Source organism: Uloborus diversus, chromosome 3, assembly GCF_026930045.1.
Source record: "Uloborus diversus isolate 005 chromosome 3, Udiv.v.3.1, whole genome shotgun sequence".
Lineage (NCBI taxonomy): Eukaryota > Metazoa > Arthropoda > Arachnida > Araneae > Uloboridae > Uloborus > Uloborus diversus.
Window position 1 is genome coordinate 36,562,134 of NC_072733.1, and position 288,358 is coordinate 36,850,491.

Below are 288,358 nucleotides of genomic sequence, written 5' to 3' on the forward strand. Positions count from 1 at the left end.
AATCTTGGCTTGCGGTTGTGACTCTTGGTCGACCTGGTACTGGTCGGCGGGTAACATCTCCCGTATTTGAAAACTTCTGCCACAGTCTTGAGATTACACACCGAGGCACATTAAGAATACGAGACATTTCAGTTTATGATCGTCCAGATTCTAGCATTCCAACGATTCTTCCTTTCGCAAACATGTCCAATTGGCGTCTTTGTGCCATTATTAGTTCTGTTTCACCAGATCCAATGTTTCTTGGTACAACAATTGCATGAAACGCGCCTGAACTCTCTAAAGCGTGCGAGCTGTTTTATCTACATTCCGAAACGCGCACCTAATTCGCGCATGACACCATCGACTATACTATTTCGCATAAACATATTGTTTCTTCTTCAACCAATGAATCTCCATAAGTAACTTTATATAATTTTGCGAAAATTTACATATTTTTCTCGCATTTTATGAATTATGCTTAACTTTTGGACACCAGTGTATTCATGTACGAGTTGGCATGTCTGCCTAAAGGTCACTTCTGACTGACTATTCGTCGGATGACATCCTTTCGTGTGAACTTGATGATGGGCATGTGCCAGTGATGACATACAATGCTCCAAAAGTAAATAAAGTTCACCAAAGTTGCGACCATCAACTGTTTCTCGTCACATTTGGTGCGAAAAATAACTGGCCGAAAATGATACCAACTTTTAGATATATATTCAATTTCTAGCCAAGTCCATAGACTCCAAGCAGATATGACGCCATCACGATATCAGTCATCAGTACCTGAATCTAGTCGCCTTAGTATTGAATATTACCACTTCATATCCACATACTATAGATGTAATAGCCAAATTCACTTATCGAGTAACACTCTGACGTCACCAGTAATGAAACTCGTACGGGATGCGGGAGGGAATGTCGGATATAAAGTCCAAAACTTCCACGGACAGAAGGTCAATGTCCGAAAGATCCGGCGGACATCAGGTCCAGCAAACATAATTTCATCGTTGGAGCTCATTAAATTCGGAAGTTTCATTTAAAAAGGTTGAATTTTAAGCTCTCCTGAAACGTAGTGAAAATGTGGCTTAAGTTAGTCAGACTTTGAGGTAATGATATTTATTAGAACACGTCCAACTTGACGGGCAGTCTCTCTGATAAAAAAGCAATCTGCCCCCGTCACACAATTGACGGGTTTTTTCTTGCTCTATAAATACTATTCAATAGCAGTAATATAGGTGAACACCATGCCGGTTTTAAAATTGAGAGTCCACCCCCTCCCTCCCCTAAAAATACGCCTCTCCAACCTACACACTCCACAATCACCATGTGTTGGGCGGTTCCGACTTCGATGACATAATAGGCTGGCATCTTGGCTTCCCTCATAGCTTTTCCTACAACAGGCGAGCCCGCTCAATGGAATAGCTAATTTTCCTCGAAAAATTATTCTAATATGCGGGATATTCCGTTAAACGGGATTAAAGCAATAGACAACACCAGTATGGTACATTGAAAATGTACTACATTATAAGCGATAAATTATTTTAACCGATATTCGAATAAGCTGGCTTGACTGTGATAATGACTGGTTTTTGTAGAACAAATAAACAGTTGCTTTATCAAGTTATAGAAGCATGTCGATTATTTTCAGTTATGGTTGACCAAGAACATTTATTAAGTTATAGACCATTTATTATAACAAGCATATGACCAAGAGCATTTATCGAATACAGAGTTGTTCATTGTAATTAAAACAATAAAAGGAGAATTTTTCATACTATTTTGTAGATTCAAAAATAATTAAAGCTTAAAAAAACCTAACTAGTTCTTTAACTAATCCGTATCCATTGAATCTACCATTTTCTTCAATACAATGTTTATGATAATTGTGCATATGTAAAACAAACGAGTCAAACTTTCTTACTCTGTCAACAGCAAAAAAGAATCCATGAGCAGCAATACCTGATTCCCATTTTATAAGTAAAATGCCTTTTAGCTGATTGCAGTTACATTTACTCACGAAAAAACTATTTATCACCTAAAAATTCATTTATAAAAAGGCATGAAATATTGTTCCTAAAGTCACTCAGTCACAATTTTCAATCACTTGATGCAAATTTTTCTTTTGGAAAAAACTTTAAGAAAACGAATTATAATTACTTACGATCTTGTGAAAAAAGAGTTAAAAATAGTTTCAAACTATTGTTTGAAACAAGTAATCAATCAGGCATATTCTCTTGGGGATTCGCATCAAGGTATAGATAATCCTAAAGAATGAAAAAAAATCTGGTAGCACAAATATCAAAAAGTAAGCAAATATATCTTTTTTTCTCTTTGTTCTTGATGTTAACTTGTTAAACTAACTTTGTAATAGGTGTAGAAATTAACTTTGTTAGTGGTCTTATTTAATATTTGTATTCACCTTATTCAAAAGGATAAAATAAACATTTTTTTGCTTTCAAATTAGTATAGTTCTTCTGACAAGTTAAAATTTTAATGCTTCAAATTCAAAATCATGTCCAAACTTAACAAACGTAAAATGATAGAAATTGTGTCTTTATTTCAGAGCACATATTACTGTTTTTATCATGATATCTAAAACAGTTATTGTAATATTTTTAAAAAATGACGTATTACGTTGCACTAAAAAATATAAACTGAAAAGTGCTATAATATAAACAACTTCTTTAAAATTAGTTTTTTTTTCTTTTTTTTTTTATTTCTCATTTAAAATTATTATGAAGAACAAAACACTTCGAAAAGTATATTATGGGTTTTTTCGTCAGATTTTACTTTAAACGCCTTTTCTAAACATTTCTTTTTTGCAGCAAGTTTCATTTTATACTTAGCGGAAAATGAAAATTTCTTCATGGGATATAGCAAGACACTATCTATGTAAAACAATTAGCTATTCAACGTGAAACAATGTTTTTGGTCCAACTTAATGCAGATAATATACTTTCAATCTTTTCATGCTTACTCGCAAGAAAAAAAATCTTCATACCAATTTAAGTTAGTGAAGAGTAACATATAAAATAGGGTAATACATAATAATAAACTTTTAATAATGTCTGCGAAGTTTTGACACAAATTACATAAACCATAATGATAAAATTGAAAGATCATTTAATTATGAACACACAATAAGAATATATGCGTTCTGTTTACTTGTATGTTAAAGTCAAAATCGGTCATATTTTGTAGGACAGTCATATTTAATATTTCAGAAACTGAGAGATTTCACCGTAATGAATCTTTTGGTGCATACAGAAAGTTTTAAATTTCTTCACCGATACCATTGGTCCAAGAAGTTTCTTCGGTTCATTTGTTTGACACTTATTGGCTCCTAACTTTCCAAAAGACTGAACATTCCCCAGCATTTACCGGGAATGTTCGTGTCAATCTGTAAAATCGCCGTCAACTTCTCATTCCAGAACTGCCGATTCGGAACCAATAATTTGCACCTTCTCAAAGGATTTCAAAATTCGATTCAGCCCTAAATAGGATTCCAGATAAGCCACTTTGACAGCATTGGAGAAAAAGATTTAAGCCGCAATGAGAAATGAGATACGGAAGTATTATCTAATGCATATGAAAAAATCTATAGCGCAAACTTCTTTTTAGCCCTTATCCGTTTTTGAAGAACATGTTCAAAAATGCCTACTTGTACTACTAAAATTACAAACACAACAGCAACTTGACTTCAATCTCATAATAACTCAAATCAAACTGGGATATAGCTTGATAGAAAAAAAATAATAAGTTTCCTTCTTTAATTTTTTAATAAAATATCGCATTTAGTTATTTTTAAGCCATCCAAAATATTTCATCATTTAAAAAATATTCTCTATAATGCCAAAAAAAAATATTTGAAACATTTTCTGAAAATGTACTGTTATTTTACACATAAATATGCATTTTAAATATGCGTTTATTTAGGCATATGATCAAAGTTATAGCTTAAATTTCATTTCAGCTTTTATACGTTTTTAAAAAATAGCTAAAAAATATTTATGCTACTAGTAGTGCAGCAGTACAACATCTTTCCTCCATGTTGATAACAGCTCAAATCCTACTGGGCTATTGCTTGTTAGCAATACATATATATATATATATATATATATATATATATATATATATATATATATATATATATATATATATATATATATATATATATATATATATATATAAGATTCATCCCAAAATTTTGAAGGGTATCCCGCATTTATTCTTTTTTAGGATTTCTAAAATATTTCACAGTATGCAATTAATAGCTTTTTCCAATGATGACAAAAAAACATTTTCATTAAAAACTTTGCACACTACAAATACTTCTTACCAAACCAAACCGAGTGGCACGACAGTGTATGGGAGCCAAGGCCTGCTGTGCCCATCTCTGTCTTTCTGACCAAGGGGCTCTGGGGTGCTAGGTAGATGCTCCAGTTAAGTGGTCAGCCGAACGCGGAACCCCAGGGTTTAGTTCCCAAGCCCGCTTGGTACTCATTTTATCGACACACTGAAGGAATAAACGGCTGAGTCGAAGAATGTCGTAGAAATGACATCTGTAAATATCATTAATATTCCTAAATATATATACGCTTAAAGACTTCTGATTTAACTCACAAAATACTTTGCAGCTCGTATATAATATACCTATTAGTTGTATGCCTATTTTAAACAATGAAAAAAGCATTTGTATCAAAATTTATTTTCATACTTTTCAAAGACATTCTACACTTATAATTTTATGAGAACTTGTGCTACATAATACAAAATAGTTAATGTCTTTTATTTATGTTTTAAATAACGATGAAGTGTACTTTTTCCTTTGAAATTATTTCTATAAACTAGAAAATCGCCCGTCAAGGTATGAAGGGTGAAAATTGCTTCTACTTTTGAACGAAGCAATTACCTGTTTGATGATATTTTGATAGTTGAAATTTTAACTCTAACTCCAGTAGGTTAACCCTAAACTCCAGTAGATAGCGTTCATTGCTGACCACTTTCTTGTTCCTTCATTCTCCTAAAATTTCAGTCTTATCAGTTAAACAGTTAAGTTACCGCATCCAGTTCAGCCTTGACGAAATAAAGCATTTCCATGCATGTCAAACATTACCAAAAACTACTATTAAATTATCATGCTGCGGCGCGAGTTTCATTGTTGATGACACCAGCAACGTTACTCGATCATTCGCTATTATATATATGAGGAAAATATTGATTACTAGGGTCTTTTAGGGCAAATTTAAATGCTCTTTGTCTTTATAATTTTGTCCAGTTTTAACAGTGACATTTTTTATTATTAATCACGGCAAAACATTTATTTTTTATATTTCAAATATTCAATACATCATTTAGGGTTGAGTACCTTTCAAATAAAGAATTTTTCAAGTAGGTGCAGGTGTTCTATTACAAGGTGTAGGTATCCTACACTAAAAAAGACATTCAACATCCGTTTAATTTCCTTATACGTAATATTAGTGCAAATATTATTGCTTAATTTTCCCATTGAGAAAATAGAACACTAACTAGTAAAATAGATAAGTAGTAAAACGTAGTTAATTTCAAATACAAAAATAGCTTTCCCTCACTAAGATTCTTAAAATATGAAATCACATTTTTGAACACATATTTTTAAAAATATTTTTCACAATTACAAAAAAAAGCCTTTATATTAAAATAGAAACCATTGGAACATCAGAAAAAAATTATTTAAATTGCAGCTAAAAGATAAGATTCAATTGTTGCTAAATTAATTTTAATACGCGATGGCCGTGAAAACTTTTCGTGAAAAGGGAAATTATATCTTTCCGTACGGTGAAATTTTTTACTTTCTTCCTCTGTGTAGTAGCGACCAACAAAAGAATCTTTGAGAGTTTTTAAATCAACCTAACTAAAAAAATAGTTAAACCCTCATTTGAAAGTACTTTTCTGAAGGATATGTTTCGAAAGTAATTAATGATGTCCTTCCTGAAATGTGAACTCTCCCATTTAATTAATGCTTAGGATTAATAGCTCATTTAAATAACTTTTATTTTTTTAGTTCAAACTATTACGACTAGGTCTGATAAAAAGTATGGCAAAACTGACAATTTTTTTGTTGGTATGCGGGTTTGGTTTTGCTAATTGAATCTTAAATTTAATCTATAGACTTTATTGATTTATGCTAAATTAGGAATACAATATCTTATATAAACAATATATATCTAAAAGTAAACTGCTAAGGATTAGATTTGCTGCGCCCTCCCCCCCTTTCCTCCCTCCATGTGTTAATTTTGGTTTTTGAGGAAAAACAACAAAAATTACCCAGAAAGAAAATATGCCTATAGGCTGTTAGACAGTTCCCCCCCCCCTCTTTTTTAGATTTTCTATACTCTTATAGTTGATTACTCCATTTAAATATATATATATATATATATATATATAGTTTTGCTTATATTTCAGAACATTTTTCCAGAATCTTGATCCTGATTTTATGCATTCGTGTACATTGCAAGCTTTAATGTTAAAAATCATGGTAAAGGAACGTAGGATCAAGCGAAATGGCGACGCAAAGTGAAATGGTAAAATATTTTCATTTTGCATTGCATAACAAATTTTGTATCTAACAGTATTTCAACTATGTTCTTAAACATATTGTTGAAACCAGCAAAAAAAAAAAAGAAAAAGAAAAATGAATAGAATGATAGCTCAAATCAAGAAAATGATAGCTCAAGTATTTTTCAATTAGATACGCATACTGAATTATTTTGGTGTTTATTAAAAATAATTTCTGTTATTATAAAGTGATGAACTTTTTTCAATAGCATTTTAAGTAGTATTTGAGATGTCTGCTTATGTCCAGTGTAGTACTTGCTTAGTGATCAGGCATGATATGGCTTTAAATGTTTAATACAATTTGTCAAGTCATGCGTGTGCATAATTAATGGGGCAAAGTGAAACAATCCATTTCGTTTACTTCACTTACATATTCATCCACTAGTTCATTCATTTTCTTTTATTTATTAATTATATTTTATACATTTAGTTAATCATTTTATTATTATTATTTCAATAAGGTATTTTATCTTTCCCATGCATAAATTAATTTTATTATTTTAATCTTTGTTGTTTTATTATTAATTGATTTACTCATTCATTTTGAAAAGGTAAGTTATCTTTACTATTTCATTTTTCCTTACATTAAAATACCATTAACTCCTAACTGTGTATCATTTCTTACTTTCAAAACACCCTCAGTTCTTACTTTTTTTTTTTTTTTGCAGTCTCGCTAGCTAGAAGAGTTATTTCATTATTTTAATAAATTTTAACTGTTAAGAGTTTACCAATTCAGGCCAAAGTGACAAATTCTTTAACGCATTTCGTTAATGAGGTTTGTAACGATATTCTAAATGCTTTACTTTGAAATTAAATACATATCACCATTGATACAAGCAGGGCTGCGGAGTCGGAAGGAAAATGGCCGACTCCGACCCCGACTCCGACTCCCGGATTTTGAAACGCCCGACTCCGACTCCAACTCCGACTCCGACTCCGGATTTTTTTAAAATTGTATTTTTTCAACTCCCTCTCTCCCTTCAGGGGAAGGGGGAAAACCTCTAAACAGAGATTGAAGTATTAATTCCTTTTTATGAAAATTTCGCATTTTGTTTTTTATTGTAAACCCAAGACGCATACAACGTCAGAAATTCAATTTAAAAATCAAATTTTCCAATAGTTACGAGTTAAAAAATGAGATGACTTAAAAATCCCTTTTAAAAAATTTGAAAAGGATTATCTGTAATTTGCTCCCCTTTAATGTTTAACAAATAGACATTGATCAAATCGTGTGCTTTTAATTTTTGAAGGGAAAACAAAAACCTTTTTTTCTAAATCCAAGTTCTTGAGAGGGGGTTTTTTGCCTAGGGTGACACCCATCTGATAGATGGTAACCAAAGTTAATTTCAGAGTTTATAAAAAAAATATAAATACTTTAATTCTGAAAATTTTCGCGAATATATTTTAAATTATATTTCATCAATAAAATTGCAACGAAAATAGGGCGCATATACATCAGGAGCTAATTTTACACAAAATGAGGCGGTATACAAATTTGTACGAATAGCTTTTACTATACCTATGTTTCTCATTCGCAAAATTTTTAATTTAAATTTTATTTGCTGCTTTAGAGTTAACCTTAATATGAAGATTTTAAGATTAACTGCAATTATTGAGTGTTGTAATCAAGAAATCATTTACACTTATTTTGTTCCATACTTTTTAGTGAGAACCAAGCTTAGAAATAGTCTTAATAAAGAAAAAACCATTAGATTATTTCGTCGGATCTTTTGGATTCGTGCTTTCGCGCCAGAACTTTTTTGAATTTGCCGTTCACCCTTAAACGTTTCAACATTAGCTACGGGCCTCAACTTACTAATTTGTTACGTTTCTTTTACTATTTTACAACTGAGATCGAACAAAACACTATATTTCTATTTTTATTTGTAAGTGATTACTTGAAAATGTTAGGCAACAAAACCGTTTGCTGACAGTTGCTATTAGTTAAGTTAAAAAGTAAGCAAACTAGGGGACGGCTACAGAAAGTTCTGTAAGCACTCAAGCTAGCTGATTGCCATAATGGCAGTTATTTTCTCATTAGTATCTTTTCATACATGTAATCGAACCAATTGGAAGTCAGTTTTTAAAAAATGCAAGGAGAGTCAGCGAAAGGGAAAGAAAAAAAGAAGCCCGGAGTCGGAGTCGGAGTCGGCATGTTTTCCAACAACTCCGACTCCGACTCCTTTACCTAAAAATCAGTCCGACTCCGACTCTTCGACTCCGACTCCGACTCCACAGCCCTGGATACAAGTACAACAACTGAAAAAAATTAAAATTTAAAACATTAGAAATGCATGTCATATCACCTTTTCTTAATTAAAAATTATTTTTCACTCATTATTGTTTTAGCAACCTTTACTAAAGCAAACAAGTTTTAGCAAGCAATCATGATAGTGAATGTTTCATACTTGCATTTTGCAACGGATGATAAATCTAGAGATTCTGAATGTCTCACCTTTTTAAAATCTCATTTGTCAAATCACTTTATGTATAATCACGACTGAGTACCTATTCCAACTCATTTATTTTCTCTCTCCTTCATCTAAATTTGGGTTTCTCGCCTTTCATCAAAATCCATGTTACTTTGCTGACAAGTTACTGGAAGTTGCAGAGAAAGATTTAATTAGAAGAGCAAAATATTTCTGGTATCTTTTAACAATTTCTTTAGAAAGGGAGGTATTTTAGTAAAAAAGAAACACCCGCTTCAATGGGCAGAGATTTTAATTATAATGATGACTTTCGTAATCCTGTTCTTTTAATTTTATTAGTTTTTATTGCACAAAACGTCTGGAGGATCTAAATATAACCTGAGAAAAATATGTGTTTACTAAATAATGATTTACCTTCTGAATCAACCGTTTAACTTATTAATCGTAACAATATGAAATATTCTCTAACACCTTGGGCCTTTTTAAAGAAAAATTATGAATGACTAGTTCATGTCATATTTACATGAAATACGTACGTATAATTTTGTATACTAGCTGACCCGCGCAAAACATTCAAACTTGACAGCGGTCATTCAAAAATACGTTTTTTTTTTTTTAAATTCTAATTATTCGAAATATAATTCACAATGTAAAAGGTTTTTTTTTTTAATGAAAAAATTAATAAAATGATGATTTACTTTTGTAGTATTTACAAGTACAAAGAAAGCACCAAAAATTAAAAATAGTAAAAACTTAATCAAATGGTACTGCAATTTACCATGCTAAAGCAAATATTTTCATTTCTGTTTTTATTGCAACAGTACGTTTGTAGTTCAGAATCCTGCAATCAGTTTAGATTATATATTGTCAGAACTTTGGATCAAGTTTAATTCAAAGAAAAAAGTCTTTCAAAAACGAGAAAACTCAGGACGAGATCACACCCACGATGTTCGCGTTTCAAGCACGACGCTACAACCTTCTGAACCAAACGGCATCACTCGTGGGACACTATGCATTAAAGAAATATGTAATAAAAATAGAATAAACCGATTTTCTCGAAAAACCACAACAACATGAGTTTTCTGTTTATTATTCACCGAAAAAGGTGAGAAAAATCTTTAAAATGATGTTTAAAATTATGTCTATAATATGAAGTTTGATGAAATTATTGACGAAGTTATGGCGTTGGCACAAAAAAAATTGAGTAATAGTATATATGAGTATTATCACATTGTAACATTGTAAATATTTTTTTCTTGAAAACACCATTAATTATACAAATACAACTAAAAAGCAAACTTAATATCCACTTCTCCCTCAGCTGCGAGAGATCTGGACAAGAAACATAGCATGACGGTTTTACCACACGGAACTATGTTGATAATTTTTGTCTTTTTAAATTTTAAAAACTTTTTACCATTCATTGTCATGATTTAGATATTTTTAACTTGTCATTTTACAATTTTAAGTCTTTAAGTTTTAATATTTTAAATGTGTAGTTTGTTTTAATTGTTTTTTCTATATTGTTGCCACTGTAATTGGATTATTTCTGTAGTGTGCAATGCTTTTAATAAATAAATAAATAAATAAATGCCTAGTATACAGATTTTGAAAAATGCTTAGTCATACTAGCCAGTCGTTTGGAAGTCCAAAGCATTTTTTACCGTCAACATTTTTTTTTTTTTTTTTTTGCCATCAATTTCTATCTTAACTTCAATCTTTAAAAATTATGAATAATTTTCCTGGTAAACTTCAAATATGTATTTTCTTCATTCAATATACCAGACATGTCATATCATGATGACATATCATGATGACTATACATGACATATCATGACCGGTTATCACAATTGCAGTCTTGATGTAATAACCGGCCGTCTGATATATTGCATGCAGTTTTGCCTTAGCCCTGGTTTAGGGTCTGTAACTTACTGCTTAATGTATATTTTTGTTCAATCTCCTAATTTTCAAGAGCTCCGATTCAAATCTAATGACTGCTCTCTTAGGTTACTCTATATTAGCGGCTTCAATACGCTTCTAACAAGTTTTTTTAAGCATGTCAAGAAGTGTTGAGATGTCCCGGAATTACTATGTTTAAAAATTGTGCATTTTAAAATCATTAAGCATTTTATAAAATTACGCATATGTCTAATCAAACTAGCTGTAAAATGCCTTGAAATGTATTACATGAAAAATACTTCGTTTTTTCATGTTTTCCGCAATGTTCTTATGTAGTGGTGTCCATCCCCCCCCCCCAAGGCCTGCACTTCACATTGCGATGAATCTCGTAAGGTAGAACATATATAAAATGTAAATAAATTTCAAACATTTACTTATTTAATTGATAACTTAAGAAAACACGGAAAATTAAAGAAAATAACAAACTAAAAATGTTGCTATCAATTGCTGTACGCTGATTTATCAATACGAAGCTCCCATCTGTCTTTCAGAAACCAATTTCTAGTTATTTGGCTCAAAATTTGCAACAAAATTATCCATAATACCGAATGAGTGTGATCGGTTATTGTTTAAAAGCTTCCAGAACATATATTTTGATCTGACATTGAACAGATCGTCGTGCCATGTGGATCAGTTTCGTGGGTCATATGCTGGGCACCACACCAAGTGCATGGAGAGTGAAATAGTTTATTTCATTTATTTTTTCGGTTTTTATTAATATATCTATATTTTTTTCCTTGATTTCTTCATTCATTGATTAACTCTCACACATTCATTTCCTTATTTTTTTTTCATCGTTCACAAACTTATTGAGTCATTCATTTATTAATTACTAGTGGTACCCACATGGCTTTGCCCGCAGTAGAAAATTAAAAGGTTATTTGGTTCGCCTGTATATTTAGAAATAACGGATAATGAATTTCCCGCCAATTTGCTACGTTAATTTACTCGTATTACATTAATATACATTATGGTAATTTGCTCGTCCGCGTTATGGTAATTTGCTCATCCACGTTTTGATCATTTGCTCGATAAAATGTTCTTAAAATTGGAATAGAAACAACAAAATCGAATTTTCGAAAAATCGCTTCAAGGTGCTCACGCCCTTGCTACGAACTCATTTTGTATCAAATTTCATGAAAATCGGTCGAACGGTCTAGGAAGCAATGAGCGTAACAGACAGAGATCTAGATATCTAGACACAAAGACTTTCAGTTTTATTATTAGTGAAGATTTTATTTATTCATTCAATGAAAAATACCTTAAATATTAGAATATATTTCATTTTTTAAATATTTTGATTTCTACTTGTATTTGTTGGTATGAATTTACGGCAAAAAATAAAGAACAAAATATTTGTTTTGAAAATACATTTCAAAACAAGCTCTACTAAAAAACACAATGTTATATCTTTATGCATTATAGTTTAAAAAATAAATTTCCAATTTGTCTCACTTTAAAATGCGATTTTTCTTAAATAATTCTACTTGCCGCGACATTCCTCTACTTTTAATAATACTGATACATATTAAATTTAAAACATTCGCATTATAAACGATCGTTTGTGATTTATCTATTAAGGAAAACTTATTTCGGGCAATTTGAAGCACAAAAAGCATTTTTTTTTTTTTTTTATGTTTCCGAAACATATTGAACTAAAAACGTGAAAATGCACATTTTATTCTTCCATTAACAAACAATATACACCATCCATTCATTTTTAAGAAGCAGATATCCATTGATTAAGAATTGTTTCCGATACATAGAAAATAAATTCTCATTCTATTATTATCTTGTCCCATTTTACCAGAGACTTTATTTGCTATTTCCCACTTATTACCTTCATTAAAGTAATTCATTAATCAAATGATTTAATTGTCTTTAAATTTCTTAATCACTCCTTTTATTCTTGCGCTTTCTTCTGACTAAAGTTCGGAATTATCAATACAAAGATGTACCTCAAGCTTTTCATCATTAAAATATCTTTCCTTCCTTTTACCACATTCATGCCAGCAGTTTCATTTGGAGAGAGAAAAAAACGGAGATTAAACTTCTGGAATTAGAAGTTCCGATGGGCAATTCATCTAAGTCAAATTTAGTGAAATGTGAGACTTCATGCTTCACTTCCAGCTAGTTATCTCCTTCGGTATAAAAATGTCGAAGCCATTCGAGAAGGATTTCTAAAATATTCCTTAAGAGAAATTCAACGTGATAAAATGAAGATATATATTTATAAAACATTTTTCAATACATTTCTCACTTGTCCATTTATTTCAGGGTGACTTTATTGTCAGTCATTTAGAGGTATAACAGTGTAAGTCCCTAGGCTTTGGTTTTAGGAGATTCAAGATTCTGTATAAATCACATTATATTATTTTGCATTTTATTATTATCAATCGGTGTAAATCCCTAGGCTTTGGTTTTAGGATATTCAAGGCTCTGTATAAACCACATAAAATTAGTGTGCATTAATATTGTTATCAAAAAATTAAATTAGTTTTATCAACTTTAATCAAATCAATATTGTTATCAAATTGTGTAAGTGAAAAAATTAGGTTTTTCTGAGTTTTTAAATATTTATTTTTTCCTATTAAGGTTTTCATTTTCACACTATTTGATATCTAGACAGCTCATACCTATGTGCGTACATGAGTAACGACGCATCCAGCCGTCCTAAACCATCAAAATAAAACAAGGAAAACAGCATGTATTTTCAATTGCCTTCTAACTTATAAATAGTATGTCTCATAAGATTGTACACTATTGTTTTTCAAAAAAAAAAAAAATATACCAGCGTTTTTTTTTTGGGGGGGGGGGCCTCATTGCCTACTCTTTGCGGGTCTTTTAACAAAACGGTGATACATATTCTTCTGCTTCTTTACAATATAAGAGCGTACCTTTTTCTTGATAGATAACTAAATGCCATTTTTCACCAGAAACAGGTACTCCCGACCAAGTCTGACCTCAAGTATTAAAAATAAGTCTGGGACGCACAAGGTAATGTCAGGCATATAAGGTCTGGCGCATGTCAATGGTCTATATTACATTTTACATTTCCTTTCTGGTAAATTACGTTTTCGCAATTAATATTTGAGGTATTGGAACAAGACCTTGTTTTTTATGAAGAATGAAGTGAAAAAGGGGCGCTTGAAACGAGCGCGAGCACTGAGACCGCAGGTCTATTGTACTGTCCCTGCTTATGCAACATTCACACTGCGTCCGCACATCCCGTCACCGACGTACTTTTCTCCCTAAAGCCAGTTTTCGGCCGGCGTTGCCATGACAGCAAGCTGTATTGTGCAGGACCCGTCGACGAGACGAAAAGCCAGATATCTAACGTCTCTGACGTCCGTAGAGTTGAGAGTCGCATTTCATTGGTCTCCACGAGATGAGCGCGCTCTCTGAGAGTACTGACGTGTGCTTTTCTGGCGTTGCGATGTATGAATGCTACTGTCTTTTAGAAAAACGTAAGTCTGTCCGCTTTACGTGGCGAACGTGATGTGAGAACGCTGTTTGAATTCCGTTTTAGACTACTAAAGGAGCCTAGTAACAGAAATAAATTTCAGCAGTTGCCTAACGGAAATTTTAGGCAGTTCCGAGGGCTCTACATAGTGGTATCCCAAGTGCTCAAATCTCTGCGTAGAGTAGAAGTCACATTCACATAGCACATGAATTGAGCTCTCATCAGCCATATGGCATCCTCTACACGAAGGATTGTCGGTAACACCCATCAGATTAAGATACCCATTAAGAGAGCAGTGTCCAGTTAGTAACTCAACAGACTTTTTGATCTCATTCCTACTCAAATTTAGCAGTTCCTTGAATTTAAGCCAGGGAGGCTGCTGGTTCAAAGTCTTAACCTGTCTTTGAGAGGCCAACTTGTTTTGTAACGGTATTATTTCCTCTCTTTTAAATTTTCCATGCTCTTACAGTTTAGTTCTCTATTTTTCTTAAAGTTATAGCTTTGCTTAAATTTCAGACAATCTTTTTAGAATCTTGATTTACCTTGAACATCATGCTAAAGATCAGTTTAACAACTATGTTATCATACATGACGCAATATTTAATGCCTAATTTATAGCCAATAGAATATTTCGATCTCTTCATTTTTTCAGAAAACTTCCACATTTCGTCTTGTCTCCTGTTGTCTGCTTATATATAGAACAATGCCTTGCACGAAGACACAATCTATTTTTTCTGAATTTAAAAGATAGTATAAGAGAAAATGGTGAATCAAACTGTCCTCCAATGCACTCTTGAGAAAGTACTCCAACATAAAATGTATAATGCTAAATATCTTTATGTAAAAATTTCAACAAACTCCACAAAATAATGACTATTTAAACCGTTAAACTTCAATTTTCGTAGCGTTTTTGTGTTCTGAAATGCATCTAATCCATTGCAAATGTTATATGCAGAATCTATTTTGAAAAGATCTCTTCGTAAAACAGTTTTACAAATAATTCTTGCTGGTATTTCTGTTACACTTACAAAGAAATCGAATGTTATTATCTTTTTCCTTCAGCATGAATTTCTTTATTTTAACAATGAATCTTTAACATAGATTTAGTATACAAATTTCACTAAGTATACAAAGTTTCTAGAATGTCCTCTCACATGTTCAAATATGTGATAAAGATTACCATTTTAATTTTTTAAAGCTTCACTATGTTACAAACAAATAATCAACAAAGTTAAAAGGAAATACAAATACCTCTCCGGCACCACAAAACCAGTTAGCTTATCTCATTCACAATCATTTATTCCTGAAAACATTACTTAATGTCATTACGTGTCATCAATTCTGATAGACAAACTTATGTAAATATTCCTATTTATCACGTACGAATATCGTCAACCTTGCAGAAACAATGTTATTTTGTTTGGCGGAATCAATTAATGAGCTTGAACCATTATTCCCTTTCCCAACCCTAATATTTGCAAGGGTAGCCCGTTGGGAAGACAAGACGAAATGGAGCTTCGAGTCTTTTGTTTTACAGGAGATTAACGCCTGCTTCAAAAGCAGATCTTTGTTGTTATTTAGTCCTGTTGTTTGTACAAAATATTTAGCGTATTTAATGAACAGGCATTCTCATAAGTAATTAAGTTTTTAAAACAAATTACTTCTCGACTTTAATTCAGAATACTTAATGTCTTCCAAACCGTACAAATTCCCTTAATACCTAAAAATTCAATTTTCCAAACAAAGCTAATAAATTATGGAAAATTCAGTCCATCCCACATCTTTGTGAAAAGTGTATAAGGTGACCAAGTTAAAAACAAAAACAACTTTTCTCATTAAATTTTGTTCTGGGGATATAATAAGCACAGAATTTGATTTGACTCGTAATTTCTCTGCTATTATTGCGAGGAAATATGAGTTATTATGAGATTTCACTAGATGAAATTAAAAAAACACGTTGTTTAATCTGTTTACTGTTTAGTTCTCATATACAGGTGATTATTTTTGTGTGCGTATATGTTATTGTGAAAGATCGAAATGGCAGAATGTTGACTTTTTCCCCGCTGATTAACTAAAATATTTGGACGATCGCCGATGTCTGTGGTATGTGAATGTTATTATTTAACGGTTAATGTCGACATTTACCAGATTTTGGCGATTGACAGTAACACATGCACACGCACGCACACACACACACACGCACACACACACACACACACACACACACACACACAACTAAACGATGCGAAACAGGTTACAAATTTATTTCACAACGACTATTTGACACATAATTTAAATTTTTAAATAAGGTTAAAAGCAGTCACTTCAAGTTGCGGCCTGTAGCTCTAATACATGCGTCGCTGATGCAAAAGTGCAACGATCAATGAAAGTTTCAGAACGGCTCGTTTCTGCGACAGTCAGTGCTATAGTGTTGCGATGCGCAAAAAACAGCTGCATGCTTAAAATTTAAACAACCCCTTTAAGTATTTCTTAAAAAGCAAAATTTTGTGCAAAGCCGTCTTTGTGTCATAAATCTGCAGCTGTTTCGCATCCATCAGTTTCTAGCTTTGGGTGCCTGAAGCGCGTCAGCATGGTTGCGACTACCCAGGTAGCATCAACTCATCGGATTTTGCTCGGCCGATCATCGACTCCTCCTAAACTCATCGCGTAATGCACGCTGATATCGTTTCGATCAGAATCCGAGAACGGTTTTCGATGAGCTGTTTTTTATCGGAAAACTATATCCTTACGATCAAATTTCCCGATGAAAATTTGCCGAGCTGCATTTCATCGGAAAAACAGATCGTAACGATCAAATTTTCCGATGAAAATTTGCCTAGCTACATTTCATCGGAAAAAGAGATCGTAACGATCAAATTTTAAGATGAAAATTTGCCTAGCTACATTTCATCGGAAAAAGAGATCGTAACGATCAAATTTTCCGATGAAAATTTGCTGAGCGAAATTTCAGCCGAAAAAGAGATCGGAACGATCAAATTTTCCAATGAAAATTTTCCAAGCGAAATTTCATCGAAAAACGAAATCGTAACGATCAAATTTCCCGATGAAAATTTGCTTAGCTACATTTCATCGGAAAAAGAGATCTTAACGATCAAATTTTCCGATGAAAATTTGCCGAGTTACATTTCATCTTAAAAAAAAAAGTAGGTCGTTTAAATTTTCCGATAAAAATTTTCCCAATCTAAAATTTTAGGAAATCTCCCAACTGTTAAAATAGGATAAGTTTTATTATTCGAATATCCGACTATTGATCAAACGTAAGGCTATACGGATCAACATTCAGGGTTGAGAATCGGAGGAAAAATGACTGAGACTTTCTCCGAATCCGACTCCTGGATTTTGGAAGGGTTTACTCCGATTTGCTGCAAAATCAATTCAACTTTAACTCCACGATTCCAACCCCGATTACCTCACTGGAATTGCGAACAAAATGAGACTCCGACTCTTGAATGATTTCTCTCTATCTCCAAAACAATTCCACTCCGTTCAATTTGACTCCCAAAATTACAGACGCCGACTCGGTTTGCGGGCAAAATGATCGACTCCGACTCTTCACTAGCTGGCGCCACAAATATATTTACTGAATAAAATTCTCACTTTCCGTTCAGAAATCTGTCATGGCCTTGCCCCCCGATAGATAGCGCCACAAATGATTTTCCATGTATTACATTATCTTCCACCTTCGAAAGAGCATTACTTGTCTAGTGGTTAGCAAATGAATCTCGTAGTCCAGAGGTCTAGGGTTCGATTCCCGGCTAAGGCGACTTAGATCGCGCTCATGAATCACGTTCATCAAAAGTTGTTAAATTAGAAATTAAATAAACAAGTTATTAAAAGAAATTAAAATATATTAAATATTTGTCCCAAATGACGTCATCCGAAAATACCCCTTCTGAAAGTTTTAAAGATGGCGGAAGGGTCACATGATCATCCAAGATGGCGGACCCATCTTCCCAATGTTAATTTTTTTTCCTCCTGCTTGTCCCTATATTGCGGTTGTTATTACTTCTCATCGTATTTTCATCCTAAATTCATCGCCTCGGAACAGCACTGCTCGTATATTGCTCCAAATCTCATCGTATTTTCATCCAAAATTCATCGCCTCAGAACAGCACTGCTCGTATATTGCTCCAAATCTCATCGTATTTTCATCCAAAATTCATCGCCTCGGAAAAGAACTGCTCCAAATCTCATCGGTATAGGGAGCAAAATTCATCGGATTCCGATGATCGGATTCTACTATTGCCGGTGAGACATATTGAAGCAATTTCCGATGAAAACTCATCAGAATCTGATCATTGACCGATCAAAATTTGATCGGATTTCGATGAACGGCCGATGATCGGCCGATGAGTTGATGCTACTCGGGTATGTCCAAATCCTATCGTTTACTCTGACACCTCTTAAAAGTTGTGTCAATCATTCTTGGACACCCTGTATACCGTGGCGGATCCAGTAGGGAGCCCGAGGGTACTGACCTCACCTGCCGTATTTTTACGTAGGGGCAAAATATATAACATGAGTAGAAAATCCGATACAAATTGTCGGTTTCGAACAGATACAACTGTTTCTTTTTCAAACTCTTCACACCAGAACTTGTCATTTTTTAGGGAAAAAATATAAAAAATCTTGATTTTGTTTATTTTTTACATCAATACATTGATTCTTGGAGGTTTTGCATATCGCATGCTTTTACTATTGAGGCAAATGATATAAAAGAAAGACTAGCATAAGTGTAATTTGATTTTGTTACACATGAATTTAATTATCATGGATTATTGGACATGGAAGGCAGTCTTATTGGACACCAATAGTGCTAATCCCAGACGTAACTTAGCTTTGAGCAATGCAAGTACAGTGTGCTATTCATAAGGCAGATGTATACATATATCACAAACGTGAGGCGCCGCACTCCTGAGTGGAAGGTACGATATCTGCCGGTCAAAAACGCTAATAATGGTGGTTGGTGCACATTCAACCAGTCCCAGTCACAAAGTGACATTACAAATCACACTAATTTCACATTACAATTACTTTAGAAACGCACGAAATAAATTTTAAACTTAAAATCCATTAGATGTCATTGTAGCTTTGACCATCCTCTTTTGATAGCTCACGCTATTTATTGCATACTAGCCGCCTGCAGCAACCAGCTGGTTCGCCTTTTTACGCCATTCGCCTTTATATGCAAGCAGCCGTCTACGGCGGCTGTTTGGCTTACTTGTCATTCACCATTTTACGCCAAGATTGCCGCCTTCAGCGCCAGTTTAAAATAATTGGCGGTGGTGGTATGAATCACTTTATTTTGCTGACGTGTACGGTCATGTCGCTTTAGTTCTTTCTGCACAGACTCTAAAATTCTGTAAAAAAAAAATATTTTGGTTTTAAGTAAAATCCCACCACCACTCAACATGACACAGGCATTTCGCCTCAGTCCTTATGTACGGATTCTGAAAAAATTTTATAAAATGATTCAAACTCATATTTTAATGAAAAACCTAATTCTTAAATTTCATTCAATTGACTAAAATTTTAATTTAATTTGAATGAGATAAAATAAATTTTTGAAATGAAATTTTAATGTAATGTATGCAAATTGAATATGAGTGGAAATGTTTACCAGGAAATTATTATTGCTTACTGACCTAAGAGCAAAAACATTTTCTTTTAAATGCGCCTACGCGTTTTCTTCAGTCCTTTTTTCAAAGAACCTAAAACATTTAAAAAATAAATAATATGGTTTAAAGGAAAATCCCAAAACAAAGCACCCACGTATTCTTCAGTTCTTTTTTGAAGAACCTAAAAACATTTCAAAAATAAATATTATGATTTTAAGGAAAGTCTCAACACAAAGCGCACACGTATTCTTATGGTTATGGCTTTGAGGTAAGTCCTAACACACAGGTCAGCCGTTCTTCTATATATATATATATATATATATATATATATATATATATATATATATATATATATATATATATATATATATATATATATATATATATTTCTATATATATATATATATATATATAGTCTAAATTGTTTCTTTAATTACTATGATTTCATAATTTGAATGTAGGTGAAAATACTTAGAGGCAAACTACTGAAATGAAAAAATCGTGATTTTCGATTTTCAGAAAAGTCCCGCCACCAACTGACAAAGTCGCACATCATTGATGACAATAATCGAAATGAAGAACCGAAATTAAAAAGGAGTCGATTGAAAAAACTCTTTTTTTTAGAATTATGCCTAATGCAATGACTGGCAATGCTTTCAATCTTTAAGATCTTCCGGATACACAACATTTGAAGTTTTCCCTTCAATGCAAAGTATGTGCAGATTGTCTCTACAACCAACACGAGAACATTCTACATATAATTGTCCATGTGAGAAGCAAGGAGTCCGCAAATCTACACCTACTACTCTTAAGGTTTGACCTTGTGCCTTGTTTATCGTGATGGCAAAGCTCAAACGGACGGGAAATTAGAGCCTTTTAAACTGAAATGGAATATATGATAGAGTTATAGGTATTCTTGGAATCAAGACATCAGTTCCAGCTGCTGGTACAGTTAACACTGTTGCTTCAACTCTATTGTGATGTAATTTGTTGACACTCATTCTTGTACCGTTACACAGATTAGGAGGGTCCAAGTTTCGTAGTAACATAATAAGTGACCCGTCCTTCAAATTTAATTTATGTTGTGGGATTCCAGATATCTCAAGAGAATTCAGAAACTCTGTGGGATAATTAACCACTTCGTCCTTTTCATACACAGTATCAATGGACTTGTATGTTCGGAGTGGCCCAGGCAAATGTGTCAGTAAAGTATCATTTGTAATTGTGACATCATCATTTTTAGGGCATAGAATAGCTCTTTCACGTAACCAGCCATGATCCTTAAATTTCTCTTTCGAATTTGGAAAGACAACAGTCATAAGTTCTTCATGCGTTTTTATCTCAATAGCAAAACCTTCCAATTGAATGCTTCCATCATTGTTTTCGGACGTCATCATTCCATTTCCTATTTGTAGACGTTTTTCCGAAAAGTCTTGTGCATTCACATCGCCTGTTAAAAATATTTCCAATTGAATGCTTCTATCATTGTTTTCCGACGTCATCATTCCATTTCCTATTTGTAGACGTTTTTCCGAAAAGTCTTGTGCATTCACATCGCCTGTTAAAAATACCTCCAGTTGAATGCTTCCATCATTGTTTTCGGACGTCATCATTCCATTTCCTATTTGTAGACGTTTTTTCGAAAAATCTTGTGCATTCACATCGCCTGTTAAAAATACACGCATATTTGTTTGTAGTTGTAGTCTCTTCACGTGATTACATAGATAAGAGGATTTCACGCGTGCACTTGTTTTATCCGCCCTGGTGCCTCAGGACAATTACTGGCAATGTTTGACGGAAGTCCCCCGCCAGTAGAATAGTAATGTCACCCATTATGGTATTCCGTTTTAAATCTTGCAAGGTACGATCTATTGCTTCAAAGGCCTTTTTATGTGACATTGTAAATTCATCCCAAACTATAAGTGAGCATTTCTCCAAAAGTTTAGCCGTGTCTGAACCCCTTGCTACGTTACATATCGGTGTCTCCAAAGTTGCTAAATTAAGGGGCAATTTAAATGTAGCATGGGCAGTTTTTCCATCCGAAAGCAAGGTAGCTGCGATTCCCGATGTAGCAACTGCTAATGCAATGTTATTGTTGTACCGTACTCGAGTTAAAATCAAATTAAGAAGAAATGTCTTTCAGGTGCAACCTGGAGCATCAAGAAAAAAAATTTCGCCAAATTTTCTCAAGACTGTTGCAGGTAAAATTTCTCATAAGCTTCTTTTTGGTCTGTGATCAATTTGGGCTCATTTTCCTGTACAAATGTCCGAAGAAGATCGGTATCATAAGCTTGGTCCATATTGTGGCTTGTTTCCTGACTTCTATCTGCTGTAGGTAATCCAACCGACGGCAACCTTAAACCACCAGATGATTTAATTTTGTCTTCTATATTGATCAACGCCTTGTTAAAAATGCTGTCATCAAATTCCATTTCCAAGTCGTTAGAGGCAATTCATCTTCGGTGCAGTATATCTTCAGAAAGCTGTTCTCTAAAATCAAGCCATAAATGGAGAGGATTTGATAAGTTACATGTTTGGAGTATCACAACAAATAGATTTCTAAGCATTATGGATGACCTAGTCATAGCAGCTTCTTCCAGAGTTGCAATCCAGTGATTGCCATCTTCAAGAAGTCCTTTAAGTTGGCACGCCTCTTTGAAAGTTGTACACACTTGTCCGTCTACTGTCTTCAATGCTGTAAATGAGACAGAACCCCTAACTTCGTGCAAGAGAAGTCTAAGGTGGAAACACTCAGAGTTGTTTGGATGAATGGAGAAAACTCTGACAAGTGCATCGCTGCATTTCTGTCCAGGGTGGTTTGGCACTTCACAGCCAACCTTGCGACGACTCCACTTTTTAGAGCTATTATTCTACGTAAAATACTTGGGAACCTCATTGTACAAAAGGGTACTTGCAAAATCATCTTCTTGACAAAGTTGGAAAAAAGATGTCAGTGTAGTCTTTTGAGCCGTCTGTGCTCTTTCTGCAGCGTTTGCAGTTGTGAACTGCACTCTCTGTCCATTTTCAAGGTGCACAATCAAGTGGAAAAGGGTGGGGTGACGTTTATGGATGGGAAAGTTAAGAATGCGCCATGCAGCTTCATTACTACTGATGTATCTTCCAACTTAGTATTCTCTAACTTTATTCTGTTGATTTGAAGTGGAATCGACGTGGAATAATGCCATGTCAGATCCTTTGTTTACATATTTGCATACATATTTAATGAATTTGATGGAATTGCTAAATTCAACTTTGAGGTGGGCATTAAATATTTTTGAAAGTAGTGGGCAGTAAGGAACAATCCACCTGTTATCAATTAAAATGTCCTTACCTTTGACTGTGAGTTGAGTAGTAAATCCTCCATCTTTTTGACAACGTCGACGATACAACGGATATCCGTCAGTTCATGTTTGAGTATCTCTTACTAATTTTCTTGGATACCTCTTGCTGCATTTACCATTCTTTATGCACTGTAAAATTGGATTGATGATTCCACAAGGCCCATGAATCATTTGTGCTCTGATGCAGTTGAAGAGGCCTGGATCTTCTTGAGGATTAGGGAACTCATCAGTGATGAATTCGTCTACGCACTGAGCATGAATCATTTCTCTCAGCCAAACCAAAATATGTGCATGAGGCAGCCCACATTTCTCCCATTCGATGTTTTACATGAAACACTGAACTGATCCAAATATGTTACCCTTGGAGATGAAACTCATAAACATCTTCTGTTTCATATGGAATACTCTTGCCAGTAAATCGTATCAAACTTCAGGTTTCTGGCCAGGAAATAGTTCCTCTTTTATTTCATTCCAATTAGGATTATAGGTGAAAGTAATGAAAAGGTCTCGTCTTCCATAGCTTCGCACAGCTCTTCGCACAAGTCATTGCATCTTGAGTTCTTTCATGCATATATCGTGGACCTCCCGTGAAGCTTGACGGCAAAACGTAAGTTTTCCAATGTGTTCAACGTTCCCATCATTTCTAAGGGCATCCCTCAGATGAACGATTCGTCGACCCTCAGTTTGCGTTGGTTGAGTTCAATGTACCTAAGCCTTTCTGCTTCGATATTTACGTACATGTCAACTAAATATTGATGAAACAACTCTTTTCCTCTCAAAATAATGTTGAATTCATTGTAGCAAAACATAATCCTATACGAATAAAAATCCATCGATGAAACCTTTTTGGTCATAAACTGTCCAGTTTGCGCGTTGATTTGCTTCAACTCGAAGTGATATCCATCATCACCTTTCCAGAATAGCAATGGATACTGCAGAGCATCATAGGAACGATGCGTTTCGCTTATCTTCTAAAATGGTACTATCCCTAAGATTTAAAACAATGTCTCTGGTTCCGTGAGTCTCTCCATCCGTGAGAATTCCTTTTTCTGACGCACTTGGTTCATTAAATCTTCTCTGATGTTCTCAAGTTGAAATTCTGTCAGCAGGTATGACCAATTTGGCTTCTGCGGCAATACTTTCCATTGCAGTCTTGAAACTTCGGACATAGTTATTTTCTCGCTGTAGCATTCCTTGTAAACGTAGGACAACATCTTGATTGCCATCCGAAATGTCTGTGCATCTTTGTTCAGCCTGTTGTTGATAATTACTAATGAAATAGACTTGGAGGAATATTGCTTGTTCATTTTCTGCTGGATATAAGCTTCCTATTCGATGGTATACTTGACCTTGTATTTTGAAAGTGGGCATAAATCCATGTTCTCTTACTTTTTTAGTCGCTCCGAAAGATGTCATAGCGAAACAGGCATTATATTTCCGGAGATGTTTCTGGAAATTCTTCGGTTTTCATCAGTTTCTCTTTCTCTTGCTGATGCCATTAACAGCCTTACCTGATCTAGTCTGCGAAATCGATTTTCATCTGTTTCCGTTTCTCTTGCTGCAGCCATTGAAAATCTGTTCTGCTCCCGTCTATACAATGTATCTTCATCAGTTTCTGTTTCTCTTGCTGCAGCCATTGAAAATCGATTCTGCTCTCTTCTTTGTAATATCAGTTTCCGTTCTCTTACTGCAGTCATTGAATTTCGATTCTGCTCTCTTCTTCGTAATATATCTTCATCAGTTTCTGTTTCTCTTGCTGCAACCATTGAAAGTCGATTCTGCTCTCTTCTTCGTAATGTATCTTCATCAGTTTCTATTTCTCATGCTGCAGCCATTGAAAGTCGATTCTGATCCCGTCTTCGTGATGTATCTTTATCAGTTTCTGTTTGGCGTGCTCGTTGCATTTGCTGTCGTTTTGACCGATTACGGTTCCTGAGGCATTGTTTCTTTCTAGGAGGAGCCATTTAAGGAAAAATATGCTTAGAAGTACTAAAATACAATTAAAAGCGTTACTTTGGAATACTTCTTTACTGTTGATTTAAAGTAATTATCAACAAATCGTGTTTCTATAACTGAAAATAAGAGTGCATACCAATGCATGTTTAAGCACTAAAACTAACCAACTAAAAGAAAAAAAAACACACACACACAAGGGCCTTATACTTAACAGTTTTCCACTGAATTTACAGCAGTAAATATGGTTAATCCCTTACGTGAAAAACAAATGAACAGCAAACCGCTAAGGAAAAGGGAACAGGATTATGCAGACAATAAATAACTAAAACCAGATATTAGCACATATTTAACATGTAACAATATATAATACAAACAATAAATGAGAATAAATCATTAAGTAACCAGAGATCATAGAAAAAAACAGAATCAAACACTTTTAGTTTCAATTTAACCAAATATTAAACTACAAATTGTAAAAGAAAATTATAATAGTACGAACAATAAATAATTAAAAACAGATATTGACGTACATTTAAGCAGTAACAATATCAAGAAGAACAGAACTAAACACTTTAAGTTATCTAGCAATCAAACTATAAATTATTAAAGGGAAAAAAAAACAAAAGTAAACAAAAAATAATAGTAACAACAACTAAAAACTGATAAAACTTACATTTAAACAGTAAGAACAGAAAAAAAGAACAGAATTAAAAACTTTCAGTCACGTTATAGAACAGTAAAGGAAAAATAATTGAATTATAGACAAAATAATTAAGAACAATACCGCAATGTGTGAGCTGAAACCAAATAAAAATGATTTATGAAACAAAAAAAAATATTTAGCAATTAATATAATTAATCAAAGATATTTATGATCAAAATCTTAGTTTTAGCAATGGCGAAGTCACATTATGGTCAACATTAGAACATCGCTAATAAAAACAAACAGATTTAAACACACAGTTTGGCATAGTACATAGAAAAGTCGTTATTTTTACTTATCTAAACTGTGAATTAAAAAAAAAAAACCTTTAAACCTAAAATTGTTAGGATAAACAGATTCTGTAAAAAAATGAGAGCAGAAGAATTACTCTTAAATGGGAAAAAAATCTATATTTTATAGCAAAAAGATAAAAATACCAAGTAAATAGTAAGCAATAGTAAAAAAATCAAGATAAACAATGTAGCGATTAAGATTCGATGCTTCATATCGAGTCGAAATCCAAGAAGTGACGTCATAGGCAAAAAAGATTGAAGAACGCTTTTTTCGACCGTTGGCGTGGAAAGACCTGATGTGTTTGGAATTTAAAAAATTGTAAAAAAAAAAAAAAAAAACAACTATTGCGTATTTTTTAAAACTTTTTTCTTCTGAAGAGAGCGAAATGTTTTTACTATTACCAACTTTCATTTTTGAAATGAGGCTTTTATACTTCTTGCAGGATAATATTAGAAAAAAATAAATCCCAGAAAAAATGCAAATTAAAGGTTTTCTTCAAAAATTCATAAAAAATACAAAAATTGCTCTATATTCAAATTTTTTATTCATTATATTTAAAATTAAATTTCCTACACTATAGTACAAAAAAATATTCGTCTGGCGCAATTGGTTCGGGGTCTGTGAAGTTAAAAGTACTAAAAATGCTAAAAATCACATAAAACATTAAATAACTTTTTTTCTAATTAAAATATCAAAAATCGAAGCCCGAAGTGCACATCTTCGGTAAAAACTGCACCTGTATACCAAATTTCATATTTCTAGGCGTTACCGTTTTCCCGGGATGCGCGCCACACACACACACAAACATACAAACATGTTATTTTATTCTGTTTATAGATTGAAGCAAGTTCATTCTAAGTTTCCGAGATTATGCCAGAACAAAGAAGAAATACGTCTTGTAAAAGCTTCTAGATATTTAATATGCCTCCCTGCCACAGAAAGTTTCTGAAAAATGTCGAGCAAATTTGCCCCCAAACCTTATATTAATGAGATGTTCATTAAGTATAACCGAGCTCTAAGTTAAAAAATAAAAAAGTTTCATCCGAAATATGTTCTTAAATCATTGATTTTATATCTCGCGTTAAAATCACAGTGCCTAAAGCAGCATTATAAGTTTGCTTTATAGATCTATTAAAATTTAGAGCACAGAAGTCGAGCAATATGACTTTACCAATAAGAAATTTATGAGACCAAAAAAAAAAAAACATTTTGCAAAAGTGTGAATCAATACTATACAATATTTTAACATAAATTTAGTTTATAAAAATGTTTTATGCAGATCCACCAATATTTTTTCCGAAAGATAGCATTGTATTTTTTTTTTTAAAATTACCGAAAACATTGTTACTGTTATGATTCATTGTCTAAATGTGACAAAAAACAAACAAATTTCATTTGATATTTTTTATTGGTGGTAATGAAAGTATACTTCAAAAGCGCAAAATTACTTTGCTTATTTTTTCAGCAGAATGTCTTGCAATTTTATCAAAAAAGCTCAGTACGATCATATACATGCACTACATACATGCACTTACTGTGCATGTATTTAAAAAAATATATATTTTAAAAACTATCAAGAAAAAAAAAGAAAGAAAGAAGGAGAGAAAAATATATGGAAGTATGATAATTTAATGTGGTTCTAAAATAGTTTTGAAAACGACAAAGCAAAACATTCCAGAAAAGTAGCAGCATAAAATCTGCATTTGTTTTGCAATTTTATGTCTTAATTACAAAATGCATCTCAGATTTTCGAACTACAATAATAAGGGTACTGTATTTCGTCTTGTAATTTTTACTTTTGGCATTATCCGAGCGATTCTTGAAAATATGTCCCGTGCGTAACGTTAAGTCTTTTATGTTTCCCAGCTAACCAAAGCTTTCAAAAAATAATGATGTTGGAGAGTAATACATGCTTTAATATACTATCAAACACAAAACAATTAATCCCATATTTAATTAATAGTTACTTGAATAAAATAAAAAACTTAGGGTTTTGCACGGGACATTTTTTCGAGAATCGCCCATCCATTGTTTAAATAGCATGCAAAAAAAAATACAAGATGCCTTCAACACCAGATTTTTGTAATATGTTTATTGCTTATAATAATAGTTAAACACTTGTTTTGAAGTTTTAAGCGCATTGGTTTTCCTTGTGTCTACTTCGCAAATAAAATGTCAATTACTAAAAATGTGCATGAACGTGTTTCGGAGTCTCAAGAAAGTCTCAAGAAAACACTTTTTCAGTTCAAGAAGCTGGGATATGTGAAAATGTTGGAGCTATTTTTCTCGGTCAGTGAGCCGCGGAACCTGCTTACAACGACTTTAAAAAGTCAGAAATGTTTTATAATGAAATATTTTGATTTTTTTTTCCTTCACACCTAAAATTACACACAAATTGTGGAACTTATTGTTCTGCCTTTGTTTCAGGTCACACACAGCACGGTATTACAGTAAAACAATGCCAGGCCACATGACGCTCGACTAGCTGACTTTGTTTCATAAACGTCCAAAAGTGGTCGTTCAGGTTGTGGCAACCACCTTAGAATCTTAATGAAAGGTTTAATCGTTTCGTGTATGTGAGTGAAACCTTTTTTGCTATTATGAAAAAAATTACATTTTCTAAGATTGTCAAGAGTGCATCAAATCCAATTCTCTCCATGAAAAAAAAAAAGAAAGAAAAGAAAACTTTAAAATTATTTACGTATCTATATTATCGCGTTCTCTTCCGGGAAACATCCTCAGTTTCACAGTTTTTTTTTTTTTTTTTTTTTTTTTTTGTGTGTGTGTGACTTGTTTCGTACCTGATTTTCTCTGTTTTCTATTACATCTCTTTCCAAAATGCGTCAGACTCGATATATATTGTTGTTGTGATGAACTTTGTGCCACTTCTAATTTTTTCTTGTTCTAGAAGAAGCTCTCTTGGAACCTGAATTTGAAGACATTGCGTTAGTCGAATTGTTTCCGGTTTCATTCGAAGTTATTTGCTAAGAGATATTTTATTTGCAGCATTAAATAAGGTTGACTAAGGAAATATTGTAAAACATACACAAGAAAGAAGTAGAAATCATTTGGAAAAAATAAATACTTAAGGATCCAATGCCAAATAATATGGCATATATCAATTTCATCAGCTATAAATGGTTGTTGCTTACAAAGGAGGTTCGAAAAAACCATCACCATTGAGTTCCAATTTCTCAACAAAAAAAAGAAGCCAAACGTCGCCACGAACAAATTTCAGCACTTCAGCGACGAAGTTTTTTTTTTTTTTTTTTTGATCATATCTAAGCCAAATCGTGCACCATCCGTGATTGAAGTTAGGTGCTAAGTGTTTCTAAGATACTTCAAAATATCAAAGAGTTTACGTAAAAAATTATTTAAAAATTAATTTTCATTAAAAATTAATTATTTTTAAGTTTGCACCAGCGGTTGGTGTCATATTCTTTCACAACAGTCAATTGTCTTCCCATAATCGCAGAGAAATTTTTTTTCAGCAAAAAATGTAGTAATTTACAACTGGAGACCCATAAAAATACTGCAGCATATTTGCGTCTCGGAGTTGTGGGAAATAATTACTTGGAATCTATATGAAAGCTAGAGAAGGGTTTTTGCATCCGTCATTCTTTCGCATCTATTACTTTAAAAATAAAATAAAATATCTCATGGAAACTACATAATCAAAAGTTGCTTCCTTGTTTGAGAATATTTGAATGTGAATTAACTCAAATATATCAGTTACGCATAACTACTATAATGTTTAATAATTTTTTTTTGTTTTACGGAACCAATATTTTTTTATAAAGTCCTTATATATATCCATTTCTATAAAAGGTTTCAATTATTTGCACCCACTTTAATTTTCCTGAACTAACAATGCTCAAAACGACTGTTTTTATGAGAATGACTCTACTATTACTATTAATATAGTAATTGAACCATTTTTTGTTAAAAGGGAGTAAGTCAAGAGTGTATAAAGAAGAGTTACTGATTTGTGTTAAAAGGGCGGTTCTAAACGGTATTCAGAATGACACAATTAACTAGCAAACATCATGGTCTGCGTTATTTAATGCAAAACATTTTTTTAACGTGATTTTTTTTACTCTTGAAAAATTTGCAATTTGTGACTAATGCCACTAATGCCCTATTCAAAAAAAAAAAAAAATTATTCAAATATTGTAATTATTATTTTCTAATATTGAGTACATCATGTCTCAATACCATGAAAAAAAAATGTATTTTGTAAGACATTTACATTGAAAAATACTTGAAACAAATTTTAAACGTGGGGCCCATGTGTGTCAGGGTCTTTAAAGGATTAAATGATAAACTAGATAAACACCTAATGAAACAATTTAAAAGTAGTGAAAAAATCACAAATATGGACAGCTAAAAGTAAAAATGGGCAGATGTAATTATTTATGTGTATACAATATGTATCACGTTCTTAAACTTTCAGGTTACGGCTCTGAAATAGTAAAGGGAAAATGTATCAGAGAGTATGGAATAGGGTGGAACGAAAAAAACAAAGTTTTTTATTTTCGAATCGTAATAGTGCGGAAAAGTTGCGATTGGTAAAGACTTACAAAACAAAACAAAGATTTTTAAAATCGGATAATATCTTCCGATCCCGCAACGAGCCTGAATATTTGAAAAAATGGAAAATTTCGTGTTTTCTTAGTGATTTTTCAAAAATTTTGTTTTATGTTTCTTTTTAAGGTTCTAATATGGAAAAGTTAGCGATTGGTGAAACCTTCAGAAAAAAAAATTGAAATCGAATAATACCTTCAGATCCAGAACCAAGCCTAAAAAATCGAAAAATTTGAGAATTTCAGGATTTTTCCGAATTTTTAACATTTTTGGATCAATGCACTTTTTCAGGCTACAGAATGGAGAAGTTACGTTTAGTGAAGACTTCAAAGAGAAAAAAAAAATATCTTTTTGAAATAAAACAATATCTTCCGATCGCGCAACGAACCTACACGTTTGAAAAAAGTGTAAACTTTAAGCCCTTTTTTCAGCTTTTTTTTCTTTTAGTTTAACGATCCTCATAAGTTCGGTATAAAATACTAATGGAAGAACGTTTGTTTATAAAACAAATGTGATATTTTAGTACTAGAGCCTGCCTGTAAATTGTTCACATGGCCCTTTAATCCCGCGATACTCATATTTGTTTATGCCGCTTAGTACAGTGTATGCATCTAATACGCCCCATTAGCGAAATAAAGAACCGCAAAAATTTCACAGGACGGTGCCATTCATGTTTACAGAACAATTCACACCTGTCGATATTTACCTGACAATCCTAAAACAAGTTGTTTACTAGGGTGGAACGAAAAAAACAAAGTGTTTATTTTCGAATTGTAATAGTGCAGAAAAGTTGCGATTGGTGAAGACTTACAAAACAAAACAAAAATTTTTAAAATCGGATAATATCTTCCGATCCCGCAACAAGCCTAAAAATTTGAAAAAAAAAATAGAAAATTTCATGTGTTCTTAGAGATTTTTTAAAAATTTTGCTCCAACGTTTCTTTTTAATACTCTAAGACGGAAAAGTTACGATTGGTGAAGCCTTCGGAAATTTAAAAAAACATATTGAAATCAAATAATACCTTCTGATCCAGGAACAAGCATGAAAAGTAAAAAAATTGAGAATTTCATCTTTTCTTAGTGATTAAAAATAAAATTGTTCTTCTTGTTTTTTTCCCCGGTCGTTACAGGGAAAAGCCTTTAAAAAAAACCCTATATTACACATAAACATTAATTTATTTCTTGACTTTTAAGGTATCTTCGAAACATGCAAAACTACCATTCTTTACAACAATGAAACATTTTCAAATAATACAAAGTTATAAAATATTTACCAAATTTACAATCCAGTATACAAGTCTTATTGTTTTTAAATGTTAGTTGTTGAAGCTAATTTATAATCAGATTTTTTGGAAAATTCGGGCATAATTGATCTGGATTTCAATGTTGCTCTTATGTAGCCATCTTTTGATTTAAATCCACACACTTTGAGTGAAGCCTCCGTCATTAGCTTCACACATCTTTTGACAGCTTGCGTATGGCAGAGGAATAGTTTTATATCCCAGTCGGGTATAGTGCCTGTTACAATAAAATTTTCAATATCTTTGTTAGGAACTTTTCGAAGAAAAGGTGGAGAAGATAGCTTTGTCGTGTTCCAATTAATAATCTCTGTGTAACCTTCTGCTTCGAAATTTAGAGATGGAATGACAAAGTTTCTAATGCTTTTGCCTTTAGAAACAGATTCTCTGGCTTTTAAGACGTTTTTAAATGCTAGTTCTCTTATGTGCCCCCTTTCATCAAACACCATTGCCATTAATACGTTTTCGGGATGCGCAAAGAAAGAGTTTCTTTCAATGACAGGGTAAACAACTTGTTTTAGATTGTCAGGTAAGTATCGACAGATTTGAATTGTTCAGTAACCATGAATGGCATCGTCTGTGAAATTTTTGCGGTTCTTTATTTCGCTAATGGGGGCGTATTAGATGCATACACTGTACTAAGCGGCGATAAACAAATATGAGTATCGCGGGATTAAAGGGCCATGTGAACAATTTACAGGCAGGCTCTAGTACTGAAATATCACATTTGTTTTATAAACAAACGTTCTTCCATTAGTATTTCATACGGAACTTATGAGGATCGTTAAACGAAAAGAAAAATAAAAAGCTGAAAAAAGGGCTTAAAGTTTACATTTTTTCAAACATGTAGGTTCGTTGCGCGATCGGAAGATATTGTTTTATTTCAAAAAGATTTTTTTTTTTAACTTTGAAGGTCTTCACTAAACGTAACTTCTCCGTTCTGTAGTCTAAAAAAGTACATTGATCCAAAAATGTTAAAAATTCGGAAAAATCCTGAAATTCTCAACTTTTTCGATTTTTTAGGCTTCGTTCTGGATCAGAAGGTATTATTCGATTTCATTTTTTTTTTTAATTTCTGAAGGTTTCACCAATCGTAACTTTTCCATCTTAGAGCTTTAAAAAGAAACATAAAACAAAATTTTTGAAAAATCACTAAGAAAACACGAAATTTTCCATTTTTTCAAATATTCAGGCTCGTTGCGGGATCGGAAGATATTATCCGATTTTAAAAATCTTTGTTTTGTTTTGTAAGTCTTCACCAATCGCAACTTTTCCGCACTATTACGATTCGAAAATAAAAACTTTGTTTTTTTCGTTCCACCCTAGTATGGAACCCATAAGGCTATTCGTCGCAATAGGAGTAACATGTTGCATATACTGCCGTGTGCAGGTAAAGGGCAGTAACTACAAATTTTTCATTCTTCTTTTTTCTTTTTTTTTTTCTTTTTTGCATTTTTCATTTATTGTACGTTGGTTTTTTTGTACGAGCATGCTTGTTTGGTTTCCTCCGAAAAAAAGTTCCAAAAAAAAAAACCGCCTTAGTTCCAACCTTTTCCGATATTAATTATTGAATCCAAAACGCGTTTCTTCAAATGTCTCGAAAACTCGATACAGTCATACCTGTCCAAGGCAGTATATTGTATACTTAAAACTTACTTGCTTTAATTTAGTAGACTAACTTACCAGGTAACTTACTTAGTAAGTTAGTCTAGAGTTACTTAAACTTATTAGAGTAGTAAAACTTACTTTAACTTACTTACTTACTAGAGTTGTAAATGATATAGCAAAAACAACAAAATAATGCGATCTCCTCCAACTGCACCACACACACTTAAATGGTTTTCAATTTTTTTATGATATTTAAATAATCTTAGATTATGAAGTTGTGAAATATCCCTTAGTATCTTTTTCGCGTACAAAGATGTTCTGAATATTTATGTCATCTTATTTTTCTCTTTCTGTTTTGCTGAATTGAAAGTCCACTCTTTAGCACTTCAAGACAAGCTCAATGAAACCTGTTTCTTAGCTCTGCAAATGACAGTTCGAAGTTTTAAAACTAGTTTATCTTTTTGCCAGTAGGCGAACAAAAGTTTGTTTTTGATTTCTTAGAAAACGCTAAAAATTTAAGAATCTGATTCTTGGTTAGTTTTTCTCACAAAGATAGAAAAGTTTTAATACATATCAGCATTTGTCATGACAAAAAATAACAGTAATACTTTCTTAAAATATGAAACTATTTTTAGAGGTATTGATTCATCAGTAGTATGCAGGATGGTTATAAAATGACGTGAGGTGTTCAGAGCCCTCCAGCAAGTGACGTATTGGACGAAATATTGCCAAATTTCATGGGCGTACACAGTAGACCATGGGATTTTGATTTCTGAAAAAAAAAAAAAAAAAAAAAATATATATATATATATATATATATATATATATATATATATATATATATATATATATATATATATATATATATATAAATATATATATATATATATATATATATATATATATATATATATATATATATATATATATATATATTATGAAAACTCGCTATCAGGGGAAATTTTGGCGTTGAAAAGGTGTATTACTGTGACTATTGAAGGATTAAATGTCAACTGAAAAAATCTGCGTTTATTTTATCATATTAGCATTTTTTTATTCGTTTATTATTGTACGTGAAAATCATATTCACAAAATATGATTTTTACGTACAAATGAGGTTCAATATGACCAACATCAAAATTTTCCAGGTTCTGCATACAATGCACAATATCTTCCGCCCATCCGGGGGGAGGGGGAGTTAAAATCTCCTACCTGTAAATTAATTCCGAGTTTTCAAAGTTGAGATATCGAGAATATGTCGTAGGTACATCACATCGTGATTACTCCCCACGGCCAAATGTCACAAGGTGAAAGTTTGGGCGATCACGGTGACCATACTGTAGGAAATGTATGACTAATAAAACTATCAAAGAAATGTTGCCCTTATACACTCAGACCTAAAGTCCAACGTGGGATGGTGCACCATCCTATATGAATGTTATCCAAGAAAGAAATCCTTGGTGCCGTGACGAACTTTCTTCGTTACGACTTTTGGTATTATTCTTCTCTTGATACAAATTGAAACTCCGTGTTGGTTTTATTGAACCTCATTTGTAAACAACAAACATTTGAAGAAACTTGATGTGTGCTGCATTTTTTTGCATTTAATTCTTCAGTATTCTCAAGTAATACACTTCTGCAGCGCAAAATCCCCCCCCCTGGTGGTGATTTTTTGTCCTATTTTTTATAGTAGAAATCGAAATCTTATAGTCTGCTATGCAGGCCCGTGAAATTTTGCAATGTTTCGTCCAATACTTCACTTGCTAGAGGGCTCTGAGCACCTCACGTTATTTTATAACCACCCTGTATAAGAAAGCAAGGAGGGAAACTTTTTGCATCTAAAGTCCGCAGTTAAATCAGGTAGTAAGAAATGAATCCTCATGAACTCAAAAACTTATAAAAGCAACTTTAATGAAAGTATTATAGCTCTTGTATAGTGTTGTCATCTCATTATATAGACTTAATTTAAAAAATAAAATAAAATCATGGATTATCCTTATGAATTATTAATTTAAAGAATGAATTATAAACGAAATTCGGCCAACAAAATTCGTCTAAACGAAATTCAGCCCGTGGAATTAAGAGCTAACATATGAGGCAGTGAAAAGCAAAGGGATGCAAGTGGACATTTTCAAGTTTTGAGTAAAACGCGTTTAAAGATAACGTCCTAGGTAGGCTTTGACTGAAAATTTTTCTAAATCATGCTGTATAACAGTCCCTACCAGGGCAACTAGTACTATATCTCGCCCCAAGACAGAGGAGAGGTTCACTTACCATTTGTACTGGTTATCTCCAAATTTTTAATTTTTCCACTTACATCCCTTTGCTTCTTACTGCCTCATATAGAAACATAATAGAGTTAGCATTTGCCGAAGCTCACAATCACACATTAAATTAACAAGCATCACGGGAAGTGGGGGCCTCCCGGCCGCCAAGGAAGCCAAACGTCAGCAGTCAACAAAAGCAAATCCATCGATAAGAAAGAAGAAAGAAAATAAACGCGACTAAGTACAGTTTACACGACAGAACAAGTTGAGGTTTTCTGGGAGCTTCACCCCTCTGTATCTCAGCCCCATGAAGACTCCTGGAGTATTTTTATATTCAATCTCTAGTGGCCCCTGACGACGTAAACCAAAATACAATCCCCTGGACCATCAGGGGGAGGAAGAATTTGAGTTAGAAAATCGCTGTTCAAAAACATTTTCGCTTTCTTTCACAGGGCTACAGCCCAGACGATAAGAGGAATCAAGCTGAAATTTTACACACACATTCCTTCTGCCCTACTGATGTGCCTTTTGTGCCATTTGACCCCCCCTCCCTCTCCCCTTCTCGTTTTTACCCCCCTAATTGTGCCTTCCCGGGGTTCTGCCACAGCCCCCCGGGGAGCTATGGTAATGATTCTTTGTATACACATTCTTGGGGGGGGGGCATTGAGTACATGTACAAAAATTCAACCTCCAGGGACATCATGGGCTGCAGTAATAAAAGTTTGAAAATCACCCATTTCCCCTAAATTCTTAGGTACTTACTTTCAGCTCATAGGATTTGTTAATCTTAACGGTAATGATTTTCTGTATACATATTCTTGGGGAGCCATTGAGTACATATACAAAAATTTAACCCCTAGGGATATCATGGGCCCGAGTAATTAAAGTTTGAAAATCACTAATGTTCCCTAAATTCTTATGTACTAACTCTCAGCTCATAGGGTTTGTTTATCTCGGACTGCAATTGCAAGGTTAGAACAGCTCTAACAGTTATTCAAAAGTTGTCTTAGGAAATGAAATTCAATCAAAAATAAAACAGATCCAACAGTTGCAACTAGACGTTAAATCGCGGATATCTCAAATTTGCCACAGCGACTGCGCATGCGCGCGGACTGTGCTCATTGGACTTTCTGTTTTAAGATTCCATGTTGTTTATATTTAAGCAGAGAAAAAAATAATGTATGAGATTAGAATGCTGCCCCCCCCCCACACACACACAAGTTTTGCCGCTTGGATATATTTAAGGGGGGAAGAAATTTTAAATGTCAGCGCGAAACTGGGGTTAAACCATTAGAATATTTTGCGTGACATATTATATGAAACTAGACACATATGAATATGATACATCTAACTTTATAATTGAAAGCGAAAAATAGCACTTTTTTTATTGGTTTGCTTATTTTCTAAATTAATGCATTTTTCACAAACATAACACATTATGAATTGAAAATATATGAAATACGAGTGTGGATATCCGTGTTTTGCAGTAATTTGTTAACAGACAAAATTTTTACAATTAATTTAAGCAAGACTTTTAATGAGCTATTTCCGCGCGCATCATGCGCAGTCGTTGTGGCAAATTTGGGATATCCGCGATTTGACGTCGAGTACAGTTGTATAGATCTTCTGACACATTCAAATTAAAAATATTTAATGGCTTAGCTTTTTTTCTTTGCTTGGTGATAACATGCGTTACTTCGTCTTTTTAATGAACTTTTTAAAAAAACCTAGGTATTAAACAAAACAAAGACTTCCATCAAAAGAAAGATAAATCACCAAACAATTAAAATTATCCCATAAAACGTAAAATAATCCACGATTTAAGAAAAAAGTCATTAAATAAAAAGTGAAAAGCTGGATTAAAATATCCAGCAACTGGAAAACATTTTAAAAAACCTTCAAGAAAATGTTGAATAATCCGTCAAATAAAGAAACTAATAGAATTTGTTGCGAAGTTGTAAAATACTTGAAAACAATGTAATTTAAATTATAGTATTTTATTATCAAGAAGTTTTCTTCGCAACAGAGACGATACATTGATTGCAATAAAATGCAAATGGTCCAATTCTCACAAAACAAACATCGCATCTTAATGGTCAGAAAATAACTTGACGTAAAATTTGACTTGCCATTATTGTTCCTTAAAAACACAAAACAGTGTAGTTTCAAGTGAAAATTTTCTGACTTGAAATTCTCAATTCTAAAAACACAAAGTAATAATACCAACGGAAAAAGATGTGATATCTAATCAAAACCAACCCTGTTGTAAAAATTTCTCCGCCAAGAAAACCTTTAACTTTTCCGCACAAAAAAGAAGGCCTTCACACACATGCGAAACCCAAAAACCCTAAGCCTTAAAAAGTTATGATATCTAGTCTGCCCGCCAAGTATCTGCCAAAGTATCATCCTCCCTCTTCTCCTCTTTCGTTACACCTACTTCCATTAGAACCTCCTCCCATCTTCAACTCCTCAGAAATCTGGATAGATCCTTAAAAGTGTTTATCTTGTTTGGCGGGAAGCTTTTTGCTCACCAAGCAACCACTTCACTTTGAAAAGCTTCCCGCCAAACAGGATAAACAATTTAAAGGGTATATCCATATTTCTGAGGATTTGAAGGTGGGAGGAGATTCTAATGGAAGTAGGTGTGATGAAAGAGGAGAAGGGGGAGGATGATAGTTTGGCAGATACTTGGGTCGCAGACTAGATATCATAACCTCTTAAGGCTGAGATTTTTTGGGTTTAGGATGTGTGTGAAGGCCTTCTTTTTTGTGCGGAAAAGTTAAAGGTTTTCTTGGCGGGGAAATTTTTACAACAGGGTTGTTTATGATTAGATAAAATTAACAATAGCAATAATTTTGTCTCATTTTTCTTTGGAGAGAATACTCCAAACTAATTTTTACATTTTTGTTCTACACTGGGCAGTTTCAACACTCGTGATGTGCTTTGGCGAGTGGTGAGAATGGAGACAAAATTTCACTTTATGCACTTAACATCTTCATTCTCCCCATCTCTCGTCAAGACTGCCATACTTATCCATACAAATTAAACGCACTTGATGCTGACAAACGGCAATTGTATGCATGTCGTATTTTGTACATAACCTTGACAGTTTCATATGTATTTTTTAGTTAATTATAAAAATCTCTCAAAGTGAAAATCAATATATATTAATACAATAAAGGCCACAAAAGGAACTCAAGGAGACCCAGGTGACCTCGGGGCCGCAAGAGACCTATCTCTGCAATACGGCGTATTGTATGCAAGCATGGACAATTTGCTGAAGTATATTATTCTATTTTAGACATTTTTATGCTTTCTACTGTATTCGTTAGGGTATTATTCATTTTGAGTTCATTTAAGGTCAAGAAGCTAAGTTTTTTTGAAAATTTTTCTCTCCCATGAATAAATTCTACTGTATCAAGAGTATCGTATAATAGCTTTAATTTGTTTACTTATATACTCTCTAAGCAGAGCAATATATTTATTAAGAACGCCTTCACTGTTTCAAACAGTTTTTTCTGTACTATGAGCGTCCGTTAACAGGAAATTTAACTGTATCTCATTCTTCTTTGGTATTTTCTGCTCTTAAAATGGTTATATGTCGCTAAGGAAACGACGTGTATGTTGGAAATTCTTCCATTTTTGTTTTAACGTCCCGTAATTAGTAAAAATTGAATTTAATTTGTAACAGTTCTCAAGTTTCTATAATGTCTGCTTTAACGCGAAAGCTTAGTTTACATGTAATCTTTTGTTTTGATTAAGACACGAAAAAAAGTTCTTAGTAAATGTCTGAGAACTTTAAAAGTCAAAAGTTCACATTTTTCACGCTTAATTAGCTCCAAATGATTATTCTTTTTAAAATGTACTTGTACTTACTTAGAAAGTGTGCCATACAATTCGAAATTCTTTAAAATATTCCCGTTTCCAACCGCATTCAGGCGTATTATTTAACCGTAAAACAGTTTTATATGTTGCAGCTTTAATATCGTGAGTTATATTAATAACTATTTTGCATTGACGAGTTTCTTTATGTTTAGCTGCCTGCATTTTTATGCATTAATTTGCATTATCACCTAAGTTTCTACATTTTAAAATTCCTTTGCAAAAAAAAAACCTGAAGAAATGAAATGAAAATATGAATCAAGTAGGGGAGACCGGGGCAAGATGACTATGCTAACAATTTTCGTGGTTTATTAATTTATTTTTATGGATAGAAAAATTAATTTTACATGAGCTGTTAGAGTAGTCCTTTGTAGTATTAAATACATTACCATTTAATTTTTCAAATAAAAATAACGAAGGATATTTTTATTTTCTCATAACCTTAACAAATCGTCATCTTGCCCCAGTACTGGGGCAAGATGACTTTGACCTAGGGGCAAGATGACAATGTTGAAAAAGGTTGAACATATTTTATGTTTTGAATATGTTACCTAGTTTTACAAATGATAACTGGTTTTGCATCTTACTAAGTATCAAATTAAGCGTAATGCATTGCAGCGTAATGTTCAAGTGTTAAGTTGTGCAGCTAACAATAGACACAAATAAAAATACCATTTTCATGATTGGAACATTCCTCATGTCACCACTCTTGGCTTTTACAGCTCTGGATCCATTCTTCTGTTGGAGGGTCACAAAATTTTACTTTCCAAGCAAGACATCTTAGAACACTATTCTTTGAAGTTGATGCAACTGCATTGCTTGGCATGAATACGGGCCCACTGTAATAGACTTGAGCCTACAGGAACTTGGTCTAAGTTTTTTTTTACTCCTTTTTTAGCTTCACAAGCTTATTTTCCCTGTTTTTTTAAATAATTCTTTTTTTTTTCTTCCGCTTTGCTCTTTGATCTGACATTTCTTTGACGGGTGTGCTTGTAAGAATGTTTCAGTTTTTGTTTTCTCGCATTGTGTTGCTTTAGGCAATGCATTGAAATCAAAAACACTAACATGCTTCTTGGGTGTATCAGAATCAGCATTTGCCATAACTTCTGCTGCGTCTGGTTGGTTTATATGTTGGTTTTCTACTCCCAAGGTCTGAGGATTAGTACTATTATTCTCAGTTTCAGAACCAACAACGTCACAGTTCGCTAAAAACAAGAGAATTATGAGACTCGATACCTCATTCTTTAAAGCCTTTATCGGCATTTCCAACTGTAGCTGCTTTGAAGTAAGCAGTGCTTAAAAGCTCACCAATATTTTTTCCTGTGATAGTTTGTCCTTGATGAATGACCATTAAGTTGTCACATGCTTGACTATAGTAGGTTTTTAATGAGCAGAAAAATGACGCATCAGGAGCTAGAGACGATGCGATGTGTGGAGTGGCAACCCAACCATGATAATGTTTTTTCACTGCAATATAAGAGAGTCTGCAAAGCTATGTGAGATTTATGATTATCAATAATCGGCAGAGCAGGAGATTCTTTGCTTGGTTTAATTCATTCAACTAGTTATTTGGTCAACTAGTTTATAAATAGCCAATGGTCACCCGCTTTCGAACGATACCTCCCTAGATTCAATGCGTCCTTTAGCCTCAGAGGAGAAGCGCAAGGTCGCGTGGACAAACACACAGCGTTTAAAGGAATTTAATAAAGTGGACAACATAGTCAGTTTAATAAATTGCGAAACACAGGCAATATGCAAGCTCGTCATCTTGCCCCAGACTGCCTGTTTGAACGTATTCTTCTCCATTGTCATAAAAAAGGCGATTAATTGACATTTATTCATGGTAGCAGGTAGTTTTTAAACTAAGTTGCTCATAAATACTCAAGAGACACGATATATCCTATATGTATATGCAGCAGAGCTTATTTACACATGCGTAAAAATTATACCGTGGCAACGGTAAACAATCAGAGCTTCAGAACTAACACAAATATGGCGATTTCAGCGTCTCCATACTATTGCTGAACGAACAGCGGATAGGAGAGCCATTAGCAAGCAGTTGATGCAGTTACCTAGTTTAAAACGGAAAAATTACGGCATTCGTCATCTTGCCCGGTTCGTCATCTTGCCCCGATCTCCCCTACGCACGAAACTAAATTGACTGAAAAAAAGTAGAAAATTTCGCGCAGTTTCATCAGGTCCTCAAGTTTACTCCTTCGATTCCTACTTATTTAAGTATAATGTTTTGACATTTTTTTCCATTAATTTATGCATTACATTTAAGTTTCTTTTTCTTTCTTTTTTTTAAAATTCGAACTCGCAATTTTAGATCTGATTAGTGCGTAAATTCTAAAGAAGATTCAAAAGTCTCCAGCATGTTTTAGAATACGGATTTGTGATGAGGAAACTCCCTATCTGAGATCATCCGGACTGTGAGATAACTTTTTCAGTTTCGAGTGCTATTACTGTGCTGCTTCAGTTTTTCACCCAACGATTTCTGCATTTTGAGAAAGAAATTTGAAAATTTAAATTAGCGAGTCCAATAGTCTGGACTGAGATCTCGCATCACACGTGACGCGCCACAAGGTCGTATGAAACTTTTAACCTTTTTTTTTTTTCATAAAGTGCAGCTTTTATAATGTAACTTTTTATGGAAGAGTATATTTTTCATATAGCTGCTGATCAGTATGAATTAACAATTAATTCTCAAATATGGCCAAATAATATATATTAAAAGCATTTGTGCTTCCACTAGACATATTTTTTATTGGTACCTAAATAGTAATAAATTGTAATAAATCAGCTCTAGAAGTGCACTTTGTTTTTAGTATTAATTATGCATTCAACACCAGAATTTATTTGCTTTTAGCTTTGGCACTCTTAGACTCCACCATTTTAGCATTTATCCCAAGGATCTCGGGAGTTTAGCAGCATGACTTAAAGTTACTCTTCATAAATTCACTTTAATGCTACATTTTTAATGTCTAAAATACAATTTACTTTGCAAAGGAACTAGAGGTGGGCAATGTCGTTCTTTTCAATGATCCGTTCATTCAACTCGTTCATTTGAACGACTTCGTTCATATAAAAAAGATGCAGGAGATCTCTCTGCACGACATATTCACGTACATTCGAAATGTTTCATTAGATTAGTCATTCTTTGAAGGAAAAATAACTAAAATAATCTAAAAGTAAGAAAATATGCCTATGAAAAATTGATCAAAAAAAACTTTCTTCAGGTTTAGATGTATAAAGCAATTTAGTTCATTTTGTAAGTTATTTCTCAGTTGGATCATTACACGTCAAACCGCCTAATTAAATAGTCGGCCGTGCCGTCATGTCCCCGATTTTGTCCATTATTTTTTTACAAATAGATATTTATAAAAAAGCCCAAATTATTTTTTTTTAGATTTTTTGAATAAAAATTGCTTTTTGGAGAATTTTTTTCAAAAATTCGATTTTTGATAATTTTTCGAAGTCACCGTTTTGGCATAAATTCAAAAAATCTCCCTAATTTCGTTATTTTTCAACCAATTAAGCTGAATTTGGTATTATTTTCAAGCTAATGTCTCTCTTTGAGTGTAAATGACAGAAAGCATTCTATGAACAGTTGGGTGTTGCCACTCTTTATCTAAAGTCAGTTTTTATTTATTTTTTATTTGGGAGATTAAATAAGTCATATATCCGGAGTACCTACTACGATCTGAATCATTTTTTTTAATTAAATCATTCTCATCATTTAATTTCATTTAATTTAAATCAATCATTTAAATTTAATTATTTAAATCATTTAATTTAAATCATTCTCTTGCTATGCAGAAAAAAGTAGAAGGGTGTTTTTTGTTATTTAAAAAAAATAATAATAAGCTTGTTCTGCAGAAAATACAGGTTTTTTATTACTTTAAATCCCATTTAAGCTTAAAAAAGGCCAAAAACTTTTCAGAACAATTAATACTGGGCTCTCAAATGATAAGCTGGGCATTAGGTCGAGTAGGTTGCTATAGAAGTTCTTATAATACTAAATTGACTGTGTAGGGCAGGGTTTTTAGCCTACATTAATCTCATCAGAAAGTTATCCATTGATCTTCCAATCTGTCTGGAGAATGGATACAAGATTTAATAAATAGTCATATTGAGAGCCTTATATATTTCCGATCAGAAGCAGCTCATTTCAGGTAGATATTTCGACCTACTCCTTACCAAAAGCAAAGTGGAATAGTTCAGAGGAGAGAGGAGGCATTAGTCATTTGTAGGATGTAGTGTAAACGAGTGCTATTGATAGACCCTTCTCCCGTCCATAAGCTAGGCGTTTCCATTGCTTTCGTAAATGTTCCGATTGAGGAGCTACATTTTAATACAGTTCATGTAAGACGGATAAAATAATCAAACGCTGCTGCTTAACCGGTTGAGAAGGATTTAAAAGTTATAACGGTGTAATTATGTTTCAAATGAACCCTACCCTACTAGCAAAATGTTTTGCATCAACCTTGACAGATCTTGATATTATACTGACGGCGTCAATATTGACGTGTTTCATACTGCATAAAGCTTGCATAAAGATTAAAAAGCAATATTACAATAACAACACGTATGCAACATTGCATTCATCTTAAAATATCAATATTGATATTACCTTACAATAACAACATTGCATACATGTTGACGCCGTCAAGATGATATTGATTTCATGCTGTCGCCGTCAAGGTAATTAGTACACAATAGAACAGGTGGACCTTCGTTGATACTTGCGCATGCGCACAGTTCTTTCTACCCAGCGTCCCTCGCTTTGCTGGCACATCTTTCTCCTTCGACTCGACCTCCGATTCAGTCGGTTCAGAGGAGCTGCACGTGGCGTTGCATTTCTTTAGGCTTCGTTAAGTTGGTTGCTTAGTTATTAGTGTGGAATCGTATTGTTTTAGGAATAACTTATGAATGACTGATAACTGCATTTGTTTATTAATATAGTACTAAAGAAGTCATATCGCAGACGATGTGCGATCAATGTAAAAAAATGGCCGAAAATAACTTTTTTCGTCCCTAGACTTTGAAACAAAGGACATGAAGCCCAGAATTTCGTATTATCACTTCAATCTCATGAGTAAGATTAATTTTATTCAATGGTTATTTATGTTATTCGTTAAGATAAATTCATGTGTTTTGTCCATGGGATATTTTCAATGCTGACATCCATTTGGAAATGTACTTCATTGTATTTATTTACCCTTTTATTATTTTGCTTTCTTTACTCCTAAATGTGTTATAAAAACTTCCGCAATTCTTCCTAACTAGGCATTTTATGTCTTTATAATACAATTAGAAGCATGAATTTAAAAAATAAGTCAAGTATTACGCAAAACGAAGAAACTTTCATTTTTTAATTTGAATTGCGAGTACTATTAATACCTTTATATGAATTTCCGATCAGATGTCAGCTTTAAGAAAATATCCTTAAGCTAGAAAACTATCTTGAAGAATAACAGAAATAATTAAAGAATGAAATTTAATTCTCGAGTTTAAAGTGAAAATAATACAAATAAATAAATAGATAAAACACCTTGCAAACGTGCTGATTTCATACTGTCATGTCAATGTATCCTGACATTTTCCTGTCATATCAATACGTATGCAATATTACAAAAGCAAGATCATCTTGCCTAGACCTTGATTTCATGCTGTCATGACAACATCTTGATATTATCCTGCCATATCAATACGTATGCAAGATTACAAAAGCAAGATCATCTTGCCTAGACCTTGATTTCATGCTGTCATGACAACATCTTGATATTATCCTGTCATATCAATACGTATGCAATATTACAAAAGCAGCCTACCTTGATATTTTCCTGATATTATGCTGCATACACCTTGTCAGTCAATATTGTGGCAGCCTGCTGACAGCATAAATGGAGTAACATAACAACATTGAGGCAGCATTAATGCAAGAGGATTTTTCTTGCATGTCAATCTTTATGCAATACTGAGGCAAGATATTTTGCTTACTGGGTAATAACCAAACTCTCTTTTTTCCCATATTGTTTTTTATAATACATATGATCGGCGAGTTAATTTTAAAATGTTTCCCAATTTTTCTTGACGTTCAAAAAAGCTTAATTTATGGTTTATTCAATGTTACCAAATACTAATGTACTTGATACTCAGGACTCGACTTGTGGCAAAAGTAGTTAGAGCACCCTATAAACTTCCAAACTTTTTTTAACACTAAACTTGCCTGAGCTCCGTCCAACACGTAAACTTTCAACAGGGGTACAGAAGATCAGCTCCCGTGAGCTCCCATACAATTTAGGCCTAGTTTATAACAATTTCACCTGCATTTTTATACATATTGAGAGAAAGAATGGTTAAGCACACCTTTCAAACCATACAGAATACGTTAGATGGCGCCACTACACTGCTTCTAGGTAGTTCCGGCTTGTTAAGCGTGACAAAATGCAAAAACTTTTCATTCTGAAGATTCGAACAATTGCTGATTGTTAACGTCCTGAAAACATCAAGAAAAGGAGGTAAACATCTATTTGTGCGATTTCATTTGATTGTTCTACCTTAAAATTAAAAAATTGTTTTCTTTACTAGATCTTTTTTTTTTTTCTTTCCTCCATAATGTTCATGTCATAACTACCTGTTGTTTTTTTTAAGTTATGTTTTCGATGTTCTTCGAAGTTATCTTTAAGAAATTGCATACAAGCTCTGTTTCAATCTTAAAGTAAAAAATGTATGAAATAAAAACAATCGGTGAAGTCTATTTTCGTATTCAGTTGCATAAATAAGACTGGATCTCAAATAATAGCCATCCGTTGACTTTTCCGAAACAATCAAGTTGATTAGTCAAGCGTTTGATACCGAAACGGCTTTAAAGCAAAAGTTGTTTCATACCAGTATATATTTTTCCCCAAACAAAAATTTGTGTTGAATAATAGCAATTAAATGTGCTATAAACAATAGAACTGAAGTAAGCAATTGTCGTTAGAAACAAAAAAAATGAATAGTTTACTAACTAAAAATAAATTAATTAATTAATTGAAACGTTAAGAAAAGTAACTCTTTTTTTTATTGTACATTCTTTTCTGATTACATGACTTTTTTTCGTAAATTAAGGATATTATTTTAATAATTGATATATGCTGTATATGTCCTTTTTTTACAAAGAGAAGCTAATCAAACATAATAGGAATAGGAAATAAAAGATTGTATAACTTTTTAAACAGTGTTAAGTCTTTCATTTGATTTTTCGCATTCTCGATCTCGTAAATATTTTATTGCTATAAATACTACTTATGTTTCAGAATTTAAAAAAAAAAATAAATAAATAAATTTAAAAAAAACCCTTTAAAAGTAAGTTTTTATAAATTTATTTCAAAAATGTTTTTTTTTCAAGCAATAAACGTAGTTCATAAATGAAAAAATATTATGGAGGAAAAAAATCAGTTATTATTTTCTTATGTATTATAAATTACAACTCTTATTACAAAATTACATTTGTCACTAAGCATAAAAGCGTTTAATATTTGGGACATTAATTCACAGAATCTTATTTTTTCCTCAGTTTTCATTTTTACTGGTTTGATTTTAATAAGGAGATACGAAATCGTACTTAATAATGTTCAAAACATGTTTCCTGCTGAATTCTTACACGATTCTCCAACTACGATCATTAGGTTTTTGACTAATATATTTTCGAAAGTAAAATATTTCAAATAGCTTGAAAATTCTGTAGTAGACGACATTTCGACTATGTGCAGATTTAAATTTGTAATCACGAGATTCATGATTTGACCTTATCCTGCTCCCTGATACTGTTAAACAATTTTATACTTCGAAAAAAAAAAAAAAAAAAAAACCTCAAAAGCATAGGTGCTTGGAAACCGAAGAATAATCTAGTTCTAATAAATTGACTTCCGATCGGCAGAAACTGAAACCATTAGTTAAAATAGGTGTAAGGAATGCCGCTACTTTTTATCAAACTATGACTTTACACTGCCGATAATGATTTTTACCGTCGCGTCGTGCCAATCAAAGTATTTCTCCTCTCTCGAATCAAACATTAATGAGCGCGTCCAAGGCCAAGCACTTTTTTACCAAGGTCAAACTATGCTCTTTCTCATTTTGTTGTCGCTTCATTCATAGTTTTGAAATGTTGAATTCCTTCTGGTTTCAAAAAAATACATTTTTTTGAAAAATACCGTGAATTTGATTAATGAATACCAAATTCCAGTCTGAAGTCAAGGGCGAATCCAGCAACTGGTTTAAAGGGGCTCACTATATAGAACAAAAACACACACTATGTAGAACACACACAAATATACTTTGTACTTCCTTTTCAAAGTTCGTTCTTTTTTCTTTTTATAAACTACATCAAATTCTGCAACTCTTTAAACATTGTAAACTTCTGATGCTTGACTTTACTCTTTTACATTTACTCTTTCTTTATTTTTATTATTCACTGTTTCTGTTAAAAAAGGTAGACGCATTTAAAAATTTCCAATTATGATAAGTTGCTCATTATCGAAAATGATAGAATTTAGTATTCTTCCCTTTTAGAATTTCATGGCCCGTTTCGAATTGTAAGGCACTTAATTGAATATTTTTTGAAAACAAATTCTTTCTTGATGCTAAAGCAATTGCAACAGCAAAGCAAAACCTTATAAATTCTGGAAAGGCAATGTTCCTAAATTTATAGTAATGCTGCCATCTGTTATCGAACATGGGACTGAATTGGATGGTCTATTTGTTTAATTTTATGTAAGTCTCCTACTTTTTATTCCAAGTTATTAATACTTTCTAGTAAACGGCAGGGTCGACTCTAGTAGTTCTGCCTCTCTAGGCGATATTGACAAGTGTTGCCCTCCATTGAAAAATAATAATCTAAAATAATATATTAATAAAATAAAAATAATTAAAGTGAGTACCTAATTTAAATTCCAAACCGGGTTTCGCACATCCAAAAACTAGTACAAACTTTAATTTAAATTTTTTAACATTAAAGCAGTGAATCTTATGGCTCAGATAGATTTTTTTCAAAAGACTTTTATATCAAGTGATTAGCCGACTTTAAAAAATTAAATTGAATTGCTAGTAAAATTGTGAACTATGTTTTGCATATAAAAAGCACTGGTATGCATTCTAAATTATTCCTTTTTTAGCATTGAAGCAGCTGAAACAGATATTCATAATTAGAGAAAAAAAAATGTTTTAACTTCGAAATTTGCCGCCCCTAAAATCTGTCGCCCTAGGTCACCGCCTAGGTCGCCTACCCCAGGAGCCGGACCTGAGTAAACGACTATTGATGTTACATCAAGCATTTTATGAACTCGATCGTTTGACAATGCTTCTATTCGTTTCTTACCTTTTCCTGTTGTGATAATAGTTGTTGTTAGGGGAGTCAGTACCTTAAATACTTTCAAAAATTCGATAAAATATGAATAAAGAACCTTTTCGGGATAGCCCGAAATGCATGCAAAATTACAACTTTTAGAAACACGGATTAATATCGTCTATCTGCACTGTACTTAAATTCAAAAACTAATTTGCCCGAAGCGAATATCAGTTATAATTCGTTTAAATTGATTTTGAAGCATAAACATTAGGGGACTCTAAATGATATGCAATGTCCAAGATAAATAGAATGCTTTACACCTTATCCTCTGCAGCCTCAAATACACGTAAATCTTTTGGCGGTTCTTACGCTGACATCGTTATTTTTTCTCTCTCACGTGTTCCAATCCCTCAGCATTCAGCTCGAAGAAAACCTTCAGCCATTCCGTTATTTCAAATGTGGTACACTCAGTATTTGTTTTTACATTTACAGATATAAGAATAGAGCAGTACGAAACATAAACTGGTAGTTAAGACAAACTATTGGTTAAAAAATTAGCATAAATACATATATGAATAAGTTATAGCCTATGTCACTCAGTAAGAATGCACCTTTCATAAAGTGAAAGAATTTTTCAAATGGTTGCAATGGTTCCGGAGATTACCTCGAACGTATAAACATGCAAAAATCCTCTCTCACTCTTTATAATATTAGTATAGAATTTTCTTTAACCTTTGTAATTCATTTGCAATTTTCCCATGTATCTATTGGTAATGTTTTGTGTAACTTGTTTTGACTATTTCCAAAAGTTTGAACTTTCTACTTCATATCCTACCATTTACTAAAATCTTTCTCACGCTTTCTGTCGGCAAAAGTATTTCTAAAAATACCTTTTTTCGCTTTTCTGGTGATCTTTTTGTCTTCGATAACATCCCTATCATCCTATCAACTACCATCTATGTTTGTATTGGGTCAAAAAAAGTCAGTTTCGACACCTTTTTAGTTTTATTTTTACCTATGACCATAGTACACTTGGAGATATGATATTTCTATTTAAAATTAGTGCACTATTTCACGTAAGTTCAATTTTGAAAATTTTCTTACGTCACAAACAATTTGTTTATTTTTTTTTTATTTTTTTTTTTTTTTTTTTGATACAGTAAAATTGAAAAACTTAATTTTGTGACATGCTGAAATAGAACCTGCGGTTTTTGGAATGGAAAACATATCCTACCATTTGGCTTTAAAGAAATATCTTACAAAATGAACCATAATATTTTTACACGTCTAAAACCGAATAAAGTTGTTTTATTCATATTTCATAGGCATATTTTTTTTTACTTCTAGATAATTTTAGTTATTTTTCCTTTGAAGAACTTTACTGATCTAATGAAACATTTCGAATGTACGTCAGTATGTCGTGCACAGAGATCACCTGCAACTCCTATAAATGAACGAATTCGTTCAAATGAACGAGTTAAATGAACGGATCAAAAGAATGAACTATCCTCTGATGACTTAGAAGAGTAGGCAACAGTCTTTTAATATACTCTTTAATACAATATTGGTTTAAATACTATGAAATAATCATGAGATGCTTTGTAAAACTCCTTTTGCAGGTTTTTGGTAAAACTCCAATCCAGAAGTGGACAACCGTATTCATCAGAGAAACATCGTTATTTAAAAAGAAACACATGTAGGTCAATGTATGTTTAATGACCTTAATTACTTAGCTTATTGAGTAGAGAGGTATTCATCTTATTATATACGAAAGACTTCATGTTTCATTAAGGGTGGAAGAGTTCATATTACTCAATGTAGGATAGTTAATATTTTGTTGATATACATGAATTATTCCAAAAGGTTTACATTTTGACACCATTCATTCATTAAACTTATTTTCTTTGCAGTTGTCTACATATGAAATGAACCTTTCAGATTTTAACGTTTGCTATGTCTTGCATCATCCATTAGTCCGTATGCATTGATATACAAATAACTTACGGCAAATGTGTTAACAACGTTTTTGGTAAACGTATGGTGCTTTTAAGATTGGTAAGATTGGATAAAAAGTAAAACTGAAAGGAATTACATTTACATATTTTCTTGCATGAAATAAAAAAATATATAAATAAATAAATTTGCAGCAGTTCAATGGAAATTTCCAGAACTAGTATTATTTAGAATGTGACAAAAAAGAGGAAGTGAGGAAAAAAAAGTAGAAGTGATAGAAATGTACGGATATAATTCAGTGTCTTCAGCAGAAACGATCCTTTACCAGTAACCTTGAAGTGACATTGCTGACAAAAAAAAAATTAGTTAATTAAATGTAAGGGACCGACCTGGGTAAAAAGTGGTTTCGGTAAAAAGATTTTCGGATAATTGGTACTTCATTGTAATTTAATTTTTAATGCTGCATCAAAAGATGAATTGCTTCAACTGTATACTACAAGTGCTCCTAATTTACAATTAGGTAGAACTTATTAAGTCAATTTATAATGATCTCTATCTACGGTTAATTTATCTTTTCTTACTTTTTTAAACGTACGACAGGAGGTTCGTTCAATTAATCCTTTTTTAAAATCTATTTGTCATGAACGCTTTTGACACTGAGAGATAGGATGAATGTCATTCATCCTATGTCTCAGTGTCCTATCTTCCAGTGTAATCCCTGGTGAAAAATACAAGAAGTCAGTTGGAAGACAGGGTTTTCTAATGGCCCTGATTGGAAGATAAGCTATGTCGCTGCTGGGCATGCCAAAAATAAAAATCCTTCTTTGTTGTTATCACTGATTAAGATGAGAATATAGTCATAAATTAAGTTGGAATAACAAGATAAGTGAAAAAAGACAAACTTGGCATCTATTTTTTTAACATTGATGCAAAATCTCCTTTCTCATTTATTTTCTGAAATGCATACTTTGCCTGCAATATTTTGCTCATAAAAAATAAATCATTGATTTTTTTTTTTTTTTTTTGTAATGGTTTACTTTTTTGGCTTTCAGACTACTACTAAATGAATGAAATAGGCTGGAAGAAGGAGAATATTCCATCGTTTTGAAAATGGTAGTGAAGATCTCTTGCTTTTCTATAGAGCCTAAGTATTTAATTTTAATAACTCTTAAAGTTTATAAAGATAGATATGATCTTAAAATTAAAAAAAAAGACTGTAAGAGAGAATTCTTAGATTTTACACAGAAAAATCTTTTTTTTTTTTTGTGTGTGTGTAAGAGTGTAAGTACTATATATACAAGTATACAGAAGAAATTCTTAAAGTTTCCAAACCATTTCACAAATAAAGACTTGAAAAAATGTGCTCTTGAGTGGATGGATGCTGTCGCGTAGATCCCCCCGAGAGGGTGGAAACAATTTTGTGAATAGACAAAGAGATAAATAGTGTGCTTCATTGCACCGAATATGTATGACATGGCACTGTCTAAGAATTTTTGAGGGAGTCGGGGTACTCCTTAACAGAATTGGGAAAATTCGAGTCAAATAAATTATGTTTACTCTTCATCTCAAGCCAAGGCCCAATGATAAAAATATTAATATATATATATATTTTTTACTCCTCTTTATTCCTTCCTACTTACTTTATTCTATTCATTAAATATTTAAAAAAAAGACCTTCGATCCAATTACGTATGAACAATGAAAACACCCATCCGATTGAAATAACAACGTTGAAGGTATTAATAGATCACAATTTTTATCGCAATTTAATCATTAATTGATCACAATTTAATAGTAAAATCAATTGTTTAATATTAATTTAGTAATCACAATTTGAGGTCGCGCTTGCCTAACTGATATCAAGTGCGTCGTTCCGCTATTTTATTTGTGAACTACTTTTGAATTAGAAGTGGTAAATTTAAATTTGGATCTGTGCCCTTTTGATATGAAAGTGAATGTGTGGATACTGGCAAATAAGGGACAAGTTCCACCTTACTGATCTGGCGAGAAATAACGGATGAGTGTACACACTGTACACCGTTTAGGTGGTAAAACCAAAGTTTAAGCATTTTTTACCAGTAGATGTAAACCATTTCGAGAAGAAAAAAATTCATGGGTTGATAGGGCTTATACTAGAGATTCTGAAAACGGGGGGGGGGGGAGGGACTTTTTTTTCAAAAGTGGATATAATCCGTTTTGAAAGTAAACTCCGCAATTTAGTGTTATCATATTTAATGTTAAAGAAGTTAGTAAGAGGTTAATATTTTTAAATTTATGACCAACAATAAACTCATACATTGTGTATAAAACCAATGTTCAAGGTCAATGTCAAGGGGCATCGCTAAGAGGTGGGGTGATGTGGAGAAAAATAGATAAATTCGTTGGTAACGTATAAATATATCACTACAAACATTAACTAGTTACCTTATTATGATTTTTTCTTTAAAAAATCCACTGCGCGTTAATAAAATGACTGATGAAGCGTCTAAAGCTAACAATACTGAAAGCATCCTTCTTATGTTAGATTGATATTCAATGATGAGAGCGTACACAATTGTCGTAGATTTTATAATACCTAATTTTAAATGTTATTTTCTGATTGAAAATAAAATTTGCCATATTTCAAAGTAACACAAGAAATCCATGTATGAATTTTCAAAAACAGAAATCTCCAATCTGAAAAGCATCAGAATCGGCATATAATTTTAAAATGAGTATTTAATTGCTTGTGTTATAATACATTTTATCGGTTTGAACTACATAAAACTAATATCTTTATTTCTTCTACATTCCAGGTAATAAAATAAAAAGTCACGAGAAAAGTTTTAAGATGACGATTTCTAATATGAAGCGTTACTTGGATAGGCCTAATAATAATCTGAAAATCACGTAAGTGAATGCCTGAACTTGCATAAAAGATTGGTTATGTTATTGAGATGCAATATATTTTCCCACTTTTATTTAAATTATTGCCCAATGTTACACTACATTTTATTATACACTATACCTGATAATACGCATGAATGATATTTCATGATTAAAACGCTACATAAAAATATTAATATAAATATGCGTTTCATTTGAATGCACATTTTTATTTGATTAGAAACTTGATCGTAGCACAGATAGGGGAGACTGGGGATACTTGATCCTCACTTTAGTTTTCAATTTTTTTTTTCTCAGCTGCAAATTATCAGTTTTTTTTTTTTTTTTTTTTTTTTTTTTTTTTTTTTTTTTTTAAGTACGTGAATAAAGGTAATTATTTCCTCTATCTGACAGTATTTTTTAGCTGAAATTAAACAGATAGTTTTGGTAAAATATTTTTTTTTTCAAAAATTTCATAAAGCGATCATGTATTCCCACGTCAAGGGAGACATGATCCCTTCTTGGGGGAAACTTGATACCACTGAGAAAATACATAGATCGGCAATTTATTTATAGATTTTAATTTTTAAAAAAATGTTTCTAAAAAAGATAACACCATTTCTATTTTTCTTTCTTAAACTATAATAATGTGAACACAAAATAACATAGTTTCAAATTTCACTAGACATTTGTAAAAGAAAATGTACACAACTTTCATGAACTTATGATGCTTTTGATCAGTTACTTACTATCCAATACAATTGTGAACGAAATACTATATTTTATAAATAAAACTAACATTTTTTTTCTAAAGTAGCGTAATGAAGATAAAATTACAACAAATGAAAAAATAGGATGACAAGCACGAAAATCATCTTATTTGCTTCTTCTTTTGCAGCAATAAAAAAGCGAAAAAAAAGCCAAAGTTCGGAAAAATTCTCATAAAGCTGAAAATTGGTACAAACCTTAAGAACATCATTATACATGAAATGTCAAAAGTCCTCATCGATCCGAGTGGAGCTAAAAAATTTTATACAAGGTCAAAGGTCAAAAAATCAATTTTTCATATATATCTCTTAAACGATAATTGTTAGCGAAAAAATGGAGGTTACAAAGTTTGAAAGGTATACAATTGTGTACAAACAAGTGGGGATTCCGAGGATGGGTCATGGGGGTCATACCTTCCGCCCTAAAGCTACTAAATATAAGTTAAAATGGCATTGGAGACATATTTAAAAAAAAATTTCCCTTAGACCCCTTATTTGTAACCCCCATTTGGTACTTTGACTATGAAAAACACAAATATAGTTAAGGACAATACTAAAGTGAAGTGTCAGAAGTCCCCATCGATCCCGATGGAGCTAAAAATTTTATTCAAGGTCAAAGGTCAAAAACCGATTTTTCGCAAGTATCTCTTAAACGGTAAGTGTTAGTGTAAAAATAGGGGATACAAAGATTGAAAATTAATAGATAATTAATAGATAATTAATAGATAATTATGCTCAAACGGGAGGGGATTCAGTGGATGGGTCAAGGGGTCATACCCCCCTCTCCCTAAAGCGATAAAATAAAGTCTAAAACTGCAGTTCAGGGACTCAAATTTCTAAAAATTCGCCCTAAAATCCCAATTTTTGTCCAAATATTGCACTTTGACTATGAAATTACCATAGAAATAATTAGAGACATCATTATAAACGAAATTTCAAACGTTCCCAACGAATCCCAGTGGAGCTAAACGTTTTATTCAAGGTCGAAGCTCAGAAAATCAATTTTTCACAAATATCTCTTAAACGGTAAGTGTCTTAAAATAGAGGATACAAAGGTTTAAAACTATGCATTTATGTACATACAAGCGGAGATTTAGAGGCTGTGCCTTGGTGGTCTTAACCCCCAGCCCTCCCCCCCGTAAACGACAAAATTAAAGCTGCATTTTGATGACATATTTCGTTGACCTTAAACCCCCTATTTGTGCCCGAAAATTACTTTGATCCCTTTCTGATAACGAGTACTTCCAAAACCAGAAGCTGGATCTGACCTAGGTGTTAAAAAAGCTCAATATTTATGCCCCCCCCCCCAATAAATGATAACATTTATAAGGTATCGCAGTTTTTGAAACTTGGAAATAGTACTGAAGCTCCTTTTCTTTCTTTCGAGTGACCTAGAGAAACTACACTTGACCGCTATGCCTATTCCCTCTTACGATTCACACCCCCCCCCTTCAAATTGAAAAGATCAAATTACATTCAGGGGAGAGTGGATGCGCTTAGATTCCTTTGTATGAGCAAAGTCAGTCGCACAAGTGCTCGTATTAACAGGGAGTGATTCTTTGTTGTGAAAAGTCGGGTTTATTGATACTATTTTTGATATGAATACGTACCCTTAACAAATAACTAATGACTAAAATCTTTAATTGATTCAAGTAGTGCAAGGAACGATGGGTTTGTTGAATACTTGAAAGACAAACAGTCGGTGGATCAGTTCATGCAGTGTCGCAAAATGTACACCCGAAAGTGGGCATTGCGGCCAGGCGCGGATCCAAAGGGGGGGCAATGGGGGCAATTGCCCCTCCCTGGGAAAATCAGGGGCGCCAGTAGGAAGGGGGCGCCGGAAGCGTCCCTGGACGAATATTTAAGTACCAAAAAGAAAGAACGAAAAATAGTTGGAAAATGTATTAGTCTCATTCACCAGTTCTCAAACTGTGTGAAGCGGGGCGCTTCTGTGCCCCTCTAGGGGGCGCACTATCCACAAGTTATGAGCTTTCTTTCTGAATTCGGTAGGAAAATTTTGGAATTGGGTATAAAACAAAGATATTTGGAAAATTTATTTGGTTCATTCACTACTTCTCAATGTGTGGGGAGTAGGGCACGTCCCTTAGGGGCGCAATATCCGCAACTAATGAATTTTCCTTCTAAATATAGTGGGGGGGGGATTTTGGAATTAGACACAAAAGAAAGAAATATACTTAGAAAATTTATTTGTCTCATTTACGATTCTAAACCAATATCAAGTAGGGTGCTTCCACGTCCCTCTTAGGGGCGCAATATTCACAACTTAAAAAATTTTCCTCCAAATTTAGGGAAAAAGTTTTGAAATTGGGTATAGAAGAAAGACATTAAGAAAAATTATTTGGTTCATTCACCAGTTCTCAATCTGTGGGGAGTGGGGCGCGTTCCCCTAGGGGGCACAATATTCGTAACTAATGAGTTTTCCTTTGAAATTTAGGGAGGAAGTTTTGGAATTGGGTACAAAAGAAAGAGAGACAGTTGGAAAACTTATTTGGTTCATTTACCGATTCTCAATCTGTGGGGCGTCCGCGCTCCCTAGGGGGCGCAATATCTGCATTTTATGAGTGTCCCTCTAAATTTAGGGGAAGTTTTGGAACTGGGTGCAAAAGAAAGACATTTAAAAAAAAAAAAAATTTTACGTCATTAACCGTTCCTCAACCAGTGAGGAGTGTGACGCGTCTGCGTCTGCTTAGAGGGGCAATACCATGAGAATTGCCCGTTCTCAACAGCGGATATAGAAATTTTTCAAGTGAGGAGCGATTGATTTTAATCATTCAACCTTTACTACGTATCCTGGTTACATATGTTAATAACACAGGTTTAGGCCTTTAATTCTGAAACATTTCCGCTTGAGAACTCTGACCCCACCCCTTTTCCCTACTATTATCGAAGATCATCTAAAATAGAGTTTTTTTACATTCAGTAATAAAAAAACTGCAGGGGAGGTCCTCCTACAGGGGCGGCCCTCCTTTATCCTCCTTGGAGTCCCTATATAGAAGCGTAGCTTCTATATAGGAACTCTAATCCTCCTAATATCATCGAAGAGCGTCAAAAATTCCATTATTGACTTCAATTTCTAAATATTTCCGGGAGAGAGTTTCAGAATTCCATTTCTTCGTTTATCGTTAAAGCTGGCTTGCGACTGTGTTTTTTATTTATGATTTTAGTTTTCAAAAATGTCCGAGGGAAGGGGCGAACCCCTCTCTGCCCTCTCCCCTCTCTGCCATCACCGAAGATCGTTAAAAATTGCGTTTTTGAAACTTCGATTTCGAAAAATGTTCGCGATAAGTTCCAAATCCAAACCCTTCCACTAACGCTTAACGTCATCAAAGAGATACTACAATTACGTCTTTAGAATTTTAATTTCGACAAAATTTCCAAGGGAGAGCCTCCTAACCTCTCTTTGCGAAGCATCATCGAAGATCGTCTGAAATTGCGTTCATGAAACGTTTTCAAAAAAATGCGCATAAACCTCATTCCGTCCTTCAACATTACGAAAGATAATTTATAATAGCGTTTTTATGACTTAAGTTTTGAAAAATATCTGGCAGTAGGGGGTTTGGAGGTGAAAACACCCCGAACCATTGGTTTTAACATAAATGCGAATTCTAGTACAGTAGTTTGAGCAAAAAACCACCTTCAAAAGATATTTTTGATTAAAAAAAATCCACTTCATCAAAAAACCTCCTCCCGAGGATATTTTTGATTAAAAAATAGTCCCATGTGGCGCAACCAGAGGAGGGGTCCACAGGACCCGTACCTACCCCTGAATGCTGAGTTGATGTTTTTTTTCTTCAGAAGTATTCTTTCTTACTGAAAGGAAGAAAGGAACATGTCTTAGGGATAGAAAAGTTATTTTAACGAGGAAAAGAAATGTTAAGAAAAAACATTAATTATTTTAAAAAGAAATCTTTAAATTAAAAATCTTTAACAGTTGCAGATTCTTTGTCAGCTAATTTGTTCCACCTCCCTTCTGAAAATAAGAATGCTGTGAGCTAAGTTCACCCCTCCCCCCCCCCATCGAAAATTATTACAGATAGTCTCAAATTTTGTTTCCTGGTCTTTAATTTGTAGAGATTATTCAGAAGGAAGAGCTCCCGAACACCCCGCCATTTAACAACACCGAAGATCGTCTGAGTAGCGATTTTGAATCTTCAATTTCGAAAAATTACCAGGCCCTTAACCTTATCAAATATAGCCTACAACCGCATTTTTAAGAGTTCAATTTCGAATAATTCCTGGGGAGGGGCCTTTGAAATCCGTCCCTCTAATATCAATAAAGAATGACGAAAATTGTGTTTTTAAAACTACAATTTTGCTAGTTTTAAGGAGATGAACCTCTGAATTTTTCCCTCTAACATCATTGAAGAAAGTCTAAAAACCTTTGTTTTAAGGACTTCAATTTCGAAAAACTTCCAGAGTAGAGTCCATCCTGGAATTCCCCTCTCCTCAATATCCTCAGATTGTCAAAAATTTCGTTTTTGGAGCTTCAATTTTGAAACATTGGCTGAGGGTGGTAAATCGACTCAAAAAATTGATATTCTAGTAATTCAATAATTCTTGGCATTCTAGGGCTTTTTTACCGTTTGATAATAGCTTATTTGCATCCATGACATTTCCTGAACCCCAGTTCCTTCTTTAACATCCACAAATGTAGTCTATAATCACGTTTTTAAGAAATTTAATTTCAGAAAAATTCTGGCGAGGGTCCCGAACATTTGCTTCTTTTAATATTACCAAAGATCATCTCCTAGTTTTGACCTCCCAACGGTCCTGTTAGTTTTTGTATGTGTATTATATATTACATATATACCATGTGTCTGAGGGAATTTTTTTAAAGTGCTCCTCCTCCCTCCCCCCCCCCTCTTTCAAACGAAAAAAAAAAAAACTATTTTCAAGTTGTGCACCTGCTCTTCTTTTAACTTCAGATGGAATGCAATCGCGTTTTTAAGACTACAATTTTGAAACATTTTTGAAGAATCCTCATCCTCCTTCCGCTAACTTCATCGAAGATCGACAGAAATTGCGTTTATGGCAGGTGCACAGTCCCTCAAATTATCACCCCCATCGCCTCTCCCTTGCATTCGCGCTTACATTTTTGCATTTTGTTATTTAAGGTTGTACTAAAACAATTGTTTACACTGAAAACGTTATGCGCATTAATTACTTTTATTGTAATAATAAATCACAATACCTTGTTGTACTTTTTTTCTTGATGGGGCGAGTGAGGGGGGGGGCACAGATTAACGTCCTAGGTGTCACCCGTTGTGATAACTCCACTATAAAATCCTATTATGTCCTACATTAGTTTATTTAAATTATTTTTCGCTTCCAGTAGCAATGCATTTTCAATAAATATTTTTTTCCCTAGCGGGAAAATAGCTGAATGTTCAAAAGTAAAGAAGTTGTGGATAACAAACAAAAATGTGATTTTTCCATTTTGTGAATTCATTTGTGTGTGGGGGGGGGCGCCAAGTGTGTGGGGGCGCCGAAATTGAAAAAAAAAAAAAGTGCCCCTTCCTGAGCCGAATCCTGGATCCGCGCCTGATTGCGGCAGCTTAAAGACAACAAGAGACAGAGGCCAGTACATCTCTGAGTAGTCCACCTCGTACTAGAGTCCTATCAGGTGAGACAACATTTTGTTTTAAAAACTGTTGCTTATTTTGTGGTGATGAAGCAAATGAAGAGACTGAAAAGAAAAAACAGCAGAATATACGGCGTAGAATTTGCCAAGTTGCTACTCTTTCTTTTAAAGATAATATTCTAAAGATTGCACATAATCGTTCAGATGACGTAGCGAAAATTGTTATTGCACGCATACAATATGAATACGATTTAGTTGCTGCTGAAGCGGAGTACCATTCTTGTTGCTACACTTCATTTCTAAAGCGTTCTGTAGGTCTTAAAGCAGGTCGTCCTGAAAATCCCGCTGTTACTACGGCAATGACAGAAATATTTGATTATATTGAAAATAATGATGATTGTCAGTTTTCACTGTAAGAACTAAAAAATATTTGTAAAACTGAAATCCCAGATGATAAAACAATCAAAAACAGATTAAAGTTAAGGTATGGCAATAGAATGATTATAACCGAGAAACGTGGAAGTTTAGCAATGATTTGTTTACACTCAGCACGATATACTGAACAAAGCTTGAAACGAAAATAAAAAAAAAACAGCAAAAGAGGAAAGATTTAGGATACTAAAGACTGCGGCAGAAATTATTCAAGAAGATATTCAATCTGTCGTGTGCGACAGTAACAATTATCCCCCGCCATGCCAAATGTTTGAAAATATTAATAGTGACATTCCGCAGTCATTGACTTATTTTTTGGAGCAAATTATCTTAAAAAGAAAACGATCTAAATTGGAACATTTGAAATTAATATGTACTAGTGTCAGCCACTGTATTATGGCTGCTGTTCGTCCTAGATCTATCATCTCGAGATTACAATCGGGTCTCTCAGTTTTTTTTCATCGACGATTTGGAGCTAAACGTGTGATACAAATTTTCTCGTCTTTTGGTTTAAGTGCTTCGTATAATGATACTATGGCGCATGAGGCGGCTACAGTTTTTAACCATCAGCCACATATTTTACCACCAGAAACCGGGACATTTATTCAATACGCAGCAGACAATGCTGGTATTAACGTACACACTTTAGATGTCCCTAACACTCTACACATAATGGGCATAATCCAAATTATTACTCCTAGAAGTTCAGTTTTAGCAGAAGATCCTTTATCGCGAATGAAACAAATTATTTCAGCAAAAGATTTTGCAGAAAAAGCTCATGTGCCAACACAAGAGTACCACAATAATGGTGTAGTAGGATATAGTAAAATAACTGCTCAGAATTTTGCTTATGAAAGTGATACAACTTCTTTCTTACTCCGGAAAATAGATTTGTTATGGTTGCATGGGAAATGGAATAATTTATCGCTACCAGTTTGGAACGGTTATATTGAAGGTTTAACAAAGAATAATATGGATTTTTCAATGTCTAGAATTTTGTTCTTACCATTTTTTCACCAACCTGCAAATGACTACAATAGTATATACACTACTTTACTTTGTGCTTTGGAGAATACAAAGCATTACTTGTTACTTTTGATCAACCTTTGTATGCAAAGGCTAGAGAAATTGTTGCTGCTGCACCTGAAGAATCTGATTAGGGATAATAGGTACTGAGAGGCATCTTATATCCGTTAAACAAGGGATAAAGCTGTACTTGTTTCACCATTTTCACATAATTTAAACCAGAAAGAGTTGAACTTCATATAAAAACGTCTTTTCAACATATTGTATCATTTACAAATTAATATGCGCTTTTTATAATAACAGTGATGTTTTTGAAATAATTGCAAAATAAAAAAAAACATTTTTTGACCTTTGACCGTGCATAAAATGTTTATATTAAGTGGGATCGATGGGGATTTTTTATATTTCATTTATAATTGTGTATTTTGTGTCTCTGCCAATTTTCAGCTCTATGCGAATTTTTCCGATTTTTTTAAGTTTTTTTTGTTTATTTTGACCTTTGACCTTCCATAAAATTTTTAGTTCAAGTAGAATCGATGGGAATTTTTCATATGTCATTCACAATGATGCATTTAAAGTCTGTACCAATTTTCAGCACTGTACGAATGTTTTCAATTTTTTTTAAAAAAAATTTCAATTTTTGACCTTTGACCTTGCATAAAATTTTTAGCTCCACTCGGATCGATGGGGACTTTTGACATTTCACTTATAATAATGTTCTTAAGGTCTGTATCAATTTTCAGCTTTATGGGAATTTTTCCGAACTCGAATGTCTATTTTGAGCGGGCTATAATAAAATTAAGAGTTTCATCAACTGAATTAATTTTTAAAAAGATGGAAGAAAAATGTAAGTATCAGTGTACTTATAAAAAGAAAGCCTAGTTTATATGTTTTCAAAACCTGAACAGTCAAATGCAAACAATTCGTTTGTTGTACTTATTACAGTTCCGCTCAACCCAACTGAATGTGTGCAGCTTAACATATTTTGTCAATTTTTCAGGAAAAATAGATCGATTAAGAACCTTTTCGCTTCAGAAAACTTATTTCAAACTCTAGAAATAGAACTTTGCATTCTATCCGCTAATGAGTCTACATAATGGGCAACTCACTTTTTTGTTGTAAATCTAACTAGGGTAGACCGACCAGTGAGTGAACACCACCCAGTGAATGATTAGCTCGTCATTTTTTTAAAGAAAAGAGCTTCCAAAAAATTTTTTCTAAATAAATTCGCTTAAAAAGCTTTCTTCGACGATATTCTAAGCTATCTGACACCTGATTGGTTACTTTGGTCACCTATTTTTTTCCGGAAAAAAATATAGAATTTTTACTGCCGTGAATCACTCTTTTTCTCTTCCAAAATAATAAGGCTGGTTTCGTACATGCAATTATTTCGATAAATATTAATTGTATTTATAAATTTTGTTTTTTAATTCTACGAAAGACAAATTAAGTATACATATTTAGGCTATGCTTTTGAATTTTTTCAGTCAACACAGAATGCGTAGATTTTCAGGCAGAGGGGTGTTCAGCCACTGGGTACGAAAAATTACTAAAAACCAGTAAATGAACACTGGCAAGATTTCTTTTGATTTAAAAACAAGTTTGAAGTTTCTTTGAGATATTTTTATTTTCGTACTTTTTTGTAATGCGGATAATTTTATGTGTTTATTTATTTACATATTTCATTTTATACTTATTTATTTATTTATTTATTTGTTTCAAACAATACACTTTTTAACATATTAGTGATTTTTTTTTCCGTGTTCTTTAATTATTTTATTTCATGTTACATTGTATTACATATCTTATTTATTTATTTATCAATATATTTATCTATCTCTCTAACTATGTACCTAGCCACCTATCTATTTCTATCTATCTATCCATCTATCTGTATCTATATTTATTTATCTACTTACCTATCTATTTATTTACCTACCTACCTGTCTATCTATATATATTTCTATCTATCTATCTATCTATGTACCTACATGTCTATCTATATATATGTGTATCTCTATCTGTATACCCATCGATATTTATCTATATCTATCTATAAGTATCTCTCTATATAGCTATATATCTATCTATCTGTCCACCAATATCTATCCATATCTCTATCTGTATCTATATCTGTTTATCTATATACCTATCAATATTTATCTACATCTCTTTATCTATCAATCCATATCTCTCTATCTAGCTGTATATCTTCCTATCTATCCACCTGTATCTATCCATATCTCTATCTGTATATCTACATATCTATCTATTTACCCATTTACTTACCTATCTATTTATCTACCTACCTATGTACCTACCTATCTATCAATCAAACTATCTATCTACCTACCTATATATCTATGTACCTATTTGTCTATCTAGCTGTCTATATATCTATATCTATCTACTTATCTATCTATATATCTATCTCTCTTGATTGATAGACAAGTAGATAGGTAGATAAAAAGATAAATAGATAGGTATAAAGAGAGATATAGACAGGTAGATAGATAGCTATAGATAGATATATATAGGTAGATGGGGAGACAGTGATATAGATAGGTGTACATACAGATAAATAGTTAGATATGTAGATAGACAGATAGAGATATATATAGACAGATAGATAAATAGATAGGTAGATAGATAGACATATAGATATATAGAAAAATAGTTAAGTACATAGATAGATAGGTAAATAGATAGATAGATAGAAGGATAAATTGGTAGATAGAAAAATATGTAGATGCATGGAATAGACAAATCTGTAGATATATAGATAGACCGATTTATATGTAGGTAGACAGATAGAGATATGGATAGATATATAGATCGATAAATAGGTACATAAATAGGTAGATAGATGGAAAAACAGACAGATAAATCGATAGATGGATAGACGAATAGATAGATAGACGAATAGATAGATAGATATAGATATATTGATAGATAGATAGAGATATAGGTAGATGGATAGAGATAAATATAGATATAGATAGATATAAATAGTTATATAGATAGATTTAAAAACTCTTAGTTTCGTTTTAAATCAAAATGTATCATGTTCATTCACTGGACCAATTTGTTTTCATTTACTGGTCGGAGGTGTTCATTCACTGTGACATTGTGCCATTTTTTCTTTAAACACCCATAAAAGGTGGAAGAGATACCATTTAAGTTCCCGCAATTTTTTTTAGATATTTACATAGATCAATTAAAATGTTTTAACTATCACGATCTGAATAGTAGTATAGTAATTAAAGTTACTACGACTTTTTAAAAATGAAATTGTGCTTAAGTGTTCATTCACTGGTCGGTCTACCCTATAGCTAAATTATTTTTTTTCTTTCAAACAAAGATTTGACATCTATTTCCACTTGTTCAATCTCATTTGGCTGATCAGAACATAATTTATCAGTAGAGTTAGTTTAGGTTTAGATGTTTGAAGTGTTATGTGTTTTAAAAGTGCGAACTGATATTTTAATTGTTTAGCATATTTACTGTAGTGATTGTTTAAATCTATCACTCTAACTATGATAAATTTTATTACGTTAACATGGTTTTGAATGTTTAAAGTTAATGTCAACTAAGTAAACAACATTTATATTGTTTTCGTTGTATTCATACTGTCATATGGATGCTTGATCCCTGGGATTATGTATTTCTCTAAACGATGGGATCGAGTATCCCTAATATGCGATTTTTACAAACATACTTGTTTGTCTCCACAACTAGATCATAACATAGGTTCTAAAACTACTTGTTGATTCATATTGCAGGAGGGCCCACAAAGAGGGATCATGGTGCAGATTGTGCAGTTTAGAATTTTTTGAGGGGATTTAATAGCATTTTTATCTTTTTGCGGAGGGGAGGGAGATTTGATCTTGAGTGAGATATCAGTAGTACTTGAGAGGTTACGCCCAGGGCCGAATTTAGCTTCATGCCACCCCTAGGCGGATTTGAAATCTGCCGCACCCCTCCACTTAAGTGATGTATCCAAGGTCAATTTAAAAACTGAAAAGCACTTATTTTCACGAGGTTTTAGTTTTTACGAACCCGTCGTAATAGAAAAATTCAGACTCGCGAAATATTTCAACTTTATCTTATAATCAAATTTTGATTCTGGTAACAGTAAATTCGCAAAATATTCAAAACGCGAAACCACCGACAGCTTTATTTTCGTGAAAGTATATACATGTTTGTACTCTTTATACTTCTTACAGTCATGTAGTGCATGCACCCCATGTTTTTCTTTTTAAATATTGCAAGTATTTTGAAGGCTATTAAAATTCGCAATCACAAACTTTTCAGGCAATCTGTAAGGCATGTTGAATCTCTATGAGGTTTTAAATCTACACAAGACTTAGAGAGTTTTTTTCTTTTTATTCTTTTTAGTTCGTTTCAAAAGCGTGATGAACTCAAAAACTATCTATTGCAATTACGTATATTCTGCCTTTTAGTATCTGTGTGTCTGAAATTTTACATTCGATTTTAAACACTTTCTTAAGACTGACAACGGCACTTAATTTGACAAAAACAAAATTTAGTTAGTTTTCTCGTTAACAAAGTAACCGATCAAAATTAACTGAGCAATAACAACACCGTAATTTTAAAATCATTCGGTTTACTTAGTTTTTGTTTTCAATATTTAAATACATATATTAAAACTATCAAATTAAAGCAATTTAAAGCGTCACCAATAGTAAAGAAACAATACATATTAAAAATTTAAAAAGTATTATTCGTTCTACAAATTAATGATTTCTCCAAATATATGGACAAAACAGTCTTTAAACGTTTCCGAACGGAGTAGGTTTTAACTAACTTACTGAGCGGAAGTAAAAGTCCCAAATTACATTCCAATTCTTTAAAAAATCAAATAATGCTTCGTGGTGAACACTCCTGAAGGTATAAGAGGGATAAAATGCTCTTTTTAAACGCAGAAGGAGATTTTCACTCAGCCCTTCAGTGCTGCGCATAGTCTCATTTAAGAGAAACCAAATGTTATGTCTGTTTTACCTGAGAGTCTCTACTTTATACGCTCCGGAAGGACCTTCGGGTTAAAATATTCTTGGAATTTGGGAAAGTATTGTTGTAACTATAGCTCAATTACCTTTGAAAATTGCTCAATTGTTTTAAAATAAATATGATAATAATTAAATAAAGTTTCTCGGTAATTCAAGAAAACTCTTTTACTTTATTATAATTTCACCTCATTTTTGTTTTATAAAATTGATTAAAAATTTAAAACATAGTATATAATACAGTTTCAAATACTTTGCAGTTCCCTAAAAATGCAAAAATTAGTAAAATATGGCTAGTGGACAAGCGAGAGCATGTAACGTGCTACAGTAGCTTACAGAAATGGTGGTATAGACCTTAACGAAGTCTGCCGTAAACATAGTCCTGAAAACTACTTTAAACAGTCCCATAAAAGATAAAAACCAGTTTTTTGTTACCTTAGTCACTTATTAGAAATTTAGGAAATAAGCCCTCCGAAATAGGAATATAATTAGTGAATCATATTTTGAAACTAGAGAAGACGTTTATGGAATAACTTCCGAAAAATTGGAGGTATTGGCTTTTCAAGAGGCTGAGAAAAATAACATGTTCCACAGATTTTATTAAGATAAAACGTATGTTAGTAATTTATTCTCTGGTAGTTTGAGACTTAAGCTTCTGGTTTCAGTAATAAAATGGTCAATATTTTCTTTGATATTTTAGAGACCAAGTACAGTCCTGTGTCGGACAAAAATTTTCAAAATGGATTTAACAAAACTCCCAACAGTTTAAAAGTGGTGGCAAAGATATTAGCTAAGAACGATATTAGCAGAGGTTTTGAAAATATCAAGTGGTGAACGAGGTGTGATGATAGCAGCTGTGTGTTGTGTGAGCGCTGGGGTTTTCTTATGTCCCTCTTATCCGAAAAAAAAAAAAAAAAAAAAAAAAAAACATTTTAGAAAATAAATCTCCTTTTCTATAACTTATTGTGATTTGTAGTTTTTATTGATCACCTGTATATATTTGTGAGTTACGCATTTATTTTTTAATTTGAGAGTGTGGTCCATCGATGGAAACTCGATGGTCCACCCATAGCAACCGGTTACCATGAATGGACCACATGCTAAAATATTTATTTCTAATTTTCATTCTTTATTGTGTACATTTATCATGAACGTGAATATTATTATTAAAAGAGAAATATACTGAGAAAATGTTTCTATAATTAACGTGAACTTTGAGTTGGATTTCCTTTCTAAAAAAATCGAAAACTTTTATGTGGTTCATTGATGGCAACCTTCCCCTATTTTACTAGTCCCTCATTCTCGTTATTTTGACTTTCTACCTGCAAATGCACATATACAGATTCACAGGGATATTTGGATAAAAATTGCACTGAAAACTTCAAGAACAGCGATAATTTTGAGTGTGACCTCAAAATTAAGTAAATGCCGCCTAAAACTCTTATTTCCCTAAACATTCAAAAGTTTTTTTGCCCATACATTCGTGTACAGAATTTAAAATACAAACAATAAACTGTCCAAAACAATTTTAACAGAACATTTAAATCAAATATAGAAAGAAAATAAGATTTATTCTGAATGCTTAATTTTGTTCTGAGTTAAATAAGTTTTCTACTTCTTTTTCGTGACAGTCGTTGATTAAATTCCTTTAACCAACACTATGCAACACACCTTTCTTTTATTCAGTTACAGCTATCTTTCTAACCTTATTAAATTAAAAGCATTAATTTTTGATTTTAGCTTCAAAGATTCTTAAAATTAATTATTTTCTTTACAAAATACTTCTTTGGAGTGAACCTAACTCGCGACTTAGAAAAATTGCAAACTGATATTTTGTAATTATTATTATTATTATTATTAGTATTATTTATTATTATTATTATGATTTTTTTTCAGTTCAGAGTGACCATGTACCAAGTTAAAGTATTGTAACTGTAATTTCAGTTTTTATGGACTTTATGCTCATTATTATCATTATTATTACAATATTTATGATGCTTTCCTTGGAAAAGAACATTATATACAAGACCGGAAAAGCGTTCAAAAATTATATATATATACAGATAGATACATATATATATATATATACATATATATTCATATATATATATATATATATATATATATATATATATATATATATATATTAATGAGACTTTGCTAAATGCCATTAAATATCAGACCTAAAATATATTTGAAGAGCCATAGCTAATACATGGGTACCCATCATCCAAGCGCAGTGGCGACCCAATGACAATGAACCAAAGAACAATAACACCCCCTTCGAAAAACAGAGAGAGAGAGAAATATACCCCTAAAAATGTCAATTCCCCCTCCCCTTCCTCCTTGGTTGGCATCTGAGCAAAATAGAAACAAAGTTTTCATCCTGCCTTGTGAAATATTTCGTTGCATTAGCTTGTTCTCGTTTTCATCTGTTAATCCGTGCTCATTCGCTAGTTAAATCAGCACTCATTTTGGAATGTTATTCAACAAATTACAGCGTCAGGAACGATTAATTTACATTTCGGTTCTCAATGTACAACGTTCAACTTATTCAGTCCAAAAACTTGAATATTAACATCTTTATTGCAACCAAGTTAAACACACATTATATCTTTAAATTTAGAGTCCGGCCAAAGTCATCTGGAAGAAGCCAAAGCAGTCGCCAACTGCCCTAACATGAGTCAAAAATCTTGGGTGAATGTTGACCAGTGGACAAACGCATATTTAGCTCTCTCTGAAATGAACTGCTGAAAACAAATGTCATTAAAGAGTTCCTAAGCAATTTAGGTGAGTTTATTTTTCTTCCAAAGTATTTTTCATTCATTAAATGCTTGCCTCAAATTTATAAGTGTGATATCACTGCTATGATATGTTTCAACGTTGTCTTTTAAAGCATTTGATTTAGCTAGAAACTTAGCAAACAAATAAGAAGGAAGGGGGGGGGGAATGATTCGTTTGTACTCGTTGGAATCTCCTAAGCTAAGTGCGCAATATATATTTCTTTTTCTGTGTCTGTATGTTTTGATATACTTAGTTTTATTACTGGTATTATCTGGTACCTATACTTTGGTTTTATGCCAAAGCATAAGTGAGAAAGTTGTAAAACAAACTCTTAGAAAACAAAGATTGTTTTTTGGGAATTTTTAAGATATTTTGTTGGGGGGGGGATACCCTCATGAATCTAACGACTTTTTCTAAATGTTCATGCTTTTGAAATTTGCATCTTTCTAGCCCCTCAGAAGAGAGTTAATTGAAACATAACGCTAATTTCCCCTCCAAATAAAATTAATGGCTGTAAAACTTTCGAAAACTAATAAAAATTAGGGGGCGCCATTTCCAAAGAGGGCAAAAACGGTGGTCATATTTGGATTCAGGGGGCTATTTTACGCAAGGGTCCCGAGGGGGAGGGGTTGGAAAAATCTTACTTTGGGAGAAGGGGGGGGGTCACACTTTTTCTTACGTAATGTTTTTTAAATTAATATTTTATATTAGAAATTGCGCGGACAAGTGGTTTGGCTAGGATAATATTCCATTTGCCCCTGAAGGGGAAAAACGTAATAGATGAGCTGTTTTTTACTTGTTTTACAAAGAATGAATAGTGTAAAATATGATAAAAGAATCGCACTATGTATGCCATGTTGTATTTTAATTTGTATCGTATCATATACAAAAAATTGTCGAAAAAAATCATTCTAGATTTCAAATTTTTAGTAAATATTTCTTTACACAAAAAGGTTTTAAAAAATAATTTAATTAATAGTGAATTTAATAACGATTCCAGTGATATAAGGTTCGTTATTTTATAATTTTGAAAAACGAAATGAAATCTTACGTAAATAGGTAGAAGAGTTTGAAAACTCTTACGTACCCTTACATGGGGTTAGCGCAAGGGGGGAGGTCGAAAATTGGCAAAATCATCCTTACGTTATTAATAAATAACTCCTTTCCTAGAATAAATAAATCAGAGTTCATTGTATATAATAAGAATATTAAAAATATTCATGTAAAAAGATTTTTACTGAACTCTTTTGTCAAATCCAGTATTATCTAAAAAATGACATTTAATATCTATCACACACTTTTTTTTGCCATTGATGACGAATTATTGCTATCATATTTTGACCGCAATGAAACATTCATAGGATGAGTGTTTTTTCAACTGAAAAATGGTGTTATGTCTTTTAATGTTCTGCCATACACTAGTTTTCAGTTTCATTTTTGAAAATGATTTTAAAATGTTCTCGAATTACTTTAATTGCTATTACTGTCAACGATATCTTAACCAAAGCTTTAAAATTGTGAGTACATTCGCGAAACATTCACTGTTAATCTCATTAAGAAATAAAATGAGAAAATATGAAGGATCGAAAATACAGTTTTGTTGAATTTCAATATTTGAAAAGTACACATTTTTTTACTTCCTTTTACAAAGTAAAGGAAGTATTGCATTTGCGAAACAATTTTTCAACCAAAAATAGGCCTTAATTTTGCTCGCCTCCGAATGAATGTTGATTTTATTTTTCAACCCGAGCACACGTCCATATAAGCCTAAGAACGTATAGACACCCACATATCAGTTTGACGATCCACGAATCAATTACAACGAGTTTTCTCGTGGCGTCTGTATGTACGTATGTATGTAAGTGCGTATATACGTATGTGCGTATGTATCTCGCATAACTCAAAAACGGTATATTCTAGAAAGTTGAAATTTTTTACGTAGACTCCTAGTGAAGTCTAGTTGCGCACCTCCCCTTTCGGTTGCATTCGGATGTTCTTAAGGGGGTCTTTTACCTTTTTGAGGGTAAATCATTGTTAATATCAATGCAAATTCAAGTGATGTTATAATTTGGTAAACACTTGGCGATTTAACACCAAACTTTTGGTCACCAAGTTTTTCGCCAACTTGGCGACAAATTTGGCGGGGTTTTTTTCTTTTGGTTTTATTTTGACCACTATTGGCGATAGTTGGAGAGTTAACCATTGAATCAATTTAAATTGTCCAATATTGGGAAAATTAATCTGTATAAAGCGTTTTTCTTTTTTGCTTCAGTTGGCACAAATTTGGGGCAAAAATATTTAAAGTGTTTCTTTGCTTACTCCATCATATTTGCTTACTATTATTATTAAATTGGCGTAAAAGGAAGTCATGTGATGCACACATCAGCTCATTTCAAGAAAAAATATTGAGTTATATGGCTTCTGCAAGTTATATGATACGAATGAACTCGCACTATCATGAACTCATACTAAATACTTCGCATGTTTACGATTCAACCCATCAAACTGGAAACAATTACTGTGTGCAAATTGCAAAATGTTTCTTACATTTTGTAATTACTCTTTTTTAAATCATTATCAATTTCTACAATTCATTAAAACATTTTATTTGTATCTTTTAAGATAATCTGGTACCTCATCTGAGTTACTTTATTTTTCATCTGCTAGTGACAAAAGTAAAATGCTTAGCTCAAATGTAAATGTGGAAATGTTTAGGCAATATTGTTTTTTAAAATCAAAAATTAAAGCTATTTCCGTTCATTCGAAGAATTTTGCTTTTAAATTACTGCTAAGCACTAATCAAACGAAGCCACTTAAATATTAATATGTTTCATATGTTAATGAATTCATATTAAAATTAATTAATTATGAAATGAATTCATATTCAAGTATTTTTCGTCCTAAATGAACAATTTGCATCGCATTAAGTTTAAATCGAAGTGAATGCTCAACAACTTGATTACACGGCAGGTCGTTGTATACTTGTATTATGTACACTGTCACATGATACTTTATGGATTTGACCTCAAAAGATGGTCTCTTTCAACAAGTTCCTTTTTTAACTTTTTAGCAAGATATATAGAACTCTGACAAACTCCAACCTCACTAAATTCAGTCTCCCTTGCATGTTTCTCTGCATAAAGCATATTAGTCTAAATCTGCAGCAACTATTTATTTTTTCATTCATCACAGTCCAATAGAAAGCAGCTTGTAATGATGGTTATATGTTTATACTTTAATTGTAGTGTCGGCATTAACAGCAATGTGCTGATTTACATCCGAAGCACAGATCAACTTTTAATGTGAAAATTACAATGTGAAGCACGGTTGCGATTTAGATCGAAAATATATTTTCTGCATATTTGTGTTAAGAGTTTAATGACTCAGAAAATATTTTGAATGAAAAGATATATAAATCTATTCCTATCTACGAGGCGTATCCGGAAAGTAAGTACCGTTTCGTTCTAATGCCGCTGCAGCGCTGCTGTCGGCGCTCAGTGCATGCGTACTAGTTTCCTCTGTTCATCGGCTACAAACTCGCGCCATTACGGTTGATTTGTCTTGTGTTTTGCGTTAACTGTGGCCGTATATAATGTTTAAAAAAATCGATGATCCCGCCGACTGTGAAATTCGTTCTGTGATCCGGTTTTTGAATGCAAACGTAGAGGAATGCTCAGTAAAGGAATTGTGTTGCTGCATGACAATGCTCGGCCTCATACTGCTCGTGACACTCAGACTAATTGAACAGTTCAGTTGGGAGCAGTTTAATTACCCGCCGTACAGCCCAGACTTGGCACCGTCTGATTTCCACTTGTTCCTGCACATGAAACGAGAACTTGGAGGTAGGTGCTTTGCTTGTGATGACGACGCAAAAAACGCTGTAAATTTATGGCTCTCTTCATTGGCGGCAAGTTTCTTTGAGGCAGGTATAAATAAGCTGGTGAGCCGCTACGACAAGTGCCTCAACAATGGTGGAAACTATGTTGAAAAATAATTTAAGGTATGATCTTTCATGTAAACATTAAATAATCTTTAAAAAATATATATAGCTTTTTTTTCAAAACGGTACTTACTTTCCGGATACGCCTCGTATGTATTGTATTGATGATGATCTATAATCCAAGCAGTTTTCAAAAAAAAAAAAAAAATAGGGCTCATTTTCGTTTTTTTTTTAATTTTTTTTTTATTTATTTATTTAATTATTTATTTATTTTTTATTTCCAGTTTCAATTTAGTTTGATATCCAAAGTTAGCTTGTAAAACTTTTGTGCCAAAATGTACAAAAATTTCCTCAAAAGCTGCTGTAAAGCAGAAGTTCAAAGCATTAAAGGGACCGTGGACCTTCCAAATAGCTAAAATCGGTCAAAAATATGATTTTTTTTATTCCGTGGAAGTAACAATGTATGAAGTGTGCTGAATCGTATGAAGAAAACCTCTTGTTGATCTGATGTTTTATCGCGAAGTTATATGCGTTAAAAAAAAAGTAAACAGAGCGTATTTTCCATTAAAACGGCTGTAAAACATGCAAACAAAGTCGAAAAACTAAGTAAAACTAAGTGTCAAACATGTAAACTAAGTTTCAATAAATTCTTACATTGGTATTATTGTCAAATATTTAGTCATCGTGAAAATATCTTTCGGGGGGTCTTAAAATACGAAGAACATGAAATGTAAGAGAAATTAAACTTTAACGTCATTTATCTCGAACTAGAAAATTCGATGCGACACAGATTGAAAAAGCTCCATGCGACTTAATTTTTGTTCGATATGCTTCAAATTTCAGAATATGATACTTTGGTTGTAGTTTGATAAAACTGGGTATGCATTAAGGCTTAAGAGAATTTTATGTTGCTTAAAAATATTAAAGTTTTGATTTTTATGTAATATTCGCAACATAAACTATTGCTTTACGCGAAAAAAAATATTGTGCAGTTAATAATGGACCAATCCTTAAATGGATACCCAAAGTTCTTGGCAATGTTCTGTTCTTTGATAAAATGCAAATTGTTTGAGAAAAGAGCAAAAATTAAGTCGCATGGAGCATTTTAAAATTTTTATTTTAAACTTCAAAATTTTTAATTTTAATTAAATTTTTATATTGTTGCATTTTTTGGCTTGATACTTTGCATGCTAATAAACTTACTAACTTTTATGCCCAGTTTCATATTTCAAAATTAATAAACAAAAGAAAAAGCTTTCAAGGTCCACGGTCCCCTTAAACATATTCAAAGCTTATGCAAAATTGATTCAAGCAAAAATACAATGACTCTTGCTGGTAAAACATGACTTAAGAGAGAAATTTCTTTGCTGAAGGGAATTAAATTTTCTAAAAGTAAGGGAGACTGGAACTTGCATGCAAAACGGTAAGTGTGCTAAAATTGTCTTGTTTTAAATTCGGCAGTTTTTTAGCCAGCTATCTATCACATGATCGTATAGTTGCCACGCTACTGTTTGTGTTCTACAGCACAATATGGGTTCTGAGGGAAAATAAAATGTTTTTTCGTAGAGTAAGTAATTTTTATAGACGTAGTTATTTTCTTCTATAATCCTGAATGAGTTGAGTGAATTCCAGAAACTTATTAATATTGAGTATCCCATCGTTCATATCGAAAAATGAAACCTTCTGTGGATTATTTTATGGAGTCATTTCCAAACTAGATTTCAATATGGCGAGTTGGGTCAATTTGTGACTTTTTTTCCTTGAAGAGCAAGGTCAATTAATTGTGCGAATTCGCATACCTACCCCAACCTACTTTTTTGTCGTCAAATCGTTTAACCGTTGAGGCGCAAATCATGTAAAACGATAATTTAAGGAAATAATTGCATTGGTGACGCTTTGCTTGAGCTTATCAATATCTTACACACACGTCAGTACAACCCTGTATACGCGCCTACAGTTAACTTACTCCCTGCTGTTTCAGGAAATAAGAAAGAAAGAGGAAAAACTCACAAGGGGAAAAGTTTGTTGGCTGTAATGCAGCATGCAGCATTACTACCTCTAATTCTTTTACTTGGCAATCATGAATCCCATCTGTAATTAGAAGGGCTTAATTACTGTAAGTCAAATTAGATAACTTTAATATATTTCCCATCTCATTGTACTTGTAAAATGCAACCTTTGAAAAAGTGTATACGGAACATCAAAAAGGTATATGAATACTGTTTGTGACTCTCGGACAGAAAACAATCTGCAGAAAACTTTGAATATTTATGACGTTGTAAGTGAGTTTTACCCAGCTTTTGGCGTCATTGGTCATCACTATTGAGAATATTTTCCTATGTACTTCTGCAAGAATTTTTACACTCCCACCGTTTAAAAATTGAGTTTCAAATATGCCTACTAAAGATAGTGCTTTATTTCAACGCAACCAGCTTGACATCCTTATATTAAGACAGAAGAGAGGAAAACCAAAAATTGTGAGAAGCGAAAAAGATTTACAGCAATACTCACTGATATTTTTTGTCAAAAAGGCTCTTGAAAAAAAAAGGAAAATGCCATAGAGAAACGAAAATCAGTTCAAAAAAGCACCAAAACCATCAAGAAATCAAAGAGGAAAATGAAAAACAAAAAAGGAGAAAGAAGATACAAGTATGAAGATGACGGCAATGCAAATTTGACTGTATTGCTTGGAAAGTTTCAGATATAGTGCATTTTGCGAAAATGGGATCCAGTGTGGAGATTGAAGCATAGAGGTCGAAGAACAGCGCTGGAAGAGCACACATTTTCTTTGAATGTGAAAACTGCAGTTCTTCTGACGATAAAGAATAGGCTAAAAACTTTATACAATATTTATTAAGGCGTATTAAAACTTTTATACTTTAGATTACTATTTATCTCTCTTTGTTATTTTCTTTTAGTCATTGAAGTATAAGAGGAAATCTAACATTGTTCAATTCACGTGGTATTTGCGTTTTTCGACATCTACTTTTGAAATATAAGTTGGACATTTTGTATGGTAAAAAAAAAAAAAAAATCATCTCGTTTAATGTTATTCATTGGTAAGCTTTACGTGCTTATTTAAAGAATCCCCGAGACTTGACGTCGAATTTTCTATGCTTATAATGAGTTTTAACTATTTGCTAATTTACTTCAAATTGCTCGCGTATTCGTTCCGTGATGAGGCAAGTTAGCGAATTATGTAAAGGTTTAAAAAATATTGCGTAAAAACTGCACAAATCATATTACTGTCAAAAAAAAAACCTCAACTATATTGCTGATGCTATACAGCACAATGCAAGTAGTAAGAGAGCGATGTCATACTGCATTTACATCCTTTCAATAATGTTTAAAAAATTCATCAACATGCACCTGTATACCCCACTAAACTTTACGAAGCGGAAATCTGTTAAAAGTGAAAGCTTCACAGTGACTTTTCATAGAGAATTGGGTGTTCGTAATGCGCCATTAGAATGTTCGTAAGCCAGAAATTCTAAAGTTTCATTTAAAAAAATGTCCAGGTATCAAACCATATGTTTGTAACAGCTAAGCGCGTTATTAAAATATTTTTTAAAATACACCAGTTTATTTGCAAATAAACTCAAATACCATATGCTTTCTACAATGAGAAAGAAAATTTGTTATTGAAGTACTGCAAAATGCTCCAGAAAATGAAAATCGACAAATTAGCCAAAGTCACAACTGGCTTGTATTCCCTTATATGAGCGTTTAAGTTTTTCTAGAACTGAAATGAATTGGATAAATGAGTTTTATTGAGCAATCTTTTCCTGATAGAAAAAAACTTAGATGACTCTGATGGCAGTAGTACATATTGACATAACCTACGAGCTGATAAATAAATCAGCTCACGAATGAGGGGTGATTTGGTAATTGTAAGGCCAGATTTTTCTGATCAAGGAAAAATGAATTTCGTTTTCGTTTTTCATAGCTACTCGTATGAATTCTACAAACTTTATTATGAAACTCGACACTAAATACTTACAGTTAGCTCTTAGAAGAGTATCATTTTAAAAAGAAGAATACATTAGCACATGCTGAAAACTCCAAACAGACAGGCATCAAAAGCATATTATTAATGTTACTAAATCGCCTTAACACTCTCTCGACATTAACCCTGCAGAAAATTTGTAGTAAGTCTTTATGAGCAATGGTTATTATACATGGAAAGCAGTATTCTACGTAATTAAACTTAAATATGCAATTGCAAAAGCATGGGAAGCAATTCCATGCTGCATACTTTTAAATTTGCTGAACGCATTGTAAAATTGAAAAATTAAATTCATTAAAACTAAATTAGTCTACATGAAATACTTAAATTATCTACATTTTAAACAAGCATTAAAAACGTTTATAATCTTACTCGCTTGTCATAATCTTGTCCCCCGTAATGTTGTAGCATGTTTTGCTTTGCGCTATAATTTCATAAAAGCTCACTATTAGACAATTTTATAGAATTCACAAAAATTACTGGAAGGTGAATCTTTTAAAAAGATTTTGCTTGAAATTATAGCAGTGCAAAATTCATGAAACGGGCGGGTATTTTTAAAGGGGTATTGTAACGCACACAATCAAAAATAAAGTGTGTTTAAAGTAACCTTTCGTGTTCAAATAGTTCAAAAATGGAAATTTATGGTAAGTAAATGATGCATTTTTAACAAAAAAAAAATAAATAAATAAATCACCCTCACACACATACTAGATAGCCAAAGATAAATATTGATGTAGTTCTGAGGGTATTAAATGAAGTAAACATAATTTTAAAACATTTTTCCTCAAAATATAAGTCTATTGTTAGTGAGAGATAGTTCATATTATGAACTATTTTTCACTAACAATAGACGCATTTTCCAATGAGTAAAGAACCAAATCGTAACCTTGTCAACCTAAGTACAGTAGAACCTCGTTTATCTGGCCCCCGTTTTTCCGAATCTCCTGTTTATTTCCGGATCAAATTTAAGTTTACGCAAATAATAACTTTAAATTTTGTTAGCAGAACTGTAAAAGTGTGTGACAAACTCGCATCGTACTTTGGTTAAATTTAGAACTCATGTACTTATCGCGCATCAAATTATAGCAATCTTACAAACATCATGGCGTGCTGGGAGAGTCTGTCCGACACCGCTGTTGCTGAACCAACCATAAATGATAGATTTTGATTTAGTAATATACATGATAAAATGTGAATTGTGCGAAAAAATCCTGTGTAATTTTGTTACAAAGCATTTTCTTTTCTTTTCTTTTCTTTTTTTTTTTTTTTTTTTTTGTTATAATGAAAAGGTAAGTACCAGGGGGTTTTTTTTTAAGGTCCGATCGATCGCCAAATGAAGACCACAAAGACAATGGAAGCTCTTTTATTTGGAATATGTACATACACCTTCCAACTACTTCTCGACGTAGCCGCCGCTCCGATTAAGACATTTATCGTAGCGTGGTACCAATTGTTCGATACCCTCGTCATAGAAGGCAGCCGCCTAAGCATTCAGCCGATTCTGTACTTCTGCATTTCCTTCAGCATTCAAAAATCGAATTAACAGCACGCACTTCACACTTAGTGGGAGACGCAATTGTTCAAGGCGTGTTTCCTCGTTTACTGCGTGCTCCGAAATAACCACGGCGACCTGATGCACTGCACAATTTTACTTGAGAGACTGCGCAACAAATCTACGCACAGCGTTATCGGCTTGACTTTCTGATCGGACCTTGAAAAAAAAAAACCTCGTATGTTTATTTAAGGGTTATTTTCCACGCTACTCGGATTCTCGATTATCCAAATTGAATCAACTGAATATGAATTCAGATATTTTGTACTAAAGGAAACAAGTACCTTCTTGATATTTCCTAAATTACATTGAAATTATTTCTTTAAAATGTCCTACCGTCAAGAAAACCAAATGTCGGCCACTAACAAAGCCAAATATCTATTACCAAGAATGAGGAAAGAAAATAAATACGCGACTAAGGGCAGTTTACATGACAGAACAAGTTGGTTTCTTCACCCCCTCTGTATATCAGCCCCATGAAGACCCCCCAGAGTTGATTTTTGGTATACTCAATCTCTAGTGACCCCTGATGAAGCTTTGATACACTAATAAAAATATTTTAGTATAATGTTATGTTTATTTCATTTCAGTAGCAACACTTTTTCATTTTCACATCTGTCAAACTCAACTAACATCATTAGTAGTTGTTTACGAAATAGTTAGCGTCAGTTGTTTGTAGCACCGAGTTGTGTTTTGTTTTCTGAGTGTTTAGTGCGTTATAATATCATCAACAAAGTGTACGAACAGTCCTGATACATTTTGTTACGTGTGTTGTAATTTAACGATAACAAAGCTCAACAAAACGTAGCAGTATTTATCAAGAGAGCTTATCCTGTTCACTTCGGTGTAAAGCTTGGTGATCAGAACAAACGTTGGGCTCCACACGAAGTGTGCTTAGCTACTGAGAAAATTGACAAAAGGTACATGTAGCTCTTTACCTTTTGGCATTTCTATGGTATACTCGTATAGAGAACCAAAAAACCATAGAGACGACTGTTACTTTTGCTCTTGCAATGTCAAGGGTTTCAATTCGAAAAATGCAATTCAGTAGGTAGTTTCTATGAAAAATGTCAAACACAGTTTTCTTAAAAACCTGACGTGCTGGAAAAAAACGAAGCTCAGATTCGTGATCCGCACACTTCATTTACTATAGGGCACCTATTAAAATTAAAACACTTTTCATTAAAAAAAAATAGGCTTGTGTAATTTGCTCACTAGAATGTACGTTTTCAGTTTATTTTTCAAAAACATTGGTCCTTCTTGATACCAACACCTGTTTTACAGCCTTTTCCTAATGGATTTGCTGAGTGGGACCAAGTAGCCCCAGCGCGGGGCTACTTGAACCCAATTTTAAGAAATTCAAAAAAAATATATATAAAGAGCTAAAATTTTTGTTTAGAAAGGGCTTTAGGCGGTAGCAGAACGTCTGAAAAGTGGTAAAAACAAGGTTTTCAGTTCACATATTAGGGTTTAACAAAGCATTCAGTGTAAAACTCGCAAAAAGTATGAAATTTCGGGTCCAAGTAGCCCCACTCTATGATATGAGATTTATTTATTTATTTATTTATTTATTTTTTTTTTTTTGTGCACATTCACAGCAAAAATTTTAAACGGATTCACATGTTGTGGACGCAAGCACGCTGAACTCCTAGTTGAATACTTACTGACTGAATCCAGAAGTAAAGGACAAAAGGCTAGAAATTCTTTAGTCGCCAGTATACGATAGTTACAATTTTATTAGTAGCAGCTTTTTGGAAATAGTGATAAATTTGTGTGTTCAAAAGGCTATACGATATTTTTCTATAAATATTTCATAATTACTAATTTTTCACGCATTATTTAACCTATGTAATATATTTTAAATAAATTTGTTCATAAAGATTGCCTCTTGGTTTCGGTGTAAAAGATTTTAAACTTAATTAATTTAAACTTGCACACTTTAAGGTCATTTATGTATTTTTTACAGTGGAAATAGACTGACGATTCGCAAAACTAGTTTTTAATCGCTATTTTATTTATTTTAAAGATTTTAGGTGTTTTTTCTTGTGAGACTTGACTATTACCTCTTCTGAAATAACCTCTTGTGGGCGTTTTTTTTTTTTTTTTTTTTTTTATCTTTTTGCGTTTCGTTTGTTCCCTATGTTTTAAAGAGACTAACCTTTTTTTCTTTTCTTTTTTAAATAAATTCTTCGAAAATATGTAAGTTAAGAATTTTACCATCTACATTTTATTCATTTATATCAATCAGTAGCTGCTCAGAGAGCAACTGACTCGACAGCAAATGTATGCATACTTCAGCTAATTGAGAGCATTCTGGTCAAAAAATGCGCCAAAGAAAATAACCAGGATGCGCACCCTGAACATTTTAAGGAAGAAAAAGACCATCTCATCCATAATCTAAATGTCTTCCACATGGAGTGGGAAAGAAATTATCATTCCTCAAGGACTCTCAACTTCTTAAACAAGGCAGAGACAAAGACGGAAGATATCGTAGCACAAAAATTAAATAAGAAATTGCGTTAAACGTGATAAATTTAAAATTTTAATAAATTCTCCTTCACCTACTATTTATGTTTTAACAATAAATGTGGTACAAAACTCGAATCTTTAGCGATTCAAAACTTGAATTGAACTTGATTTGTAAGTTGAATGAGCCAAAACTTAAAATTATTAGAATTAAAAGGGTTACAGTATTTTTATCATTACAAAAATGATATATTTCAAAAATAGATGCTTTTTGCATTAGATTTTAAGAGTTCTTGATAAGTATTTTATGGAAAATGTTTTCTTTTTACAAATGACATTTATGGTGGAATATGAACTGTACAACTTGTACGGCCATGCGTTATAATCGTATTTTAATCATCCTCATGTGTTTCGTTCTGTTCTTGTATATGTTATGAACTGCCATTTTAATAATGTGAGGACTTACTTGAATGATTTATTTTTGATACTTTTCTAAATACAAAATGTTTTGCCATTTATTTCATCATACCGTAAGAATCATAACGCTTAAATACTCACATGCATGTTCCTTCTTATAAGATCTTTTATTGTACGGCCATGCGTTATAATCGTATTTTAATCATCCTCATGTATTTCATTCTGTTCTTGTATATGAGCTAGGAGAAACCTTCGTTTGTAACGTTTTTTGCAGTATATAAATTAAAATACGCGGTAGCAAAATACAATATTTAGCAAACTTTCACGTGTTTAAAATGCATTTTCGCGGGGTATGTATGTTAATTTTCCAAACATTTGAAGCTGATATGAGAAATTGACATTTTAAACATTGCTTATGACAGTTACACGTACAATACTAATGATATTTTCAAACATCAAGAAGTGATTTATAGGAAAACAAATGGTCCTTACGTGTATTTTTTTTAAAGTTAGTTTCATAATAATAATTAGCTTTCAAATAGCTAAACAATAAATAGGACGGAAGGGGGGGAGCTAAAGGTACATTATGGATATGAATTTCATTAAAATATTTCGAGTTCTTTAATAAAATTACTTTGAACTCCTTTTTAATACATATTTGTAGATCTACGATATTTTTTGCAAGCTCCTTTTTAATACACATTTAAAGATCTACATTTTTTTTTTTTTTTTTTTTTTGAAAAAAAAATATTTATATCAAAACAATTGAAAATACTCCTTTATCCAATATTACTTGCGACAAAAAACACTATCTTAATGAAAGTTAGTTGTACATTCTATTTTATATGGTCTTGAACAAAACGACAACTGAATCCAGTCAAACCCAAACAAAATCACATCGTCAATCTATGTTTTAGCATAATCTTATTCATTAACCTTTTTAGGGAGGCATATCTACACTGGTCTCACCCGTCACCTAATTTCTCAACAGCCAAGGGTGGGCTTTGTCTAAGAAGAAAAAAAAAGAAGAAGATGATCTTATTCAACCAACGATTCCAACGCAGTAATAATAATTTGAACTCATAATCATTGTGAAAATATGAAAATTTTTTGACCCGTTCAAAATGCAGATACACAGCCTGATGCAAAGAATCCGGACATATGTGTAGGTCTTTTCAGGCCGATGCCCTAACCAAAACAAAAATATTCGTCCCTCGGAACCTTAAACATCTTGAAGCAGTTGACTAAAAGTGGGGGTGAAGCAAAATCGCTTGGAGCACATTTGATTATGCCGTCGACGACAGAATTCGTCAGTCAAAACGGCAGATGACCTCCCCGCTTGCTTTCGGACGCATCAAGTTACATCTGTGGCAGAGACGCTTGCGTATGCGTGGGTGCCTCTACCCCCCTTCGCTCTCGAGACTCCCTTAAAACACTCAAGCTTTAGCTCTAGAGGAAACTCACGCGTCCGAGACGCGGAAAAGCATCTTCTGAGATTTTCACGCGGATGGGGTCCCCGAGATTATCTTGAGGATAAGCACGGGTACTTCTTGGGAAAAGATTCGGAAACTCGGAGGGCCCCGTTTCTTGAATCATGGAATTGCGTTTGGTAGTTCCAGTTTTGTTTTGGACATGGTGTGCGAATGTAGTTTTGGCTCAGTATTATGAAGAAGTTGATGATATCGGTGAGTAATTGCATTTTCTGGACCGATCTTTTGCTGGTCGATCAAACTCGTTTTAAAATTAATTTATGAAGCAATTGATAAAGAAGTGAACAAAGACATGCTTACTTTTCCTTAAACTGTTTTATCTGTCACGTGCAGTGAGATTTGACTAGTTACTTAAATTAAGAAAAAGTTAACCCAGAACAATAAAGAGATTAATGCATAAAACAACAGGTGGACAAATGAAAAAAGGAAGCATCCCGTCGAGCAATAATAAGTATTAATTAAGAATTTCCACATTTAATTTAGAATATCCATAGACGGAGAACTAGGAATTTTCTATAAAAATCAGGGATTATATCACTAGCTCATTCGTGAAAAAACAAACATGATAGTAGTATACTTATATTTTACCAACATTTATATTCGAATTGCTTTTTACTTTTCGAAAGTGGACGTGCGATGTAAAAACAAATATATTTTTTGCACAAAACACTTTATTTCTAGTGAATTAGGATGTTTTTTTATTTTAACTTAGTTGTTTTAAACAGATAAAACATATGATACGATAGATGCGACTCAAAGAAAACCGAAGTTTGATGCTCCTGAATTTGCTAAAAGTTTACTCCTTTTACGATACATGCATTCAAAACAGCTAGTATCAGTTACGTGATTTTATTTTCATTCTATTTATCTGTAGTTCGTTTCACAATTTGTCATGGTGAAACATGAAATTTTAATCTATAAATGCATACCTAAAATGAAAGTAATAACTAAAAGCTCAGATTTTTGTTTCTGAGGTTAGTGCTACTACCCCATCAAATTTATCGCTATGTCAAACGTGTAAGTCACTCTTCGACGGCAAATACAAATAGTTACAGTGAAAGCTTCAACTGCGTGTTTTTTGATATGAAGGTGTTTCCCTTCTAATCAGAAACATAGCACTGATGGGAACTGGATGTAAAACCGCTGCATATGTACGGTCATATTATTTTCTGTTTTTTAGTTTTAAATTTTTTTAAACTGCTCATTCAGCACAAAAAAAACTCTTTACTATTAGTTTTGACGGTTATACCCAAATTACCAGTCCATCAAAAGTACATTTTCAGTTTTTATTTAAAACTAGCCGCCTGCGGCGAGCATCTGGTTCGCTTTTTTACGCCATTCAACTTTCTATGCAAGCAGCCACCTACGGCGGCTGTTTAGCCAACTTGTCATTTACCTTTTTACTTCAAGTTTGCCGCCTTCGGCGGCTGTTTAAATACATTTGGCAGCAGTATTAATCAATCCATCTCTATCTTTTTTTGTGCCATTCACATTTTTTACGCCAAGACTGCCGCCTTCGACGGCTATCTACCTTTATGATCTATCTCTAAATTTTCTTATCTATCTCTATTTATTTTAACCTTCCTGCTCATTTCGTAATAAAAACAATGATCACGCAAAAAAAAACGCTTTTTTTTATTCAAGTAGAACAAAAAAAAAAGTTATCTCCAAAATTCCCCGTAGTGTGCAAAAAGTAACAAAGTAAAGTAAGTGACAAAGAAAAAAAAACTCTCGCTGTCTTTATTGAATTAAATGAGCACAACTATGAAGTGTAACGTAATATAGATACATGAAAACGTCCGGTTCAGTGGGGGGGGGGATAAAGAAATAAATGCAATCCCTAAATAAAACAAAACAAAAAGAAAAGAAAAAAAGCAAGCACTGCCGGAAAAACACGTAGTCATCACGTCATAAAATGTAGAAGTAAGCTATATAGTAAAAAAAAAATAACATTGTTTCCGATTAAGATTCCGAGGTGAATATCGAATCGAAATCAAAGTAGTGACGTCAGAGGCAGAAAAGATTGAAGAACGCTTTTTTCGACCGATGCGTGGAAAGACATGATGTGGTTAGCATTAAAAAAATTGAAAACAAAAACTATTGCCTATTTTTAAGAACGTTTTTCTTCTGAAGAGGGCGAAATGTTTTTACTAACACCAGCTTAAATCTTAGAAATGAGGCTTTGATACTTCTCGCAGGATGATATTAGAAAAAAATAAAACCCAGAAAAAAATGTAAATTCAAGGTTTTTTTGAAAAATTCATAAAAAATACAAAAAATGCTCTAGCTTCAAAATTTTTTCATTCATCATATTTGAAATTAAATTTCCTACACTATAATACAAAAAATATTCGTATGGTGCAATTGGTTCGGGGTCTGTGAGGTAAAAATTGCAAAAAAACACATAAAACATTAAATAACTTTTTTTCTAATTAAAATATCAAAAATCGAAGCCCGAGGTGCACATCTTCGGCAAAAACAGCACCTGTATACCAAATTTCATCTTTCTAGGCCTTACCGTTTTCCCGGGAAGCGCGCCACACACACACACACAAACATCTTATTTTATTATATGTATAGAAGATGACAAAAGTAAGTATATGCAAAACATCAAGTGCTACTGTCCCGTAGAAAACTTCCACATCCACCCTTTATTTCAGTTGTTTATAAAGATTAAATAACATAAGTGAAACTAACTGATCCGTATAGATAAACTGGAAATGTAATAAAAGATTCACACATTTATCAAAGATTAAAATAATTTTTCCTTTTAACAGTTTATAAACAAATATTTCTCGAAAATGTTGTGTTAACTGTACAAAAGTTGCAAGAACAATCTTTTTCATTTATTGCATTGATTTTAACCAAATTTTCAGTTGTTTTAATTTAGCTGTGAGTAACAAAGTGTTTCGAGTTTGAAACATAACGTTCTACAGTGTCAAAGAAAAAAAAAAACCACATTCATCCTATGTTTCATTTGCTCATAAAGGTTCACTAATATTACTTTTATGAAATATCAACTGATCTTTGTGAATATAAACCTTACGCTTGGAATGCAATAAAAGTTTTGCTCATTTTCTACATTTTTTAAAAATATTGCTGAAAGTGTGTTCTTTGATAGTTTGCTTGCAAATAATTCTTCAAACCACTATAAAATATTCTTGTGAGTAGATATTTAGTCAATTTTAATGTCATTCCCTTTTTCTTTACAAGTCTCATTGCTTCACAAAACTTTACCTATTTTTGTGTTCTTTCGTGTGTAAGAATACTACTTAGTACTATTTAATTAGTAACTAGTATGTAATTAGTGATGTTAGAAATCACGTTTTCATCTATTCATAATATTTCATTTGTCGTGTTTACAAATATCTCAAAATAACAAACTTCATGGCAATACTTTTTGTATTATTCTATATTATGTTATTATTAATATTTTTATGTAATTTGTATTTCAAAGTTCATAGCAACTTTTCTATTTAAGGCAAAGAAAGTTCTCCTTTCTATGACTAAATTAGAAAGAATAGAAAAAAAGCACTTCGGAAGGGCATGTATTAAAATTTAAAATCTAAAGTATAATTTACATAATATACAGCTTTGTCATAAGACAAAAGGAGGTAGATATTTTTCATGCTTATTTATTATATATTAGCAACCTTGACTTTCTTTTGGCTATTTTTGCATAAAACAAGGAGAGTTACTTTTTTTTGTTCAATAAAACATGAGCAAACCATTGAAAAAACAATTTAAAAAACATGTCTAGTGGAGCTTCTCAGTACGCCACATTTTGAAATGTATAATTCGTAAAATATAAAATTTTCTATTAAAATGTTTTCATTTTAAAATAGAGAATGCCTATTGTACTACAATGCAATACTAGTTATAAATTCTTAGAAAATATATACATTTATAAACGTTATATTTAAAGACAACAACGAAATAGATCAATCAAACGAAATTTCTTTTACTTTGAACTATAAAATAAATATTCCAAAGTATATCAATAAACTAATTTAGTAGATTATTTAATTTTTAGTATTCTGATTTTGATAAGCTTCGGAGTTGGTTTAAAGTCTAATCAGTAGCTAATGAAGTTTTACTGACGGGGCTGAAAATTCGATTATAAATTTGAAATGGTATTTTAGAATCTACACAATATTTTAGACTATTTATTCTTTTACATAATTTATCATTTACTTATTTCTCGAGTTGTGAAGTAAATATGATATTTTGAGAAGCCAGAAACTTTTTCTTTTTTCTCAAATAAGACATTTTTTGGGGAAAAAACGTCTTATTTGAAAAACGTTGATGGTTTTTTTTTTACAAATAACTAAAACATCATTAAAATTTGTCTTGAACTTTTTCAACTTTAGAATGCATTTGCATGTTTAATTTTTTGTTTAATTTTTTAAATCGTAATCTAAAAAAAGGTTTTTTCTGGTGAAAATAGTTTTTACTTTATAAAAATGGCCTTTTTGGTATATTTTCACTTGATTTTTCGACTGCTCACCACGACAATGAAAAAATGAAAAAAAATCCAGAAAATGTTTTATTAAAACGGATAACTTAATTGGAGACCGGTGAAGAAAATACCTTAAATATTGAGGGGTTCCCATCAATTTCGAAATCATTTATAAAATAGCGATTACACCAGCTTTAGCACATTGCATAATAATTTAAATTTAAATGTCTTTGCTTGATGTAGCTTTGTAGATAGTTTTAATTTAATACAGTTGACTCCCTGTTTAACGACGCTCTACTTAACGACTTTTTCTATTTAACGACGGCTTTTCACGGTCCCAGACGGCACACTGTAGTGTTAAAAGCATTCTATTTAAGGACGTTTTCTACTTAAAGGACGATTTTTTGTGGTCCCTTAAAAGTCGTTAAACAGAGAGCCAACTGTATATCTTTGCGTATTATATTATATTTAATATATCTATTTAAATTTAATGTATCTCTGCGATTTAACATTTTTATCAACACATTTTAAACTACATTATACTACTCCAAAAGTTATAGTTAAAAACTTAAAATTGTATTTATTGCATGATAAGTGCCCCCTTTGCTCTTATTAACATGACACAGTTACTGACACGCTTAAAACTTATTATAACGTAACCATAACTTTAACAAATCGTTAAAATGTTGCGAACTGGCAGAATCATTTGATAAATAATGAAATATTTTTAAAACAATCAAACTTGTTGTAAAGGGTTTTGTTCCTAGCTCCAAGAATCGAATTTTAGTTTCGTTTGTAAACGAAACAACGGAAGAATAGTTGAAGGATGGAGAAAAAGTTAGCATTTTTTAAGTATGGTGGACATTCTTCGTTCGATCAGTTGAATTCGGAAACAGTCGCTTTAAAAAGAGTTAATGCACTGTAAACAAAGTAATGCGTGAATCGAATAGCTTTCTGAAAAAAAATGAATATATCGTCGCCTCAGAGCAACAGTGCGGTTGAACCCACAAATTTCCCGATTAAAATCAACAGAACCAAAGTGATCGAAACTTGCAATGCAAAAATTGCCCAAGTTTTCGAGGTTAAGGTCAAAAAAATTATCATATATGTTTTTAGCAATTATAACAATTAAAGTAGAAGTACTATGAGTTATTCGAGTAGGTTCGTTAGTATAATTAATGCAGCAATGGGATTTGAATAAGTCTTGTATCATATTAACATGGTCATTTTTTTCAAGAAAATTAATAGTAAAGTCTCCAAAAATGCATATTTGTTTTTTGATTTCTTTAGCATAATCACACTGAGAACCAATATACTCTGTTATACTGAGAACCAATAACAGAGAAAAAGGCAGTAAAGTCACCTTTTGAGGTTTATAAATAGTTGAAAACACAACTTTATCCGATTCAACAGAGACAATTTCACAAAATTCAGTTATAAAAGTAAATTTAACGTATGTAAAAACATTATTAAAGTTTTGTTTTACAAAAAGAGATACTCCTCCACCAATTTTATTTATTCTGTTAATATAATGGCAATTGAAACCCGGAAAATATGTAAACTCATCCAAAATACCCCATGTCACAGTGATTCCAATTATTATGATATTATAAATTTCATTAATTAATCTGTTTAATTCATTAACCATACATCCAATACTTCTTACAATTATGTGCAAAACAGTGCAGTATTTAAACTCTCCAAGTGTGTTAGTGCTATGATTTGCGGTTTTAGTGTTCAGACTATCAATATTATAATATGCAGAGTTTATTAAGAAAAAATAAACAATGAGGGAAAACGAATGGTCAGTCGAGAAAAGTAGAACTATTAAAGGTATAAAAAAAAAGAAAATCAGCAGACACAACCCATAATCCAATTAAATAGAATAACGAAAAAATACATGAACCGACGAAACACATAAAGCAACAAAGTAAATATCACCAAAAAGACAAATTAAAAGCAGTGCCCTGATATTTTCCAACGTTCTATCATCAAAGTTTATGGATGGGAAAAATACTTTTAATCTTCATTCATAAACAGTTAATATCTCGTCGTTACGCCTCTAAAGCCTGCTATGTGTAGGAAACCTCATTGTTTACTTTTTTATTAATTCAGGAGCAATCTTACATTGCGGATTGGTTCCGAAAATTTGTTATGTGTACATTGATTTTGTGACCAAAAAAACACAAAATCCGATTTTTTATATGAAAAAAAAACTGCACACTTAAATCTGAAATGTGAAAATAAATGTGTAGTATTGTGTGAAAATAAATGAAAGGCTCGGGGCAAGAATGCAATATGCCACATGAGTTTTTTTCCGGTAAACCAATTTCCAACTTTTGAAAAATTCTACAAATATTTTTATAGATATTATACATTCTATATTCTGCAGTACTATAACATTATACGTTTTTCTGACAGTGACATAATCCATTGTCATGTTTATTTCAATTATCAAAGCAGCATTTAGAACAAAAAACTCATTTTTTCAAAAGTGTGGCTTATCACGTTCTTGCCCCGAGCCCTTCAAATGTTAAAACTAAATCATTACATAAAACACGAAAAATTCAAATTGTTAATTTTATTTAATTTTTGAACCAGTTTGAAAATGATCATAACGGGTTTTGGACGCACGAAGAAGATGTTCACGATTTGAACAGTATCTTAAAAAGATAAAGAAATAACAACTATTCAAAGTATTTTCGAAAAAGCACTTTCGTATTTTCAGGATAAAATCACTACTTTCAAGATTTGGTTTAAAAAAGAAATTCCTAAACTTGACTGAATGAGTTTAAACAGGCTTTTAAACTACACACCCAAAAATTAAATATTTGTTCAAGGATTTAAATCTCATATGTAAATGCAGCTGAAGTTCATTTAAAAAATAAAATGCGATCGTAAACAAAACACATTCCGGTTGAATTTCCGTTTTGTAGCACTTGTTGAAAATGTTGGGCTTTTTTAATCAAGTGAGTCCAAAGGAGGAGAAGGTTGCTGTCAGCTTGATATCTAACACATGCCAGAAGTTTGACATGAAAAAAGATTTAGACTTTCTTTATCTTTTTCTCTCACGAACGAACTTTAGCTCTTCAGCGAGGCCGATTTTTTTTTCATTCTGACACCATCAGCTTCAAATAGAAACATACCATTATAAACTTAAAAAATATGTAAAAACTATTGTCTCATTAAAGAACATCATTAAAAATTTAGTCTGAGAAAATTGTCATTGCGAACACGTTAAGAACTAGGAGTCACATAGTTAAAAACAGGGATGCGAAGTCTGGGTCGGGCTGACTTTGGGGTAAAATAGTCGGGAGTCTGAATCGGGAGTCGAAGGTTTAATACTCCAAGAGTCAGAATCGGTCATTTTACCTCCAAGTCCACAGCTCCGCCAGTGCTTACGGAGTCGAAGTCAGAGTAAGAGACGGTCTAATTTTGGAGTTAAGGAGGAGTCCGAGTCGGAGACTCTAAAATTCCGGGAGTCAAAAAATCGGTCATTTTTCCTCCAACTCCACAGCCTCGGTTAAAAAATTCATTTATCATGGATCAAGCTGCTTTTTTTATGAAGCATATCCGAATTCATGGCAAGCAATCTAAAATACAGCCCGCGGGTTGTGTTCCAAAAAAAAGTAGGGAGGAGGGTGGAGGTTTAAATTGTGGAGCGCGTCTAAATTGAGGATTTATAATATTATGCTACCGTATCTTTCTTCCAATTACATATTGGTTAGGGTACTCTGCCGTTTGCAGGTAAACGGCAGTATCTACAAAAATGAGTTTTTGAGATATTTGAAGAAACGCGCTTTTGATTTCCCACAAACATCAATAAAATATTGAAATTTGATTTTAGGTGATTCTATATGTTTGTATCGAAATATTTTTTGCTTAGTCTGTTTCATTTTGATTTTGCAAACAAAATTTTGATTAAAGCAGATACTGCCGTTTACCTGTTCTTAGCACTAGAATGTTCCTACACTTTTGACTGGCAATTAGCAGTAACTGCACAATATACTATTAAATGACCAATAACTACAGATTCGACATAATACGGAGTAGATACGTCATTACGAAGTATATTTATTGAAAAGTGAATAATATATTTTATTTTAAAACATAAATAAATACCGTTTATATACTTGACTTAAATTTAATATAAATAAATTAAATGTAACTTCAAAATAAAATGGAAATTTCGTTTTATTTTTACACAAATGTAAATAAATGCCATTATATATATATATATATATATATATATATACAAGAGGAGTTTTCGATTTCACAAAAAGCTCTTAATTAGATCATTCAAATTATCATCAACATCACAAATTAACCCACAATATGTTTTACCCAAAGAACCATTTTCTGATACACACCTACCTGCCACATATCCAAATACGGAATTTTGCAAAATAAGCTTCGAGTTTGAGAAATGAAATTGTTCCGTTTTGAGAAGCTCATAAAAACACTCAGCCTAATAAAATATCAATCCGTCTCGGTTTATTGTAATGAGGATCAGCAAGTTCGATATCTGGCGGCAGTTCCGAAAAGGGGAAATTAAAATACTTCCCTGGCACAAGATCATTTATTTTAGAAACAGCTAGAAAATCCAAGGTTCTTGAACAATCTCATTCATTTGAAATCGTTGTTGTCAGTTTAGATTTAAAGGCCATGTCACACGTAGCGAAATTCGTTCAACCTGACGATCAACTTCGGTTCGACTCAACCGCGAGAGCGAATTCCGACCGGAAAATCCCCGTGTGCTATGCTTTCCGAGGTTGAACGTATTCCATTCAACTTTTTATCTTCTGGACAAAAAAGTTGGATCAACCTCAACTTTCAGCCAATCAGGAGGAAGCAATCCTCTGACCTGTGACGTCAAAATACAACATGGCCGCCTGTAACAACATCAACAACGCGTGCAAGGAAGGGAATAAACTGCTAGAATAACTTCAGGTAAGTTATTATTACTATATTTTTGTTAAAAACAAATATAAAACGTAATATATCATAAACCTCCACCTTATTATTGTGTTAAAAGGTCGACTTCTAGTTTAAAGTCGTCGTAAGAATTTCCTTGCCAAATTCGCCAATCTCGTAGTGCCAAATCAATGAATGTTTGTAAATAATCTGAAGTAAGAGCAACGGTAATGGTCAATCCAGTAGAAATCACCCAAGCCATGTTGCTCGGCATTTTTGATTTTCCTGATTTTTTTATTAGTTAATTCTCACTACTAGGTGAATTCAAAAGTGTTGAAAGAAAATTTTTTAGGCTCGTACTTTTTTTTTAACCCGCCATTTTAAGTTCGTTTAGTTGCCGTTTTTTGGACCAAAAACAAGTTTTACGTAAATGCATCTAACTCGGTTAATTTTACAGCTATCAGGACAAAACAAAATCCTACATCACCAGAAGGATGCCGTAGATACGATTTGCTTGCAAAATATTATTTAAATGGTGAGAAAAGTGAAGAAAAAAATTAACAATTACAAACTGAAAATTATCATTAAATACGAGTTTTAGTGCTACAAAATTAGTAAAAGGAGGAGAGTCTCAGCTCTAATTTTTTTCATCGTTTAGATATAATATAGGACTACTTGTAGAAATTTTAAACTTGAGAACTTCGTCCTTTTTTTTTTTTTTTTTTTGCAAACTTTTTCAAAAAATGGAAAAAATCGAATTTTGGCAAAGTTTAAAGTCAAATATCTCAAAAGGGACTGAGTGAAAAATTATGAAACTGATACAGGTAACACCTTTGACATGAAAATATGATTACAATTTGATGACTAAGACTGAACTGGTACTAGAGTTATAGGGCATTAAAGTTGGTCAAATATTGCATTTTCGCAAAGTTTAAAGCGAAATATTTCAAGAGGGACCGAGTGAAAAAAAATGAAATAAATACAAGTAGCACCTTTTTATGATATGAACCTGTGATTACAATTTGGTGACTGAGATTCAACTGAGTTACAGTGTTACAGTCAAAGTTGATATATTGCATTGCACATACACAAAGTTAAAAATTAATTCATAGATAAGCTTCACTTTCCAAACATTTAACAGCAACAAAAGTTCCTCTTCTTTAATAAATCAAATTCATGCAATAGAAATATGCACAAAAAATAAACAAATGAATAAATGAAATAAATGTTTAGCTCCTGTGTCCGAAACATTTAAGTATATACACATCGTAGATCAATTGTTATTAATAATAACACAATTTTTGTGCTACAATTCATCATCTTTTGCTTAAGTTTTCTTCTGCATGTAAAATACCAAACACCCGGTTATCACATTCAGAGACTGGAGGCAGATGTTATCGTTGAGATGACATCTGCCTCCAGCTCGGTTATTCGCTCTTCCGGACTGATGAGTTCTCATAAGAAAGAAACTGCAGTCTCTGGATATGATAACCGGGCTGTCTGGTAGATTACATGTGGTTCTGACTTAGCTCTGGGTTAGGGGAGGTAACTTACTGCTGATAAGTTTTCTTCTGACTTGAAATGTTTACTTGATGTTCCTAAGAACAGTAATCAGAGAAGAGACTTTTAGTTGAAATTGGTTGAATAGCTACTTATGCTTGAAACAAAACCTTTAAAAAAGCTTTTCAACTAATGTAATACATCTGCATTAATGCTTGTTCTTTAAAATGTAGCTTTTTTTTAACTTGAAGTTATTTCTTTATATCGCGCAGACAGTGTGCTGTTATTGCAGATCATCTTTAGAATATTACTTTTAATATTAATTTAGTACATACATTTGCCTCCCCTGCCCCTAGAAGAGGTAAACGCATACTGTATGCATATTTCATCAAAATGAATAAATAAAATGAAAAAATTGCATTTTGACATATTGAATTCAAATTATGCTTTTTGCAAAGACGAGCTGTGTTAGGACCCTACTCGTTGGGTTTCTTGCTCCTACTACTGGTTCTTGTTCCCGAAATCAACTTTATTTATATCCGACCCTCTCTATTTTACACAATCAACCTCTGCGAGAATGTTCCTCCTCCTGGGCGGTAGCGTAAACTCACATGATCCTGGGTCGGAAAATCAAAATATCCATCAACTACGTTCAAGTGAAGCAATTGGTTGATTGTTTAAAAACAGCACACATACCATGCCTATACTTTTCGGTAATACATTAATTTCATAAAAGCTAGGGGTACTTTGCTTGTCCTCCTCCCTGTATAATATTCATGTTATATATACTTGTCTAATTTGTTTTCATAATTTTAGATTATGGGAGAAAGAATTTCATGTTATTGTGTACAGATGCAGTTATAGAGGTTGCAGTCAAAAACTTTGTACTAGGCCGAAGTTAATTATTGTTGAACTTTGAAATGTAATTGAAATTATATATTAATACATATGAGTGTATGTGTATGTAACTTATTGTAAATAAAGTTTATGCATAAATTTTATGTGTCAGTTTCTCTAAAGAATTAAATACTAAGAAAAATGACCTTTTTTTTTTCCTTTCTTGGTATAGATTATAAAAGATAATGTTTTTCAGTATGCTCTGTAAAAACATCTATGAAGCATTGTTCTTCTCAGAGAATAAAAGTAAAACAACTCACAATTTCTTACTTAATTGAATGTACCTGCATGACTCAATTTAATCAATAGAACCATTTTAAGTCCAATGTTTCAAACTATGAAAAGTAGTACCAACCTGCCTAAATCAGCAGAAAAGTTAGTATTCTTACGTTCTATGTAACTTATAAACTATGCAATAAGTACTTTATACACTTCACTATTTAAAAATTTAAGTTTTGATTTTTTTTAAGTAATAAATTTCATGTGCATGTGTTGGAAAGATAAAATAGAATGGGTCATGTACAGAGTTTACATATAAAAACAGTAGCATGTATATATAAAAGTAGAAAATTTTGTCGTTTCACTTTTTGTGCATTGCTAAAAAGATTTCTATTTTAACAACTACACTTGGTGTACATTCAATAGCAAAATAATAATACTTAGACGAGGTTGAGTTTTCGACAAAAAAAAAGAACCTGTGTTTGACATGACATTTGTTACACTGTAAAAGTAGTTATAGATATTAAAACTGTTACATCTTGTTTTCAACGTAGTTTTGTTTTAAACTTTTTAATAACTTAATTTATTTGTAACAATTAGATACAATTAATTTTATCAATCAAAAAGTCTTTCTGGAAAAGGATTTATGAAATGTCTCTTTTCTTTTGAGTAAAAGTGAAACTAAGTTGATCAGCACTCAATAGTTAAGTATATTAATTTCTAAGTATTTTGAATGGTGCTATTTACTTTTTTTTATGTTCTTAATTTTTTCTCTAATATAAATATTCTCTGTTTATAGAGGAACTAATAGTTGCTTGATACAACCAAAGACATAAGTGTTAAAAACTTAAATACCAACTTTAATAGCTTTTGTAGCGGTTATCTCTAAATTCAGGATGTCTCAGAAAAAGTATGATGGGAAAGTTTTAGACAAAACAATATACCCCTGTTCAGCATCAATAGAGAGGGTATTCTCCAGTTTTTAATTGATTCATTCCAAACTTAGAAATGGACAAGGTGTGCAAAAGGGTTTGAAATTAGTATTTTCACACTGTATGCATTGAGGAGAAAAGATTTAGAGTGGAAATAAATGTAATTGTTGAATAAAGATGCAAATTTTATTAAAGTTTGCAAATTAAACTAGAAAAATGTATGCATTGCCTTGCACTTTCAGCTTTAAAAACTTTAAGAAATAAATAGTCATTATTATTGTTACTATTCAATATACTGCTATTTCCAAAACTTTTTATCCTATACTAATAGTAGCTCTTTTATTCATCTCTCTCATTCTACAGACACGCAGCTTGTTGAATCAACATTCAGTTTGTTATTTTTTACTAAACATATATTTTTTTATCTAAAACAGTCGAAGTTTTCTTTAGTGTATGAAATCAAAGTATTTTAAACTGAGAATCATTTGTTGTAGTAATTTTATAGTAAATACAATTTCTTTAGTCAGGTTTTTGGGCAGATAGGTGTTTAAAAGTAATAACTTAGAAATGTCCATTTACTTGATCTATAATTGCTGTTATTAAATTTTTGTCACATATTTTAAAGTGGTAGACAAATTTAATGGTTTAAAAATCACAACTTTTACATTAATAGACAAGTTATTTATAAATATCGACTCTTATTCAGGTCCAGATCTGCATGCCCGCAGGTGGGGGGGGGGGGGGGGGTAACGACCCAAGAAATTGGAAAACTTTTTAAATAAACGAATACACTTAAACCTTCAACGTTGCAAACACATTTGGGACATTTCTGTAAAGTATCAGGATAATTAAAAAAAAATTTATTTTGGAAAATCAGCAAATGTGAAATAATACGTAGAATTACCTTAACATGAGCCACGAAAATGTCCGTTTCAAATAAAATTATTCAAAAACACCTTTAAATACATTATGAAAAGCAGCAAGACTAATCAAAGTGTAAAAAACGTAATAATCACATAAGAGTTACCTACATTTGCAAAAAAAAAACTTGCTATTGGATCCAGAAAGATGAATAAAACATATTCATCTTTCTGCATCTTCACATTTTTTCACATCTTTACATTTTTTAATGTAATTTTTTTTTATAACCTATTGATTTTGTAATGAACTTATACGTAAAATGAGAAAAAGAAAAATCAGGAGTGAAGAATTTCAAACTCCCTCAAAAGCAAAATACGTCAAAAAAAGAAAAAAAACCTTTGTATGAAAATTAAAATAGCGAGGTAAATAAATAATAATATTGAATTTTAAAAAAAGTGAAGAAAAGTTTCCATGTTTTTATTCAATTCTTATCGGGGGAGGGGGGATCAAAATTTATAGATCCAGGCCTGCCTTTACTCATAGTTATTAGGTAAAAGGGCTGCTATCGCTGCATTGAGCTAGTAAAATCAAGATGTTTATAAATCCCTTTTTTATAATTTTGAAAGATTGCAACTTTCAAAACTGTAATTTATTTACAGCTTTGAAATAAATTGAGAAAAAAAAAACCCATTAAATCCAAAAAACATTTTTCAGAGTACATTGTGCTAACTCGCCTAAAATGGTAGACAGAAGCCACGTTTAGGATCAACCCTTCGTTTGAGAGCCTGGCAACCCTGTTCAACTTCTCCAAGAGAAAGTTGAATGAAAGCTTGAAGTTGAACGGGTAGGTTGAGCGAATTTCGTTACGTGTGACATGGCCTTGACAAATACTGCAACACCACTCAAGCAATAAACTGATACGTTTATCCTTTCTCGCTTGATCTGTAATAAATCAGCAAGATCAACTGACAAAAAATTTCATTGGTAGCACCCTCTTTTTGACTTAAAATTACACTAGGGCCATAGCAGAAATGTCCCCTTGTGTTACACTGAGAGCTCATCTACTTACCCAAAAGAAGGTAATGTTTTTAAACCTCTAAGTACCCAATTCTTTCTTTTATAAGGATAATCACAGTGAAAAACAAAGATTGGGCTATAACTAAACCTCAATTTTCCTTAATTACGCAAAAATGGTTTCATAGCAAACAATTTCGCAACATTTAGGGTCTTGTTTCATTGTTATTAACATTGATCTTTACCGTAGCTATGATAACGTTCTGTGATACGTTGTTTAGGTATATACACCTCCTATTAAGATACAAACAGGCATTTCAAAAACTTTAAAGCGGGTCGCATGGCATACGTTGCAACTGACTGACAGCATTATTACAAAATGAAATGCAGTACTTTTTTTTTAATAACACTAACTCAGTATTATTATTATTATTATTTTAATATGCATATCAATCGACTTTTTTTCTATTTTTTACGAAGCTAAATTCCAACTGCGGCTAATATACGATGAAATTATTTAGTATGTGAGAATTGTTATAATTTAATTTGCAACTTCCCAATTATTCTTGATATTCTTCTTCATAATACGTTTAGTCACAAAAAACGTGGAGGAGCATTTTGCTCTTAATAGTAAATTTGTTTGATTACAATATTACTTGAGAAACTTTTCTGATAATAAAAAATAATTATTAAATAAAAGCAAAAAAAAAAAAAAAACCCGGCTGCGTAAAAATAAAAAAAAAAAAAAACAGAAACGAAAAAAAATATAAGCCCAGTAGTTTAGGATTTTATTAAGTACTAGTGGCACTCGCACAGCTTTGCCCGTAGTAGAAAATTAAAAGGTTCGCCGGTATATTAACAAATAATGGATGATGAATTTCACGCCAATTTGCTATGTTAAATGGCTCGCCCATGCTACGGTTCCACGATATGATGATTTCGTAATTTACTATTCCACGTTGTGATAATTTGCTCGGAAATATTTTCTTAAAATTGGTATGGAAAAAGAACAAAATCGAATTTTCGAAAAATCGCTTCGAGGTGCACATCCCCATGCTACAAACTAACTTTGTGTCAAATTTCATGAAAATCGGCAGAACGGTCTAGGCGCTATGCGCGTCACATTGATCTTGACAGACAGAGAGAGATCCGGACCACGCCCGGCTCTGGGGGTAGGCGACCTAGGCGGCCGCCTAGGACGGCAAATTTTAGGGACAGCAAATTTCGAAATCGAAATTAAAAAAAAAAGTTTTAAAATCTGTTTTAGTGCCATAAGATACACATCTTTAATGTTTAAAAAAATAATAATAATTTAGAGTTTGTACAGTGCTTGAATATGCAAAACATAGTTCGGAATTCAACTAGAAATTCAGTTTAATTTGAGAAGCGGCAAATTACGTGATTTAAAAGTCTTTTGAAAAAAATAATACATGTTTCAGTGCTACAAGATGCACTACTTTAATGTTAAAAAAGATAGTTTTAGTGTGTACTAGTGCTTGGTTATGCAAAACCCAGTTTGGAATTTAACTAGAAACTAACTTTAATTTTAAGAGCGGCAAATTACTTGATTTATTTATCTACTAGCTGCGTTGTTCGGTTTTGCACGGTCTACTTCGAAAATAAAAGTTATGTCTAGTGACGCATGTTCAACAATTGATCTTAAATAATAGAAAAAAAAATTGTAAAATTTCCCGTCAAAATAATGTATCCTAAATTTCGTTAACGGCAGTGGCGCACACAAAGGAGGGGTCCAGGGGTTCCATAGGTCTTGTCTTTTTCCCCCATTCAGTATGATTATATTTAGTTTGTATGCAGAATAATTTCAAACAAAGGTAACAGTAATTTCAATTCTAATTAGTGAAAAAAAAAACATCATATTAAAAGATTTTTTTTTAAAAAATTTGCACTTTTTCTTTATTTAATTCCCTACAAGTATTAGAATGGTGATAAAAATGAATACACTGTAATAACCACGTTTTTAGTTTCGTAATTACAGATTGAAATGAGATTCTATGAACTTGAATCCATTTTTTAATTATGAGAAAAGTAAATGTAAATATTTTTGCTTTCTGGTTATTTTTAAAGTATATCTCATTAAAATAATGCTAATTATTTATTCAATAGTTTATTTTTTAGTTTTTCGTTTTCGGGAATCGATAAAATCAAGTCAATATGTTTGATTGCGTTTTCGGGTATGATATGAGAATGAGGCTTTCGACCTTGGACCCTCCCTATGCAACATTCCTGTGTGCGCGACTGGTTAACGGTAAATCTTTAAGTCCTAAATAAATTAAACGCAACCCTCTATTTTTGTAACTAAGATTCTTAAGGGTATTGACTCCCCTTAAGAATCTTCCCGCGGGATCACGGGATCCCGCGGGATTGGCTCCTTACAATCCCGAAATCCTGCGGGACTGAATTCGGTACGGGATTGGAAACCCTAAAACAGTAGACTCTCGTTTTACGGGGGGTTACGTTCCACGAAAATGCCGCGTAAATTGAAATCGCGTAAATTGAGACTTAATAGTAGTGTTAAATACGGGTTAGGTTCCGTAGATTAAAAAAATTACTTCATGCTAGTGATGACTAATTGTATAATAAGTTAAATGTGTACCTATACCAATTTTTATGCACAACATGCATAAAGAGGACATAAATCAATTTCGTGTTCTGTTAATAAAGAGGAGCTGGCATAGTCTTTTGGTAATGATTAAGAATTTCTTCTGTAATTCTTTGCAGAGCATTTACGCATCCATGACCTTTTGCGTCATTTCCATGATAGAATCTTTCTTCACTATCAAATCAGAAAGATCATTTCTGTTGTCTAGAAATGGCTCAAAATTTTCAATGTGAACGTTTTTGGTTGTGTGTCACCGATGTCGGTATCCTCGTTGGTTTTGGCCGCCGTTGTCACTTCTAAAACCTCTTCTTCCAGTGAGTTCTGAACTGTGTGTTTTTAATAACTTTACTTCTGGAAAGAGCTCTGGAACCATTTGCATAAAATATCTCTGGTGGTCCAAGCTCAATTATTAGCACGCCAAAATGCAGTTTATTACATGTAATCTGCAATCTTTAGGAGTTTGGATTTGTAAAGAGGGGAAAATTTTATCTGCTTGCATTGCCGCATCCATGTTAAGCCGAAACTCATCCGCGTAATATAAAATAAAGGTATCAAATCTTAAACCGCGTATAACCGAAACCGCGTAAAATAAATCCGCGTAAATCGAGGGTCTAGTGTATACGTTTATGTTTCATATTAGTTTTTCATTGAAATAGGATGCCTGTCCTGTATTTCTCAATCGTGTTCATATGAAGCCTCCTATAGGGGCACATGTGAACAACTGAATGTACAGTTAATTCGGTTAATAGGCTCACATTGGGACGGGATCATTTTGGTATTAATAACCGGCTGGTCCATTTGAGCGAACAGGACCTGTGTAGCTTGAATGAACATGTTATACACAAAACATATAAATGCCCTTAGGATTATTTTGAGCCCCTATACATGTGAGAAGCATACAAAGAAGAAAAATTGCTGTTTACGAAATTTTTCCATTAAAAATTAAATTAAAATAAAGCGAATAAACTTTTTACGCTCGTCCCAGACCGATATGGTTTTAGTCATTCTTTCCAGTTTTCAGTATCGATTCAATTCAACAACCAAAAGTAATTAAAAATTTGAGGGTGAAAAAATAACTGCTAAAAAATACTAATCGGTCGTTGAAAATTTCCAATAAAATGTAAATTGCGTAGTTTACAACTAAATTGAAGAAATTTAAATTTCACTGAAATTTTGATTTCCGCTGGAACAGTGCTGCTATGAATTGGCTGTTTCGTTAGACATTTTTTTCCTGTGAATATTGCCGAGTTCAATTGAAAGTTACAAGGAACCATATTTAATTTTTATTGCACTAACTATTAGGTTCGTAGACCCACTTGAAATTCGCTTCAAGTGGGCGATTTTAATTTGGTTCCAATTTGTTCTCATATTCCTTGGTCCGATTTAGCAGATTTTCGGTCCCAATAAGCGAATATTAGGCTTGTGTAATGGAAATTATTTTGATTCTTTAAAATTTGGCCCAAATAAGCGGTTTGTCCAATTAAGCGAAATCCACTGCATTTTTTGTTAAATTCCATAAGGCAACGAAATTGTTTTTAAAAAAATCTGAAAAAAAAATCCAGGGCTAAGAAAAGACTATTCAATCATGGAGACAGTTTTGCTTTGAAAAATTGATAATATTTTTTGACATTAAGAAATGAAAAAAAAGTGTTCATACGTGCTCCCTTTTCCCCTATTCTTTATTTCATTTATATATTTTTTATTAGTTTATTTAGTTATTTTTTACTTTTTTTTTTTTTGAAAACATTATGTTTCAGTGTCAAAAGACTAGCTGTTGCAGCGTTAAAAAAGATCATTTAAATTGTATTCCAGTTTTTTGATATGCTGAAAATAATTCGGAATTCAACTTGAAACTCAAGTTAAAACCTATGCATAGTCAATGGGAAATGAGGAATGCACATCATTTTTTAAATGCTATATTGATTTGATATTTTCATCCCGAAATCGTACTTCCATAACGCAGCCTTTATTTCTACAGGTTTAAATCGTGTTTTGTTATCTCAATCTCAAATTTTAGGTGATGACCCAACTAAGATGTTTGTAACAATTGCTACTTGTTTAGAGATTCCAAACCCGTCCCGCCATTGTTTAAAAAAATGGTGGATTACTTATTTAGTTTCAAATTACAATAGAGGGAAAAGGATTAGTTTTAATATACCAGTCTATCTGGAGTATTCGATCCCGGAAAACAATATTACGGCTGGGATATAAGTCAGGATTTTATTTCTTTGTTTATAACCGATTTGTATTTGAATATTGTCAACCTCACCTAAGGCGGCAAAACTACTAGAGCCGGCCCTTATCCGGACAGAGAGACTTTCAGCTTTATTATTAGTAAAGATAAAGATTACTGAATAACTACTCCATTGAAATAGTTTTATAATCGATACACACATGAGACAAATCATAAATTCAAAAAAGCAGAACAGAAGGATCAACAGTCGGAGCCCATTCCTTTTTGACCAGTCAAGGAACTCCGTAAAATTTGAATGGGCCCCGACTGTTGATTCTTTTATTCTGCATTTGAATTTATGATTTGTCTCATGTGTGTATCGATTATAAAAATATTTCAATGGAGTAGTTATTCAGTAATCCACTATAATATTAAAATCTGTTCGCATCCGTCTGTCTGTCTGTCTGTCTGTCTGTCTGTCTGTCTGAAGATCAATCTTCTCGAGAACCGCTGCGAATCGAGAGTCAAACGAGATACCGATCAATTCGAAATTTTCCAAAGAAAACAATAGGACCAATCTCGTAATTGTGCGACTTTAATTAGCGGAGATATTAATTAAAACGTTAATTAACACAACGTTAGACAGGAATTTTTATTTCTTTCCTGTTGCCATTTTGCATATGGGTGAGCAAGTAAAATTCTAATAATTCTTTTAAAAGAGATTTTTTGGCTCCTGTCCAAATCTTAAAACAACGTTTCCATCTAGAATTTCATTTTAAATTAGTTTAAAATTGGTTGCACTATTCGGACATAGCTTTTATTTTATCGTCTGTCTTTTTTTTTTAATTTTTACATTCAACGTTCTTAACTCTTTTCAGCATAGGAAAGTTGTTTCTTTAGCTATGTCTATTGATTGTAGTGTAAGTTTATCATTCACCGGCCTCATATTTTGGTACATTTAGGATGTGTGACTAATTTTGTTTATTTTGTTGGACCTTTTCCCGTTACATGGGTGAGTTTTCGAATTGTAATAACTCTCTTTTTCCTTCCTGTTTCTATTTTTGAAATACAGTTTGTATCGTTAAAAGAACATGTTAAATTAAGATTGTTTGGATTTCTTTAAGTGAAACAGAGTTGAACAAAAAGAATTGTTTTTAAAGATTTTAACTAAAGCTAATTTGAAATCTGATGATTTGGTATTAAATTAATGCTTATTGGTATTTATTTAATCTCGGTGCTTTAATTTCACGTAATCAACCAAAAAGTGTGTGTCATTTTATGTAAAAAGCTGATATCTGACATAAATATTTCAGACATATTCTATCGGATGTAATTCATTTTAACGTGATCACAGATTATAGTTGATAATGCATATATTTTCATCTTTTGTGATAATTGAAAATGCTCATAATTTGTATCATTGATAACTATGATTAACGTTTAAGAGTTTTTTGCCCAAAATACTGATGCTCAACTGATGTTTTGCAAACCTCGCATTACGCGTATTTATTTACTCCTTAGCGCTTTAGAAACTAATGTCAGAGTAATAAAAAAACATCAATTGGACATCCCTTTCATTTTTTAAGTAGCCCGTGCAACGCCGGGCACGCAACTAGTACTTAAGAAAATCCTAAACTACTGGGCTTATATTTTTTCTTTTTAGTTTTTTTTTTTTTTGGTTTTTACGCAGTCGGGGTTTTTTTTTATAATTATTTTTAATTTTACCCTTTTTAGTTAGTTTTCATTGACTTAGTTATTATGATCATAAGACGGCAAATTTCGTGATCTTGTTTTTTTATTGAGAAAGTTTATATCGTGAGGATTATTAATTAACTTGTAGTGGTCTAAACTGCTGATTATTAGTCCCTCTAAGGACCTTACTCGGCTTAATACTACGTATGCTTAACCTTTAGCAAAAATGCGCGAACTTAGCCAACCACAACTATATTAACAGCGCGGAAAAGTCGTCAGACAAATCTTTCTCCCAAAACTAAAAACGTCAGTCAAGAGAGTACACGTCGCGAAACTCAGTCCCCTGAATCATAACAAAAACAAATGCAACATGTTGGAGATGAAAATCGAATCAGTAGACTTAGTAAACAAAACATTCAGGCAGTGAAAACGCTACCTGCATTTGTCGCACGCTGTATAGCACGCAGGTAGCGTGCGATACGATCCCGAACTGACGGTATGGCAACTGGTTGTTGATATGGTGCATTTAGATTATTGTCATGTGTTTAGTGACACTTCCAAAGTTAAGACAAATCGATTGACGTAAGATTTATCAAAATCGGCAAAGGGGTTTATCCTGTACAACGTCGCATAGGAACAAACATACATACATAGACTCATAAAGACAGTACCCTGCTTTGCATCGCGCACGCGCAGTTGGGTAAAAACTACGCTTTATCATAACAAGCTATTCTCACTTAGAGTATCTGTTTCAATGCCATCTGCAGTAGCGTCTGGTAACGTTGTGTAGTTCGGCAAAAATTGGCCCTTTTTATACTTTCAGTTGGCAACGAATGTCCCTAAATTATTTTGAATGATTGTTTCTGTTTAGAAACTAACTTTCTAAAAATCAATTAGATATTGGTTCAAAAAATGGAAGCGTAATAGACCTTCCTGAATGATATGGTAGCTACCAACAGGAAAATAGATATGAAACTCATGCGGGAAACTTGTTTCAGAGAGTTGTTTTTTTTTTTCTTTTTTTTTTGCTTTAAAATTACTTGTATGCGAATAAACACGATCATATATTTCGATTCAGCACAAGCAATTGTTGATCAAGTATTGATTTAACAACAATTATTAACGATCTCTTTCTATGTGATCTGTGATAGGCTCATTTTATAAAAATGAAATATTTTTATTGGTTATTAAAATGTACTTCATTAATGAAATTCTCTAACTAGCGCATCGTTTTATCTCTGTAGATGACGTAACGACTTGTCTTTTTGAGGGAGTCCGATACGTTGACCAAGAAGAATGGAAACCAGATGCTTGTACTTCTTGCAGGTGTTACCTAGGGAATACAGTTTGTGACACAGAAGAATGTCCAGATTTGCTATGTAGGTCTCAAAAATACATTCCACTGGGAAAGTGCTGCCCAGTATGTGCAGGTTAGTTTGGTCTTAAAACTTAACATTTAACCTAACTCCCAGAACACTTGGTTTAATAAACGTTTCGTTGTGATAAAATATAAATATGGATTTTAAAATGTTTTATTTCGAGATCTACTGTAAAAGAGCTAATTATTTATGTACAATTTTTTTTAATAAAATGGGAGGTTTTATCTGATAATTTCAACCAATATTAAAGTATGATTTTCAACCACATGCATCAAATATTTTAATTATCTTAGATGTTTACTTCAGTGTTTTGAATACTTGTTTTATTTAAGCATATAGAGCATTCAGATGTAGTGAATCAAGCATATCAGCGACTTCCTAATATTAAAAAATATGTAAAATGCATTGAAAATTGCAGACAAATGATATAGGCTGTTATCCTAGTTTAATAGAGTGAATAAAATATTTGTTTAATTGTACTTGTGAAATAGTTTTTTTTTTTTTTTTTTTTTTCTTTGTTAGTGCAGCACAAAATCTTGTTGAGAAAAAATGGATTTGGTCTCTTCCGCACAGAAGTTTGTTTTGCTACTCGATTTTCTACTTTAATTAGGATCAATTTTAAGTTTCTTGATTAGTACCCTTGAATGTCATAGCAACTAGGATATTTATAGCATGTATTCCAAATGTGGTAGTTTGTTATCTTGGTATAAACAGTAAACTCCCTATAATCCGCGGAATTGTGTGGCACAAATATCGCGGATAATGAAAATCGCGGGTAAACAGCAAAAAGGCTTAAATGAAGGACAAATAAGGTAAAAATTGTCCTTTCTCAAAACCTTAGCTATGTTGATGCATAATACTTTCTTCAAACAATGAAAATATACACAGTGCAGTAAGAATGTTTTGTATTTGTGCACAACACAACTTAACTTTAATCAAGAATAAGTGTATGTACGATGAAGGAAACACAATAAATAAATAAATAAAATAAAAACAACCAAGTTTAAATTTACAATTATTTGACAGTCATTGGTATTTGTTTTGTACTGCGAAAACACATGTTCCTCAGTGTTGATTGACTCGCGGATAATCGAGAGATTACTGTACGCTCCCTCAACCACCGTCTAAAAGATAATTAAAATTGTTGGTAACTGTTTAGATGTTTCTTTTGCTAGAATGATTAGTAAATAGACTCATGAGTTTCATGATTGAATGACTTTGTTTTTTGAAATATATCTAGATTTGGAAAAATTGCATTTTCCAGTGCACCATTTTTTCCTGTCATTTGAAACAAATTTTTAATCTCTCTCTATCTCTCTTCTTTACCCTGTGGCTTCTTATTAGTAGCCGTCGTTACTTGTTCTGTACTGAATTTCATTAATTTCTAACATGTGTTTTTCTATTCTCTGATGATCTCATTAGTTGTATGTACTACTTTAAAATCTTTTTCTGTTTACATAAGAGAGACGTGTTTTGCTTTTAGTTGTTAGCGTTAAAAAGATGGTTTTGAAACATTAGTCCCGCTTGAGCGAGAGAGGTTCAGCTGATGTTAAAAAAATATTAACACGAAAAAGTAGGTTCGATTAACTCTGGATGAGCTTTTTTCGTTAATTTGATAAAATTTACTGTTTGTTGCAACAAAAAAAAAGTATGATTTTAGTAAAAATAAAAAAAAAATATTTTTCTGTTTTTCCAGATGATGATGCAGTATTTGGACCCGAAGAAACAGTTAGTCCGGTAGGAAGCATTCTTTCACTTAGGGGAGGATGGCTAAAAGCGGGTAGGACTTCGTATGCCCCCCCCCCCATGGTGTGTAAGCGGCCATGCATACGTATGTCGTGTTTACATGAAAACCCCCAAATTTTAATCCGTCGCAGCGAAGCAGCAGTGAAGCGGCATGGCGCAACCAGGTTTAAAATTTAAAAAAATGATACATTTCTAAAAAAACGAAGTTTTTTAACTTGTGATTAGTCGAAGATCAGCATCTTTTTTTGATTGTCAATAATATTACGTTATTCTGACACCATCCACCTACAAACTACGATAGTCATTTTGTTTGTTTCTTTTTTAAATTTAAGGTTATAATTACTGAAATAAAAAACATGACTTCGGGCAAAGTGGATATAGGATTTAATCATATATTTATTTAAAAATTTCTTGACTCGTGTGCTGACTTAGATTTTCTATTTCAATAGGATAAGTATAACTTTAAAAAGTTACTTTTTAGGATAACAATTAATTAGTCTGTTAATTTAATCAGTTATTTATTTATGTTTTATAAACAAATGTGCTGAATTTAAATTGGATAAGTACAACTTTTTTATATATTTTTTATAATGGCAGATAGCTAGTCAATTATTTTAATCATTTATAACTTCATATTTAATTGGGAAATGCATCAAATCAAACTTAGTTAAGCCTACCCGCTTTGGGCTTTTTGGAAGGGCAAAGGGGCTTTTTCAAATGTTTGCAAAGTTTGATAATAAATAAATATTGGGTTTGAAAAAAATGCAAAAATAACTATTGATTTTGAAGTTCAAAAGCCATGCTAGGAAATAAAACCGAAATTCTTGCGATAAAAATCCAAAAACTACAATTTACGAGCATTCTTTAAAAACCTACCCGCTTTAGCCCACCCTCCCCTATATATTCTTTTTATTTTAATAATCATGTTTAATACAGGTCATAAATTAAGTGAAAGTGATATTTCTCGTTTTTATGAGTTGTGAAACATTATAGTAGTTTAAACTTTAAAACACTTTTAACTGATTTTTGTTTTTACATTACATTATTGTCAGGCGGAAGAGAAAAAAATTAATATAATGAAACTTCCGGTCGTGCTACTATTTTGCAATAGTTACATAAGGTTTTTAAGGTGTGGTAATTTCTGAACAGTATAGAAAGATAATGATTAAAACACTACTTTCCTTTAATCTAGAGATCTTCACCTGATCAAGTACCAGCCGTGGGATTACCAGATTATTCTGTCGTTCCTGTAGTTGGCCCACCTGTAAGTATCCATATATATTTTTTTTAAAGCAATATTTTCTTTATGCAATCAAAATCTTTTCCAAGTAAACTTAATAACATGCCATGCTTTTAATAAGTCAAACACTTATTGACAGTTCAAAAAACAACTCAAGACGTAGGGTAGACAGGGGCACGTTTACACAGTGCCCTTTATTCAAAACGAATTATAACTGGAAAGCCAACAGTCACAACAGATTGATGCTGCTTAATAGCAAATATCCTCACAAGTTTTTGAGCATCAGTCGAGCTTCGGTTTAGCATGCGGATAGAAAAATGTTTTCTACCGAGTCAAGAAAATTTTGAGTTGAACGTTTTGAAGCTCATTGTGTCTAAATAATGCTTAGTTAAGAAAGAACAAACATATAAAAGTTGGCAGAATTTTATACTTTTTTGAGAATTGTATTTGTATGAAATGTAATGTTATTATTATTATTATTTATTATTATTATTTTTTTTTTTTTTGCAAGTTAAAAATAAATCCAAACTTGGCAACGGAGCAGGTTTACGCGTTGACGTCTGAGCACCTTTATATATATACGCAAGTTCTTACTGTGTTACTTATTGGCTTTACTACACTGTGTTGTGTGTGTGTTTTACTTCTAACGTGCCCTGACGCTTTTTTTTTTTTTTTTTTTGCTTCGAACTGTCTCAAAACTTTTTAGTACTTTCAGGCCTTTTAGTTTGAAAAATCACCATTTAATTTTCAATAGAGTTACAAATTCGTATCTTATAGTTTACAATCATGTACTGCAGTCTTCATGCCCGTTGAGCTTTTAGTTTATACACTATTCAGCCGGGAATAAATTTGCTTTATTTTAACGATGGAAAGATGTTATGTTCAAAACACTAAAAGAACCGCGTTAGGTGTCATAATAAATATGCGTTAACGTGCTCCGTGTCCGGGGTACGTTTATGCAACCGACTTGGACTCAAAAATATTTTTTTTTAACGGTTAAAAACACCAACTGAGCAACAACTGGATATACTAATGTTGACTCCATTAACTGCTTCATAAAACGGCAATGTCTAAAAATTCCTAAGTTAAAACATAAAATTTAGAAAATTCATTGAAAAAAATCCGCGTAAACGTGCCCCGGTCTACCCTACTCAAAACCAATCGAGCAAAACAATTCTTAGCTCATCATGAAGGAAAATCTCCAACCATTTTCCAACAGTAGTTGTTTAATAACAGCGTCATTTGATTATGTAATTTTAAGAAAAAATTTTGGACCAATAAAACAAAACAACTGTTGGAGAATAGCTTATAACCATGAAATTTACAAAAAATATGGTGAGCCTAACATCTTAAAGGTTATAAAGGCGTCTCGCATTCAATGGCTAGTCCTGCATATTTTGATATGAAGATGCGTTCCCTACAAAAATAATCACCTTCTCCAACATTGAAGGAAAACGCCGAAGACGAAGGCCCCCTGTCAGATCGCTGGATGGGATTGAAAATGATTTAAAAGTATTGGGAGTAAACTGATAGAGGGCTCGAGATAGGGCATTGTGGGGAAAACTTGGAGACACGGTCTTGGCCAACAACAGGCTGTAGTGTCAGCGAAAGAGAAGAAGTTCGATTATGTTGGAATGTAAAGTTAGTTAATCCAATGTAACTTAACTTCACCATGATTGAGTCTGTGCCAAATAACAAACGCTTATCATTCCTTGGTTACAATATCCATTTTTATTCTGGCTGTCAGTCTCTTCCTTTCGTTAAGTAGAGTACCCACTCATTGCTTGCCTTGGATCAGAAGCTTCAGGTCTACGTATCTCTAGGTATTCTGTTGACATGTTTGACTTTTATATTAACTTAATCTGCTGTTTCAACAATTTTATGTCTACACCAGTATTTTGTAACAACATAATAAAATTATATTGGTTTATCTTGTCTTGCAATTAAAATTAAGCAGTCTGAGTAATTTATGCATTTATAGTAATGTAGCGCAAGTAGTCATAACCTTTGCTCGTTCAAAAAGCATTATTTCACAACAGAGTTCATTTTTCAAGTGTGTAATTGTGGCTAAGTGTGAATATGTTTGATGCATAGTTACCTGGTTTAGTACAATTAGCGTTTTAAGAAATTTTTGCTTTTCTTAATAACAATTTGAATAATAAACGTTAATGCAGTGTTAGAATAATATTGTAGTTATTTAATTTTAAAGTTGATATAATCTAAATTTAGTATGAATACGCACAAAAAGAAAATCTATAGAAAACGGGTTAATTGAAGAACGTTGGAAGTATAGTAAGATAACGAAAGTAAAAGTAATAACTAGAATCAAAATCATGTTAATCATAGATTAAATGATTCTTTTTTCCCTTAAGGGATACAGCGGTGAGCCAGGTTCACCAGGTTCTCCAGGAGGAAGGGTAAGTTTGTTTACATTACTCAAAAACTTAGAAGGCAATGCTGACAATCGCAAAGAATACTTACAGTGTGATCCAAAAAGCATAATAGAAAGTAAGCAAACGTTGCGGGAAAAAAGCCAAACTGTAAGAGCATGAAACCTATTTTATTCAATAAAGATGCGGATGACATTTAGCATACAAGATGCTCGAAATATCTACCGCCCCTGACTATAGCAATATAGAGCCATTTTTGAAACTCTTTATAAATTGTCGGAATGTGTTAAGACTATTAAGTGCATCTATATCCCTACTGAGGGTCGATTTCAGGTCGTCCAGTAACTCAGGGGGATATCTAAAGATTCTGTCATTGATGTAATCCCATTAGCAGAAAACGCACAAATTTAAGTCTATACTCTATGGAGGGGAAGGGGCGCTCTATCTCATGCCCCTTGAATTTCTCTACATCTAATGCAATCAAACGCATCATCAAATGTCGTCTCAAGTAGTGATGTGCCGGATCGTTAAAAAAGTAGATCCGCGGATATGGATCCGGATTATTAGTGTCAAGATCCGCGGATACGGATCTCAATTTTTTTTTAAAACCCGAATCAACTACCCAAGGGTAAAATTTGCTAGGCAAGGTATTCCCGTCAGGGTAATGGCACTGTTTCTTTAAAAAAATGTCATCAACGCGAAAATATAATCAAGACTATGATTTACTCTTTAAAGAAATCTCCGTTAAAATTAAAGGAGAGTTGGAAGGATTGTGTCAGCTTTGCATTAATGCTTAAATAGAATAAGAAAAATTATTTTTAGCTTGCTAGTTAGATGTAGGATACAGGAGCAAGAGTGTAAAGCTGCTTCTGGACATGAGAGATTTTTTCTTTTTTTTTTTGCATTTTATTTCAGTATAAATGCAGCGCTGACCCATTCCAACCAACTTATCCCGACCGACGAAATAACAGAGCCGGGAACAACTTTACAATCAGTAAATAGAGATTTTAGTATCACTTTTTTTGAAGGATGCCAAGAAAAACCAAAATGAAGAATAACACAAAATCCAAATACATAACAAAAACCAATATTAAATAAAATAAAATAAAATAAAAAACACGTCCCTGAGGGCCGACCTCATATGAAGATGAATTTCACGGGTCAGAATACACATTGTTAACAAATATGAACTGACAGCAGATAGAAAATTTAAATCATTGAACTTTTTCGTCTTGTTTACCGACTATGAAATCTCTACCAATCACGCGTATAAAAGCTTAGAATTGCATTTAGAATTTACTTAACAACTACTGTATATAACTTGGAAGTTCCAAATAAATATAAAACGCTGAAAACTTCGTTCCTTCAATTAGCTCCAATATTTTTAACGTACGGTAAGTTTTTACTACCATAATCGCGAAAAAAGTTTAGATGGCTTTTAATTAATATCTCCGACTCTCCGGTAATTAAAGTTCTACAAAAACGAGGGTAATCTAAGCACACTTTCGATTAAGTCAGCTTTTGAACGAAAAAAAAAAAAAAAAACTATCAAAATCGGTTTATCTGTTTAGGAGCTACGATGCCACAAATAAACACACATATACACCTTTTTAAAACTTATTATACCTTCCTTTTTGCGACGGAGGGTACAAATTGGCCTCAAGAATGATACCTAATAATTTAAATAGGGAATAAAAATGAATTGAAACGGAATTTAATAGTCTTTTATTCAAATATTTAAGAATTTTTAAAATAGAAAAAATCCGTTTAAGACCCGTCAAATACGGATACGGATACAAATCTTTATTTTCCCTCGGATATCCGCGGATACGGATACGGATATCCGGAACATCACTAGTCTCAAGCCACGTTAAGACATCGGCAGTTCTCTGGGAGTACCTCTCACCCTGCGTGCATCAGTAGTGGAGTGACATATAAAGAGGGCTCGCTTCATGGCCAATTTCACTCTAGCAACTCTCAGTAGTTAATAATTGACAGTTCTGGGACAACGGAGGCGTTGAGGCGTTAACGCCTCCGTCGATTCCCACCTCCGTCGATTCCCACCTCCGTCGACCACCGCCCCCCGACCTTGGGGTTGCGCTGCCTCCCCCTCCCCACAACCGGGGCCGCCGCGAGAACCCGTAGAAGGTGATGAGGTTTTTTCGCGCGCTTTTTTTTTTTTTTCGCGCATTTTCGGACTTAGAATATTTTGAACTTGTTGTCATGACAACCAGAGTTTTAGGATGGCAACTTTTAAGAACGTTCGTGGCGCCATCTATTGAGATTTTTTATTTCCAGACTTTGAATAATTTCGACGAATGGTTGTCAAGACAACCAAAGTTTCGCGAATTTAATTATTTTTATTTTACAGAGTGTTGGGAATCGAACACCCAAACTTTGAGTTAGCAAAAACGTATGCTAACCACTATGCTATATTTTCCATTACACTTTCAGTCTTAATGTGAATCTGTACCATGACAACGAATATTACAATTAAATTAATTTTAAAACCATCAGTTAATTCACTCTTTAGTACTAATCATGGCATGTCATTAACTGAATTTCAGCTCATAATTGAAACTATCATCATCATTATTATTATTTTTCATAATAACAAAGTTTTCACTTAAGTAAAGATTTATTTAAATACAACCCATTCGAGATATTAGATTTATTTCAATGCTTTGTGGACTTGAAATATATTTTAAACTTTGATTTTCTTTTTCATGCATTTCAAACTTTATCATTTTTATTTTTTCTAACTTGTTCATACATTTTGAACTTTAACGTTTTTTCCTGTCATTTAGCACTTTGATTATTTTTTTTCACTATTTTAGCGTTTTTCAATTATTTTCAGTCTTTAACTATTTTCTTGGCCTTTTAGTCTTTAACTAATTTCAAGCATTTCAGACTTAAATTATTTTTTCGTGATTTCGATTTTTTTTTTAGTATATTTTAGAGTTTGATCATTTTCTCGCTTGTTTTTACTTTTTCGTTTTTTTTCCGATATTTTTAAACTTAGAAATTTTTCGCAATTAGTGACAGGAATCGAAACCTCAAATTTTTCGAAACGTTATCATGTCTTCAATTTTTGCAATCATGTCAAACTTGCAATCAATTTACTCGTAGTAGTAATTAACACTTATCATTAACAAATTTTCACGGATTTTAAAAATTAACTTAATTAATTTTTTCCAGTAAGCAAATTGCGCACTCAAGTTACATTAAAACACTGCATATACGCTTCAAGAGTTTCATTGAATTTATCACATTCCATTTAATTAACTCTAATAATTACTTTTTCATTAATACTTAACTTAATCATTTTATCATACATTTATTCCAGTTACAAAATTATGCTTAAAAGTTATTTATTTTTCTTAGCACAAGAGATATTAACATGTTCCTACTAAAATGCTTTTCACTCTAGTTTGAGTTTACTAAAATAGCAACTCATTTACGATTTAGATTCATTTAATCGTCTTTGATTCTTTTTCATTATTATTATTTTACATTATCACATACGTTATTATTTTTATACATTTATCCATTTAATTTTCCAAAATCTACAATCAATTTACTCTTTGTATTAATTAACACTTATCACTATCAAATATTTTCATGAATTTTAAAAATTATCTTCTTAAATAATTTTTTACTGTAACCAAATTTCCCACTCAAGTTATATTTTATCACTACATATGCTTTTCATGAGTTTCATTTAATTTATCGCATTTCATTTAATTAACTCTAATAATTATTTTTTATCATCGATATTTAAGTTAATCATATTTTGATTTCTTTATTTTATTTTTTTTTCATGCAAACACTCTTGATGGAATAAAATAAAATTTTCAACTTTCATGAATTAAATCCCCTCTGACTATTTTATTTTACTTTACCATACTTTACTATTTTACTTACTGCGTTTTACTATTTATCATTCATTACAGCTTTTCCAAAATATTACTTTACAACCAACTAATTTCATTAACAGAATTTTCATTACAATTTATAAATTTCACTTTTATTTAATTATTTTTACCTACGGTAAAATAAAACACATCACATAAAAAAGTTAAACATCAATGAAGAACCCGAGAAATGTTAAAATTATAAGTCGAGTATCAAAACTTCATGTCAGCAAATTTTAAAAATAGACTTACCGAAAAATAATTTCTACTGAAATTCATTTCAAAACTTGGAATCAATTTACTCTTAGCATTAATAAACACTTATCATTAAGAAATTTTCATGGATTTTAAAAATCAACTTATTTAATTTTTTCCAGTAAGCAAATTTCGCACTCAAGTTACATTTTATCACTACATATGCTTTTCAAGAGTTTTATTGAATTTATCACATTTTATTTAATTATTTTTTGATTAGTATTAAACTTAGTCATTTTATCGCTTAGTATTTAACTTAATCATTTTCTTGCTTGTTTTTACTTTATCGTTTTTTTTCCCGTTATTTTTAAACTTAGAAATTTTTCACAATTAGTAACAGGAATCGAACCCACAAATTTTTCGAAACATTATCAGGTCTACAATTTTCATCCAACTAATTTATTTTAAAAACTTGCAATCAATTTACTCTTAGTAGTAATTAACACTTATCATTAATAAACTTTCACGATTTTAAAAAAATCAACTTATTTAATTTTTTTTTCCAGTAAGCAAATTTCGCACTCAAGTTACATTTCATCACTTTATATGCTTTTCAAGAGTTTCATTTAATTTGTCACATTTTATTTAATCAACTCTATTAATTATTTTTTGATTAGTATTTAACTTAGTCATTTTATCGCATAGTGTTTTTACTTTATTATTATTATTTTTTTTTTTCATACAAGCACTCTTGTTAGAATAAAACAAAATTTTCAACATTCATGAATTAGAATCACTTTGACTATTTCATTTTCCCAATAATATTTTACTTTAACAACTAATTTCTTTAACAAAATCGATATCATTTATTTTAGTCTTTATCCTTTTCGAACGATACATTCAAATGGACAGCTATACGTTAAATTAAGAAACTTAATCTAAATTTTGACAAATTAAGTTATAGCTAAATACTGACTAAAATTAAGTACAAAAGACTAACCTTTTTGGGGTGAAATCCCTCAAGTACCAGCTATCGCGAAGTTATTTAAAAACAGTGAATGAAATTGTAATAAGTGGATTGTTAATTATAACTCAATCTCACAAATTACAACTACATGCATGTTTTATTTGAAATCGCTGCATACGGCTGTTTGCCCATCGTCGATTTGCAGAAGGCGTGCCGTGAAATCGCAAATCAACGCGGCTGTTGAAAAAAACTCCCATAATCCCAAAGAACTTCCCATCGTCCACACTCACCGAGGCGAATTGAGAAAATGACTTTATCAATATTGCTATCTACCCCTTTACCGATAACAGATAACAAACCCCACGTGCGAGTATTATTCACCACCTGGCCTACGTCTTTCAAGTGATGTCACTGTTTCTGACCAATTAAAATTAGTTCACGTTTCTCAAATATCAAGCACATAGATCGACAATAGCCTGATGTCTGGTTTTCCAAACAAAATTTTAGATTTTAATTCGTAGTTTCGAATTAATTTCTTTTTCATTTCAAACTTATATAAAAAAAATTTCCAGCTTGTAAGAATATTTCTTTCAAAAACAGATTTTTGATTCAAAACAGTATTTTTTCAAACTTGTAATATTTTTCTACTTAGAAAATGAAATCAAAAATTTTTGTTTTCTTTAATCATATAAAATGTTTTTAAAAAATAATTTCTCAAACTTGTAATATTTTTCCACTAATTAAAAAAAAAATCAATTTTTTTTTTCCATCATATAAAAATAAATTTTTATTCTTACAACAATAAATTTTTCCGCAAAAATATTTTTTTCAAATCAAAATAATAATAATAATAATATTTTTGTAACATATTATTTTTTTTCTTTTCAATCTTTTTTTTTTTTTTCGCAAAACTATTTTTTTTTTTTCAAAAATTTTCAAACTTACAAAATAAAATTTTTTCAACTGAATCTTTAAACGAAATGATTTAATTAAATTTAAAACTCAATATCACTTTACTCTTAGTATTAATAACCAATAGCACTTAACCATTTACTCTTCGCACTCTAAGTATTAATTAACACACATGCATTATAAATAATAATAATAATGTTTAAGATACTTACAAATCATCCACTCAAGCTTTCAAATATCCATCTAGCATGTTATTGTTCATTCGTGTGAGGGAACTTGTAATAAAACTTTACTCATCAACCGAAATTATAAGCGAAAATATCACATTTTCAGCACTTAATATAATCCTACAATTAACAAATTGGTTTTAACTTTGAATTTAAGAAAAATAAAAACTATTACACACTTAGTAACATATCTATCGATGTATATTATTTCATGACAAATCACAAATAGGTGAGGATCTTTTATCGATCATGTGACCAACTAAGTTAAGAAAGAGCATCCTTATCTCATATGAGAATTTATAAGTCTTTAATATTTCTCTTTAATGTAAGTGTATTCATACGTACGAGTTTGTGTATGTGAATATAACTGTGTATTGTTTTCAAACCATTGACATGTTTAAGCTTTACGGTTCTAATTTTGACTTTCCACTTAGCATTAGTCGAAGTCCTTCGCATGTATTAAACTATAGAAATATCACAAAAATTATATTTTCATTCAGTCTTAATTACAAAACCATACAATAACATGAAGACAACACCGATAGTATAAAGATTACTTACAATAAAGTGCATATAAAGAATATATGTAAGAGTGATTTCAAAGTATAATCCATCAACCATATTCAACATCTCAATAAAAACACAAGTCTCTTTTAAAATGATAAACACAATTTATTCACACACACAGTAAAAGACAATTAAAAAAACTTACATCTTTAAGTAAAACTCTTCAAAACTTTCAAGCGTATTTTTAACATCGATTGCATCAAATAAATCAGACACATGACATTTTAAACATGGACTATCAACATTCAAAGTAACGAAGTCACGAGTCAAGTTTTCCCAATTAACATTAAAAAGAGCCTGTTCGAAAAAAGTGTCGAACTTCCGACCCCTTGTTAATGATTCACATCCATGCACGCTCATGTAAAAAATGAATCCATTTTTACAATCCACACATTCTTTTTTAGAAAGGTAGTTTATGTTGCATATGAGCTCATCAAATAGTCACTTACGTAGAGAATCAGCCAGTTTACTAACTTCTTGTGATGTATATGTGCTGATTTTATCACATCGACAATCACAGGGATATTTTTTCTCAATTTCCGGAAGGATGTACTCTTTTAGAGTATAAGTCATAAGTTTGTCTTTGACACTACGTGAGATACAAGGGGACGCGTAGCACAATTTGTCAAGCTGGCTTTCCAAAAGTAGAACTCTATCAGGTATCAACTGGAACACTTCTCGTTTCAGTTTGAACAATCTTTGCACACTAACACAGATGTTACCATTCGCACTCGACTCTCCTTTTTTATAACAAAAGCGAAATCACGGTCTTCGATTAATTTTTGATTTATATTTTTACGTAGGCTTGAAATTAGTGATCTCCACACATCTGGTTCTAAGGAAACACCATCCTTAGTTGGTCGAAGAATACCATCTTTCCCACACGTATATCTTCTAATATGCACGCGTGTACGTTTCCGAAAAGTATTCACCTAAAGTGAAAATACAATCACCCAAGTGTATCGTATCATCAGGCTGTGGAGAAGCCTCAGTGTTCATTTTCATGTTCGTTGCATCCCATCTGTTCATCTTCAGACTTCAAAGTTTCAGAATGATTTTCACCAGCGTTACTCATTCTTAACTCTCATAGGATTAAGAGTCACAATACTAAAACAACTTCCTGTGAACTTAAAAAATAAATCAAACTAGGTTTTAACACTAGCGGGTGAAGAAAAATCCTAAGTACATAGAATGAAATTTCACGACGTCTTTCAAAGCTCAGAATCACTCTGAAAATGATTCTCCAAACATCCACTATAAACCAATGAATATTCACTTTAACCAATGAGAAGTGTAAATAAATCTCCTGCTACTGAAGTCATAGAATATCACACGAACTTTTGAGCAGAATTGAGTTGTTTTCCACAGTATTCAGATTTTTAGAAAATGCTAACACTTTGACTTCCAACTTCATCCTGACCTACTACGAGTAATTTTAAGATGGTAGCAGGTTTTCACATCACACCGAATGCCGATGACGGTTTCGCATCTCGCGCATGACATGCTCAATCACGTGTAATTGATCATGTCAATTTGCATGAATTATTGTATGGTTTTGTAATTAAGACTGAATGAAAATATAATTTTTGTGATATTTCTATAGTTTAATACATGCGAAGGACTTCGACTAATGCTAAGTGGAAAGTCAAAATTAGAACCGTAAAGCTTAAACATATCAATGGTTTGAAAACAATACACAGTTATATTCACATACACAAACTCGTACGTATGAATACACTTACATTAAAGAGAAATATTAAAGACTTATAAATTCTCATATGAGATAAGGATGCTCTTTCTTAACTTAGTTGGTCACATGATCGATAAAAGATCCTCACCTATTTGTGATTTGTCATGAAATAATATACATCGATAGATATGTTACTAAGTGTGTAATAGTTTTTATTTTTCTTAAATTCAAAGTTAAAACCAATTTGTTAATTGTAGGATTATATTAAGTGCTGAAAATGTGATATTTTCGCTTATAATTTCGGTTGATGAGTAAAGTTTTATTACAAGTTCCCTCACACGAATGAACAATAACATGCTAGATGGATATTTGAAAGCTTGAGTGGATGATTTGTAAGTATCTTAAACATTATTATTATTATTTATAATGCATGTGTGTTAATTAATACTTAGAGTGCGAAGAGTAAATGGTTAAGTGCTATTGGTTATTAATACTAAGAGTAAAGTGATATTGAGTTTTAAATTTAATTAAATCATTTCGTTTAAAGATTCAGTTGAAAAAATTTTATTTTGTAAGTTTGAAAATTTTTGAAAAAAAAAATAGTTTTGCGAGAAAAAAAAAAGATTGAAAAGAAAAAAAATAATATGTTACAAAAATATTATTATTATTATTATTATTTTGATTTGAAAAAAATATTTTTGCGGAAAAATTTATTGTTGTAAGAATAAAAATTTATTTTTATATGATTGAAAAAAAAATTGATTTTTTTTTTAATTAGTGGAAAAATATTACAAGTTTGAGAAATTATTTTTTAAAAACATTTTATATGATTAAAGAAAACAAAAATTTTTGATTTCATTTTCTAAGTAGAAAAATATTACAAGTTTGAAAAAATACTGTTTTGAATCAAAAATCTGTTTTTGAAAGAAATATTCTTACAAGCTGGAAATTTTTTTTATATAAGTTTGAAATGAAAAAGAAATTAATTCGAAACTACGAATTAAAATCTAAAATTTTGTTTGGAAAACCAGACATCAGGCTATTGTCGATCTATGTGCTTGATATTTGAGAAACGTGAACTAATTTTAATTGGTCAGAAACAGTGACATCACTTGAAAGACGTAGGCCAGGTGGTGAATAATACTCGCACGTGGGGTTTGTTATCTGTTATCGGTAAAGGGGTAGATAGCAATATTGATAAAGTCATTTTCTCAATTCGCCTCGGTGAGTGTGGACGATGGGAAGTTCTTTGGGATTATGGGAGTTTTTTTCAACAGCCGCGTTGATTTGCGATTTCACGGCACGCCTTCTGCAAATCGACGATGGGCAAACAGCCGTATGCAGCGATTTCAAATAAAACATGCATGTAGTTGTAATTTGTGAGATTGAGTTATAATTAACAATCCACTTATTACAATTTCATTCACTGTTTTTAAATAACTTCGCGATAGCTGGTACTTGAGGGATTTCACCCCAAAAAGGTTAGTCTTTTGTACTTAATTTTAGTCAGTATTTAGCTATAACTTAATTTGTCAAAATTTAGATTAAGTTTCTTAATTTAACGTATAGCTGTCCATTTGAATGTATCGTTCGAAAAGGATAAAGACTAAAATAAATGATATCGATTTTGTTAAAGAAATTAGTTGTTAAAGTAAAATATTATTGGAAAAATGAAATAGTCAAAGTGATTCTAATTCATGAATGTTGAAAATTTTGTTTTATTCTAACAAGAGTGCTTGTATGAAAAAAAAAAATAATAATAATAAAGTAAAAACACTATGCGATAAAATGACTAAGTTAAATACTAATCAAAAAATAATTAATAGAGTTGATTAAATAAAATGTGATAAATTAAATGAAACTCTTGAAAAGCATATAAAGTGATGAAATGTAACTTGAGTGCGAAATTTGCTTACTGGAAAAAAAAATTAAATAAGTTGATTTTTTTAAAATCGTGAAAGTTTATTAATGATAAGTGTTAATTACTACTAAGAGTAAATTGATTGCAAGTTTTTAAAATAAATTAGTTGGATGAAAATTGTAGACCTGATAATGTTTCGAAAAATTTGTGGGTTCGATTCCTGTTACTAATTGTGAAAAATTTCTAAGTTTAAAAATAACGGGAAAAAAAACGATAAAGTAAAAACAAGCAAGAAAATGATTAAGTTAAATACTAAGCGATAAAATGACTAAGTTTAATACTAATCAAAAAATAATTAAATAAAATGTGATAAATTCAATAAAACTCTTGAAAAGCATATGTAGTGATAAAATGTAACTTGAGTGCGAAATTTGCTTACTGGAAAAAATTAAATAAGTTGATTTTTAAAATCCATGAAAATTTCTTAATGATAAGTGTTTATTACTGCTAAGAGTAAATTGATTCCAAGTTTTGAAATGAATTTCAGTAGAAATTATTTTTCGGTAAGTCTATTTTTAAAATTTGCTGACATGAAGTTTTGATACTCGACTTATAATTTTAACATTTCTCGGGTTCTTCATTGATGTTTAACTTTTTTATGTGATGTGTTTTATTTTACCGTAGGTAAAAATAATTAAATAAAAGTGAAATTTATAAATTGTAATGAAAATTCTGTTAATGAAATTAGTTGGTTGTAAAGTAATATTTTGGAAAAGCTGTAATGAATGATTAATAGTAAAACGCAGTAAGTAAAATAGTAAAGTATGGTAAAGTAAAATAAAATAGTCAGAGGGGATTTAATTCATGAAAGTTGAAAATTTTATTTTATTCCATCAAGAGTGTTTGCATGAAAAAAAAAATAAAATAAAGAAATCAAAATATGATTAACTTAAATATCGATGATAAAAAATAATTATTAGAGTTAATTAAATGAAATGCGATAAATTAAATGAAACTCATGAAAAGCATATGTAGTGATAAAATATAACTTGAGTGGGAAATTTGGTTACAGTAAAAAATTATTTAAGAAGATAATTTTTAAAATTCATGAAAATATTTGATAGTGATAAGTGTTAATTAATACAAAGAGTAAATTGATTGTAGATTTTGGAAAATTAAATGGATAAATGTATAAAAATAATAACGTATGTGATAATGTAAAATAATAATAATGAAAAAGAATCAAAGACGATTAAATGAATCTAAATCGTAAATGAGTTGCTATTTTAGTAAACTCAAACTAGAGTGAAAAGCATTTTAGTAGGAACATGTTAATATCTCTTGTGCTAAGAAAAATAAATAACTTTTAAGCATAATTTTGTAACTGGAATAAATGTATGATAAAATGATTAAGTTAAGTATTAATGAAAAAGTAATTATTAGAGTTAATTAAATGGAATGTGATAAATTCAATGAAACTCTTGAAGCGTATATGCAGTGTTGGAATGTAACTTGAGTGCGCAATTTGCTTACAGGAAAAAATTAATTAAGTTAATTTTTAAAATCCGTGAAAATTTGTTAATGATAAGTGTTAATTACTACTACGAGTAAATTGATTGCAAGTTTGACATGATTGCAAAAATTGAAGACATGATAACGTTTCGAAAAATTTGAGGTTTCGATTCCTGTCACTAATTGCGAAAAATTTCTAAGTTTAAAAATATCGGAAAAAAACGAAAAAGTAAAAACAAGCGAGAAAATGATCAAACTCTAAAATATACTAAAAAAAAAATCGAAATCACGAAAAAATAATTTAAGTCTGAAATGCTTGAAATTAGTTAAAGACTAAAAGGCCAAGAAAATAGTTAAAGACTGAAAATAATTGAAAAACGCTAAAATAGTGAAAAAAAATAATCAAAGTGCTAAATGACAGGAAAAAACGTTAAAGTTCAAAATGTATGAACAAGTTAGAAAAAATAAAAATGATAAAGTTTGAAATGCATGAAAAAGAAAATCAAAGTTTAAAATATATTTCAAGTCCACAAAGCATTGAAATAAATCTAAAATCTCGAATGGGTTGTATTTAAATAAATCTTTACTTAAGTGAAAACTTTGTTATTATGAAAAATAATAATAATGATGATGATAGTTTCAATTATGAGCTGAAATTCAGTTAATGACATGCCATGATTAGTACTAAAGAGTGAATTAACTGATGGTTTTAAAATTAATTTAATTGTAATATTCGTTGTCATGGTACAGATTCACATTAAGACTGAAAGTGTAATGGAAAATATAGCATAGTGGTTAGCATACGTTTTTGCTAACTCAAAGTTTGGGTGTTCGATTCCCAACACTCTGTAAAATAAAAATAATTAAATTCGCGAAACTTTGGTTGTCTTGACAACCATTCGTCGAAATTATTCAAAGTCTGGAAATAAAAAATCTCAATAGATGGCGCCACGAACGTTCTTAAAAGTTGCCATCCTAAAACTCTGGTTGTCATGACAACAAGTTCAAAATATTCTAAGTCCAAAAATGCGCGAAAAAAAAAAGCGCGCGAAAAAACCTCATCACCTTCTACGGGTTCTCGCGGCGGCCCCGGTTGTGGGGAGGGGGAGGCAGCGCAACCCCAAGGTCGGGGGGCGGTGGTCGACGGAGGTGGGAATCGACGGAGGTGGGAATCGACGGAGGCGTTAACGCCTCAACGCCTCCGTTGTCCCAGAACTGTCAATTATTAACTACTACTCTCGAAACTTCACTATTGAGTATCAGGTAAATTATCCTCTTCGGTGATATGGCACATTACACCTTAACCTTTGGTGGATACAGTGGTGAGACAACACTAAGAGGTTAATTTTCCATATTCCAATGGCACCAGTTTTACTAAAGTAAGGAGTTGCAGAACCGGCTTTATAACACTATAGTCGAGGACGGTAGACATTTTAATTATTTTGTATATTAAATGTCATTCATAACTTTATTCAATAAAATAGGTTCCATGCTTCTCATGCTGCCTGGTTTTCACACCGATCGCTTATTTTCTATCATGTTTTGGATAAAATGTAACAGGATTAGATGAAAATAGTCGGAAAAAAACGGAAGATTTCAGAAAAAAACGTTTTTTTCCCGAAGGGGTTTATTTTCACTCCGAAAAAATTGAAAAAGTGAATTTTTTTACCTTTTCAGGAAGTTTTAACTGAAATTTTCAGCAAAGAGTGACTAGAAATTTCTTATACTAAAGTTCTGATGTAATTTCCTCCCCCACCCCCTCCTTGTATTTTAAAATACTGTATAACTTTGATAATGCAAGTTGTTGTATGATAATATAATTTGCATATAGATCAAAAAACATTTAATACTTTTGCAAAAATAATTAAACCAATATCCTTAGAGAAGAATTTATTTTCCTTCTTCATAAAACAAACAAGCATAACTTTAATCACAGAACTATGTTTCGGCCGACTGTGCGAACCAAATGTACAGGGTGTGGCAGGCAATTTTCCATGTTCCTTTATTAAAAATAAATAAATTAACAAATCACAGAAAATAATAATATGAGAAGGCCTCCGGACATTGACTATCATTTCCAAGCCACTTGAAGCGGCATACCGAATCAAATACCATTTTCCGAGGCACAACAAGCAAACGAACTGTCGTTCTACTTCGTTGAACAACTTTAAAATAGCAAGCCTTTAGCTAAAAAATGTAAGAAAACCGAAAAACATATATAAACTAGGAGATATGTTGTAAATTTTTATCCAATAAACTGAGAGACAAAAATAAGTGAGACACTTATTAAAATGAAATTACTTTACTTCCATTCGATGATGCAATCTTTATCCGAAGTTTTTTTTTTTTTTTTTTTTGCCGCCTGCCGTGCTCAGCACAAAAGTGGAATCTGCAGTTCAGCTCAAGCTGAGACATTGTGTTTTAAAGTTTGGGTCTTCCGTATATTCGATTCAGCTGTCTGTTTTTTCCGATTTTTTTTGAAAAAAAATAGTTCCTAATCAAATGACCCTAAAACATTTTATTTATTAAGTAAAATACGAAACAGAGAAAAACTTGGTTATAATAACTCAGTTTTGTTCAAAAGTGCAGGTATGACTACTTTTACTACTGTGCTTCCTTCTGAATAAACTGAAACTCCAAATCATGTTTTGGTTCAGCTTTAGAAACCATTACACAATTTTGGTTTGGGTTTTCTGTTGGAAAGAAAAAGAAAAACCCATTCAGTTTTGATTTGGACTTAGATTGGACTGGAAAAAATCAAAACTCAATAGCTTTCATTTTCAGACAGTCAAGAAACATTGTAAGGAAGGGAAATCATACCTATTTTTCTTTCAAACAATACTAATCATGTTTGAAAGTCAAAAGTTAGAATTATTATTTTAAGCTTCAAAGGCAATGTAAAATAGAAAATGTAATTGTTATGATAAGACATATCTTTATCCAATACAGTAAAAAACCTTTTATCCGGGAACCAAAAACCGGGAAACCAGAAAACCGGCAACTTTTGCACGGTTTTCCCGCTATTTTTTAAAAATAAGCAGTTTTGGCAATTTTCGAAAAATTAACCATTTTTTTTAATACAAAAAAGAATATGAGTAATTTCGCAATAAAACCATGTTACCCAAATATAACTCGGGAAAATGTTTGCAAACACCAACTTCAATTGGTTATACTTTATGAGTAGTAACTCTGAAATTTTCGTCTTTTATTCTTCTAACTGAAAAGGGTCGCATTAATTTCTAAATAATTTCTAAACAATTCTTATTTAATGCAGCATTTTATTGAATGGCCTATAATTTAAGGCGTTTAGCCGAAGTGACGTCGCGAAAGTGCGGGAAACGCCGAAAACCAGATTCGCGAATTTTCCGGATAGTTAGTTGATCGTGAAATCTAGAAATCCATTAAACGCAAGACTAATAAGACTGCAAGAACTCATAAATCAAATTTCTGTTCATATTAACGAAATACAAAAGCATTAGTTATCCATACACTATAGTAGAAAAATCGCACATTTAGGTTTAAAAATTTATTTTTTGCCCTTCCCTTCATTTTCTTTCGTTTTAAAACATCGAAAAGTGGTGGATTTTTTTTTTTTTTCTTTTCCAAACAGAATGTGAGGGTCCCAGGTATTATGAATAATTTAAGTTTTTTGGTGTTTAAATTATTCTCTCACTATTAATTTTTTAATATTTCGGTATTTAAAGGCATTTCTGAACTGTTTTCTTCTTATTTTAATATGCATAACTATGAATTAAAGATTTACAAAGAATCGGCCAATAGCGTTTTTTAGCGATCCAGAAAACCGGGAAATTCAGATATCCGGGATAGCGATGGTCCCGAACTTCCCGGATAATTGGTTCTCTACTGTATTACTAGGTTGAACGACGACTTGCCTTATATCTGGTATTTGACCAAGAAAGCTCTCACAAGAAGACGGTCTCGAAAATTCAGATTGGGATGAAATTTAGCAGATTTTGGTTGTAATCCTTGAGAGTATCCGCACAGTAAAATAATAAAGCGCACTAGCCACAACATTCAGAGGAAACAGTCTCTAAATTTTTACACATAGCTTATATATACTAGTAGAGATTTCACGCCAGCAGCAGCTCGGTGGCTATGTGGTCAGCGTACTGGATTCCCGTGCATTCCGTCCCGGGTTCGATACCTCTCGAAGATTTTCTTTAATATAAATTTATAAAGCGACTGTTACAGCGCTAATTGAAATTTGAACTAAAGAAAATATTTTATTTTTAAATACGCGTAGTGTATTTTTAATAGAGAAAAAAGAGATAAATTCAATCAATTATAAATTATAATTTGAATTACTACGGCAAAATAAAACAGGGTAGGGTTAATTTATGTATAAAATTTCACAATACATTGTTTATATTTACAAAACTATTGTTTTTATTTACATTACTATTATTATCAATTACATTTTTATATACATACACCAGAATGATAATTATCATAAAAACTTGGAAAACAAAAACTATTTTGACATTTTTCACAATGTACAAAAGAAGATAGTTTACAGGAGCAACCTTTCTGTAAAAGATTTGCAGAAAGATATACTTCATCAATATTGATGAAAATTTCTCTTTTGTCCGAAAGCTTGGAAGCATATATGTTTCAAATATTACTTAACTTTGTTTTCTCATAAGTCTTCTCAAAGAGTTTTGATTTATTGTTTTTACTTTCAGGGCACTCCAGGTAGTCCAGGTTCACCTGGAACTCCAGGTGAACCAGGACCACCGGGACCACCAGGTAACCATGGAGTAAGTAAAAATAATTTTCTAAATGAGCAGTAAAAAATATGAAATAATAGCATGGAAAGAGATGTGTTGCATTTGTTTAAAATATAGCTGGATAGTTATTAAAATGCTCTAATTCGAATGCTTTCCAAAATAATTTATAATTTGAATTTAAAAAGTCATATAAACAGAGTATAATTTTGAAAAGTCGACGCCATGTGAGATTTTTTTTATCTCCCCCCCCCCTCTCTTTTTTAAATAAATGATTGAAACGCTTTTCAGATTTATATCATTTCTTGTGAGGACTTTGAGTATATACTAGCGACACTTTGCAGAAAAAGAAAGAAGAAGGAGTCATGTTTAATTTCAAATTTCTTGTTTATCAAAATGTTTAATTCCGTGTTTTAAATTTAATAATGTAATTCAAAATTAAACTTGAATTTATTTTCCTTCTGAAGAGTTAGCATGTGAAAAAATATTTTATTCTCTAGTTAATGTTTTGCTTTACAAAACAACGTATGACATACATTACATTTTCAAACTCATAAGACGTAAGGATATAATTAGATGCCTCAACTTTCTACAAAAGAAATAGAAAAATTTCGCTAAATGTAAGATGAAGTAACATTAACTAATGAAAAAATAATTTGTGGTAACGAAAAAATTATATTCTGGACCATCAATGAAATTTTTCCAGTACTGCTGACATTGCCTTTCTTCAAAGCTGTTGTTTTTCTTTGATGGACAAAATATAACTTCGGCAATAACTTATATGTACTAAAATGTTCACATTTGAGAATGCTCAATATGCAATTCCTAGTGTGAATAACTTTTATATGAAGGAGGCATTTACTGATAGCTAACAAAAAGTTTTCTGAAATTTAGTTTTTGTTGTATTTTGTCTTGTTTAAGTCGAATGATGTTGTCATACACTGTAAAAAAAAACTGTAAATTTTGAAGAAGTTATCCGTATTTTTTACAGAAAAAAACTGTTCGTAATAAAATACAGGATTTCTCTGTTTTTTTGAATCTGTAACCGGTTATACTTTGTTTTTCTTCGAATCTTCGAAATTTCGAGCGCGTGTTTGGATTTCGGTTCTCCTGCTCGAGTTTTTGATCTTATATTTATTTAAAGCGAGTAAGTCTTAAATCGTTTGCAACTTCCATTTCATTGCATCCTAATCAATATTTTATTATTATGTTTTTTTGTCATCTGTTACAGAGGCATATTCGGAAAATCAATTCTGACCTAAATGCATAATAACTGATGTTGTCATACTTTCTGTCAAACACATAAAATATAAATACTGTCAAATGTAATCTAACAAACAACATCTTACTTAAAATAACGACAATTATCTGTCATTAAAGTTTATTTATATTTCAGTACAGCAATTGGTTTCATCAATTTGCTTTGACCCCAGGATTTAGTGGTGATAAAGGACCTGCTCCAGACGCTTTCCATTTTCTGCAAGCTCAAGTGGTAAGCTAATCATTTAATCGCACGTTAACAGTACTTTTTTAAAAACACACGAGGATTTTTGGCTGAAATGAAATGCCTTCTTGAAAATGAAGCTCAGAACTTTTAACAAGTAAAAAGCTATAACAAAATCGTTTCTTATAGAAGTAACCCAGTTAAAAAAAATGATTTATTGCAAAATATATTTGCTATGCAAATGTATCTGTTTATTATCGATACGTAAACCTAGATTACATAAACACGAACGACTAATGTATATTATAGGGCCCTAAAATGGTGTGTATTATGAAATGTTTCGTTAAGCTTCACAATTACGTTAATTTTAAAACAAATTAAAACTTTTCTTTTAGGGTCCTGTTGGACCGAGAGGTACACCTGGATCTATCGGTCAACCAGTGAGTATATACGTCTATATCTTTTGCGAATTGATTTAGTGTGTCTGGTAAATACCAGCAGTAGAAATATATTAGTATTATTATACTTTATTATCTCCTATTTGTTTTATAGGGCGTTCAAGGTTTTCAAGGAGTCCGGGGTGAAACTGGAGATACTGGAGCAGCTGTAAGTAAATTCCAAATTGTCATGAAACAATTTAAAATAACAGTAATCCATAAATTTGTTTTATAAAATTTTGATGATATTAGTTATTAAATAATTGTTAGACTTTTTATCGAGTAAGTTAAAAGAACTATAGTGTATGAAATTTATATAAAAGTACAAACACTATACTTTCTTTTTCTGCTTTAGGGACCCCCAGGATTACCGGGACCTAGAGGACTGCCAGGTTTACCCGGAAAAGACGTAAATGATTTACACATTTCTTTTTAAAATTTGATTCCTCTTATAGAATAATTATTGAGTGCTTTTCCTAAGGCGTAAAAATCACTGCGCTTTAGATACAATTTTGTGTTTTTCATGATTTATATTACTAAATAATTCGTAAAAGACTTATCGTACAATTTTTACCAACTTTTCCAAGTATTCACTTTATATAAAACTGCAAACGAAACACAAACACTTTTTCTAATTATTACTAAATTAAAAAAAAAAACTGTCACGAAACGAAAATGTTCCATTGCGGTATATTACCCTTGTCTGATTGACGGATTGATTAAACTTCAATATCACGTATCAAAAGTAGTAACTTTTACCTTTTGCTATTTTAATTCTAAGACATAGATACAGGTTGTTGAGATGAACTTAATATCATTATTTTATTGCTATAAACTTAAGGACTGAAGATAATAGATATTTTACATTTCAAAAATACTCTAGCCTCATTTTATTATTTTTTACTCATTTCCTGTATTTTTTGCATCCAATACGTTTTAACGCTTTCGCTACGAGCCTAGAAAACAGATACGAAAGAATGGTATAAACCAGCCAAACTTAGGAACGACGAAATGCTAAGGTTTCCCCCCACATGCCCCACATTTCCCCCAATGCCATATGAAGTTTTTTTTCCGCAAGTTTTTTCAAGTTTTAGGATGAGATTCCATTAAACGGCTAAAATTCGCCAGAAATTACCACATTATATTAATTTCTAACAACAATCTCTAACGCTTAGGAACTGAACATTTTGAGAATTCTGTTGAACAGAAAGTGACATATTTCTTTTTTACAATTTTTATAATTTAAATGTGAAGCAATTGATCTAGATTTGCAATGGAAATAAATCAAACATCGATGATTTAAGAGTACGCCGATAACTATGGAATTAAAATGCTCAATTTTTTAAACCGCTTTTTTGTCATAATGTTATGTGCATTCTAAATAGAGTGAGTATTTTTGTCAAAACGCTATCAAATAAGTTGGACATAACATGCTAAAAAAAAATTAATTATTATTTTCATTCATAAACTCACTTATTTTGCATTGAAACAGGGGTTCCCTGTAACCCCGAAAAACGTGTGCGAAACACGTTGTGCGGTTTAACGTTGTTATTTCAGTTTTACTTTTCCAGCACAAAGGTATTAATTCATTTTCAAAGATTAATTTCTAAGTAATTCAGAACTTGAAAAATTCTATTAATAAGAAATCATAATTAAGTGTTGCTTAGGTATTGGATCTTAGTTATATATTTGATTACAAGTGAAAAGTTTTAGAAGATATTTTTAAGCATTGTATTGCGCAATACCTTTTCTTCACGGATATTGAAATTCATTTAAACATTGGACTTAATAACTTATTTTAAAGCTGGTAAGAAAACGAAGTTGTAGTTGGAATGCTTTTGAAGCAATGTTTAATACAAAATATAAACTTCTTTCCACAGGGAGAGTCAGGTGAAGATGGTAGACCCGGACCTCCAGGACCACCAGGACCAGCTGTACGTCTTATTAAAATATTTCTACATTCATTTAACCTATTGACGTTACAACTTGATGAAATTTTCAAAAAAGAGCCACTTACATTGTTGAAAATATAATTAACAGATGATATAAATATATTTAAAAGTTATGTGTGCTATGAAATTAAACATCTTAAACCCAAGTAACATATTAAAATGTTAGAACAAATGTACTTCAAAAGTGGTCTGTTTTCAATTTATATACCGGTTGCGGAAATTCGTTAATGTTTTTCACCTGATAAGGAAGATTACTCCTGCTGAGAGATTACTCATGCAAGACAAAAAGATATGTCTTTGCATACATGAGCAGTCATTCTGTATTTTGAAATGCAAAAGCCCGTTTCTGCTTCAAGACTGTATTGAAAAGTCTGATTTCTATTTTCAACGGCATCATGAGTTGTTATACAAACGCTGTTTTTTATCAAAGTTTCCTTTGTCGAAAAAAGTGCTTGATATTTAAAGCATATTTAAAAATTCTCTGAACGGAGTTGTGAAGGAAACCTTTAGTTGAGTTCTTAGTCATGTATTCAGGCCCCCTAATATGAAAGGTGCGCGCTTTCTTATTGTCTCCCAAAAATTGGTTTCATGGTGAAAAGTCTCAACTTTAGAAGTATTGTTCAACTGCCGATGCGATTGAAAAACGAACAAAAACAGACGCATCTATTAGTTAGCACGGATGCCAGTTTGCCGTTACTGATATGCCTTTATGCCTGCGAGTTCCAGTCGTATCGTTTTGTTTTGAAATACAGTGTTTACAAAATCAGTTTACATTCCAGTTGGATCTATCGTATGAAATAAATTAAAAAATGGAATCCCATAGAAATGAATGAAACACGTGTTTTAAAACATTGTTTTTGTTTTTACTAAAATGCAACGGTTAAAAAATAGCTGCGTCAAAAAAAAGGCAAAAAGTTGAAATTTAACAGGAAAATGCGCAGTATTTGGTAATATTCAAAAATTAAATACATTATTAATGATTTTAGCAGTAACATTTTTATAACATGTTCGACATTCACGTTTTGAGTGTTTTATGTTTTGTTTAGGGTGTCAAAGGTCCTCCTGGACTGCCAGGACTTCCAGGAGCCAAGGGTCATCAGGTATGTATCTAAGAATGTAATATTTTTTAATGAGAAACATGATGAGATGAAAGCGCGATTACTGAATACTAATAATAAAATTAATTACTAAATATTATGAAATATTATTAACTTTAGTTTCAAAATTCCTGTTGAAGACATGTTATACATAAGCATATTGCAGTTGCGATGTTGTAAATCAATTATTTTTATCTATTATTTTATCATACATTAAGTACTTCGTTATCTAATGCAAGAATACAGGAAGCGTCTAATTTTACATTTTTTATGTTTGATGTCGACCAATTTTGATCGTATTACTTTTTATAACACATCGTGTGAAATATTTTCTCATGTAAGATTCATTCAAAAAGTTTTTAAGAAACGTAGAAAATTCTTTTTCAAAATGTTAAATTTTAAATGTTTTAAATGAGTATTTTTAAAATACATTGAACGTTTTCTGTATATTTAAGGATTCTTTAAATCAGATGTGTATTTTCATTACTTGATTTTTTCTTCAAGGTGAGGGGGATTTCTACTTTGTTCTAATTATAATGGGAGTTACATGCAGTAGTTCTGCTTTAGCCCTTGCTTAAGGATGACAACTTACTGTGCAATAGTTTTGGCTGTTTTTAGGAACTACTATCATTACTTTAACAGATTTTTTGTGTGCACATTTTTATTTATATTTTTTTTTCAAAAGTCTGCGATTTTGATTTTGTTTTAACAGTAATTCGCGTATTTTGATTTTTAAAAAAAATTTCTTTTGAGAGAGGTATTTTAATTCTGTCCAAACTCTAGAGCTTTTTAACTGGATTTTTTGCCGAAGGACGGGATTTTTATTTGTTTTCTAACTGTAATGTTAAAATTTAATGATCATTTTTTGGTCCGAGAGTTTTTGCTCGATTATTTTTTTTCTTTTGCTCTGAGAGTCATTCCATCTCAAATGACCTAATTTTTCAAATCATCTCCACTCGACCATCACCGATTTGGATGAAATTTTATAGAGGCGTCGAGATGCCTTTGAAACTAACCTATGCAAATTTTGAGCTTCCTAGATCTTGACTTATAACAATTACAAAAACCCTATAAGTCGGTTGTCACGGCATTCACCATTCTTTATTTATTGTAGAACGAGATTTTCTCGCTAACGACAAATAGTATTTCAGGCCCATTTTTTTATGCTTATCTGAAAGAACACCATCAAAAAGAATAAACTATTTTTATAGGAACAAATATGTTCTTTCTCATGGTATCAACGAAAAGAAGATGCGAGGTGACAAACTTGAGCTACAGGGCATTAGAAAATCAATATTTACGCTCTGTAACTATAACCCATTAAAAACATGCGTATTGACAATAGAATTACAAAGTTTGAGTATTTGAATCATTTTTGTTCAGAATTTATAACATTTTAAAATCCAGGAAAAAGTTTCGTTCCTGTGTTTTGTCAAGATTTTGCATACGTGCTACACAAAAGTTTATGAACTCAAATTCACAAAAAAACTAAAACTTATTTGCAACCAAAAGTACTTTAAGCTCCTAGAATTTCAGGCTTCCAGTGTAATAAAATGTCTCATAATTTGAGATTAAACATGGCAATTCATTACGACAGACATAATTTCAAGCTCGTTTTTTTATCCTTAAACGAATGAACACCATCGAAAAAAAAACTTATTTTGAAAGGAAATAATGTGTTTTTTCTAATGGTATAAACGAAAAAAAGATGCCAGGTGACAAACTTGAGCTTGAAAATAAGCTAATTTTCACTTGAACGGTTTTGATAGCCACTTTGAATCGCAACAGCTTTTAGAAAATAGATATTTAAGCTCTGCAACTGTAACCCATTAAAAACAAGCATTTTTACAATAGAATCACGCAGTTCGCGCTTTTGAATATTTTTTGTTCTTATTTTATGACAACCTAAAAGCCAGGAAAAAATTTCCCATCGCGCTTTTTCACAAGTTCACGCGCATGCTACACGAAATCTAACGAGCTCAAATTCACAGAAATACTTGAATATACTAACGGTCAAACATACTTTAAGCGCCTAAATTTCAGGCTTCCGGTGTGATAAAAATTTCTGTAAACTTGGTGTAAACTTGGCAATTTGGCACAAAACCCTTAGCCGCCATCCTGGATTACATTTTTCGGAGATCCTAGATACTCAGGATTTGGATCTAGGAAGCTGAAAATTTACATGGGTTAGTTTCAACGGCATCTCTACGCCTTTATCAAATTTCACCTAAATCGGAGATGGTCGAGTGGGGACCTCTAGGTCACTTGATATGAAATTGTTCCTAAGTACAAAGCATACTTTCATTAAGTTATTTTGTTGGGAGGGAGATTTTTGCTTTTTTTTTTTTTTTTTTTTTTTTTAAGGATTAATTGAATTTCTTTTTTTTAATACGCTGAACCTTTTTTTTAGGGAGAGAATATTTTCAGTTTTTCTCTAATAGCAGAATGAGCATTTTTTTTTTTCAGGAAAAGGGGATTTTCTCCTATCTTCTAATTCTAATTCGTATTTTAATTAAATTATCATTTTAATGAGAGATAAAAAAAATTCTCATTGAAATGCGTAATTTAATAAACTCTTTTCTTCGGGTAGTGAGATATTTATGCTGGTCAGATTGTAAGTGCCTATTTTTATAATTTTTCACTTTCTTCGGAGGAGAGGAATTTTATTTTGTTTATATGTTTAATTTTTCCAATGTCGGCGCAGTGACGATCTTTTTATTGCTTAGTACATATTTCATTGAACTGATAAAACTTGAAAACAGCAAGGGTAGGAAACAAATTTATTGCCATGTTTTTATACACTGAGGTGTTACGGCGCATTTCTTTTTTCTATTATTTTTTTTATTTATATATATATATATATTTTTTTTTTTTTTTTTTTGTCCATATAGTATCTAAGAAAAGTTAATTATTAGCCACGATCTACAAGAAAATTCTGTAGCTTTCTCATCGTTGAAATTTTGCAGTTTCATCCAAGATTGCAATCACTGCCTTATGTACCAACTGCTACATATATTTTCATATGTAAATAAAGAAAATAAATTTTCTTGGAACATTTTGTGTGTTAGTATTCAATATCAGTCAGTCGGCGGTTTCCTAAAAATGCACAGAATTAGCATCGTTTCTATTTAAGTTTCAGAAAAATTCTTAGAGCATTATTCCTTGTCAAACTTAACTAGTGAAAAGCACTAGTTCATTTAATTTTTGAAAAATACTTTCCCGGAAATATATCTTCTTTACAAGAAAATAAGAGTTCTATGCATATAAACTAAGGGGTTAGTTTACTATTTTAAACTCGCAACTGACTTATTGATTTTTTTTTAATGGTTACAGCTCTTTCTGAGAAACACAAAACATTTTTTTTTAAATTCATTATCATATCATTATCAAGTACTAAGACAATGTGGGTAACCATGCTCAGAAATCACCAAGGTACTTGCTTCAGTGAGGGTTGGGATTTTCTGTGTGGATAAGTGAATTAGTTAGCCGCAGTCTATAGGGAAACACGTTTATACAGTGTTAATTCATTTATACAACAATATACTATGTTTCAGGAGCTGAGTTTTGTTTCTTAATTTTAGGGTTTTCCAGGATTAGATGGCGCTAGAGGAGAGCAAGGAGCACAAGGAGAAAAGGTAAAAAAAAACTAATCAAATGCATGTAAATTATCAGAGTTCAAACAGTTTTTAATGTTTTTAGTTAATTACACTAATACATCTGCATTTTTAATTCTGCTGATACATTGGTATGAGAAAATTAAATGCCTTTTAATGGGTGAAAATAAATATAAACTTTTAATAAGCTTTTACCTCTCTACTATAATAAATAACAAGGTACAACTTCTTTAAAAAATACACTTTTTTGTGAGTTTGGTTTTTTACTATAATATTATTTTCATAGTAAAAAAAAATTGTTTGAGCTATTTAGTTTTATTAAATTTGATTAAGTTTTGTTTAATTTATTATAAAGTACATGTGTATTACTTTAAAATAAATATGTTGTGTAACATGTACTTAAACCGTAGTTAAGTTTCTCAAATTTTTAGGGGATGCTAGGTGCAGTGGGAAAAATGGGAACTCCTGGGCCAATGGTAAGTGATTTATAGCATGTGTGTTTTTGTATTAAGAGCAACAGTTACCTCATAGTTTCATGAGACATTAAAAAATTATTTAACATGACTGTTCTCATGTATTCAAATGCTTCTTCAGAGAAAAAAAATGCATGAAAATACATTTTATTTTATCTTATTTATTTTGAATCAAGAAGAATGTATTATTTTGAAATGTGTAGCATTTATTTCTAAGTATTTACTGTTTTTTTAAAGCAAATAAAAAATCAGCGTTCAAAACACATTTTCATGTTAAATTTTTATTCAACTCTAGGGCCCTCCAGGACCAAGAGGAGAAAGAGGAAGAGAAGGCCCTACTGGTCCACCAGTAAGAAATTTTTTATATGTTTTTTTTTTTCTTATTTTATTCTAGTAAACTACTTCCTCTAGTTTCAACGTAAGTTTATATGCATCAAATTTAAATCAATTATAATCGGCCGCCATTGAAACCAAACGTCAGCAGCCAACAAAAGCAAATCCACCGCCAAAGACGAAAGAAGATAAAAGCGACCAAGAACAAGTTTAACACGACAGAACATGTTGGGGTTTTCTGGGTTTTTCACTCCTCTGTATCTCAGCCCTATGAAGACCCCCGGAGTTGATTTTTGGTATACTCAATCTCTAGTGGCCCCTGACTACGTAAGCCAAAGTACAATCCCCTGGACCATCAGGGGGAGGAGGAATTAAGGTTAGAAAATCACTGTTCAAAAACGTTTTCGCTTTCTTTGACAGGGCTACAGCCCAGACGAAAAAAGGAATCAAGCTGAAATTTCGCACACACATTCCTTGTGCCCTACTGATGTGCCTTTTGTGCCATTTGACTCCCCTCCCCTTCCCCCCTCGTTTTTACCTCCCTAATTGTACCTTCCCGGGGTTCAATCACAGCCCCCCGGGGGGCTACGGTAATGATTTTCTGTATACATATTCTTGGGGAGCCATTGAGTACATATACAAAAATTTAACCCCTAGGGATATCATGGGCCCGAGTAATTAAAGTTTGAAAATCACTAATGTTCCCTAAATTCTTATGTACTAACTCTCAGCTCATAGGGTTTGTTTATCTCGGACTGCAATTGCAAGGTTAGAACAGATCTAACAGTTATTCCAAAGTTGTCTTAGGAAATGAAATTCAATCAACACTAAAACATATCCAACAGTTGCAACTAGATGTTAAATCTCGGATATCACAAATTTGCCACAGCGATTGCGCAAACGCGCAGACTTAGCTCATTCGGATTTCTGTTTCCAGATTCCATGTTTGTTTGTACTTAGGCAGAGAAACAAATTAATGAATGAGATTAGAATGCTGTCCTCCCCCCCCCCCGCCCTCAAGTTTTGCCGATACAAAATTTCCTTCCCCATGTTTTTCAGTTTTGGTATATTTATGGGGGGAAGAACTTTTAAATGTCGGCGCGAAACTGGGGGTTAAACCATTAGAATATTTTGCGTGACAAATTATATGAAACTGTATGCATATGAATACTGCACATATAACTTTTTAATTGAAATCGAAAAATAGCACTTTTTTATTGGTTTGCTTATTTTCTAAATTAATGGATTTTTCACAAACAACATTTAATGAATTGAAAATAAATGAAATACTTGTGTGGATATCCGTGCTTTGCAGTAATTTGTTAGCTGAAAAATTTTTTGCAATTAATATAAGCAAGACTTTTAATGAGCTAAGTCCGCGCGCAACATGCGCATTCGCTGTGGCAAATTTAGGATATCCGCGACGTGACGTCGAGTAGAGTTGTATAGATCTTCTGACACATTCAAATTTAAAATATTTAATGGCTTAGTTTTTTTTTTTTTTTCTTGGTGATAACATGCATTATTTCGTTTTTTAAATAAACTTTTAAACAAAACTATGTATTAAACAAGACAAAGACTTCTATCAAGAAAAAGATAAATCATCAAACAATTAAAATTATCCCATAAAACGTAAAATAATCCACGATGAAAAAAAAATGTAACTAAACAAAAAGTGAAAAGCTAGATTAAAATAGTCCTCAAGCTGTAAAACATTTAAAGAAACCTTCATGAAAATGTTGAATAATCTGTCAAACAAAGAAACTATAATAGAATTTATTGCGAAGTTGTAAAATACTGGAAAACAATATAATTTGAAATATAGTATTTTATTATCCAAGAAGTTTTCTTTGCAACAGAGAGGATACAAGAATTGCAATAAAATTTAAATCGCCCAATTGTCGCAAAACGAACATAGAATCTTAATAGTCAGAAAATAACCTGACGTAAAATTAGGCTAGCTATTATTGTTCCTTAAAAACACAAAACAGCGTTGTTTCAATTGAAAATTTTCTGACTTGAAGTTCTCTATTCTAAAAATACAGACAAAGTAATAATATCAATGCAAAAAGATGTGATATCTCATCAAAAACAACCCTGTTGTAAAAATTTCCCCGCCAAGAAAACCTTTAAATTTTTTGCACAAAAAAAAAAAAAAAAAAAAAAAAACCCTGCATCCTAAACCCAAAAACCCTCAGCCTTAAAAAGTTATGATATCTAGTTTGTCCACCAAGTATCTGCCAAACTGTCATCCTCCCTCTTCTCCTTTTTCATCACAGCTACTTCCATTAGAACTAGAACCTCCTCCCACCTTCAACTCCTCAGAAATATGGATAGATCTTTTAAATTGTTTATCTTGTTTGGCGGGAAGCTTTTCAAAGTGAAGTGGTTGCTTGGTGAGCAAAAAGCTTCTCGCCAAACAAGATAAAAAATTTAAAAGATCTATCCATATTTCTGAGGAGTTGAAGGTGGGAGGAGGTTCTAATGAATGTAGCTGTGATGAAAAAGGAAAAGAGGGAGGATGATAGTTTGGCAGATACTTGGCGGGCACACTAGATATCATAACTTTATAAGGCTGAGAGTTTTTGGGTTTAGGATGTAGGGTTTTTTTTTTTTTTTTTTTTTTTTTTGTGCGGAAAAGTTAAAGGTTTTCTTGGCGGGGAATTTTTTACAACAGGGTTGTTTTTGGTGAGATTGTATTTGCAAGTTATCTTTCGGATTGATGCCTTGCTGGATAATAAATTAAAAGCATTAGCAATCGACTTTAATGTAATTTTCCAGATACCCCCCGCCAACTGCAGGGGGCAAGAATGGGGCTCACTATTGAAACGCTCATGGAATGCAGACTGTGAAGCTGTGGTGGAATGATCATTAGAAGAAATAAATAAATAAAATTCTCGACGGCTTACGCAAAACCAGTCTTTGTCCACTCCATAGTGATTATTGTTGAACCATAGTGGTTAAAAACTTAAAGCTCCTTCCACTCGGATGGCCCTACGCCACCCTCTTCAGAACAGTTCTTGCGTCAGGACTGACAACTTAAATAAGCAAGTTGGTCTGTATCCACCCTGTATAATTTAAATAGTAACATTTCGGATGTTTCTTGATTCTTTGCATTTACTATTTATTCCTACATGTTAAAGAAAACTGTATTTTTCATGTTTTGATAGGGTCTGAGAGGAGTTGATGGGCTTCCAGGACAACCCGGCCCTACGGTAAGAATACTAAAATTTGTATTTAATTATTTATAATACTATTTCCATAACTACAGTATTCAATGAATAACATGATTACATGTGTTTACATGTTTGAAACATATTTTCTTTATTTATAAACCTTATAATTTCTGACATGGTCTTTATTTTTATTTGCTTCAAATACATTATTATCTTTGAGTAAATGATTAATTCAAAAAGCTTTTCGTTTTTTAGGGACCGATTGGACGATCAGGACCACCAGGGTTTCCTGGATCACCAGGACCAAAAGTACGCTTTTAGTTGATAGTCTTTGCTTCACCATAATTTCAAAGCAGTTGTGTGGTACTTCATATTTTTTTTTTTTTTTTTTTTGTAATACTAAAATACTGAGAAAAACAAAATTTACTATGTTATCTATGCTTTTTATTTATAAAGAAAAAATACATTTCAAAAAATCAATAGTTAAACTTTTTTTCTTAAGACATCAAGTTACCTAATTAAACCAACGATACCTTTTGTTGGCATAAATTACAAAACGTAATTAATATATTATTCCAGATTTCATTTCTTTATTACCAACCAACCAGGGAATAAATGCGCAATTTCATTTTCAAATATTTAGAACATCGTTAAAAGCTGCAGCATTTGTTATATGACAATAAATGCATTTTAATTGATCCTATGTTATTTTTTTAATTTTTTAATTGAGAGTTTTGCGATTCTGAGACAAGTTTTTTTTTGGGGGGGATTGAAATGAAGCAACAAGCAGTTATTCAGTGAAGGGACACCACCAACCAATGGAAAAACATATAGCAGCCTTTTTTTTTTAATTTTTTCAAATGTATAGTACAAAGTTACTACTGCCAAATAACGTAAGAAACAAATTTTAAGCCTTACTTTAAAAAAAAAATCTCTTTTAAATTACGATCTTATCATTCATTGCTTGGTCTACCCTAATGTCTAAAAAAGGATATTTTGAAGAAAAAAATTATCGGTTAACTCTTTGTAATTTCATGAGTTTCGCCTAGTGCCGCTAAACATTTTGAAAACTTTTAACATGAATACACAATGCTAATTTCAAAAAGTCAGAAAATAAATCGTTTTGCATAACCTACCAATTTTTTAGAGAATACTTTGATCAATGATTTAGGGAGAATCTGGAGCATTAGGACCTAAAGGCAGCCAAGGAACACCAGGACTTAGAGGAGAAGTTGGAGCTGCTGGAGTGCCTGGAGAGCGTGGCCAAGTAGTACGTATCCCAGGAATACTAACAAAATCTTAAATTTGTTTAAGACTTTTTTATATAATAAAATCAAACTAATTACAACATATTTTCACTTTATAGGGACCACCGGGAAAAGATGGAATACCCGGAGAAAGAGGAAGTCCTGTAAGTGTCTTTTTGTTTTCTTTTCAATTTATAGTTTAGTGGTGACTCAATGATTCTCAGTTGATAAAAGTGATTTATTAAGAATGACTTATTTCTTCAAAATAATAAAAAAGATTTTATTGCAACTTTATGATATTATAATTCAGAAAAGAAATTCCGCGTTTGAAAAATGTTGTCACAAAATGGGACTAAAATTAAACTTAATATTATACGAGTTTCTAACATTGTTTCTTCTAACATGATCTCTTTATCTTAACTTCTAACATTGAACACCATACACCGGTTCGAAAACTAGCTCTCTAAAATAGCCCTCCGTTAGTTTATTAAAAATATAACTAAAAACAGCAAGACATCTACATTCTACAAATTAAAATTATTTTTAACACAAGTTACAAATAACGTTTTATGCATGCAGTTGCACAACATGTCAACAAAGATACTTTTGCATTTGCACAAGAAAAATTGTTCTATCTTATGGCAATTTTCACACATGTACATTTAGTTTATATATATTCCTTAGGCATTGGAATCAAAGGAAGTCAAATTGAGAATATTGAAACATTGATTTTAAATATGCGAACTTACCCTTTTGTTTAATGACATTTAACCTTCATTTGGTTCTTTTAAATGTGATACCAGCTTTTTGAAATACTATTTCAACCAGCTGTTTAAGTGCTATGCAGTCGGTATCAAGTACAAAATCGTTTCGAGGATTTTCCAATAAACCAGCATCACGCATGACAGTAAATCCCTCAACGTTAAATTCCAAACACAAATTTGCAGAAAAATGCAGGCACAAGTTTGTAAATTTGTGCATTTATAACGTTGTTGAACTCACTTTCACGTTTTAGCACTAGTTACTGTTTTATTTGTTGGCCGTTTTGTTCATTTTTGCCGATTTCAAGATTTATCAACATGGTACGTTGAAAGTCGCCAGTTCCGGCTCGATTTTCATTTGACTCGATTTTTTTCAGCAACAACGAAATGTAAGGAAAAGTTACATGAACTGAGTGAACCTGATGGTTAAACGATATCAAGCATTTTTACAAAATTAGATAGCTTATGTAAAGTCGATTTTATATAAAAGAATACATATTTCAGAACTCATTAACTAACTAAAATATACATTATATCATAGAATTAATTAATTTTCACTTGAATTTTTACGGCTGTCATTCTTTAAACTGTGTGAAGTTAAAAAATATTCACTCAGGGGCATTTTGTGTGTAACATTTGGCGTGTTAAAGTTACTAATACTAATAATTAATAAAAAAGTAATAACATAAATAATTTCTTCGATCATTACAATTTAGGGAGACAGAGGAGCGAATGGAATTCCAGGTTTTCCTGGTACTCGTGGTCCCCCAGGACTTCCCGGTAATCAAGGAGTAGCTGGACCAAAAGGAACTCAAGTATGCATCAGTTATTAATGATGAGAAAATATCTTTTGAGATTGAATTTATTTCGTAGAATTTAAATATATTTTACATTTTTTTCTCTAATTTTACTACGGTTCATTTTCTCATTTTCTTTTCTGAATGTAAGTATGATATTACTGCTTTCTTATTTAAGCGTAAACGGCTATATTGAAGTGATCTTTTGTGTACATAAAAAGTAAATATTATGAGGACCATACTTCACTATCTGGCAATACTACAAATAAAATATGCTTTTAATACATTGGCTAAACTTTTGAAGTACATCGACTGAAGAAGCATGTTCAGTTTAGGTCGTCATTTTTTTTATAGCTGTTTTTTATGGCATGGAGTGAGTTTTTCCTTGGGACCTTTAACTTTTCGGTAACCTACACTGCATGGGAATTAAGGCCGTCTTTTATAGTAGGCAAGTGGAGAATATTGTCATTTTTTCAGTGCAAGATATTTTAATATTTTTACAAACAGAAATATTTTTAAATACATATACAAACAGCTATACCACAATGTTGATTTTTTTAAGAAGGAAAAATAATTTTAATGGCTTTATTCATCAATCACTTGTTCTAACAGTATTATTTTTATGAATCACATTTAATGATTTTTTTTAAATCGTTTTCTTCCGAACAGTTTCATTAATACTTGAATATTTTCATTGAATTAAACTATTGTGCTTTTATTTTCACTGTAGGGTGATCGGGGTGAGCCAGGCATTCGAGGAGAATCGGGAAGAAAGGGCGAAATTGGTACCATAGGACCAAGAGGTCTACCTGGTGTTCCTGGAACTGGAGGAAAACGGGTGAGAGAAAACCCTTTTAGAAACCATGACTTATGCAATTGCATTAATATTCATTAAAAGTCTTATAAATTATCGTTTTAGGGAAAAGCTGGACCGCCTGGACCTGTTGGCCCATCTGGAGCTCCTGGGGAAAGAGTAAGTAAACTTAAGTCAATTTTTTGCGATTGTGAGATTTGTTTCATATCAGTATATTCATTTGTCACCATAACTATAATATGTAGTTTAGGCTAACAAAAAATGAAACACATGGGTAGAATAAGAGTTCAAAATAAATTGAGGACGAAATGTACCCCTTTTCTGTAATTAAAAATAAAGTAGAGAAAGTAATCAAATTTGTCGTGACATGGTAACCGAAAACGTTACCGCAAACAGTATTTATATCTTTTTTCCTTGAAATGTGGTGTACTGTCGGTTATATAATCCGGCATAATAATCCATATTTTAAAAAAAAATTTCAATGCTATCTTCAGTAAGGTCAAAAAAAAAAAAAAAATGGAACAGACGTAGAACACTTTAAAGCACTTAAAAAAATCTTATAAGTTAAGTCACATAAGAAGTATAATATTTTCTATTTTTTGTGGTTAATTGATATCTGAACGATTAACTGTAATCATATTTTGAATGTTGTGAACTGCTGTGAGCAAATATGGTCCAGTTCACAAAACGTCACTTGTATTCAACCTCAGATGCCAGTAATGATATCAAAAACTAGTATGTTTTAATGTAGGGCATATACGGCATTAAGACTTAAATTAAGTCACGAGTGAAGAAGCCCAGTTAATTTCCGTTTTTCTTTTAATATACAGTATTTAGACGAATTCGAGGAAGATCCTTTCTGTTATGGATGTTTAACTACTAATATCTTATTCAGTACATTAACAATGAGTATTTGATAAACTCTGCAAATAAATATACCAAATTAAACCTACTGATTTTGCAATACAGGGGCCATCTGGACTTCGTGGTTTACCTGGTCCAGAAGGAGCTGCTGGAATGAAAGGAATTCCTGGTGACAGAGGAATGGAAGGTGTTCCTGGACCAAAAGGAATGCAGGTAATAATATCAAATGTAATGCATGGACTATTGCTAATTATATCTTTTTATCCCAGAATTATGACAAATCCTAGCTTTCACAGCCAATCTTCAGGAACTTTTGAAAATATTCTAAGAACATGTTTAATGCTGCAATTCCTGCCTACAGTGGAGACATTAGTCTCATTTTCTGCAATAACTGTTGTGACATTCTACGAACCATTACATTATCTTAATTAACATGAACTATTGTATTGTTCGACTTTAAAAAAGAAAAAAGAACATTATTGTTTCAAGTACAACTTCATTTTTGTGAACACTTAGTAAATATACATATGTATTTTAAATTAAGTATAATGAATGTTTTATGCAAAATATATATTTTTTTTTCAACCTTAAACCCGCTTTTGCTGCATTCACATTTTCTTTAGTTCGTGGGCATTTTAAGAAAACCACGTTTTTCAAATTTGTAAGATTTTTAAGCTCGTGCATCAAGTTTTAGTGAAATAAGCATAAACTTGGACTTCTAATTATCTAAATTTTGGTGCAATTTGAAAATTCGCACGTACTCATAATTTTTAAATGTGCATACATATGGTTTACGGAAACAAATGTTATTCTGGAAAAAACATATTAATTTTTCTTCGTATAAATAATATTTCTACGCTCCTCACCGTCAAGTATGTCTTATAAATTCGTGATTTTTATATCAAAATGCTTAGCATTAATTTTCTTGAATTGGTGGTTATGATTTTTACTTAATTTTTCTCAATTCATTCAGTTTATTTAATTTTTGGTGCACTTTTTTCTAAGTTACCTCCGCTTTGTCATAATACAGTAAATATATATATCTATATTTAATGTATAAAATGTTTTAAATTTAGGGTGAAGCTGGACGTCAAGGTCCTCAAGGTATTCAAGGCTTCATGGTAATCTTCTTTTTTGCATTTGCATTTTTGATTTAAGTGTGAAAAAAGACGCTATTTTTCATATTTTAATTAACATTCTTCCTTGCCATTTTTTTCTTATTTTTTCCAAGGGTCCAACAGGTGCTGCTGGTAATCCTGGAAAAGACGGTACTCCTGGAGATAGGGTATTGTAAAATATTATTTGCTTTTCTTTTTAATTATTTTACATAGTTTTACGTTACCACTACTTTTAAGCTTGTTTATTGTTTGGTGTGTTCAAAGAAATCGTCATCGCATATTCAAAAAGTCGTGTTTAATTTCCAGGAAATTCATTGCAGTCAAAACGCAAGTGATTTTGATTTAAAAATAAAATACCATTAAATTACTTTTATTTTCAAACAAAGGTGTTAAACGACCTTTTTCACAATGTAAATAATTAGTTAAGACAAAAAAATGCAGAGAATTGTTATTTCCGATCACAATGTCCTATCACAGAAGATTTGCGACACAAAGCTAATGCCGTATTGATGGAATTACTGTGGATTGCTAAAGCATCTGACTTGCCGATTTTCGGATGAACTAGTTGTTTTGGAGTATCCAATTTTGTGGATTGAGAATTAAAATGTAATGAAAAATGTTTTTCCTCTATTGTTTCATCAAGCAAATGAATTCTGTAAAAACCTATAAGCATTTTTCTCTCAAAATCTAATAGAAAAAAATATGTTTCCATTCAGTTTTGGAACAAAGATGCAATTAGCAAAACTAGCGACCGTGAAAGGTAAATTTTACAGAATATTTTCAAGTGCGCAATTAGTACTTTTAAAATGGTTTTAAAAAACGCATTTTTCAAGTAAGATGCATATCAAACCTTTCTTCTTTAATTCAATACTGTGACCATGTATTAAGGCATAGTCTTTTAAACTACTCAGCACATTTCCGTGTGTCCTCAAAGCCGTACTAGTTGACTAGTGTTTATTAACTTTAAAATGAAAAGAGGAAGGAATTCAAAATCTGATCCCAGACCAAATTTAATGAAAAATTATGCGATTTCTTGAGCACAAGTTTAATTCTGTATTTTTTTTTTTTTTAATTGTTCTCACAAAACCACCTATAATAATCAGATTTAAGTATCTGTTTTCAAAACCTATTTTCAACTGCTCGAAATATTTTCCGGAAAATCCTTATGCTTCAATTAGTTTCCTTGGTCTGAATAAATTTGAAGATGACAGCTGTAATGCCAGTACATTATAAATTTTCAACATTGTTGTCTACGTCACTAAATTTAATCATAATGTTCTATTATCACCTGTATTTACCTGTATTTCATTCTAAAATTTAAAATAATGAATAACAAATTAAATAACTATGTGTTTTTCTTACGTAAGATAGACGAATATATATATTTTATGGCTTTTCTAAATAGGGCCTTCCTGGGCTGGATGGAAAACAAGGACCACCAGGACCACAAGTAAGTTCAATAATATGCATTCAAAAATATCAAAATATAAGTTTTCTGGAATGCTTTCAAACGGTGCAACAATAACAAAAGTTGAATTTTAAACAATGTTGATATTGAAATTTAAAACTTAGCACGTTGATCACGATGTTCAGTCCTTGTGAAAGTGACAGCGAGTGTTTCGTTTCAACGACAAGATTACAAAAGCGACCTTCGTTCAACTTGTTTATATTTAAAAAGGGAAAAAAATCAGGTCTGCAAATCTATCCAGACTTGACTTAAACTATCCTTCTGTATACTTTTTGTAACTGTATGAGATTATAGAGTAAGAATTTTTTAATTGAACTTCATACTTTCAGGGTGCTCAAGGTGTACCTGGACTGCTTGGACTGCCTGGAATTAAGGGAGAGAGAGTAAGTACATAACATTTTATATGTTTTTAAAATGTTTTATAAATTAGTAATGTTACAGGCTTTTAGGATTTGCAAAGCGTTTTGATGGCTTTTCATTGAATTAAGTGCAAATTTATTGAATAATTTTTGTCGGTGATATACCGGACTTGTGGTGTCCCCCTCCATCCCCTATTAAAAAAATATGTTTTGTGTAAACATGAAGTTCATACAATTTTTAGAAATGTCTCATTTTTGTTTAAATGGTGTAACAAAAGTTTGAATTAACAAACAAGAAAAAATTATGACCGCATTTGACGTAAAGTTTACATTAAACGCATACGTAACCGCCCCCCGTCCCAAAATATTATGCTCCATTTAGGTTGAAATTTGGGATAAAACAAAATTGAAAATATAAAACAGAAAATTTTCATAATTAAAGTATCTATATTTTCCATAAACATTTAAATTTTTTGAGTTTCATCCCCTCTGAAGGTTGACACTCGGGCCGTACGGGACATAAAAAGGACTTTCAAGATTTTTATTCAAAATAAAATGTGATAAAGATAGCATAAACTGAAATATATAAATGTGAAAATTCAAATAAATAGTAATATTTGGAATTCGTCCACACAGTAATTAATGTAAAAAGAAATCCTAACTTTTAACTCATGATTGTTTTGAATGCACGTAGTAATTTTGTAATATTTTATGCCAAGGATGAGCCCGAAAACGTCTTTTTCTTCTATTTTTTAGGTCAACTAAAATAAAACTAATTACACCTATTTTAGATAAATGTACTTATCACTTAATCACAGTAAAGAAATATTAAGTGGCAGATATAAACTTTACACATCTTTAGGGTGACAGAGGCTCTGACGGAATTCCTGGTCTTTCTGGCGCACAAGGACGTAAAGGAGATTCCGGAAAGGATGGCTTACCAGGATTGCAAGGAGAAAGAGGTCCCACAGGTGAAACTGGAGCTAAAGGAGAAGCCGGTCCAACAGGTTCAAGAGGATTTGGGGTAGATTTTATAACTTTTGTTGCCATTATATTATCTTCATTTGTATTATTTGTATCTTTAAACGGATGAATTCATTTTAATGGTTGTTTAGCTCATGTAAACAGAGGTGAGAGTACAACTATTATTTTTGTTTCGAATTTCTAGTATTTTTTAGTTGTGTATTTAGTACTTTGACCCAAAATGTACGTATTCTGAATTATCCTACTATAGTATAATAAATGAATTTTTTTGCTTGTCATCAATCAAATACCGTAAACGTGTTTCCGTCAAACACTTAAAACAGAACAAAAAATTTTTAAATAATTCTTAAACTTCATAACCCGTACAAAGTGTTGGCTAAATTCATATTTTTAATCAGAAGCCGGATTATTGAACTTACGTGCTTATTTTATTCATTGATCTGTTTGACTTTAGGGAATTCCTGGACTACCTGGTCCTCCTGGAGCTCCGGGAAAAAACGGTCTAGCTGGCACTCCAGGAACCCCAGGACCAATGGGTCTTAAGGGCGAAAGAGGAGAGAGAGGTTTCCCTGGTGAAAGAGGCTTGATTGGACTTCCTGGACCTATTGGGCTAAGAGGAGAACTTGGGCCACCTGGTAAAGATGGGGCTCCGGTGAGTTTTCTTAATTTCTGAGTTGCGTAATTAGTTTGTAAAGTTTCTTGTTCTTACCGTATAATAACTGCAAGCTGACTGAAGCTGTACAAAATAATGGTGATAGACACAAAAATTAATAGTGCTTACAATGTGATACATGATTTTATATTTTTAGGGCCCACCTGGGGAGAGAGGACAAAAAGGATCATCTGGACCATCCGGTTTAGTCGTAAGAGATTTGAATTCGTTTTATTTTTAAGTGCATAAGCTCAATTAATATTCATTTTTCCAAAATAATGTATTTGTTTTTCTTGTTTTGTGTTCATTTTAATCTTTGTTTTTAGTTTTTAAATCAAATTTAAAACTCCTTTTTAAAACTCTTCAAAATTATTTTTTCTAAGGGTCTGCCTGGAAGGAGAGGAGATTTTGGTCCACTTGGCCCTAAAGGAGAAAGAGGTGATTCAGGCCCTCAAGGAGCTCCTGGACCTCAAGGTCGACCAGGAGAGCCAGGGCCTATAGGACTTACTGGTTTACCAGGTCCTCAAGGTGATCATGGAGAAAAGGTAAAATATATTACCACAAAGTAAATGCGCATAAGCATGTTGCATTAATTAAGTAAAAGAAAACACAAATAATATTCTTTTCGTTCCTTTTAATCTAAGCTAAAGATAAATGTTGAAAAGAAGAAGCATTATCTTCGAGTTTTAATTACTAGTTGAGTCGCATTTTTATTTTAACGTAAGTTATGTGGAACACGCTAGTTGAAAATTTGACAGCATTCTTCGGCAGCTGAATTACATTTTGGAAGAAGGATTTGTCATTAACAATATAAGCTACCGCTTATTTTTTATTTTATAAACGTAATAAATAGCAACAGGTACAATATTTCCTGAAATCGAGTTCACAACACTGACTTTGCACTTCAGTTTTGTCGTTCGTAAAGTACAATTTTACACATGTTCCCCCAAAGTTTAATATTTTCTTTTATATTATCAGTTTTGAAAACTGACGTCAGTTTCTTCAAATGTGACTTAGGGGCTGAAATACGGAGTTCATTTTTCATTTGAATTCAGCCTTTGCTTGAATACTGGAAGGGCAAATGATGAATTCAGAATGTTCTCTCCTTATAACATCACCATTCGTAGCTTATAAAAATAAAAAAAAAACTTTCTCAAAAATTTGAAAACGTTATTTTGCTTTTGCTAAATCTTCACATGCAAACTTTTAAGAGAAAGTTAAACCAGATATTTGGAGAGGAAATCAAGCTGGTTGAAACAATCTCTTTTTGCACGTTCCTTTGAAAAATGTTAAGGAAGCTCAAAGAATTTCACGACATAAAATTATCAGCAGTTTAAGTATTAAATACTTTGAGTTTGAGTAGAAACAGATATAATGTGTATTAAAGACTAATCAAATGTATAAAAAATCTGAATAAACAGTATGCAATAACAATTTTAGTAGCTGTAATAACTGAGTAGAAACTGCTTATAACCGAGTAGAAACTGCTTATAACTGAGTAGAAACAGATATGTGTATTAAAGACTAATCAAATGTATAAAAAATCTGAATAAACAGTATGTAATAACAAACGAGGGGGCTCCTTGAAAAAGCGGAATTATTTTTTTATAGCTATAAAATTTTAAATTTTTGAGAAAACAACTACGGTAAGAGCACCAGTCACATACATGCTTAAGACATCGCTCTCAGGTTAGCTCAATTTTCTAAGCCTTTTAATGTATTTAGGCTTTTTAAACTTTTTTTATCTCATGCAACAACAACTCATCTAACGTTTGGCTGCTTAGCTCAATTTCAAAAAAAAGTCCGACCCCCAGTAACAGACACCGAAAATATGATGATATCCAGGAACAGACAGGCTAAAAGTTGAGTAACAGACAGGATAATGAAAAGATGATTAAAAGACGAAATTCTCTTTTTATCTTCAAAATTTGTAAAAGTTCCTTTATTTTTAGAATTAAAGCCTTATTAAATTCAAATGAACATAAAACAACAGCTGAGATCGTGGTAGTTGTTCATACCCTTCCTCCACTGCCTTGTAAATATCAACTGGCTCATGAAATTCACTCTGATAACACTGGTGGCTTCACCTTATTCATGGGCCACAGCAACATCTGTTTTACCCGCCTACAAGGCTTATGATTTATATCCAAACTTATATGACCGTCTGTTACTGGACCTTGTTTGTTGCTGGTAACCTTACCCTATATCCCCTTGAAAATACTCTCCATTACAGTAAATGCATTATGCATTTGCCCCACCAGTGCTTTTACTATTCGAAACAATTTTTGAAGTTATCTTCTGAAATGGCTAATAGCTTCTATCTCGTTTTTATCTTGAATACTGACCGCTTCAATGTTTTCAAATAGGTCATCTTTCATGCACCCTTTGCTTTAAAGGAAATATGAAAAAATCGCATGGAACCAGGTCAGGCGATTAAAAGGCGTGGGGCAGCATCTCACGATGTACGTCATGCTTAAACTCTACGTTCTTTTTTATTTTTCAGTTAGAGATCAAGGAACAAACTTGGCAGAAACCTTTTTCATTTCCAAATCTTATTTTAAAATTCGCTGAACCGAACTCTAAGGGAACCATTTTTACTGAGTAGGAAGGAAAATTTTTGAGCTGCTCGATATTCACTTAAACTTACTACCATAAAAAGCAAAACAAGACCAAAACCGCGTTAGCGAAAACAATCACTGCCGATGAATAGAATAAGCAAGGTTATTAACACAGGCGGCACTAAAATTGCAAAGAGTTGCCCTATACGCTCTACATTTACACTATCTGCATAGCGGCTGAAATGCGTACCACATAAGAACCGCCTACGACATCGTTATTCCGGTTATTCTCCCCAACCCTTCCCGTATAATGCTGCACTATACGATAAATTTATAGTTAGTTTTATAAACTTCTAAAAAAATTACTTTTTTGTGATTTACAATACATTTGTTTAAGCGACGTTTCGAGGTTTTAAAAAAATAGGCTATATCCTTAACATTAGAAAGCTGGTATATAACGATAGTTCTATTCATTAAAAATCTAAACTTTTTAGAAAATTTAAATACATGTCATAAAGCAAAAGCTTATAAATAAAAAGTCGACTGACGCAAATAAATGGAAATTTAGCTGTATTATTTGGCAGTATTTCTTCGAGATGTTCGCTTAGTGCATAAAAGGATGCTTAAGGATTACATCTGAAATGGGAGTGTATTGCAAATGTATGTATAAATATTTCGAATAAAATATTATAATGAAGACAAGGAAAGTTTTATTAGACTCACTGATGGAACAGTAACCCTTTTTCGGTACATCGTGATAGTTTATGTGTTGTTTTCAAAAAAGCAGCATGTAGAAATAAATACGTAAAACGATAAAATTTTATCTTAGTGAATGATATCTTTTTTTATTGAATTAAATTTGCCTTTTACTAAAACTAAACTTACTTTTTCTTTTTTTCAATCAATAAGGGTGCGCTAGGACAAGTGGGACCACAAGGGAATCCCGGACCTCAGGGAGTTCAAGGTGATAAAGGGCCCCAAGGTCCTCAAGGACAACAAGGATTCCCTGGGCCTGTGGTAAGTACAACATGTCACAAATTTTAAAAGCAATACTTACTCTATTACTACTTTTTGAAATTGTTATAACTTTGCATTTGATTTTATGCCTCCGAAATTTGCATTCGACTATTCATCATTCAATGTTAGTATTATCTTTTTTTGGCTTTTAAAATCAATTAAAAAAAAAGAAAAAGAAAGAAAAAAAAAGTTTTAAGTAGAACTTTATTCACTGTATGCATCAGTTAAGAATTTGACATTTTTTATTGAAATATCATTATTGCAATACAATAAACAAAAGAAATGTAAATTGCGACGGCGGAAATGCGGCAACTGTCGATATGTGTGACGTAGACAGAAACAAGTTCATTGCCTTACAATGTGGTTAGTGTTAGAAGAAATATTTTGCATATTAACGCGTTTAGCGACATTTTGGCGATATGAATGATACTTTTAACCCACTTCAATAAAGGAGGTTATGATTTCGTCTTGCGGCTTTTTATGTATGTTTTCGTATTGCTCCAAGAATACTGGACCGATTTGAAAAATTCTTTTTTTTTTTTGTTTGGAAGGGTATATTTTCCAGATGGTCCCATGTTAATTTTGTCTGGATCTGATGAGGGGTCTCGGAAAAATCTAAGAAACTTTAAATTTCATACGTTGTAGCTATGTAGACCAGTTTTCGTCAGCTGCGCGAAACGTCACAGGTCACGTGGTTTTGGCGTGAACGGTGCATTTTTTCGACGGAGGAATCTTGCCTTGAACAATATTTAATTCTCACGCATCGGGATGTTTGATTATCACGGCGCTCCCTGTTAATTTTAACCTTCCAAGCGGAGGCCATGTTTTTCTAGAACTTCTGATTTGTGTCACCACCGAAATACCATGTGGACCCGGTGAGGTTCCAACTTGCCCAAACTGTCAAACACATCAAGATAAGCTTGTCACGTGGAGGACACCTCCCTCCTAATAAAGAGATCTGAAAGTCTGAGCCACTCCATCGCCATCTTTGCCCACTGCCTAAAATAAACTGTTTTGGCGATCCCTAAACATCGATAAATGCCAATACAGTAAAACCTGTAAAGTTGACCACCTTTGTAAGTTGACCACCTGTCTATGTTGACCGCTTTTGTCAAGAACGGAATTAGTCCTATCTTGTATAATGAAGGAAAACCTCTGTAACTTGACCACCTTTCTATCTTGACCACCTGTCTATCTTGACCACTCATGTACCCCATATTTGGTTTGGAGTATTGTAAAAAACCCTTTGTAAGTTGACCACTTGGTTTATTTTTTAAAACTTAATTTAACAAATTATTTTATTTTATTATTTTTTTTATAGCTTTCCAAGAATATTTTTGATGCCAGACCAGCATTTTACCAACTAAATAAAACAGCAGCATAACTAAATCTCCTTGTGAGTTTAACCACATGTCAACTACTAAGAATCCTTGATTATCCAAACTTGTTTTTCTTTTGCTGTTCTATTTGAGATTACTTTTGTACTCTCTGTTCAATGAAAATATGTGTCAGTAGAAAAGTACAAAGTATTTTTTTTCCAGTTGCAATATTTTGTGGCAACACTGGAATTGTGCTAGAGAAAAAGTTACTTGCATTGAAATATTTCTGGTGCAAGGGATTAAGAAATAGGACATTTTCATTTTCAACTGCTTTTAAGAACTATGAGAGTTCAGCTTGTTGCTCTTTGTGTTATAGTTTTATATAAAATGGCTTCAAAAGAAAGTTAGTTGAACTTGAGATTGATAAAAAGTATGAAACATTAAAATTAATTGAGAAGGGAGAAATCCAGAGAAAATTAGCTGACACATATGGAATTTCCAAAACTCGTGTCTAATAAGTGCGCCAAACTTCAATAAGGCGTTATTTTGTTGAAAAGTAGATCATCATGGTTATAAATGTATTAAATGTATATGAGAAAAAAAAACAAGCGAAAAATTTGTTATTTTGGATTAGCTATGAATTTTTAGGAACTATTAATATCAAATAAATTTTTATAGACAATGATTTTTTTTTCTTTTTTTTTTTTTTTTTTTGAACAATTTACTGAAATTTTAAATTTACATGACACATTATACGTCATTCTGAGAAAATAACCTCTAAAAATATTTGAATAACATTTTAAATTATTGTTTCAAAGTAATGTTAAACAATGAAAGTGTGTTGAACGGAAAGAGTAAGTGTTAATTAGTCAAAAAATTAATATATGGTGCAAGAAATGACAAAAAAAAAACATTACCCCCTTTATAAGTTGACCACCTGTCTAAGTTGACCACCAAAGTACTGCACCGCAAGTGGTCAACTTACACAGGTTTCACTGTACATGGTAGAAGGATTGCTTCCCATGGAGGTAGGAATGCAGGGGGGAACATGCCGTGTTATCTACTCCTATTGTCGAGTTAGAAGTACACTGTGAGTGAGTGGAGGTCATGTTGGGTGGTGAGAAAGGGGGAAAAGACTCGTATTACTATGACGAAATTTTCGCGTGTTTTACTTTTCTCGCTCAAATTGACAATGAAAGTATTTATTGCCTACATAGGAAATAAAAAAATAATGCACAACACAATTAAATTTTAAGCTTTAAATTTTCAAACAATAAACTAATTGCATAATTAATGTCTTAAGTGAATTAAAATTATTTTAGTAACAAATGAATGATCAACTGATTATAAATGGTTTTTTTTTTTTTTTTTTTCAATAAAACCCAATGATTTTCCCATAGAGAAGGTTACACAATTATCGAAATTATCAAAACTTTGCAGTCTATGTCCAGACTATAAAATTAGATTACAGCACAATGAAAAAAAAGCAGCTAGAAATCAACAAGGATAAATAAAGGAAAAACATAAATGAAAAACTTATTTTGATAAAGTTACCAGAATAAGGATAAAAATAAAATAAAACTAACAAACTTTAGATTAGTTTTTAAAAAAGCAATCCCGTGTAAATAAATGTTAAATAGCATAAAATTCTGAACAACTTCTTGAAAACCTATCCACCCAGTTCTTTGAATTTTGATGATTCATTCTTTCTTTCTTTATTATTATTATTATTTTAGAGATGCACGAAATACAGTCGAACCTCCATATATCGTACTTCCACATATCGAAATTTTCTATATATCGAAATCCTAGCAAATTTCTATGTTCATTACATAGAGAAATTGTTTCTATATATCGAAAAAATCTCTATATATCGATTTTTTTTCGAGACATTCGTAGATTTTTTTCCTTTTTAGACTGTTAGTCTCATGAAAAATAAAGGTTAGGGGAGAAAATTATGTTCACTAAAGGTTGCTACGAAACTCATAAGGAATTTGGGGTTGAGGGTTGTGTAGATAGGTCGTTGTTTCGTTCTGGAGTTCTTAAATCCCGTCATATTTATTTTAAATATCTTAGTTGTAACCAGTAACATTGTAAAATCAGTTTCAAGTCATCCCTTTTGTCTGTTGATTATCGTTCCTAATCGTTTTAGCTGCAGTAAAAAGCATTCAAGTTAAGTAGATTATTTATTTACTTTTCTCTCAATTTGTCAAAACGAAAAACCCCTAATGTTGCGGACCAAGTTGAATTGCCGAAGAATGAAGAACTATGAAGGTGCAAAAATGTAATTTCTGTTATTTTTTTAATTATTAACTTTCATTTAATCCGATGCTCTTATCAATTAGAAATTAGGTTTCATACACGAAAATTAGCTTTAATTTTAATGGTTTAGGAGATTTTTAGGATAAAATAAGATCGTTTCTATATATCGAAATATCTATATATCGAATTTTTTCCGGCAATTTGCTACTTCGATATATGGAGGTCCGACTATTCGGTATAATGTATATCGGCAGACAAACCGATTATTTGTTTTGGCAGAGTAGGGGAATGTGGGGCAAAGTAAAATGGTTAAGCTGACTGAGCTTTTTCAAAATGAACAAATTTGAAATTTGTTTTGAAAATTACAGTACATGAAAGAACATTGTATTTTATAATAAAACGTGCATTGAAATAGTATTTTTCATTTTCGGCGGTGAATTTTTGCTTTCAAAAAAGAAAAAAAAAGTGGAAAAATTTCACTTTATTTTTTCATGGGGCAAGGTGAAAAATGAAATAAGTTTGAAATAAAATGTTTTCTATTCGATTATAAAAAATATTTTTGGTCAAAGGAATCAGTAAATAAAAGGTTCAATGAATAAATGAAAAGATGCTGAAAGAAATAAACGAATAATTAATTAAATAAATTAATTAATGTATGGGGACAAATAAACGAATGAGTAAAACAGTGAATGAATAAGAAAATAAGTGTATGAATGAATAAATAATTGAATTACTAAATTAAGGTATGTTAATAAAGTAATTGAAGTATAATTTAAGATTTATGGGGGAAATTTTCCAGGAAAAAAGTATTTATTGTTTTTATAAACTCTGAAATTAACTTAAGGAGTCACCCACTAGATGAATGTCACCCGCCCGGGGCTGACCACCCCTTCTCAAGAAAGGTTTTTTTTGACTTAGAAAAAAGTTTTTTTTTTTTTTTTTTTTTTTTTTTTTTCTCAAGTACAGTTTCAAAAACTGAAAGCAAACGATTTGATCAACATCTATATGTTATACATTAAAGGAGAGCAAATTAATTCTTTTCAATTATTTCAAAGCATGGGATTTTAAAGTATTCTTACTTATAAAATCCGAACTATTGGAAAACTTGGTATTCAAGTTTAGTTTCTAACGTTGTATGCATCTTAGGTTAGCAATGAAATACAACGCTAAATTTCCATAAAAAGGAATTAGTACTTCAATCTATGTTTTGAGGTTTTCCCCCTTCCCATTAGTTGGAGTGGATTGAAAAAAATAAATAAATAAATAAATAAATGGAGAAAAAAAAATCTAGGAGTCGGAGTTGACCATTTTCCCTCCGACTCCGCAGCCCTGGTTCAAACGAACCTTTTGAAAGCGATGTCAAAAATCGCTTTTGAAAAATGCGATTAATAACAGATTTTTTTTTTTAATACTAAGTACTTTTCATAATGCACTCAAAAAGACAAAATAACTTTTCCGGGTCAGAAAAGACAATTTAAGTATCCGTGTAGTTTTCAATTATTCCAAGAAAAAGACTTCACAAATGAAGAAAAGTACGGCTCAAGTAATGTAGAGAATGTTTATCATTTTCTAGCTTTTAATCATAAATTTGAGGGTTGAAACATGCATATTTTTCTTAATGGAAAAGTTTGATTTGAAACGACTTGAGCGCACTTTTCTTCGTTAGTGAAGCCTTTTCCTTGAAATAATTGAAAATTACAGGAACACTTTGTCTTTTCTTATATAATTGCCTTTCTGAACAAAAAAAGTTTTTTTTTTTGTCCTTTTGAGTGCATCATATGAAGTGCTTAGTATTTTTCAAAAAAATCCGTTATTTTGAAGATTTTCGTTTTTAAACAAAATTTTTATTTAGCGTTAAGTTGTACCTTAAGATTAAACAAATCATTTAGTGAAATTCCGAAGCTTCGAAGTTAGCTGAGATAAAAGCAAAAGAATGGTTCACAACATACGTTTTGTGATAAAGAATCTAATATGTCTCTTTATTTAGCCCTGTTATCGATTATTGGCATGGATGAGGATAAAAACCCTAAAAAAGCAACGACAGTGAATAAATTTCATTCTTGCTCCATTGAAGTCTTTGATTCAAAATAGTCATTATGATTTCGATTAACAATACTGTTGCAAGGCAACAAAATTTGTAAGAATGGGTTTTATATTCAAACATTTAATGGGGAAATTACATGAAGTTTGATGTTTTCCATCCTAACCGAAAAAATAATTTTATTTTAGAATTTTAATTTTTCAGCGTTTAGCTGTGCCATTAAATTAAGCAAATCATTAAAAGAAATCCCGAAATCCGTAAGTGGTTTAATTGCTGAGATATAAGCGAAAGCAGGTCTCAGATTTTTCGTGACAACCAGGCCAAGTAATAAAAGTGCTTAATAAAAATGGGGGTTATTTATCCAATCTTCAATTTAAATACGCTGGAATTGGTTACTTGAAATTTGATGATGTTGCTAAAAAAATAAGTTTTAACATACTTTTTTGTGTATTTCCTGAAAATAATTGAACTCAGCGATCATGACCAGTGTTAGTTTTTAGTATGGCCCTGGCCTATAGCTCAGGGGCGTGCACAGGGCGGAGGGGACTCGAGATTTTTAAAAGGGGGGTTCAAATATATTTAGCACCGTAGGAGTTAACAATATGGATGGGCGACCGTAAAAGTCATGTGCGACGGACCTAAAAATTTCTGTGTATGCCTCAACCATTACTAAGCTAGAGTGACCATAACTGGTCAAACCAGTGCATTTCAATTTATGTCAGAAAAGTGTATGAATCTTTGTTGAAAATGAATGAAAATTTCACAGCTATAAGAGTGCAAAGTTCTAACACCATGTGAATTAATTTTTACCAAGAACCAGAACTGTAACATCACAGTTCAAAAACAATCTAAGTGAAAAAAAAAACCCCTAAACCATGCCCATAGTTAGTTATTTAATGTAATGCAATTCTCCTGATTATTTTTATTTTTATTTTGTCTATTATATGCTAGTAATGACCTCTCCGAAAGTGGAAGCTGAAGCTGCTTTGATGTGTGGGAGAGAGTGTTTTGTTTGAAAAAAGTTACTATATGTTTTAAAAAAAAAAGGCATTTGAACCCATGCACGCCACCAATTTTTGTTTTTGCGCTAAAATATAAATAAAATTATTGAGGTAAGTGCGGCTTACTAAACGCTTGTGTTTATAAATTAATACGAGTTGTAAACTTGTCTCCACATTCTACAAAAAGTACAATACATTTTTTTTAAGGTCATTTTTTTCTTTTTACTGATTTTTTAAAGACAAACGCAAATGAGACTTTTGCAGGGGTGTCCATCTCTAAATGCACAAGTATTCTCTACTCCATTCAAAAGTGAATATTTTGATCCGATCGGCTATTAATACTGAACTTTATTTGGAGCATAGAAGCATATGAGATGAGAAACGCGGTTTTCGAGATGAAAATGTATTTAAAAGTTAGTTGGCAAAGTCGTCAAATACGACCCCCCTCCCTCCTCACCCGCTGAATTTTGTTTAAATGCACAACTGACTATGTGCAAAATACTAATTATCAATTATTACAAACTAATTATCAATTATTACAGCTGTTATTCAGAAAAATTTAGAGAAAATAGCTTCCAAGTTCCTGATAAATCATTCAATGAACGATAAAATTAGCTATTTTAAAAAAGTGATTATTTGCTCTTTTTTAATAAAATATTATTAATCGGTTTTAATGAAGTGGATTATTATTTAAATTGGCATTTGAATTTTTTAGTTTGAAGAAATAATTAATAAAGTCATTATACTTAATTTTTCAGTTGAAAATAAACTATAAATGTTTATTATTTTCCATAGAATTAATTAATATTTTACTACTAGGGTGTTTTTTAAATTAATTGGAGACGCCGGTTTTCCCTGGAAGTGGATGCCTGAGTCGAATGTTATTTCCTGTCTGCTACCCTGACGATTGCTCTCAATGAACTTTCCCATTTTGCATAGGCACGTGCAACCAGTTTCACCACGTGGAACTTTTCCGAAGAACCCCCCCCCCCCCCCCCGAATCCCGAATGGTGCTAGCCCAGTTGCTCTCTTCTCTACCACTTTGAACTTTTCAATGGCAACCCACGCTCTGAACCAAGAATGGTGATAAAAATTGCGCCAAGCTAAGGCGCCAGATTTTTAAGCTTAGAAATTTACTCTTGAAAACAGCCTTAAATGTCCGAGCACCTAAGCTCCTCCCTTCAAACCATACGTAGAGTTGGAAGACACCCGATTGGTCAATCGTGTTTCCGGTCAGTTGGGCACAGCCCCCCGTGGAGAAATTTTTGAACCAAATGGGAAAACACCGTGGACCCATAAAGAGTCAGTCTTTTCTCAAACGAATTTTACCCCCCTCGTGATCCGCAGTGGGTGGGGAGTTCCTTCTGCTTCATTAGGGACGCGTGACACTGAGCGACAGCACACCTGCTCATCAAAGCTAGTACAAAAGAGAATCCGTGGAATGTGGTTTCCTGCCTAGTTGCAACTTACTACCTGTTAGTTCAACAAAAAAGGAGACAAAATATGGATCTTATTCGAAAGCATAAATATAGTTCGTTTTTCTTCTAAATTAGAATGTATATCTCCTAAATAATGAGATAAGGGAACGCATATTTTTACGCAACATTTTATTGAACTGATCGTACATATACAGCCTGAGTAAAAACTTTAAGGCCAGTATAATTTTCTTTGAAAAAAGGAAAATGAAATTAAAGGGATTTTAATGTTATTGTATTATTAATTATTAATGTTCATTGGTAAGAAATAAAGCAACAGACAGGATTTGTAAAGCATGCAATAACCAGAAAAGCAGTGGTTTATTCAAAGTTAGCATTTCAGCTTGAGTAAAAACTTTAAGGCCACTAGTATTTTTAAAAAACTGCAAGTACTTATACTGTAATAAATGTCACCTCAGTTAACAAGATTGTGGAAGCCCTTCAACTTGCAGTTTTGTGATTAATTTCTTCAAAGTTTTTGTCCTACTTGTGACGATATCGTAAGATAAAAAGTTAACTGTTCAAGAAAGAGAGCAGATTGAAGTTTTTTCTTCAACAAGGATAAGTAGGCGTACTATTGCGAAAAAATAAGAAGATCGAAGACTGAAGTTAACATTTTTGTTTGATTTAAGCACATTTAGGGTAAAAAGAAAACCCGGGAAAACTTAAAGCTTTGTCCTCGCGTCGTGGAAGAAGAATTTGGAAATTATTACATTACCTGAAAAGTACTCAACCAGGACTCTTATTCAGACGATGGGTTTAAATGTTTGTCAAAAACGATATCTAACACAGTTAGAAGGTGTGGAAATTTTATTAATGCTACAAAATTGCTGAAACCTCATTTATTGAAACTGCACAATATAAAGCGTTTCAACTTTAGCTAGGAAATCATGACCTGGGATAACCAATGAATACAAATAGTTTTTTCTGACGAAAAGAAGTGGAGTTTGGACGAACCAAACGGACGGAAGTACTATTGGCATGATTTACGAAAAGAAAAAGAAGTATTCTACAAGCGTCAATTACATGGAGGCTCTGTCAGAGAGTGATTTGCTTACAATGGTGTGTGCTCAGTTGCGTTTGTTTCAGGTAAAATGAACTCATACGCATATCAAAATGTCCTCCCAAGTAATCTTTTACCAAATGCTGAATTTATTGCTGGAGAAAACTGAAAATATCAGCAAAACAATGCATCTATCCATCCGAGTAACAGCGCAAAAAAAATAGGTTCCAATTAAACAATGTTGAAACTTTGAAATGAGCAACTAAGTCTCCAGATCTTAACCCAATAGAGAACATATTGGGTGATTTAGCAAGAAGAGTTTATGCAAATTAGAGACATTTTACTGCATCAATAGAGCGAAATCTACCATCGAAGATGAATGGTAAAAAATACATCCCGAACTTTGTCAAAAACTAGTTTCATTCATGAAAACAATAATATTTGAAGTAATTTGAAGGAATGGCTTCCACACAAGCTTATAAATGTTTGAATTTTTGTCCTCATATGCTTTTTTCTATGTCGGCCTTAAAGATTTTACTCAGGTTCAAATATTGATCTGTAATATTTTCTGATAATGAAACACTTATAACTAATTTTTTTGTCTTTTGTACCTGTATTTAAGGCTAATAATTATCACTCTTATGACTTTTTGATCCTAAGATTAAGGTGTGTCCAATTTCTCAAAAAAGTGCACTGGACTTAAAGTTTTTACTCAGACTGTATTTATGTATTGAGAACAAGTATGACTTTAATTTCTGTCCATTAGGTTTATTTATACGATATAAGTGACTTTTTTTAACTTTAATATCTTTAATTAGACTTAAACTGGCTTAAATTAAAAAACGTTTGATGACTAACTTCTCTAAAACACCTCAAACAATTGATAAAAGAATAATATTCAATAGTTATTTTTAATAAATCAAGTTTTTTTTTTTTTTTTGTTCCACTCAGGAAAGCTTCCAATGTTTGACTGTTTTTGAGTAATCTTTTGTCTAATAGTCTCTTTGAAAAGATCATAAATGTCTTTTTATACTGTCCTGTCTGTCCTGGATGATGCTCTTATCCTAATATCGGCACTCTTTTAACTTTATTCCATACACTTCACTAGTATCTTCAAAATAACCAGACAAAAACATTGTGTGAGTAACCACACTACATACTCACATAATATGTAATGTCTCGTCAGCTTATGTTATGAGCGAGTGCGATTAAGTTTTAAGGCCTTCAAATGCCTTTTTACACCATACCTTTTCTAAAACTTATTTTTTTTAATTTATTTATTTTTTTTTTTGTGTGTTGCATATTTACCAAATCTATGCTTATACATGGGAACGAAATGAGCTTACATAACAATATCGTTGCTATTAAACAATATTCTGCTAATACAATAAGTACGCCAATGAATTCAATTTTGACAACAACAACAACAACAACAAATAATAATAATAATAAAATGTAAAAAAGGGTACATAACCTTATATATAGCCTTAATATATAACCTTAAATTCAAACGGTATGAAGCTTCACGTTTTTTACGAAGCTAGACGTTTTTGGAAAATATTAATGTTAGTTTCCACTCGTAAGGGAACTAAATTACAGAACATAAAAACCATCACATTATAAATAAAACGTTTTCATTTATGCGATAAGTGATGTTGAAAATGAAAAAATAGTTATAAGAGCAGCAGACAAGTGTTTCGGCATTCCAAGGAGCCTATTCTTCAATAAGTAAACAAAGCCTGATTACCGCAGGGGCATGCGGAGCATAGGCCCCTCCTCTTACATTTTAAGGTAGAGTGACAAAATATCTTTAATTTATTATGCTAATTAAAAATAAATAATGATTTCACTCACATTCTAGAGTACAATGATGTCATTGATGTTTTCGCAAATTCAGGAGACGAGGGGAAAATCTCTTTATTTGTTGATAAAAATTCCCTTTAAAAAAATGATATATTTGCAAATCTTAAAACCACTCAAAGTTTAGTCTGTATTTAATATTAAAAGTTATATCATAATACCTTTGATATTTATTTTAAACTGGCAAAGTTTAACCTCATCTTATATAATTATCGTATACTATATCTTTTCTACTTTTTAAACGTTGTGATTAAAAGTTTACCACCAAATTTAGCATGGTAGTGTTAATACGCAAGTATCGAAATATTTTATAGCTTCAGAATAAGCGGAAATTTAGGGAGGCCGGGGGGGAGGGGGGCAGAATGAATTTCATGTCCAGTGTCTTCAAAAATCTTAGCTGGGCCTTAGGGGCCCTGAAATACAAATGAGGTCCATGACCACTATCAGAATGATCGGGCTCTGCAAGTAAAATAAAAAATATATATTATGGATAAAAAGGCAGCTGCGGAATGGCACAATTGTGATAAAGCTAACATAATGTAAACGCTAGTTTGAATATAAGAATATCAGAGGGTGATTATGATTTAATGTTAGTTTTCATTCGATTTAATGATGTTATATATTTTTCACCAGACGTTAGAAATCCTACTTTTTAAATATTTCATTCTTCTAGCGTCTTTGTCTTTGACACTAATTATAGTTGATTTGATCGGCTATCCAGCTGTTCAAAATTGGAATGAAAAGTCGAACTTGATTTTGGAGAAACTGCATATGTTCTCAAACGAAAGCAGCCAGCAGTGCGCTATTAATAAAAATGCTTTCAGAATAATATATTGAAGAACGCTTTTGTGTGTGCTCCAAAGCTTTTGGATAATAAACCATATGGGCTAAAAGGAACATAGGTCGAACGCAAAATTACTGTTGATTTTTTTTTCTTTTTTCAGTGACCTCACTTATGTAGATATTTTTTTATTTTTGGATCCTTTTTCTTTTTTGAGTACATTTTGAAGTCTTGAGTCCTCCCTTCGTTTAGGGTATGTTTTTTGCTTTAAACCCAAGCTACTTTTTTGTTATATGTAATTAATTTATTTCAATTTCAGAAAGTTAAACTATTGCCTCATTTTTATGAGGGTTTTTTTTTTTTTTTTTTTTTTTTTTTTTTTTTTTTTTTTGTCATTTTTATCCAAGTCAATCATTTAAAATTGTTATTGAAATATTATTTCAAAATCTTTTATCGTACATATTCAAATATAATTATGAATACTTAAGTAATAAATAATGCTAAGATTAAAATTATTGCTTAATGATATTTTCATTTTATTTTAAAGCCATTTTTCATATGTATATTTCTTTAAGTGTATTTTTTGCAGTGCTCGCTTTTATGAATATTTTTGATAATCAAAGTCAGAGATAGAATAATGCGTATGAAAATTTTAGTGCTTTATAATCAAACATCGGTTTAATGACAGATAAGGGATTATTGTTTGATTTTGTTTTCAAAGTATGGTTTCTTCCAAGCATGCCTTCTTTCTACACATAGGATGTCTTCATTAAATACTTTAGTTAGACCATTTCAAATTTAAATAAATGCTTCTGCTGCAATGAAATGGATGCTTGACAAAAGTTGTTCACTCTCAACAAATCAATAAGTGACAGAGCAGGTCCTTGTGGTTCTTTTGAATGCACCAGAATAAAGGAAAGAAACTGACAGGAAACGGGGCATTGGTGATCAGTTCAGTAGAAAATGCGCATGTGGTTTAGGCTTACAACTTGAGTGCTGATAAATTACTATTGATGGATTAGGTTTATGCATCTACTTTTGTCATGTATTGTAAAGATTCACTGATAACAAACTATGCATTTAGGAGAGGAGGCAAGATTCCATTTCATTCACTGATTATCACGGTTAACTAAGTTTTTTTCTGCCCTTTCTTCTGAGATACGTTTTGATATTTTTTCAAAAAAAAAAAAGTCTTTTTCAAGACTAAGTGGTTCTTAATTGCACTTTATTAGTGGAATACACTGCTCATAATATTCTACTCTGCTGATTTGAGTAAACAACTCTGCTGTATTCCTTTTGAAGAAATGGATTCGGACGAACGTTCAGATAATGAATATTCAGATTCATCGTCTTCTGGATCGCTCTCTGATAGTGAAACGGAGGAAGATACATCACTAAATGACGTAAGAGACTGGGTCAGATTAGACAGCCAAGATTTGGCTCCCCCTCCATAACGCTTCCCATTCACTGGAAATCCGGGGATTAAAATATTGCTGCATCATTCTTCACTGGTTGAATTTCTTTGTGAATTTTTGGATGACGACATTATCAACTATATATCAACCGAAACGAATCGATATGCACGGGACTTCATTGAAAATAATGAACTGACACCGGGTTCTAACGTACAGAACTGGAAGGAAACCGACTCGAGTGAAATTAGTGTTTCTAGCATTAATTGATATTACAAGGCATCATGCGACAGCCATTACAAAAATGGTATTGGACACAAAAAAAAAGATAAAAACACCCTATTTTGGAGAAGTTATGCCTGAAAGACGGTTCAAGACGATTATGAGTTTTTTTTCATTTCACGGACAATAATACCATTGATTTAAGAAATCATCCCCAGCCAGGACTTAAAAAAATGTATAAAGTGTACGAATATATTAACAATAAATTGAAATCTGTATGTGTACCCGATAAAGATGTAGCTATCGATGAATCCTTACCACTTTATAAAGGAAGACTTATTTTCAAACAATATCTTAATTCAAATGAATGTTGGATGCTGTATGGTTTTAAATATTTTATTATTAATGTCGCTCATTCTTTGCTGCATATAAATAATTTATTTCTTGATGCTAATATAATACGGTGTAACGTTTTTGCGATTCAACAGTGTTCTTTTTCATTATTAAATGGAAATTCGAAAAACTTAGATTGAAATATAATATAAAATTATAATTTCTCAAACGCAGAACTTTTCAAACGCCCTCACTTCAATCATTGATTAGGAAAATCTTACTTTATCAGAAACGAGTTCTAGTTCATTTTTAGCTCTCTGTTTTGTCTTTAAAATTGTGATACTTGACATGTAAAGTAATATACGTCCCTCGTAAAAATTCCGATTTTTGAGTTAGTAACATTTTTAATTTTTTTTCTAAACAGCATTTTTTCACGTCTGGCCCATGCTGGTGAAAAAAATAAACTGGCTCGTATCGAAAAGAAATAATTAGTCGTTTAGCTACCAATTAGGTTCAGGAATCATTCTAAAATGATCAAGGAAAATTCGTTCAAATCTTTGACTATATGATGTTTTCATTATATACAGAAGATATGTATTTTTCGTACACTTATAAGTAAGGCTTTTGTTTTTCCTCTGTTTAGTTTCCAGTTTTGGTTTCTCGTTATTATTAATATTTTTATTATTTCAGAACTACTAGTTATAGAATTTGAATCTACGTTTAGATTGAAAATTTAAGTTGTTTATCGCAAAATGATACATAGCCAAGACCAGTTATCCCCAAAACTTTGGCTAAAAGAGAGAAACTGAGAAAATATTACGTGTGACGGAAGAGTTGTACCTGTCACCTAAAATATTATAATTGTGTATGTACATATTGTCCTCTCCCCCTCCCCTTTAATACACATTCAAGTTTTATGATGCCTATTTTCCTAATTAAATGACGTTGTATTAAAACACACGTGCGTATGTTTCAAATAAAATAACAAAATAACATTAAAAGTACTTAAAAGCGCCATTCATTGTAGTGATATTTTGAGAGAAGCTATATTGGGTCACGTTGGGTCCCGTCAACGCCAGACAGCAACACGCCTCCCATTCAAATTGAAGGAGAGTCTACCACACCTCCTATTACACGCTAGAGTGACCGAAGGGGGAAGCGAAAAATGCCGCTACGAATATATTCGTAGCTTGCCGTTTTCAGTACGAAAAAGTTTCCGAACATATTCGTAGCCTGCCGCTTTTAATATAAAAATATTTCCGAATATATTCGGGCTCGCCGCCAGGAGGGTTAATTATAGCCTTACTAATGTAGTTAAATCAGTAAATTAAATGTATTTTGCTACGAAAGTAATTGAATTAATTAATTTAATATAAAAACATTTTTGCTCATAAATAACTTCATTTAGTCATTAAAGTTTTTTTTTTTTTTTTAAATATTTCAATTTGAAATATATTCAGTGTTCAATTCAAGGGGAACTGAAGACAAAAATCACTCCCTCCGACGATTACATTTATGTTCCTTAATACATATATCGTAAGTGTCGTCCAATTTCTAAAGTTTGACAAGTATTCTAGATTTAATATTTTATGACGCCGTTAGTTTAATTTATAGTTATGTCAGTGCTAATTAACAGACTTCGTTGGAATTTTTTTTATGTACTATGCTCCCTGATTATTAGAAGATGGCTGGACTAAATAGGAAAATTCTTTTTCTGTTTAAAACGATGTACTTCTCCCAGTCGTCTAATAGTCTTCAAGTCTGGGTATGAGGGATCCTGGAGAAATCGAGGGAACTCTTCAAACTTCATACTCGCACTTTGTTGTTTGTAAATTCATAGCGTCTCTCTTAGTGAAACGATTTTAATGTTTTTTTAATAGATAGGAGTGATCTAACTTAGGTCTCAAGCCTTTGCTTTACCCTATTTGTTCTTTAGAAAAAAGTTATGGGCAAAAAACAATAAACTTCTTTTAATTTCACTATTAAACGATTAAATATAAAATTCATTGTTAAAGAACCATAAAACATTATTATTAATCAGGGGTGCCCTCTTAAGGACGGGGGGGGTCCTTTTTAGGGGGCTCTTGCTTTGGGGGAGTACCCCCCCTCCCCTAAATATTTCCCCTTTTTTATCATTAGTAGTCATGTCGCAAATTGTGAAGAAAGACTCCTATGAAGCAAGCAGGAAATTCATATAGTATCAGTGCTCTAGTAGTGTTTGGATCTTCACATATACACATCACAATGGATACTCTGTTTCTAGTGTGGTGTTGATCTATAACGGTGCCAAGTAGAGAAAAATGACTTTTTTCACGAGTTACGTGACACGTATTATTGTGAAACATAAAAGTGTTAGGAAAACCATTGATATTTACCTAGTTCTAACTAAATTAGCGCACAAATAAATCCTGGAGAGGAACAAAGATCAGTTTTTACTGCCAATCGTATAAAATATTATGCACATTGATTTTTTTTTTCTTTTTTTAACCGATTTCAAAAAACACGTTTTCAATTCGTCAGAATCTTTTTGTCTCCCGTAAACTCAAACACGCATAGACCAATTTGGAAAATTCTTTCTTTTTTTTTGGATCATTGAAAAACCAAGAATACTCTTCAAATTCTATGGGCAAAGTTAAAGCGATTTCTGTTGTTTTTTAGTGATTCATGATTTTTTTTCGAAAAGCATACTTTGATAAAATCAAACTGATGATGAAGAAGAGTTTCTTTGTTAATAATTGCGCATTTGAAAAAGCCTTTCTTCATAGTCCTTGGGAAGTCTCCGAGACGCTGTGCTCTATTTCTTTCTCTATTTTGCTCATCTTTGCTGTTTTTAGGCTTCTGTGCTCGACTCTTTCTCACTCGAGATGTACGTTAGGAGTGTACCACATTCTCTACCCTACGTACTTATTTTATATTTACACCACAAAAGAGCAAAAAAAAAAATTATTTTTAAACAAAAAAGGAACCAACTTCAAAAAACAAAGAGGAACTAAAAAGTAAAAAATAATTGGTCATACTAACATACGATTTCTTGCCCAAACGAATAAATCAAATTTATTTTACAATTCCTCTACAAAAATCCACTAAATTAAACACTCATTCTTTACATAAATAATAACCGATGATAAAGTAAACCGCTTGTTTCAACAGTGAAACTCACGCCAAGGCATGATAATTTGATAATATGTTTTGGTAATGTTTGACATGCATGGAAAAGCTTTATTGTGACAAGGCTGAACTCTATCCGACGACTTAACAGTTTTACTGGTAAGACTGTCATTTTAGGAAAACGAAGGAACCAAAACAATTCGCTACTGCAATAAAATATAGGGGGCGCTGCAGCCAGTCTAATGGCGGATGAAAAAGGTAAAACAAACAAATGGTTTAACTTATAACTTGCTTTGAAGATTAGTGAATGACAGTAATTTATCATAGTGTTTGTAGAAAGCTTACTTTTCCATTGTTCTGAAATTACATTACACTATAAACTATCTGAAGCCTGTAATGTACCCCAAAGAAAACACGTGGAACGGAATGTTTTATTTTTTTCGGTAGTATTGTAAATCATAGCAAGGTATCGTATTCGAGCTCTGGAGATGCGAATTGACGCTATTTACTGGAGTTTAGGATTAATCTACCGGTGTTAGGGTTAAAATTTCAACTATCAAAATATCACCAAACAGGCAATGACTTCGTTCAAATGTAGAAACAATTTTCACCCGTCATACCATGACGGGCTACTTTCTACTTATAAAATAAACACTGATTTTAATTACTATACGATGGAATATTTTAATACCTAAATAATTATTTACGATCTCTAAATTTTTAATAACCATTTGAAGTCGGGGCCTCCTATAAACTACTACCTAACGTAACTGACAACCCACCAAATCCTGAGTTAAGCATTAACTTAACAAAACGCAAAATCTTTAAAACTAAGCCTACTCAGTTACGTTAGGTAAAAGTTTATAGGAGGCTCCGAGTTCAAATGATTATTAAAAATTAAGAAATCGTATATAATTATTTAGGTAATAAAATAATTCATCGTATAGTAAATAAAATCAGTGTTTATTTTATAATTGGGTGTTTAATTTAGTGGATTTGTGTACAGGAATTGTAAAAGAAATTTGATTGGGTAAGAAATCGTATGTTAGTATGACCAATAGTTTTTTTTTACTTTTTATTTAATCTTTGTTTTTTGAAGTCGGTTCTTTTTTTATTTGAAAATAATTTATTGGCAAGATTTGTAAGAGAGGAAGTAATTCTACTTTTTTCTATCAGATTACAAAAAATATTTCTTATATTCTGAAAAGAAAGAATGCTGGATATGTTTGAGACTTTTTCGACAATTTGGCGATATTTTTATGCAAGAAAGGAAAACCTTTAAAGCAATCAAGGATAGGAGTAAAAATAATACGCTCTTAGCTAATCTAAAACTAGCAAAAAATAAGATGACAGTGTAGCGAAGCATTCGAAATTAACAGTCTGCGACATTATTTTTGTTGCATTCTAATTTAATTTCAATTAAGTTTACAATAAATATCTGGAGGGATAAAATTCAAGTTTTCAATTTTGAATTTTCATGTTTGTTAGGGTTTGTTATTATTATGAAGAATAACGTACGTAACTTTGATGAACTACGATTTTTAAGATATGAAATGAATTTGAAAAACGCTGTCCTAATATGTTTTCGTCATGTGATTATTTATGATGAAATGTTCAAAATGCGGAAACAACTGCGTTTAGTTGGCGAAAAACTGAAAATAACCAGTTTTGCGTTTTTTATTACAGCCCTATTCTCGGGTTTAAGCACATTCATGAAAGTGGTCACTTGAGAAACAAGGCGTGGCCATGTCCCATCTCCTGACAGCTAGATTGTCAAGGATGTTTTAATATGCTTGAATAGTAAAATAATAATTAAAATAAAAGAAAAAACTATACTGTTTTATTAATTTAACAGCAGATTTTAGGTATTTTCATTTCGTTTGCCGTTTGCTTGTAGCATATTACTATTATTATTTTGTGCTGCTGTGGTAGTACATTACTAGTTTATTACGATTTTTATGCTGATGACAACTAATACCAAATAGTTAAAAATCCAAAAAAAAAAAAAAATCCGTGCTAATAAACACTCATTGTATTTTTATCAATAAAATAATGTAACTCATTTTGCGTTAATATTCATTTTAGGGCTTAACTGGACTTCGAGGCGAAAAAGGCATTCAAGGCTTAGTTGGATCTAAGGTTTGTATGAAATATAGGAATGTTATTTGAAAAATAATTGCTTTAATTAGTATTACATATTTTAAACTTGTTCTTGTTCACTTTGAACAGCAAAATCATGTTCATTCTTGAATTATTTTTATTAGGGAGCGACAGGGGATACAGGATTGCAAGGTCCACCAGGGCAAGCTGGTCAGCAGGTATGGAAAAAATAACCCCTTTTTTTAACTTTTGCATTTGTTATACCAAATCTCAAGAGCATTAAATTTAAAAAAGGAAATTAAGGAGCATTATGTTTACGTTAAATTTGATTCATCTTAAATTTCTTTGAGGATAAAATGACTTATTTCAAACACTGAATAATAAATTGTTACTTCAGAAACTCCCAACCTGAGGAGAAAAACCTACATTTAATCAATATAAATCTAACATTCTACCTTATATTTTTACAGAATTAATACTTTTAAATATTGGAAGTTACTTAATTCCTCCCATAAAGCTTCTGAGCGAGAAATTTGATCCAATCAAAGCGTGTTAGCTCAAAACATCTCGTTTATTTCCATGTTTCGATTTTTGATTTATGTATGTGTATTTAAGTTTTGAGCAATTCAGAAAAATTAAACAATAGCGCCTACGGCGCAATTCTAAGATCACCTAAAACATAAGCTAAATGGTGCATTATGACTCAAACAAACTTTTGAACAAAATCTTGACGCGCAATATGTAGGACCAAATGTATTTTTTGATTTAGATATTTTCAGGATATTTTTTAATAACTTAAATAACTTTCAACATCAGCCCTTATGTGAGAACTGAGACCAGTCCGTGGACTTCATGGAATACCAAAACTATCAGAAAATGTTTGTCAGAATTGTTTATGAAAATGATTATCCCCCCCCCCGCCCCGGAATGAAAACCTATTTTTATTTTAATGCAATTTCATTTGTTACACAATGACATTTCTAATCAAAAATTGAAATTCAAGTAATTTTAATAAAACGATATTCATTGAAACATAATTATTTTTCTCCTAATCCTGTTATTACCAATTTAATAATGAAAATATACAGTAAAAACTGTTTTAAACAAGTTTTTAATTTTTATTCTACTTTTTATTTTTTAAATTTTTTATTCTATTATTACATATTTTTATTTTTTAATCTATTTTTATGAATTTTTGTATCTTTTATATTTTTGCACGAATTATTTCCTTTCTTCCCGAAAATGTTCCATATTAAACAAAGTTTTGTTTTTTTTTTAATGTTTTCTTTTTACTTCTTTTTTAAAAAAAGAAGTATTGTATTCGCGAAAAAAAAAAAAATTTCACTCAAAAATCGAGCTTAATTTCCATTTTGCTCACCCCCGAATGAATGTTGAGTTTTTTTTTCCGACTCGACCCCCCCCCCATGAATAAGTGCTTAAGAAAGTATAGACAAGCGAAATATCCATTTTGACGATTCCCGAGTTAATTACGACGAGTTTTCTCATGACGTCTGTATGTGTGTATGTGCGTATGTATGTCGCATAACTCAAGAACGGTATGTCCTAGAAAGTTGAAATCTGGTACATATACTCCTAGTGGGGTCTAGTTGTGTACCTCCCATTTTGTTTGCGTTCGGGTGTTTCTAAAGGGGTCGTTTACCCCTTTTGGGGGGAAAATCATTATTAATTTCGATGTACACAAGTGGTGTTACAATTTGGCGGACACTTGGCGATATATCGCCAGTTTTGTCTCCAACTTGGCGAGAAATTTTGCGTTTTTTTTAAATCTGGTTTTAATTTGGCCACTGTTGGTGATATATAGAGAGTAACCTATTGAATCACATTAAAATTGCCAATAATGGTGAAATGACATTAAAGTGGAGTAAAAGGAAGTCATGTGATGCACACATTAGCTCGTTTTTTAATTTGGATAAATGTTTACTATTTTCATGTTTTCGACACAGCTGTTATTTTCTGACACTATCTGCAAATTTGCTTCCATGTGTAGCGTTAAAGCAGCTTTATGTTTCAAATATCATTTACACATCAAGTTCAAATTGTAAACGTGTTTTTTTTTTTTTTCGAATTTAAACATGCTAGGGGGACCGAAAAGTAATATCTTTTTTTGAAAAAAATATTTTTTTTTTTCAGTTTTTATTGTTGATCAACAATACTAATGCTAATTACCCTCTCTATAAACATCCTCTTGACCATTACAAGTTTTCAATCTCGGATAATAAAAATTAATGGATTTTGGAGCAAAATATCTGGAAATGGCATCATGGATACAAGCCACATTTTAAAGTCCATGTACCATAGAAAGTGTTTTAGCGATCGGAAGGAAAAAAAAATCGTATGGTGGAATTTTTGTGGCGAGAATATGTCCACTCTTATCAGCAGAAAAGGAGTGATCCTGAAAACATGATAATGCAAGAAAACACTGCTCAAGGCGAAACCTTAAAATAATGATGAGCTATGGAGGACTGTTTCACCCAACGTACTCACCTGACACTGCACCATTTGATTTACTTTTATACCGAAATATATATGACAAAAAAAAAACCTTGAAAATCTGTGCGATATCCAAAATTCCATCTGCAGATATTATGCAGATGCTTAAAAACCGACTCATTCTATCAATCCGGGCTTGAAAAGTTTTGCATTACACGGAAAAAGGTTGTTGATAAGGAAGGTAATAACATATTTTATTGAAAATAAAAACTTTCAAAATTTTATTTGTTTGAAAAAAAATACATTAGTTTCCGGTCCCCCTAACATATTGAAACAACTAGACTTTTGTTTTCCTGAATAATTTGTTTTCTGAAACAAAAACTTTTTCCAATCGATGTTTTCTTTATATAGGGTGCTAGAGGACCTCAAGGAGAGAAAGGGCCTAGAGGGAATGAAGGAAAAAAAGTAAGTTCAATTTTAATCTCTTGAAAACTTGAATTTTCAGTCAATGAGCATTAAGAGTAGGGGAGAGTGTTGTAGGGGAAGCTACTGTACCCTCGGACAAAATTTACTTTTCAATTTTTGCTGGTCTCTGGGAATGGATAATCGATCGGAAAAAAATTTCTGGCAGAATATACAACTTATTCATCCAATTTGGCAATTTTTGTCAGGTGAAAATCTCAAAGCTTTCAACCTCAAAAAAAATTTCTTAAAAACCATCTTTTTTGTCCGTGGGTACAACAACCCGTTCATCCTGCGGACAGGTGCCTTTGTACCTATGGACATGTAAAAAAAATAATATATAAATAGGTCTGAGGAACTCAATTATACTCATAAGCCATTTTATATTGAAATACTTCAAATATCCATTGAAAATAACATTAAATAAAATATCCAACAGAAATTAAACTTTGAAAATTAATAGAAGGTTTTTCCCCTTTTTTTAATTTTCTTTTAACTTTAATGTCAGTGAACTCTTTAAAAAAAATATTAGTTTTAAGAGAGTTAATGATGTTATGAAAACTTAATATGTTTTTAAACAAAAAATAACTAGATTCCTGATAGTATGGCTTTCTATGTACCTACATAATAACTTCAATTTATATGCAAATTGAAACCTTTAACCAAAATTAACCCATTACAAAAAACTCAGTTTAGATTAAACATACAAAAATCTAGAAAGTCGACTTCAAATGAAAACAGGTGGAACTGACGGCCGGTAGATCCTACAACAGGTGGGGGTTACTTCAATACTATATCTTCAAGCCCTACTTCCAATTCATCATCGTTGTTGAAAGCAAATTTCGGACGTTGATGACAAGGCACCATTTTGAGGTAATTCACACTGTAGAAAGAGTCAGGTGTGACCCAAGAAGACTAAAAATTTCTGTCCGTGGGAACATATGGTTGTGTGTCCTTGGGTACAAAGGAATGCCATTTCGGTTTTGCAAGGCAGTTACATTAACAGGATTACAGTTTTACAATATTTAAAATCAGAAACAAAACCTTCAAAATATAGGGAATCATGATACCTACAAGAATGAATAATACAATCCACGACGGACGGAAAAAAAAGGTTCTTTTTTTTTTACTTAGATCCTACTAAAACCCGAAAAAATGTGATAGAATCTTAAATGTTCGTTTCATGGCGTTGAAACTTTCTGGGGTAATGGAGAGGCTGTGACACACACGTTGAACCCCAATTAGGATCTCTCTCAACGATACCCGGAATATCCCGACCAACGTCCGTAGGTACAACTGTCCGTGGGTACAGCAGCTTCCCCTACCTTGGGACAGTTTTCATATTTTAATTTTTGACGTCAATTATTTTGATGAAATTTAAAATCTAAAAGTCACATTAAAATACCCCAACATATTTTTATGCAGTATATGTTTTAAAATTCAGACAGTTTGAATATAAAATATTGCCAGCCATTTAATGTAAGAGTTCCAAGCTGTCCCAAGGTACAACATCCTATTGTACCTTGGGACATATCCTGTTGTACGTGGGAAAATCTTCATGATGCAGGAAACAGCCATATACTTAAACCAAATTTTTCACCAAACAACAATAAAAATATATTTTTCATAGTAATGAATTAAATCATGAATAATGAATTATGAATAATGAATTATGAAACCTTATCTAATATTAAATGTGTTTAAAAGACTACATAAGATTAGAACATTTTTCCATGTTCCTAAGAATATCTTAATTATTCAGAACCATGCATATGTTGTACCTTGGAATGTGTTCTATTCTAAGGTACAATATGTGTGGCTGTCTCAAGGTATAATCACCACGTGGTTTAAGAAAAATCAAAATGGCGGTCAATCTAGACGCACTATCATTACTTTCTCATATCCAAAATATTTAAAATACTTCTCTTTAATAACTAAATAAAGTTCAGTTGATTAGTTTTACAAATACAAAGGCAGAAAATGAAATAAAAATGAAGAAAATAATGATTTTTACTATGGCACTATTTAGTGGTGAAGGTTACTATTAGACATTACAAACACATGGCTGCTAAAAATAGATTCTTAGAATTTAGCAATGTTCCAAGGTACAACACTCTCTCCTATGCATTTTGCATTTGACAATTTACGAAATTAAGCATATGTTACACACACTATTATATATATATATATATATATATATATATATATATATATATATATATATATATATATATATATATATATATATATATGTGTGTGTGTGTGTGTGTGTGTGTGTGTGTATTTTTTGCATGAAAAATATATCTAACTCGTAATTTAAGGCATTACAGAAACATCTTTTAATTGTTAAATTGCATATTTTAATTTACAAGATTATTTTACTTATGACATATAAATCATCATTACAATTTTTCAGCATTATTTAACATTTTAGCCGAATTAACCTCATTTACTTTTTATTTCAGGGTCATGCCGGCTTTCCAGGCACACCAGGTCTACCAGGAAACCCAGGAATAGCAGTGAGCATTTATTTCCTTAGTACATTGCTTCATGCTTTGAACTGATTTTTAAAACCTTAAACCATTAGTGTGAATGATAGCTTTTAGTGTGAATATTAATAATTGTTTTCAAAAAGAGTGGTGCGTGATTATCGAACTTAAGTTACAAGACTTTCAAACAACTTCAGTTGATTTTCAAACTAAACTGTAAACTATTTTCCATTTCAGGGAAAACCAGGTGTTCCAGGCCCCCCAGGATCCCCAGGTACTCCAGGTGCCAAGGTAAAAAATTTTTACTCCCTGCTTAAAAAGACCTGCATGAGTTATTTTTATTTTTTATTTATTTTTTTTTCAATCATATTTTTTACACACTGCGTCTTAGGGACCAAAAGGTGACTCTGGACGTATGGGCGTCCCAGGACCATCAGGCAATCCTGGTATTCCAGGTTTTCCAGGCTCTAAAGGTGATGTTGGATCTGAAGGAAGACCTGTAAGTTTAATGGCTTGATTTTGACTTTTTACTAATGTATAATGACTATTGTACGCTGAACAAGGGAATTAAAATGTTCCGCTTACACAAAAGCTATCCGTAATCGAAATGTGTTAATCAAGACAAACTAACATCATTGACTTTTCAGAACCACTGATACCTTTATTGGTCATCCTATATACAAGAGCCAAAGCACACTGCTCCCTCACAGTTAAGGTAGAATGAAATCAACACCAAACAACTATATTTTTGCATCTTTTTCTGAACTACGAAACTATATCCGAAACTTAGTAGTTTAAAAGCAAAATCCGTGATTTATACTCGTATGAAGTTTATGTACAATCTACTCATAATATTATTTATATTTTAATTTTAAGTGTACCAAACGTACTAATGACTTGTAATGGACGAAAAGCTTGAAGTTCATTAGCTGAAATTAAGAAGTATTAATTTATCCTGCTTTGTTTCACATCCAGAATTTAATTTCGGCTACAGTTTGTCAATCACTTATTACTAAGAATTGAGAACCCGCGGTACAAATTAAGAAGGTGAATGTGCTTTTTATTTCGTTCTGTTTTTGAAGTTATTTCGTTAAGGACCTTGTTTTATTATTAAAATTTTAGTTTTAATACAATAAAAAAATTGTTCGTGGATGCGTTTTTTTTTTAAATTTAAATTTAAATATTTATTTTTTTTAATAATGGTCGGAACGGCCTTTCATGCTCAGTAGTTTATTGAAATTGCAAATGTATGATAAAGCTACTCGAGAAAAAAATCGTGAGAAAATATATAAATTACTCAAGACATTTTTGTAATTTTCGTATCAATATGTGTTGAACTAATTATCTCCTATATTTTTTGTAAACAAAATTAAAGAAGAATTACGATTTGAAACTTACATCAAATTTAAATCCAATTTGTAAATTTACAAAATTAATTTATTGCAGTTGAACGATTTCTATTCTTGTGTTCCTTTTCACTTTAGCACTTTGACTTATAAAACTTAACAACAATAAATATTTCATTAATACTTATCGAAAAAGTTGTCACCCAAATGTCAATTTTAGGGACCGCAAGGTCCAGCTGGGCCAATGGGACCATCTGGAGATAAAGGTCCTCCTGGGTTACCTGGTATTCAAGGACGACAAGGAGCACAGGGGCCTAAAGGACCTCAGGTATATATATATTTTAAAACTTTTATTTGACACTAAAAATTCGGCTTTCAGAACAATGTTTTTGAATAACCCTCATCATTTCTATTTTAAACATACACTTGTCGCATAATGTAGATTTTTGTTTTTATTTTTTTGTTATTGTTTTTATTTATTAATTAATTTATTTTTTTTGCTACTTTAGGGAGTAAGAGGATCTGAAGGTAAACCTGGAGCAGATGGAAATCCTGGACTGCAAGGACTGACTGGAGCACCAGGACCTATTGGCCGCCCAGGAGAGCCAGGACCAGAAGTAAGATGAATTCTTTTAAATGAAGAATGAAGTATATCTTAATAAGCATATAATAATATATAGTATATGTATGTGTTCTGACGTTTAAATATATTGAAAAGTAACTGGCAGTTGATTTTAAAATCGTATTTTGCTGTCTTTTATGTCATAGCTTTTTTCAAAAACTTATTTTATACACTTAATTCCTCTATCGCTGATAAAATGTTCGATTGGAGTTTTGTCTTACTTGAAAATTTCAATTACTCATTGCATAGGGAAATGCGTGCAATTATCCAAATTCACTCGGACAATGTAGCTGAAATAATGCAACTTGAACTTCTATCATGAGGTAGCAACTGAAATATCTTGAGAATACATATTTCAAAAGTTTTGTGGATGTACAATAAAACCCAAATTGGTGTTGTTACAAATAGGTCATATAACCGCATTAGTTATAAAAAAGAAAAAAAAAGGCTCGGAGGCAACTATAGTGAAAATCTCATGCACTTTGTATTCTTTAGCAAATGTAATTCTAAAGCAGTTGTAATGAGTCACTAAAACTGAATGTAGACCTATTCATTTTTAAGCTGATTGGTAAGAGCTGTTACTTGATTCTGCCGCATGGCATTTACATTAGAATTTCAATGTACTTTATATCTATATATATATAAAAATGAATGTTTGTCTGTATGTCATCCATGAACTCAAAAACTACCCGGCAGATTTGACTGAAACTTTCACCGTTTGTTATTTTTGGTACTGGGAATGTTTATAGACCAATTCGAAAAAAATCCGATCGATAGTTCCTTTTTTATTCCAATTTAAGTCACAATCCATTGGATAAATACGAATAAAATTATCGGCTGCAGAAATTAATTCGCGTGAAAGATCTCATTGATAAGAAGTTAGCTGTTGCCATTTTTCTTGAGTTTGAACAAATAAATTCTTTCTTTATTGTTTTATGGCTTTTCATGCAACGGGGGGATTTAAAACGTTTTCTACTTGATATTTTTAGCGATTGATTGATCTTGCAAACTGCGTGAGTACAAAATTTGAGTATAGTCACGACTTCACTTGATACCTGGACCGATTATTATGAAAATTGCTATATATATGTATTTTTCCACGGAGAAGGTGCATAATATGCTCATTGAAGCCACTCGCCACCAGGTGGCACTGCAGAGTAGCAACTTCTACCCCGTTCAACCGATTGTCATGAAAATCAGTACAATGATGTATTTTTTTTTTGTTGGCATAGCAACGCGCGTCGGGTACAGCTAGTTAAATGTATTATTTTGTGTTTTGGTTAGCTAATATGACCTCGTACTGTATTTAGGATTTTCTTCTTTGTAATTTTATTTATGTACTTATAACTATAAACAAAGGATTATTCTCCATGATATAGGGGTTATCATTTTGTTTTACTTTTAGTTAGTTGACATTAAAATAAGTTTAAATAGCTTACGAAATATCTGATTGAAATTCCCCTTTTAATGAATATTTGTTCCGCCTTGCTTATTCCTGGGGAAACGTCTACATTACATTTCAGAAATTATCATAAAAATGACTTAGGATTCTTTATATGGGGGTGTAATGTAATTAATACCCTTGTACACGCCTAAATTTCAATATTCTAAATGCTTATATTGACTAAAAATACATAGATGTATATTGCTCTTAGAAGAGGTTCTTTGTTGAAAGATCTTCACACTGTATCGATACATACATTGTTTATGTACAGTAAAATAGTTATTTAAACAAAATTATGAAATTAGTTTTCATTAATTCAGAAAAACTGCTGAAAAATAAAAAATGTATTTATGAAATGACGGAAAGGACACGTTTCCAGCAACTAAAGTCTTTCTTTGCATGGGGTGTCATGACTTTTCCAATTTACTAAATGTGTCATAAATGCTTTCTTTTTTTAGGGATCTGTTGGTAAAGATGGACCTCAAGGAGCTCCTGGCCGAACTGGTGATAAAGGACCTAGTGGACCACCAGGACCACTTGGCCAACCTGGTTTACCAGGGCTTCAGGTAAATTTAAATTATGACTTTTCAGAAAGAAAAACATTTGTATAAATGAATCTCATTCTTAATAATATGTAATCTATTTCCAAATCCTTCAAAACAATAATAAGAAATGAAAGCATAAGAGAAATAAAATAAATAATTAATAGCTTGTCCGCATGCTTAAATATTGGTTTTAGAGTTTATTATGAAAGTAGAAAATACTTAACTAATGATTTTTATTATCTAATAGATGTTGATTTCTTTTTAATCATTTCACATTTTTTTTTTTTTTTATGCTTCAGATACTACATTCGAAATTTTTACCGTATGTCTTACTTTTGTTAGCGTTGTTCCTTTCAAAAAGATAAATTAAAATAGCGGCTAAAGGACATGTCATTGTAACTAATTTGTATTATTGCTGTTTGTTTGTTCTCTTATTCGTACTAGCAAAATTAAAGCATGTACATTCAAAAATAACTATTTCACTTGAATTTTATGTGTAACTACTGAAGCATTTAACAAAGTTGTACCTTGTTGTTCTAGGGTATGCCTGGACCTTCAGGACCTCCGGGTGCATCGGGGGAGAGAGGAGAGCGAGGAGAAAGAGGCTTGGCAGGGCAACCTGGTCCACAAGGACCTCGTGGTTTAGCAGGGCCTATTGGTCCTGTTGGAGATAAAGGACCCAAGGGTGACATTGGACCTACAGGAGAAAAAGGACATAGGGGTTTACTTGGATTACAAGGCTTGCCTGGAGCTGTAGTAAGTGAATTTTGAGACTTAAACAAAGCAGTTTTTACCGACAATCACTGTTTCAAACATAATAGAGGTTTACAAATTATAACTAATGTAAAAGTTTACTCTATTGCAGTCTGAGCGTTGACGCTTAAAGTAAAGACAGGGCATTATAGTTTTTTACACTTTCTTGAAAAGATTGCCTTTTTGAAACCTGAAATTAAAATAATGTTCAAATTTCAGGGTCTTCCAGGTGATAAAGGCATGATTGGAAATCCTGGACCACCAGGAATGAAAGTAAGAAAATCTTTAAACTTCACTTTCTTTTAAAAGGTTTATCTTATTTTTATTACTTCCGAATTTTTAATGGAAATTTTGTTCAAATAAATAAAACTTATTACTTCTTTTTAAAATTTCAGTGGTTTAAGCTAGTTTAATTTGTTTTATAATCATTCTAAGGGGCCTCCAGGACCAAAAGGACCTCAGGGAAACCCAGGGAATCCAGGACCCTCTGGCATGCTGGGCATACCCGGACCAAGAGGTTTAACAGGCGAACATGGCAGAGATGGTCCGCCTGGACCAGTTGGACCACCTGGACCTCCCGGGCCTCCTGGTTCAGGGTTTCAATACGATGCGGCTTCATTAGCCGCTCTAATGGCTCAAGGACAAGGTGGATTTAAGGTATTTAATTTTAGACTAGAAGAAAAAATAATACAAGGTGACCAATAAGTTCTCATACAACATTTCGAAGCACTTTAAAAAAAAAAATGTGTGTTATTGTAGTCCAAATTCTTTTCAGGCAATTTAGTATAAGGTATACATAAGTTATTAAAAGGTTTCAAAACTTTGCATCTATTATATATTTTTCATTACGTGGGATAAATGAAGAAATTTAGAGAAACTGTGATAAATAAATTCGTCGAAGAACAGCCGGATAAAATTTTTAGAGGATTTATAAAGTGTAAAGCGAGTTGTCCTCCGTCAATGACAAAAGATTATTTGGCTCCTATCGACGGACAAAAAGATCATTTTGGTCAGGAGATGATAGGCCGAAACGAAAAAAAAAATAAACTATAAAAATTGCAAGAGAGCTCAATTTCTGACTACTACAGTGAAAAGAAAGCTGAGGGTGGAACAGAAAACTTTCTTGGCACGCTAGAAGTGGATTTCTCTTTTCATCAGAAAAACTATTAGTTTTACAGCGAAGTTTTAAACAACAAAATGACATAATGTGGTCAATGTGCATTGATAACATGTTTGAGAGTCATAATTAGAGTTCCACGTTGTAAAAATGCTTCATCTGTGATGGTTGGGGGGGGGGGGGCGGTCTCTTCGAAAAAGGGAAAAACACTCGTTAGTTTCCATTGCTAAGGGAGTAAAAATCAGTGATCAGTACTATAAAACTAAGGCTTTACTGACATTAGGAAAAAGTTGTACCCTCAAATGCCTCGAGTATGTATGGGGCGGAATATTGCTGCTTCCAACAAGACATCTCTTTCAGGATTGGTGCAGCAAAAATTTAACTGATTTTTTTTACCCAAGAATGGATGCCCCTCCCAATGCCTCCGATATGAACTCTTGTAACTGTTATGTCTAGTCATACATCATAGATATAAAATACCCGATTTGAGCAAATTGAAAAATATAATTCAAATCGTATACCAAGAAATATCAATGGAAGCGTAAGTGCCGTATGTGATAGATTTTAAAAGAATACAAATAACAACACCTCGTTAAGAAAGGTTTTTAAAAAAATGGAATTTTTTCAAATAGTTTGTTGCGAAGACACTTAATGAATGATACTTCGATTTGTGAAAAAGGATTTTTGTGTTCTTTATTTTGAGTTGCTCTAATAAAAAATTTGAAAGTGTATGAGAATTTATTTGTCACCCTGTACAGTTTTAATTTGAGTTTTTCTTTCCGAAAATAACATTTTTTCAGGAAATAATACAAAACAAAAACAAATAAAGCTATGGGCACATGGAGTGAGACATATTTATGTTTTTAAATATACATAATGTAAACAGAACATAACACATTCACTTAACATTTATAAAAGGAATTCAAAGAAGATTTTACATGCATGCTCTCCTCCAAACTCTTGTAATCAATCAGCTTATTCAAAACGAGTATACATATTATAATGTTAGAACACTTTAAATATTATCTTGCACATTTGATATTGTGACAATTTTATCTCGTTTCAACACTTGATATGACATTTTTTTCTTCGATAATATTGGATAAGTATTGAAAAATTTATACGACTGTTAGAGTTTCTAAATTTAACATATCAAAATATAATTTTCCAGTATTAGCTTTGAATATTCTTTAGATAACAATAAAAAATCAATAGCTGAAGTAAATATACACGTAAGAGGCAGTAAAAAGCAAAGTGATGTAAATGAACAATTTCATGTTTTGAGTAAAACGCGTTTAAAGTTGTAGTTCTAGGAAAAACTTTCATTGTTTTTTTTTAAATCATGCTGTATAGCAGCACCTATCTGGGCAAGTAGTAGCATCTCCTGCCCCAAAACAGAAGAGAGTTTCACCTTCCATTTGAACTGGTTATCTCCAAATTTTAAAATGTTGCCGTTTGCTTCTCACTGCCTCGTACAACTTTTGCAATTGTGTTGATAGTTTCTGCATAACTGAGTTAGTGAATTTTTTTTTGGTACACAGAACATGAAATTCGATGAATTTACAATCATTTTGTTCAATTTTAACATTCCAATGTCTTACGGTTTCTTTTCCTTAAATATAAAATCCAAATTATGTTTGAATAACTCTTAAATTTCTTTAGGGATTTGATCCTCTCTTAGGAGATGATTCAAATAATGAATATGACAACTTAGATCTGTCATCAAAATCTCCTGCAGAAGCCAAAGAACTTCTCATTCAACTTTTTACTAAACTTCGCAAGCAAGTTCAACTTAGAAAACCAGATGGATCAAAGCAACTTCCAGCAAAAACATGCAAAGAATTAATTGAGGCTCAACCAAATCTTCCCAGTGGTAAGTATATTCGATCATTGTGAACTACATGGTTATAATAACCAAGTATTCAAGCAGAATTTGTGTATTATATACGTATATCTGCAGGAGAAAATTATGGTACATTGTGGGAGAAAATGTTGGTACACCTAAGTTTTAAAAATTGGCAAATACTTACAGATACGCTTTTTCACTAAGATTTTTAAATAGACAGTAATAAGCTGAATATCTACATCTAGATTCTTAAATATTAGAAACTTTTTAAAAATTCACTCGGAGATAGTATATATTTTACCAAGAACAGGAGGCGAATATAAGTTAAGATATAGCCCAGTTATTTTCTGTAACTATCAGAAGAAACCTTTACAAATTCTCCTGCTTCTTTGTGAATTTGTAATTCATAGTGCACATATGAGTTATCCACGGTCATCACATTGTTTTACATTTTACAAACATCCGTTCATGAAATAACTAACTTTCTGAGTTATAAGACAGACATAAAATGCACCTGCTTATTTTTACAATGTCCACATCCACTTGCCTAATATATTTCCTTTGAACAATATCTCCGTGGCGAAATGTTATAAAGGTGTTTTGACCTCTTGAATGTAATTTTTTCTGTAATATTTGCCATTTATTTTTTAATGTTAGTAAATGTAAGTATGTCATTAAATATCATAGTTGTGCTATCAACATTTGTATCTATTTGACATTTCTGTTCAGGTGCAATGGCGTTTTCACCTCGACGTTCGAGATTTGAATAAATATTATGGCCGTCTTCTCAATTGATCTAATTAATGTAGTTATATAGTTGTTTTCTATTTGACACTTCTGTACAGGTGACCTTGACGTTCGAGATGTGAATAAATATTATGAGAGTCTTTTCAGTTAAAAATGTAACTTATTTGAGAGCACTACATCTTATTATGAAACGCTAAATAAACTTGAAATGGTTTTCAATGTTTCTTATGATAAAAGTCATTTTACTTATTCGTTTTGTAAGAAAAATTACTGTTTTGGTTTGACTCATAACTTTTATTTCACCGTGATGCATTGAAGATTGTTTTACTTAAATCTGATGACCGATGACTTGTTTATTTAAGCATTTTTTTTTTAATTCTCAACAACTCTCTGTGAGACCATGTTGTCTATCAGTTAACCTCTTAAAAAATATTTCTCCACTTTATGTTTTTGTGCAGTAAAAATATGCTTGTTAATTAGACTGTTTTGCTAAAATAAGGCTACTGCAGTTTTCATCTGTTTAAAAAAATGACAGCTATATTCACTTTTATATAAAAACTTGGCGTTCTCTGTTAAAATTGAAAATTTTGCTCCACTGAACTGATGCTTTACTGTAGTAAATGCGATCAATCTGACGTTCTTGGTCGATAGGAATCAAATGATTTACAGAGTTTTGTAGAAAAATATCAGTGAAATATTCTGTAGATTGTTACTAAATTTTGTGACTATAAACACTTTTGTACCTTTAGGAAAATATTGGATTGATCCAAACGGCGGTGAAGTGAATGACGCTATTGAAGTTTTCTGCAATATGGAAACTCAAGAGACATGTATTTTACCAGAACCAGAAGAGGTTAGTGCAAACATTTTTTTTTCTCCACTATAGTTCCACATATTTTGCACTAAATAAAATTCACACAGTGCTTAAGACTGTAATGTTAACAATGCATGAAATTTTAAAGCAAGGAATGCGTACTTAAACTGAAATACATTCAGAAAGTTAAGGAAGCCAAAAGCGGCCATAGATTTGGGTGCTTGCTTTTTTTTTTTTCTTTTTTGTGGTGACTTTGATGATTTTTCATATTTTTCTCCTGCGATGTATTGTACTGATTTGTTTTATGTTGAATGTTACACTTATCTGTAACACATTTCAAGTATATTTTTTTAAAGTTAAAATTTACCAATTTTCAAAACTGTAGCTTGTCACTTTTGGAGCAGGGTTCCAATGTTGACCCATGCTTTAAAATCACTTGTAAAATGCGAAAAACATTAAGTTAATCATTTTTACTTCTATGAGAGTATTTCAATCTTTAACTTAAAGTAAAAAAATAATTGCAAAGAAATTGCGAGGGAAAAAATTATAAAAAACATTTTTCGATCCAACGCTGTTGTTTCTTTACTTGTTTTATAATTTTTAAAAAAATGGCTTTCCCGTTCTTCATTTAGGTCAAATTTCAGGTCATTTCGACTATTTTGTTTTTCAAAATGTTTTTTAAATTTAACTTATGCTATTATCACCGCGTGTATCTCAATGTATTTTATATCTAAATAATCATTCAATTTATTTCCTACCACAAATTTTAGTAGTTGACAAAACAGAAATAATTATTTACGGAGTTTCCTCTATACCTTTTGAAAAACAACGCAGGGGGAAATGATAATTTCATTTCATTCAAAAGTAACTTTTCATTAAATATTGTACTTAATCTTTTCATTCAGATATGTATCTTCAACTTCAAATGGAGCAGTTTTTCTCTGCGATAAAGATTTTCCCTTAAAATGTTTCGTTCTCTAATGCAAAGCAAGGAACATAGCGTTATTAGAATCCACATAAATCAGTTTAAAGTAAAAAAAAAATCATTGTGATAATTTACAACCAATGTCTTGATAATTCTTGCATGCTTTAATATTTTTAATAATGAAATTATTATTGATTTGTTTATTTATAGATTGCAAAAAGCCGCCATGTTATAGGTCGTGGACAAAAAACATGGTTCAGTGAAATGGAGTCTGGATTCACAGTAAGTTTGGGTGTCTCATACATATTTTGCTATCTTATGTAAGAGTATTCAACCTTTTACACTTTAAGGGATCCTTTGATATTACAATTTTCTAGGAGAAACCTCTTGATCAAAAAGCAGAGAAAGCAAGCAGATATCAAGCTTTGTCCTAACCCAAGTTTACGACAAAAGATATTCAAATTGAAAACATTTTAATAAGATAATAAATGGCATGGAAGCTAATAAGGTGTTTGTTTTTTTTCTTTTTTCAAAAATGCATTTTATGAGTAATAAACAAAAGAAACGATATTTTGCATTTTAGCACATTTCAAAAAAAAAAGATTTTCTTTTAATGACTTGGCTATAGTTGTTTTTTATTGCAACTTCACTTAAGTCAAAAAACAGAGACTAATATTTCATTTAATTCGTTTCGATTAATGTGTTTGAAGCATAGGACTTTTATGGACTTTAAGATTTAATTCTATCCATAAAATAATTATTTATTTATATTTCTGCAAGAAAGCTACCTTTAGGAATTAAATTTTTCATAAAAGTTTAATTTTTACTATTTATTGGAACTTTAATTAAGAATATAATGATCATTTGTGGAAACCCTGTCGAATTATTATTATACCTTACAATTGCACGGAGCCCAGGATGATGATTTCTGACCTAATACATTATACATTTCATCTCGATATAATTGTGACTGTGCTTGCAATTTTCGCAAATTCTCTGTATTTTTATTTGTGGGTTTATTTACTTAAATATTGTAGCACAAATGAAGATAATAAAACATTTCATGTTATATTATTATTCTTTCTTTTTCAGTTTCAATATAAAATAGACCACGTGCAACTGACTTTCCTACAACTTGTCAGTAACTCAGCTTCACAGACCATCACTTATCATTGCCGAAATTCTATAGCATATTATGACAACAAACACAAATTCCTGAAAAGAGCTATTAAATTAATGGCATATAATGATCTAGAGCTCACAGCTGAGGGAAATAAGCGTTTCGTCTACAGCTCTACATTCGATGGTTGTAAGGTAACTAACATTTTTGTAAAATATTTATTTCATAATAGGAGTACAACGCTTTCAGAAAAATAAAATTATATATAATTGCTTTGAAACCAGGAAAAAAAGATTAACTCGCAAAAAGCTTGAAAAGAAATATTAATATTTAACTTCGGCAGTTTTCAACTACTTTTTTTTCAGTTTCATAAGCAATCAATATGTTTTCATTATTTATGTGCATGCCCAGGTACCTTTTCTTATTAGAATAATGCTGTATAATTCCCAGAGACACAATTCGTAACGGAAAATAAAGTCATATACCTTTACTCATTCAGAAAAATGTATGGAGGATCTTGAAGTATAGATATAACATATTTACTTTCCAGTTATTCTTTTTATTTGTTCGATGCAAAGAGTTAGGGACAGTTTGAAAAAAGAAATTTTGCAGAATGTTTTAAAACTACCCGTTAAAATAAAAAAAAGAGTTAAGTACTTAGAAGAATTAAATAATTTAAACTAGTATTCTATTTGGAAACTTTTGTTTAAAAATGTTGATTAATTCCTTAAGTGAAATAGTTAATTTATTTTAAATTAGAGATGCGTTAGTTTAATTAACAAAATAACTGCAGGAACCAGTGAGACTTCCAAAATAAACAGATAAAATCATTTTAGTAATTTAAACTAATAAATAAATTTGTCTAACAAAATACAGAGTGGGTTTCCTTAAAAAACTTTTTAAATAATGAGAGGCAATAATTGCTCGTTCTAGTGGACAATATTATATTAGCATTTTAAAGTCATCAAGTTCATGTTTTGGAAATTGTCCCTTACTGAGATGTCAGTGAAATAATAGCATTTAAGGAAGTATCCAACTAATGGTCTTTCAAATCATATGTATATTAATTTCTAATGTATTTTTCATACTTCTTAGCCAATGTTTTAATTACTTAATCTATTTCCAGGCTCGATCAAACACCTGGTCATACACTACATTTACTTATAATACAGACAATCCTCAAAGACTTCCTGTTATGGACATTGCTCCAAGAGATGTTGGACTGGGAAATCAAGAATTTGGCATTAGCATTGGAAAAGCATGCTTCTCATAAAATTAAAAGCAACTTCATTTAAGCCTAATGAAAGTGTGATATGAAAAAAAGTAACAGTTACTTAAATTATTTGAGAAAGAGACTATTTGCTGAATGTTTTGTTCATACAAACCCAATAATCACATACATGAATGAATTTCTCTCTCATCCTTTTATTACTGATATTAACTTAACATGAGACTTGTCGCACACTGCCATTTTTCTGTATTTATGATGTTTTTAATAAAGGCAACAAATTTTTGAATATGTTACTGTTTCGTTTAGTTATTGTTGTTAAATTTTAAATTCTCCTTTTCAACCAAGCCTTTATGTTATAAGTACGATAGTATGAACATATGTAGATGAGGTTAAGTTTCTTTTTACATACCATACATTCTTTGACTTAGTTAGTTGTTGCAGATTAAATAATGTGTTTCAGTCAAGCATTAATATTGTAAATATGAATAAGAAGGTTTAGCTCTTTTTCCTACATCATTCATTTATGCATTTTTTTTTCCTTTACATGCATGCCAAAAAGAAAAAAAATATATGGCGTTATTTCTGTTATACTTATTGCTTTTAGTTTAGAGTAATAAATGCTAAAATCTTTATGATATCAGAGAAATCCCCTAATTGGTAGTATCAGAAAACATTTCCCTAAAAAGTTAATCATAAAATTGCCTTTTTTAAGGGTCAATCTGAAAAACGGTTAAAAAATAATTTAAGCTGCACACAACTCGCAATATTTTTCGTCCCTGAAATATCAGAGAATTGGGAAGAATTTCTCGGTCTCAAAGTTGAGAATTTGAAACAAAAAGAATCAAAGTTTTAGGTCAATTACTCTAAAACGTCTGAGTCAATAACTTTGAGCAAGAGCCGTAATTATGCTCCACGTGGTGTAGTTTTAGACTCATGTCAGAAAACCATGAGATATAATTATCTTATTTAATTAAACGGTCTCAAAAACAATGATTTCAGTATAAAAGAGCGTTTTTTCACGAGTTTATATGCGTGCAACTCAAAATCTTATGAGCACTAACTCACATAAATAATAGAACGAATCAACAGCAACATGTACTTTAAGCTCCAAAAATTTCATGCTTCCAGTGAAATAAAAGCTTCTGAAACTTTTACCACAACATGGCAATTCGTCTCACAAAGCTGATCCGGCATTCTGGAGAATTATTTTTCGGAGATCCTAGGTCCTCAGGATTCGGATCTCGGAAGCTGAAAACTTGCATTAGTTTAGTTTTCAGTTGTTTTTCGAGCAATTACATTGCTTATTGTTTTGACTGTTTTGAATTCCTATGATTTTATTTTCCTCCGCCTTCCTCTGCAGCACCACCGTCGACCGGCCACTCCCGATATTGCTCTCTAGCGAGCACCGTCTCCAGGTTGCGTCCATATCCTACGCACACGCGCATGCATACACACACCTACACACACTCATGCCTCTAAACAGACACAAACACACGCAAACATACACACACCTACACACACTCATGCCTGCACATAAACACAAACACACACGCCTACATACACACATACTCATGCCTGCACACAGACACAAACACACGAGATTGCGAAAAATATAATTTGAATTCAAGATTTCAAAATTCAAATTAATTTTTATTATTTTTTTCTTTTCTATTCTTTTATTTTTTGAGCAATCACGATTGTTTATTGCTCTCACTTGTCAGTTTTAATGTCCTATGATTTTATTTCCCCCCCCCCTCCACCTCCCTTTGCAGGACCGCTGTCTACCGGCGCCTCCCAGTGCTGCTCCTCTAGCGAAAACCGTTTCTAGGTAGCGTCACTTGCCTACACTTACACATATACCTACACACACACGCATACATACAGACACCTACACATACACACAACTACTCATACATACACGTACCCCCCCCCCCCGCCCCCACACAAACAAACGAACCCCCCACACACACGCCTACATACACACACACACACTCGTGATTGCGAAAAACATAACTTGAATTCAAGATGTCAAAATTCAATTTTTTTTTTATTTTTTTTTGACATTTTATTTATAATTTTAATTTTGAAACTTAATAAATTTCTTTGTTTATAAAAAATTATTACTAAGTAGTGTATATGCAAATTCTACTGTAGTTATGAATTCAATCTCTTACCCAATTTCAACCCTCTTTCTAAAACATAGCATTGATTTATGATCATAATAAAGTCAAAACATTCAAAGATGTATGTGGATTGTCACAATGCTATATCAGTGATTCCACGTCAATTGACCTGATTTTTCAAATTGTCCCTGTTTGATCATCCCCGAATGGGATGAAATTTTATAGAGGTGTACAGATATCTTTGAAACTAACCTATGCAAATGTACGGCTTCCGAGATCCGGATTCTGAGGATCTAGGATCTCCAAAATAGTCTCCAAATTGGCGGATCAGATTTGTGAGACGAATTGCCATGTTGTGGTAAAAGTTTCAGAAAGTTTTATTACACTGGATGCATGAAATTTTGGGAGCTTAAAGTAAATGTGGCTGTTGATTCGTTCTAGCATTTATGTGAGTTTGAACTTATAAGATATTTAGTAACACGTATATAAACTCGTAAAAGAACACTCTTTTATACTGAAATCATCATTTTTTGGACCTTTTAATTAAGTAAGATGATTAGATTCATGGTTTTCTGACATGTGTCTATGACTACACTACGTAGCTACGTACAGCTCTTGCTCAAAGTTATTGACTTAGGCGTTTTAGAGTAACTAACCGAAAACGTTGATACTTTTTGTTTCAAATTCACAACTTTGAGATAGCGTAATTAAAAAAGTTGATTAGTTGCCATGGGTTTCTAACCTGGACCTTAAACTACACCTCTCGGATCATAACTGCAGCTGTGTCCCAAAGTTGTTGACCAGTAGCGATCAAAGTTATTGACCTCTAAACTTGGCCATTTAAAAAAAATCATCGACTTTGAGACCGTTTAACCACTATAGTCAAGAGAAACGAAAGCTATTTTATATTTTTCTTAGTTCTATATTGTGGTGAGTAGTTAACCACATTCTTATTTCCAAGGGTTACTCACGGCTTTTGCAGATATCATAGCCCAAACAAGGCAAGAACATTTTTAAAAATTGCATTTTCAATTGACCTTTGCCCTCAAAGCCATGAGTCAGTCACCAAAATATTTATACTAGAATGTACTTAGTATCAAGTAGTATCCTTATTTAAAAGAATTGGTTCGATTTACTTATTGCTTTTGAAGCAAAGTAATAACATATTTAGCTCTTTTTTCTCACGACCCAAAACTTTGACCTCCACTCGAGGACCAACAAGTCAAATAAGAGAGAAAAGAAGCTTCACTTTTTCTTATCTCAATACTAGTAAAATATCCTGAAAGTTTCAGGAAAATTGAAGTTGTCAACTATCAGGCTCCCATTCACTTTGTCCAGCTTTAAAAATAATGACTCTTAAGAACGTAGTATCGAGTTCTTAACAATCTAACCTACTTAAAATGGTTCTGAACGTCATAAACATAGGTCCTGATTTCTGAACAGACCACATAGGACGTTGCCTTGGATCCCTGCTATTTTGAGGCACCCTAATGACAAAAGTGATGGCAGGGCGCTGGGGCGTGCACAGGGGGAGAGGGGAGAAGGGACACCTGTTACCCTGGGGCCGAAACTGAAGAAGGCACAATATTTTTTAAACCAGGCTTGAAATATAGGGGTAAACAATATGGAGGGAGCCGGAAAATTCATTAGTGACGGGCCCCAAAATTTCTGTGCACGCCCCTGGCAGATCGCTCCCTAAAAAGTGCTTAGCCCAGTAGCAGAAAGGTACCTTTTTTCGCCCCTACCCTTAGGGTTTTGACTTCTGAGTACCATATGCTACTGGAAATTTATCCAAAAATATTTATTTTGCACCAACAACTAAGCCAGCACACGGAACTTAGTTAGAAACATGAATAGTAATTGGTTTTTCCGTTTAAAAAAAAGTTTTCAAAAATGCACTCATACCAGAATAAGTGCTCTCAAGTGCCAACGCAGACGATTTAACGCATGAAACTTTCATACTTTAATAGTAGGGTTGATTGTAACCAATAAAGAGTATCAACAGTAGAGACACCTAGCTCGCATTCGACGACCTCGACCGGTCGCTACCGATCGGTTGATTACATGACAACTAATAACGTCAGACGAATAGCACACAGTGAAAATATACTTATTATTGGTCAAAAATGTGACGTGCTTCAATCAACCAATCAACAGCGTAAATTGCTGTCTACCGGTAGATCATAAAACTCTGCGGTTAGTTACCGGTCGACCTCGTCGAAAGCAACCCTAGTGAAGACCAAGAGTTAGGGGGAGTTACTTCATCCTATGTGTCTTCGAATGTCGTTTGAATTCGATATTATAAAACCTGATGATTTCAGGGCTGTGATAACACGTTCATAGTCATTTGAGTTAGGTACGGTTACCTGCACGACTCTAATATCATGTTCACAATCGTTTGAATTTGGTACTGAATTGCCTGATATTGGATGAACAGGTTTACGTTTGTTTACAGTAAGTACTGAAAATTTCGACATTAAGTGCAATTCTGTATTCTACCTTTCACAGTTGGTTGAACCTTTCTTAGCCAAATCCGATACTATTTATATGACTGTAACGTATCAAATTGTTTGAATTTGAGACTGATCAATCAGGTGTTAGCGGAAATTTGGGTAATGATGCTCAGCGGGCAATGACGCTCACTCAAATATCTCTAAACACAACTATATTGAAATCCTGCGATCGAAACCTCCAGTAAACATCATTGTAAAAGTCCAGTATTTGCGCCCTGTGCACCATGACCCGTCATCATTGGCTCAGAGACAGTTAAAAAACGGTTTAAAAAATCTTAAATTGTTTTTGCAAATGTTTTGATTACAAGCTATTCTTAATGCGTTGGAGTTAAACTTTGAGTTATGTGAGCGTTATATCCCTAATTTCCCCTACATGCAAAAAAGTGATATCATATTCACAATCGCTCAAAGTAAGCACTGCAAAATTCCGACTCATCATCCACTACTGTAGTACGTTCAATGGCATTTGAATTAACTATTCAAATATCCAATGATATTCTCCAGCACTGTAACATCACGTTCAGAACCAAAGAAAAGACGTTTCTGAACATCGTCAATATACATTATGGTATACATTTCGCATATTCATTAGAAACATTTTTATTCATACCTTATCTTTTATTGCTTTTTTTTCAAATACTAGCTGATAATTGCACCAATAGATAATATATATTTATTTCAAAATCGGGCTTAATATCCATTGGACATTATTTCCCAATAAAAGTCTGCTAGATATAATGGAGATACATAATCAATGTTGAATTACTCTATCTCTCTAACATTAATAAAACACCTGAGCTCTTGCGCAATCTGATTTCGTATATTTATCACGCAATGATGCAATACGTAAGTAGTAATTCTTACACAAAATCCAAGTGTAAGTTTTCATGTCAAGAAAGCTCTATTGTATAATCTGTTAAGAATCTGCAGCAAGAAAGTGCTTTTAACCTTTGATTCAAAAGCGTTTCCCACTTACTCTTTTCCATGCACATTTTCAAAACCAAATTCACGCGTGAGTCAAGAAAATTTTATTTATTAATCATTTTGTGTAAAACTTAGAGCCATTATATTTCTTTTCTGAAAGAAATCCAAGAAAATTTTCCTCTTTCTCGGTGCCATGATCATTTCGTTCTAGCAACAGCAGAAGTATTCTAGGCAATAGCGTCACCACATTCATTTACTGATAACTTTGAGGACCATAAGCTTTGCGGTAGAGCATGCACTTTTCCAATATTTTAAAAAGAAATATTAAAGATGGTTTCAAATTGAGTTTTTATTTTTTATTTTTTCAATTTTTTTTTGCTAATATTCAGATTCTGTTGTTTCAATAACATGGAAAAATATTTATCATGAATTATCAATGCCCGATAATTATTTTTTTTAATTTGAATTTTAGAGACACGTCTGTCGCATGGTCTTTAAGGGGCTGTAAGACAAAACTCAGTCAGTGCTTTAGAAAAGCATTTGCGTTTGGATGACACTTCGAGAACCATATAAAGCAATAGGGAAAAGAGCGAACATTTCGAAAAAAATCTTGTTTGTTAACAGCCGCTTTTGAATACTCCTTAGAAATAAAACTAGTTGCAGAAACGAGTTGATGTTTATGCAACTAACAATGAAGTAAAGGAACATTATTTAAGCGCTAACGAAAAACACTCAAGCATAGATTGCAATTTTTTAAAGTAATAAAAGCTTCGTTCGCCGACCTCAACCGGTAGCTACCAGGGTTGATCACGAGAGCTAATGTCGTCAGCGCATGCTAAAGCATTGGAGCTGACGTCATTATTTGTCGTGTGATCAACCGACTGGTGGCTACTGGTCGACAAATGAACGCAAGCAAAGTGTATACTGATTAAAATTGAGGCAGTGAGAAGCAAAGGGATGTAAGCGAACAGTTTTAAGCTTTGAGTAAAACGCGTTTAAAGATAAGGTCCTAGGTCGGCTTTCATCGTAAAGTTTTTTGAAATCCTGCTGTATAACAGTACCTATTAGGGCTACTAGTACTATCTCTTGCAGGGGAGAGGATCACCTGCCATTTGTATTGGTTAACTCCAAATTTTTAATTTTGTCACTTATACCGCTTTGCTTTTTACTGCCTCAATTGTTATCTTTTTTTTTTTAAAAAAAAGGTTATTTTCGTGAGAAACTTAATTTCACTTTTTAAATAAATTTCAGCTTTTATCCATGAGCGATTCCACAGTAGCAGCAAAGCTCCGTAAAATGCTTCGCTCCTATTTCGAATAATAGAAAAAGTCTCAATGTTATTAAAAAGCAATATAAATCCTTTTACAATACATTCTAACTCTAATAATCCCTCAAAGCTACTTTGAATTGATTTCGTGACGAGAACATTAAGAACAACAACGGATGTAGTTGGCTTCCCTTTGAATAAAATACCTTTAAGAAGTTTCAATCATTCAAGCGTGTGATGGTCTATGTAGTGAAAACTGGAACGAATGATATCATGAACGTAATTTCTATTCAACTCTCATGTGACGGAATTAAGCTAATTTGTAATTCGCAAAATCAGCACTAAATGATTTGTTTGCTAAAGTATCAGGTCATTAGGGCCGTTTCTGTTCATGCACATAAGATTAGCAGGAAATCTGTAAAACTATTTAATCGAACATAGTTTTATTTTTAAAATCTGGTTGGATGAAAATACCGCACAGGGAAAGTATTAGTAATAAAATGAATTAGCTAGTAACGTTTTATCAAATGTTAATGTTCGTTCAAAATCATTGCCTTTTATACTGATTCATACCAAAAAAAAAAAAACAGTGCAGAACTTTAAAAGATAAATAGCAGAAAACAAAAGAAAAAAAAAATTAAAATGTGCAAAAGTTACCGTAATTTCTATTCAACTCTCGTGTAAAGGAAATAGACTAATTTGTAATTCGCAAAACCATCACTAAATGTTTTGTTTGTTAAAGTTTATGTCCATTAAGACCATTTCTGTTCATGCACATAAGATAAGGAGGAAATTTGTGAAACCGTGTAATCGAACATAGTTTTATTTTTAAAATCTGGTTGAACGAAGCGGGCACAAGTAAAGTATTAGTAATTAAATGAATAAGCATGCTGTAATAGTTGGTCCCTAGGAGAGATAAGACAATTCATCAAATGTTAATGTGCGTTCAAAACCATTGCCTTTTATACTGATTAATACCAAAAAATAACAGTGCAGAACTTAAAAAAATAAATGAAAGAAAACAAAAGAAAAAAATAAATAATATATGCGAATGAAATCTTAAGTTACGTTAAATGTATCCTTAATTCCAAAAAAAAAGCTCAACGATTTCAATATTTAAAGGAAATATAAAAAGTAAAATTTTAAAACAGTCTGTTGGATTGGAAAAATTATATTGCGAACTGAATAAACTGTTCATTATTTTTGATCGATTTATAGTTGTAACATTTTTTTCCGGACGGAAGATCTTATTAAAAGAAATTTACTTTAATGTTATATATTTTTAATCATCGTAGAAATTTAACAGTCTACACGGAGTCTCCCAATACTTTCTAAACTCTGATCGAATAATTGGAAATTTGATATAGAGTGAGATGTTAACAGAGCTTTTAGACATGATCATAATAAAGTAATTGCTCAAACTTTCTAAGTAGTTATGGTTAAAAAAACGTCCGTACACAAGCTCCTTTTTACAGTTTAAATTATTACCATTATTATTAAATTTAAAGGGTCAATAAAAAATTTCGTTTCTATATATATATATATATATATATATATATATATATATATATATATATATATATATATATATATATATATATATATATATATATATTTAATAGCGATATAAAATTTAACAAGAAAGAACGAAAATTTGAAAGATTGAAAATTTGAAACAATCCCAAAATACCCTGAGCCTTATCAAGGGGTTACTCCCCAAGGGTAGGGAAAAAACCATGAGATGTTTCGTGAGTACTGCTGGCGAAATTGCCTAATAAAGCAGCACTAATCCCTGACAGCTCACTAAACAAGCAATAGGGGTTACCGAAAGTCCAGAATATAAGCATGACAAGAAGTAATTAAATTGAACATTTACAAACCAAAAATACAAGCTTTATAGAAAGTTAATTAGAACAATTTCACAACTATAATTTAAACTACAAGAAAAAAATTCACAATTGAACTTAATATCAAAAGAAATAACATGTAACAGTCAAATCCCTGTAACAATCAAAATGACCTACCGCTTCTCTTCCATAAGCTTGCAAATGAAATTTTCCGTAAGATGCTCCGGATATTGGTTCTCAGTAAGGGTTGCAGTTAAATTTTGAATTCTCTGTCTTCTGATTTGTTTTATTATTGCAGATTTTTTTATATCTAGTAATTTGTGAGATAATTATATTTTTGAACACTTTTTTACTAACACAACTGTGAAAATGAATTAAAGAATATACTTTAAAATCAAAATCATTACGTTTATCATACAAAGGTATACTGGGATCTTTATTATTTAGTTGAATGTTGAGATCTAGGAAACTGACTCATCCTTATTTGTCTGTTTCAGCAGTAGTTCATTTGGGTAAATTTCTTTATATAAATTGTGAAAATCATTGTTGTTAAAAATGATGATGTTATCAATATATCTAAAAGCTTCTATACTGTTGTTTATTTAAAAAAAATAGATTCGTAATAATGCAAAAAGATACTGGCAAATGCACTAGAAAAAGATGTACCCAATGGGATCACGTTGATCTGTCTGTAGAAATTTGAACCACTGAGTGTATAAGTATTTCTCAAAAATACCAAATTTTACGAGGTTTATCCAAAAATGTTTATCTAGATTGATGTATTTTTCATATTTGTCAAAGATCCTTACTGAAACGTCGATTATGGGATTGTGGGAAATGTTAGTGAAAAGATTTTCAAAATCAAAAGTATTAATTCTATAAATATCGCATATACCACTGTTTTAGAAATCCCGAACTTTCTGGTTGTTCGAAATTATGAAACTTTTTTCTTCTGCAATTTTGGCTAAGATATTTTTAAGTTTTTCGAAAAAAAAAAACGTAACTTGTTTGATTAATGTAGGAGTATGTTCCACTAGTAATGGAATCTGAATTTTACAGTTTTTTGGTACAGTATGTTGAAGAAAATAACCTTGAATTCTCTAGTTTACGGTGCTGATTAAAACCGACTTTCGTTTTGAATATTTGATTATTCCTTTTTTTTTCGTCCTAATACTATCGTTGGACAGAAGAGATATTAAATGTACCCGCCTTTAAAAAGATAAACGGAGATATTTTTAACATACATACGAAATTATTTTTAATTCATTTAATTAGAAAAACACACTTCACGAATCAGCTATGAAAAAAATGTCAAAAACCATCTGAACTGTACTGGGTAGTTTTAAATTGTTAGAAATATTATTAATTCAGTTTATTTTTTACGTGTAAGCAGTTTACTTAACAAATGCACTTTTATTTTTATTTCTTTCGTTTTCTGTTTACGATTGTTTTAACTTTTATTGCACTAGGAAATAAAACATCCTCAACACTAAAACGAAAGAAAATATTCAATCACTTTCTCCCCTTTTTTTATTAAAAAAAAGCGAGTGAGTACGAACAGTTATTACGACGCGAGAACTTGATTGTAATCGAAATTCAACCTTTTTCCCATGGCTCCATTTGATTTGTTTTACATGTCTAGAGTCACTGAAGCGTACAGGGTGCTATTCATTTTCCAAAGGCAACCCAGGAAGTAGAGCAAGAATGAAAACTACAGAACGAAATGGGATGAAATTATAGAAAGCAAATTCAAAGCCGCGGAGGAACATGGAATTACTTTCAATTTTTGCATTCTTTGAAAAAAGGCAATACATTTTCTAAATTGGAATGTTATAAAATCATTGTTGGTGAACTTGGAGATAAATTGTTTACATTCTCGAACTTAAGCACTGAAACAATGCATCATTTTCAAACAAAATGTGAAACGGTCTTAAATTGTTCACTCTCACAAAGGGATACAGTATCACACGAAGTTTTCGTCGTATTAGACAAATGACTTCGTGAAAACTGCTCCCAGCAAACGTTTCGTCAAATTGACGTAAATTTCGTGAGATTCGAATATGAGTTTCTGACTGAAGAAGTTTGACGTGATTTTCTTTAAAAAAAATGACTTTTTATCTATTTATCTTTTAAAAAATTAAAAATGCATTTAAATAAAATAAAGGCTCAAAAGCTATTAGCAAACGCATTTTCAAATCAACATTTGTAGATGAATGATAAAAAATAATTTATCATGAAAAATTTAAGTTAAACTTTAAAAAATCCATATTTTGAGTACTATGTGGGAGACTCAAATATTGCAAGAGAGCAAAAATTTCTATCTAACGTCTTCTATGTTTATATCTTTACTGTTTATATTTTTTAGCTTGATAACTTCTTAAAATTTACCTTGCATTTTTAAAAAAAAATATTTAGGCCTAAATTTTAGCCCTCCTGCTTAACACCAAAATATTTTTTTAATTTGAATAAATATTTTTGTGGTACATCTGGAGCTATAGAGGCAATGTTTTATCAACATGAAACATAATTCAAAAATGGTATAAAGTGTAAAGCTAAAATTTCGTACGTAAAGTTTGTTCAAGTTTGGTGTTCACCTCTCCTTTTGGTTTCATTCGGATGTTCCAAAAATCGTTATTACACTTGTTTTGTAAAAAAATTGATGTTAATATCAATGCAGACTGAAGTAGTGTCATAAATTAAAGGATACTTGGCGACATATCGCCAAGCTTTTGGTCACTAAGTTTTTGTCACAAAATTGACAACAAATCGTCAAGTTTTCTACAAACTTGGGGACAAAAATGCGATGTCGAATCCGGTGACTGTTTTGCAATATTGGCAATGTTTCTATATAATCAACGTTAAAATTGGTGCTTTAGTAAAATAAACAATTGATGAAAATTTGAAGAATTTCTCAAAGCAGGTATAGAAAAAAAGTAACAATTTTAAACCATTAATAATTTAGTAGAAGAAAGCGGGACTAAATGATGTTCAAGAAATTGGACACAATAAAATTATTCAGTTTTCACATTTCATTAATGAAAATATCAAATTTAATCCATGCTTTATACTTTCAGATCACGTGAACTGCTAAAAAGAATCAAATTTGCTGCATTGTATAATTTCGATTTCAAAACAACCTGATATCGACATTAAATCAATGCATCCAAGAAGCATGTCGGCACGCAGTTCATTTAGTATAATTACAAAAAGGCAACTTCGAGTTTCGGTCCATATCAGATGAGTTAGCTAGATGAAAGCCCAGAAGGTTTCAAAATTCCCTCATGAACATGACTTCTTTATTTTCATTAAGGGTAAGTTAATTTCTATTACTTTAAATCATATGCACGAATTTTAAACATCATAAATGATTTTTTTCTGCTAATGAACGAAATCATAATTTGTTTTTTCAAACGTTTCATTTTACTTTTTGTATCAGTTTACATATTTTTCTATGTAAGCAGTCATCATATAGGATACATCAACAGTTTTACATTTCTTAAACCATTAAAGACCATTATGGAACAGATTATGTTCCCTATGTTTAAAATTCATTTTGTAAATTATTGAATCGAAATATTGTATAAGTTATATTATTTTCATATTTTTGACACATCTGAATCGAAATATTACCAAAAAAAGTCATTGTTTGAAATATGTACTACATTTGTTTTCTTTCTTTCATTGTTTTTTTTTTCTTTTGTTTTGAAAACAGAAGAAAGTTCATATTCTATTGCAAAGCTTATTTTCGTCTAAGAGTTAGACCGGAAAACGGCATACATTTTAAAGTAATGAAACAAAAAGAAAAACTGCATGCGTATCAGCTATTAATCTTTTTTAATACTATTAATCTTTCTAATCTGCTTTTAATATTATTACAATAATTATGCAATTTTAATGGTTAAAAGGTCAAATACCTTATTCATACAATGATGTGATTGTCATTATTATTTCTTTCTAACTCCCCCCCTCCCCATTTAGATTTGATATCCTTTATTGAAGAAATGTTTTGGTTCATGTAAATTAGCTATGCATGTTTTTTAAGCTTAAATACTGAAATAAAAAAGTTTTTTGATTTTAATTTTTTTTAAATTCATATCGCTAGACTTGTTTGAAACATAGCACGTAATAGTTTGAGAGAATAATTCAGATCGTTTTCATATTAGCTGTTAATTTTTGTAGCTAATAAACATTCACTCCGCTGACTTGAGGACCACTGTCTCTTCCGTATCCGTTAACCATCTGACGATGAATATCGGCCGATTAATAGAGAGAGATACACAGAGAATCTAGGCAGGAGTACTGCTATATACAATATACCACCAACCTGGTATGACATCTAGAAAGTTTCGTCCTTGTTATGTCTCATCCCTCAGTTTGGAATTGTTATAAAGCGAGCTGAAGGCAGATATCATCTCATAAAGCTGAGAGTGCCGATAAACTGGCAGCTAAAATAAATTTAACACACTATCGAGAGTCCGCAGCAGTGGTACAGTTCAACTCGTCAATTGAAGGCAAAGTTTGAGTAATTAGCAGTGAGTTATTGTCCGTGGGCCATGGCTAAGGCAGGACTACATGCACTATAGTGTCGGTATATTGCATGCAGTTCTACCTTAGCCCTGGCTTAATACTGCTTAGGAATACTCATGTGTTTACGTTTTTTTTTTTTCATGTTTACGTAAAAATTACCATATATGCTAGGGCAGCCTGAATAAGAACAAATCTATCGTGAAAATGAAAAGATTTTCAGACGCACGTGGCGTACGTAATTAATGCGATTTATGCTGCTCTTGCTAAGAGGATTGTAAGCTTAACCTTGTTCCCTTCCGTATAACACTTAGATTGCAGACCCTTTTTAACTTGATTCTCAATCTTTACAACTGTCATGATGATTGAAAAAGTTACGGAACTAAAGTGTGTGATTGAATTCTTAAGATTTTTATGTAATAATATAGGCAAGGATTTTAGTGAAATGAGTTACAGATACAATCCTGATTTGGGACTGATCTACGGTAACTAAAAAATTATTATGCTTACTGCTTACTCTTTGAATAATAATATGGGTAGGAGGTTTGACAATAGGTGAATTGGTCTGCCAAGTGGTTTTTCTACTTAAACATTAAATCAGCTGACGAGCACTATACGCAAGTATAGAACTAAATACAATCTAGCGAAATACAAAATAACAACGCCAAATAGCTAAAACTGCAGATTACTGCAAACACGTGTTTCGGCGTTACAAGGAACGCCTTTTTCAGTGCAAAAGAAATGAACTTAAGGATGAAAAGACATCCGACAAAAGTATTTTCATTTTCATCCATAAGATCATTTCTTTTGCATTGAAAAAGGCGTTCCTTGTAACGTTGAAACACGTCTCTGCAGTAATATTCAATTTGCTATTTAACGTTGTTATTTCTTATTTTACTTTTTACACATAACTTTATTTATTCAATTTATAATCAAGTGTTTTTTTTTTCTCTGTTAGCAATTGCAAATGTGCTATGATATTTATCCGTGAAAACTAAGTAATAATCTCAAAAGTCATTATTTTATAATGCGTTTAAGTGCACACTAAAACAAATGTTTCTGAAACATTAAAACTCTATTTTACCATAAGTTTATAGCTGTATTTGTGCGGCACGAGATTTAGAAGGCATTTCCAGTTTCTTCAGTTTTTTTTTTCTCTCTCTAAGGCTTGCAAGTATTCTGGGATAAAAAAAAGAAAGCAGTATTAAACTAATAAAAATATAAAAATAGTCTTCATTTGCTTTATATAAGAAAACATTCCAGGTCAAAAGCTGATCTTAATGAAAAAATGGAAATCAAAATTGCTTGTAAACTACATGTTTCCTATCTAAAAAAGGCTCTATGATTTGTTGAAGAAAATATTAAATCATCCTAATTACTATTAATTTATTGAAATTTACTTTGTCAGCTTTGTTATCTAGCTTATTTAGATATTCAAACAATCTTTTAAATTTCTCAGTCACTAGTTGTCATTTTATCTCTTATACGAACTAATAAAACTACGCTAGAAAACTAAATTTTCTTTTAACTTAGTATACAAAACTAAGAGCATGTAATTTATTGATAATTTTGAATAATTCACAGGGTTAAGTACATTTGATCTAGAACTTCACATAAATTTTAATTACAAATAATAGAAAGCATTAATTTTTTTCCAAGCGTCTACTATACAGACCAAACTTAAAAAGGAAAAGAAACCTTCATTTATGTCTAAATATTATGGAAATATTAGCTCACTAATTAGCATGTCGCCTCATTCTAATTTTTCCCGAAAAAGATGTTGCAAATATTATTCAAAGGAGATATCATTAAGCTTCCTCAGAGCTAGCAATCAGAGAAGAGACCGAAATTACATTGATATGAAATTTATATGATTCCCCTGACGTTTAAAACTGTCCAAATCTTTACTGATTCAGACAAAAAAACCTTATGGCAGTCGGTATTATTTGTTAATTTTAATCATCAAATATAAATAGATTATTTATTTATACACTTAAATTTATCCTTGAACATTGTCGTAACACTTCTTTGCACATTTAAATAAGGCTGCTTCATTTAAATAACTCTTAATTCCTGTTGGATCATGCCTTTATCAAAAGGCGGAGTTTTATCTAATTTGCACAGGTTTGAAACATTAGTAATTGAAAGGGTAGTTTTTAACCCAAATATTTAATATATTTTTAAAAATATGTCAAGCAGTTATAAGCGAACTTAAAGCGCTGTTTGGAAATTTTATTACGTTAAAAAATAGATATAAATACTTTTTGCAGAAAGCTGGACAAATTGTCCATGTTTCCCATTGTGTTTCATTTAATTCCTCCGACAAACATGAAATTAAAATACATTAACTAAAAGCTCTCTTAATAGGAAATCAGACACTAAATTCCTTGAAAACGACGAAGTAAATATGAAACTAAAAGGTTATATTATCGCCGTTATAAAAATAATAACAAACAAATAACAATACTTTGCAGTAAGTTACTGCCCTTAGCTAGGGCTAAGGCAGAAAGGCATAAAATACACCGCCAGTTCAGTTATTCCATCCGAGGACTGCAGTTTCTTGCTTTTTAGCACTCATCAGCCTGGTTTAAGAATTAACTGACTTGGAGACAGAAAACCTCTTAAAGGAGCCAAGAGAGCCAAACAAACGGGTAGCTAATGTAGAATCAGCACAACAGACGAGTGACCGCAACAATGGTGCGGTTCAGGTTTTTGCCTCCAGCTTAGTTACTTCCTATACAGGGCTGATGAGTGCTAAAAATCACGAAACTTCAGTCCTGGGATGGAATAACTGAGCTAGCGTTGTATTTTATGTAAATAACAATACAATTTGTTTTAAATGAATCTCGAAACATTGCATTAGAAATACATCAATGCCACTCAAATGTGGGGAAATTTAGGAATATTAATAGTTAACTGAATGAGACACTACAATACCATGAAGTTTTAACTAATCAATGGAAAAAGTTTTGATCATTTGTAATTTAATCTGAAAATTTTCATTATTCTATTCAGCTATTATCAGCAACGTATGAAATGCATTCAATAAAATACTGGAGCAAACCTAGAAGCTTATACCGACAGCATGTTTATGTTATCGAGAGACGGCAGTTTTGCCCTTGTTAAACATAGATCAGTCTGCAATAGTCAATAACCGATCTGGAGGCATATATCTTTTCGTTGAAGCTGAGATTACCTTAAAACTGGTAGCTAAAATTCATTTAACACACCAGTGACGTCATAGACTTGTAGTTTTATTTTAGCCCTAACTTAAGGGTGGTAACTTACAGAAAAGTACCTAAATCTTTTACTTTTATTTTACCAGCTGAGCCGCACCATTGTTTTCGGTTTTTGCAGGCGTGTTAAATTAATTTTGACAAACTTTTTGCAAGTTACCTCAGTTTCAACTGGAGGTCATTTGCTTCCAGCTCGGTTAATGCCTATCCTAAACTGATGAGTGCATAGGAAGAACGAAACTGATGTCTCTGGGTTGCATAACCGGGGAGCGGGGTATGCTTACACTTCAGTCTCAACCCTGGCTTAATGGCGGTAAGTCACAGCTTAATACCACATTTTATCTTCGTTTCAGTTGAGCAAGCACGTTGAGCAGATTGCTTGAGTACTCTCGCTGGTGAGATAAATTAATTTTAGCTGCCAGTATGAAGGTTTCTCAGTTCAGTGAGGAGACATTTGCCTCCCGCTCAGTTATTGACTATTCCAGACTGCTAAGTCCGTAACGAGAATGAAACTAACTGGGCTGTTCGTATATGCTTGCAGTTCTCCTTGACCCTCGCATAAGGGAGATAACTTACAACTTATTACCGGAGTAAACTCTGGTAGCTTTCTGTTAAATATGTACCCATTCATTGTAATTAACGTTTTTAATGCATTGCTGGTAAAGATAATAAAACTTTTTCAATTCTCACTCTCTCGATTTTAATTTAGATTTCCTACCAGCAACGCAAACGGATCAAAACCACTTGACACTTCTGGCAGTTAATCTCTCCGCCTAATGTGATAGCTTGTATTATGTCTCTGGATCCACACTCAACTTTTCGGCATCTTTTATTCACGGCATCCTCTAATATATTAAATTACTATATCTGAAACCGATATCTTTCATATGAATGTCACTTAGTATTTTCTCTATTTACCATTGATTCGTCAACATTATTAAACAATATCATGTAAAAATAATTTATAGAATCATTAAACAAGGCTATCTGCTTCACGATCTTCTGTGCAGCAAGTGGGCCCTGGGTATTAGGCAGTTTTAATTGGAAATGAGCGGACATTAAAATTCAAAACTTTTCCGTATCTCGCGGTTGGTAATTATATAATTGTATGCATAGAAAAAACCACTTCAAAAGAGAAAGTTAAAGTCAAAGACAAGCAGGAAGATAGTCATAATCTTTGGTTTGACCCCCCCCCCCCCCCCCCGGTTAAACTCACATTTAGTGTTATCTCAGTATCATAAATGTTCAAATATTATCACACTCTATTTAAACCTAGTATTTTTATTTATTGAAAGTCATGATAATTACCTTTCCATGTTCTATTATTTTTCAGATTATACTCATATATTTATCGACATTGACAATTATATGTTGTGCAACTGATCATCAAGAAAATGCATCAAGTGCTCAAAGCTCTAACTACGTGCTTAAAAAAGCATCTTTTCCTCCGGTAGGAATAACATATGATATTGATCCAAAATTTAACCGGCTCCATAATCCTGAGAAGCAATATTTTATTCAACAGAATGCTGGTGCATCTTACATCCCTGGTCCCCCACAGAATAAAATTATCCCACATCAAGATGAACGATGGATACCAATCGCAGGCAAAAAACAAATTTCATCAACTAGAGCCAAGAGCATTCATGGTCAGCATCCAACAACTCATAGACCGTCTACTTATTGGAGTAAAAATTTTGACTCAGCAAAGATTTTGGATAAAAACACTTCTGTTCATATTTCAAGCACAGGTAGTCGAGACAGTACATTTCAAAAGAGTGAAAACAATTTTAACTCAAATGTTCCTTTTCAAGATAGAGTTGTATATATCCCAATATATAACACTGATAATGCCCGTAGTGTGACTGATTATAGCAGTGAGAAATATTCTGGAGGTGGAACGAGTACATCACCACAGTCGAATTCAAATAAAAACGCTATTGGGTACATTGGAATAGTCTTCCTTCGTCATGGCAATGAAAATGGTTCAGCCAGCTCGAAACAAAATTTAAACAACCCATCAGAGAAAAAGTTCCCTAAGCACCAACGTTCATATTCAGCAACTCCTAGTTCCACACAATATGACTTGCCAAAAACTATTGCGGCAAGCTACTCTTCACATCTACATGCACTAAGAAATACAAAAAAATCTCCAAGTCAAGGTATAAGTTCTATAGTGTATGGAAATCCGCAGCTTTTTTTAAACGCAAAAAATCATGATGCGAAGGACCAGGAAGTAAAAAGCACTCATCCCGATGTTGATGCAAATGTTTGGATTGTTGTACCGGGCCAGAAAACCACTGAACCAGGAGGAAGATCCTCTACTAATAATGTGAAATCTTGGAAAAGTAATGCAGGCGATAAATCTATTTACAATGATCAAAAGTTACTCACTACAAACGGCGAAGAAAGTTCAGACATTTCTGATGCCTATTTATCAGATAAACGTGTTTATAGTATTAGAGATAATCCAATCTTCCCTCCTCCAAAAGAGCAAGCATCCGTGAGGAAATCCATTCATGCAACAAGTAGCCCAGAAACTATTTCACAAGTTCAATCAGCTGGACAAGCAGCGCTGGTGTTGACAATTCAGAATGAAGAAAAGCCAAGAAGTTTTTTAGAAGACAGTGTTTACCAAAATGAAAATCAAGAGAGTACTTACCAGCAAGAAATAGCCAACAATATACCGTCAAATGTATACGAAAGCAATCAATCAAATGAGTTTACACCAGTTATAAAATATATTATCGGATACCATGATCCAAAATCTACTTCTAATGCCATGTTTTCTAAAGATCAGCATGCAAATTACAATGCTAATGATTTCGACAAACAAAACTATGCAAATTTTAATCGCGAAAGCAATAGCAAGCATTTAAATGTTCAATTTAAAAATGCCATGGATGACATAAATACTCAAAAAATACAAATTCCAAGCAATAGTCATGACCAAAAAGGGTTGGTAAATTCTCAGCTGTTGAAAGACAAATTTGAAAATGTTTTAGCACAACAAACAAAAGATGAAACATACAGCCAACAAGATGTTCAGCCAAAAGAAGTATTTCATTTCACCAGTAACGTGGCGAATGACAATGCTCGCCTCAATGCAAATGATCATTACCGAAACCAAAATCAACAGAATAGTCCTCAATATGCATCCAATGCTTTTAAAAGCTCACATACACTATTAGAGAACCCAGAAATTAAAAGCAACGAATATGCATCTCCAAATAATAAAATTTCTGAAGAACTAATAAAAGAAGTTCTAAAAATTGCTGAATTGTATTTGAAAAACCATGCAAGTAATGCGCGTCAAAATGCAAATTATGTACCAAAGGAACCAAAACAGCATAATGACGGAGTAGCAGGTAAAGCAACTGCATTCAAGCCTCTTGAAACACACAAATCCTTATCGACGATAAGAAGCTCAAAAACAGAAGTAGCAATAAAGCCAACGACAGACATGAGGTACAATGCATTAGTACATGACCAAAGTAATAATAATTGGAATGGGATTAATCCTGCAAAGCAAAATATCTTCCACCGGACAAATCAAATTAGAGCAGAACCACATTCTGATAATACAAATGCAAACAATTATGGGCGTTTCAACCTTGCTTCTGGAGGAATAGGTATTCCTAGGCAAACAAATACTTTGAAACTTCGCCATCATCAGGATCAAAATCCTTCTAAAGTCACTGGTAATTATCAGACTATAAATGTGATAAATTCAAGTCCTACTTCGCACCAATCAGCAAATGAAGACGTGGTCTACAATGACTTAATAATTCATCCACCCGACAAAACCGTAGCTGGGAAAAAGAAAACGTTTGTTGAAAAAACCTTTGGAAAACAAAGCAATGGACAAGTTATCTCAAGTGTTTTCCAAGTAAAAGATGCTCTGGAAAACCCTTTGCTAAATAACGGTCCTCAGTACAGCAGTACAATTAAAAATAATAATGGTTATCAACCACAACATAGCCCACATAATTCAGTAATTATTAACTTAGAAAATCAACCTCAAAATCTTAATATTGACAATAGCAAAGTCCCTCTAATATTTACAGGTTATAGAGGTGCAGATTGGTTGTCAAATAGTCTTAGCGGTCACAGAACCAACTTTGCTCATTTGGGACAATCTAATAAAAACACCAATTACAGAGGACAAGGAGCTGTTCCCCAGGCTCCCGGTGCTATAAACAAAAATGGGAATGAATATGTGATTAAAAATTCTCCTAAAGCTTGGTATAAACGAGATTTAAAAATGAGAGACAACTTGAAAAGTGTTGGTAATTTAAATTCCAAGAAAAACGATGGTGATATGAAGGACGTAGATGGAGCAGACTCAAGCGAATTTGGTGGTGAAACTTTTTGGTAAAAATCATTTTACCTTATTAACAGAACCAAATAATGAGGACATAATTTTAAAATGTTTGTTAGGAAAAGTTGACATTTAAATTAAGGCTACATAAAGTTAAAAATCTATTTTCTCTGATTTTGAACGCTGAATATATTATGGAAAAGGTTTGCTATTTTTGTGTATAAATGTCAAAATACATCTTTCGCCTTATCTTTAAGCTATTACTAAAAAATATCTTTAACACTTTACCTAAACAATAGTTTTTTGCAAAATTATTTTCATTTCTGTTGAATAAATAAGTACATTTCAAGCTATTTTGTTCGGCTATGCAATGAATTGTAGGATACAAGTGTTTTAACAGAATAGAACTATTAAACTTCCTTTCAAACTCAAAAAAAAAAATGTTTTTACGCATAGATTTATTTTTCTACGAAAGAGAGAATAAGAAAGCTTCAGGAAAACATATAATTCATTCCTTATTTCTGTTTATTAGCTGAAAACATAGGTGCCTTCAAGATAAGGGAATTGGATTTTCTACAATCGCTTTTTTTAAATAGAAAAATTTAAACAGTGAAACAAAAGGAAATAAAGTGAAGTTGAAATGTTGTTTTACTAATTAAAAGTTACTTAACATTTTATTGCTAATGTGTTTGTAAATTAATTCGAAGGAAAGGACTTAATGTGCCTTAGTTTATTTACAAATATTCTGTCGTTTATTTAAGCGTTCTTGTGAACACTAGTGATTACAGCTTATGGTGTTTATGTGTGTGTGTTTATTTTAGACAAAAATGTAAAATATGACACAGTAGATTTACTGTTAATAAATAAAGACTTGGTTTTAGTCACGGAGGATGCAATTTACAAAAGGTAATGAGACATACAATGTTGATGATCAACTCTTCTGTCAAATTCAAAAAATAGATATATAATGTTCAATGTTACACAAATGTACTTCAATCGAGTTATTTTCAAAATGCGTTCTGTTCAAAACCAAGATTATATAGCATTTAATCTGCACACCTACGAGTCTCGGAGCTGTTAAATGTTCAATTTGACATAATTAGGTTTTGTAAATATCATTAAATACCTGTCGGTTTTTTAACAAAAAAACATTTATTCAAAACTAAGACTACGATCTGCGGATCTTAAAGTTCACATATTTATCCTATTCTAAGCTACAAAATGCTCTATGTTTTCTTTCTCACGGCATTGCTTTTCAACCACTATTTGTTTAAGCTAGATTTGATTATTGCAAACCATTGTATGATCATTGAGGTAAAAATATGACACTGTTAGTTTTTTATTAATTGAATAAAAATTCTTTGTTTTGCAAGTTAGTCCTAAGGTGGGGCACGTGAGAACATTACATATGGGACACAACAACTGGCGCACATGTGAACTATTTTCATATCATCTCCATAATGTGAATATTATGGTGGGCCGAAAAAACTCATTTTCATTTCGAAGTTGTAATAGCGAGGAAACGTCGCAAACAATAAAGATTTTTTTTTTAAAAAGGAGGAGGGAATGATCGAAATCGTTTGACATCTACCGGTCCCACAAGTTTCACAAAATTTGAAATAAACTTCATTTTTGCATTCATTTTTTAATTTTAAAATTAGATGTTTCCGTAATGTAACAGTTTGTAACATCTTCAAATACAGTCGAAAAAACATTTTTTTAATTTGGTTTCGATCATTTAATTTCTTCCAGGCACGCAAAAGCCTCAAAATTTGTCAAAATCATAATCATAATGCATTTATGAGAGTTGATAAATAATTAGTATTTAAATTTTATAGCCGTAGTATTTTTTCACCCGAACTGATAATGGGGTAGGGAAAAACTCAAAAATTTAAAACAAAATCCTCAAAATGAAGGTTTTTTAATATTTTGTAAAACTTAAGACGCTTGTGCGACCGCAAGATGTCAACCGACTTTGACTTTCTTTTTTTTCCCCTTTTGTCTTATAATTCGCAAATTTTCCGCGCTATTATAACTTTGGGAAAAAAATGAATTTTTTCAGCCCACCCTAATGAGATATTAGTGCAGGATATTATATGTTTCAGAAAATTGTGTGCGCGTTTATAATTACTATTTTTCTGCAGTCAATTCATAAATTTATTGATAATCATGTTTTAACTCATTTATGTACATATATATTTATCGTTACTAAATATTCGCCAAGGGTTTAGTTTTATAGCACAGTTAAAGGAAATAGAAAGACACATAAAATAAAAACCCAAGTTTAAAATATTTTTTAACACATTATCACACCCTGTATAAAACTTAAAAGGAATATGCACTCGGTCACAAAAAAATACATGCACTCAGAAGATAATGTACCAATTTTACGAAACTTTAACATGTACTATGTATTCAGTAAATTACCGCCCAATAGCCAGGGCTAAAGCAGAAATACCATGAAATATACCATGCCTTGCCTTCAATCCTCGAGTTGAACCGAACCATTGCTTCGGTCACTCGTCTGGTCTGCGCTATATATTCTATATTAGCTACCAGTTTGTTTGGCACTCTTGGCTTTCTTTAGAGGTTTTCCATCTCCAACTCAGTCAGTTTCCTATGCCGGGCTGATGAGTGCTAACAAGCACGAAACTGCAGTCCTCGGCTGGGAATGACTGAGCTGGCCGTGTATTTTATGTATGTACTATGTAGTTAGGACGACATGAGGAAATAATTACAAATTCAGAATAAAAGGTAATTTTATTAAGAAATTATTTAATGAAATATGCTAAAAAACAGTAAGTTGTATTGCTTTCCCTGGCATCTATAAAAGTCGAAACACGGCGAGGAATTAAATCAAGTAGGATTCCCATGACCCCTGCAAAAGATCCTTCCGTAGTCTTTACCCTACCAGATGGCCCAAAGCGGCTAAGCTTTACTAATTGTGATTTGGGACATTTGCCATTTAAATATGAAGTTATAAATGATTAAAATAGTTGACTAGCTACCTGCCATTATAAAAGAAAATGTAAAAAAGTTGTACTTATCCAATTTAAGATCAGCACATTTGTTTATAAAACATAAAGAAATAGTTGATTAAATTAATATACCAATCAATTATCATCCTAAAAATAACTTTTTTAAGTTATACTTATTCTATTGAAATAGAAAATCTAAACAGCGCATGTGTCAAGAAATTATAAATAAATATATGATTAAATCCCATACCCTTTTTGCCCAACCCTCTGCACCCGAAGGCACGTTTTATGTTTCAATAATTATAACGTTAAATTTAAAAAAGAAACAAACGAAATGACTATTTTAGTTTTTTGGTGGATGGTGTCAGAATAATGTAATATTATTGACAGTAAAAAAAATAAGCTGGTCTTCGACTAATCACAAGTTACAAAACTTCATTTTTTTAGAAATGTATCATTTTTTTAATTTTAAGCATGGTTGCGCCATGTCGCTGCACTGCTGCTTCGCTGGGACTGATTTAAACTCGGGGGCTATTCGGGTAACCACGGCACACGTATGCATCGCCGCTTACACACCATGGGGGGGGGGGCATACGAAGGCCTATACGCTTTGGGTGACCTATTCGCTTTGCCCCCCCCCCCCCCCGGTATTTCCCATTTTTATTTAAGATGGAATTAAGAAGACTTTAAAATAGCAAAACGAAGTTAATTTTCAAGCTCTGAATTTTAAATTAAAATTTGGCGTAGTGGGAAAAGAGGGTGGAGAGCAATTTAAATTTGAAAAAAAAAACATTACATTTTTTTAATACAATTTGTAAAGATTAAAAAATAAAATGTTTTTTTTCCTTCCGTCTTCCATCTAAACCTTCGAAAATTAGTCCTTAAATGAAATTAATCACTAATATGGTTTTTATTGTTTCCGTATATTTCACTCTTTCATTCTTTCAAGAAGAATGAAAGTAGTAGAGTTTTTTTTCACGCGCTGAAAAAAAACTCTACGTATGTGTCTGATCCAAATACGTATATTTTGCATTACTGGTAAGGGATATAGACGCAACAGGGCTTAGTTCTACAGATTGCTCCATGGATTAGTTGTTTTTCGTTTAAATAGTCAACAGTTAAACGTAATTTTCCGGGATGAAAAAGTAATTTGAAACTAATCTATTTAAACGCAAATAAATATTTACAGCAATAAAACAACATCGACATGTGACTGAAAGCTTCGGATCATTAAACCGCTCGTTAAGTGTTTCTTTCTCTTTTTCTCAACCTTTTAGTTCACCATAAATTATTATTGCCAATCGTAAACATAAACCGCGTAGTGTTCATAAAATTTTAACTGTTAATCACACAAAGAATTACTCCATTTTAATGTCTTAAATTAATTCTAAAATATCCAATGAAGCCTTTATTAAATAGGGCGTACTGTATGCAACACCTAAAACGGTGTTTCGCAGATGTTTATAAAGTCGTAAAATATCTAATAACAAGCTCTTTGCACAACGCTTTCCTCTTAGTACAGGAAACGGGTTTTATTGCCATTTTCTGACAACATATTTATTTGTTTTGTATGTATAAATGCTATCACCTTCAGAAAGGAAAGTAGATAAGAAAAATTGTTCATATATCTTGACTGACATCTTAATTGATTGTTATTTAAGTACTTTTTTGAAAATGCTCAGGTAAAAGCATTAAGACTGATAAACAGGTTTTTAAATTTTTACTAAGGATGGACACATACATTTTTTTTTCAATTTATAAAATGATGAATTAGAAGCGAGAGATAGAGAAAAAACTGGTATCAGAAGTGATGTTATTAAACTTTAGTCAGGCTCGTCGTTTCGAATTTTTCTATGGGGGGGGGGGGTTGAGGTGGCATAGGATGTACTCAATGCTAGTTTTATCGGAAAATGACAAAATCACGCTTACTCATATGTGACAGCATTATTTTTTCGAAGCCGAGAGGAAGGGGCAATGGACCCCCTGACCTCCCCCCCCCACTAAATTACGATCCCAGGTTTAACAACAGATTGTTGGTGAGTTTTAGAGAAAACTAAGTTCTAAATTATGTGATAAGCATAAGATTTAAACAATAAAACCAAATAGAGACTTTGCTTAATGTGAGTGTGGTAACATTGTCAAACGTACATTGTTATCAAAAACACGCAATCCCGATTTTCTGTGTCCAATGCTATGCACTATAAATATTATCGAATATGGTGATCATCACGCCATTTATTATCAGTTTTCAAATCAAGAATCGCGTTTGAAACGATCAGAAACTATTTCGCGTAGGGTTAAGTGGGGTACAGTGTTACAAAGAAAGCAGACTAGAATGTAGCTTCAAAAATATTGTTTTAATCAGCTTATTTAAGGCAAAGATATAAACTATAACAATTTCTCTTAATTAAAATGGTTTAATAATGAACATTATTAGCAACTTACTTAATTCAAATTACAGTTTAGTTTAATCAGTCGATCGTAACCCTTAGCCTGTATCGATTACAGGGTAAGGATCACAATGTTACAACAAGAAAAATAATAGAAAAAATAACAAGAAGAGAAACGTAAACATTTCTAACAAATATTAAATTTCTTAATAATATTCTTCGGGTACGTATAGACATCTGAATGGACTACCATGATCTTGAGGGTCACGGATTTAGACAAAATCCTAGATATAGTTCAATTCTCACTAGGTATGAGCCAATGTAAAGCGGTTTGACTTCATAGGCCCTAGTTCGGCAGCAACGGGGGTCCAAAGTTGATAATTTAGACCCAGAAATTCAATGGAGTTTCCCATTAGATTTACCATTTTTATCCCTTTTTCTGCTAATATACTGCAGTGGTAAGTGCAGCCTTTAAGTGCAGCCAAACGTAAGAGCAGTCATTTGCATGCACTTACCTTTGAAATGATTACGTTGAATACTAATTTTTAATAAGTGGTTCTCAAATTTAAATTGGATACTACTTATATTTTCAATAACTTGAATGCCAAAATAACATAGTCACTTGATATTTAGCGTTTGCCAATTAAAACATTTAGGGGAAAAGGGGGCACATGTGAACACGGGGCATATATGAACATGGTATGTTTTAGTTAGAGTACAGGGAACGCCCTTTTCAATGCAAAAAGTAATGAGCTTATGGATGAAAAGACATCCGACAAAAGACGAAAAGACATCCGACAAAAGATGAAAAGACATCCGACAAAAGGCGTTCCCTATAACGCCGAAACACGTGTCTGCAGTAATCTGCGAATTTGTGCTTTTCTGACGTTGTTTATTTCTTACTCTACTGTTCAGCACAAAGGTATTAATTTATCTTATGATATGTTTTATTAGGACAACGTAAAGCAAAGAATCTTAAAAAATTCTCAAGTAATGGCAGTACTAGCCCTACTTTTTAAACCAACTTTCAGAGCAAGGAGTCAATTTATGTTCGTGTGGTGACAGTTTCTTTGTTTTAGCAGATGCTGATGTACTTTTATCACCGCTTTCTTCGTGTAAAAACATATTTTAAACTAATTAATAAGCTAAATTTAATTATTTCAAACCATTATATGAACATCCACGTAAATTTATGCCTATGTTTAAATTTTGTAATTAATTCAAAAATCTTTATTTTTGAAAATTGGAACTAAGGTAGATGACGATGCACTTATGAACACAACATGTAGGGGCACACGCGAACAGTTCCCGTATCCTCTCTGAAATATTAATATTAGTGTAGATTTATTTTAAAAAAATGTAAAGATTTATAATTATTATTTTGCTGCAGTCAGTTACTATTTTTTATTTTTTAAATTCTTTAACTACTAAATAGTTAGCCAAAAATTTAGTGGTACATAATATTTGCAAGGAAAATAAAGACAAAATATTTTCCTTAAACAAAAAACGTATGTTTAGAATAATATTAAAATTCATCATTACATTCTGCATGAACCTTAAACGCACTATTAAACAAGAATAAACTTTACATAATAAAATATTCTTTGTATTGTTAATTCTTACAAGATTTTCTCTTATCGATCCAGTGATTAGAACATGCTATGAATCTTTAGAATTTGACAGTAAACAAAGATATAATTCGGAAAAATTTTCTTAATAAGTTTCTGTACAATTCAAACTGACATGGTATAGGTTATAAACCCTTGAATGTAATTGGTATACATGTATATGCTTCATTATAACGAGTTTTTCGTTGAAATACGATGTTCATCCTGCATTTTTCAACCGTATTCACATGTGCCCCAAGCTTGTTCACATGAACAATTGAAGACATTGTTTAAAAATTATATAAAGTATAGAAATATTTTTACAAAAAGTCTGAAAAAAATCCATGGCACAAAGAAAAGACTATTTAATCATGGGGACCCTTTTTCTGTGAGAAATTGATAGTATATTCTGAGAAAATTAAAAAATTTTAAAACATATTCACATGTGTCTCCTTTTCCCCTACTTTAACTGGATATTTATCGTCTGCTATCAAAGATTTTCTCGTCTGCTTCCACAATCATAAGCAAAAAATGGGAGAGGAGAAAAACCTCTAATTTATTGCATATGGCACATTAAAAAAAAAAAAAAAAAGAAACATAAATACAGGATGACTTTGACTTTTTAAGTTACTTAAATAATGCTCATAAATAAATAGGTATTCTCCCATTCATTGTGCTAACAAAGAATATCAAGTGTGTTAGGATATGGAAAATGGGGTAAAAGTCTGAAATTCCAAAAAAAAACCGCCATTGCATTTCTGGGGTCAAGCTAGCAACTTTGGACTCTCATTGCAGCCAAACTAGGGCCTATGCAGTCAAACCGCTTTACCTGGGATCATATCTAGTGGGAATGGACCTCTATCTAGAATTTTGTCCAAATCCGTGACCCTCAAGGTCGTGAGTAAAATTACGACAACGTGTATACATGTACAAACAAAAGCAGTTAAAAAGGTTCACTTCGTCCGTTGTCGGACTTTGTGGATTTTCTTTTTGCATTGCTAAAGGGGTTTGGATTTATAACCTCGAAACAGCTGTTTGCAGTGTTTTTTTAACTCTTTTTAATTGCTTTTATTTGTACATGTATACCCGTTGTCGAACTTTAGTCATTTCATTGCACAAAGTTTTTGACTGCTTCTTTTACGTATAGACATATGCCTGACGTTTGATCTTTCTTGCTCAAACATTTACAAGAGGAAGCACAATCTTAATATCCTCTTACGATACCATCACCTTATTAGATTCAATAGAAAAGTAGAAATGATTATCAATTTTGCCACTCCTACGCAAACAGATAACGTCATATTTATTATCCTCAATCTTTGTCAGCAATTTGTCAGTACAGTGCCTTGTCTCACGCAAACTCATTTGCAATTTACAAAAGAAAAATATTGAAATATTAAAATACAAATGTTAAAATAGTTGTATAAGTAAGTAGTTTCTATTTAATACTTGATGACAGTGCATTTTTTTTTCGTTTTTAATGTGAGGAATGAGGTTTTATTGGGTTATTTCGAAATAAGTATAAGATTGGTATATTACAACATTAAAAGGAAACGTAGCAAAGTTTTTAACAAACGAGTGAATATTTTTCAATTCAATTTGCAGAGAAAGGAAATTATAACGCTCATATACAGCAACATTAAAAGGAAAGATTCGTGATTTTGTCCATTCAAATTTTGAATAATATATTTAGGATCAAATTTTCACTAATTTTGAGCAGGCTCTTTAGAGCCTTTAACAATCTTTCCTCTCGTGCGTAGAAGCACAACACTGACTAAATGTACTACACACAAAAAAAAGTTGCTTTTTTTAAATAATGTGAAAAGAACCCAACAAAAAAAATATTCTACAGTAAAAATAATTTTTAAAAGTAGGTTCCTAAATTTGATAAAAAATGCATGGATAGTTTGAATATGACAAAACTGAATGTATTATTACATTTAAATAAATCATAATTATTGAGTTAATGACATTTTTGTGTTCGACAAATATCTCTCAAGTTTATACAACTAAGATTTCTTTAATTTTTTACCTTAATTTCTTTTCAGACAGGTTAAAAGAATTCTTGGTATTTTTTATTTTGTTTTTAAAAATTCATCTCTTAGCGTTCCTGAGCAATAAACTTAGAGCTCGATCATATTTAATCCAGAATGTCGTGACAACAGTTTTTTCATACTCAGCTTTAAACACAGTACAAGTAATTATGTGCGAAGTCAAAACTGATGCATCAATTCGATATGGGATATTCTGAAGCAGATGCCAGCCAATATCAACTAAAAATGTCATTAAAAAATCTTTTTTAGTTTTGAAACTGTTAGCATGAAGAGATTAAAAACGCATATAATCCATAAAGAGGGAATATTTAAAAAGTGAGCAATAGTGAGAAGATACTCGATAGATGTCCCTAGGTCTAAAGCAGCTTTTTTCAACGGGGGGGGGGTGCCCCTCTAGGGAGCGTAGAAGAATTTCAAGGGAGGCGTGAGTGTATTAAGGTAAAATAAAAAGTCAAACAACAATTTACTCAATTTTGTGGTCACATGTGAATATTAAGTAACAGTGTCAGCCCTCTCGCGTAAATGTCGTAAAAGTGACTGATATGCACACTAACCTCAACTAGATCCTTGGTTACCTTAAAAGAAATTGTATTTATTTTTTTTCTCCTTGTATTTTATATGTTCTAATAATACTATGCTCAAAATATAGTTTTGTGTACTAACATTAAATTTTGGGTGTGAAATTATCCAGACATTTACTTAATAATTAGCTTTAGGCATTCTAATCAGCTTTAATTTCCTTTTTTACTACTTTTATAAACAACATATGGTGGGGAGGGGGCGTGAACTCATGTCAATGTTCAAAGGGGGGCGTAGAGCCTGAAAGGTTGAGAACCCCTGATCTAAAGAAAGATACAGCAACAACTTTCTAAACTAAAATCTTTCTAAACTAAACTTTAGTCAACTTTCTGATTTAAGTATTAAAACCTAGATGGAAGACCATTCTGAAGGCATTTTCAATTCAGTCATGGTCGATTTGTTTGGATATGCTTTAATGCTTTTACAGGAGCATGAAGTGTGAAACAAACATAAACTTCAAAAAAAATATTATATTTATTTTACGGTATTAAACCTTTTAAGATTCTTCGCGGTGCTAATTGGAAAGAAAAGATACAACTTAAAATGACAGGATAAACCCTCAATGATATCTAGCCGTTGTATAACAAAAATATTTAAATTTGATAGCAAATCAAGATTTTGTTACGTAGAACGAGCTTCTTTCGCAAAATGAAGAGCTAAAATATTTTTATTTGTTTGTTTTTGTCATTTATTTTCTTTATTATCATTTTATTTATTTGGAGTTTCAAAGTCATTACGGTCATAACAAAAATATTATTATTGAAATTTGTTTCTTTACTTTAAAATGTGCTCAATAATTTTTCAATGCTTGAGCATCTTAAATAACTTTGCATTTGAAACTGCGATTGGTGTAAAAAGTCGTTTAAGAATCATTCGATACTAGGAGGCTTCATGAAGGCTTAGTCAAAACAAAGTTGAGACAAATCCACGACGTCTGAAGTAGCCAAGTTCAACAATATACAGTTCATAATACTTTTCATTGCTATAAGCTATTAATGTAAACAAATTTGTTCTTGCAAAACGACGGATGTAAAACCTTTAATGTTGTTCTGAAGGGTAGGTCATGATGTCGTATAGGGAAAATAAGCCATGCAATCATTTTTAGCGCGTTTAGCTTGAAATAAGTAGCGAAACTAATGTAGCAAAAGTAAAAGAACCTTGCTGAAAATAATCTTTACAAAATATTTTATTTTCAAAACTTATTAAGAATGTCTTCTTTTGAATGTGAAGAGAAGTTTTAAACTAAGACCTTTCCAAAAAAAAAAAAAAAATTTGTCTGTCTTGTGAATAATGAATCGTTTGTAGGCGTTCACGATGAAAACGATTATGCTCAAAATGAGCAGAACAGAAAAAAAAAATAAAAAAAGGTAATGCGAAATTAAATGTTGCTGCTACTTTAACTTTATTTATGGAAATATAGAAAACAAAAGTTTTTCATTTACTTAACGCAATTATCTCGGAATTTACTGAGTGAAAAAAGGTATTTTTTGGGGAAGAATGAAAAACGAATTCAAATTTTACTCGTTTCACTAGTTGACACATGGAAAAAAAGTGACATTTGTATATGTTATGTTACGATTCCAATATATACTATGCCACGTAATTTAATAGTATATTATTTTAGAATTTTTAAATGCCTTAAAAGATTTTTTTTTCCTAGATTTTCAACAAAAACATACGCCGACGTACAAATTTAAATAAAATTTTACCAGGAATTTCTCAAAATTAACAAAGATTATTTAAAATTAAATGCATGGATTTTTTTTTTTTTTTTTACTAATGATAAAACAAATTTCTATAAGTTTTGCAAACTTTTGCCGAAAATAACTTTAACTGCTGATGATTGACAGTTTGAAAATAACTACACAATAAGTTCCAACTTGACGAGCTACTAGTTGTCCTGATTTCACATACGAGAAGGCATTTACCTCGTTAGGCGTGAAAATTTCAAAGTTGCAAGAAAATATTTTCAAAGCTCTTCGCAAATTAACTGTTACAAAAAGGTGTGTCGAAAACGTTTTTCTACTTCACCAGTAATTAGATAAACAGAAGCTTTACGTTTCTCTGCTTGGATAACCCAAGAAGCCGTTTATGATCCCACCATTGCGTGTTTCAAAATATTCATCCACAAAGCCTAAGGAAAGAGCACATCCTAAATATCATGCTACCATATGTGCTCGGTCAAGCTTTTCCCCTTCGATGACTACCATCATATTGTCCTTCTACTTCCGCTGTGGCCCTCAAAACTGTCAATATTTCTGCTTTTTTCTTTTAAATAATTTTCCTCCTCTACATCTCATGCGTTTAGAAGAAATCTTTTTTTTCTTGTCTACTTTTACTTTTGACCTCCTGAACGCTTCTATAATTTCGGTAATGGTACCGGGAAATTAAAGAAGATGAGAAACTTTCTTCACTTGTGACAGCTCTTTAAATCATTGCGTGGGTGACATATTTGTTCCCAAGCGGCAAATTACATCACGTTCACGTGAGCAGACATTGGTAAGGATAAACGATCGATGCTCGATTTTTTCAGATATTTTATTTCCTTCAGCAGTATATAAGGACAAGAAAGTCCAACTGGCAGACATACCGCTATTGGATACCTTTTGGACAATCATGGAATACCTGGTAAGCTTCGTCTGTTAATGAAATTTTAAACTCCTTCTCGATAAGTTTAAAGTTGGTTAAACAGGCAAAAAGAAAAGATAAACACACCAGCAGTGGCCAGTGCTTCAGAGTATTTCAGTAGTGTCCACTTCTGGGTTTATATTTGATAAAATAAGATTTCCAGGTTTCCCAATGGATTCAAACGTGTAGGAGATAATACCTCCTGCACGTTTGATGTACTTTGAATCCTTTGGGAGACCTGGAATCCTTTTTTTTTTTCAATTATAAACCTTGAAGTGGCCACTACAGAAACACTGGCAACTACTGGTATGTTTACCTTACGTAATGTTTTTCTGAAATGTATACGTTTAAACACACCTTACTGTGCAGAAATGTAAAAATTTAATTTGCGGCCAGTAGAAAATTAAAAGTCCTTTAGAAATATAAATTGATTTTTAGCAGAAGTAACTGTGCGTAAAACGTTTTGATATGAAATATATTTTCAGTCAAAAATCATAATTAACACTATTTATTCTACTTTTTCTTTATCAGATTTGCAAAACAAAATTTGGTCAAAATGTTAATCATTTTTCTTGCATAATTTCCTGATTGAAAACTTATCTGCAAAATAAAACTTAACCTCATAATTTAATAACAATATATAATTTTACCTTCATATAATATTAAAAATTAGAAGTCAGAATTCAGAACTAAGAAAGAGAGAAAGAAGAATTTTTGAATTTTTAAATATTTAACCGATGCATCTTTGTGAACGTTTTTTATACATGATGACAGTTTTAAAATGGTAAGAATTTAGAAAGTATATTTTACTTAACAAGACTTTATGAATAACAGTCAAAATCTTATCAGTCTTCAGTAAATTTAATAACTTTTTCTAAATTTATTCTTCAAGTATATTTCATCATGAAAATAAATATTTCAATATTTACTGGAAAAAAAAAAACATTTCTTTTTAAGTCACCAGAAAACTAACTTTTTTGAGCTACATTTGTTAGATTAGCTGAATCGAACTATCACAAGTTGTTATCATGTTGTAATCATGTTGAATTCAAAAAAAAAAAAAAAGATTCCTTTTATACTCAGTTTGGAGAAACTAATACTGCAAAAAACTTTACAGAACTATATGAACATAAAAAATACTAAGAAGCAATAAATGAAAAAAGTTAGAGAAGTTCACATGTAAATAAAAAATAACAACAATTAAGGATTTGCCTTTAGATTAACAAAAAAAAAAAAAAACAGATTTGGTGATACGTACTTAGTGTGCTCTGATTTAGAAGACATTTGCTTCTTGAAACATACTGAAGTAAAAACCGCACTCTAAAATTTCATTTTGGACGATATTCAGCAATTGTAACGGTTAAAACCTAAGAAAAAGAAACCGGAAAGTAAAGCAATAAAAATAAATAAGTTGATCATATCTATGTATGTGTTTCACGTTGTGACTACTGTTGACAACCATCTATGACATAATTAAAATAAGTATTAATTTATTGAGTGGTTTTGTTGCGTTAAGGCTTTTTTAAATTATTAATTTAGTTTGACAGTTATCAGCATTTTTAAACGCATGTCATCCCAGATAAAAAAGAAAATTCTAAGTTGTCAATGTTTAATCAAAAATATTCATTAATGCTAATATTTGTATACAAGACGTATACATAGATAACATTTAAAGAGTTCTTAATGTTACACAGTTATTTTCAGTAAAAAATCGATTACGATTATCAGCCCTTTGTATTTGATTTATTGAAAATTGAAAAAAACTAATGTTGGTTGCCATAATGGTACGAGTTATTCAAAAAGTTACATTTAGTATTTCATAAAATTTTAATAATTTTACTCCAAACTGTCTAATTATTTTTATTTTTTTTTTCATGCCATTCTGTGCATGGTTCTCAATTCAAAATTATTTTGCATTGAGCATATAGATCGTTCACTCATTTTAGTGACGATTTACGTCATAAAGGAACTCCAATTTTATTCCTTTCTTTTTATGGCTGATATGTTTTCCAGTGGATATTTATTTTTACATGTGCAATACTGAGTAACATTTAATTCAAAGCAAATTTAACACATTTTTTATCGACATATTCATGCCGAAGGTTCTAAGCATGGACAAATTTAAACAAAAACTGAATAATTTGGGTGTAGTTAATTTAAAATAATTCAAAAAGACCTTGATGCTTAACCAGCAGCAGAACCCGAGTACTCAAGGGATATAAATGAAACCTCTTAAACATACATTCTTAATCATTCGTTTGTTTTACATTACTTCTTTGTATAAGAGTTGGAACAATTACTACCTACGATATTCAAATCAATTATAATTGTTGAGAAATTAACTTTAAAAAAAAACGGCATTGTAAATTTCAAATATTTCCAGGCAAACCAAACATATTCAAGCTCCAAATACCGAAAACTGGTCAGTACATGATCAAGAACACTAGCTCAAGTAAGCAGTAGTGGCCCGACCTCACCTTTTTGCTTTAATGGAACTGTGCGACGTTCAAAGCTTTGATTTGCTTGAGTGGGTTAAATAAACCTTAAACTAGGAAAATGGGAAAGAAAGAGGGTGTAAATACTTATTTCAAACGACATTAATTTTCACATTTGACATCAAATGAGTTTTCCAAAAAAACTTGGTAAGAGTTTGACTGGTGTCTTTCATAAAACACATATTTATTACATCATTAAAAATTTGAACACATACAGTGAAACCAATTTTCTTGCCTTTTTCCTACTATATACTGATCTCAAACGGCATTAAATCTTCACAAAATGAGTAAATAAAGTTGAAATCAATATTTTATGAGTTTTCCAAACAATAGAGTATTGGATTTAAGTGTTTTTTAAAATGATCAAGATGTTTTTGTGTACAAAAGTTAATAAAATACTGTTCTTACAACTTCAGCTTCAGTTAGTTAGGTCTGAAAAATTTTTCGGTGTTTTTAAAAAGTAGACTTTGCAAGCTTGATGTACGAATGGCTTATAAAGAAATGAACATGAGCAAAAGTTTAAAATTTCAAACAGAAAAACAAAATTCAAACCTCTGATTTTTCTCACTTGAATAAATAATTTTGAAAATAAATTTAATTTCTTTAGGTTTAAACATTTTGAATAAAAATTCAGTGACTGTTAAATACTGTCATTGTTTAGAGAAACCATTAAAAAAAACATGATCTTAATATATTTGTTAAAGAAACCGTACAACTATTCAAAAGTTAGAATGAAAAATCCGTTATGAAGTAAAAGAAAGAGACAGATAACAACAGTAGTTAAGACGAGCAAAATACTGCGACGAATGTGAAGATTCTAGATGCAAAAGAATCTTTATATATGTAACATCGATCAAATTTTCGGGTTAAATAACATTGATTTTCTTATTGATCACCCTGCCTTACAACTTCAGCTTCAGTTAGTTAGGTCTGAAAAATTTTTCGGTGTTTTTAAAAAGTAGACTTTGCAAGCTTGATGTACGAATGGCTTATAAAGAAATGAACATGAGCAAAAGTTTAAAATTTCAAACAGAAAAACAAAATTCAAACCTCTGATTTTTCTCACTTGAATAAATAATTTTGAAAATAAATTTAATTTCTTTAGGTTTAAACATTTTGAATAAAAATTCAGTGACTGTTAAATACTGTCATTGTTTAGAGAAACAATTAAAAAAAACATGAGCTTAATATATTTGTTAAACTATTCAAAAGTTAGAATGAAAAATCCGTTATGAAGTAAAAGAAAGAGACAGATAACAACAGTAGTTAAGACGAGCAAAATACTGCGACGAATGTGAAGATTCTAGATGCAAAAGAATCTTTATATATGTAACATCGATCAAATTTTCGGGTTAAATAACATTGATTTTCTTATTGATCACCCTGCCTTGAAGTTGTGAATTTACAAGCGCCATGGTTTTGTGTGCATACATACTTAACTACCATATTTAAAATTAGTGTACCTGTTCACATATTTTGATTATCATTTTGAGAAGCCCGACGTGCTAACTAACGCGAGTGCTTATCGTTTAATATTCTAAAAGACTTTCAGGACGAACTTTGCGAAAAATCTTTTTTGAAGTTTTTTGAAGTAAATTGCATTAAAAAGGGGTTTTAAGGAAGATAAAAAAAAAGTTATTCATTTGTTTAAAAAAAAGAGCAATAAAGAGGTGTTATCAGAAACTTCAAATAATTTACATATGAGGCAGTGAGAAGCAAAGGGATGTAAGTGACAAAATTAAATTTGAGATAACCAGTACAATTGGTAGATGAATCTCTACCGAAATGGTAGATGATGATTGGTAGATTATGTAGGGGCAAGATAACTACTATATCTTGCCCCTCTGTCTCGGGGCAAGATATAGTACTAGTAGCTCTGGTAGGTACTGCTATACACCATGATTTAGAAAAAAATCATGGAAAGCCTACCTATGTCTTGATCTTTAAACTCATTTTACTCAAAACTTGAAAATGTCTACTTACATTCCTTTGCTTCTCACTGCTGCATATGATAAAAACTGCAGAAATATTTATTTCTGTTTACTCCTTAGCCATTACATAAATTTGGAATGCGTTCGAAAAATGCATTAAGAATAATTTTAAATTTAACCCTCAAAAGTAATAGCGAATTAGAAAAAGGAAAAAAAAATCATTTTTGACCATTTTACAAGGAAAAATGAAAGTTTTCAAGACTATGCGAATCCAAAAAAAAAAAAAACTCTTCAAAGCATACTGTAACTGGTAAATTTCATAAGCATTTTCAATTTATTTTCAACTCATTTCTCATTCATAAATATTTTTTGCTGAAAATAAAATGGATTAAATAGGTACTAAGCATTGATTAACAATTTCAGGTATGGATTACTTCTTTTGCACTTTGTGCATCATTGATTTTTGCTGGAGACCTGGGAGGATTTGGTGGAGGTAACGGCGGAGGTTTTGGAGGAGGACATGGAGGCGGAGGATATGGTGGAGAAGGAGGATTCGGAGGCGGTCATAGCGGTGGCGGCGGCTTCGGCGGCGGAAACCTCGGAGGTGGTCACAGCGGTGGTTTTGGTGGAGGCCATGGTGGAGGATTTGGAGGTGGAGGATATGGTGGAGGTCATGGAGGAGGAGGTGGCGGACTTGGAGGGTTTGGAGGTAACCATGGTGGAGGAGGATACGGTGGTCAAAGCGGCGGTGGTCATGGTGGGGGAATGAAAACGATTGTTATACCAGTTATAAAACACGTCCCTGTTATACAACACGTTCCTGTAGTTGAGCATATAAAAGTTGTAACTAAAGGAAATTCTGGTGGTGGTGGAGGAGGCTGGAGAGGTGGTGCTGGAGGTGGCCATGGAGATATTGGAGGATTTGGAATGTCAGGTTACGGTGGAGGTGGCCAAGGTGGATGGTCAGGAGGAGGTTTAGGAGGTGGACTTGGAAGTTCGGGAGGAGGATTCGGAGGAGGACATGGAGGAGGATTTGGATTAAATAGTGGAGGATATGGAGGTGGTCTTGGCGGGGGTCATGGTGGAGGTGGTCTTGGCGGGGGTCATGGTGGAGGTGGTCTTGGTGGGGGCCATGGTGGAGGTGGATGGTCAGCCAATGGCGGATTTGGAGGCTCCGGAGGACATAGCAGTTGGTCTGGTGGCGGCGGCGGTGGCAGAGGCTTTGGAGGAGGTCAAGGTGGTTGGTCCGGAGGAGGAGGTTGGGCTAGAAGCAACGGAAGAGCTGTTGCGGCTCATGGACTTGGTGGAAATATTAAAGGATGGTTCTAAATGATTCAGAAAAAGGTAACATTTATATTGAATCATATTTATATTGTTATGTTAAAGAGATATTGTATGACGGCTTTAAAAAGCAATCTTTTAATGCTTATAAAATAAAGTAAAAATATTTATCTTTAGTTATGTTTTCTATTAGAAGACTTTTCTGGTATGCGAACTATTTTAGATTTTTTAAATTACTTTTTTTTATTTCAGGGTTGATGAGTGGTATTTGGTCTTCTGAAACGGTACTGAATGAATTACCTGGGAGAAGAACTATAGGACATTATTCATTGTAATATTTATCATAAAATGTGTAAAATAAATTTGTTAGCTGCTGAAAAATGTGTCTAGTAATTGTTTGGTTTTATTCACAAAGCCGCAAACTATTTTTTCGAACATAATCATGTACTCAAGGGAACTTTTATTTATTTTTTTATTTTTATTAACATCATTATTTTAATTTAATTTCTTCTCTTACTCGAGCATGATTTTCGTCACTTTTAATTTTCTGTCAGATGTTTTTGAAGCAAATGTTTTCCTAAATAATGCATTGATGTCCAAAATATAGGATCAGTGGCGTATTTTAGAATATATTTTTGCAGTAAAGCTATTTAAAATTCAATATATGCGTGCTCAGCTACTGATATATTCTCGAAAAACTGGTCAGGAGTTTGAAAAGTTTTCCACAGGCTTGCAACTGCACTTCGGTTAAATCTAAACCCTGTTGCGATATCTCAATTTGGCCGTCCTTTTCCAAAATTTGAAATAAATTTACTACTTATTAAATTACCGAGATGTCCACGTTGAGCTATTCTGCATTCTACTTGGGCTCTTCTACTTATAAGAGTAAAAGCGTAATTAAAATATTCTTTAAAACGTCAAACTAGTAAAAAAATCAATTTCTTGCAAATTTTTTTTCCTAGTTACGAATGTGAGTTTATATCATTGCCATTCAGTACATTTATTTTGCTCTTATAAACATTAGGATTCGTTTTTGCAAAAAAAAAAGCGAAATCTACTGGACCTAGATATAATTATATCGTGCTTACAGTCATTTGCAAAATTTCTTAAAAGTATAAGTTGTGAGAAGTAATTTTAAGCATACTAGTCCTAATGATATTGTAAAAAACACAACGATATATTCAGATCACTTTTATACTCCAAAACAGGCAGTCAGTTATTTTCGGGAATTGAAAAATAGTTACTTGAGGTACACATGTCTATATATATATATATATATATATATTGGAAAACACTTACGCAAAACATTTTTTTACAGATGTAGCCCATTTTTAGGCAATTAAATTGTTAAAAATTATTCAAGTTAAATTCATATGTAGTAAGAAGTATTTGAAAATGATGAATAGTTTCATGTTAAAAAACCTAAATATGATTTTGTAATATTTAAATTAATGAGATGACCTTAGTTCAGGAAATAAAAATATGTGAAATTGAATACTGAACAAAAGAAAGTGAATACATTAAGCAGGAAATTTTCGGCTTCATAACTGCTTGAAAAGCAAATCAAGCAATCAAATAAACCATTATTCATTCCAAGTAGCAAAGTTTAATTGAGCGTGCAATAATAATACTTATCACTCGCTTGAAAGTTATTAACAGTATTCTGACTAAAATTATTCCTAAGCGTCAGAATAGTCGCACACCATGAAGCCTGAATAGCCAAATTGTTAAAGCACTTATTTTGGACAATACAAAGATTTGACTATCTTCATTATAAACTTAGTACTGTCTTTGTCTTCATAGTCAAAGTGCATGGCAAGTGTACCTTAAACTTCTGGATTTGGGTAGGGATTCGGTACAAATACATACTGAATCAGCTCCTTCATCTAACACAGAAAAAACAAAGAAAGTAACAAATTAAGAAAAAATGTCATTTAACTATTTAAAATTTTCAAGGTAGATTTGATTACTTATTTTTTTTCTAATGTTGAAAATAGTATAAATTTCATTTTTGCTGTTTTGGAAATAATGTTGCAGTAACAGTTGCATTAACAGTAAATATATACAGGGAGTTCCGTTTTAACCTGCAAGACCTTTATTTTCGCAACCGTTAGTCGTAAGTGTATACTTCCAATTGCAAAAATGTTCAAAATCAGATGCAGAGTTAAGGTATTGAAAATTGGAAGCAAAAATAAAAATGAGTCAAAAATAAAAAAATTAAACTTTTTATAGGGGCACTAGGTCCCCTAACTAATATTTAGAGAAATAATCTTCATTGAAAGCTATTACTGACACAAAAAACTTGACATTTGTGCGCCCAAAACTCAAGGAGATATTCGAGTTCAAAGTTTTAAGGGACCATGCAGAAGATGAGAGCGGATTTTATCGCCCTTTGAGACGAATGACATCTCGTCAAAGTAAGAAAAATGAAGCATTTATATTTTTCATTGCTATTCAAAAACAAATCCAAATATTATGCCGTGATACGCAAAAATGCTCTACAAAACCTCGAACAATTTGAAAAACCACACTATATGCACACACATAATTTTAAACACTTGTTAACCGCTATATTTTCCCCCAAATGGTGTTATTGACCGCGAGTGAAAAGTGGTGTAAGTCACAAAACGCTGCGTTTCATATCTCGGTGAATATCGGTTGTACTAATTTCAAACTTTTTGTGCTTGAATTAGTGTTCAGTGGAGATTATTTCCCTAAATATAAGTTAGAGGACCTAGGGCCCGTATAAAAAGTTAAATTTTGTATTTTTTGACTTATTTTTATTTTCAGTTCAAACTTTCATTATCTTAACTGAGTTTGAACATTTTTACAATTGAAAGTATACATCTAGGACTGCGAAAATAAAGTTCTTGCAGGTTAAAACGAAACACCCTGTATATGTATATCAGCGTTTCTCAACATTTTAGCATTCGGGGCTCAGTTTACAATCTTAATTTTCATCTTCACCATTCTACCATTTAAAAAAAAAATTAACTAATTCTTAGTATTTTAGCTTTAAATCTGCATAAGAGCATAAACAAAACTAAGCAGTTGCCACTTGTAAATTGAGTCAATCCAATAGGTTGAATACACAAATGAGCATGTTTTTAACTGTTGCTTTCAAAATAACAAACCATAATTGGTCACCAATTAAGTTGACAAATGTCAAGCCCCTCACTTACCTTTCAGAGATGGTCCTGATAAAAATGTATCGCCAAAACAAGCATAAATGCCGACACACTTTTTTTTTTGTTGCGCATTGTTTTCATTGTGAAATAAAAACAACAATAGAAAATTACAAATACGTATAGATAATCATATGAGATATTGCATTTTTTTTCTTTGTAGTGACAAAGAAAATTAATGCAGAAATTGACATAAAACTCTGTCCAAAAAGTCCAAGAGGATAGTTTTCATCGGAAAAACTTAAAACTAGTGATTTACATAAGAACAAATGTAACGTTATTTGTTCCGAATCTCCAGTTGGAGTTTTGAAGCTACCGAAATTGAACTATTCTGCAGAGAAAAAAAAATCATTTGTTTCTTTACCTCTATTATTATTGAAGCTATGCTTCTTATTGGACATTGGTGGCAGGTATGAACAGAAAAAAAAAAAAAACGATAGATAAAAGCGTTCCTACTACGCGAATCCGTAGAGTTTTGTTGACATAAAATCTTCTAACAAGGCAAATGCAACAAATCATCTGTGGCAAACCGGCTAGTGCGTTCTGCTGTTAACCGAAAGGTCGGTGGTTCAAACCTATAGAAGGATATGGTTTTTCATTGTAAGCTCATGTTATTCAATAAAGGCATGGCTTCTGTTAGCCAGCCCTGCGACTGCCATTTTTAATATAATAGGGTGTTTATGAACTCTTGGGCAAAACTTTAAGGGGTGATAGTACAAATCATAGAACAAACAAGATTAAGTCAAAAATAAGGGTCTCAAACGTCTTCCGAAGAAGACAGGCGCCTTTAAAGTGTAGGGTCCAAAATTTCAAACGATCATAAAATACGGAAACATTGGTCAATTTGTTTGCACTTTCATTCTTTTTATCAGTATTTTTTTGAAAATAAATTTTGAGGATGTAGTTTAGAAAATGCCATTTAGAGCCGCTTTAGCCTTTGGTGCAACGAACAACTATTTTTTACCGCTATTTTTGAATCTCACGAAACGTTTTCTAATGCTAGTACTTAAAATTATATTTTGAGCTTAAAATCTGAAATGTTGAGAGTGATTTAGTAGCGAAAACGGAACTGTCTTCAAAAGTTGAACAGCACTTTGTCACAAAAAATGCATGCATCAAGAATAAATTAAGCTTCAACCAACAAATTCGGCAGGGAATGTGGTTTGGTAAGAGATAATTTAAATTTCGTCGTCAGTGAGGAAAGAATCAGCGCGCTATGCGCACACAAGATGCGCAGATAGGTAAGATTGAAAATGGGAAAACTTGTGTCAAAGGTTAATGTTTAATTATTTATTCCCTTCTTTAAAATAACCACTCGGTTATCCGTGCTAATTAGTGATCAAGTTTACGTGGAAAATCAAAAAACACGGGTAATTAAATAGTAGCATTGTAAAAAGTACTTGTTAAGTTAACAATGAGAAGGGGGGAAGGGATATTTTCAAGGCGTAAATTTAGTGAATGCATAAAATTTGGTTTTATAAAGTTTTCTAGTATAAGAAAAGTTCATTTATCTCCGCGACAACACGATCTTAATCATTAATAGATACATAGCAAACCACCACTTTCACCCTAGAACTCCCCTCTATGTGCATATGATTGCTTACCAATCTATGCGGGGGGCCCGTTAAAATCTGAAGCCAAATCAACATTTTTTTTTAACAGCAAGCACTATACTCATAAAAATTTGGGTCTAGGCATTGCAAAGTAGCCATGCGCTACACAATGAAACCGCTTACAATGCCAGTACTGGCTTACTCGTTATGGCGCATAGCATACTGGCAGTAAAACTCGGAATTAGAGCTCTTTTCTCAGAAATGGTACGAGATACAGGGAAAAAGTGAATTACAAAGTTATTCAGCATCATCAAAGTAAGAAAAATACATTTTTCGCGCTGCAATGTGAAAATAACTGTCGCAAATTGCATTCCAGGTACAAGTCGTGGAGTATAGTGGTTGGGTAGAATGTCTTCCAAGTTTACCTGATCGATCTTGAACCCTCTATTTATTTATTTATTTTATTTATTTATTTACGTTTTTTTTTTTTTGTAAGAACACACAGCGAGTGTATGCATTAAATCCATCAACACTGCAGCAACTTTGAAACTGTATTACGTGCGCTTATTTCAGTTTGTCACATGCCATGCAGCAGGAAATACTGCACCGTGTCCAGAGACGTATTTGTGCTGAAATATCATATTTAGTATTGAAGATAGATGAAACTTATTTCCGGTAAGTGCAGTATTGTTCAACGTGTGATCGACAAAGGTGCATTTACATCTACTATGTTACTGTGTGGAAGATATCTTTTCTTTATTCAATTGCTGAGGCTGAACAAGTTAGTAGTTCCCTATTTTCTTGTATCTCGTACTTTTTCTGACATTAGAACATATACGCCGAAACTTGCCTCCAGGTGGCATTATAAGCAGCTTCAATGTGTAGCGCAGCAGATGGTAGGTAGCTTAACAATATCTAGACTCCACTTTACTGTCTACAGGTCTTGCTATTCTTAAATTATTAGGGTGGCAACGGACTTAAGCGGGCCTCCTGTATATCACAACACTTATGATTTTCATTTTTAGCTTGTTTCCAGAATAATAGTTTAATAGTTTTTTGCGCTATCAATATCGCTTACTGACGTGTCGATCCTTTTTTTCATAAAAGAAGAACAGATGGTTTTCTTTTCTTTTTTTAAAAATAAAACAGATTTGTTCTATTGCTACATTTTTTAATTTTTATTTAGTCATATCCCACTCATTGCTTCTGTGATTAAATCACTTTCAGAGCTGGTGGAAATGAATAGCAAAATGAAGTTTTAGTTTCATCGTTATTATTTTGAATGATATTTTTTTTCGCATCTTATAAATTATTTTTGTAAAGATTTTTTCAATGCGTTTTGTTGAATCCTACAGATGACCAAAAAAGGTGCTATTTCGAAGTACTCATTTATGTTTTTGATGTTTATATACACATAAATTCTGCAGATTTCAATAAGATGGCAACTGTGCATACATCAGTATTCCAAACTTTCATGTAGCATTTAGTATAAATAAATCCCACCAAAAACATTCTGTAAAAAACTAGCCAAGTCTCGATGGGGCTGTTTGTTTATCTCTAAAAAGTAATGAAATCTAGACAAAGTTATGACAAGTCGAAGGTTCCTTACTGCGATTTCTTTATTGTCATAGTTAATGTAGTGTGACTTGGCCGTTAAACATTCTTTATACGTTAGTGGGTACAGGTCAATTTTGTTTACACGTTTTCCAAGTGGCAATTTTCCATCGTCAATGGGTAGCGGTTCTGGCGACAGATTGGTGCAATCGTGTCATGGAGCACCTGGTTTTGTACCCTTGTGTACCCTTTAACGGCCAAGTCACACAACATTAACTATGACAATAAAGAAATCGCAGTAAGGAACCTTCGACTTGTCATAACTTTGTCTATATTTCATTACTTTTTAGAGATAAACAAACAGCTCCATCGAGACTTGGCTAGTTTTTTACAGAATGTTTTTGGTGGGATTTCACTTCTTTTTGTAGAAACATTTAATTTGTGTAATATTCGAGTAGACTAAAGTTAGGCTAAATTAAATTAGAAGATGTGTCCCACTACGCTGGACTTTTGCAATGACAGTCGATTTTTTTATGCACCAATAGTAGAAGGGGGCATTACCATATCTCTAATACAGCTGAGACCAGCTGAGGGTTCTTCATTAGATACTTCAGACTTTCGATTTTTGACATCAAATGAAGCGGCCAACCAAGTTGAATATTTTTTGTAAAGGCGGTATGTTGATCTCTAATAGTTTGGTCTAATAGCCAGATCTTCGATTATCCTAGTTTTTATAGTTTTCCCTTTATGTGCCCATTAAACCCTAACTCTGTACCAAATTTCACCTCTCTGAGTTTATGGGAAGTACTAGTTCTATTTTGATGATCATGAGTGAGTGAGTGAGTGTCATAAATGCGAAACTTTGCTTTCGCTTAACTTCGGAACTAAATGACCTACAGACTTGAAATTTCGGATTTTAAGTATGTGATTATAGCTTACTGGATGACGAAAATTTCTGCGTTCTGGTCTCATCAGAAGGTTCTCAAATAGAGGCCTGAAAATGCGGCGAAATGGTTCCAGTAAAGGATGGTACGGCAGTGTTTGCTTCGCGCTCGACTTGGCGGGGGCACTGCCGTGCCCCCCGATATCGGAAAAGATACAATCGACCACAGAGCATAGAAATTCAAAATGAAAAAAAAATAGAATTTTCAAGAAATTTAAAAAGCATCTACACATTTAAGAATTTCAAATCTTGATTTTGAAATTTTAATTTGTAAGAAATAAATTCATGTTTTTGATTTTAAAGGGTTTTTTCCTTTACTCGGAAAATACAAAAACCGGATAACCATATGCTTTCCAAACCGTACGTATAATCCGTTAACCATATAATCGATCTGCGGATCATTGGGAGATCTGAGTACATGTAATTAGTAAATGGCAACTAAATCTTTGCACTAAGCTTCCAAATTTTTTAACCAAGTCTGATTCTGCCCATGTAAAAACTGTTTTAAATGGAGTATACGTTACACTCAACTACAAACTTCCGTTTGCCTTAATGCGGATGACATGCGTGACAAAACAAAGACTTATTATGTTGTAATCTCCAAAGAGCAAAGTCAAAAGCAACACGTTTCAATTACGTGATAATTTTCAAGATTAAATCGGAATGTGGTATCGACGTGATGTGGTCAAAATTACTTTTACCTCATCAGTTTTTGAAAGAGACCTGCTCTTTATATTAAAGCAACGAGTCTTGTTCAACGAGCCTTGACCACCTAGTTCTTTAAAGCACTTTCTTTGACGTTAACTTTAAAAACAAAAGTTTCTATGACATCTAAATTGGTCAGAACTGTGTTTCAAGAGAAAAGAATTCGGACACTGTTAGCTAATTTTGATGCTTGGGAATGGGTGGCATTTTGTTTTTCTTTTGCGGTATGAAAAAAATAATTCATAAAAGAATATTCTAGTCTCTCAAACCTTGAACTGCAGTAAAGTAGTTGTCCTCACAAATCATGTTGCCTCAAAAACTAAATTCCGATTTTATCTTGCATATCTTCTTATGGTAAAAGTTGAAGAAAATAGCATGACAAAAAATGCTTGCATTTTTAAAGTTCTTTGCGAATTCATTCGAAATGCTATTCATAAGTTACATAATTATAGAAAATGAGTAACTTCATAGAAAATTATTTTAATAAGAAAATATAGAACTGTAGGAAACTACTAAAGTAGTTATGGTAAAAGATTATCCTATACCAATAGAATTAGTTAACACTTTTCCAAAAAATAATGCTTGAACATGTCGTCAGTTTGTTTCTTGCAAAATTTCTGTAATCCGTTTTTTAGCGCGACGCATATTACACATATCTGTTTAAACGCATGTCACTCCACAAATACCCATAGATTCTGAAAACGAGGCAGTTGTGTAACAAAAATTAAATGGCTTGTTGCAAAAAGGAAGTAGCTCCAAATTTCAATTTTCAAAAAGTCCGCATTCAAGTTTAAAGCACCAAATCACATATTCATTATTTTTACTGTTATTACTCCTCTCGTATAACTGTTGAGTGAAACATGTAAAGGAATTTTTTAAGTATATAAAAAAAATAGATTTGTGTTTTAAGCTCCAATGCATACCTTTTGAAAACACTAAAATTGGAGCTACCCCCTTTTGCAGCAAGCTTTCATTTGTGAATTAACTCCAACACTGTTCTCAATTGTACTTCTTTATGAAGTTTTTTAATGTCGTTTCATCTTGGTTTCAACTCAATCATACTTATGTAAATCTTATAGTATCTCTTTTATACGAATATTATCAAGTTTGAACAACTCCTTGAGGGTCCTACTAAGGCTTGAATTTCTCCAAAAATAGGAAAAAAGGTCAATTTGGCAAAAATTTTATGAAATTACTAATGTGCAAAATTTTTGTTATGGTACCATTAAAATGCTTGCTTTTAACCCTGTTTTCATGTATCTTCAAAATTATTTACTTTCTTTGCAATATTAAGCTCGCACAAGAGCCGTAAAGTTTCTCAAAATTTACGTAAAGCTGACTTTTTTAGATCTTTTTTGCGCATTGCTATATTTTTTCTTTAATTATAATTATAAAAACATCAATGGATATCATTTCGTGTAATAATTGTGCAAACATTAATATACTAGCGTGCAATGGCATAAGTTCTGATAAGTTGATAACACTGATGAGGATCAGCAAAGCTTTGTTTCAATTCCAGCAGAAGAAAAATGTGAAACGTCAATATTCCGTCCAACAGAGCTATCAAACGTCTTTTGGTGTTTATGTAACTTCAAAAGTGGAATAAATGAGGGCTTCTCTGCCAACTCTATCAAGAGTGTACCAGTGCAGCATTTCTGACAGATGCGCTGCAGCAATTACTTCAGCAACATTACAGATATTCTGTCAAATAATGATTGCTCTAAAATCCTTGATAGAAATAAGCTTCGAAGGCAGGAACAGAAACCACGTGCTTCTCTTTAAAACCTGCTAACTGGAAGTGAAGGGGGTTTGAAAAGTGCATTTTTGGATTGCCAAAAAGACAAAACTCTGACAAAAGAAATGGCTGGAGACAGATACCATAGAAGAACCATAAGTAAGGAACATATATTCATGATTGAAGAACCCAATTATCTTTATTTGGATCACGTGAAGCCAACTTCTGGTACGGGGAAACATGTTGCGATAACAATGAGTGATTTTTGCATTGAAAATGGTTTAAGTGGAAGAAAGAACGGTGCAATTGCGGCCATAAAGAATAAAACTGGACATCCTTTCCAATGGTTAGTCTGTCAACTGCATCTGAATGAGCTGCCTTTGCATCACCTGTTCGCACTCCTTGATGGTCAAACTACTGGTTCAAGTAAATTTTCAGGACCAATAGGTAAATTGCAGGAAAGGTGCGAAAATATCACTTGTCTAGTTTTAAGCATTTACGAGCGTCTTGCCAGAAATACACCATGATGATCTCAGTACGGAGCAGAAATGCATGTATGAAATGCGTCAGGCAGTTTCGAATGGCAATGTTCCTTAAATTTGAGTAGCTGTAATCCAGGAAAACTGTCACACTCAAGATGGGTTACAGCAGCAAATTGAATGTTAAGAATCTGTATTTAAAATGACAGTCCTTTTTTAAATTTGAGCATTCTGATCGAATATATAGTGAAAGTTTACGCTCTAGTTTGGTTCCAAATAAAAAAAACCTCATCTTGTTTGAATGGAGTGAGGCATGTATTCAAGAAGATTACAGCATCTCGTTATCGAAGAGACAATCTAAAAAAAAATACTGATCCTGTCATTCAACGAAATGTTTATTTTTACCACCTGAAAAATATAATCTTAACAATGATAACTGGGGAACGAAGGCACATCAAAGAACTCGATTTGTGGAGAATGTTGAAAGACAAAGAAGTGGCTTCTGTTCAGAAGAAATAAGAGAATTCTGTATTCCAAAGTTTAACTTTAATGCATCAGACTACTCAGATGTTATAAACTGGAAAGAATCTCAAATAGCTGCTCCCTATATTAGCTAGCATATCTAATGAAAAGATTCAACAATTGATTGAAAGTATCTACGCCGATTTCGAGTTCGTTCAGCTCCCTTGTGACATTCAGGCGGTAGAACGCTGTGTTAAGATTGTGACAGAAGCTTCTTTGTCTATGATCGGTCAATAGACAAGACATAGCCTCCTACTAGCAAAAATCAAATCTCGAATCATTATGTCATCGTTCGAACCAAAAAAAGATTTCAAAGTGGTTTCATGAATGGATGTGACGAACTGACTATTTTTTGTGCCTTTAACTAATTGGAACTTTCAAAATTCCCCATTCTGTGAAATATTATTGCTTATATATTGAAATTACTGTGTGTGCGTAAATATACATTACTTGTACAGTCATAGAAAAAAAAAACGAAACACTCGATCGTATTCAAAGACTATTGATACTAGAGGCACGTGTAAGGTGTCATTGTTTCAGGAATAAAAAGTTCTACATAATTATAGTAAAAAATTGTTGTTAAGGGGTCGTCTTCATATTAAAACGAGCATCAACTTCAAATTTTTCAATGAGAACCCCCTTTTTTTATCACATATTTGTAATCAGCATCTTTTTTTAACTTTGTATACAAAGTTTTGTTTAATTTGATCCAGCCGTTACTTCAGAATCGAGTTTTGAAAAATTCCTCTCGTAATGTTAAAACGTATTTTGATATTTTTACTCATAACACAAAAACTAGATTAGGCACGGCAAAGATTGTTTTTTTGTATCAAAATATGAATCGACCCAATAATAAAAACATCATTTATAACGCCCAAAATGTAATTTTAGTTTTCTTATGAATTATTTTAATATTTTTTGAAAAAAATATGATCTGAAACCATATTAAATTTTAACAGAAAAACAATCTAGAAGAGCTTTTATGAGGGAATCCAAAATTTGAGCTCAAAATATTCAGTAGTTTTTGCGCTATGCTTAAAAATTCCTTTTTTCCTACTTTAGGGGACCGTATACTTTTTTAAAACAGAAATTATGAAAGTTGGTTTCTTCGTAAAAAAAGAAAAAAATTGTTCAACAAACTAAGCAAACCAATTATAACGTGGTTTTTCTACATTAGAGTTACGCCTATGAATTTTTTAAATGCATAAATTTATTCGCTGTCTCTGCAGAAGAACAACACAATATTGCAACCGTCAGTTTTTTGTAGATATCGTTCAGACATCAATGTGTAAATAATGCGAAACACTACTTCATTGTCTAATAAAAGAATATTTTATAGAACTTTTTAAATCAAAAGCTATACTTTAAATACTTCTGTTTTTTTTAATTTTTTTTAATTTTTTTTTTATTTTTTATTTTTTCTGCGTTTAGCCATTGCCTTTTGTAAAACAATAACTCAAATAATATATACATATATATATATATATATATATATATATATATATATATATATATATATATATATATATATATATATATATATATATATATATATATATATATATATATTAGCATATATCGCATATATATATATCGCATTAGTGGGCCGCGTGCTTTGAACTGTATTCTGCACAAAAGTAGTAGTTGTGGCTAATTGTGAACTTTTTTTTTTTTTTTTTGACTTCGTCAAAGATTTAACAAAACATTAATATGCGTGTTAGATTAAGTTGAGTTTTTGTCTATTCTTAATTATAATTTAAATACTATTTTTCTATTTACTTTCTCGGTCATTGGCGTGCATTTCACATTAAAATAATTCTCGCAAGACAATGATAAAATTTCAAAATATTTTCTTCTCTTTTGAACAACATGGAAAAATATCGTCAAAGAAAGAAAGTGAAAAAAAATTTTGTTATCAACTAATGGGTGCCTATTTTATTAAATGCATCTTTTTCAGAATCCAAAATCAGGATATTCGGCTCCAACTTTGTGACACTGGAACTAATTCTACTTTCTGTTCCTATTCTTTGAACACACAACGGGCCACATGGACCGAGACCCACGTGATAACAGGCCAGACAACTCCCCTCCCCCCCCCCCCCGCTTCGTTACGCCATCAGTAGTCGATCTTTGAACTTGGCGCGAAACTTTGAAAGCAGTGCAGTCTACCAGTTAAACAATAGTGCTTCTTGGTCTGGTTGAAATAGATGAAATAGGAAATATTAACTTCGGCTGCACTTTTTGAATACAATACTGTTGGATTTATCTCATCCTTTCCACGTACCGGAATGTAGAAGCAATTAAAAAATATATATATAATATAAGTGTCTGATGAGTGAATTTGAGTCAGCGATTTCCGCTTCCGAACAACCTGCATGTGAAAAAAAAAAGCTGGGTGTCTCATGGAATAAATTTTAAAGTTCAGAGGTAAGTACTTTTCTCAGATAAACAAATTTACATTTTATGCAGTTAAGATTACTTAAGTTTTCCTCCATTACACGAACAATTGTCAGTTTCCTTTCTGATATCTTTGTCTGTAATTTGTAATTTTAGTATAATGCTTTAATATTTGAAACGGTTAACTTGCAACTTTTTATTTCTTTATTTTTTCAACTTTGTACACGCATTTATTCGAAATGGATTTTCCAAGCTGCACTGTAAAAAAAATTCGGAAACGTTTCTGAGTATATCGTGCAGCTGCGGTTCATGAAATTTTCGAAAACGTTTCTGAGTATTTCGGAATTCTCTTTCTGTAATGTCCGGAAACGTGTCTGAGTATTTCGGAATCCTCTTTCTGTAATGTCCAGAAACGTGTCTGAGTATTTCGGAATCCTCTTTCCGTAATTTTCAGAAACGTTTCTGAGTATTTCGGAATCCTCTTTCCGTAATTTCCAGAAATGTTTCTGAGTATTCTGTGCAGCTGTGGTTCATGAAAGTTTCGAAAACGTTTCCGAGTATTTCGGAATTCTTCAAACAATTTTCAAAAACGTTTCCGAGAATTTCGGAATCCTTTTTCCGTGATTTTTTCTAAAATATAATTCTTTATTATAGTATTGCATACCATATCAGTTTCAATTCTTTCATATCTAAGAGCAATAATACAAGCAATTTTAGAATCATTCGTGGATTTTTTTTTTTTTTTTTTGGAATTTCTAATGACAAATAGCATGGTTAACAGCATAACATATGCACAGTTATAAATTTTTGAAAAATTATGAAATAATCTACTAGTTTCACTCCTAATCACAAAATCGTCGGGGAATTGGAGTGGGGGTACCTTCTGAAAAGTGGGGATTGTTTGTTAAACAATCTTAAACTTCAGTTTTTCTCTCAATATTTTCAAGACAAAACTATCAACATATTGTATTTTTAATGCAGAACTTAAAAACATATCTTGTATCAAACTTGATAGCTTTTATCTTCGGATAAAATTTGACAGGACTTACCTACCCTTCGCGTTCCGGAATTTGTTCACCTCAAATCAATTTCTCTGACGAACAAAGTTTACCGAAAAGTACCAACAGAGAAATTGATGAATTTAAATATGACACCAAGTCCCCCTGCTGGAACCATTCGGGTTGATTCTTCTGTTCTTGCCCTTTCCAGCTCATCACAAATATAAATACTTATTCAAAATAGGTTACTGATTTTATTTTTACAGTGTGCGCAAAATGCATTATATATTTTATTTATTAAAACATTGAACTCTATTACATGATTATTCCATTTCATATATACGAGAATACCCCCCCCACCCCCCATAAGAGTGATGGTGCACCCATAAAATGCTATGAAGCACCCCCCCCCTCGAAAAAGCAACATCATATACATTATAAATCAAAGTATCATATACATTATAAATTAAAGTATCATATGAATTATAAGTCAAATACTTTAATATGGTGTAAAAATACAAAATTATTTTATTTATTTTTTTTTTTTTTTTGCTTTTGGTAAAATTGAGGCTCGTAAAACGAAAAAAATGTAGACACTTTTAAATACATACATGTATTTATTTGTTAAATAAATTAATACACATTTAACTAATTTAAAGCGTTTCGCTAATGCAAATATTTAAAGAGATATCGTCATTTAGATAATACTGAAGCACTATGTTCCTAATTACAAGAGATAGTTTTTTTTTTTTTTACTTCATACAATCTAGCTACACTGTTTACAAGAGAATGAAAACATGCAACCTTAAAGACGAACTATCAAACCTGACAATTTGCATATTATAACATTTAATTCATAATGCTTGATACATAAATGTTCAGCCAAATATTAACTGAGATTGACACATAAAAACAAAGTACACAATAACACTTATTTAAATTTTTTTATATGAACATATGAACTAAATCTCTTTAAAGTAATAGAGTTGCAAAGCGACTTACCTATTCGTCGGTGGTGGTCTTTTGCAGGCTTTGGTCACCAAAAAGGTGATTTTTATGACAGAATAAAATTCTGCCAACAAAAATTACCCATTTGGTAGAAAGAAGAAAAGTATCCAAGAAAAAAGTAAATTACCTACACAAGTTATGCGACGCAATGAATTTACATGGCGTCCTCTAGGCAGTTATTTGGTTTTTAATTTCAGTTTGTATTCCTTCCGCGAGCATGCGTCGAGAATTTGCACTTCGTACTTAAAAATAAGTGACATAGCTTCAAATTCAATCTCATGACGATACATAAGCAAGAAAATATAAGACTTTAAAATTATCTTCAGTGAATTCATGCGAGGAACAAAACTTCTACTAATTCCCTTGATGAGTGTTACTTCGCATACATGAGTCAGCACTTGTTTTCATTGCGTGCTTTCGAAAGTTTCAGTTTAGATTTTCTGCTGGACTATAAAATTGCCGTGTAATCTGCGCATGCGTCGACTCTTACTTTCTTGCTAAACCGGAAACGATTCTGATTATAGCAGAAAACTGCGGAGGGCGTACGAATCTGTGTATTACGGAAAACTTTTTTATATATTCAGAGAGTTTTCCGAGATTTTTTACAGTGTGACAATATACATATGTCAAAATTTTCTGCAAATATACTTGTTGCTATCAGAAGCAACGTAACTTGGTGTTGATATTCAGTTAATATGTAAACAAGTTTATTGAAACAGGCTTTTAACTGAACTAATCTTATATTTTCCGTTTCGATTAAATTATTTCATACGCTAGCATGTGTTATTTTGATCAAAAAACATTCCTTGATGGGCTTCCGTAGTTCTGAGATAGAAGATTAGATTTGAACGCCGGAGGTCGTGGGTCCGATACTCAAACATTTCCCCCCAACTACGCCCCTTCAATGTTATTCAAACAAGCTGGTTCTGTGCGTAAATTAAAAAAATATATACGGTTTTTTTTTTCACTGTTGTCTTTAAGTTTTATGATATTTATGCACACATTGTGGTTAAGTTAACGGTATTCATAATTTCTGGGCTTGCGAATGATTAGTTTTGAGCAGTGGATACACAACGTGTTTTTGCCAAATGCTCTGTGCTTGTTTGTTTATGCTTAAAAAGGGCAAAATATCTTGAACTACATATTTTTTGAACTCCTTGGGTTTTCTGTTAATAAGCTTTCAGGAACTCTGAAACTGTAACATAAATTGTATTAAGGGGCTGTCTATAAAGTATTATGCAAACTTTTGAACAAATTCCCCCCCCCCCTCCTCCTTGTTACATGTAACGCTGTTCAACATGAGCATATTGTTATAAACAACGCGTGATGTCACACTTCTTGTTATCCCCTCCCTTCCCCCTGTCACAAAACTGTCACATTGATTTCCTAAAAGAGCATACTCAGCAAAATGTTGATCTAAATTTAACATATATGAGGTTTTAGGTATTAAAGAAAGTTGTTAAAATGGTCATTCTATGAAAAGTTTTTTGAAAAAGGTTACTTTGTCATCAATTAATGCTTTTTAAAATAATTTTTCAAAAGCCTAAAATGATGAACTATTAAAGCCCCCCCCCCCACACACAAGAATCATTAGCAGCAGAAAAAGCTAAAAATGGAAAAGTAGCCGAATTCAAAAAAAAAAAAGGCTGTTTAGATATTGAATACATTTTTTGGATGTACAACATACAGTATTCATGATGTTGTATTATACATTCTTTAATTAACGTTTTTCAAGTTGAATTATGATTGTAAAATGAAAGTTCATTTATTTATTTGAATACTTCTTAAGACTTTATGTTTCAATGCAATATACGAGTAGTTAAAATGCGATTAGTTAAAAAACAATTTCCAATGAAAAATAAAACTGTGTTTATTTATCACTTTGTTTTAACATGATTGTAAAATAAAATCGTGTTTAGTTATTTGAATACTTTGTAATACTTATAAATGTTTTTATGTTAAATACTATGAATTAAGCTCAGTGTATTTTTTAATGTATGATTATCGGTTCCTTTTTATGTTTTCAAATGAAAAAGTAGAACTTGTAATGCTACTAAAATAACAGAAGTCAATAATAAATAAACCAAATAGTTTTATTTAACCAAAATATTAATCGAAGTGCTCACTTCCCAATATCATTGTGGATCGACAAACGATGACGTCATTTGCTAGTTGGATGGCCTTCCTATCTCGAAGGCCTCGCATGGACCAACGTCGCGGGCTGAATGCGGCCCGCGTCTTCACTGCGAATTGGTTTTCCCATTCCATGGCTGCTGTGAGTCCTAATATTGAACACAACAGCCCTGAACTAGATTTAACCGAATAATGTAGCAGGTGTCATGTCATTGAAGCCGAGAGTGCCTAAAAACTGGTGGATGAAGAAAATTTATCTCACCAGTGAGATGCCGTAAAGATACAGCAGATAAATTTACTTTGCCTACCAGTTTATTCGCACTCTCAGCTTCAATAAGATGACTTCCGCATCCCACACGCTTAGTTCCGATTCCAGTCTGCGAAATATGCAGCGAGGACGAAATCGTAGCTTCTGGATAGTTCAACCCGCGTGTCGGGTATGCTGCCTATAGTATTCCTATAGGTGCGACAGCCTGATGCTGTAGACAATGCTAGTGTGCAAGTATATAGTGCGCGAAACAATCTATACATATAATAAAATAACATGTTTGTGTGTGTGTGTGTGGCGCGCATCCCGGGAAAACGGTAAGGCCTAGAAAGATGAAATTTGGTATACAGGTGTAGTTTTTGCTGAAGTTGTGCACCTCGGGCTTCGATTTTTGACATTTTAATTAGAAAAAAAGTTATTTAATGTTTTATGTGATTTTTAGCACTTTTTAGTACTTTTAACCTCACAGACCCCGAACCAATCGCGCCAGACAAATATTTTTGGTACTATAGTGTCGGAAATTTAATTTTAAATATGATGAACAAAAAAATTTTGAAGATAGAGCAATTTTTGTATTTTTTATGAATTTTTGAAAAACCTTTAATTTGCATGTTTTTCTGGGTTTTATTTCTTTCTAATATCATCCTGCGAGAAGTATCAAAGCCTCATTTCTGAAATTTAAGTTGGTAATAGTAAAAGCATTTCGCCCTCTTCAGAAGAAAAAAGTTCTTAAAAATACGCAATAGTTTTTTTTTTACAATTTTTTTAATGCTGAACACATCATGTCCTTTCACGCATCAGTCGAAAAAAGCGTTCTTCAATCTTTTATGCCTGTGACGTCACTACTTGGGTTTCGATTCGATATTTACGATGGAATCTTAATCGCAAGCAATGTTAATCTTCTTTTTTTTTACTATATAGCTTACTTCTACATTTTCTGACGTGATGACCACGTGTTTTTTCGGCAGCGCTTGCTTTTTTTCTTTCCTTTTTTTTTTTTTTTTTTGTTTTATTTAGGGATTGCATTTATTTCTTTTTCCATCCCCCCCCCCAAACTGGACCTTTCGCTGTATCTATATTACGTTACATTTCATAGTTGTGCGCATTAATTCAATAAAAACAGCGACATTTTTTTTTATCTTTATCAAACGCTACTTTTTGCACACTACGGGGAATTTGAACTTTTTTTTTTTTTTTTTTGCTCTACTTAAATAAAAAAAGCGGTTTTTTTAGTGTTCTTTGTTTTTATTAGGAAATGGGTGAGGAGGTCAAAATAAATCGAGATGGATAAGAAAATGTAGAGATAGATTGTAAAGGTAGATAGCCGCCGAAGGCGGCAATCTTGGCGTAAAAATGTGAATGGCACAAAAAAAAAGATAGAGATGGATTGATTAATACTGGTGCCAAATTTATTTAAACAACCGCCGAAGGCGGCAAACTTGAAGTAAAAACGTAAATGACAAGTTAGCCAAACAGCCGCCGTAGTTGGCTGCTTGCACATTGGATGTCAATGCCCCCCTCCCTCCCCCACATACACCATGACTTTGAAAAAACAATGCTTTCACATAAAAGTGGAAGTGCATTTTGTTATTTTTCGACCAAATTTGCATGAAGAGTACGTCGTTTGTGTCTCCCCTCCCCCTCCTTTAAAAATATTCCAAACGACGAAACTGGAGACAGATCTAGAAAATATTTTATTCAAATTATTAATGATATAGATAGATATAGATTGATTGACACCGTCACGAAATTTATTTAAGCAGCCGCCGAAGGCGGCACCCCTGGCGTAAAAAGGCGAATGGCGTAAAAATGCGGACCAGCTGGTCGCCGCAGGCGGCTAGTATCAAATAAAGCTGTTTAGTTTGTAATGTTACAAAATCGGAGAAATGACAAGAAGTCAGATTTCCGTTCACCATGGTTAAAATTAAAATGACTTTTTTTTTTTTTTTAATTACGGGTTGAACCATCTCGTTGCTAGAAACAGCATTGGGAAATTACTTTCCTAAATTGGTTTTAAGAGATGTTACATGTTTAACTAAAACCGCCGATTGTGTTATGTCTTTTTAATAATACCACGCATTATGATCTTTCGCATAAATTAGGATTTGAAACAAATTCTCTTTTTTTGATTACAAAAAAGCCTCTAGAACAATTACTGTGTTTGTCCACTGGGTTAATTCAAATAACCAAATTTTTCCCAAATAAAGTTCGAGTATAAAGGGTTTGCTCATTAACGGGTATTTATATTCTCCTGTTTCTGCTTTATTTTTTAGATTGATACTTCGTTTATTTTATGTATTTAGAGCAAGTTTTCACGGAATAAATGGACCTTGCTTCGCTCGAGTCTCCAATCTGTTTAATGCTGCGTCTTCCCACGTTGTGCGGTATATATTTTTATATTTTTGTGTGCGATGGCTCAAACTTCTGCCGATGTTCTGCGAAATTAAAAACGCGCAATTCCATTTTACAATCAAAGACTTTTTATTCATTCCAAAATAAACCTGTAACATAGGTGCAACATTTATCAAACATCTTCACATCATGTTTCTAGGTATAAGGTTGAATATTTACATTTCTATGAGGCTTGAATGATTATATGAGCAATCCAATAGGTTTATATTAGAAAAAGTCAAAAAGTACCATTACTTTTAATTTGTCATTATTCGGTTTAATAAAGAACGATCTATACGATGGACCAGCCAAACCTCATCCGTCTTTCTTAGGTTAATGCAGATAAACAAAAATCAGTAAATATTTTTATTTTTTTTTCAAAAAAAAAAAAAAAAACGACCGTAAATCGCTTTTTGCCGCAACATAATCGGCTAAAAAGTATCGGATTACGGAAGAAAAGAGAACTTCAAAAAAGCATGAGTTGAGCTGGATAATCTCGATCTTTTCATTGTTCACCTTCCGTTACTTGATAAACCGTGACCTTGAAAGAAGCGTTTTCAATGTGGTGATGGTCCCTAAAAAGTTTTTCGTTAATAACTCCTGTTCTACTGCACGGAATGCAGTGAAATTTCGTATCCTGGCTGTATTTTGCGGTCTAAACATAATTATGTAGCAAAATCTAGGGGTTCCCATTTGAAAATCAAGAGTTGGTGCTCATTTTGCTTTGTATATGGTCCCTTATCAAAATTTTACCTACGTAGTTTTAAAGAAGACTTTAAACTAAGTCGGATGACATCTTTCTTTCCTTTCTAGCATGAAAAATGGCCGAATAATTAAAAGTGTTTCGTTTTTTTTTTCTATGACTGTACATAATGCTCTTCACTTCATGTTTTTTTAATTAACACTAATGAAATGTAGGGATAATTTACTTCTAATATAAAATTAATGATATATTTAAACTTAATACATATGGCTGGGCTGATGGGAAGGGAAGTTGGAAACTCGAAATGCAGCTCCCTAGTAGTGGGGACCAGGCTGTTCCGAGCTATTAATGTAATAAAGTAAAAATTCACTTAAATTTAAAACTGCATTTTGCACAGCCACTGCAAAAAAAAATTATAACTGAGCTTTAAAAGAAGAAATATTGCAATGTGCAAAAAAGCCTTTAAAAAGTCAGTTTTTAGATAATTTTCCGAAACTTTACGGCTTATGTGCGAACTTAATGCGACAAAGAATGTAAATAATTTTGAAGATACATGAAAAGAGTGTTAAAAGGGAGCATTTTAATGGAATTCGAACAAAAATTTTGAACATTAGTGTTTTTATAAAAATTTTGGAAAATGGACCTTTTTTTCCTATTTTTGCAGAAATTCAAGCCTTGGTAGGACCCTCAAGAAGTTGTTCAAACTTCATAATATTTTACATGTGTATTATACTTACACATGCACGGCTTTTGGCAGGTAATCCAAATTAAGATTCGAAATTTCGTTTTTTTCGATCCATCCTAATGGTCATATTACTTTTTTCATACCTGCCTGTCTGATTTGAAATAAAATGACTCTTTCATCTATGTGCATTGTATTATTCCTATCGCCGTATACCACTTGAGTAGATTCACTTATCAAATGATCCTTTAACACTTTTTTGTATGGCAATGTTGCCAAAAAGAATATCCAGCTTTGCCTCTATTTGGCTTCTGCTTTTTGGAGGTGGTGGAGTTTTGGTAGGAAAACATTTGAATGAGTCCCTAAAAGAAGAGCATATGTTACAAATTAAAAATTTTATTTTTAATTTGTAACATATGAACTTCTTCTAGGACAGGAAAAACTAAATAATAATGAAGATCAAATGTAACATATGCTTTCTTCTAGAGACCCATTCGCTTGTTGACTTTGACGCATAAGGGACAACCACATCAGGGCTCTTGAAGAAGTAGATTTGCGTCGGAGGTAGCGGAATAACTAGTATTCCATGATACCTGACATTAGTACAGTGCAATTAGACATGAACCCCAACATCCAAAGTAAAAGTTTCCAGTCAACTCCAAATTGTTGTATATTGTCCACATATTGTTTGGTAAAAAGTTACACCGTTTTCAGCGTCGGGTTTCGGGGGGAAGGGGGGAAGAAGTTGGTAAATTAGTAGTTTTTACCAGTTTTTTGGAAATATTTAAAAAACCATGGTGTTTAGCGAGAAAAGTGCAATGTAGAAAATAATCTACACTAAATTACGAACAAAATGGTTCTAAGCATTATTTTGTCGAGTGAACGATTCCAGAGTCACGGCGGGTGTAAAAGTAGAAAATTTTCGCATTTTAAAGGTTTTTTGGAAAATGCAATTCTAACTCATCCGTAAACAGAAATAACTAAACAATTTTATTAAAAAGTAATATTGTACAATCGTATTCTAGTCTAAAAAAAAACTAAAAGGCACCACATGGGGTTAGAAATGTAGAAATACTGGATACGAGAACCGGTTTTCTGCAATTTGCGTGAACTGTGATAAAGCACTTGAAGTTAGACTACTAGCTTCAAAAAAGATTGAGAACAAAACATTCAGAGATACACTAGAAAAGAAAGTTAGCTGTTCAGTCTCTAGCCTCTGTTACCAAGTCTATGACACTTAGCAACACCACTGTATGTGTGAACCCTAATACCAGGGGTGTTTGTGATCCGAAATTTCAGAAATTTCCGAAATTTTTGGGTTGACAACACATTCTAAAACGGAAAAATTATTTTAAAAAATAAAAAAAAACTTTAAAAATAATTTTCATTTATGATTTAAATGATTTTTGTATGCATAATTTGAAGAGTTTTTACTGGGGAGGGAGAAGGGTCGAGCTTCCTCATAGTTTCAGAAAATTTCACACTGCCTTCAGAAAATGTTACTTGAGTCCACGTGCATCCCTGCCTAATACTCTCTCACATCGGATGGTGTGCACTGTAAGAAAATATGAGAGACTTTAAGAAATACTGTCGAAACCGCTTAAGTGAATAGCCATTTTGCCACGAAAAATATTCTAATAAGCGGGATATTCCAAAAACCCGGGATAAAAATAACACATTACATTGGTTTGGTACATTGAAAATGTATTATATTAAGCGGGATATTCTTTTAACCGATATTCTAATAAGCGGGCTCGACTGTATTTTAATTTGAATTATGTGCATAGCCTCCACCCTTGGTTTCAGATTCAAATGAATCATCGGTCACCCCTTATTTAGAAAAAGTGTCCTACATCATTGATGAACCTCCCCTTCTTCATCGTGTTTTCTGACGTCTCCCAGCTACCTTCAGACAGATTTGCGAGCAATGCATAAATTACGTAATTGCTCATTATAGGCCAGCAACTTGTTTTTGATGAATACGAGCAAGGAACCACAAAAGAAGAACAATTACGTAGATCACGTTCTACCACTAACATTGAAGTCAAAGTTGAAGACTCAATCGATGTAACTATCAACCAAAGTGAATTTCTAGCTAACACTAAGAAAAAAAATGGGCCTTATTTCTCTCCTGACAATGTACTTGCAAAGAGGCGGTTGCACAGTTCATTAAGCATCGGGTGACGATGACTTATTTATAGTTTTAACAGCGATTAATAAAGCTAAGAATCGAGTTGAAGCTTGTGTGATCGGTGATGACATGAACTTACTAGTCTTGTTGAATGTTCGCACACCATCAGAAAACAAATTGAAAATGGTGATACCAAAGAAAGACAATCAGCAGGAGAAGGTGTGCGCAAGAAAGTATTTCTTTCTTGCGATGTTTGGAGCAAGGAATACTGAAGATCTAGATAGTTTTCGCTACCAGTGTTACTTGCAGGCCATTGCAAAGCAGCCCATACATTCATTGTTCACACACACACAAGTTGGCTTACCCTCACTTCAACAGCTACCAGGCAGCATTCATATAGAACCTACCACCAGGTTCAGCAGCGGCTGGATGAAAAAAAGAATTTACCTCCAGTGGGGGTGGAAGAAGATTGGTGAATACCTGAGACCAATTACAACAATCTTATTGGTTGGCCCTCTTTGGTATAAATACCGGTGTCCATTTGGTTGCTGTCAGTTCTCTCGCAACTTCTGGTTGTGCTGGTGAGCTTTTTGCACCGATGAAGAAACTCCATTGTAGCCTTGAAATAGCTATACGCTGTATTTTCTTCATTATTTGTGCTTTATTTACGTTGGCTTTTTCACTTTAATCAATTACAACAATGCCTTCTGCAACTCCCTAGGAATTACTTTCCCTCATAGTGCGCGTTTAAAAAGCCGAATGCGTCCATAACTGGGCGAGTGCAGAAATAATGGTCTAAACTTCTCAAGCATGTACAGTAATTGCTCAGGTCTAGGAAGTAATAACAGGGGCATTAATATCATAGACAAAGATGTAGAAGAGGACGGTGGTATGCTTGAAGAGGACTGAATACTGGTGAATACTTTGCATCACAATATGTCGCATTCAACGTTGTACATTTTTATTAAATATTAGTATTGAACTCAGTTTACGAACGTCAAAAAGTTTGATGAAATATGGTTGCAATATACAGACAAAAAAGCCTATTTACTAAAGAAAAAAATTCAAAAGCAGCACTTATAAAAATGTTATTATTAAAAATGATATAACTATAAATCATAATTGTTATGAATTTTTATAATTTAAAATCATCTATGTTTAAAATATATTCATTCTTATTGCGGTATTGTCTAGAGAAAGTTTGGGTTTCTCCGTGCCGCAGATTTATATAACCACGGTCCATGAATGCTTTTTCCCTTTTTAAAGTTGAGCCCCTTGAGTAGGTGGTGAGGTTGTCGTTCCTTCAAGGGCTAATCACAAACATACCACCGGCGCTATAAATCGCAATTTGCTTTTACAAAACACTCCTCATACAAAAAATTAGTTTCCTGAGTGATAGTGAATTTTTTCAGAGTGATAGTGAATTTTTTTACCGAAAAATATAAAAAAATGCGAAAATTTTCTACTTTTACACCCGCCCTAACTCTAAAACCGTTCACTTAACAAAATAATGTTTAGGAACATTTTGTTCGTAATTTAGTGTAGAGTATTTTGTATATTACACTTTTCGCGCTAAACGCCATAGTTTTTTAAATATTTCCAAAAAATGGTAAAAACTACTAATTTACCAACTTTTTCCGCCCCTCCCCCCAAAACCCGACGCTAAAAACGGTGTAACTTTTTACCAAACAATATGTGGACAGTATACAACAATTTGCAGTTGACGGGAAACTTTTACTTTGGATGTTGAGGTTAGACCTTTTTTCGGTCTATTTGCACCGTACTACATGCCATCCTGGAAAATGAATCTTTAAACTGATGGACAGTACATTACCAGTTCAAATTCAACCAAAAAACATAATATAATTATACCATAAATATTATAACTCATATTGATGATCAAGTCACATATGTACTAGTACATTGAAAAGTTTAAATAATTCCCTGCTCTTGGAAACCACAAACACACTTTGCTCTTCAGCAAAGGTACAACAACAAGCAATCAACTCTCAGTGACCTATTTCATGAGGTTCATGATATACTCATGTTTATTGGCTCCAAACAGAGCCAAAAACTCGGTGCACAGTACGTACGGTGTACAAACAGAGCCAAAAACTCGGCATTTTATTTAAAAATAATTATTGCAGCAAAACCAAAATTAAGATAAAAAGCAACATTTTTAAAATGTGCGTAATTCATAGCTTTTTTTATTTTAGCAAGTTTTAGGCATTTTTAATTTACTTGAGGCTTTACTATATATCGTGATTTATTTTTTAGAATCACTTTACTATATTTACTATAAAGTGGTAGACATATAATGAAAAATTATCAGAAAAAAATCAAAAAATTAAAAATGAAAGATTAATAAAAGGTGCCCAAAAACAATCGTAGTATAAAGTATTGATGATAAACTTTTATGCAAAATGAACATTACATTAGAAATCCGAATTTCAGCAAATTACTGACTCTCATTAAAAACGAATGGTAGAGGTGTAATAGATTCAGTATTTGTAATACTGAATGAATTATTAAATGCAAAAAATGGAAGAATTTAAGTAGTATCTAAGCAAAGTTGTAAAATATATTCGAGTTCGCTTGAACTAAATGATACTACTTTTAAATACACCGGCAATGATGCTAAACATAAACACTATTTCTCTCTCTCCTTCTTTCACTTATTCTCTCTCGCTCTCTCGTTCAACTTAGATTACAAATAGTTTCAATACTTCCAAATAGTTCACGTATTTTTTACTATTAAAACAATTGTCTCAATAATAATTATTCCTATTTCAGTAAAAAGAAAAACCTAGCTTATCAAAAAACGAAAACAAATTCCTTGTCTAAAAATGTTAGGTGTTAAATTTTTAAAAAATTGAAAGCTAAGGCGAAACACAACAGATAAATTTGAAACTTAAAATTTGACTGCAACGAAATTCAAACTAAATTATTCGGAGAAATATTGAAAAGAAAAAAAAAGGAAAAAAAAACGGCGTAACATGAAGAACGACATATTATAATGTTTTTTTTTAAGTAATAGAACTGAATATACTTGTTCAAATTGGAATATTTTACTATCATGTGTTATTATTTTATTATTATAAAATAGTTCTGATGCAGACCCCATTGCAAAGCTCTCCTATTCGAACATTTTTTTTCCTTTAGCACTCAAGATTTGTTCTGTGGCCTCAATAGAAGCTTTGAACAAATATCATCTTACGTATATAAACTCGAATATTAAAATTTTATAAAAACTTAAAATTTCGAAATTTCCTTATTTTTATAAAAAATGAATTACGTACGATAAATTAATAATAACGATAGAATAAAAAAACGTAGAGACTAAAGTTTTTGGGTAAAAATCTTCGCGGAGCACGAATTTTGTTCACAATTTCTTCTAAATCAGTCGAACAGACTTCCTTCCTTCCAACGCTAAGCACTGACATACGTGCAGACAGACCTAATTTTTGTCACATTTTTAGTAAATAAATTGCTTACTAAACAGCCAAAACATGACTAAGGGTAAATTAGTCTTCCGTAGGAAGGTAATGCGCAGTATCTGCAAATTTTATTTTTACTTATTTATTTATCTTTCTTCTTCTTCTTCTTCTTTTTTTTTTTTTTTTTTTTTTTTTGTCACCTAATGTACTTTATCTTTTTTGTCTGCAAGCTCGCTTATGTGGTTTCCGCTGAAAAGAAAGCACGGAAAAAACGTCAAATTCCAACATTTCCGTATGAAAAGCAAAACACGTTTCTTGAAATATTTCAGAAATTCACTTCTGCTGTAACTGCTCTCTACCTTTCCACGGTAATATTCATTAGAGTCATCGTTGAGTTTTGGATTCTAACTATACAAAGAAGCTTCCCTGTAATAGTCGGAAATGTCGACATAAAGTAAAGAAATATTTTTTCCTGAGTGGAGTGTATATATATATATATATATATATATATATATATATATATATATATATATATATATATATATATATATATATATAGGAGAGGGTGGCCCAAAAAGGGTAGGTTTTCGGAGAACTTTCGACAATTGTAGTTTTTAGATTTTTATCGCAACAATTTCTGTTTTATTTCCTAGCAGGATTCTTTAACTTCAAAATAAAAAGTGATTTTTGTGTAATTTCAAACCTAATATTTATTTATTATCAATTTTTACAAACATTTGAAAAACCCGCTTTGCTCTACCCGGGAGCACAAAGAGGGTAAGCTTAACTAATTGTGGTTTGGTATATTTGTCAATGAAACATGAAGTTATAAATGATTAAAATAGAGCTACCTGTCATTATATAAAAAAAAATGTAAAACTGTTTTACTTATCCCATTTAAGGTCATTACATTTGTTAATAAACTGAAATAACTGACTAAATTAATAGGCTAATTACTTGCCATCCTAAAAAATAACTTTTTAAAGTTATACTTATCCTATTGAAATAGAAAATCTAAGTCAGCACACGAGTCAAGAAATTATTAAAAAATATATGATTAAATCCTATACCCGCTTTGCCAAAAGGCACGTTTTTTATTTCAATAATTATAACCCCAAATTTAAAAAAGAAACAAACGAAATGACTATAGTAGTTTGAAGGTGAATGGTGTCAGAATAACGTAAAATTTTTGAAAAGCAAAAAAATAAGCTGGTCTTTGACTAATCAAAAGTTACAAAGCTTCATTTTTTTTTTTTTTTTAGAAATTTCTTTTTTTTAATTTGAAACCTGGTCGCACAATGCCGCTTCACTGATGCTTCGTTGGGACTGATAAAAACTCGAGGATGTTCACGTAAACACGACATACGTATGCATCGCCGCTTAAACATCATGGGGGGGGGGGGGTGGCATACGAAGGCCTACCCGCATTATGCGACCTACTCGCTAGGCCACCCTCCCATATATACATGGTATCTGCCTTCGTTTAAAAAGACAGATTTATTGAGCTGATCGGTACAACTGCCTAATAGTCTTAAAAATAGGTACATCCTGCAGCAATGTACTTCTGAAGTTGCTTTTCCTGGATTCAAAGGCCTCCCTTAAGTACTGTTTCGAGATATCTGCAAGGGCTGCCTTGACATGTGCTTAATTGTCTTCGATGGAGTCGAAACGTTTATTTTTCAGCTCTGATTTTAATAGTGGAAACAAGAAGTCAGGAGGCCACAAGCCCGGACTGTAGAAAGGCTAGGGCAACACGGGACCGTTGACTCGGACCTTCTTCAGTCAAAACTCTCGGCACAAGTTTCGCGCAGACTTTCCGCATGTGCAACTTCTCCGTAGCAATGCGTTGTACCGTTGTTTCCGATAAGTCCAGGGCTTTTGCGACTTTGTAGAGACTCAAACACCAGTCACCGTTCAAAACTTCACACACTCGTTGCAAATTTACGTCAGTATGGGCCGAGAACGGGCGTCCAGACATGGTTTCGTCAGTCATCACTTCCTGGCCTTACGAAAAGCCTCGAGTGATTTTTCTACTTGTGAATAGGACAGACACTCAGTCCCAAGCTCCTGTTGAAGCATTGCGAACGTTTGGGTAGAAAAACGGAATCATAACTTGATCTCTTTGCATTGCTCTGACGAACTTTTCATATTGCCGAGTCACGAATCACCGTATAGGGGTTACTGTTAAGGCCGATGGGGCTGCTCCGAAAGCTGGGAGGCAACTGACCTGCGTTGCACTGTAAAGCCAACAACCCCCTACACCGTTGCTGTCAAGCGGAGCGAGCTGCAGGGTGTGCATTAGGGTGGTCACAAGTACATGGGGAAAAACTTTTTTCAACTAACCTTTCGCGGCACCCCCTAAATTGTGCCAATAGACTAGAAAATGTGATTTGGAAAGTTTCAAGTCATTTCGATGATATTAACACGTGCCGCAAAGAGGCTAAAGTTACGAAAAATGCCAATTTTTAGCAAAAAATCGTAGTTTTTCGTCTATAAAACCAATACCGTTCATAATAGAAACTTCTTTCTGGTCTCATTTTATAGGGAAATTTATTCTTTTTAAGTCTAATTTCATCTAAATTCTTGTAAAAATTGATTGAACATTATTCAAGATTTTTCAAATCAGGTCGTAGCTAATATCCTCAAAATTGCGTAAAAAGAACGAATCATTATAATATAAATTGTATTGCTTCTTTTAGTTAATTGTTGTAACCCCCTTACAATGTTAAGCTATCAGAGCAAAAACAGCAATATTATCAGAAATATATGCAGTGAAATCCTGTTACAACGAATACCGATACAACGAAAGAAATTTTTCAGCTCCGATTTGATTTCCATTACGTTGCTTGAATTTCATTACTACTAAAACCTCGTTAAAACGAAGAAAATTTCTGGTAATTTGAAGTTCGTTGTAACAGATTTCACTGTACTATAGTTATGTTTCTAAAACTCAAAGTTAAAACAAACAACTGCATGTAAAACTTATGAAATTAGCTTTAGAGGCCATACATACGGGACGTTGCTTTCCTCCTCGGTGCTCAGCGCTAAACACTAGCTTAAAAATCCCAATCTTGTAAGCGTTTTCGACCACGCAGAGAAAGGAAAAACTACGATTCCCAGGAAAGTGTTCTTAGACGGGGACTTATTAGGACTTTCGTTAAAATGACAGTCATTTTATGGCTCCTTTCTGCAGTACAAACCTGCGTTTTGTGAGAACAGTTGTTACAGAAAAAGTTTTTGTATTTAGCACCACATCTTAGAAGTTGGTTTGAAAGCAGTTTTGATTTGCAAAATAGGTACGTTCACTAGTCCTCAACCAGATATTTTTCAAGAATTTCAGGATGAGTGGTATACATAAGAGGCAATTCAAACCAAGTATAGAACATTAAAAACAAAATAAGCAATCAAGGTGACATTTCAAGCTTTCTTTTTGAGAATATAAAAACAGTAGCAGCTTGGGGATGCCTATAAAAAGTTCATTCCACTTTGCTTAATTTATTTATGGATTCTTTCTCCAAACAATGTTACTTTTCGAGTATCTGGCGCTATTCATCACACAAGATGGATGGCAAAAGTCATATGAGGCAGTGAGAAGCAAAGGGATGCAAGTGAACTATTTTAAGTTTCGAGTAAAACGTGTTTAAAGATCAGAGCCTAGGTAGGCTTTCATTGAATTTTTTTTTCTTAATCATGCTATACAACACACCTACCAGGGTTACTAGTACAATCTCTTGCCCCAAGACAGAGGAGAGGTTCACCTACCATTTGTACTGGTTATCTCCGAATTTTTAATTTTGCCATTTGCATCCCTTTGCTTCTTACTACCTCATATGACGTAGTGAGAAGAAAAGGAATGTAAGTGGACTTTTTTAAGTTCCTCATAAAATGCGTTTAAAGTGTAGATCCTAGGTACGCTTTCGTTGAACTTTTTTTCTAAATTATGCTATATAACAGCCCCTACCAGAGCTACTAGTACCCATCTCTTGCCCCTAAGCAGAGGAGACGTTCTCCTAGTATTTGTAATGATTTCTCACTGCCTCATATACTCTTTAAAAATATATCTTCTCAGGTATCAGCTTTACTTAATTTGTTCAAAGATAAAAGGTATTGAAGATATTTGGTTGTTTATCAACAATATTTATGGAAAAGTATGGTTTATTGTCTGCGATCTAGCTTTGGCCCCAACCAAGATTTACAGTTAGTAAAATCTTTGGTTCAATACAAGAGTATTTATGAAGATGATGTAGGCACAGAACTACTTAAAATAATTAATCATTTGTGGTCCCTGAACTCTCAGATAAGGTTGCATTTCCCTTTTTTGATGATACTTTAGGGAGAAAAAAAAAAGATTAAAACAAAGAAGTCTGCAAAATTAAAATCCGAAGTAGGAGATAATGAAGATGACTGTGATGATAGGGATACAAAAGCACAGCTCAATCTGAAAGAAGCTTAGTTTACTAGACAAAGTAGATTTTTTCATTTATCAAACTTTTAAGAGATACAATTTTTTACAGAGATTCGAAATCGATACGAAGTTTTTAAATACTGATCTTGATGAATAGTGCGAAAACCAATATTATATTAAAGTTAAAAAGATAGTAAACAGTTTAAGGGTTGTCAATGGCACAGCTGAAACAGATGTAAAAGTAATTTCTAACTAACGTTAGTTTCTATTACAAGTTATGTACGAATGCAGGCACATTTTTCCACATTCATCAAAATCTGTCATATCAAAGCCATTACCACTTTAACTTCTCAATGAAAAGTAATAACATAATGATGCTTAATTTAACAGTGTAAGCAATAAAATGCATTAGATTTTTTCTTTTTTTTTTTTTTTTTTTGTAATTCTTTAACTCTGCTTTCTCTTCTGAACTGTTTAGTTATTTTATTTTAAATCAGCAATTTGTTATTTAATTTTTAAAGTACCTCCAAATGAAGCCTTTTTAATGGATAAATTAAAATTAATAAAGGGAAAATAAATGTAATTGAATATTGTAATGCTTTTAGATCTTTGCATGAAAATTCCTTATTGATGGTATCTTCTATGACCTGATCTGAAAAATGCCCAGTACCATTCTATAAATTTTGTTTAAAAAATAGATAAGATAACTTATCACGAGAATAAAATTTCCCATAAAATGAGACCAGAAAGAAGTTTCTAGGATGAAAAGTTTTGGTTTTAAAGAAGAAAAACTACGATTTTTTGCTAAAAATCACTGTTTTTCGTAACTTTAGCCTCTCTGCGGCACGTGTTAATATTATCGGATTGAGCTGAAACTTTTCAAATCATATTTTCTAGTCCATTGGCACATTTTAGGGGGGGTGCCGCGTAAGAAATTCGAAAATGGATTTTTTGTGACCACCCTAGTGTGCATGCGTCAGTATAAAGTAAGGCTCAATACTTTTGGATCGCACCATGTATATATATAAGTTAACGACGTTGCTAAGAATAAGTTGAAGAATATTTATTTCACTAGAGACTAGACTAAAACTATATCTTCAAGTTCTACGTTTAGAGCACGTGCAGACAGCGAAAAATTCTAGACGAGAACAGCAATGAGATTGATTTCATCTGAGGAAATGCTTTAGTAGGCAGATGCGATCGGAGGATATTCTTCTTCCTAACATGCCCTTACGCTTGGGTGATCAAGAAAGTGAGAAAGCGACTTAAGTTCTAAAATGAGCTTGTTTTGAAAGGTTGTCTGTGTAGGTACCAAGTATGTCACGGATTCTATAATTTGAGCATTAGCACTTGGGTTGTAAACCAATACCAGAGTTATTCAGACCAGCCATTGGTGAAATTGGAGTATCATTAAGATTATTCGTGTTTCCGGGTTACCGTCTCTTGCTGAAGTAATTCCCTTTCCCTGCAGAATCATGCTCGCCTGGATGGACAAACTAGAAGACCGGGCGTTGTCTAGAGCACGGTCCAGTGGTTTTTCATCGCCTTGATACAATATATAAAGGAGAAAGTACAGCTCACAGCTAATACAAAAGAATAAGCATTCATATCCCTCTAAACACACTTGGATTACATCATAGAAAGTGTCAACAATGAATATAACGGTAAGTTTTGAGATCGAAGAGAATAATTCTTGCGCTCTTGTGTTTTTTTGCAACTGAAAGTCGAATTTTGTGTAATTTTTGGTTATAGGACTTTTTGAGGTATCCAAACACGTTGAAATGTTTTTTTTTTTCTTTTGACAAATATTCATGATTTTTATTTTATGAATTAATTAACCATTTATTTTCTTACATTTACAAACCGGTCAATTTTTCTCTCTACGTTCATTAGAAGCAAAGATATTTGCCTCTGTATGTGCATAACATAAAGCAAAAGTCCAAATTTGAAACAAAATTCATTTTTCTCAAAACGAGTAAGCCGAATTTTTTTGCTCACTTCAAAAACGTTAAATCATATATTGTATTCTATTTTTACGACTTAATTTCTACACTATGGAATGTACCAAAAATTTTATCATGAAGGTGATTTTTCATTAGTTATGGTCTCTTCTCCAAATCTCAATGTAATAAATTTATCGAAAATATTAGAAAACACTCTAAAAAAATGTAATTTACAACATATGCACAAATCTTTCTCAATGTTCATGATGATACTTTAAATCTAATAAGCAAATAAATAAATAAATATTACGTTTTTTAAAAGTGTCTTACAAATTGGACACATAATTACAGTTTTTATAAAATTTGATGGAAGTATTTTAAAATATGCTATATAACTAAGACTTTTTATTAAAACTAAATTGAAAAATGTGATTACTATGTTTATTAACAGAGTTTTACTAAAAGCAAAAGTGCTCCAAACGTGTTCCGATATACAACAGAACTTTTCCTTTGACAGCATAGTTTGACATAAGAAATGCTCAACTTTAATTTTTAAAAAAATTTATTAGTACTAGGGGGCTATCGCCCCCTGCTCGCTATCGCTCGCCAACCCCCGGAACTGCTTACGCAGTTCCCTGTGGATCGCTTCGCGATCCATGCTCGCTTCGCTCGCTCGCTGTATGCCAATACATTAGCCTAGCTAAAATTTTCCGTAAAAATTAAAGTTGGTAATTGCATTTAGGTCACCATCCATTTAACCAATATGAAAATTACGTTCATAATGTTAATTTGTCTGCTTTAGCCAGATTTTCGACAGTTTAACTTTGCTGTATGTAAGATGACTGCCTTGGCAATGTGCACAACTTTACCATTATAGATACAAAAGTGTCTGTCATTGCTTTGGAGAGATTGCACTTCTACCTGTTGGTCCGCGGAAGGTATTTTATTTCCCTTCTACCACCCATTGGAAAACCAATGAAGGCATTCCCCTATCCGCCACCTGGGGACGCGCCCTCTAGGGGTTACAGGCTCCCCCGAGGGATGTATTTACATTATTTACACTCTTATATATTTACATATTTACACTCTTATATATTCTAATCTGAGAAAACTTCCTCATATACACAATTAAAAATGTCCCGTTTGGGAGCCACAACTGACACTGCTTCAAAAGATCTTGTTCTTGATAATGCCACATAGAGCTGGCCATGACTAAAAACAGGCTCAGAGAGCACCAAACATATTTTCTCAAACGTTTGTCCTTCTTGTTGTTATTCTGAATCCTTGCCACGTCACGAACAAAAAATGGTTTAACTAAAAACGCGAAAACTCGCCAAGGCTACTTTGCTTGCACAATACTAAAACTACTATAACCCTAAACAAATTTGGCGAAACCTTTCAGCTGAGAATAAAAGGAATAAAGTAAATTCTTTCTCGGTTATTCATTTTGAACTGAACTGTCGTACTGAAGCAGAGAATAGACGACGCTCAAAGCGCCTACGCGTTCAAAACAACATTGCCGATGAACATGATTGTGGAGCAATGTGTGAAGAATGCGAATTTTGTGGTGCTCTTTATTGGCAGAAAGAGCGTAATACTGCAAATAAATATACTAAATGTTGCCATGACGGAAAGGTGCGGTTACCGGCATTGTGTGACGCACCTGATCTGTTGAAGGAACTGCTGACTGAAAATTCCCCAGCCGCTAAAAATTATCGGCAGCGAATCAGAGAATACAACTCTGGAAATGGCTCGTCTTAAATTGGATTCAAGAACGGTTTCCTGCCTTCTTTGAGCTTTTCTTTGCTGATTAAGGTTGAAATGGGCCACAGCCCGACTCAAACTCATCTCAAAAAAAAAAAAAGTTCGTTGAGTATTCTGTGATTCAAGATTTCAAAACAACGTAGAAGTTTGTTTACATGATTTATCGGCGAAGTGTTGCCAACAGAGGTTTAGAAATTCACCCCTTCATTTGCCGGCACGTAAGAGAATTATATATATAGATACCACTGATTGCTATAAAATTAAATATTTCATATTTATGTAAAGTGTGGTCAGATAATGTTAATTTATAAAGTTTCACTGTTTAAAATTTTATTTTCCTAATTAGTCTTTGGGTTTTCATGAGAAAAAAGTTAAATACGAGTGTATGATGCTTACATGATATATGCACTAATATTCTGCAACTGTTTCCAAAAATTTTACTCAAAATATTGTCATATGAATGACTTGCAGAACAATGTTTCATGAAAAGTTCCAGCAAAAGTTATTTTTTATTTTCATTCTTACAAGTAGATTTTTTTTTTTTTTTTTTTGCCATGTCAAAGATTTTGCACTGTTAAGGTACGTTATTATCTGAAAAGGCATTTGCATTGCATATCTTCTTTTTTATAAATGTAAGCAAGTCCTTCATAATGCTTTAATTATACTATGATGAAAATTTTTATTATATTTTTCCAGTATCTTTTGCTAAAGTGTTAATTTTTATAAAATTGTTCCTGTGTTTTAGGTGAAAATTTGTATTTAGCATATATACCGTTTTAATAGTAAAATATTTCATTGTTTGGTGTAATTTCACTATAGTTAACTGTAACAGTAAATGCAAAGATTTAAAAAGTATATTAAATGTATATATATATATATATAACATCATAGATGAAAGATAATTTCCATAAAAATAAAAGCATCTTAAAGTTTCAATTATTTAAAAGTTAATTGCTTTTTATGTTTTCAGACGATACTGAGCTGCCTTCTCCTGCTGGCTGCTTCAACGCAAGGAGAATATTTATCTGATAGCTCCGAATTTGCCAGTGATGAACTTGGAGGGTATGGAGTCGGTGAAGCCTATGGAGGTGGACTCGGAGGAGGAAAAGGAGGTGGATATGGAGCAGGTGATGGGAAAGGATTAGGTGCTGGACATGGTCTTGGTGACGGTTTGGGACATGGTATTGGAAGTGGCCTTGGACATGGCCTTGGTAAAGGTTTAGGACATGGACTCGGGACTGGTTTAGGACATGGACTCGGGAGTGGTTTAGGACATGGACTTGGGAGTGGTCTAGGACATGGACTCGGGAGTGGTCTAGGACATGGACTCGGGAGTGGTTTAGGACATGGACTCGGGAGTGGTCTAGGACATGGACTCGGGAGTGGTCTAGGACACGGTATCGGAAGTGGTCTTGGACATGGTTTTGGAAAAGGTTCTGGAATTGGAAGTGGTATCGGAAAAGGTTCCGGCTTAGGAAGTGGAATTGGCAGCGGATTTGGGAAAGGTTCAGGCCTCGGAAGTGGAATTGGTAGCGGAATCGGAAAAGGTTCAGGTCTCGGAAGTGGAATAGGAAGCGGAATCGGAAAGGGTTCAGGTTTTGGAACTGGAATAGGCAGCGGAATCGGGAAGGGTTCTGGACTTGGAAGTGGTATCGGCAGTGGAGTAGGTAAAGGCTTCGGAAGTGGTGTTGGCAGTGGCATTGGAAAAGGATCAGGAATAGGAAGTGGTATTGGAAGTGGTGTTGGAAAGGGTTCTGGAATCGGAAGCGGTATCGGAAAAGGACTTGGCAGCGGTATTGGACATGGGGTTGGATCTGGACTTGGTAAGGGCACTGGTATTGGCAGTGGAATTGGAAGTGGTGTAGGAAAAGGAACAGGTATAGGAAGTGGTATAGGACACGGCATTGGCTCGGGACATGGCATCGGAAGTGGCCTTGGGCATGGTGTTGGTAAAGGAACTGGTATTGGAAGCGGTGTGGGTAGCGGAGTAGGAAAAGGACTCGGAAGTGGTGTTGGGACTGGAATTGGCAAAGGTCACGGAATTGGCAGTGGTATTGGTAGTGGAGTAGGAAAAGGAATAGGAAGTGGAGTTGGATCTGGCATTGGGAAAGGTCATGGTATTGGTAGTGGAATTGGTAGTGGTGTTGGAAAGGGAGTTGGTAGTGGCATTGGGAGTGGAGTAGGAAAAGGCCATGGCATCGGTAGTGGTATTGGAAAGGGATTAGGTAGTGGAGTTGGATCTGGTTTTGGGAAGGGTATCGGTAGTGGAATCGGAAAGGGCGCTGGTTCAGGTAAAGGATTAGGGGGCGGTTATGGAGCAGGGAATGGATATGGTGCAGCATATGGAGAAGGCTATGGTCTTAATGAAGACAGTGCAGATGATTTCAATGCTGGATACGACGGCAGTCAAGGAATTGACTCTTTTGAGCACGATAGTGAAGGTTTCAGTGATGAACACGCCAAGCACCTAGACAGTGAATTTGAAGGCCAACTTTTAACTGTACCTATAGTGAGTCATATGTCCAGTTTAAAGCATATCCCAGTCATGCAACACATCAAACTTGGCGTGGCCGATGATGATGTAAGTACAGGATATGATAACAGTGAAGAAGGATATGGACATAACAGCAAAGAAGAGTATGGCAGTGAGTACGGTGGGAAACAAAACGGCGATAGCTTTGAACACTTCCTTTGAACGTTTTTATGAACTTCACTTTTAAGAGTTGCTGAAATGTGATCGGAAGCTAATGCAAATAAGTTAAAAAGACAACATGATTATTTATTTTTGTACATATATATGTATGTGAATACTGTGAAGGAGTATTCGTCACAAGAAATAAACTAGCTTCTTTTTTGATATTCTTAAAAGTGCATTCCTTAATAGTTACATCTCCTAAAAGTGTTGACATATTTTTCGTTCATCATGTTCATTAGAAACATATTTATAAAATGTAGACATGGTGTACCATGTCACAGTGATGAAAACTTAAGAAAACTGAAGTAGAATGATGTATTTGGTCGCAAAATGCGAAGTAAGTAAAACGTTTCATATTTAGTTAAGCTTCTGAAGCGGGATGTTTTTCATTGTAAGTATATGGAATCATAAAATCAATTTAGCCGTATAAATGCAATAGTGTTTGCTGCAAAAAAAAATAATTTCTTGTAAGAACTAAGGACTTTGTTAACTGTCAATACCTTTTTTTGTAAGTTGGTATAAAATGCGTTTTAAAAGCAAGAGACAAACGTTAGTTCTTCGTACTTTTATTCGTATACCATGTATAAATGTTTTAAAACAAGAGAATTTCGTTTTGTAATTTTTTTTAATCTCAAATGAACTTCAATGTTCAAAGCAAGGTTATTATACAAAGCAATATTAACCTATTAAAGCAAAATTTAGAAAAGGTTTATTTTAGCCTAAATTCTACGATATTTTTCATTGTTAAGAAATTCCTTTTGTAAAAGAGTGATATTCCGAAAAATCTACCTTTAAGTATTCCGGTATTTTTCTATAGTTCAAAAAATTTCAGTAATTTTCTAGTAACTGAATCTTTACAAGAGCACGAATATGAATCTTTCAATTATTTTTACTATTAAATAAAAGAATAAGCCAGCTCAAACAGAATAGCTAAAAACAAATAATACATTTTAAATTTTGAAAAAAAATAATATTATTCAAGTAAAATATTTATTTAGCAACTAAAAGGCTTAAAAGTACTGAAATACAGATCTAAATCTAATAATTTATCTGACTTTTATGTGCTTAACAAATTTACAGGAAATATTTTTCAGTTTAAAAATTTGCCCAATGAATATTCAAATATATCTATGCATCAGTCGGAGTTTTCAATGTTATTATAACTTTTTTAGAAATTTTATGATAGTAATCCACGCAGAAAGAAGAACGATAGGTAGACCAAAAATAAAATAACTTGGCATCATTTTATTTTATGTTAATATGTGCGCCTTATATCTTCACAATATAAAATGCAATAGTGAAAATAATTCTTTAGCATAGCCTTAATACATTAGTTATATAAAAATTTTAGGCATTTCTTCATATTTATTCATAGTTACGTAGGGAAGTATTTCTTGAATTCATGGTGCTTTAAAATCAGTTGGAAATGCAACAAAATTTAAAGATTTTACAAATTTGTTTTCTCATTTCATCAACTACACAAAAAAAAAAACTTCTTGTCCCAGGGGGACAAAATGTCAGTGTTAGTTATATTTTAACCCTCGTGAATTGTTGCAGAAAATGTTGAGTGAAAAATTTAGAAGAAGCTGTAGAATATTTCGTATCAAAAGTAATTTCAAATCAATATATCGGCAATGGTGTAAAATCAAAAGAAAGAAAGAACTGGTAGCGACATATATCTACTAAACAAAATTATGCCCATTTAAACTAAAAATTGCGTTTTTTTTCCCCCCCAAGAAAGTAGGAGTTCATTTACAGGATTCGGCAGATAAACATTCCGTATTTAGAGAGGGCGCTGTGTTAATTGTGGCTGGGATATGGTGGCGGGGGGAAGTGATATGCACAAATAGTTGCATATGTGGCATTTGCAGTAGTAGCAATGGCATGGCGCGGTAAGCATCATTACGTGTTGTGGAGGAGCATATTTGAAATGGTGGTTTTTTGACTCAGTGAGAATTTCGCATTTGTTTTCAATTTGTCTGCCATGATCCTTAGGGTGGATCAAAAAAACTTTTTACAGCCACAGTCCAGAACATCCCCTATTTTTTTCGACTTAAAAAATAGTATTATGCTGTAAAAATTTTAGCTTCTTTTCCAAATCTTAAGAGGGTGCTCTATGACCCCTTAATTTAACATTAGCCGTAGAATAGAAAATGCAACAAATTTAGAAACATTTAATTTCACCAACTGTTTTTTTTTCTTTTTTGTAAATAATTATTTTATTGCAATGTATATTCATATTTCTAGGTATATTACACTCAGGAACATGAAAATAGCGCCCCAAGAAAAAAGCATTGGATTGAAATGAAATTTAATGTACAGAATAATACAGATGAGAGATACACTTGATCGCAAAATCTAGACAATAAAACAAATGCAGGCTAAAAAATAAGATAAATACAGTGCTACTTCAATAGTGCGTATATCCCTTATTTAAAACTACTAAACACGTGTTTTTTATTTTTCAAAAAAAAAAAAATCTGTTTCAAAAAAAAGTTTTTGTAGGTCAAAGTTTAGACTTAGTTTGTTTTTTCAAGAAAAACATACCGATTTACATAGGCCAATACTTTTTACTTTAAAAGTGAACCGTGGCACTGGCAATTATTTTGTGTTCCACGACATCCTCGATATCTGTAGTTGTGGTTGACTCCTTTGACAAAGGTGAGGGGTCACTCAAAGTTGTTCGAAAAAAGTTTTTTCTGCATCTTTGACCGTCGAAATCTTCTTGTGCCAACAGTGAGACACAGTAGTACATATTTCAGTAAATACATACTATAGAGTAATATCTAAAAAGAGAAAGATTTGTGTGGCTGACATTTGGCGCACCGAAATATTTGACTCTAAAAATGCAGAAATCACAAAATTTCATGACTTTCAAGGTCATTAATTGCTTGCGCCAAGGGTCAGCAGATATGAAACTACCTGGAGAAGAATCCTTTCTTATCATAGAAACACAATCCGTTAACAGACCTATGGCATATGTCAAATTTCACATAATTTGACTCGAAACTTTGCTCAAAGAGTGTTTTTCGGCACTTGTGAAAAAATGCCAATTACCTGCTTTTAAGTATTTATTACTATTATTTGTATCAAAATTATAATAAATTTTCATAAACTAACTAAAATGGTAACAAAAGACAACATAAACTTGGAGTTAAATTGAAAATTAAGTCCATAAACTACTCAGTATGCAACAAAAACTCTGTTTGTCTAAGTTAAATAGATAACCTTGTGAATGAAAAGTAAATTAAGACGTCAAATAGCACGTACACTAACAACGTCAAATAGCACGAATGGCAGATTACTGCTGACACGTGTTTCGGCGTAACAAGGAACGCCTTTTTCAAGTCAAAAGAAATCAGCGTATGGATGTAAAGGCATCCGATAAACGCTTTTGTCGGATGTCTTTGATTTATTTTGCTGTTCCTACTAGTTTCCTCTCCTTTCATGAAAATATTATAGTCGTGCTTCTTTTATTAATATGGAAAGCGCGTTTCTTTGCTGTTAGAAAGGGCCTAACCTCTTAGAAATCCATTCCAATTCGCGGTCTTTATAAAAGGTTTATTGGTTCAGTTTGAACCTTATACACTCAAGCAGATTCATAATTCGCAAATGGAAAAGGGAAAACGAGATGTTTCAAGGAAACTCGCTGGGCCAAGTAGAAAAATAGAAAAAAAGAAATGACAACGTGTGTTGACACGTTTTTTGGCGTTACAAGAAACGCCTTTTTCAACGCAAAAGAATTTATGGATGAAAAGACATTCGAAAAAAGTATGTCTTTTGTCGGATGCCTTTCATCCATAAGCTAATTTCTTTTGATTTGAAAAGGCGTTCCTTGTTACGCCGAAACACGTGTCTTAGTAATCTGCAATTCGTGCTATTTGATGTTGTTATTTCTTATTTTACTTTTCTTTCACAAAGGGAATTTATTTAACTTCGACAAATAGAGTTTTTGTTGCATACTGAGTAGCTTATGGACTTAATTTTCAATTTGGTTCGTAGTTTATGTTGTCTTTTGTTACCATTTAAGTTAGTTTATGAAAATTTATTATAATATTGTTACAAATAATAGTAATAAATACTTAAAAGCAGGTAATTGGCATTTTTTCACAAATGTGGAAAAACTCTTCGAGCAAACTTTTGAGTCACATTATGTAAAATTTGAAACATATGCCATAGGTCTGTTAACGGATTGTGTTTCTATGACAAGAAAGGCTTTTTCTCCAGGTAGTTTCATATCTGCTGACTCTTGGCGCATGCAATTAATGACCTTAAAAGTCATGCAATTTTGTGATTTCTGCATTTTCAGAGTCAAATATTTCGGTGCGCCAAATGTCAGCCACACAAATCTCTCTTTTTGGATACTACTCTATGGTATGTATTTATTGAAATATGTACTACTGTGGTTCACTGTTGGTGCAAGAAGATTTCGACGGTCAAAGTTGCAGAAAAAACTTTTTTTCGTACAACTTTGAGTGACCCCTGACCTTTGCGAAAGGAGTCAACCACAACTAATAATGTACTAACAGGTATCGAGGATATAGTAGAACACAAAATAATTGCCAGTGCCTCGTTTCATTCCTAAAGCAAAAAGTATTGTCCTATGTAAATTGGTATGTTTTAAAATTATTGGTATGTTAAGAAAAAAAATTGTTTTGCAAAAATAAAAAACACGTGTTTAGTAGTTTTAAAAAAGGGACATATCCTGAAAATTTCAGCAAAATCAAAAATGCCAACTATCCAGCCTGCCTGATCCTTAAAAAAACTGGCTCTTAAGCATAAACAGAAGGAAAATAAAGAACCGTAAGTAACTGCGGATTTCAGAAATAATTATTATTTAAAACATTGTTACTTCCTTTTACAAAAAAGGAAGAATTGTATCCGCGAAAAAATTTTCACTCAAATTTCGGCCATAATTTCCATTTTGCTCACCCCCGAATTATTGTTGAGGTTTTTTTTCAACCCGACCACACGCGGATAAGTGCCTAAGAACGTATAAACACTCGAAATATCGATTTTGACATTCCCCGAGTTAATTACGACTTTTCTCGTGACGTCCGTATGTGCGTATGTACGGATGTATGTCGCATAACTCAAAAACGGTATTTCCTAGAAAGTTGAAATTTGGCACGTAGACTCCTAGTCTAGGTCTAGGGGTCTAGTTATGGACCTCCCTTTTTGGTTGCATTCGGATGTTTCTAAAGGGGTCTTTTGCCCATTTTTGGGGGAAATCGTTGTTAATTTCGATGGATATTCAAGTGGTGTTATAATTTAATGGACACTTGGTGATATATCGTTATTTTTTTGGTCGCCAAGTTTTGTCACCAACCTGGCGATTGGACGATTTTTTTTTTTTTAATTTGTTTCAATTTGGCTACTGCTGGTGATATTTAGAAAGTAAACTATTGAATCACATTAAAATTGCCAATAATGGGAAAATGACATTAAATTGGAGTAAAAGAAAGTCATGTGATGCACACATCAGCTCATTTTTCAGCTGTACTTAGAAACCAGTTGGAATGATAAAACACGCGATACAACACACGATTCCTTAATAGTAAGTACAAGAAGCTTATGAAGTAAGTCGTGTTATATGCATTCAAAAAATCATTAATATGTTCTAACAAATATGCATCAAAATACCTAAAATATTAGCGAAAAATTAAAAAAAATATATATGCATTAATATTACTTTAGTTTGTCGATAATTTTGTCTGAACGGAATACAGAATACTTAGTCATTCTACTTTTAAAGTATTTTATTATTCACGCGATTAGTATTTGGTATTGATCAGGGGTATAGGGGAGGGTCATGGGGGTCATGACCCTTCCCAAACCGTCAACAGATTGTAAGCCCACGTTTTGATCAAACACTTTTTCCTTAACTTAAATACATTATATTTACATATTTTTCATTCTGCTACTTTCTCATTTTATCGTAATTGTAATTCAATTGCAATTTAATACATGATTTGTCGTCATGTATTAAATTACAAAACGTGGTTAGAGAAATAAAACTTGTAAGTTAAACAATTGTAACAAAAATGAAAATACATCTCGGCACACGCTTCAAAAATAAATAAATACAAAGTAAACAAATTTAATAAAAATAAATATGCAATAAAAAAGGAAAATAAAAATAAATTAAGTAGCAAAAAAATAAATGAAAGAGTCTTAATTTTACTCTTTGCATCTTCGTAAACAGCCTGTTATTGATACAACGAACTTGCCTTGTGTTACTTTTGTGTCTTTTATTTGCTTTCATTTCTTCTTAATGACCCTCTCTGAGGCTTAAATACTCAAATACCACTCTTTGCCAGAAGGGAAAGAAGAGGAACCTGATCACGGCATACGACGCACGGTAGCAGTACTCGGCGAAAATCCGCTGCACACAGTATAAAATCTTTTTTACGCCAAAATTTAATCTCCAATTCTAAAGTTTTTCTGTGATAACTAACTTTCCTTAAAATGGTCGAAAACGCAAAAGCATTGATCTTCTACGGAAGTGTTCAGTCTTAGGCGAAGCTATATGGTCTTTGTTGGAACTAGCATTATCTTTGTATATTTTATCACCAAAAATAATATTTTATCGAACAGTCATAGTTCTCACCTGCAGAAAAATGACATAGCACTCAAAGTATCCATTTGCAACTTTATTTATGCAATGAAATCCTGTGAAGGAAACAATGCATTAATTTTGTATGAGTTTTCGAAAAACAAAATGTGAAGTCAGGATATAACACGGCATATTTTTTGAAACAGTCACGATAGTAAATCCTGATTCAATCGAAATCTACCCACCTTGAAACTTACATTGTGTGAGAAATTTCATCAACCTTAAAAAGTCAAATGTACATTACTCCTATAGTTTACTCTTAATGAATTTGGTTCCTTTCTCCAAAGGTATTCAAAACATTCCCATAAAAATGTTTTGCAGAATGAAATTCTACTCTGAAAGCTCACTTTTATCTATTGAAGATACTGAACATCATCGAATCCATAAAAAACGAGCTGATGCCTGCATCACATGACTTCCTTTTACTCCAATTTAATGTCTTTTCCCCATTACTGCCAATTTTAATGTGATTCAATACTTTACTTTCTAAATATCACCAAAGGTAGCCAAATTGAAACAAATTTTTAAAAAAATCGCCAAATTTTTTCGCCAGGTTGGCGAAAAAACTTGGCGACCAAAAGACTGGCGATATATCGCCAATGGTCCGCCAAATTATAACACCACTTGAGTTTACATCGAAATTAACAATGATTTCCCCCCAAAAAGAGGCAAAAGACCCCTTTAGAATACCCGAATGCAACCAAAAGGGAAGGTGCACAACTAGACCACACTAGGAGTCTACATACCAAATTTCAACTTTCTAGGACTTACCGTTCTTGAGTTATGCGATGTACATACGCACATCCGCACATACCTACATACAGACGTCACGATAAAACTCGTTATAATTAACTCGGGAATCATCATTATGGATACTTCGCGTGTCTATACGTTCTTAGGCTCTTATCCACGTGTGGTCGAGTCGAAAAAAAACTCAATATTCATTCATGAGTGAGTAAAATGGAAATTAAGTTCGATTTTTGAGTGCAATTTTTTTCGCGAATACAATGCTTCCTTTTTTGTAAAAGAAAGTAAAAAAAATAAGAAAAAAAAGATAAATACTCAAAAATTTCAATAAAACCTTCAATTATTTAAATTTATATTAATTATTATACATGCGGAAAAAATACATCAAAAGTTAGAATACGTCACATTTACAAGGGGAATGTAAATGAAATCCAACATTTAATATCTTGTGCCTAAATACACAGGGGAGGGACGGGAAGGATGGGACAATTTTAACAAAATTATTTCTGTAAAAAGTATTTTATACTGTTAAAACATTGTAATATTCATAAAAACAAATTAAGGCATTCTAATATACTTAAAATATCAAAAAATGACGGTAATTATTAAAATAACAGTTTTAAACGAGCTGATGTGTGCATCACATGACTTCCTATTGCTCCAATTTGATGTCGTTTCTCCATTATTTGCAATTATATTGTGATTCAATAGTTTACTCTCTAAATATAACCAACAACAGCGAATTGGAAACCAAATTTTTTAAAAAAATCGCCGAATTTGTCGCCAAGTTGGCGACAAAACTTGGTGTCCAAAAGGCTGGCTAAGTGTCCGACAAACTATAATACCACTTGAGTTTATCGAAATTAACAATGATTTCCCCTCGAAAAGGTGCAAAAGACCCCTTTAGAAACACCCGAATGCAACCAAAAGGGGAGGTTCACAACTAGACCTCATTAGGAGTCTACATACCAAATTTCAACTTTCTAGGACATTCCGTTCTTGAGTTATGCGACATGCATACGCATATACGCACATACATACATACGTACAAAAGTCACGAGAAAACTGGTCGTAATTAACTCTGAAATTGTTAAAATGAATATTTCGCGTGTCTATACGTTTTTCGGCACTTATTCACCTGTGGTCGAGTCGAAAAACACTTAACATTTATTCAGGTGTGAACAAAATGGAAATTAAGGTCGATTTTAGAGTGAAAATTTTTTCGCGAATACAATACTTCCTTTTCTGTAAAAGGAAGTAAAAACAATTAAAATATCAGTAAAAATAACCCTGCTCTCCATCGCTTAAGAGTGGGATGGGACATTCATTTGAAAGAAAAAAAAGTCAAATTTCACGCATAGTTTTCAAAACTATTTTGTAAAATGACAAAAACAATGTATCACTCATGTAATAAGATTTATATAATATTGCTAAAATCTATTTTTGTAAAATTATACTTGAATATTACGCCTCCATCAAATGAATTGTTCATCTGCTATCAACCGTTTTTGGCAGGGCAACTGTGCTGTAATGTCTGTTAGCACAGTCAAGCACAATTACTCAGTCTCAGTTATTAAAGGGCAAAAATGGTACCTTCCTGAGTCTTTCTGCCCCATTCCTTTACACAACATTTTAATGAAATTGCTTATTTTTAGAAGCATGCTATATTTTAGTTTAACTTAACTGCTATTTTAGAAAAGTTATATTATGAGATGCACAACACATTAAGAGGAATTTCGTTAACGTAAATGAATGAGATTGAAAACTTTTATTGAAAACTAGTGGCACCCGCACGGCTTTGCCCGTAGTAAAAAATTAAAAGGTCATTGGTTCGCCTGTATATTAACAAATAATGGAGGATGAATTTCTCGCCAGTTGGTTATGTTAAATGGCTCGCCCATGGCTCATAACGGTTCCACGTTATGATGATTTCGTAATTTACTATTCCACGTTGTGATCATTTGCTCGGAAAAAGTTTCTTAAAATTAGAATATAAAAAGAACAAAATCGAATTTTCGAAAAATCGCTTCGAGGTGCACACCCCCATGCTACAAACTATTTTTGTGCCAAATTTCATGAAAATCGGCCGAACGGTTTAGGCGCTATGCGCGTCACAGACATCCAGACATCTTCCGGACAGAGAGACTTTCAGCTTTATTATTAGTAACTAGTGGCACCCGCACGGCTTCGCTCGTAATAGAAAAATTAAAGGTCTTTTGGATCGCCTGTACATTTACAAATAATGTATGGTGAAATTTCTCGCCAATTGGCTTGTGCCCATGTTACGGTTCCACGTTATGATAATTTCGTAATTTATGATAGTTTTTTTTTTCTTAAAATTGGAATAAAAAAAGAACCACATCGAATTTTCGAAAAATCGCTTCGAGGTGCACACCCCCATGCTACATACTAACTTTGTGCCAAATTTCATGAAAATCGGCCGAACGGTTTAGGCGCTATGCGCGTCACAGACATCCTACAGATATCCTACAGACATCCTACAGACATCCAGACATCCAGACATCCTCCGGACAGAGAGACTTTCAGCTTTATTATTAGTAAAGGAGATGCAAGCATTTACTTTTTGTGATGTGAAATAGTCTTTTCTGAAATTAATTTTACTAAGCCCAGCAGCTACAATGATTTACTGCCAACAAATACGGTGCTGTGATTGTTCCATCTGGTGAAACAGTCAAAAATTAAAAACAATGTGTATTTTATGTTTAACATTAGACGACTCATCTCATCGAACTCTATATGACTAGTTACGAGCATGATTAAAGGGGTTTTTATTAACTTGAATACAAATGCTGCAGTTCTAGATCATGGAAAAAACTAATTCAAACGGTATTCGAACTTAGAAAGTGCACTTTTATAGTTGTGATATTTTCATTAACTTTCATTTTGATTGTTATGTATTCATCAAAATAAACTTAAACACACTGGTTTGACCAGTTATGGTCTAGATGAATTCAATTACTTTCAGGAAAAACCAAAAGAAATATTCAACCGTATTAAAACTCATATTTTTCTTCCAGCATAATCAAATTTACAGTGCAGTTGACTCTCGATATCTCGACTTCGCTCAACTCAAATTTCCGCTTATGTCAAAGTTTTCGGATGGTTCCAAATTTGTATAAATATTCTACAATGGATTTTTTTTCGGAAACTCGAAGCTCATTCCGCTTATCTCGAAGTTTCAGACAGCCATCTATTAACAGTTACTATCCTGATTTCCAGTAGCGAAACCAAATTTGCCTGAAAATGACTGAAAGAATTCTAACTGCTATTTTTTACCATAAAAAGGAAGTATTGTATTCGCGAAAAAAATTTCACTCAAAAATCGACCTTAATTTCCGTTTTGCTCATCCCCGAATGAATGTTGAGTTTTTTTTTTTTTTTTTTTCGACTCGATAATACGTGGATAAGTGCCTAAAAACGTATAGACACGCGAAATATCCATTTTGACGATTCAAGAGTTAGTTACAACGAAATTTCTCATGACGTCTGTATATACGTATGTGCGTATGTATGTCGCCTAACTCAAGAACGGTATGTCCTAGAAAGTTGAAATTCGGTACGTTGACTCCTAGTGGGGTCCAGTTGTGCACCTCCCCTTTTGATTGCATTCGGGTGTTGCTAAGGGGGTCTTTTGCCCCTTTGGGGGAGGGGAATCATTGTTAATATCGATGTAAACTCAAGTGGTGTTACAATTTGGAGGACACTTGGCGATATATCGCCAGTCTTTTGGTCGCCAAGTTTTGTCACCAACTTGGCGACAAATTTGGCGATTTTTTTAAAATCTGATTTCAATTTGGCGACTGTTGGTAATATTTAGAGAGTAAACTATTGAATCACATTAAAATTACCAATAATGGGAAAATTACATTAAATTGGAGTAAAAGAAAGTCATGCGAGGCCACACATCAGCTCGTTTTAGGGATTTGAAAACTGGGGCTTAATGACAAGTCACAATAATTTGCCAACAAATGCAGATGTTAGTAACGTACTATCAGCTATTCATCAGTCCATTGAAAGTCGGAAAAATATTCCGAAGGATATATTCATGGCCTTGTCTATAAAATTAATGATTTCATGCATAAGAAAAATATTAGTTCAAAAAAAAAAAAAACAATGTTTAGTAAATGTAAAGTAAGAAATATAATTTTTTATTAGTAATATTATCTTTGCTTACGTACTTCAAGTTTTACAACTAATATCACTTTTGTATTTTTTTTTGGGGGGGGGGAGATAATACAAGTTGACTCTCCTATCTGAATATTTGCGTGTGTTTTTGTTTAATTACTGTTAAAATTGTCTAAAAGTTAATTTTTCGGTGTCTCGAACTTCGGTTACGTCGAATATTTTTCTTGGTCTCTCGTACTTCGAGACGACTTACCAATTCGAACAACAGTAAAATTAAAAAATGGATAAGTGACAAATTGTTTTTGAAAAGTTCGTCTGAACAATAACAGCAAAAATAAATGCATAAATAAAATTAAATAGAACAATTTTGGTGCTGCACTTTCAATTTACTGCTTGCCAAATGTATGTTATGTTTTATCATCAAAACTAAATAATAATTTTGAGTAAGATTGACCAAAAAATAATTATGGTCATAGGTACCCATAACTAAAGTACTTAATTTTAGTTGATTTTTTATGGGAACATTAGCTTGAAAGGATTTTAAATATTTTAATTAATGGCTAAAATATATCTATATGAATGGGGAAAAAAAGGTAAGGAATGAGTAAGCACCAATAATACTGCGATCTGATTTTTTTTAAAAAGTCAGTCGTCAAGAATGAAACACTTTAAACATTTAAAAGCAGATTAAATTCCCTATTGGTGATTGAGAAGTATTAACATAATAAACCACATTGCAGAGAGAAACCAATGTTTTGTTCTTAAAAGATGCTATTTTGATGTCCGCGGATGGTGTTCCGGGAGTATCGATTACAATTTGATATTGACACAATACAGGACAAACCAAATCATAATTGGTTGGTAGCCCATAACTAGCTATCAGCCTGTTCTATATAATAACTCAGCTGGAGGTAGAGTTCATCTCATTGAAGCTGAGAGCGCCTAAAAAAACCGGTAGCTGAAGTAATTTTAGCTCATCAGCGAACCTCCGCAGCAATGGTGCTGTTCAATTCATCAACTAAAGACAAAGCTTGGTATTAAGCAGTAAGTTACCTCAATTAAGCGAACGCTAAAGCAGAAGCCCGGTTGCAAGCCATTTCTGGATAGCATTATGCATCTGAATGAGTATATTTCATATCGTATGAGTATATTGCTTACTGTATGGATATATTCATGTAGTTCTGCCTTATCCTTGGCTTAAGGGCAGTAACTTACTGCTTAATACATAAGCTGTGCCTTTAATTGATGCGTTGAACTGCACCATCGCTGCTGACGTGCTGACTGTCAGTGTTGTGCTACATTTACTTCTGTTACCAGTTTCTTGACCCTCTCAGCCTCAAAGTGATGATATGTACCTCCAGCTCGGTTATTTTCTGTTCCTGAAGAGTACATAACAAAGACGAAACTGCAGTCTCTAGATGGCGTAACCGGGATGTCGGTACGTTGCATGTAATTCAGTACTTTTCTCCGCACACACTCCACCACTTAGCTGTAAATCTTAGGTTCCACCGTCCGGGGGGTTCGCGGGCCCCCGCACGGCTGGGTGCGACGGTCAATGTAATTCAGTACTGGTCTGGGGAACGTTCCAATAGAATGGCATACATCCCTTGGATTCTGTATCAAAATGTTAACGAAAATGCATCTTAGAAGACCACACGCTGCTTTATGTTCATAAAAAAAAATTCTCCTGGATGGATGCTTCAGCAGAATAATGATCCCAACACCCCTCCGAACGGCGACAAGATGCTTTAAAGCTAATTAAATTAAATTTTTGACTTAATGAGTCAGTCACCTGACTACAATCTAATTAAACACTTTTGGGGACGTTCGTAATTCCGTAATTGTTCAAAAAGAACAATATGCTTTGAAAAATCAAAATTTTTACAAAGGGAAATATACAAGCAGATATAAGATGCTTTGCGAGAATGAAGAACTACATTTCTTGTTTGTGCTCAGTTCCAATGAAAGATAAAATGGTGTAGAGAAAGGAAGGAGTTTAAAAATTATTTAATAAGCTTTAGTACTTTAAAGCAAACTCTGTGACTTTAAATCTCGAAAACGTTTCATCGCAAACCAAGAAGGCTGATATTATTCAAAATCTAAATCCAATACGCTTTCCAAAGTTTATTATTCGCCAGCATTGCAAAATTGCCAACCAAACAAAACAAAAATATTTAAGGAGGGACGTTATTTATATTTAGGGACCCCAAACATCGGGACGTTAATTTGAAATAGAAATATTTAATTGCTACGAATATTTTTATTCTAAAAACTCAGAAATTACCATCCCAATAAAAAGACCGGTTGCTAAAATTGGAACCTTTTTACTTCCTTTTGCAAAAAAGGAAGTATTGTATTCGCGAAAAAAATTTCACTCAAAAAACGGCCATAATTTCCACTTTGATCACCCCCGAATGAATGTTGAGTTTTTTTTTTTTTTTTTTCGACCCGACCACACGCGGATATATGCCTAGGAACGTACAGACACCCGAAATACCCATTTTGACTATCCTCGAGTTAACTACAACGAGTTTTCTCGTGACGTCCGTATATACGTATGTATGTGCGTAAGTGTGTGTGTGTATGTATCTCGCATACCTCAAAAACAGTAAGGTAACGCACCAGTAGTGGCCACAGTTAAGGATATTTTGTCTGTTTTTTAAACTGTGTATCTACAATATCAATACTAATTTCAAAACTCAATGAGCGTATTATAGCCCAACTCTCCCTTAATCATCCCATTTTACAAAAATGCCAGAATTTCAGTTTGTTCAATTTTTTATTAATTTTTTCCTGAACCTCGAATTTGATCCATTAGTGGCCACTCCTAAATCTGTGATTTTCAGTAGTGGCCACATGCATGAGTCAGTAGTGGCCATCTGACATCCTTTCCTTAGAATTTACATTACTTACTTTAAATCCAAATAACTGATGAATAAAATTGATACAATATGATAGTTACATTAAGTACCAATGTAGTACTAATCACATTTTTATACTACATTTCTTTTCAAAGTACAAAAGTACTTAGGATTAAAGAAAAAGGATTTAATAGAAAATTTGCAATTGTAATTTTTGTACGCTAATTTAAAAAATTAATTAAAAGAAAATGTATGTATATATAAGTATTATACATATAAACTTTGGTAATTATGAACTGAATAATTACCATCACTTCAAAAACATTCATAATTAATAATAAGGTAAGCACATTATTCAATGTAATTCTAGGACAATTAGTTTCCTACAACTTACGAAGGTACATCAATGGATATTGGTAGCATAAGTTTTCAATACTACTAAAGGCAGGGTGTCGGCGCACCTGGAAAGTCATGGAATTCGGCTATGATCGAAAATGTTCATGGAAAGCCGTGATTTTCGGAAAAATTGTTCAAAAATCATAGAAATTGTCTATTGGTAATGGATTTTGAGTTCAAGAACATTTTGAATATTTATCGAACTCTACACATTAGATTAAACATACACTGTAAAAAAAATCCGGAAACGTTTCTGAGTATATCGTGCAGCTGTGGTTCATGAAAGTTTCAAAAACGTTTCTGAGTATTTCGGAATCCTCTTTCTGTAATGTCCAGAAACGTGTCTGAGTATTTCGGAATCCTCTTTCTGTAATTTTCAGAAACGTTTCTGAGTATTTCGGAATCCTCTTTCCGTAATTTCCAGAAATGTTTCTGAGTATTCTGTGCAGCTGTGGTTCATGAAAGTTTCGAAAACGTTTCCGAGTATTTCGGAATTCTCCAAACAATTTTCAAAAACGTTTCCGAGAATTTCGGAATCCTTTTTCCGTGATTTTTTCTAAAATATAATTCTTTATTATAGTATTGCATACCATATCAGTTTCAATTCTTTCATATCCAAGAGCAATAATACAAGCAATTTTAGAATCATTCCAGGATTTTTTTTTTTTTTTTTTGAATTTCTAATGACAAATAGCATGGTTAACAGCATAACATATGCACAGTTATAAATTTTTGAAAAATTATGAAATAATCTAGTAGTTTCATTCCTAATCACAAAATCGTCGGGGAATTCGAGTGGGGGTACCTTCTGAAAAGTGGGGATTGTTTGTTAAACAATCTTAAACTTCAGTTTTTCTCTCAATATTTTCAAGACAAAACTATCAACATATTGTATTTTTAATGCAGAACTTAAAACATATCTTGTATCGAACTTGATAGCTTTTATCTTCGGATAAAATTTGACAGGACTTACCTACCCCTTCACTGTCAAAAATGAAACGCTCAATTTTAACGATTCGACAATCCTCGAGCACTATTTCGTTATTTTCGACGATCCTTTCGTCACCGAATCACGTGATATTTGACGAAACCAGAAATCTCTAATTATTCACGAAATTATTTCGTCCCGATTTCGTCACATTGCAGTGCATTCTGGGAGTTTTCGTTTCAATCTTGTACTTGCTCGTTAAATTATCTTATGTCAATTATTCTAAAGGATTCATGAAAAAGGTTAGTATTTATTGAAATTTGTATGTGCAATGTGCCTTCTTTTATGTATTGTTACCTTTTTGTATAGTGTTGTGTTTATAGTTGTATTTAAAACACATTAAAATTGAAAACGAACGGTTCGATTAGGTTTAGAATTCTGTGTGTTAACTTTGAGTCACCTCCACGTTAGGCTTAGCTAGCGTTGTTTTTTTTTTTTTTTTTTATTTAAAAGAAAATGTTGGTTCGTTGACATTTGTTTCCAAAAGCGTACTGCCTTTATTTCGTTAAAAAAAATACAAACATGACTAAAGAGTTTGTACGAATTTAAACTTACAAAAAAAAAAAAAAAAACCTCCACCGTAGCTTAACTAACACAGATGATAAATACACCGCTTTTATAAAAGGCATAGAACTTTGAAGCTTTTAATTTCAACATGGAATATATTACATGGTTATGTGTTTTCATTCTTCTCCATGAATTTTACAAAAATAATTCTGTTAAACGAAGTGTATTTTTTAGTTTAATAGTTCAAATTTGTTTCATTCTGCATTTTTATTTTCTTAAACAAATACTATGTACCAATCCCCCAATATTCTTACCAGCTTACCCCACGTTGTTTATATAATCTCTTTCCCTGCGGCAGATGTTTCTAGCAATAAGTGCTTATGTTCATTATTTGTGCAGCCTTTTTTTTTTACTTGCATTAAACATGAAGTAAAGTAAATATCAATTTGATAAAATCATTTCAAGTTAGAGAAAATATTAATTTCCATAAAGAACTCTATCTTTATGCTTTATATTTCAGCAGAATATTTTCAATATTTTTTCAATTTTTTCGCAAATTAAAATAAATTATTGAAGTGAAGTTTTAATGTTTAACCTCGATTTAAAAAGAAAAAAAGAAAAGATAGTATAGCATGTTTGAAAATTGTAATAGCAATAATAAGCATTTTTTGTTGTTTATTTTCCCACTTCATGCACTAAATTTATAAGTTTTTCTATGTCAATATGTGTTACATGATTTGTCATAATTATGAATTTTTCCATTATACATAGTTTCTACAGCTAAAATAAATGCAGCATTAATTTTATTGCCATATTTGCCACCTCAAGATATTGTCAACAAAAAGTGAGAAATCCCGGTCTGCATTAAATCAGACTAAGAAGCATTTTATAGATGAACTTCCAATAAATCCAAATCTTTCAGTTGGAGTTGTGATTTTGCTGCATATAAAATAAAATGTCTGAAAATTTACCCGAACTTCAAATGAAAAATTGAAAGGATAATGAAAATATATGTTAGATAGCAAGCTTGGCTCACCACACTAGTCCCTATTTTCATTATATACCTTTGAAAAAAAAAATCCATAGATATCAGTCAATTAGTTCTCAAGACACAAACAAACAAGAAAATGCACTTTGTCATTGGGTTTCCCCTATCTTTGCTATCTTTGGCAGCTCTTCTCCCTTGGCGTTTTTTTTTTATTTACTGCGTGAAAATTGCATATTTTGAAAATCAAATATGCTTAGTTAAAAGGTGATACTCCCTTCGTCTCCGTCCCAAACTAGTAAGTAGAGCTACGTTTGAATATTTTTGTACTAGCGATTGATTGATTCTGATGATTTTATGATTTTGTTCGAATATTTTTTAAAGGTTTCAAGGTACTATACTATCAATTAACAACTTTACTTGGCAAGCATTCTCTCTTAAAATCATTGCCAGCTGAGTTAAAAAAAATCCGAAGCACACACGCCCTTAAGCTACGCCCCATTTTGTAAGTACTCTACCCCCAGTATAGCAGAAAAATCAGTTTTTTTTTTCTACTAAATCCCTATCCATCGGCTAGAAGGTAGCTTTATGTAATTACTAGTTAACTTATGAAATGGAGCGTGGCTTCGAGTGTTGGAGCCCAGGGTTTTTACTCTAATTTGATAGTAGTTTAAGGAGGTAAAGCTCGGTAAGTAAATGTTGTTTATTGATAACATAGCACAATAAAATCATAATCACCAGTTTCAGTACTACTTAATTCATAAGTACTTTATTGGAACTAATTTGGGTAGGGGGGGGGGAGTACTTCAGAAAACATTCGTGAAGAAAACGGAACACGAAAATCGGAAAAAAACGGTGTATTTTGGCTATCGGTTAAAATAAAAAATAAATTTAAAAAAAATTAATTTGAATTTTGACATTTTGAATTCAAATTATGTTTTTCGCAATCACGACTGTGTGTATGTAGGCGTGTGTGTTTGTATGTAGGGGTTATGTGTATGTGTGTGTAGGCATGTGTGTTTGTGTCTGTGTGCAGGCATGAATGTGTGGGTAGTTGTGTGCATGTGTGCCTGTATGTTTTTGTGTGTGTATGTGTGGGTGTCTGTGTGTATGCGTGTGTGTTTGTATGTGTGTGCAGGTGTGTGCATTTGTACGTGTGTGTATATGTTTGTGTGTGCGTGCGTGTGTGTGTGTAGTTGTGTATGTATGCGCGTGTTTGTAGGACATGGATGCAACCTGGAGACGGCTTTCGCTATAGGAGCAGCATCGTGAGGAGCCCGTTGACGGTGATGGTGCGGAGGGTGGCGGTGGGAAAACAAAATGATAGGACGCCAAAAACAGTCAAGTGAGAACAATAAGCAATCGTGATTGCCCCAAAAAAAATCACAGATCAACAATTTTCGCACTTTTGATTTTTTTATAGCTCAAAAAAAAAAAAAAACGAAAATTCACGACTTGATGTGCAAAAGAATTAACTCGTTTAATGGCTAAATAATGCCGATTCTCGATAAATTGAAGAAACTCTAATTCTAGAATATTATTCAGAAATTAATTTCAGAAACTAACTGAGAGTCTAGCTGCCTAAATAAAACTTTTGTTCATCAGCTGTAAAAATAACTCCTTCTTACAATCTGCTTGAAAAAAAGCTGTCAGCATCGAAATAATCATATATTTTGAAAAATATGAAAATTAAATCAGATGCTTTTCAAAGTCACAAACGAATCGTAGCTTTTTAACTTAAGAAAAAAAAATCAGATTTTGAAAGAAATCGTGAAAACATGTTTTATTTCAGAAATAAACTGCTGAATTTAATCATAAAACTTTCCGCTAAATAGAAAAAAGATCCATGTGCATGAGGACATACATCCATGGACTTAAACCTTTACTTATTATGTATATATTCTCTTTTTAAAACTTTTTTAGGATAGATCCAACATCACGGAGATAATCGGAACAAGGACAGACGAAGACGTTTTCATAATTATAACAATATTCTAAATGTTCGTATATTATACATTGATTTCATGTTACACATGTTTGGAAATAAAAATAAAAACTTAGGGGTAAAAAGCAAAGGTATATTTTTATAATTATTTGATAAACATTACACTAAATTAATTTTACCAAAAGATTTATTTCACATCTGCATTTTTTTAAGATTTATACTTTCAAATACCTTTTGCAATTCTGGCAGAGAATTGTTTTCAAAGTATGAAGTATGAATTGCATGCAATAATAAAGTTCCTGTATTAAACATAAATTTGGCCAAATAAACATTCTCCGTACAAGCAAAATTAATAAAACAAATTATTAATTGGAAAAAGAAAAAGGTAAGCTTTTTCTTAAGATTATCTAATTTTATTTTTTGTATCTAATTTTAGAACAAATATGTACTAACTTAAAGTTGTGCATTTTATTGTACTTTTTCTTTGAAATTTGCGGTATAAGTTGGATAAAAATCTTTTTTTTTTTCTGGAATTTTTTTATGCGATGCAATGAAGAATAAACTTCTCAGCAATTTTCTCCCGAGAAAAAATATCGATCTAACTGTGTATAAAAGTGGCACATGATTTTTTTTTTCCAAAACCAAATGTCTGCTGAGGAAGTAGCACTTTTATATTCCCAGTAGGGGCAGGGCGATGTAGGAATTTCTATATCGTGATGCATCGCCATCCTTACATTGCGATGTAGCGATGTAGCGATGTAGTTAAACAGTTTGAAATATTCTTTCCGCTTTAGGGGCACCCCCCCCCCTCCCCAATTAGGGGAGTTTTCCTTACAAAAATCCAGGCTTTTGTCAAATCTTTTTCTAATTCGGCACATAGGTTCTTTAATCACATGGGGTAGTACCCCATATGAATACTACCCCATGGGAAACTATCCTATGTGGATTTCCAGCATCAAAGGATATCTGGGCCGAATCTGGAAAAGATCCGACGAAAACTGGATTTTTATAAGGAAAACTCCTATAGGGTTTGCCACACATAGCGCGACGAAAACTACACTATGAGAATTTGGAAACATCAAAAGACAAATGTACCAAATTTGGAACAGATCAGACAAAAACTGGGTTCTTATAAGACCCCCCCCCCCACACACACACGTGGTTTCCCACTCCATAGCGGGACGAAAACGGGAATTCCCGAGTGTCAAAGGACATCTGTGACAATTTTGGAAAAGACATGATAAAACTGGTTTTTTGTAAGAAAACCCCTCATTTGGTGGTTGTCCCCCATAGCGGGGCGAAACTACTCTATGAGAATTCCTGAGCATCAATGAACGAACCTCTATGCCAAATTTTGGAAAGATCCGACAAAAAATTATTTTTTTTTCAAGGAAAACCCCCATCGGGGTTGCCCCCCCCCTCCCCACCCATACATTGACGAAAGCTAACCTCCGTGAATTCCTGAGCATCAAACCTCTATGGCAAATTTAGAAAAGATCAGACAGAAACTTTTTTTTATATAAGAAGAACCCCCAAGGCGGGGTTGCTCCCCCCCCCCTTATGGATGGTTGAAAACTACCATGTGTGAATTCCCGAGCATCAGAGGACCTCTGTTCCAAATTTGGAAAAGATATGATAAAAACTTTTTTTATAAAAACCCCTTCCGTATGGGGGTTGCCCCCATAGCGGAAAGAAAACCACCCTATGAGAATTCCTGAGCATCAAATAACGAAACTCTGCCAAATTCGGAAAGATCCAACAAAAACTGGATTTTTTGTAGGAAAACTACCATAGGGGTTGCCCCCCCCCCCATAGAAGCCCGAAAACTACCCTGCGTGAATCCCCGTGCATCAAAGAGCCTATGTGCCAAATTTTGGAAAGATCCGACAAAAATTGGATTTTTTCAAGGACTCCCCCCCCCCCCTTATAAAGTCTTATAAAGTGATGAAAACTGCCCTGCGTGGTTCTTGAGCATCTAGGAACCTCTGTGGCAAATTTTAAAAAGATCACAAAAACTTTTTTTCTAATACGGAGAACCCCCAATGCGGGGTTGTCTGTCCCCCCCCCCCCCGCCCCCCACATAGAGGGACATAAACGACCTTGTGTGAATTCCCGAGCCTCCAATAACGAACCTCTGTGCCAAATTTGGAAAATACCTGACAAAAGTTAGATTATTTGAAGGAAAACCCCCATTATGGGGGGTTTAATTAGATACCATGGGGAGTTCAATCTGCAATGATTTGTTTTACCTTTTTTAGGAAGTTGTTTGTTTGCATTTTTACATAAATAAAAATTTGCTTAACATATTTTATGTGCCTCTTTTTTAACAATTGCTTGTCTTTTTTTTTTTTTTTTTTTGATGGGGGGGGGGCTTCAGGCTCGTTTTTCAATTTTTTAACAAATATGACAAAGAGTCTGTACTCAATTAAAATTTTACAGAAAACGAACTAAAACAACGGCCAGTCATGTGTAAAAACATGAATGTTCAAAAATCAAGACAGGGGGGGGGGTGAGTTGACCCCCTGACCCCGTAAATGACGGGCCTGTGAAAG

At 32.4% G+C, this 288,358-nt stretch overlaps 3 protein-coding genes across 3 annotated transcripts; 2 read left to right on the forward strand and 1 right to left on the reverse strand.

Annotated features, from left to right (window-relative positions):
* Positions 1 to 20,938: 20,938 nt before the first annotated feature.
* Positions 20,939 to 21,757, reverse strand: LOC129218343 (uncharacterized). The gene has a single exon (XM_054852583.1). The coding sequence runs from the start codon at positions 21,755 to 21,757 to the stop codon at positions 20,939 to 20,941; it is 819 nt and encodes a 272-aa protein (XP_054708558.1).
* Positions 21,758 to 83,671: 61,914 nt separating this feature from the next.
* LOC129218030 (collagen alpha-1(I) chain-like) lies at positions 83,672 to 190,564 on the forward strand. The gene is made up of 49 exons (XM_054852209.1): positions 83,672 to 83,861; positions 106,192 to 106,377; positions 108,023 to 108,063; positions 109,265 to 109,336; positions 111,685 to 111,729; positions 128,251 to 128,325; positions 129,689 to 129,784; positions 130,132 to 130,176; positions 130,289 to 130,342; positions 130,529 to 130,582; positions 132,054 to 132,107; positions 133,172 to 133,225; positions 136,804 to 136,857; positions 137,268 to 137,312; positions 137,605 to 137,658; positions 140,813 to 140,857; positions 141,074 to 141,127; positions 141,990 to 142,088; positions 142,185 to 142,229; positions 143,543 to 143,641; positions 144,354 to 144,461; positions 144,543 to 144,596; positions 145,407 to 145,514; positions 146,378 to 146,422; positions 146,533 to 146,586; positions 147,825 to 147,869; positions 148,217 to 148,270; positions 149,109 to 149,270; positions 149,685 to 149,882; positions 150,040 to 150,093; positions 150,266 to 150,427; positions 153,350 to 153,457; positions 172,360 to 172,413; positions 172,539 to 172,592; positions 175,237 to 175,290; positions 177,753 to 177,806; positions 178,014 to 178,067; positions 178,168 to 178,275; positions 179,343 to 179,450; positions 179,632 to 179,739; positions 181,647 to 181,754; positions 182,274 to 182,489; positions 182,706 to 182,759; positions 182,922 to 183,143; positions 185,266 to 185,476; positions 186,946 to 187,049; positions 188,146 to 188,217; positions 189,028 to 189,249; positions 190,182 to 190,564. The coding sequence occupies exons 1-49, from the start codon at positions 83,771 to 83,773 to the stop codon at positions 190,326 to 190,328; spliced, it is 4,464 nt and encodes a 1,487-aa protein (XP_054708184.1). The 5' UTR covers positions 83,672 to 83,770; the 3' UTR covers positions 190,329 to 190,564.
* Positions 190,565 to 261,865: 71,301 nt separating this feature from the next.
* On the forward strand, positions 261,866 to 266,615 carry LOC129218345 (fibroin heavy chain-like). Its single transcript, XM_054852585.1, has 3 exons — positions 261,866 to 261,877; positions 264,891 to 265,101; positions 265,354 to 266,615. The coding sequence occupies exons 1-3, from the start codon at positions 261,866 to 261,868 to the stop codon at positions 266,613 to 266,615; spliced, it is 1,485 nt and encodes a 494-aa protein (XP_054708560.1).
* Positions 266,616 to 288,358: the final 21,743 nt, after the last annotated feature.

Bases quoted from the DNA above. Each gene is read 5' to 3' on its own strand.
- LOC129218343 (XM_054852583.1), bottom strand. From the start codon at position 21,757: ATGCGTGTATTTTTAACAGGCGATGTGAATGCACAAGATTTTTCGAAA.
- LOC129218030 (XM_054852209.1), top strand. From the start codon at position 83,771: ATGGAATTGCGTTTGGTAGTTCCAGTTTTGTTTTGGACATGGTGTGCG. The intron at 147,870-148,216 runs GTAAGTTCAATA...TCATACTTTCAG, and splicing joins AAGGACCACCAGGACCACAA to GGTGCTCAAGGTGTACCTGG. The intron at 179,740-181,646 runs GTAAGATGAATT...TTCTTTTTTTAG, and splicing joins CAGGAGAGCCAGGACCAGAA to GGATCTGTTGGTAAAGATGG.
- LOC129218345 (XM_054852585.1), top strand. The intron at 265,102-265,353 runs GTATTGGAAGTG...GTTTTGGAAAAG, and splicing joins TGGTGACGGTTTGGGACATG to GTTCTGGAATTGGAAGTGGT.